The 268,335-nt window shown below is 42.8% G+C and overlaps 6 protein-coding genes and 1 long non-coding RNA gene across 18 annotated transcripts; 2 read left to right on the plus strand and 5 right to left on the minus strand.

Moving 5' to 3' along the window:
• Nucleotides 1-18,067: 18,067 nt before the first annotated feature.
• Nucleotides 18,068-24,267, minus strand: LOC130541958 (uncharacterized). The gene is made up of 3 exons (XM_057303721.1): nucleotides 24,263-24,267; nucleotides 21,393-21,997; nucleotides 18,068-18,772 (listed from the first exon to the last, which is right to left on the minus strand). The coding sequence occupies exons 1-3, from the start codon at nucleotides 24,265-24,267 to the stop codon at nucleotides 18,678-18,680; spliced, it is 705 nt and encodes a 234-aa protein (XP_057159704.1). The 3' UTR covers nucleotides 18,068-18,677.
• On the plus strand, nucleotides 21,562-27,028 carry RAMAC (RNA guanine-7 methyltransferase activating subunit). 2 transcript variants are annotated; one of them, XM_057303802.1, is made up of 4 exons: nucleotides 21,562-21,677; nucleotides 22,477-22,525; nucleotides 24,914-25,114; nucleotides 25,844-27,028. In XM_057303802.1, the coding sequence occupies exons 3-4, from the start codon at nucleotides 24,945-24,947 to the stop codon at nucleotides 26,028-26,030; spliced, it is 357 nt and encodes a 118-aa protein (XP_057159785.1). In that variant the 5' UTR covers nucleotides 21,562-21,677; nucleotides 22,477-22,525; nucleotides 24,914-24,944; the 3' UTR covers nucleotides 26,031-27,028. The 2 variants fall into 2 exon arrangements, with proteins under 2 accessions (XP_057159785.1, XP_026366339.1); XM_026510554.4 differs by lacking the exon at nucleotides 21,562-21,677 and having other exon boundaries at nucleotides 22,475-22,525; nucleotides 24,936-25,114.
• On the minus strand, nucleotides 26,945-39,335 carry CUNH15orf40 (chromosome unknown C15orf40 homolog). 2 transcript variants are annotated; one of them, XM_026510552.4, is made up of 4 exons: nucleotides 39,168-39,335; nucleotides 38,362-38,488; nucleotides 36,257-36,384; nucleotides 26,945-33,826 (listed from the first exon to the last, which is right to left on the minus strand). In XM_026510552.4, exons 1-4 carry the CDS (start codon nucleotides 39,279-39,281, stop codon nucleotides 33,635-33,637), a joined length of 561 nt encoding a protein of 186 aa, XP_026366337.1. In that variant the 5' UTR covers nucleotides 39,282-39,335; the 3' UTR covers nucleotides 26,945-33,634. The 2 variants fall into 2 exon arrangements, with proteins under 2 accessions (XP_026366337.1, XP_026366338.1); XM_026510553.4 differs by having other exon boundaries at nucleotides 26,945-34,928; nucleotides 39,168-39,326.
• Nucleotides 39,336-40,486: 1,151 nt separating this feature from the next.
• BTBD1 (BTB domain containing 1) lies at nucleotides 40,487-82,406 on the minus strand. Of its 2 annotated transcripts, XM_026510557.4 has the most exons (8): nucleotides 81,891-82,403; nucleotides 68,325-68,481; nucleotides 62,922-63,027; nucleotides 57,881-58,078; nucleotides 51,588-51,780; nucleotides 45,536-45,623; nucleotides 42,770-42,916; nucleotides 40,487-42,298 (listed from the first exon to the last, which is right to left on the minus strand). In XM_026510557.4, exons 1-8 carry the CDS (start codon nucleotides 82,295-82,297, stop codon nucleotides 42,140-42,142), a joined length of 1,455 nt encoding a protein of 484 aa, XP_026366342.2. In that variant the 5' UTR covers nucleotides 82,298-82,403; the 3' UTR covers nucleotides 40,487-42,139. The 2 variants fall into 2 exon arrangements, with proteins under 2 accessions (XP_026366342.2, XP_026366343.2); XM_026510558.4 differs by lacking the exons at nucleotides 40,487-42,298; nucleotides 45,536-45,623 and having other exon boundaries at nucleotides 42,814-42,916; nucleotides 81,891-82,406.
• A 6,616-nt stretch (nucleotides 82,407-89,022) lies between these two features.
• LOC123000123 (uncharacterized) lies at nucleotides 89,023-120,488 on the minus strand. Its single transcript, XR_008956158.1, has 8 exons — nucleotides 120,152-120,488; nucleotides 119,689-119,816; nucleotides 116,366-116,643; nucleotides 112,571-112,863; nucleotides 106,233-106,325; nucleotides 104,142-104,366; nucleotides 94,013-94,184; nucleotides 89,023-93,712 (listed from the first exon to the last, which is right to left on the minus strand). It is a non-coding gene; the product is annotated as an uncharacterized LOC123000123 (long non-coding RNA).
• On the plus strand, nucleotides 97,746-181,121 carry TM6SF1 (transmembrane 6 superfamily member 1). 8 transcript variants are annotated; one of them, XM_057303821.1, is made up of 13 exons: nucleotides 97,768-97,819; nucleotides 107,741-107,841; nucleotides 110,893-111,024; nucleotides 122,656-122,759; nucleotides 125,869-125,966; nucleotides 128,154-128,257; nucleotides 129,888-129,970; nucleotides 130,571-130,692; nucleotides 132,403-132,507; nucleotides 134,460-134,552; nucleotides 134,740-134,859; nucleotides 145,133-145,250; nucleotides 179,076-181,121. In XM_057303821.1, exons 3-13 carry the CDS (start codon nucleotides 111,011-111,013, stop codon nucleotides 179,192-179,194), a joined length of 1,080 nt encoding a protein of 359 aa, XP_057159804.1. In that variant the 5' UTR covers nucleotides 97,768-97,819; nucleotides 107,741-107,841; nucleotides 110,893-111,010; the 3' UTR covers nucleotides 179,195-181,121. The 8 variants fall into 8 exon arrangements, with proteins under 8 accessions (XP_057159805.1, XP_057159803.1, XP_057159804.1 ...); XM_057303822.1 differs by lacking the exons at nucleotides 145,133-145,250; nucleotides 179,076-181,121 and adding an exon at nucleotides 142,041-142,939 and having other exon boundaries at nucleotides 97,746-97,819; XM_057303820.1 differs by lacking the exon at nucleotides 107,741-107,841 and having other exon boundaries at nucleotides 97,764-97,819.
• On the minus strand, nucleotides 140,053-218,331 carry HDGFL3 (HDGF like 3). Of its 2 annotated transcripts, XM_026510565.4 has the most exons (6): nucleotides 217,958-218,325; nucleotides 169,043-169,119; nucleotides 163,366-163,504; nucleotides 162,870-163,028; nucleotides 158,594-158,740; nucleotides 140,053-144,867 (listed from the first exon to the last, which is right to left on the minus strand). In XM_026510565.4, exons 1-6 carry the CDS (start codon nucleotides 218,039-218,041, stop codon nucleotides 144,862-144,864), a joined length of 612 nt encoding a protein of 203 aa, XP_026366350.1. In that variant the 5' UTR covers nucleotides 218,042-218,325; the 3' UTR covers nucleotides 140,053-144,861. The 2 variants fall into 2 exon arrangements, with proteins under 2 accessions (XP_026366350.1, XP_048076437.1); XM_048220480.2 differs by lacking the exons at nucleotides 162,870-163,028; nucleotides 163,366-163,504 and having other exon boundaries at nucleotides 217,958-218,331.
• Nucleotides 218,332-268,335: the final 50,004 nt, after the last annotated feature.

Genomic DNA, 268,335 nt, shown 5'->3' on the forward strand with positions numbered 1-268,335 from the left:
CTTTTCACAGAGGACCGTGGACTGGGGTCAGGACTGGAGGAGACAGCCAGAGGAAAATCAAGGGTTGGGACAAAGTAAACAGATGTGGGGGACTGGCCAACAATAACAGATGCCCACCATGAACACACGATTATTTGTTTTCCAGAGCTGGACACAAAGTAGAGGGATAAACTGCTAGATAAAAGTGAAAGATATGATAGAATCATTCCAAGTTAAGCTATTCCTGGGGAAGAACTTGAAAGACCCAGTCTGGGGAGCTGGAGAATGCACAATTCTGAGACACCCTCCCCCACCCAAGACAGAAAGAGTGGAAAGACGTGCTGTAAACCTGTCATTGTCAACCTGGGCTAGAGAGTGAAATCACCCAGAGAGCATTGACGAAATGCCAACGCCAGCACCCCACCTCCAGAGAGGATGATTTAATTGGCCCGGCTGGTGCCCAGGCCTCCGTAATCTCGTAAACTCCCCAAGCAATCCCCGTGCGCAACCAGGGTTTTGAACCACTGCTCTAAGCCTCATGACGCTCAAAGAGCGCTACATGCGAGGCACGGAGCCCCAGGAGTCCAGGTGCGGGAGGGACAAAAAAGAACATATCCAAGCTCATTGGCTGGGCTTTCTTGAGACTTGGGGCTCTGGAGGGGAACTAAGAAACCCAAGGAAATTGTGGGGCCAAGGAGGTGCGGGGCCCCATCTGAGTACAGGGCAGAAGCAATTAATCCTAAAGCCTGCTCACTCTCTCTGAAGGGAGCTGGGCTCACATGGCAGTTGCCTCTGACTGGTGGCAGCCCGGAACAGAGAGGTGCCTGTCTGCACACTAGAACAGCTTGGGTGGGGCAGGCTCAGACAGGTGAGGCGAGACTCCAGAGCCATGTCTGAGGCGGACTCCACAGGACCAAGGATGAGTTAAGAAGGGTCCTAGCTGGAGACATCGTGTAGAGGGTGATGCCTCTCTGGGGTACAAGGAAGCCCAGAGGGAGAGGGGGCAGCCACAGAGCAGAGAGGAGAGATGGTCGGTGCGATTTGGGACCTCCTGAGATGCAGGATACGGAGGGACAAGCAAGAGGAGATGTTCAGTGGGTAGTCAGAGATGGCAGGAATGGAGTGTGGAAGGGGGACTCAGGGCCGTCCCCAAGGCAGGACTCCAGGCGGAGCACACCGACGCTGATGGAGCAGAGGTGGGGCTGGGAAGGCATAGGCTGAATCACCAGGGGAGGGAGGGGAGCCTGGATGATGAATGAGTGGCCCTTGGCACCCAGGGGGCCACCTCTTCTAGATGTGGCTCAACCCTCTTCAGCTTGATTTAGCTGAATCAAATATCTTAAATTTTTAAAAAAAGAAACAACTCTTTACTAGAAAACAAAATCAAACAAACAAAAAAGCAAATCCTACAAAATAGACACGAGTGGGTTCTCAATTCATTTCAGCGTAGCCAATAGTCAGCGAACACCTACTACGAGCCAGACTCGCCCAGATGGCCCAGCTGGCCTGGGGAGCGCATCAGACACACAGCCCCACTCCCCATCCCTTCCCCAGCCCCATCTGGGAGGCCACGGTGGCTCTGGTTCCTAGCATCCCCACCTCCAATAAAGCTCAGCTCACCCACCAGTTGTTCTAAGTGAGGCCTCCCTGCAAATCTGGGGTCCTTGTGGTAAGTTACACCTTTCCTGAAAGCCTCCTGCTTCCTGTCACTGCTTGGTGGGTTTTGGCTATGTGAGTTCCACAAAGCCCTCGCCTGTGCTGGACTCCCTGCAAGAGCTGGTTTCTGCCCCAAGACCCACCTCCAGCTCTTTCCCATGCTGCTCAGCACAGACATGGGTGAGCTGGCAGTGGGTCCAAAAAGAAGTACACCTCTTCTGGCCATTTCTAACCATTTCTCCAACAGCCCGCCCCTGGGGGTGGGTCTCCAGAGTTTCCTTCCCCTAATGCCAGCGTTATAATACCAGATAGCAGAAAATCCTTTGGAATCTAGATAATACTTCTCTACTCTTTCGAGGCAAGAGGCCACCCAGCCAAGAAGATGTCCCCATCATTTCTTTTCATTCCCCAGCAAACACTTCCAGACCCAGGCTGGTGAGTAGTATGAGGGCTGCCTCTGCGCCAGAGCCTCCCCTTTAGAAATTCGCTTTCTGTTCTGTGTAAACTTTCACTTGCAACACTCCCCAGTCTTGGGATCCCTAACCTCCTTCAAAACCAACACAAAAGCTGCCTGAGTGGTTTTCTTTACTCAAGTATCCCCTTTCAATTCACCTGCTTCTTTACATTTGCTGGTTTATCACTTTCCAAAATCCTCTCCGGTTGTTTCTTGGGTATATCATCTCCTGGGCAAGTTGGTTTTTTTGTTTTTGTTTTTGTTTTTTTTTTCTAATTGTGGCAAAATATATGTCACATAAAATTTACCATTTTAATCATTTTTAAGTGTACAGTTTCAGTGAAATTAAGCACATTCACAGTGTCATGCAACCGTCACCACTATCCATCTCCAGAACTTTTCCACTATCCCAAATCCAAACAACTTTTTCAATGCCCAGAGGGTAGGGACATGTTTAATTCAGTTTTTATTCCTTGTTCTACTCATTATATGTGCTCTATAAATACTCTTGGCTAACTAGCGCAGACAAGAAGTTTAATATAAAAGACACCAAACAGGCACCAAGAGCTCATCAAACCACATCTTCCAAAATTACTTCTTACTAAAGCAAGAGGGGCAAGACTGACCCCCACAGAGGGAGAAAACCTAGAAACTTTTCCAGATGGGGCCTGACATCAGGCTGTGTGCTGGCCCTGGCCAGAGGGGCTGGGTGTCTAAGACCCCCGAAGATGAAAATGAGGAGGACGAGGCCCTTGTCTTCTCTTCTGAGAGAACGTGAGACCCTTGTGGGGTTCCACCTCGGGCCAAAAGATGAACTGACAGCAAACAAAATCACTTGGAGGCATGGACCGTGCCCATTACTCCTGAGTAAGATCCCTTGAACAACCAGAAGACTATTTTCCCATCACACAGATCTCTCAGAGCATTCATTAAACAGATCAAATCAGTACTTTCTGGGGGTGGGGTATGGGAATCTGCATATTTAATAAGTACCTGGGGTGATTCTTATGAAAGACAAATTTGGGAAAGAATGAACTAGAATGTTCCATCAGCAAGACGGGGCCAACCTGGCCGCCTGGGGCTGTGAAGATAAAGGCTCCCAGCCAGACTTACTTTATGCTCCCAAGAGCTAGTCAGACCAGTGCGCTGCTTTCCCAAGCCCTCCCGGCCTCCTGGGCCCCAAGACTCCCTTGGGCCTGCTGCCTCTGCACGCTTGGCCCTTCCTCTCCCAACATCCTGAATGCAGGGCCCATATATTGCCTCTCATTTCTTCTTCTGTGCTGAAGGCCTTGGATGATCCTAAATTCTGGCAGCCCCATCCCCTGGCTTGGCTCCCCACAGTTGAGGGATGACAATGAGATATAGTCCCAATTTAGAACAAAAGAGCCAGGTAGTCATGGCCAGGTATTAATTAGGGAATGACTACAGACAGCTGGTGACATCATACTCTACCTTTAGACCCAGCTGGGTCATTACATGGAAATAAGTCTGGAAGCTTCTATCTACCAAATCTGAGGTCAGCGTTGACAGAGGGAGACACTGGACACCAACCATATCATCACAGCTGAAATTTCACCTCGGGGCCCTTCTGATGCAAGCCAGCCGAAGGAACCCTGAAGCCCAGAGGCTGACTCACGTTCAGGCTGTTCTAGTGGGGGCCCCCAGGCCTATGAGTGCCACAGAAACACGACCCCCCTCTCCCACAACCACTCCAGGGTAGAATGGGTCAGAGCGGGTTATGGCAAAACAGGCTAGAAATTCAGAAGTGTCTTCCTTTTAATAAAGCCAGGAAAGGCTTTGTTTTCATTAAAACAAATTAGAGAAATGACAACAAAGTTTCCGAAACAGCCCCATGTTGATCTTCACTCCAGAGAATTTACAGAAAGCAGTGTTTCCGTGGGATATCAACAGGAAGAGTTTCCATCCTGCATAGGTTTGAACGAAACTGAAATGGATTTCTTTACTGGTCTCTCTCTCTCTTTCTCTCTCTCTTTCTAGAACCTGTACTGTGTCCGTATAGACAGGAAACTCCAAGAAGTGAATGCAATATGCTATCTTTTCTAAATTAAATGAATTTACTAACAACGAAACCTTAAATTCTCCAGAGGAGACGTTTTGGGAAATGCTGAAACAAAGGATACTCTCACCCGGAATCAACTTGACTTATAAGAAAGCAGCAGCTGCTCCTGTGTCAGCTCTTGGGTGAACAGCAACCCCCTCTGATGTGTTCTCCTCTGTAACCATAAAAATCACTTCTTAGGGTTAAGCAACAGGCACGGTAGTTAGATGAGCAGGCTGTCTGGACCCTTACCTGGGCTTGCCCCCACCCCCTTATTAGGCTCAGGCGTGTGATCTCACCTCCTTAGGCCTCAAGTTTGTCATCTATAAAATGGGCAGTATGGGCACCCTCTCACGAAGGTGGTGGCAAGGAGGAGACAAAGCCTCGCCCTGAGCTAGTACTGTCCAGCCACAGAGGCATGGCATCCTGAAGGAGGGGGGTCCTCTCGCCCACTTTTGGGGTTGATGGCCCTGCAGATAAGCTAGTGGTCACTTTGGAAGGCACAGCACATTGGGAGGAGAGCGGAAGTGAAGGGCGAAGGAAGGGGATGAGATTTAACTAAAGACGGTCGTTGTACTAAAACTCAGAGCACCTGGGTGGTAATGTGGAGGTGCAGGCCAGGGCTATGGGCGGCGGATAAAGGGGAACAGTCACGAAAATGTGCAAAAAGAGGAACTGAATCAAGTCAACCTTGAGATGGGTCACCCAGAAATATGTGCTTACGTGGGTCCACATTATAAATACAAAAAAGGGGGGAGAAAGTAGAGGAGAAAAAGGGGAAAGAGTCAAACCTCAAAATTCCTTTAGACAGCCTCAGCTGTAACTTGCAATGGCTCGAGTGCCCGTCACCCCTCTCTGAGGCGGCTGATGACCGGCGAGGGCAGTCTGGGCAACGTGGGGAGGTGCGTGCTGCTGAGGAGTCCCCAGAGGGAGAAAGACGGTCATCCGGAGCTGCATTAAGCAAAGACGGGGAGAAGTTAAGATACAGTAGCTTCCCCCCATCTGCCCACTGTTCACTTTCTGGGGTTTCGATTACCTGCAGTCAGCCCGAGGTCTAGAAGCAGACGACCGTCCTCCTGACACAGTCCCAGGTCCCCAGCAGCCTGACGCTGCGTCACGGACACATGCCTGCATCGCCCACCTCCTGTCCTCTCCTCCCGTAGGCGCTTTATCATCTCACATCCTCAGGGGAAGAAGAAGAAATATCACAGTAAGGTATTTTGACAGAGAGGCCACATTGACATAACTTTTGTTACAATGTATTGTTATAATTGTTCTATTTTAGGTGAGTTATTGTTTTCATCTCCTGCTGTGTCTGACACATAGGTGTGCATAAGCGTAGGTACGCATGTGCAGGAAATCACCGTCTGCATGGGGTGGGTGCTCCGTGTGGTTCCAGGCATCCGCTGGGGGGCTTGGAACACGACCCCTCGGACCAGGAGGCATGGCTACTATACTAATAACCAGGAGAGAGAATGGAGACACTCTTGCTGGAGAGTTCCAGCACAAAACTGGGGTCTCTCAAATTAGGATTTCAATCATCTGTCATTTCAGGACTGACATCCATCGCCACATAGCGACGAGGGTCACAGCTGGCAAAGGGGTTCCTCAGAAACCCTCCAGAAAACATTTGAGCAGGAATGGAACTCTAAGCACATCCTGCCCAACTTCAGTCAATCTCAGATAAGAAACTTACCTTCTTTAAGATCGCATTCTGGCTGAGAATGAGCTTACCAGGTCAGTTCTGGGAAAAGCAGTTTAGTCTCTTTAAAACCACAAAGCAATGAATCAACTCTAAGAAGGATATCTGTGAGGCAATCTGGGAAATTTAAACACCTCTACAAAGCAGGGGTGCCTGGCTGGCTCAGTTGGTAGAGCTTAAGACCCTTGATGTTGGGGTCACGAGTTTGTGCCCTACGTTGGGTGTAGAGGTTACTCAAAAAAAAAAACTACAAAGCAGGGACATCTCATTACACAAAAAGGCCATCTAATGTAAGTCTGTAAATATAATAGGCATTTTATTCATTCATTCATTTGCTCATTCAAAAATATAATTACATATAATATGTAAAATTATATATGTATATACTTATGGCAAAAATCACATAAAATTCGCCACTTTAACCATTGTCAAGTGTGCATTATGTCAATTACACCTCAATAAAAAACTAAGTGTCCAACTCAGTGGCATTTTGTACATTCACAATGTTGTGCAACCATCACCACCATCCAGTTTCAGGACATTTCTATCACCCCAAAAGGAAGCCCAGACCCCATCAAGCAATCACTCCCCATTCCCTCTTACTCTCAGCCCCTGACTACCACTGATCTGCTTTCTGTTTCTACAGATTTACCTATTCTGCATATTTTAAGGAAATTCAACACATGTTTTTTAAATTTAAATTTCATTTTTTCTTATCACTAAAACATTCAACGGGGTTTAAAATTGAAAAAGTACAAAAGGGTTTGCAGTGAAAAGCTTCCCTCTGACCTCTCTGCCCCCAGCACACAGTTCCCTGTCCAGAGGTTTCTTACACACACTCCCAGAGATTAAAACTTCCCTTCCCCCTGCTTTATGCAAATGGTACCATTCTATACACACCGCTTTGCAATTGGCCTTTCCCGTCTTAAGTTACCTTGGGGTTCGTTCTATGACAGAACAAAAAGAACTCCTCTTTTTCCCACCTGCATAGTATTCCGTGATGCCAGGCTGGATTTCACACCCTGTGCTAAGTGCTTTGGGGTTATGGAAATGAATAAAATAAGATCTTTTCCCAGGCAGCTCCGAGTCTAAAAAGTACTTTCAGAAGAGGAAAACAGAGAAAAACTAGAGGCTTCTGCTTCAAGGCCGGTCATCATCTCATTTATCTTCACAACTGGGCACTTGGAAGGGAGAAGACAGCTAATCTGGAGGGTTCTGGGGGACTCTCCAGGGATCTGCCAGGTGTTGCTGGCGAAGGTGGCAGTGAATGGCTGCCTCTCTTCCACCTTCTTCTCTACGACATCACTGATTAGGAAAGAAAGGAATTCTCCTTGGGGAAATTTAGAAGTGCATTGAGAGGCACGATGTACCCATGGTTGTTTGTAAGCACTTTCAATAGCTGCTTAAAACTGCATTGCATTGAGGGGCGCCTGGGGGGTGCAGTCGGTTAAGTGGTCGACTCTTGATTTCGGCTCAGGTCATGATCTCAGGGTCGTGGGATCGAGCCCCTTGTTGGGCATGGAGTCTGCTTGAGATTCTCCCTCTCCCTGCCCACCCCCACTTCTGCCAGCTCTCATGTGCGCGCTCTCTCTCTCAAATAATAAATGAATTAAGTCTTGTTAAAAAACTGCATTGCACTGATACACCATAACTTACTAAATTATCTCTGTATTCACTTCTGCATTTGAGAGATTCAGGAACCGAAGCCACAATAGATGTTTAAGGAGACAGAGAAACATCTAAGTTCATATACCAAATGAGACAGGTAAGACAGCTGGAACCAGATATGTATATTTGAAAATTATCTCTGTGAAAGAGAAACTATAGTAACGAATAATCTCCGGGAGGATGCAGGGGTAGGAAGAAGAAAAGAGGTGCTGACAGCTAGACTTCAGAGATTCCAACAGTTACTGGATAGTAAAATAAAATGAAAAATCCTGCAAATTAAACAGGTGAGCATTTATTTCAGTAGACTAGAACCCTGTGGTACAGGTTTGGTGGGCTAGACCGAGCAGGCCAGAACGGCACCTGGGAGGACAGAAGAGCATTCGTGAAGAGCACCTGTGTCGGCGGGACCCCGGGGCTCAGCGGCAGAGGCTCCAGCATGTGGGGGTGGCAGAAGCCACAGGAACAGACACAATTCCCATGAAGAGCGTGGAGGATGAGAAGAGGTCAGGGGCAGAGCCCTGCACACACTGACGGCAGAGAGAGTAAGGGTCGCAGCAGCTGAGAGCTCTGAGCAAGACCTCCTCAGGAACCCCACCCAGAAGCTCCTCCTGCCTGACCCAGGGGAGGGGGGAGGCGGACAGAGCTGTCAGGAAGGTTTGGGGACCTTTACGGGTGTCCAGATCAGCAGGGGATTGCAGAGGGGAGAGGAGGGCAGAAGGGGAGGACTGTTGGAGGGCCTGAAAAAGCGCTCCCTACCACCAAGGACTTCATTGCCAGGGCTCTGACAAAGGGACAGGACTCTTCCTTCCCTAACAATAGTTTTCTCCCTGAAAATGGACCTAATAATAGGCCTCACACTACTACCCAGGCTAAATTGGACTCCAGTGACTCATAAGTCTTTTTATGTCTTCAGTTCCGATCTCTGCTTCGCATACAACTCAGTAAATGACAACACTGTTGTTCTTTTACTGAAGAATCTATTTCAGGGATGGGCAGCGGACGGGCCAGAGCTGTGTGTGCTGTTATTACCTGTATCTTTCACAGCATTCATTTCAAACATAAAGGGAAAGAGAGAACACACAGTGAAGTAGACTGCTATCTTGGTAGGTAAATCCTCTGAAAGGAATTTGCTTTATAATGAAATCAGCCGTGGGCCGGGGGGTGTCAGGAAATCCAGACAAATGGCCACTTGGTAAATCTTGCCATACACTGTTTGCATGGATCCTTGTGGGTTAGAAACAGCATTTGACTCAGAAAATATGTTGAGTAAAAAACATCTCTAGCTCCTGTTTGACCAAAAATGGCAAAAGATAAACAATTCTTATCCCTGGCAAAATTTCAGCTCTGTTTGGCAAATATTTATCGAGCACCAGCTGTGTTCCAGGGATGCAGAGGTAGAAAGCCATAGTCCATGGGCCCTAGCAGCACCCAGAGGCTCGGACAGCAGGAAAGGGGCCCTCTAGGTCATCGACGGGAAGGAAGTTAGTCCATCAGAAAGAAGGTGTATTTCTCATTGTAAATTAATAAACAGGCATCTGGGTTGCTGAGACACCGGTATGCCAGCGTGGTTACACTAGCTTGGCTGGCATAAGCCAACAGCAAGCAACTCTGATCTCTAGATGTTTTCAGCAGAGGCCTGGGCTCTGCATCATGCCTCAGGTGTGGGGAATCAAAACTATCCAGGGGGTAGAGGGGCTCATGTGCCCCTTCCTGCCGCCCCGGCTCCCCGTCGTGTGCTAGCCCACAGCGCTGCTTCCTAACCCTGGTGACCCTGGTTCTCCACTCGGATCTGCACCAGGTGGGGGAACAGGTGGTGGTCAAAGGCAGGGGATGGAGGGATGGGTGGAGGCAGAGAGAGACAGACAGACAGACACACACACACGCGCGCGCGCGCGCAGAGGGTGAGGGACAGATGCTGTTGGAGAGGCACAGCCAGTAAGGGTTTTTTTTTTTTTTCTTTGACACCCTTTTCAAATTTTAGTGATTGTGGCACTGAGAATGTCTCACCCTGACATTTCTCTTCAGAAGCAACAACTCTTATCATGGAGAATTTATTTAAAAACTCAAATGGATTTTAAAGGATTCCTGGAAGCAAGAAACCAGGGCTCTGGCTATTCATCTCTGACTCTGCTAAGGTCAGTTCACTTCTGGACCAGGAAGGAGAGAGCTGATAGGAGGGGAGGGGAGGGAACCGGCCTTTTCTGCCAGGAGCATGATTAGTATGATGATTGTACCTGGGTGGCTCAGTCAGTTAAGCATCCAACTCTTGACTTTGGCTCAGGTCATGATGTCAGGGTCCTGGGACTAAGCCCCGCGTGGGGCTCTGTGCTCAGCAGGGAGTCTGACTCTGCTAAGGTCAGTTCACTTCTGGACCAGGAAGGAGAGAGCTGATAGGAGGGGAGGGGAGGGAACCGGCCTTTTCTGCCAGGAGCATGATTAGTATGATGATTGTACCTGGGTGGCTCAGTCAGTTAAGCATCCAACTCTTGACTTTGGCTCAGGTCATGATGTCAGGGTCCTGGGACTAAGCCCCGCGTGGGGCTCTGTGCTCAGCAGGGAGTCTGCTTGAGACTCTCCGTCTGCCCCTCCCCTGCCAGCACTCTCTCCCCATCTCTTTCTCTAAAATAAATAAATCTTTAAGAAAATATATTACAACTGTCATCTTTCCAGGGAGGCACATCAGGAGGCAGACTACTCAAGGCTGGATGTTTGACACTAAGATTCTAACGGTTTGCTCCTGCTCTTAACACTTTGTAGGCCAGAATCTTCTCTTCTATGGTCTGTTCTGTTACGCTGCGGTTTCACCGAAGTGCTTGCCATCTATTCAAGCAGACCCAGAGCTGTTGTTCTCTCTCTCTCTCTCTCTCTCTCTCTCGTATAATTTACACAGCATAAAATGCACCCGTCGTTACTGACTCATGCAGCCATCACCACCACTATCTGGCTTTAGGACATTTCCGTGGCCCCTGGCCCCCAAAAGCTCCTTCACTGTCATTTGTAGTCTGTCCCTCTCTCCCACCCAAACCCCGGAAATCACCAATTAGTTCTCTGTCTCTGTCTCTGTCAGAGCCTCTTTTTGGAACACAATTTTGGGTGTAGCCATCCATAAGTTCTCGCACTTCTGCCTCAGGATGGGGCGGCCTCTGGGTAAGGGTACACGCGGCATCCTGCAGCTTCTATACAGAACGTGACTCTGTGCTTGTGCGTCCGCAGCGGGCGTGGCCAGGCCTGCCCTCGGAAGGCACCCCAGTGGACACAAGTGGAAAACAGGCCTTACAGCGTACATGCAGGGAAAGGGAGCTTCCTGGACATTCCAGGACACACAACAGGCAGTTCAAGGCCTAGGATGTGGCCATCAGGCCCGAGTGATGTGGCCTTCTGAGCAGCAGACTGCTGGCTTCGTGGAGGTCCACACTGTTACCGGGCGACAAGCAGCACACACAGTCCCATATGCTTCGGACCTGGTGGGCACCTCACTTTGCGTGGGCTCGCTAGACACACTAGAGTGTGCAAACGCCTCCCTGAGATTCAGAAGCTGAAGGCAACAGAGAGCCCCCCGGACTCCCTGCCTCATTCCTGTCCCTGGCATTGCTTATCCCCTGCTTCGGAGATAAACCAAAGTAAAAGAAACTATGAACGGAGTCTCGGCTGCCACTTGAAGCCTGACGGACTCCACGTCCTGGCGTGAGCAGTGTTTCCTATGAAAGCCAACGGTGCCTGCTTCACTGATGCCACGAACATCCGGGTTCTCATTTCTCAACCACAGAGGGCAATCTCGACTAGCCTGTCATACAGCGCCTATTTCTCAAAACTCCAGCTCGGATGAGTTGTTCTTTACGTTGTCTCGTGTCCCTTCTCTGGGGAGGAGAGAGTGGATTCAAATCACACTTCTGCTTGCCTGTGTAAACCTGGGCAAGTTACCCCTCATCTGCAAGCCTTGTTTGTCCAAGAGAGACCTGTCCCGCAGTGGGTTATTATGAGCATAAAAAGTGTAACGTAGATCTAAACTACTGCCCGGTGCCTGCAGTGTAGTCAGCGCTCAGCAGACAGCAGCGGTAGTAGTGTTCTGACGGGACTGTTTTCACAGGGCCGTTGCAAAAGGTTTGCACCAGAACCTCTCCCTGCTCAAAGCAGCCAAGTCAGAGTGTTTCGCTTTGGTGTGGACAAACGGTGAGAAAGGAGAGAGGGGACTAACCAACATTTCTTAAGTCTTATAATCATCATCCCGGCAGTGGAAAATAATCATTATCATCTCATTTTAGAAACAAGGAAACTGAGCCTCATTCTTGGCTGAAGTCACTCAGGCTGGCCTGCACAGAAAGCCAATGCTCTTTCCACCTAAAAATGCTACAGATCCCCGTAGAGCAAAAGCTCTCCACCCACCTGTGGGGGGGGCAGGCTCTCACCTGCCAGGAGGGACAACGGAGTCAGCCTTCAACAGCGTCTAACTAGAATATGCTGAAGTCAAGGAGAGACGCGCATTGCCCCACGTCAGCACAGGTCACAACTCACATTCCAAATAGGACGGGGTGACGTTCTGCAGCAGGTCTCAGGGGCCTCCGGAGAGAGAGCAGTAGAAAGCTCTGTGAGTCGGCCTGAAGCCAGGTGGAGCAGCCTTGGAGCCTTTCTCTGAAGAGCGTTCCACAAAGAGTGGCTGGGGTCCATCCTCCACACCCCAAACCCAGGTCCCTCACAGGGGCTTACTTCTGGCAATCTGTACTTGGGGTCTGTGCACGCGCATGTCTGCACGTGCGCACGTGCCACCTTCCCTAAATTTCTTCTGGTTAAGTTCACTTTGCTCTGAGTTTTCCTCAGCCTCGAGTCTGTCTGTCTACACTCAGGCACCTAGCTGCAATTACCCGTCCCCGCACTCAGTGGGATTAGCTCGTGCTGTTCTATACAACACACGCTACTTCGTGAGGACCACCTGCTTGACTCTTCACTTAGATCCTAACATTTCTGTTCCACATTTTTTCACTTAGGTCCATTCCCCCCAACATTTAGCTTAGAAATATGCTGGATATGGATAAATGCTTATGGAGGGGAAAAGTAAGCAATGTCACAAGCCCCAAGAAAGTCTTTGGATTACGGTTTTCTCTAGAGTTCTATCTGAACAGAAATAAAATGTACAAAAAATGAGCAAATTAAAGTGAAATACTAAAAGGAAAGAAAAAGTAATTTTTGCCACAGAGAAATAATGTGCTTTCCAGCTCATTTCTAGCTAGTGGGGTTTAGTCAGAGGGAAGTTGTCAAACACCTTTCTGAGAAGCCCTCGAGGCCCACGGATCACCAGAGGGAACATATGGAACCCACCACTGGGTGCAAAGGGCCGCCTGTGACCACGCGGAGACGTTTTGCCAATGTTCCCCTCCTGCTGGAGGATTCACCTTCGTTCTGACTCACTGTCTTAAATGTTTACCTTTGTATCTGCCAACTGTTAGAATTGGTGTTTCAACTGTTCTGACCATCTGCTGGGAGAAAACTTGCAGATTATGTCACAGTTTTCGGAACCTCGAATCATACAGTTTTGGAGTTGGAGGACTTAGAAATCAGCAAGCCTAACTCCTTCATTTTTGGCTCACAAACGATTCTTCCCTGCCTTGAGCGTTGGCCCCGGTGCTTGGGTGCCCGGGAGGCAGAGACCGCACACGGGGTCCTGGGGCTCCCTACGCTCCAGCAGGGACAATAGAGAGGTTTCACAAGGTGACATGGGTGCCCAGGTAAAGGGGTGTCCAGGGGACACATGCTGTGCACAGGAGGGGGGCAGAGTCTTCATACATGGTGGAGTGCTCACTGAGCAGAAAGTAAGTGGGAAAAGATTACTGAAATATGAAACTGGAGAGGAAGGGAGGGGCCGGGTCAGTAAACATTCCTGAGCACCAACTAGTATCAGGTCACCAGACTCTATGCTAATTGCCAAAGATGGGAAAGATACAGCCTTGCCCTCAAGGAATTTGTAATTTAGGCAGACGTGGCTATAGATGTTAAAGATACACGGGAAGGAATCATCGGCTCTCCTCGGAGGTGTGGATAGAGAGGGGGTGTATCACTGCAGGCCACCTGAAGTTGACCTAATAGGCTAAGGTGTACCCAGTAGACCAGAGCGGGGAGGGACAGCATGTATTCAACACAACATGAAGTCTTTCAGGAACCTGAAATAGTTTGCGACGGCTGTACATTTAGTTCACTTAGGGAGAGGGGCAGATGAGGCTGGATGGGACAGAAAGAAATCTTCCCGGCCTGGAATGCCGCACTCAGCAGGCTCGAGTGTGTGCTAGAAGTAATTAGGAACCCCTGAAAGGTGGCTCCATCAAGGGATAGACGTCATCAGGTTTGCGGTTTAGAAAGAATCTACTCTGAGCTGGCTGGTACGCAAGAACTGGTTATATTATTACCAATTCTGTCCTGTGTGTTTCATAAGAATTAAAGAAGAACATCTACTGGCAGGGTGGAGAAGTGTCTGGAGGGGCGCTAAGCCGGGTACAGGGACCAGTTAGAGGCTGTCACCTGGTCTGCACGAGAAGGGATGAGGGTCAGAACTGTGGCAGCAGGAAAAGAGTAGGCTCTCTGTTTGAAGAGACAGTCAGGAGCTGAGGTCCACAGGACACGGGGAGGGACTGGCTGTGTAGCATAAGAGAGGGGGAGAGGTCCGGGATAAGCGCCAGCTTCTGGTGTGGGCAAGTGGGAGGACACATTGTCTGAAAACGAAGACAGAGTGCATGAACAGGTCCAGAAAGGAAGATGAACTCACCTGTGGACATGTGCTGGAGATGTCTGCCAGACCTGCAGAGAGAAATTTCTCACAGGCAGGAGTATTTATGAGTCTCGAGCTCAGATGTGAAAGCTGGCTGGAGATGCCCACCGCTGAGTCGTCAGCACAGAGCTGGGAGCTGGAGCCATAGGAGAAACTCAGAGCACACGGGTGACATTAGGAGAGTATGGATGGGGCCATGGGACACTGACATTTAGGGACGAGCAGGGGACTGAGGAGTCGGCTGAGGAGATCAAGGTAGAGAAGTGACAGTGACTTGGGGCCAAGGAGGATCATGAGAAACTTGGAAACAAGGGGAGAGCAAGGTGTAAGGGAGCAAGGAGAGGACAGTGACAAATGCTGCACAGATACAAAACACACTGAAGGACTTAGACACCCCATCATTGCATTTGAACCCAGGTCGACCTCATCCAGGGGAAGTCTGCCAGAGTGGTTCTGGCGGCCTGTCTGGGGGCGGTACTGCAGGTGTGGAGGGCTCCATGCGAGGGGCTCATTGTGTGGGGAAAGCAGGTCCGAGGTGTTCAGAGGACACAGGACTGAGGGCAGGGTATCGGTTTTGTTTTGAGACTGAGAAACTTGAGCAAGTTTGTGTGGTGAGGGTGGGGATGGGGGTGGGAGGAGCCGGTAAAGGTTGGGGGGGTGTTGAAAACAGAGGAGACAGAAGGAAGGACTGCAGAAGCATGGACCAGAAGAGCAGGGTATGCACTGACCCAAGACACAGCGGCTCCAAGGCCCTGGAAGGCAAATGGGGGGAAAGGGGTGGGGCGTGGGCACACTATAGGTCTGGGACTGGGAAGTCGAGGGAATTGAGGCTGAGGCCTCCACTCCACCTGTAGAACAGGGAACAAGGTGAGGAAGGTAAGGCCCAGGGACATGGTGACTTGCAGGATGACTGCTGGTTTGCAAACTGTCCCCGCCCCCCACCCCACACTGAGGGCAGGGAGAGACCAAAGAGGCAGGCCACTCCAGATCGGTGGGTGGTGGCTTTAACAAACAAGGGAACTCACATTTGAGGCTTGTCTTGGGCAGCCACAAGACACGCAGACTTCCACACTGCCTGCCAGGCTCTTCGACGTTTACTAGAGGCCTCCACTGGGTTCGGCCTCAACACCTTCCTCTCTCAAGGCTGCATCCTTGCAAACAGGTCCGGCTGTGGGAATGGTGGGCAGGACGAACACTACAAGGTTGAGGGAGAGGTGAGGAGCCTCCGATTGCTCTGGTCCAGCTCAAGGGTCAACTGGTGGTCACACCTTCTCTATGACCTCCTCCAACAGTAAGCCACAGGGAGCAAGATTTTAACTCCAGCGTCTTGAGTCCTCGCCTGGTGCTCTATTCCCTATGTTACACTCACTTATGCTGAAAAGACTTGTGTCCCACAAAGCTGCCCTGTTAAAGAGGGGGCTTTTTGTACCTTCCTTTTGAAAGATCACTAGATAAGGCTGGCTTCACACAAGGGCAGGACAGGCCACCTTGTCATCAAAGACAAGAAGCTTGCCAAGATCCTGGATTGAGACCTTCTTAAAATGGGGCAGTTAGCGGAAGCCCACCCTCAGATAAGGATCCTGACTTACTCATGCCACTTCCAGGTGCTTAGAAAATGCTTGTAACACTTCAACTGTGATGATCACCTCCGTGAAAGAGATTCTGGAAAATCACCTGGAGGACAGAATATGGTGGCATGGGGGAAGGAGTGGTTGAGAGTGAATTCTGGACAAGTCTCTTGGCCTCTCTGCACGTTTCCAAGGTCCCTTGCAAGAGTAACGGGCATATCTGAGGAAGAGGTGGATGGGAGCAAGACACCGAAGTCAGTTTCGAGAGCTGGCCACTGCAGCATGCAGCGGAAGCAGCCACGAAAAGCGAAGGAAGGGCATTAAAGACGGGAGCCATCCCAGGCCTTGCGCGGGCCCTGCCAAATGGAGCCGAATCAGGCAGATATGGCACAAATTGAATTCAAACGACCTCCACTTAGAAAACACAGTCTGTCTATTATTTACATAACAAACACTAGGAAAAGGAGAGAAAAACCCTTCTTATCACCATCATGGGTTTTAGATTGGGAAGAGACTTTAGCTGCTATCTACTAAGCCCAATTCATAGATTTTTCTTCCCCAAGATTGCTGGTCTTTCCTTCTGTGATTTCTTCAATGACACCAACTGGCTTCTACAGTAAAGAGTAAAGCTCGGGTAGCAAACGAGCTAACTAGCACTGGCTTGCTTCCTGCCCTCTCCTGGAAAAAGCCCCCTACACAAAGGACTCCTCACATGAGAGGATGACACCGAGCGGCAGAACTGGATTAGGATCTTGTAATCTCTGATTAAAACAATTCTTTGTAATTAAAAGTCATAGGAGTACAGATGTGAATCTAAACCGATGCCTCCGGGCACCTGGGGAGCTCAGCTGGTTGAGCCTCCGATTTTGGCTCAGGTCATGATCTCAGGGTCTTGAAAGATCAAGCCCGGCACTGGGCTCCCTGCTGAGCAGGGAGTCTGCTTGAGAGCCTCTCTCCCTCAGCCCCTCCCCTCAGTGGTGCATGCACACACACGCTCGCTCTCTCTCCAAAATAAATACATAAATAAATCTTAACAAAAGAAAATTCTCTAAACCGATGCCTCATATAACGTGAAATGTTTTCATGCCACTTAAATATTTATGTAACATATAATAACTAATTACCATCAGCATCTGTATAATATCTTTCTTCACTTGAGCCTAAAGCACTTTATATATGCAATAATTCTCACAATAACCTTATGAGGCAGATGAGTAGCGAAGATGATTATTCCCATTCTGCAGAAGATAAAATCAGGGCAGGGAAACATGCTGACCTTTGCCCAGGTCAGAAAAAGTGAGTGGAAGCCTGCTGTATTTTAATTCTTGTTTAGGAACTTACTTATTGAGTTCCATCCATGCGCTTGGCTCTGTGGAAGATGGTCAGTATGTATGGATGCGGTGGGGAGGCAGGGTGGGGAACGTGGCTTAAATAACACAATATAAAGACAGAAAGACAATTTGTGAGTAAGTCCAACTCAAGCTATAGGCACAGAAGTTCAATCTTGCCGAGGGGCACAGTCCAAGAGTTACAAAGTAAGCCACATCTGCCTTGTCCCAGAAAGGAGAGAGCGAGTCCTCTACTCACTATGAAGGGAACAGACATTAAATTTAACACAGTATTCCATTTTTATATTCCTGATCGGGGAAAGTGTGAGGAACTCTACCTCACAAGGAAATGGGCTGATAGGAAAACCATGAGCTCACACATTCCCTGAAGCCCCACTCCGAAGGGGCAGCACATTAGCCTCCGCGCTCTTGCCCTGCGGAATCACTCCTCACATTCACTGTTTCAACAACCCATCTTCCCTGCTGGAATGGAAGCTCCTTGAGGGCAGGGCTCTTATCCTTACTCATTGATGTTTGGCCCAGAACAGTACCTGGCACCGAACAGGTATTCAAAAGACGTGTTAAATCGTGAAGTATGGCTGACCTGCCACTGACCAATTCTGTGACCTTGGAGAAGTCATTTCATCTCCTACAGCATTAGTTTAAAAAAAAACAGTAGGGGAGCCTGGGGGACTCAGTTGATTAAGTGGCTGCCTTCGGCTCAGGTCCTGATCCTGGGGTCCTGGAATCAAGCCCCACATCATGCTCCCTGCTCAGCAGGGAGTCTGCTTCTCCCTCGCCCCTCCCCCTGCTGATGCTCTCTCGCTCTCAAATCAATAAATAAAATCTTTAAAAAATAAGAATAAATAAAAAATAAAAAAGTTTTCAACCAGATAATCTTTTGCAGTGCTTCGATATTGTGATTTTATGTATGTTAGGAACCATAACACGAGGCAAAATGGGGTAAGTCATAAACCAGAGCACAGTAGATAACTGTCACATTTCCTGTCTGCCAGCATCTTTTGAATATCCTTCTTCTGTTTAGAGGATTACAAGTCCTGCTCCTCCCAAGAGGAAACTAAAAGCTCACTTTTGCCCAGCCTTCCTTTCAGCTGGAGATCAGCCCTCTGACTTGCATCCTGCCTGTAAGATACACCTTCAAGAAGTTCGTTCAAAGTCGGGGAATGTGAGGCAACTGGTAGGTTGTCCCGCGGCACTTTTTGGTGGGAGGCTGCAGGGGTGGAGTTCCTGCCTTCTGGGGCTCCATACCAGCCCTGGATAGGGGGAGTCCGGGCTGTGTGGCAGCAGCAAGGCGCCTCAGTGTGGCTCAAGATGTGTGGAGTATGAAGGAGGAAACAGTGTTTCAATGTGGAAAGAGCAAGGCTTTGTGAAGTATCACTGACTTGATCCAAATCCTGCTGCCACCTACCAGCTGGGCCCTTGAAACAACTGCATAACCTCTTGAACCCCAGTTTCACCATCTTTAAAGTGGTCATTGTCGAAGGTCACTCACGGCCTCTGAAAGTAGGAGTCTTTAGCTGCCATGATTCCCCAGGGACGTCTGCTGGTGTGTTTTGCCTCCAGATCACTGGGTCGACGTGAGGCTTGAAATTATGGGTAAAATTAGGTTAATTTACAGAGTTGCTCGAAGATAAAACACTGAGAAGTAATATTAGTAACAGGGACAAAAAAGTTAACTAATATAAGGCAAACTTTTTCAGATGTATCCACAGGCCTAAGGACATTACTATCCAGCCGACTCTTGGTTTCAGCTCAGGTCATGATGTCCTGGTGGTGGGATCCCCTCAGTGGGGAGTCTGCTTGAGATTCTCTCTCTCTGCCCCTCCCTCCCCAACCCCCTCACCACCACCCCTACCTTCTCTCTGTCTCTAGGGTGGGTAAATAAATCTTTTATTTTTTTCAAGATTGTATTTATTTATTTGAGAGAGAAATAGCAAGAGAAAGCATGAGTTGGGGGTGGGTAGTGAGAGGGAGAAGCAGGCTCCCTGTTGAGCAGAGAGCCCAACATGGGGCTAGATCCCAGGACCCTGAGATCATGACCTGAGCCAAAGGCAGATGCTTAAGGACTGAGCCACCCAGGCGTTCCAATAATTTTTAAAGGAAAAGAATATTTAAAAAATGAATAGGGAAAAAGTTTCATTTGAAAATTGGATTGAATACCTAAAGTTCTTCACAGAAACTCTCAGAAGCCTAGAATCACCTAAGTACTTATGAAATTAAAGAGATACACTCTTTCCTGTGCAAGTCCTCATCACCTGGAAACAATGACATAATAAAGTCACAAGGAAGCCAGCAAACTGTTCTTCAACCACCCTCCCTTTTCCAACTATCCTCCCTGACTCCTGATACCAGGTGGGGAAGCATTTTTCTGAGTTTTTCAACTGTTACACTGCTACCATGTATTTATTCTAATCTCCTCTTTGAGTTTATATTTCCTATTCCTGCCTCCTAAATATGGGTATTTCCTGAGGTGTAGGCCTTGGCCTTCTGCTCTTCTCTATAAATACTTTCTCCTTTAGAAAGATCATATACACTGTTGATTTCAACTGTTGTTTCTTCACAGATGACTAACACATTTACATATTTAGGCATAACCTCTCCTTCTTCAGCCTTAGTCCTATACTCCTAACATGCCATTCTCAAATTCTACAAATCTTTTTGAGCACTGAGCTCATTTCTGCTTTAAATTAACTCACCCTAAGGGGTGCCTGGGTGGCTCAGTTAAGCCTCCAACTCTTGGTTTCAACTCAGGTTGTGATCTCAGGGTTGTGGGACCAAGACCTGTGTCAGGCTCTGCACTTGCATGGAGTTGGCTTGGGTTGGGATTCCCAACTTCCCAGGCTTACAGGGGTGGAATCTTCCCTGACTCCTCCTAATCCTTTTCCCCTACTGTCCAATCTGTTACCAAGGAGAGTGTTACTCAAGTTATTCTAACCTTGCTCTTTCCCCTCTCACCTCTACTATCCAACACAGGAGACTACCAGAGCTCCTCATCCATACTGTTCTATTCTCTTTTGCTGGCTCAGTGTTTCTAAAACATGGCTTGGAATGTTCACAGTTCCACATTCATTCTGCATTGAGTGCTTGCTTTGTGCAAAGCACATTACACATTCCAGGATGCAGAAATGAAAAAGGCCTGTTTACAGTCTAGTAGGGGGAAGAGTTGTACACAATTTTAGTTCAAAATTAGAAAGTGGTACTACCTGAATGAATGGTCCAGAAAGTAGGATGGACATTCGGTAGGAACAAAAATTTATTTCTAGATGGAGAGGTCACTTTATCTGGCTTTAAAGAATGGACAGAATTTCAACATACTAAGAAGATGGGGAGGGAAGGGTATTCCATGGAGAAAGAGACGGAAGCAGTCTTTAGAAAGGTAATGGGGTAATTCATACAGTCTGGTTTGCCAGGGACAAGGGAGGATGAAAGGGGAACAACAGAAAATAAAGTCAGAGTTTTGAATCTAAGTTAATAAATTTGGCCTTTAACCGACAGGCAACAGGGAGCCAGTGAAGATTTTTGATCGCAGCTGCGCTTGAAGAGGACTATAGCAGCTCCGTCAGCTGGGAGGGCAGGCGAGTGGTGCTTAAAGGAAGGTATCTAGAGAAAGGCTGTACATTCACCCTGTTCAGGGGATGGTAATGAGAATTTGGAGTAAGTGGACGCAGTGGGTAAGGAGAGTGGATGGATGCCGGAATTTCTGCAAAGGTAGAATCGACAGAAATTGTCGGGAGTCAGTAAAAGAAAAAAAAAAAATGGTATCAATCCTGGACATCCAAGTTTCCAAGTGGAAACTGGCGGTTATGCTAACAAAAGGGGGTGCACCGCCTAGAAAGTCGTCCGGGAGAGCGAGGGGCGAGTTACGTTTGGGAAACCCCGCGCTGGTACAACCGCAGAACACCCGAGAAGGAACGGCCAAGGCACTTGGAGGTAGCTGGGCGCTGACGACTTCAGCGGGTGCAGAGGGGGGGGGTGCTTCAGCAAAAACGAGTAAGGACCGGACTACCGACACCCTCCTACCGCGGCCCGCCCGGGCAGGGGTGAGAGCTGTGGGACCGCTGAGGCCCTCCACTCGTGCCCACAGTCCACCGCAGCCCTCGCCTCGCGTCGCCGGAAGTGGCCTCCCATTCGCCTCTCCGCATATTTCCTGAACTCCCATCCCCACCCGTCACCGGCGCCCAGCCAGGGGGACACTTCACACACACAGCAACGTTGTGTCCTGCCCAGGGCGCGCGGGCGGAGAGCGCACGCAGGGAATCGCCCCTCCGACGAGCCGCCGGGGGCTGTCCGCGAGTCGCACCGTCGATGCAGCGACTGGGAAGACCCCGCACGCCGAGCCCGTGATTATCGCGAGACCTGATAGCCCCGCCCCCGCGCTGGCCCGCCGGAAGCGGAAGTCAGGCGAATGTCGGCTTGTTGCCCCAGTGGCTCCGTTACCTTGGAGAGCTGAAGTAGTGGGAGATCCTTTGGCAGCGGTGTGGGCCGGAGGTGGGTGTTCCTGCGTGTGCGGCTGGGGGGTGCGGCCGGAGCGGGATGGATGCAGCCCTCGGCGAGCCGGTCGCCCGTTGTGGGGGCCGCAGGGAGCTGGGCAGGCCGAGCCAAGGGGCCGCACGGAGCGGGGATCCCTCTCGGCCTCCACAGGCCGTCGCGTCTGGGGCGCTGAGGTGCTCCGGGAGGGAGCAGACCTGTCAGAGCCTTGGTGGGCAAGCCCTGCCGGGCCCTGGTGGAGGTCTGGGTCCGTCTCCTGGGCAGCGAAGGCCCAGTGCGAGCAGTCTTGTCCGGCGTCAGTCGCCTGCAGCCAGAGTTGCCTGTGGTGTTACTTATAAAGAAACTAGTGGTAATAAGTAAATAAATCTTTAAAAAAGGGGGAGGGGCGCCTGGGTGGCTCAGATGGTTAAGCATCTGCCTTCGGCTCAGGTCACGATCTCCAGGTCCTGGGATCGAGCCCCACGTCAGGCTCCCAGCTCAGCAAGGGGGTCTGCTTCTCCCTCTGCTTGTGCTCGCTGTTTCTCACTCTCAAATAAATAAATCTTAAAAAAAAAAAAGAGAGAGAGAGAGAGAAAGAAAAACTAGTGGTGTTGGAGGACGGGTCTGAAGGGCTGACGCCTTCCTTTCGAGGAAGAGAAGGAAGAGAACGCAGCGTGTTCTCCTTCTTGCTCGGACTAGCCTACTGGTTTAGAAGGCCCAGCGGAGCGTTTGTAACCAGCCCCTTCTCCCCTGCCCCCACCCCACACACCTTTTGAGGGTTTCTTTCGAGGGATTCAAGCGTTTTTTTTCCCTCCCACAGATCGAAACAACATAAACATTAAACATTGCAGCTGGCTCAGATTGCTGGGGTAAGTAAAGCTCAGATCTATAAGAATTCTATTTAAGTCCCATTCTCATGAGTGCTGGTAAAGAAACTTGTTCACTTGTGGCAGGGGGGATCGTGGGAGTAGTATTTTTACCTTGCCTTATAATTTTTTACTCCCTGTCTGGTGGGATATGGGTCATCCTTCTGGAGATTTCTGTGATTCCTCTAAAAATCCGGGCACGATTTTCCTTAGCTGAACTTACTACAAATCATCCCTTGGATTTGAGAATTTGACATCAGTTTGCCAATCCCAGACACACTGAAAGTCTATGAGAGCAGTAGCCTGAAAGAGAAAACTTCTGGGTATTGCTTCTTGCATCCACACAATAGCCTGGGTTTAATTTTGTTGGGTTAAGGGCAGTAGTATCAATATTGGCATATGTCTTGAGGGATTTGGCAGAAAAACTAATGAAGAAGCTGCCTTTCACCATCACATGTCTTTGTCAAAGGCTTTCATTTTAAGTTGAAGTAATACAGGAAGAAAAAATAATTTTAGGTTGTCAGGCAAGAGGGGGAGATTCAGTTTTAAAGTTTTAGCATGATGTCACATACGTCCCAAATCATAAAACTGGCTTTAGGAGTCTTGAGGCAAAGAGTAGAAAGATGAAGTTTGGGTTAGGAAAGGCAGGGGACAGGAGTACTGACCACTGTTTGGCCAAGGAAGACTGGTAAGAGGGCTGCCTACCCAGTACTGATCGGGCTGGCTTCCAGATCTTGGATAAAGATTAAAAGAAGTGAACTCTTGGTCCCCTGGTTTCTCAAGGATGAGGCCTCTTGTAGCCTAAGCCAAATCCTTTCTCAGAGAACTGATGTCAGCTCTCTGAGAACGTGGCTGCAGAAATACTACTTGAATGAACCCATACTTGGCCTGGGGAACCCAGCCGATAAAAGATTTCAGGGTTTTTTTAGCTGTTAGACAGTATCGTAGTTATTTTTCATTTTGTCATAGAATAAGAGTACATTGGATGCCTTTATAAAGTATCCTACACTTGAGTAGCTATTCATTTAAATGCTTATTTGCCTTTCCATTTTCATGTCTCTCCTGTATTTTCAGTTTCTCTTTTTTACTGGTTTTCTTTTCTTATAAACAACCTCAGGTACACTGTCCTGGGAAAAACGAGGTAATCTTCCAGTAACTGCTTTGCTACTGCCTTTTTTTCTCTTGTGTTCAGTGAAGCTTCTTGAAAGCTTAGTCTGTAATCCGTGTAGATTTCTAGTTCCTTAGCTTCCAATTACTTCTCAATAAACTGCAGTCCTGCTTCAATCCCTAGTACTCTAACATAATCGCCTCCTGATGGCTAAATCCAATTAATTTTCTCTTCTTGGTTCTATCATTGTGCCATTCAGCACTGAGGACCATTCACTCTATTCTCTTGCCTTCTGTGGGAAGCTCTTCTGGTTCTTATCTCTGTGTGTGTGTGTGTGTGTGTGTGTGTGTGTGTGTGTGTGTTCTCCTCTTCTTCTTTATTTCCAACTTCCTTATAGGTCATTGTTCTCCAGGATTCTGCTCCTTGATACTCTTATTCCACAGTCTTCCTGAGAAATCTCATCCACTCTCATAGCATTAAGCACCAACAGAATTGCTGATGTCTCCCATAGTTATCATCACCCTAGTTCTCAGTTCCATATAGGTAACTGGGAGCTCACTCTCCATGTGGACGTACATACCATAATGAACTTCAAACTCTGTATCCTCACCTACCCTTTTTCCTGTAGTTACGGCATCACAGCCCATCCAGTCATTTGGCTAGAAGCCTGGAAGTTATCCTTTACTCCCCCCTCTTCTTCCAGCATCTAGTTAGTGGTTAATTTCTCCTGGAATTCTTAAAAAACTGTGCTCAGATTTTCTGCCTCAGATCGAGCCCTCGAGTCCTGCAGTAATCTGCCTTTGGTGTGTCCCTCACTAATCTCTTCTCTCCCTTAGCAAAGTGGTCCTTCTAAATAGTTTGCCCTTGAGGCTTCCCTGCTTAAACCACTTAGGTTTAAGGCTCCCCCTTTCCTACCAGAGTAAGTGCGAAGTTGCTTGCATTGAACACAGTTTTTCAGTTTGGTCCCTGACCATTTATTTGTTCAGCTTTGTTTCTTGACATTCACTGTTCCTCCCTTTGTATTTACACTATGTCTGTCTCTTACACTAGACTGAGAGCTCTTTGGGGGGTAGAGACCATGATATATTGTTCATCTTTGTATCCCAGGCGTCAGCACAATGCCTGTGGTACAGAAATCAAGAAATACCAGACTGAATGTCTAAAACCATCTTAAATTTAAAACTATACAAAGACTTTTACGAGTACCTTACCTAAAATTGTTCATTTCTTGGTTTTTTACACTACCTGGTGAGACAGTATTTTTTTTTTTTAAATTCTCATAGAAACCTATTAAAAACTGTACAGAATTTCAGGATGACAGACACTTCTGAAGCTGTTCCCAATTTTGAAGAGATGTTTGCCAGTAGATTCACAGAAGATGACAAAGAGTACCAGGAATACCTGAAACGCCCTCCTGAGTCCCCTCCAATCGTTGAGGAATGGAATAGCAGAGCTGGTGGGAACCAGAGAAATAGAGGCAATCGGTATGTATTACTTCAGGAGACATGCAGGTGGCTGATGTGGGAGAGGACGGCTTTACTCCATGAGCCCATAAGGCCAGTGAGGGCAGGAACCAGTGTTTCTGTTCAGTACGGTGCACCTCATGCCTGGTAACTGCCTGCACACAGTGAGTGGCTGGTAAATATTTGCTTTAATATTTTGTCAGCATCATGTATTTTTTTCTTTGCCGTTCAATTGTGTATGTGTTTTAGTGTTCTCTTTTAAAATGTTCTTTCTGCGGACTGACATTTTATTTTCTCTGCAAATATGCTTTACAAACCTAGAGTCTTCTACAAAACTTTGTGCTGGATTCCATAAGGAAGGCATTGTCTTTGGTTTTACTTTAGAAAGTTATACAATGGAAATTTCATCTATTTAATAATTCAAAATAGATAAAAGGAATAAATGACCTTACTGCCCTTGTACAATTGAATAGACTTCAGTTTGATTCAGAACTATCCTATTGTTGTGGGTTTTGTGTTGTGGTCTGCCTATTTCTCTGCAAAGTGTATCCAGTATAATACTGGAAGAATGACTTAAATCTTAGGAAAGTTTTGAATAACTGGTGCTCTATGTAACATTCTGCAGAGAAAAATTTTTTTACTGTCTTGTTTATGGAGTATTAGATTGAGAAATAAAATGCACTGGGATAGATTTGTCATTCGTGTTTTTTAAAAGGGAAGTATAAAAACCTTTTTGTTTTGTTGTTGTAGGTTGCAAGATAACAGACAGTTTAGAGGTAGGGATAGCAGACGGGGGTGGCCAAGTGACAATCGATCCAATCAGTGGCATGGACGATCCTGGGGTAACAATTACCCGCAGCACAGACAAGAACCTTACTACCCCCACCAGTACGGACACTATGGTTACAACCAACGGCCTCCCTATGGTTACTACTGATGGAAATGTCAGCAGCTTTTAGTAAAACCATTTCCTCTGTTAACATGACAAAAGTTTGTGTGTATCTTCTGTTGGTCATAATCTTACATCTGATTTCAGAGAGTGGATTATTAACTTTTTGGAACTTGTGACTTTTTTTTAAAAAATGAGATCTTACTAGAGATGTGATGGTTCAGTAAGCCCCTAAAAAGGTTGTGGATTATATTGCCTGACTTCTACCTCAGATTCTATTTTGTTTTATGACTTAATAGTGCTTTGAACTTGGTGTCTGTTTTCCTTGTTTGACCGCCAGGAGTTCTGTCTTTGTTTTACACAGAAATAAAAATTTTAAAGTAGAAAATGCTTGATTTGACTTTGTAAGATACGGAAGTATCCATATACTCAGATGTGCTCATTCCTAAATTTTTACAGAAGTTAGTGCAGTCAACTCATGAACGCACAACTATGCTTACTTGTACTGTACGTGACATCAGCAGTTAAAGGTAAAGCAATTGTAGATGTTTCTTTGGCTTTTGTTGTCGTGACCGTGGTACTTTGTCACTACTCCCGGTATGAGTCAGTTCCACAATCGCTTTGGTCTCTTTTTAGAGGGATGTCAAGAATAAAGCCATAAACTGGGGAAGGGACCCTTCTCACTTTCAGTGTCTTGATCTAGTGGTGGTGAGATTGGGGCACACAGTCATTTCATTACAAACTATAAGGCTTTTTGCTAAGTTAAAGCACATCAAAATTCACGTGTTATACAAAAGTTTAACTCTGTAAATGTTCCTTTTTCCTTTTCAATAGTACGTATATAATGCTGCATTCCAACTACTTTTATGATATTTAATGTGAATTGATTGTACAATGTTATATTCACTTCCAAATGTGCACCTTTGCTGCTTCCTCTTGTATAAATACAGTGATGCTGTAACTTCCTTTTAGACTGATCAGTTTATTCCAGATCATTTTAATGGCCACACAATGGTTTTATTCAAATAAAATACAAGATTAAGCAATTTCTCTCTCAAGTTTTGGCAGTTAGACTGTTCATTAACGTGATGAACCTTTTGGTTTTTTGTTGCTCTTCCCTTTGTAGCTGTTGAAAAGGCTTATTTGGCTTAAGAGTAATATTAAGAGTAGAAGTTTCATCGTAGGGAAAAGGAATATAAAGGCAACTCCCTAAATCTGCCTTCTGCTGACTTCTCTCTTAGCACTCCACTCTTGAGTGGCCCTTGAGGTTGACTTCTCCAGGCACTACTTCTCCATGCTCTGGATCCAACTCTCCCCTCCACTCCCCTTCCTGAAGAGCCATCCTTTCAGGTAACTGTTTGATTGGAAAGGATCTAATAAATCAGGTCTTCACACTCAGATGTAAATAAAATTTCAACAATAAGATAAGGGTTTTCCCTATACCCCTCTAATTACATCAGTAGGCACAGTGCTGTTCCATCTTTATCTTTATACTACAGATAAGTAGCCTAGAGAGTTAAGAATGGCTTCACTGCATGCCAAGATCCTCTCTGAAGGCAGATGGGTTGTGAAAAATATCTGTCAATTGATAAAGCACAGACACTGACTCCCTGAGATAGTAGCTGGCCACAGCTTTAGAATGGGATCCTGACAGCCCTCCGCTGTGCTGGCTGCTGGCACTAATTAAGGAGACCTGTGGATGCGTGGGGCAGGGTTGGAGTGAGGGATGGGTCTCAGGAAGCTAAAAGGAAAGTTTATTTTCAAACAGTATTTAAAGATTCACAGATGGCCTGAGTATCAGCCCTGCTTGAAAATATGATAAGTGTCCTTTAACATGAATTATTTCTGCGTTCTGCATGAGTAGCCTACGTGGTGGTGGTTTTTCACCATTAGACTCTCCCCTGTCTGCTTAAAACTGAGAGGAATAGGGGCGCCTCAGTGGCGCAGTCGTTAAGCATCTGCCTTCGGCTCAGGGTGTGATCCCGGCGTTCTGGGATCGAGCCCCACATCAGGCTCCTCCGCTGGGAGCCTGCTTCTTCCTTTCCCACTCCCCCTGCTTGTGTTCCCTCTCTCGCTGGCTGGCTCTGTCAAATAAAATCTTAAAAAAAAAAACAAAAAACTGAGAGGAATAAGTCATGGCTTCTGCTTCATGTGGGAGAGACTGAAAATAACATTAAAAAAATTTAAGGATAATTCCGAGAATTATCTGAAGAAGAAAGAATTAAAATAGTGTCACACGGAATTAATCTCAGATCGTCAGTTGTAATAGCCTATAGCATTTCTTGTAAGGAATCCTCGTGTCCAGTCCCGTCCTTACATGGAGAAAAATCAGTTAAACATGGAGCTTATGGGCTCACCTGTGAAAATGAGGATAATACCCTGCCACTCTTCACAGGGTCATTATAAAAATAAGTGACCAAATATACAAGAGCTTAAGATAGGGGCGCCTGGGTGGCTCAGTCGTTAAGCATCTGCCTTCGGCCCAGGGCGTGATCCCAGGGTCCTGAGATCGAGCCCCGCATCCGGCTCCCTGCTCTGCTCCGCTGGGAGCCTGCTTCTTCCTCTCCCACTCCCCCTGCTTGTGTTCCCTCTCTCGCTGGCTGTCTCTCTCTCTGTCAAATAAATAAATTCTTAAAAAAAAAAAAAGAGCTTAAGATAGAAACTAGGGCATATGACCATTAAACTCCAATGGCACATAATTGGTGCTGTATAAACATTTGTTGAATCAATGGGAGGGAAGTATTTGTTAAATTGTAAAGCACAGTGTTGGTCTAAAGGATATAGAGCGACTGATAGACGATAAGGTAGAGGAGACTGATTATTCAGAGTAAAGATTTGTAATTCTTATGCGAATTAATATATGAATTAGCAAAAGAAGGAGAAATTATATCCTTCAGAATATAACAAATTTCAAATATCAAAGAAAATTTATGTAAACACTGAGCTAAAATTAGTAGCATTTGCTGTTTGAAATTGACACTGATTTTAAAATGTCAAATGCTGATTATGGAAACATACCAGATTAATATCCTTTTGAGACCAGCTTGCTGGAGACTTGAGATAGAGCGTTTTTTTTTTCCTTTCTTGAATGCTAGAAGGATTTGAGATTATCCAGAGTATTCATAACCATGGGTCACAGCTCTGAGGATAGTTTGAACTCTTAAAACCAGATAGGAAAAAGATATCTGGTGAGATATCTAGCATAGTTTTGGTTTTCAAAGCTGCAATCCTTATAGTATAATGCTAAACAGACAGGATGTAATTTTCCCTTTGCAACTTAATCGCCTAAAGGAAAATCTAGAACTTTATGATAGAATTAAGAGTAATGAGATATCAGTTTTAAGGTTAGAATACTAAAATGGAAGGAAGTGATCTCTTGCCCTGAAGATTACTGCTAACACTAATTCTGAACTCTAATAAAAGCACCACACCTTATTTCTAAAGACAGTTATTTTAACACGTAAAATTTTTTCTCAGACCTATTCCCTTTGATTCATTCAACCCAAACACAGATTTGGCTGTATATGGAAACCTATGCCCTTGACCTTTAACTTCTTTTATTTAGTACTATTGCTTATAGTGAAAGGCTTTTTTTTTTTTCATTAGAAAATGTAGGAGATATATTCCCAGCTCATAGCAACTTGTAATACCATTTAATAACTTCAGTTAGCTGGAAAGATGACTTGTGAAAGTGCTTACTTTGGTAATGTTAGACAAACTGAGATATTATAAACCATTCACTGAAAAGCTTATTTGGGATTTGTCTTTCAGTATCTTGTATTTTGACCACAGAAGCATATTTGAGATATAAATGAGGATTCTGAAGTACTAAATACTTTGGCTAATTCTGTGTGAAAAACCCAATTATATAGGTCACTCAGTGTCCTTCCTCTATTTATAAATTTAGAAATCTGTGCTTTTACAATCTTCTGTGTTTTAATTTAGAATGAATTAAGGCCAACAGGAGTAAATACTCTTGAAGTTGGTAGGAGTTACAATGTTAATTTTTAGATTTCTACTTCAGAATTCAGATACACTCTTTGTCCTGTGTTCTGTGTTATCTAAAAGATTTCTCTTGGCTCCTGATAAATTATTATGGAGCCAAATCAACAACTAGATTCAAATAGATTATACCACTGGACTCCAAGGAAGCCTTGAGCAGGTATCTCCTCCTTTCCAGAAGGCTAGACCTCTGCTAGGGCCAGCTTCTGAGGAAAGTAGTGGCGGCGGCAGAGAACCCTTAACCTGTGGACATTCTGGAAGAGGATGGCCTGGGTCCAGCTGGCTGCGTGGGGCTTGTCAGTAGGGCCACACGCTGTCAGGACGTGCCAGAGTTGAAGAGGAAGTAGCTGCAGCCCCTGTACCCTGCGGAGGCTGCTAGGTGCCCAAGAAACATTCTTATCTGAGGAGTTGGTTACCAGTGCTCACAGACTGGGAAAGCGGAGATAAGCTGTGGATAATGCCCCCCAGATTTTCAGATTTACAGGGCGGTATGGGAGAAGCAGGTTAAGAGGGCAGGTCTTCCATCAAAACTGCTAACGTGTAATCTGACTGCCCCCTTGTAGGATTAAGTGAAAGCATTTACAGCAAGTATGCATCATGGGGCTGGGCCCACAGTCGGTTGCAGGTCCGTGTGCATTCACAAGTAGAGTGAGATGTGGGGGACCTCTGGGCTGACCTGGGTGCAAGAAATGCAGCTCACAAGTCTTCACCAGTGTCTCCGTGGGCTGATGGGCTAATTCAGTTGGTGTTTTCATTCCGGTCCCTAAGGGACACACAGAGCACCATGTATTAATTACCAGTTAGATTTCCTCTGGGTTTCAGTGACTTCTCCTGGGACAGCTTCAGGGGATGATGTGATGATGACCTCATGGTTTTTTTCCACTGCCAGTGCCTTTAACTCCCTAAAGGATCCCCAGCCTTTGTTTGAATTACATAAATAAAGCTGCTGTAATTGCTAAAGGCCAGAGCTTTTTCATTTGAGTGTTTTCTCATTTTAAAATTTCCTTCACTATATATGTTTGGTATGTATACAAAATAATAAACGTTATAAAAAAGTGAGCCACCACCAATCGCTGTACTCATCCAGTGATATGGCCTGTTGTGTACGCTTCTTCAACCATGCCCACACACATATGTATAAACTTGATATGTTTTCCCTTTACTAAAGTGAGATTGTATGTATAAATATATACACACATGTATATTATTCTGTTTATGTAACATAATAGACATGACTTCAGTTCAGTAACTATAGATTAAAAATTAACAGCCTAATATTCTACAGTATGGATTTTCTGTTGATTATGTGATTATTCTCCTACAGGCAGACACTTAGATTGTTTCCCCTTTTATGCCAATATATTCTTCGGCATTTTTATGTGTTCTATGAGGTATTCTCCAAAGTAGGATTATTAGGTTAAAACACCTGTATTTTTAGTAAGTGCCACATTTTCTAAAACACTATAGCAATTCACATTCCCATTAGCAACACATGAATGTACATATACCTGTCTCCCCCTCCCTTCCTAGGACTTCAGCTTTTTGTCTAGAGGCCACGGGCTTTTTTGTTTTTGAAATCAGAAAACTTTACTAGCGTTTATCTCCTTGTCAACCATTCTTTGTCAGTGTTTCCCCTGGGATGCTGCACCTTTTATTCCTTAAAATAATTCTTTTCAATATTTTCTTGATCATATCTTAGTTCTTGTTCTCTTCCACTTTTTGGGTTCTTTTTCAGGACCCCAGTTGTGTCTGTGTTGACTTCCCTTTGCCTGACTTCTAGATCTGTCATTTTACTTTCTTTGCTCACCTTTTCTCTATCCTGCCCTCCAAATTCTGTGCCCTATTTTCAGCCTCTTTATTGTTTCCAACATAGCCTTTATTTCCATGATGCTTTTATTTTTTAAAAAATTTGATTAGCCTCATTTCAAGTGCTCAGTAACCACATGTGCCTAGCAGCTACCATACTGACAGCATAGTTTTTGAAGAGGACTAAAGGCTTGGAGTTCTGCTGACTTGACTCACTCCCCTATTCTCCAGTTCTCCAAGCCCCAAGGTATCTCTAGGGAACGTAAGGCTCTGAAAGTTTGAAAGCCAGTGTGATAGTAAAATCATATCATGGAGGAGTTTCATATAGAAATGACCACTGAGTCTGTAAACCGTGCTGCCAAGTTTGGGGGTTCCCTGCTGCCCAGACTCTAGTTCAAGGGGACTAGATGGACCCTGTGGCACACAGCCAGAAAATGATTACAAAATGCTGACAACCTTATCAACTGACTTATAAGGATCATCAGAGGAAAGCCTATATGGGCAGAAGTAGGTGGTCTTGGAGCCTAGAAAAGGGGAGCTCCTGTGCCAGGAAGTGTCAGTGTCCAGTGTTGTCCCAGGAAAGGCGCTAAGAATATAATGAGTCTATCTCAGATGGTCAGAGCTCCCCTGCCCCATCCCCTAATTTGCTTGGTTCTGATCCCAAGCCCTCCAAGCAGTCTTCAAATGATGACTGGTTTAAAGAGATTTCCCAAAGTAACAATGTATTCACTAGAAAACCCCACTATATAGTCTGTTTGGCGGGTGTGTTCTTCACTCAAATTAAGAAACTGGCATCATGTTTAGAAATGAGTTCCTTGCCAATTTTCCAGCCCAATTCCATTTTCAAAAACACCAACTAAACTGGGATTTCTGAAAGCTGCAGAATGAAGGGAGACGCTCGGGGCCATGCTGACTCCACGGAGGTACTGAGCTGGGACTTCTGAGTACCCAGCCAAGGAAGTTAACTCCACACTCTGGCCCAAACTGAACTCAAGGAATCTGGGGATAAGCCTAAGAAATGTCTCCAAGACCAGACAAGAAGGGTCAGAGTGCGACACCGGTGGTCAGGTGCTACAGAAGACATTTCCAGTGGTACTGCTCACTTTGAAAGGAACTGTCTGCCCCTTCAAATTCTGCGTGGCTTTCTGCTCTTGCATTATGGTGCCACCTCTTGGATGTAAACTGAAAATCTAGCTTCTTAAAATTTTTAGTCTCTAGTCACATGCATTTTAAAAATGTGTAGTAGGGGTCACAGTGGGTTTTTAAATTTATATCCTGCATTACAGTTAATGAACTACTTACCCAAATCCCTTACTACAAATCCCTGGGCGGGGGCTATGCTGGTAGCCCAGAGCCCAGAGCGAAACTGCCTCCTGAAGTCTGAGTTTTTAGTTGTTTGTAACTTTAGACATTGCAAAGGTGCCACCTACATCCTCCGATTCTCTCTCCCCATCTAGACACAAAGGAGTGGGGAGAGGCTAACAGAGCTTTTAGAAAATACCAGAGCTCTTCTGAGTGGCCTCTATTCCTGCTGGAGGGGGTGATTCGTGGACAGGAAGCCTAGAGCTATTGCCTTTTTGCCTCCGTGAAAGAAGTGGGCCTAAGGACGAAGCGGGCACTACTAGCTTGAGTGAGTCAGGAATGAAAGGTGGGTCCTTTATGACATCACTGAGCGGCTCCATCAGACTCACCCCTAAGTCATCCCGACCTCTGGACTTTCCAGGCACTGGGCTAATAAATCCCTTTACTGTGTAAGCCAGATAGAGTTGAGTTGGGTTTCTGTTACTTGTCAAGGAAAGCATCCTAACAGTAATCCACATAAAAAAACTGTAAGTAAAATGCCTTTAGAGCACACACTGGAACGTATGGAAAAGAGTAGGAGAAGTTCTGAAGCCAAGACCAGGTACAGTAGGAGCACTTTTGGAGGCAGTATGGCATAATGGCTTCGAGAAGAAGGCAGCTGAGCATAATTCATGTTCTGCCATCAGTACTGGCTGTGGTCTAGGGAGTCCAAGTGACGACTCTTGTCTTGGTTCCTATCAACAGAGTAAGAGTTGTATTAGATGGCTGTGTCCCAGCTCTGTCACCATAAATAGTTTGTATTATTGGTCCTTCTTGGGGATTTTGTATTTTTAAACATTTTGTCTACCAATATATTTTGTCAAGTACTTAGACAAAAGCATACAACTGCTTTGATTCTGATCAGCAAAGGTAATGAACTTGTTATTTACCTGACCAAATCACTATAATTTGTATTAGATATTTAAAAACAAAGTATTTATCATTAGCTTTTGAAGCTTTAATGTAGATATGATTTCTGATAGACTTTTACAAATACTGAAAGTAGCTTCCAGGCCCTCTTCTTTTAAGGATCTTTGGAGATTCATAAGAATTACCAGATTTGAAGACTGCACCATCCAACGAGGACAAAAATTCAGTGACTTCCCCAAAATAATTAACAGTAAATTACAAGTCCTGATGATTATTACTTTCTCACAAAATGCTCCATAGAGTTTTCAAGAGACAGAAAAAGCATCTTTGTATTTCGATAAGCCTTTTAAAATATAAAGTAAGACCACAAAGCAGTGTGACAGGTTTTCTTCTGTCACTTGTAAACTCTCGAGAAGGCGATCCTCAGAACCCTGGAGGTGCTGTGGAAACGTCTTCATTAGTATCAGGACAAACTGCATCCAACCAGGAGTCCAGGGGTCTGGGTTCCAGGCACCCTCCTGCACGGTGTGATCCTGGATACAGAAGCCCCGTCACGGGATGAACGGGGCTGACGGAGGTCATCTTGAAGATCTTCCAGCTCTGTTATTCTGTAATGCGATGCAATCAGACTAACATGTTCCAAACTGTTTGGATGTCAGAACCTACACTGAACATACAGTACTTTTCAAATTCCTACTTCTTTTTTGAGTCCTGTTCTTAACTTTTTTTTTCATGTTCTTCAGTGCACTGAAATATATTTTCCTACTTGACAGGCTCTTCGTGAATAGCAATTAAAAAGCTTCTCAAGGATGTACTTCTCATAACTTGCTTTTATTTTTTTTCAACTTGCTGCTTTAATTTCTCCAAGATCTCTTCTGCGGTCGTAGATGCTAATAGCTTCACCACCTTTTCACGGGATTTACCACCCTGGACCAAAAGGAAAAAACGGTGTCAGGATGACTCGGCGAACATTCTAGTGCTGTTACAGACAGCAGGGCTCAGCTGCAGCCGTCGCAGCCGTGTCCTTGGGGCTGCCGCCAGGTGGGCTGCGGCTTTCCCGACAGCTGAGCTGGCACCTTCTCCGCTCATGTCTGGATTTCTGGTCTAACCAATGACTGTGTCTTAGGTTCCACCTTACCGCAAATGTTTACAACTCTCCAGGGTTCTTACCTTCATACACCAATTTTTGTAATAATAACAACTGGCATTGGAATTTCAAAGTGAATCGTGTCCAGACGTAGAATGTTGTGTTTTTAAGTAACTTCTTTGCTTAAATTAAAAGTGAAAATTATTTTTTAAATTACCAAATATTGCAATTTTACATAAACTTTGTATAAAAGTAATTCCAAATACAGAACAAAGTGCTCGTTCTGTTATACATTTCTGAAAATTAAAAAAAAAAAAAGAAAGAAAGAAAGAAATGCTCTAATTCCACAACCAACTAAGCCAAGGGTTTCATTTTGAAGCATCCTTTAAAGAAGGTAGAGCAGGGAATATCGATCGGGGTAGAAGTGTGGGAAGTGCCTTTCAGGCCAACGTCAGAGCATGTGCACTGACAGAATCAGAAGTGATCGACCACACGTGGAGCTGTATCAAGGGACGCGGCCTGATGGGAGAGACTTTTAGATGCAGCCTATTAACCAAAGACACTGAATGCCCGCTAGAACCTGGATCTAGACAGTGTCTCACTAGAAGCATGGCAGGGTCTCATCCTGCACATTCTATTTCAGTAAGTCTTGAGTGATGCCCAAGAACGTGTTTTAGACGTCATTCCCAGGTGATTTTGATACCCACCCCCAGAGCAAACCCTGGGGGGGGGGTTGAAGTAAAAAATGACTTCACCTGGCCCTCTCTCTCCTTAATGAGTTTCTCCAGGGAGCCAGGATAACGTGGGGGACCAGAAACATGTTGATGGACTCACTAAAGGACCCCTTTCAGATTTGTTAGTATGGTGATGACTTGAGGAAGAGACAGACAAGATCAATCTGACAGCAGGTACAGGAATACATGTAGAAAGGAGAAAATGCTCGAAATGATGGCAACTAAGGAATACATGTACAGAGCATGGTCAGTCTGAATAAGGATCAAGGCAGTAGGAATGAAGGAGACTGCACAGAATTCACACATTTTAGTGATTAAATGGATGAGAGTTTTTTTTAAAAAACCTAGCTTTTCAATTACTTGGAAAAGAAAGAACCCTTATTTATAAAATAATGACATGTGTAATCATCCAAGCTGTTTCCAAAGAGACCTACCTTATCCAAAACCACGTCACTCTTCCTGAGCTCCAAGACCTTGGAAAGGTACCGACAGAGCTCGGCATTAGCCTCTCCTTCCGACGGGGGGGCTGCTATGGCCACGCTCACAGCTTCCGCAGTCACGTCTGGAACGAAATCAGTGCGGACTGTATCCTTAAGGAGCGAGGATATTTTGTACAAGGGTTTGCATTTCCCTGCCAAGGGCGGGTTTTCCATCAATAACTACTGCACGAAGAAATGAGCGAGTCAACTGCTCACACTGGAGGGAACATGAACATGGTAACTATGCCTCCGCCACTTCAGGAAAGAAATCCAGAGAAAACCGACATTTCTCCCGTCCTGCAGACCAAGATGGGCAGTGTCCAGCCTCAGGCAACTGGAAACTGCCCGAGTGATACGAAGAGCCCAAGGCAGGATCCGGAGCTGGGTGTGAACGAGCCAGCTCACGGTTCTGTCACCTCACCGGGAAAATGAGAGCACCGGGCTAGATTCAGCTCATGTGAAATGCCTCTTTAAGGTTTGTAAAATGCAGCATTTAAACAAACAGCACTGTGTACACACTAATTCAATAGCACACAAACATGTTTTAGGGACTTCAAAATATTAGCTTGTTTAATCCTCATAACAGCTTTATGAAGAAGATGTTAATGCCATTATGATCTCCACTTTACAAATGAGGAAACAAATCCAGATGTGTCCAAGGGCACATGGCTATATAGCGATGTTGTAAGTCAAAGTTAAGTTTGAGTGCGTGCTTTGACATCCTGGGACAAAGAACATTGCTTTTGAAGAGTGCTCCTGCCTCCCTGACCAATACAGCCTTCATACAGTGCACTGGCCCCTAGCCCTCCACGGTTATTCCAGAGAGCGAGAAATATTTACTCAAAGGAGTTTGCAAGTGAGCTTAAGCTGGTCCCCACCTGGGGTTACGTTGGCATTTTCACACCCTCACACCTTGCCGCGTGCACGGTGTGGCCACAGAATCCACAAGGACAGAGTGGTGCAACAACCCGCCTCCTGTCCTGTCACAGATTCCAATTCTAAGGTGTGCCCTTTTCCTCATTTTAGTAGCTTTCAAATCCAGATGTCTCACAGTAGATGGCAAAGAAAGTGTTCACATGGATTTTGTCTTGCTGGTTTACAGAACACTGGGTACCTTCCAGTGGATGGCATCTCAGATTTGATGACACACAGTGTGCTGACAGGGGACTGTCCACAGCGACTACTGAGAACATGCTGGCCACGGTGGGGGCAGCCCACACACAGCCAAGTGAACACAGCCACTAGCACAAACCACGCCCAGCACCCCAATTCGGAGGTCTTGTTTTCAAGGTGTAAAAAAAAGAAAAGGAATAAAGAGTTTGGAGATGAAAAAGACCTTCACAATAATTCAGATCAATGGTTCTCAAACTTTTTTCCCCACTCAGAATACCCCCCCCCCCCGCCCCTACACAAGTTCCCCTGGACTCCCAACATTGATAATAAATGAAACACAGCTACTCAGGAGCCCTGCCTGCTGGCCTCCCCGTGTCCACCTAAGAGATCCCTGAGGCACCGTTTGGGGGCCAGGGAATAGCCTGAAAGCCTCGTAGTCCAATATCCCATCCCACAGAGAGCAAGAACTGGGCCCAAAAAAGTTTTGTATTATTTTAACTTAAAACAAGTTCACACAGGAGCTGATGACCAGGGCTCTCAGAAACCAGGTTTTCTCTTCCTCCTCGGGCCAGTGGTCATTAAACTCAACCAAAATGTCTCTTCTTTCTTTCTCTGGCCAATGTCTCCAGTTCTGAAATAGGACAAACTAATAATTCTAGGCATCTTTCTACATGTGTCCTTTCTAATATAACATATTTTTAAGAGGGAAAATATACAATGGTTTTTCATCAAACTTGGTATGTTTTAAATATCGTATATCACTTTTGACACTGGATTTACACCTTTATATTAGAATCTAGAATTTTAAAACGGGGAAGCCTCTAATGGGAGATGTGAGAAATACACCGACTGTACAGGATCAACTTTCAGCTAACCAAGGCAAAGGGAGGATGGAGGGGGATCCCCCACCCCCGCTTCGTGACTCCCACCCCAGTGTCCACATATACCTGTTACAGCGTTTTGTTTGGACCCGGGTTTGGCATGGATGGCTATGGTGACACAACCTTTAGGATCAACCGCCACAGGCCCTAAGGGAGGAAGTGGTCTCTCTGGTTCCTTGCTCTGGCTCTTACCCTAAAACGACAACCACCACCACACTACAACTTTACAGGCTATAAGACACTTTCCCACACGTCTGAGCCTTCCACTACTCCCTTTCACCTTTAACCACGACAAGCTAGTCGCTCCCAGGAATTTCTGGCCACCCGGAAAGGTTTTCCAAGCATTCCAAATCAATTCTTGCACGAAGCCCTCCAATCAACCCAACCGAATGTTTTTCTCCTGCGCTGGGAAGACTCTGGCTCCCACACCTTAGTGATGGTCCCTAGCCCGGGCGCAGGGACCACTTCTTACTCATCCCTGCACCTGCGGCAGCACAAGCTGACACACGCCTGTGCGCAACGAAGCTGGAAGGGTGTGTATTTGGGGGAGAGGAAGGGACGGCGGTGGTCCTGAAGACCCACTCATGTGACGGAAGCTGTTGCCCACCTCCCTGTGCAGGGAACGGGGCAGCGGGGCGGCCGGTGCGCAGAGGGTGAGCACACCGGGGCGAGGACGCACTCCACGCGCTGGGGAAGCGGGGGATCGCTGGCCCTGCGCGGACCCTGCCGTCCGGAGAGAAGGGGGCGGGAGAAGGCCGCAGGAGCCCCGGGTCTCTGGGGTGCGAGCCGCCGGCGGTGCTCCCCCGCCCGCGTGCCCCGCCTCTCTCCCGCGCGCCGCCCACCCTCCCCCTGCCACGGGGCTTGCCACTGGCCTTGTTCGTCGCACCAGCTTTCTTGGGCATCTCGGCGCCGAAGGGGAGCCGGGCAGAGGTTCGGGCCCCGCGTCCGGACACAAGCTGCCTCAGCCCGCGGCCCAGCCGCAGCATCCCCTCGGGGGAGCCGGGCGGAGGCGAAGCAGCGCCGGAAGAGCCCTCCGCGCCTGCGCCTGAGCACGCGGGCGGGAGCGGCCCCGCAGACCCGCATCTTCGCTCCGGCCCCAGGGCGACCCCTCCCGGCCGGGGGGAGCATGATCCCTCGTCCTGGAAAGTGGCCCAGTAGACCGGAATGGAGAGCTGAGCTTGAATCCTGTAGTGGCGGCCCGCCCCCCCACACCCACACCCACACCCACACCCACACCCACACCCACACCCCTCAGGGAGGAAGGCTGCGTTACCGCTGGTCTTCTCTTCCGTCCTGGGAACAAAGGATTGCAATGGGCGGCAAGGCCGGCACAGGGCCAGGTGTCGGCGGGCTCCTGCGGCCCACCAGCAGGTGCGGACGCAGCTCCCCATGGCCCACAGGTGGACGTGGAGCCTCGTGCAGCCTCAGCCCTTGGGCACATTCCACATACTGATGGAGTGTCTGCCTTGTGCCAGGCGCTGAGGATTCCACAATGTAAAAGGAGAGGAAATAATCTTTTGTGTGGTGTGGCAAGTGATGAAACTGGAGGTGGGCAGAAGCAAGGCGCTGGTGCATCCCACGTGTTGAGAAAGATCACTGGCTGCAGCGTGGCCAGCAGAGTAGATAGAGGTGGGGAGACCTGCCGCTCGGATGGAAGATGGTGGCCTGAACCACAATAATGAGGGGGATCATCTCCGGGATATTCACGAGATGCAGCTTGGGAGGGAGACCTGGGTTTACATTCGGTCTCCCCGACGGACCTTTTGAAACATGAAACCCCTTCCTGTGAAGTGGGTTTTATAACAGTACGTACCTCTTACTGATGCGAGGCACGGAGGAGAAAGTGTGTCAGCTACTTAGTGCAAAGCCTGGCACGCAGCTCTCACTCTGAGCTATTACTAACACCAAACAACCCTAACAGAGGAAATAACTCTTCATTCTCCCACCTCCTGAGATCAGAACAAGGGAGAAAAACCGGAGGCCACAGAGGAAGGATCAAACAGCAGACATGGCAGTGACGACTGCTGCCGTTCAGCGAATCGCTCTAAGGCTGCAGCGAAGCGCTCGTATTGTGTGTTGCGTTACTTCCATAAATTACAAGTAAGGTTAAACCTCAATCAACTAGAACTCTTGTTCCAAAACGGTATCTTACACTCAACTTTCAGAAGAAAAAGACAGAGGACAAAAAAAATAAAAGGATAATAGATATTTATTTTTTAAAAAATTTCAGGGGATGTCCCATATCAGTAAACAGTTCCGTTTCTTATCCCTTCTATAGCTACCTTCAGTTACAGTCATCGTTCAGAGCAACATGCTTGAAAAGCATTGGAAATGCCTCAAATGTAAAAAAAACAATAACTTACTTACCTAGGGCATACCATACTTTGAAAGGTAGACGTACTTTCCAAAACGGTGACTATAGGGTGTTTGCTGGTTAATCTTTCGTTAACCAGAACCACACATTTCATAGATATTCCAGTTAACTGAGGTTTATATCCATAAGATGTTACCAGACAGAAAAATGTCCCTTCAGCAATTTTGAGACCTCTGCCACCAACACACCTCACTCCCTTCTTGAAAATATAAAATGAAGTACTATTTTAGATGAAAAATTTTTGTCCTAATTACTATTTAGAAAACCTGAATTCTTTTAAGTTGTTACTTATAAGAATTGTGATTTGAAACCATCTTCCAAAACTATCTGATGTATCTTAAACTTAATTACACATAAGCATTTTTTAACAAGATAATCACTTCTGAGGGGAAAAGAATGTTATTTATATAAAAATTCTGCTTTATAAAAAAGTATACAAATGTTATTCTACCAGGTATACTTCCTACCCCCTCCTAACACAGCTGTACCTGAGTGAGGTCATAACTATGAAACACAGCTTACTTCTTGGGTAGAAAGTATACTTTTCAGCAGGAGTGATTCTGTTGGTTATCTTTAAAATTCAAAGTAGTTGTTAGAAAGGTCAGTATTTTATTCAGTTTCTGGTCATGTAAGATTATCGCCACAACGTTGAGCTGATCTGGTTAGCCGGGCACCCGCGGCAGCACCACCTCAATCTCGGGCACTCTCAGGAGCATCCCCCAGACAGACACACGAGCACAGTGCGGTTTAGTGACAAAGAATCCAGTCTCAGACTCTGCCTTTAGATCCTCTGTTTATGTCACATTATTGTGAATCTGTACAAACTCCATTTATAGTTTAAAACTGTACTATGTAACACGACTATATACTATAATAAAATATCCTTTTGTGTAAATACATGGAGAATGTTCGTGGGCATTTATTAGGCCTACTTCTAGCAATATTCCAAATGCTAACAACCAGATACTTCAAAACTCCAAATATGAGGTCAGTTTTCTTAATTTTCTGAAATTAGTTATGTGAGTTAATAGGAATTCTGTAAGAATACTGACCCGTCTCATCTCATGTAACCTTCAGAACAGATAAGCCTGTAAGTCCAATTCATCTAACAGTTAAAACAACAACAAAACCAGCTGTCTGAAACAAGAATCTTTCTATAAAACTGTAAAGTCCATGAGTCAATTGATCTACGAAATTATACAAGATATAGCTGAAAGAGCTGCGTTGTTTTTTTTTTTAAGTTACGCCCAGTTCTCTTTTCCTCTAAGGTTATAAGAAAATGGAAAATCTGCTTTTAAACCATGCAGAGATTTAAATCAACATTCTTCATCTAAGAAACTAAAATTTTAGTTTCTTATCTTGAAATTATAAATATTCATGACACTCAAACTATGTTTTGTGGCCAGTTTTTTATGCCTTTGAGACTAGATGGTATGGTACTATTTAGCCAAGGTCTATCAGAATGCTGAATTATGTATAAAATATTATTTCAGGTATTTGTCCATCTTCTATTGAAGTGCCGTTATTATTGCCAGGGGAACTGAAAAAGAAAAAAACAGTCTTGCTAGCAGTAGGCGTCTCGTGCATGACTTTCTTCAATCCTTTTGTGCCATAGTGGGAATCGGGACCCTAAATGAGAACGAAATGTTCATTAGTAATTCTCATTTAATAAGCATTCAATTTAATGTAGTGTTTTAATTAGATTAACGATTAGATTTCATTATAGTTCTTATAGGCAACTTTATGCTAAGCCATTTCATGAAAAATGAAGTTCTTGCTACAAAGCCAGTTAATGATTAAAAATACTGAATGTAGAAGTCAGCTTTTAGACAACAGTGAAACGGTTTTAAGTAAATAATTACTTTATCTTCTGTCAAACATTCAAATTCCTACTCAAGCAAAGGGCTACTTGTTGTGAAGAACATTTCAGAGCAGAGCTGTGCTGAGAAGCACTTCTTTGTCAAAGCAGTGGAGAGTACTTTAACTCCCAGCTTCCTCCTTCCAGCTCTTCCTGAAGGCTTTATTGCCAGGGACTCTCAGCTTCTACGGAAAACCGCTCTGTTCACCAGTTCACCCTCTGGAACATTCTGGAAGACTTACTTTGAGCGTCGCGCATGCTGTGTAGCACACGTTGGGCAGGATCTCTATGGGCTCTTTGAACATGACCCTGAATGTGTTAGCAGTCCCATCACAACTGAATCCGGTATCGTTTTGTCCCAGGGTTTGTTTTTTTTCATATTCAATGATCTGTAGTTTTTTAAAGAGAAGTCACATTTCAGTTACATCAACTGATGCCAGGTTTCACAGAAAGGAATATGGAACCCTGAGGAATAGCGGCTACGTCTCTGTCGTGTAATTCTTCTGTGTTTACTTCTAACCCCCAGCGATGGCTCTGACAGGCTGTCAAGGGCGGGGAGGATGCCAGCCAACTGGGGCTCGGCAGCAGGACAGAGGGGCGTCCACAAAAGACGCACGGCTCAGGGAACTGGTTTTTAGAGGGCCTGGATTTTAGATACTGAGGAAAATGGGCCTTTACTCCTTGCTAGCCTGCCTTGCCGCTAGAAAATTCCCACAGCATTTCCTATGTCTAAATGTTATTTACTGAAATTAAAATGACCTGAAATGCAGTATTCAGGTACACAGATACTGGAAATGTGAAAATCCTGTTTTCTATTTAGTTCCATAATCTGTGCCAGGCAGGGAAGGACACAGCCTCAAGGAGCTTCCAGTCACTAGACGTGTGTACAGCGACAATTCAGTACGGCACGTGCAGGAAGAGCTATGTGTAAGGTGGAGCGGCCAAACGGAGGAGAATTTTATTTGTCAGGAAGGGGTGAGGCTGCACAGAGGAGAGCGTTAAAGCTCCAGTCGGAGCTCACTGGGTTACAGAGGTCCGTGCGCAGGAAGAGCACGTGCAGAGGCTGAGGCTCACAGACGCGCCTTTTCGCAAATGTCAGATAAAAACAGGAACAGCCCAATAGGCCAAACTAGTCGATGCTGTGTGAGGTCAGGACAGTGGTCATCTCTGCAGGGATAGTGACTGGAAAGATCACAAGGGCGCTCGAATGTCCTGTTCCTTGATCTGGCTGCTGGCTGCGCAAGCGTGTTCAGTTTCTGAAAAGCGAGCTACATGTACCGCTTAGAAATACGTGTACTTTTCTAAACGTATATCACAGTTCCATAGAAAACTTAAAACCAGGGCACCTGGGTGGCTCAGTGGGTTAAGCATCTGCTTTTGGCTCAAGTCATGATCCCAGGGTCCTGGGATCGAGACCCACTTCGGGATCCCTGCTCAACAGGGAGTCTGCTTCTCCCTCTGCCCCTCCCCCTGCTCATGTTCTCTCTCTCAAATAAATAAAATCTAAAAAAAAAAAGTCACTTTCTAATTGGTTTGTAAGAGTAACAAATTGACTTGAGTGACATAAATTTATCAGCTGATTTTTTAAAATATAAATTTATCAACTGATTTTTTTAAGTATTTATTCATTGATTTGATCTCTACACCCAAGGAGGGGCTCAAACCCATAACCCCGAGATCAAGAGTTGCATACTCTTCTGACTGAGCCAGCCAGGGGCCCATCAGCTGAATTTTTAAAAAAATATTTTTTGGGGGCGCCTGGGTGGCTCAGCTGTTAAGCGTCTGACTTCGGCTCAGGTCATGATCCCAGGGTCCTGGGACTGAGCCCCGCATCAGGCTTGCTGCTCAGCGGGAAGCCTGCTTCTCCCTCTCATACTCCCTTTGCTTGTGTTCCCTCTTTCACTGTCTCTATCAAATAAATAAATAAAATCTTTAAAAATATATATATTTTTTATTTGAGAAAGAGAGAAAGAGCATGAGCAGGAAGGGCAGAGAGAGGGGAGAATCCCAAGCAGACTCCACACTGAGTACCGAGCCCCACAAGGGGCTCCATCTCACGACCTGAGCTAAAACCAAGAGTCGGGGCCTGACTGCACCCAGCAGTCAGCTGAATTTCAATAAAACTTTAGCAGACAAGATGAGACAATGAGCACGATGTCACGAGCAGAGCCAATAATGCAATTCTTCCATCTGAAGCAAGGTATCTTTGTGAGGTAGTGAGGAATTTTTTTCAACTGTTATCAAATCAGAGCTTTGAATTGTTCCATATTTTGAAAACTAATGATGTATTTTGAACACAAAGTACACCAAGGTTTTTACTATTAAAACTGATATATTAATAACATTTTAGAGAACGCAGTTATTTCCTACTGATAAAAGTTTTCAAACACTGTTTACTTCCTTTTCTCATTTCTATTTTTTGTGTTTTAACTTATGCAAAATATCAAAGTACAGTATTACATGTGCATAGTTTGTAAATACAAGTCCAGTGCAGGTGTGTTTCAAAAATAATTCTAACTGGGGTGTGTAATCACAACAGTGGGAGAACACTGGGTTACTGGAAGGGAATGAGAGAGGTATTTAACTTTCTTCCGGATTAAGAACTGAGATGGAGCAGATCTAAAGAATGAGGCAGGGTCTAGTCAGACAATCAGAAATCAGAAGGTGTTCTTAGTAGTTTTGAGAAATTACACAGTTTCAAGCCCTAGAGTTCAAAGGGCCATGAAAAAAGCCAATGGGTGTCTTAAGACAGCCAACACACAGCAGGAACGACTGACAGCGTTTCCTGGAGAAAGGAGGGCTCCTCCCGTGTTAACGCTTCTGTGAAGGAGCCCGGGACCCCAATTCTTGGAAACCATTCCTTTGATCGGTTGTAAAACAGAACTCTCTAGGCGCTCTCGTGCCTTTGATAATTATATTGATATATTTGATTTTATCAAAATGAGATCTTATTGTAAAATTACATTTGTTATATTTCAAGACGATAGATTGTGAGGAAGAAAGTGTACCTGTATATTCACTTGATAATCCGTGGGACCATGAATAGATCCATATAAACCAAATCCGACTATAGAGATTCTTCTATTAACTGTGAACCTGAGAATGAAGTCAAATATAAAACAACACATGAATTCAATAAGTATTCATACTCTGAAGGCTTATAAAACTTTTAAGTGTTACCTGGAATATCTAATTTTGCTCATAAAAAGGAAAACTGTCATCAATTTGATATCCTTGGAGGTGTTATCTGTTTACCAAAAAACTCTTTCTAGAGTAAATTTTAACTTAATGCAAACTTAAGTAGAATTTGTTTTCTGTACTGCACATTTCTGAGAGTCAAAGGAAATTATTTAACCTAAATACCCACTTTTGTTGTAGTGATCACTGAAATGATATATTAGTCCAAATACGTTTGCCCATCTCCTTCATGAACACATATGTGTCAGCCACTAGGCCCGAAATCCAGCAGCCCAAACTAGAACAATTTCTCAGCTCGATGAATACTTACTCAGGGCCTGTCAGACTTAGGTACTGGGCCTGGCACCAGGGAAATAATGGTCAACAAGCCAGTCAACCCACGCTGCACCTGTAGCCTAATGGAGGACGCCGGGAACAGGCAAGCAAGCAAAGGAATCAACAGTAACTCCAGGTTGTCATCAGAGCTTGGAGGAAGCAGCTGCCGTAAGAGAACACGGTGGTGCAGCGCGGGGCCAGGACCTGATCTACGCAGGTCGATCAGAATGAGATCTCCTACTACAACAATCAGCAAGTCCAGTTTGGTCACAACAGTTAAGAAACACACCCACCTTACTCCATTTTATGAATGTATAAAAGCTGACAAAAAGTACAAAGAGCACTGAAAGACTGTATGATCAGCGATCATCACGACATAAAGCAGGGACCCTCAGCCTCTTTGGCAGCAACGTCAGTGCTCACGACTCTTACTACTGTACCAGCACACTGAGCCCTTCCTGGGCCGGGTGCTGGGCTTCGAGACTTTACACCAATTATTTCCTTTAATCATCGTAACAGCTCCATAAACTCAGTCACACAGTATTGTTTTTATTCTCCTCCGTGTTTATAGTTGAAGAAACTAAGGTTTAGAGAAATTCACTTGCCTGGGTCACAAAGTGTGGCATAGCAGGGACATGACCGCAGGCCTGCCCGGGTCCAAACGCCCATGCTTATCCCCACTACGCGAACACTCTCAGTCCAGTGCGAGGACCGCCTTAAGAGTTTTAAATATATCGTTTTTAATATAGGTCTTTTCTTATTTTAAAAAAGTAATATATTCGCTGTAAAAAAACCAAAACGCTAGAAAATGCAGCTAAACAAACAAGGACAATTTTAAAGCATCTCTAAATCTATTATCCAGAGATACCCTCCATCTATCCTTTGGTGCATTCTCTTTTCAGACTTTTAGTTCTATTTTTTAACAATGGGAAAATAAGACACACAAAATAAGACTTATTTTCTATGAACACTTACCTTAAAAATCATCTATATAGATATAATTATATATATATATATATATATATATATATATATATATATATACACACACACACACACACTTCTCTCATTTAAAAAGGTAAACAATTACTACTGGTCCACTATATTTAACTAGTTCCTCATTGCTGGATAATCTAGGTTACTTGCAGTTTTGCTCTTCTATGACAGTGCCATGATGAGTAATCTTGTAGGGCCTTAATTATGTCCTTAGAATAAATTCCTAGAAGTAGAACTGCTGAGGAAAATAACAGGCATGTTCTTAAGGCTTTAGATAAACATTATCCAATTGCTTCCAGGGAAAACTAGCACACTTTCCACCCCACAGGGAACAAAGATCGATTCTATCTCACACTGAGCAATCCTGAGTATTTTTATGTCTTTGTGCCGCTGAGAAGCTGATGACTGACAAATCCTATTTATATTTCTTTGATTACTAATGAGTTAAAACACTTGTTCATATGCTTACCATCTACTGGATTTTCTCTTTAATGAAATACTCATGTTCTTTTCCCATTTTTCTCTGCTGATGAAATGTCTTTTTCATGTGGATTTGAAAGGCCATGTTATATAGCCGTGCTTTGTCAGTAAATATCCATTACGGAAAGTATCCTGTTTGTCATTTATTGATTAACTTTATGGTGGCTTTGGAAGTAAAAATGTTGAATTATCTGTAGTCAAATTATGATCTCTGCCAACTTTAAAGAGGCTGATCTCACCCCATCATAACATTTACCTCCACTAGCACTCTCAAGATTTCATTTTTTTAATGTTGAAATTTAACTTTATACAAATAGTGGTAGATGGGATCAGAAAGGATCTAACTTTATTTTCCCAGTGGTTAATCCTTTTTCACCTTCTAAATTTCCTCCCTTACATTCTAAATGCTCGCCTATGTTAGGTTGATTTTGGAACTCTATAGTGTGTCCCATGCAACACTTAAAGTTTATAATACTTATCACATTCGATCCATACTGCTCCTTTAAAAAGAGAAACATTTGGGCTTCCAGAGTAACTTTAGAATAATTTTGCCAAGCCACTCCTCTGCACCGAACACATGTGACTTCTGAAAGGAACTGTGTAACATACGGGGTTAGTTTGGAAAGACACTGACTCCAGTCGAAGTTCTCCAGTTCTTCATAAAGGTGCTAGTCGGTGTGCTTCTCATTGGATTTATTCCTGCTCCTTTATGTTGTCACTATGGTACATGGAGTATTTTTTATTTAATATTTTGACTGAAAAACCAAACATTTTTAAATTTTAGCCTTTTATTGTGGCAAAATATACAACAAAATGAACCATCTTAGCCATTTTCAAGTGTGTAGTTCAGTGGCACTGAGGACATCAACCCCTGCCACCGTCCATCTCTGTCACTGAATTCTGACGACACAGGAACATCAGTGGTTTTTACATATACATTTCACAAGTGGCCACTATTCTCTTCCATTGGTTCTAACAGATTTTTACTGATCCTGAGGTTATTCAGATGGATCCGTTGTTCTCAAAAGGAGTTCTTTCCTCAAGAAGGCCAAGCTCTGTTTTCACAAAGGTTTAGGGGCACTGCTGGCAGGGAGCCAGGGGCACCAGGTTAACTGCAATGATTAGGACAGTCTCCCCACAAAGAATCCCAATCAACTTTCAAGTGTCCCATCAGAATTCATGTAGGTGAAAAACTCATTTATAACTACAAGAGTTCAACCTAATTCTACTTTATTTACAAACCAAAGATTTTGTTGTTGTTGTTGTTATAATGCAAAATTATTCTGCAGAGAGGATGTGTCTTATGTCTGTACACAGGAAGGAATTAGAGGATTATATCCAACCCTCTGTTCTCCTTGCAGAGCAGGGTCCCCAAGTCCCCAGCATCACATACGTTTCAGCATAAACCAAAGCTTTTGACAACTTTAATATTCACTGACCTTTACAAGAGGTGATTATCATATAGCGGAAATATTATATAGTCAATTCTTATTTGTAGTAACCATATTCTATAAAGTTGCCACAAATACTAAACCATTGCTCCTGGGGGGAACATGTGTATACACACACACACACACACACATACACATACACACACAGAAACATACACAGACACACTTCACATGGGTTATAATCCTAAAAACAGCTCATCCTAGTAGATTCCAATTTCTTTATTTTACAGAAGAGAAAACAAAGGTTCAGAAGTGTTAAGTGACTTGCCTGAGGCCACCCAGCAGCAGGTGCAGAGTCAGGATTCGTACTGCCCACATGGCCCCAGAGCCTGTCCTGCACTACACCGTACTGCCCTCTACTGTCTCCATTCCCAGGAGAGCAGAGATAAGAAGGCAGAGGGCATCTCCTTGTGTGACCCTCAAATAGGAACATACTTCCTGGGCAAGGAAAATCTTTCCTGTGATTTAAGAAAGCACTGCAAGCATTGATTTTGGGAGTACAAATAAATTTTAGTGAGTAAGAGGGTCGCCAATCTAGAAACTAAATAAACAGGACTAACTGTACTTTGTTTTATTTGAAACCTTTAAAAAAATGACATTATTGGCAGCAACACTGCTCCTGGTTTTTGACATGTGGTATGCTACACCTGTCCCTGCAAGCGTAGCTGTCTTGGCACGCTGGTGTGCACACGGACTGACCGCTTCCTTCTGTCTTCTAGTGTGGTCCTGCTCCAGTGCCTACACATTATTTTATTTGATCTCAGTTATATTTATTGCTCCACTGCAACTAGGTCGTTATGGTAATTAAAAACAACGTGTGCAGTATACAGTCTATGAAATTCATCAGGTTAGTAAAGAGGGAATATAAAACATTTTATTATAAAATTATAAAGAGGGAATATAAAACATTTTATTATAAAAAAGGGAGAAATGGTACTAATGTAGATAATGTCATCTGCAAATAATGAAAAAGATTTCTTCCTTCTCAGTATTCAATCTCCTAATCCTTTATGACAATCATAAATAAATCACATCACCCAGAATTGTAAGAATACTGCCGAAACACAGCAAGACCGGCCAGCGTCACTACCTTGAGGTTTTGATAGTCTATCACATGAAAGAATTTTTCTGGTCTATTAACAGACTAGAATGAAGGTGAAATTTTATAAAGTCTTTGACACCTATTGAAACAATCAAATTCCTTTTCTTCCTTGGTCTGCTACTGTGGTGAATGGATATTTAATATATTTCCTAATACTGAGCCATTTTTTCAATCTTCAAATAAACCCTGTTTGCTCGTACAGTAATGTTTTCTCAGGTATTGCTAGATTCAAGACACTGACGTCTTACGTAGAAGTTCTTCTGTATCTATGAGACTGATCTAGAAATGTTTTCGTCTCATCAGATTCCTGCATTAAGTGTTACGCTTCTTTCAATAATTAACCAAGAAGTATTTTCTTCTTTTAATGCTCAAGGAAATGACCTGTTCCTTGAAGGTTTGATAAAACTCACCTGTAAAAACCACCTTGTGAAGGGACAGTTCTTTGATAACTTTTAATTCCTTCCATTGGTAATTGGGTCTATTCAGGCTTTCTTCTTCAGTCAATTTTGATAATTTATATTTGCCTATAAAATGATCCATTCCATCAAGATGTTCAATTTATTAGCACAGAGTAAACTCAGAATTAAAATAAAAATTGCCTTAGTATATGATTATATCCCCATTATTACTTCTAAATGTACGCTTTCTTCCTTTACTGGTTTTGAGGTTTATTTATTTTGCTGATTTTTTTAAGGAACCGGCTTACGGATTTAATTCTACTGTTTTAAATTCATTCATTCCTACATTTATCTATTTCCCTTCTCTTTTCTATTTTCTTTTGCTATTCATTTTCTAAATACTTGAGTTGAATGCTTAAATCATTTATTTCTACTCTAATTTATTTATTAAAAGTAGACATTATTACTGTCCTTTTGTGTGACACTTGGCCTCATCTCATAGGTTTTCATATATAACGTTCTCATTGTGAATGATTATTAAGTAGTCCACAAATGCATTTATTTCCCCCTCAGAATTTTATTTTTTAACAAACTTATTATTAATCCCTAGTTTGATACTGAAGTGCTATTAAGTAAGTAAAGATCCAAAAGGTCTTTTTTATGAAAACTGGTACTTATTCTATTTTGATATTTAACCTAAAGAAAACACAATAAAGATAAATTCCTCAACAGGATTTTATCCATGTGTCTTTCAAGATTCTTGATTTTTTTCCCATTTAAGCGTTTGTAACTGGATACGGAGCTATCTCCCATGCGAAGAGAAAGCTCCTGTTAAACGCTGTTAGAGCAGTGTCTGATAATTACGGTGCAGAGCCCGCTGGCCAGCGATGGCAGTCCAAACAGAACCCAGGCCGCAGAAACCCTCCCCAAGCCTTTCTACCTTCACTTGTTTCCTGAGAGGTCCTCTCACTCACGGTCCAGCGAGGAGGTGCTGCACCTCCCCGACTCTTGACTGTTGTCGTTAACTCAGAAATGTATTAAACAAAGTTGAAAATAAAACACGGTCAATGATCTCCTGCAACACGAGGAGAAGAGGCCACGCTTGCGGTGAGGCAGCTACCTGATGCGGTCGCTGGTGCCGCTGTAGCCCCAGCGGCTCTCCACTTGCTGGAACCTGTTGATGCAGCACTCCTTCCCCCGCAGGCAGCAACGGGGCCGGTCGATGTATTCCACTCGGGGTTTAGGATTGACAGTAAAATGAAGAAAGAGATTGACCACTTCACGGTCGGACAAAATTCCAGACTGAGCGGGACCTGCAGAAATAAAAATATAACCTCAGGAAAAGCATCTGGATTTCAATTCCTAACTCTGCAATACTCCACATAATAATGTGAATTCAGAGGCGCCTGGGTGGCACAGTCGTTAAGCGTCTTGCCTTCGGCTCCGGGCGTGATCCCAGCGTTCTGGGATCGAGCCCCACATCAGGCTTCTCCACTAGGAGCCCGCTTCTTCCTCTCCCACTCCCCCTGCTTGTGTTCCCTCTCTTGCTGGCTCGCTCTGTCAAATAAATAAATAAAATCTTTAAAAAAAAATAATGTGAATTCAAATCCAGAAGATGTAAAATAACAGTGAGGTAGAAAAATTTTAGTATGTATTTAATTTTAAAGATTTCTAATCCGTTTGAGGTTAATCTAATAGAACGTAAGTGTTAGCAGCGCTCTCTCAAATAATCTTTAAAACAACAACGAACAAACAAAATCTTCCACAAAGAAAACTCTGGATCCGGATAACCTCACTGGTGAACTTTCCTAAACATTTAAGGAAAAAACACCACCAATCTTACACCAACTCTTAAACAGTTAAAAAAGAAACATTCATTAACTTCTCTATGTGACCAGCATAAACGTGCTAATTAAAATCTCCCAATTTCATTCCAAGAAAGGAAAATTACAGACTAATTTCTCTCATGAAGTAGTCATAAAAATATTTTTAAAAGTTTAGCAAACTGGATTTGGTAACATAGGATACAGAATGACAACTAAGTCTGGCTTATATAAGGAATCCAATTAGGTTTAATTTGGAAAGTCAGTGTAGTTCACCATATTAAGAAAATACAGCAAAGAGCATCTCTCTACTTGCTAGATGGGATGCTACCCAATTCATGCATTGCTTAATAAAGTCAATTACATATTTGAAAAAATATAAAGAAAATAAAGGGGAAAACTACTGTACCACTATCTGAAAAGAAGAGAAGCAGTTGATAAAGTTAATGACAAAACTCTCATCAGACTGGGGCACCTGGGTGGCTCAGTCGTTAAGCATCTGCCTTCAGCTCAGGTCATGATCCCAGGGTCCTGGGATCGAGCCCCGAGTCAGGCTCCCTGCTCAGTGGGAAGCCTGCTTCTCCCTCTCCCATTTCCCGTGCTTATGCTCCCTCTCTCGCTGTGTCTCTCTCTGTCAAATAAATAAATAAAATCTTAAAAAACAAAACAGTAGTAATATTATAAAAATATTACAAATATTAGTGACTAGTAGTAGTATAAAAATGTCAGTTATCACCACACCAATCTACAGATTCAATGCAATTCCAATCAAAATCCCATGATTTTGGGGGGGAGGAAATTGACAAGCTGAGTAAAAAAATTCATACAAAAATGCAAAAAGACCAAAATAGCCAATATAATCTTGAAGAAGAACAAAGCTGGAGAATTTTCACTACCAGATTTCAAGATCTGGTGTAAAACTATGCAGAACTGGTGCAAGAATAAATAAATATAACAGTGGAACAGAACACACACTCCAGAAACAGGTTACTTCAAACAAAATCACCTGATTTACAACAAAGTTGGCCCTGAAATGTATGGGACAAGGATAGTTTTTTAATATGCTGCTACATGGGGAAAAAAATGAAGCTTAACTTCTACCTCATACCATATACATGTGTGAGAAAACAATACAAAAAAACAAAAATCCAAATGGTTTATAGATCTAAATGTTAAATGTAAAACATTAAAACTCCTTGAAGAGAACTTAAGAGAATATCTTAATAATCTTGAGGCTGGCAAATTTCTTAAAGTAGATACAGAAAGCCTTCACCTGACTGAAGAAAAAGGTTGATAAATTAACTTCATTACAATTAAAATTTTCTATTTATCAAAAGCCAAGGTATAGAAGCAACCCAAGTGTCCATCCATAGACAAATGGATAAAGAAGATGTGGTGTATATTACAATGGAATATTACTCAGCCGTAAAAAAAAAAAAGTATGAGATCTTGCCATTTGCAACAACACGGATGGACCCAGATGGTATTGTACTAAGTGAAATAAGTCAAAGACAAATACTATATGATTTCACTTATGTGTGGACTCTAAAAAACTAATGAACAAACAAACATAAAAGTAAAGAGGCTCTTTTTTTTTTTCCCCAAAGATTTTATTTATTTATTTGAGAGAGAAAGAGAGTGAGCAAGACAGAGAGCACAAGCCATGGGGAGAGGCAGAGGGAGAAGCAGACTCCCCACTGAGTAGGGAACTCAACTTGGGGCTCGATCTCAGGACGCTGGGATCCTGACCTGAGCCAAAGGCAAATCCTTAACTGACCGAGCCACCCAGGCACCCCTAAAAAGGCTCTTAAATACAGAAAACAAACTGGTTGTTGCCAGAAGGGAGGTGGTTGGGGGGATTAGCAAAATAGGTGTAGATTAAGATGTACAAATGTCCAGTTATAAAATAAGTAAGTCAGAGCGATGAGAAGAAGAGCATAGAGAATATAGCCAGTATCGTAACACTGCATGCTGACACATGGTGACTCTACTTATCGTGATGAGCACGGAGTAAATGTACAGAATTGCTGAATCACTATGCTGTATGCCTGAACCTAATACAGCACCGTATGTCTACTACACTTCAAATAATAAATTTTTTTAAAAGACAGCATTAATAAAAAGGCAATCCACATTAGCAATACATATACCTGACAGAAGACTTGTATTCAGAACATATAAAACTCTTAAAAATCAACAAAGAAACCAAGGACCTGAATAAGCATATCCGGTTATTGGCACATTCAACATCATTAACTGTCAGAGGCACAAAATTAAAACCATAATAAAGTATGTTCTCAACCCACCAAATGACTAAACTACAAAAACGGACAAGAACCAAGTTCTGGAGAGGATGTGGGGCAACTAGAATGTGCTTGTAACTCTCTTCACTTGGCAGTTGAGCATGAACGTTACAATCACTCTGGGCAACTCTCTGGCCGGATCTACTGATGGTGAACATACCCACACTCCATGACATAACAATTCCACTTGTATAATACTCAACAGAAATGTCTACATGTGTCCCCTCAGTGACATGTACAAGAAGGTTCTTAATGGCCCCCAAAAAGAAACAACCCAGATGTTCCAACAATAGTAAAATGCATAATAAATCATGGCACATTCCTACGACAGATTATATAGCAATGAAAAAGAATGAGCTACTGCCACACACAACCACAGGGATGAATCTACATAGTAAGAGAGAAAGCCATACACCAAAGAACACATATGTAAGCATCATTTCCTTTATATTAAGTTCAAAAACAGAAGACATGAACAGACATTTCTTTAAAGACAACATATAGATGCCCAACAGACACATGAAAAGATGCTCAACATCACTCTTCATCGGGGAAATGCACATCAAACCTACAATGAGATCCCACCTCACACCTGTCAGAATGGCTAAAATCAACAACACAAGAAACAACAGGTGTTTGTGAGTATGTGGAGAAATTGTTGGTGGGAATGCAAACTGGTGCAGCCATTGTGGAAAACAGTATGGAGGTTCCTCGAAAAGTTAAAAATAGAACTACCCTATGATCCAGCAAATCACGCCACTGAGTATTTATCCAAAGAATACTAAAACACGAATTCAAAGGGACAGATGCACCCCTCTGTGTATAGGGGCATTATCTGCAATAGCCAAGACGTGGAAGCAGCCCAACTGTTCATAAATTGATAAATGGATAAAGACAATGTGGGGTGTGTGTGTATCTATATCTACAATGGAATATTACTTAGCCATGAAAAAGAATGAAATCTTACCTTTTGCAGTGACCTCACTGGAGCTAGAGGAATGATGCTAAGAGAAGTCACTCAGAGAAAGACAAGTACCTATGACTTCACTCATATGTGGAATTTAAGAAACAAAACAAATGATCATAGGGGGTAAAAAAAAAAGAGAGAAGCAAACCAAGAAACAGACTCTTAACTATAGAGAATGGATGGTCACCAGAGGGGAGGTGAGTAGGGGTGTGGGTGAAATAGGTGATGGGGATTAAGGAGTGCATGTGTAGTGATAAGCACCAGGTGATTCAAATAAAAACTTTTAAAAAAAGTTCAAAAACAGACACAACTGATTTATAGAGGCCAGAAAGTAGTCACCTTTGGGAGGGAGATCAGGGACTTGGAGGAGCATGATGAAGGCTTCTGGGATACTGGTCATATACCATAAACTGATACCAAGTATGATTCTATAGGTGTGTTCACTTTATTATATGGCTGTTACACCTCAATAAAAAAGTTTGCAGAGGGGCGCCTGGGTGGCTCAGTCGTTAAGCATCTGCCTTCGGCTCAGGGCATGATCCCGGCGTTCTGGGATCGAGCCCCACATCAGGCTTCTTCGCTGGGAGCCTGCTTCTTCCTCTCCCACTCCCCCTGCTTGTGTTCCCCCTCTCTGACTGTCTCTCTCTCTGTCAAATAAATAAATAAAATCTTTAAAAAAAAAAAAAGTTTGCAGAAAGAAAAAACACTGATTCCACCAAAAACATATTGGGAGAAAATTATTTATGATAAATCTAATAAGAAAAATTTGAATATCCAACAGAAAAAACAAAAGTCATAAATATTAAGAAAAAATACAAATAGGCAGTAAATATAAATATAATTTTAAACAATAATGAGATTTCCTTTTTCCTCTAAATCAACCTGGCCATGACTTAAAAGCAGATAATACTCAATGTCAATATGGATAAGGAGAATGGGTCATAGAAAAAAGATTCAAAACCAGGTATGTCTGATTTCATTTTTATTTTATTTATTTATTTTTTTTAAGGTTTTTATTTATTTGAGAGAGAGAGAGAACAAGCAGTGGGAGGGGCAGAGGAAGAGAGAGAGAGAGAAGCAGACTCCCTGCTGAGAAGGAAGCCCTACTCAGGGCTTGATCTCATGACCCGGAGATCATGACCCTAGCCAAAGGCAGACACTTAACCAACCGAGCCATCTAGGTGCCCCTGGATGTCTCTGATTTTACATCAGAAGCGTCGATCAGGGGCACCTGGGTGGCTATGTTGGTTAAGTGTCTGCCTTCAGCTCAGGTCATGATCCTGGGGTCCTGGGATTGAGTCCTGAGTGGGGGCTCCCTGCTCAGTGGGGAGCCTGCTTCTCCCTGTCCCTCTGCCCTTCCTGCCCCCCACCCCTCCCCCGTTCGTGCTTGCTCGTTTTCTCTCTCTCGTGCTCTTTCTCTAATAAATAAATAAAATCTTAAAAAAAAAAGCATCAGGGGCGCCTGGGTGGCACAGCGGTTAAGCGTCTGCCTTCGGCTCAGGGTGTGATCCCGGCGTTATGGGATCGAGCCCCACATCAGGCTCTTCCGCTATGAGCCTGCTTCTTCCTCTCCCACTCCCCCTGCTTGTGTTCCCTCTCTAGCTGGCTGTCTCTATCCTGTTGAATAAATAAATAAAATCTTTAAAAAAAAAAAAAATCAATCTTAAGAATCAGAAAGGTCTATCATTATAACCTTGAGCAAGACACTTAACACCTCTCAGGTTCAGTTCTCTAATCTATAAAAATCTGATTTTTATATACATAGTATTTTAAAAATATAACCCTATATTCAGTCATATGTGTGGAATCTAAAAAAACAAAATAAAAGCAAATGAATAAACAAAAAAAGCAGATCAGACCCATAAATACAGAGAACAAACTGGTGGTTGCCAGAGGACAGGGTGGGGAGAGGGGATGGGCAAATGCTTGAAGGGGAGTCACGGGGATGAAAGGCTCAGCACAGGGAATACAGTCAATGACGCTGTAACAGTGCCGCGTGGTGACAGACGGTGGCTACACTGGTGGGGAGCACGTAACCTTATAGAACAGAATCGCCGTGTTGTACACCGGAAACTAATGTAACCTGTGTGCACTACACTAAAAAAAAAAACCAAAAAACCCTAATGCACATATCAAAATAAATCACCTATAATGTTATCCTGAAGAGCTCTCAGGAGAAGTAAATGAAATTACACACACACACTCCCATTCATATATCATGTGACTAGAATTCAGTAAGTACCAGGTTCTCCTCTCGCACAGGGAGGCTGGCTGACTGCCTGTTAATTTCACACAGATATTGGTCAAGTGATAGCCCTACCTGCTGCAAACTCCTCAATGGTCATCAGTGGGAACCGGATCAAGGACAGTGCTTTTCCTAGAACTTTCTGTTTGTTTCCAAAAGTCACAGGCAATTGTTGTCTTTGACATTCCGCTTCTGCCCATCGCACAACAGCTCCAAAAAGTCGACTTTCTCTAATACTAAGTGTGTCTCTTTCTAGAACTGCACAGAGTGTGTCTACAAGTAAAATACAAAAATCAAATTAGGGATATTTTGTTCTTTAACAAAGCAATACCAACAAACACGCTTAAGTTTTCAAATTTCAATAAAAAACAGGTTAGATACTTAAAACTATAGACTCTACACTTAAAAATATTAAAGAATGAGAGGAATTAAACAGCAATGTTTTCTTTAAAAAACTGCTATAGGGTTAACATTCAACTTATGCCTAATCATACACGGAAGCTTAGGTATAGTATCTCCTTGTATATCCACCCCATTTGCCAAGCAAACTCAAATATTCAGAGTAAGATTAACAGTAAGTCAGTCAGAGAAAATGGCTTCACATTAGTAACATACAGAAACTCATAACGTCTACAGATAACCACGGACCCACTCCCCAAGTACCCCTTATTAGGCACTCTTTATGTGTCAGGAACTGTTCTAGATGTTGAGGATACATCACTGAACAAGAAGTTAAAAACCTGCCTTCATGGAGCTTATATTCTAATGGGGGTAAACGTTATGTTAGGTGCCAAGTGTAAGACAAAGAGCAGAGTAAGGGGAATCCTACGTGCAGTTTAAAACAGGACAGCTTAGGCGGCTCACCTGAGCTAAGACTTGATTGGGGGTGGGGCGGGGGGGGGGGTCAGCCAAACAGGGGCCTAACCGGAAGGACTGTTCCAGGACTGCCAGTGGGAAGGCCCTCACATCAAAGTGTGCCTGGCAAGTCTGAGGACCACCCAGGAGCCAGTGTGGCTAGACTGCAGTGAGCAAGAGGGAAAAGTGGCAGGCGATGAGGCCAGAAACAGGGGGAAATGGGGGTAATCCTATAGTACCCTGTAGATCACCTGGCTTTTACTTGGATGGGAAGGGGAACAAACCCCTGGAGGATCTGTGGCTGTGACATTTGACGCTGTAAAAGGATCACACTGGCAGCCGTGCTGAGAAGCGCCTCTAGAGGAGTACAGTGGAAATGAGATCAGTGAGCGGGTTCCGGCTCTGATCCAGGTCAGAGGTGATGATGGCCAGGACCAGAAGGAAGAGGCGAAAAACGATGAGCTTCAAGACACATTCTGAAGGATGACTCAATGCAATGTCCTCACAGAGGGAATATAGAGGGCGACCGAGGGGCATCAAGGATGATGCTCAGGTTTATAGTCTAAGCAAAGGACAGATGACAGGGCAACGACTGAGACGGGAAAGCCTATGAAGGAGGTTTTGGGGGATGGTGAGAGGTGAGATCTGAAATTTAATTTGGGACATCTGAAGTTTGAACTCCCTGACGTCCAAGTATAAATGTCATGCCTGGAACTCAGGCCCTCACTTGGAATCCTTCTCCTTTTATCAGAAGCAAAATTTAAAAAAAATCAACTCGGCTCCCCTACAGTAGACCAGAAGCAGAAGTCCAGAGAGGGGGCCTTAGAGGCCAACAGACTAGAATAAAATGATAGGTGGCACACAAGCAGGGGCAGAGAAGAGAGGAAATCTGAAAAGTAGATGTAGGTGCCTGAACAGCACTACAGTCAAGAGTCTTCTACGCAAAGAGTCTTGTTTATACAAAAACAAACACACAGGGGTACCTGGGTGGCTCAGGGTGGCTCAGTCGGTTGGGTTGAGCGTCCAACCGTCAGTTTCAGCTCAGGTCATAATAGAGAGCCCTGAGTCAGGCTCCATGCTGGGGGCGGGGCGGAGCCTGCTTGAGGATTGTCTCGTCTCCCTCTGCCCCTCCCCTCTGCGCTCGCCATCCTCCCCCCCACCAAAATACATAAATAAATCTTTAAAAACAAAACAAAAGCACACAAACAAAAAACGCTTCAGAGGCCTGAGGGCTTCACTATACAATAACTGATATTCGTAATAATGAGCACTAATAATCGCAAGATTCAAATAAAAATGAGAACGCCATATACAGCAGAAATCAATGAAGACATTAAATATGCTTAAATTACCCAGTATTACACATCTAAGAAAATTTTATTTTAAAAAATTGCATTCTATAACAGTCTACACATTCATACTACATCCAAATATTTGGTCAATATCAAACCACAGCTATCATTCCAGCAAAGATGTCTCAGTCCCCAAAACACAGGAGGGGCTCAATGATACATTAAAAATGAAAAGGTTATACATAATTTTTTTTAAAAAATCATGTTTTTCCTTCTCTTGTAGCTGAGCAGATGAATATAAACTAAGGCTCCATACAACTTTTTCACAGGTAAATGAATATAAACTAATATGTCTCAAGACTTACAGGATTAGGGATATACACCGACCATACCTGATCACTCAGTGGGAGCAGACAAACTCGGATCTACAATCTCTACTCTGTGTGCTCACAAACTTCAGTAAGACAAACACAGAAACTGAAAATGCCGGTAGGAAAAAACGCACATTATACTGCCTTCAGTGTAATGTAAATTTGCTTTTTTCCTATTAGCGTGACATATTATCGACTTCCCTTAGCAAAAAGCTGTAGGAGAGAAACGGTATCTCTCTACCTGGAAAACAGTAAGCCATCCCTCCGGAACATATATTCAAATCCCAGAGGAGAAAATGCTTCCCCCGTATCTAAAACCATCAACTGTACGAAGACCTCCTGAAGCCTGGCCCAGCTTTCTCTCAGCAGCTAGACTTCTCTTCCAATCACAGTTTTTAACAAGTGCATTCGAGGCAAACTCGACTGTGGTGTGGAAACACACAGGTCTTCTATCGGCAGCCGAGAGCCTAACAGAGATCATAAAACATCTAAGATTATGTTTTGTAAACATAACACAGGGCTAGAATTTAATAAAAGCAGCTGTGAGTCAATTCAAATCAACAAATATTTAGAGAGTATGTACCCTGTACAAGGCACCTCCTTCAAAAATTCCAGGTTCCAATGGCACACCTGACATGGGGGCTATTTACAAAACGACTTCCAGGAGGAAGTCATCCAGATGCAAACAGTATTACTTCAGATAGAGACTGAAGTACAAATGGAGGACTAGACAACCCCTTAAGGGAAGAAAATTAGGATGAAGCAGTGCTTTCTTAGCAATGTGGGCAGGGCTTGGGGCTCTCAAACATCCAGTCAATGGCCTATTATGTATACTGGGGGGGAATCTAGCCCCTGCCCTTCAGGATAAGTAATGCAAAATGAGCATAAATCCTTCCCAAGGTACTGTGCCATAGACAGGCACACTATCAATGGGACGTTGTTATAACAGAATATACTCAATGTCATGGAAGAGGGTGGGATGTCAGCTCTCTAGAAAGGAGTCACTGCAGAAGTAGAATGTGAGGCAAGACATTAAGACTGAGTGAGAATAGCCAAGGTGGAAAGGAAAGGCAACATTCTAAAAGAGCAGTTGATGAGCAAACAGTAACTGAACAGGTACTATGTTCTACGGTCTTCAGTGCTAGAAATACAGTGGTAAACAGACAGTGATAAACAAGACAAAGTCCCTCCCTTCAAAGAGTTTACAATCAGGAGCGCCTGGCTGGCTCAGTCAGTAAGCACATGACTCTTGATCTCGGGGTTGTAAGTTCAAGTCCCATGTTGGTTATAGAGATTATTGAGAAATAAAGTCTTAAACAAAAAAAAAAGTTTATGATCTAGGTGGGGCAGCTAGACAATCATCATAAACATACACAGACAAATACCTACTTAAGAATTTCAAATAGTAAAATGTATCATGAGGAAAATCAATCAGAGTAACAGCACAGGGATTGTTCAGGGGAACGTGGTATCTACTTTGACTAAGGTCTGAGGTGGTCTGTCTCAGGTCTCATTTAACTTGGTATCAGAATAATATAAAGGAGAAAGACACATACAGATTCAGGGGGGAAAGGATTCCAATCAATGGAATAGTAAATACAAAGGTTTAAAAGAGAAATAACCCTGGCTAGTGTATATGAAAGACAGGGAATGATGGGGAGATCGGCAGAAGACTAGGCCGGGGCAGACAGAGGAGGCAGTGAGTGCTTTTCTCTTCTTCCGGACCTTCCTCCGAAGTTACGTGGGATCACGAGACTGAATTCAAGACAATGAAGACTGAGAACACGGGTGCCACTTCAAGGCCAAAGCTTTCAAGATGGGGGCGTTCTCCCTGTCCATATTTTTTCCTGCCTGCCAGCAACATAGATAGTAACAGACAATCATAGATACCTAACATACATTTTGTGTTCATCACGATGAAGATAATATTTCAGGTCACAGGCCTGGGTCAGCTCTCTCTGCTCTCCTACAATGACAAAAGTCAAACTCCTTGGCCCGTCCTTAGCCAGCCCTGCGCAGCCAGACTCTAACCTGCCGTGCGCCCCGCCCTCCTCCATCCACTTCTTCCTGTGGTTCCACCTGCCTCGAATGTCCTCCCCTCTGCATTATCCAAATACTACTCATTCTTTACAGCCCAGATCAGAATCTCCCCTGTCAAAACTCTCCTAATGCTGCTCAAGTTGAGGTAATCTTTCCATGTTATTTTCTATGTATCTAGGTCAGAAGAGGCAAAATCACATCTTGCTGTATACTATCTAGAATTTTCTGTTAGTGTCTTAACTCTTAATTTTCACATTTGTTCTCTGATTCTCCAATTAGATAATAGTTTCCTTAAGAAAAATCACATCTTACTCTTTATATTTCTTCCATGACCCTACTACAATGCCACGCACATGGTGTGCATTCAATCAATTTGATTTGACATTTTTTTAAAAGGTGATAAAGTAATTACGACTTTTAGGAATACATCACCAAAATAAAGCAAAACTCTTAAGAGGTAGACTCACCGAATTTGGAAAAACCACTACTTTATAATAAGGCTGACTAGTCAGGCGTTACTGTACTTAGGCGGCACGTCTCGCACGCGGGTGGACTCACCTATATCGATGTCGGTAAAGCCCTCTGCGCTTATTGCATCCATCGTGCTTTTGTCTATCGTGTCTAGACAAAGACTAGCGAGCTGAGGCTCATCAAACAATCGAGCCTAAACATACAAAAAGATGGTTATTTTATTTTCATAGTTATTTTACTTTCAGACTGTACATATTCAAAGTTAACACTGTAAACACTTATAACTGCTAATCACGTAAAAACACCTACTTTAAATACCATTACGATGTGCACATATTCTTAAAACTTTCCATTCCGCAACCAGAAATGAAAAGCTAAAAGCACAAATGCCTTCCTTAGATAACAAACTCACATTACCACTGACAACCCTGTTATTTTTCTTTTCGTACGCTCATATAATACACTGCCTGGTTTCTTACACTTACTTTGATCCTTAACAAACACTCTAGGTTAGATGAGGCAGACATTATCATCCCATTTTCCAGATGTAGAAACAAACACGCTCAGAAAGGTGTACTGACTTGCCTAATATGATCTAACTAGTTATGTTGTAAAGCCATTACTTAAATCCATGTGTTAGGATATTTTCACTAAACTGGTATCACTAAATTCACTGAATCATTGATTTCACTAAACTGACATCAACTGTCAAGCATACCAGTAAAACAGATCTTTTTTTGTTGCCCCCATTTTCTGTCTTGACTGTGGGCAGAGAATGAAGTACAAGAATTTTAGAGCATGAAAGCTCTGGGTACCTGAGCAAAAACTAGGCCCAACAACAGAAAAGCAAATAGTCACAGGACCAAACATGATAGAGAGTGATCTACAACTACACTTAACAATATGAATGAGTCCCACAAACACAATGATAAGCAAAAGAAGCCACAGCATAAATTGAGCAAAAGTATACTGTAGGATTCCAATAAAGCTAATCTAGGGTTTAAGAAGTCAGAACTCAAGCTTATAATATGTGGTTAATCAGGATGCATATTATAAATTTAAAAAAAAAGTTTAGGGGCACCTGGGTGGCTCAGTCAGTTAAGTGTTTGACTCTTGATTTCGGCTCAGGTCATGATCTCAGGGTTGTGAGACTGAGTCCTGCACTGGGCTCTGTGCTGAGCTTGGAGCCTGCTTAAGAGTCTCTCTCTTCCCCTCTCCCCCAGTCCCCCTCTCCTGGGTCACTCTCTCTTTAAAAAATGAAATAAAATAAAAATAAAAATAAACACAAAAAAACCACAAAAACTAAAACAAGTTTAAAAGCCAGTCGTGGAGGAAAGGGGTCGAAAATCCAAACTCAAATGAGATTTAAAAACCATAACACTGGGGCACCTGGGTGGCTCAGTCGGTTAAGCGTCTGCCTTCGGCTCAGGTCAGGATCTCGGGGCCCTGGGATCAAGCCCCACATCAGGCTTCCTGCTCAGCAGGGAGTCTGCTTCTCCCTCTGCCCCTCACCCTGCTTGTGCTTTCTCTCTCTCTCTCATATAAATAAATCTTAAAAAAAAACAAAAAACCATAATGCTAAAAAAAGATGTGATGATAGGTATGCCAATGACTGAGCTTTCACCCTGGCCTTGGGTCATGTCTATTTACATAGAACAGTATGGACAAATACAAACACACAGAAGTATTCACGCTGGGTCATGCAGAAACCTGAGAATACTGCCAATTAATTATTTAGCATGGGTGATAACTCTTCATTTATTTGTAAAATGAAATTCATTTTCAAGGGATTCAATAACTCAGATGCTATTGAACAAATAATAAACATCCCTAAACTAAACAGTTACCTTGTGTTTTATGGGGGAGAAGAGAGCAATAAACACACTGGATTAAATTTAAAATAGACATATAGAGGGGCACCCAGGTGGCTCAGTCGATGAAGAGCCTGACTCTTAATTTTAGCTCAGGTCACAATCTCAGGGTCATGAGACTGAGCCCCCACATCAGGCTCCACACTTGCTGGGGAGTCTACCTGAGATTCTCTCTCTCCATCTCCCTCTGCCACCTCCTCCTGCTCTCTTGCTTGCTCGCTCTCTCTAAATAAAATCTTTATTAAAAAAATAAAAGATATGTAATATATGATATATATTTACATATATAAAATATGTATTTTAAGTCAGTAGACTATTTCTTAAAATTATTGTATACTCAAACATGTTTGAAAATGCTCTTCTTAGATTATATATTGGCCTTATATTATTTGCTTAGTCAAATTTTTCCACAAAAAATATAAAACCTGATTTAGTAGAATAAAATTACCTCTATTCCTTGTAATCTTCTTTTAAATTTTTTAAATTTAGAAATACTTTCAAAAAAAGAAACAAAGAATTTCAAAAAAGAGCACCCATATACCCTTTACCCAGATTTACGCATCTGAATATTACTTATCTAACATTTCACCCCTGTTTTATCATTTGCACTCTCTCTATAAACACACACAGGCACACAGATACGTTTTATACAGATAGATGATAGACAGATAGATAGATATGGGAGATATATATATATAAATGGGATAATAATGTATAAGAAAATAGGCAATGTATAGTGTCTGCCTGTGTATCTGAGGTGAACTATTCAGGAACAGATTACACACATCGTTGCCCTTAACCTTAAATACTTCAGTATGTATTTCCTAAGAATAAGAATATTCTCTTATATAACCCATAGTGATTAACTTTGGTAAATAACCATATAATATTTTTATCTAATCTACTGTATTTCAGTTTTGCCAACCGACCCAATTTTTTTTTTTTTTTTTTTTTAGAGAAAGCGAGCGAGCGTGCACTTGCATGGGAACAGAGCAGGTGGACAGAGAGAGAGGGAGAAAGAAACTTAAGCAGATTTTGCACTGAGCGTGGAGCTGGCCCAGGGCTCAATCTCATGACCCTGAGATCATGACCTGAGCCGAAACCAGGAGTCGGTCTCTTAACCAACTGCACCACCCAGGCACCCCTGAACCTGTGTTTTTTATAACACTTTTCCTCTGGAACAGGATCCAGTCTAGGATCATAGTTCATGCATTTTTAAAATATGAAAAGTAGTATATTTTTATCAAGTGAAATTCTAATATCAGTAAGTATTTCCATGAGCCAACTCAACTATATTTTTAGTGTTTACACAAAAATGTATGTTTCAATTCTTTGTAAAGATTGTTTCTGTCAGAAAAGCAGTATTTCAGTTACTCCTCAGGTTACACAGGCAATATCAAGTTTCCCATGGAATCTATTGTTGCTGCTTACAGTAAAATATATTTTCTCAAAATTTAGTTTGAGTCTGGCATTATCTCTGGAAAAATATCACTAGGATTGTACACCTCATAAAAAGTGTTTTTCCCCGTATAACTCATGCTGGTACAGCATACTGGCCTTCTGTGTTGGCGTGAAGCTGCTGAAGTTCCTTTCAAGTACGTGAACATGTTCAGTTCACATGACTCACTTGGCAGGAATGAGACGTTCACAAGACAATCTGTGGGCTAATTCACATGACCCCAGACCAACAAGGCACTGAAAAGTTCCTTTTTGTTCTCATACTGACCTATGTTAACCCTTACTACTCAAAGTGTGGTCCAGAATCCCCGGGATCATCTGACAGCCTGTGAGAAAGGCAGACTCTCAGGTCCCACCTTGGACCTGCCGAACGAGAAACTGTACTTTGTCACAGTTTAATTTATTGGTTTCTGAATTTTTCAATAAACTTTTAAAATCAAAGTAATTAAGTGATCCTCTCCACATACCTTAAAACCCTTGGATAATAAAGAATCTTATGAATATCAATTCCCGTATTAGATTTTCATCACAAATTCCAAAGAGGAAAAAATGCAGGGAGACACTGCCTAATAGTTCCATGACCTTGGTCAAGTTATTTCACGTCTCTCTGCCTCCACCTCCTTAACTATAAAATGGGGACAGTAAGGAAACTTTCACCTAGAACGTCCACGCCTCCCCAAGCTACTGTGGAAGACCGCCACAAAGTGCTGGCACACAGGCATCACGCGGTACGTTCTGCTATTACCACGCCGTCACCACCACCACACCTTAACATCAACTGGTCAAAGGCTGGGATCTTACCTTTACCACCTGCTGTCTAATGTTAAATAAGATACTTCCCTGAGCTTTCATTTCTTCATCTTTAAGAAGGGAATAAAACAGGAAAAGCATCACAGAGTTGTAATGCAGCGTAAATGTGATGATACGGGCAAAGCGACTTTCTGTCGGGCACACTACACAGACATGGGTTCTGTGATTATGTCCATACGTCAGCATGTTCCTTCTTCCACAACTACAAATATTTGATGATAGAAGATGGAAAAAAAACCCAACACAAGATGCCATCAGACTTTCTCCATACAACAGAATGGAGGCAAGGCTGGAAAACCTGAGCCCAGCGCGCCGGCGCCAGCTAGCCTGTTCTGAGCCTTTGGGCAGGTAGTTAGTTCATCAGCGCAGGTTTTAGTTTTTCCATTTGTAAAATGAAAGGGTGGAGCTGGGGGGCATCCGTGACTGGGTCCAGTACTAATACTCAATAGAATTATGTATTATCAGCTTAGAATTTTCTTTTTGGTCCTCATTTGAACTTGCTTACCTCTGTAAAGACCCTATCTCCAAATAAGATCACATCCTGAGGTACTAGGAATTAGGATTTCAACACATACATTGTGGAGACATAATACAATCTTTAACACATGGCTACAGGCTAGCATAGAATTTTTAAAACAATTCATATAAGGGTATTGTAACTTTGTCTAAAAAGAAAAACAGTGATTTATTTATGTCTGAAGTACAAAGCTCAGATTACAGGCGTCTAATAAATGCCAAATAATATGGTAAAGACTGGTTAATGGTTCCACAGATGTGTTCAGTTTGTAAAAATCCATCAGACTGTGTACTTACAATAATGAGTACTTTTCTGTATGTATACTGTATTTAGTGAAAACATTTAAATATCAGAGAAAGAACATTTCACATAAGCCTTAAATTCTAACTCCTCTAAGCTTTCAGTTTAAGTCCAAAGATAGTAAATCTTAGAACTTATCTAAACTTGAAACCTCAATCTTTATTCCAGATCCAACAAAAATTGAGACCAAAGATGTCCAGAAAACCTCATGCTATCATACTCTCAAATCATACCAGGAACAACAATGGATCCTAATTCCAACTCCAACCATAAAGAACTGTATCTTTGAGTCATAACAGCTTACTTATATAAGGCTTCAGTTTCTTCACCCATATGATATTGTATGAACTCTAATTTGCTTTTCTATTCTAAAAGCATATCAATCTGATAGATATCCCTCAATGGCACTATAAAAATAATTACATATACTTTAATGATCTGGAACTAATTCTCCAGGACATATGTAATACTCATATGTAGTTATACTCAATTTTTAAAATTACGATGATACACACCTTAGCTACATTTACTTACCTGAGTAAGTAACATAAAGGCATTATCTGCCCGAAGATGTTTGGTGAGAAATTCCACACAATGTGCTTCCAGGGCTGGGACTGCATATTTCTTAGCAGTATAAAGAGTGGTCATAACTGTCTCTGGGCCAATCTGAACTTCATCTGAATACAGAAATCTGGAAAGCAATTGGGAAATTACAGAGATGGCTGTTAATAGTTTAGGTAAGCAAACTATCAGAGTGAAATCGCCGAGGAATATTTTAAAAGATAATGAGCAAACTGAAAACAACCTGAAATTGATATCAGACTTTGCAGGGCAACGGGGCATTTGCACATACATCATCTCATTTATTCTTACTCAATCCTGAGAGGCGGGTAGTGTCTCCATTTTACCGATGAAACCGAAGTTACGTGAAGATCACAAGACAGACCCCTCTCTCTTAAGCCAAATTTTCAGAGGTCTTTAAGCACCCCACCGCAGCTCAGGACAGCAGTGGTTCACTTATGTCTCCTTCATCAAAGGAAGTTCATTTAAATAAATCTACAGGTAGCTGAAGTTCATGTCTCTAGATGTCAAAACACTCACTTATTTGCTAATAATGATGTCTTGTTATTCTGGGCATCTTTTAATCTTTCATTGTTATTCCCAAACTAGCATACTGGGTCTTTGGAGGAATAAAACAATTTAGTAATAATATCTTAAATGACCCAGGTCGTTTTGTGCTTTTGGATATTTAGGTCTAATTTTCTGTCAAAGTACTGTCAGTCCAATACTGCCTCCTCCCAGTTCGCGGCTTCTAACTGCTAGACCGCTAGACAGACCAGCTTCATAGCACTGCACATAAGGCCTAAGATTCTCACGAAAAGCCTGGGCAGTTCTTACTGAACTATCCTGGAGTTTCTGCGTATCAACTTTAGGCCTCTTTTGTGGATCCTCAGAGATCGTGTGTACTGCCCAGTTCTCAACTATATACAGGAAAGCCAAGGGGGGCGGAGAAGGATGGCAAGCAGAACAAGAACTGCATTTTCGTGGGGCACCTGGGCGGCTCAGTCAGCTGAGCATCGGACTCTTGATTCCGGCTCAGGTCATAATCTGAGTCATGGGATGGAGTCCCGAATTGGGCTCTGTACTCAGCAGGGAGTCTGCTTAAGACTCTCTCTCTCTAAAATAAATAAATCTTTTTTGTTTGTTTGTTTTTAAAGATTTTATTTATTTATTTGACAGAGAGACAGACATCCAGCGAGAGAGGGAACACAAGCAGGGGGAGTGGGAGAGGAAGAAGCAGGCTTCTAGCGGAGGAGCCTGATGCAGGGCTCGCTCCCAGGACCCTGGGATCACGCCCTGAGCCAAAGGCAGCCGCTTAACGACTGAGCCACCCAGGCACCCCTAAAATAAATAAATCTTTAAAAAATTGCATTTCAGTGATATTAAAGACGTTAGAATAACTGTATGTATATTCCTAGGACCCGAGTCATAAAATAAGAAAAGCCCATTAACATCTCTCAGAACCCTCTATTACACTGAAGTGAAGGAAGAAGTGAAATTCTATTTCATGTCCCTACCCTCTACCTTCCACTTCCTCTTCTTTCCTTCCTGTGTCCATTACCACCACCCAAGATGAAACCCCGGCCCATGACATCCCCCAGCCTGTCGCCCTAACGAAATGCCTGTGCTCCTCTAATAACATCACTGCGCTTACAGCTCTCTCTAGTGCAGACTGCTCGTTCTCATTCTCCTCTACAGCTCAGCCTTCCAAGGGAGGGCTGCTGATTTTCAGGATCGCACCATTTTAAAATATTTTTTTTCCAAAACCTCTTTTTAGAGAGTCAAGTCAACAACCATCTATATTACCTTCATAATGTTTACCTTAAAGTTATGTGCCACACTTTGTGATGAGTAAAGGGAATTAAAGGCACCATCACTTATAGTCAGGGGAAGAGAGATGAACAAAAAGGAGAGAGAGAAAAATCAACATTTGTTGAGTACATACCATGTGACTGATGCCAATTCACTGAATCCTCCCACAAGGAAGGCAGGTGCTATTACCCTGCATGGAGAAGGTACAAAAAGCTGTCTACCATAGAACACACCATTTCTGGGCCTGGACCTGCTTCCAGGACTAGACTGGCAGGCCAACCAGGGGAGGGCTGTTTTCATGTGTGTGGTCTCAGGAAGAGAGGGCTTGGGATTGAGCTGTTCCATCATTGCCCGCTCTGGGAATTTAAACAAGCTATCATTGTTGTATTCCTTTCTGAAAACAGAGTAACAGCATCTCCTTCATCATGCTCTCATGAGGATCAGTATAAACTGAAATACACGAACTTTTAAATAGTGCCTGACAAGTACTTAGCCTAGGCAAATGCTGGCTGTTTATATCTTTATATTGCTTCATTTCTTTCTCTCTGCTGCTTTCCTCTATGTTTTAGAAGATATCTGTGCCACTGTCTTCTGGCCTTCTATTTTTCTCCCCAGCAACACACGTTCACATTTCTAACAATTCTTGCTTCTTTCTTGGTCATTCCTTTTTTCCTCCACAGCATGATGTCTCAGTTTTATGGGTGCAAAAATGTTCTCAAGTCTCCAGGATGATATTAACTGAAGTTTTTAAGGTTCCTTTCTGTTCCTTGAGTTATCGACTTCCTCGAGGATCAGCTGCTCTTGGTCTTCGTCATTCACATTCTCACTCCCCCCATATGTTAAATGATCTATGGTTGTCTCCGGTTTGGTATTCTGGTAGCTGGTATAGGTTTTCTTTGCTGTTGTGTAGATGGGCCTGTTCTCCAGCTAAAACTATCCTCAAAATGGACAGGCTGGCTGAGAGCTCTGTGTACGTGGGAGGCTTGTTGACTGGCACCTCACCTGAGCGTGAGAAACCACCCTCCAGGTCAGGGACCCCCTAATGCCATGACTTTAGAGTCCCTAAGCTCTCCCAGTCACTTTGTTCCATTTATTTAAAGAGGAGCCTGTCAGAAGGTTGTCACTAGGGATTAGTCTGCAAGAACTGGTTGAGGATGCCATCTATAAGCAAGCTTTAAATTAACTCCCACGTGGGGCACCTGGGTGGCTCAGTCAGGTAAGAGTCCTGGGATAGCCCCCAGGTCGGGCTCCCTGCTCAGCGGGGAGCCTGATTTTCCCTCTGCCTCCCCCCAACGTTGTCTCTTGCTTTCTCTCCCTCAAATAAATAAAATGTTTAAAAATAAATTAATTAACTAACTCCCACGTTTTAGCTCCACCTTATCATTTCGCCCACCTCCCTACCAACCCCGGCCTAGAACCTCTGGTGGGGGGGGGGCATTCTGCCAGGGAAGACCGCTCCCGCCTCCACTGCAGTTCCCCGAGCTCTGGATTCTGGGCTCCTGTCATCCCCTCCCTTTGATTATCAGCACACTCTCAACTACTCTGTCCCTTTTCCACGCTGTCGGCTTCTACCCCATCTCCCTTTTCCCCTTCACTCTATCGGATTTATTTTCTTTTGTATTTTCTTACAGTCACTTTAATTGGGAGAGAGACAAGGCTTACTGCATGCTCAGTTCCCTTCTTGAATTAGAAACCTGTGACATTTTAATTTAAAGGGCAAGGTAGAAAGAATCTTTACATCTGCCTTAATTTTTTTTTTTCAGGCAAAAACTACTAGAGTTCTAAAATAAAGAGCAGAAATGTGGGGCCTTTATCACCATTTGCCTTTGTACGTGAGGAGACAAGTGCTACAGAGGTTAAGGACATGGTCCTACAAGCATCTATTTTTTTTTTTAAGATTTTTTATTTATTTATGTGACAGAGAGACAGCCAGTGAGAGAGGGAACACAGCAGCGGGAGTGGGAGAGGAAGAAGCAGGCTCCCAGCGGAGGAGCCGGATGTGGGGTTCGATCCCAGAACGCCGGGATCACGCCCTGAGCCGAAGGCAGACAACTGCGCTACCCAGGCGCCCCCCTAAAAGCATCTATTAACAGGCGGCTTTGTCAGGGAGATCTGCAAAAACCAGCTGGAGAAATATCTACTTAAGACTAAAAGATGACAAGAAGGTGGGAAGAACACACCAGGAACAAGAAGAATTGTGTTTTTAGACTATTCTATTTGAGACACATACACCCATTCAAACCAATTTTATTAAATTACACTTTGGTAATATACCTTTGGCTTATATCAAGGAACATTTTAAAGAAATATTTACAGATGGGGCTCCTGGGTGGCACAGCGGTTAAGCGTCTGCCTTTGGCTCAGGGCGTGATCCCGGCGTTATGGGATCGAGCCCCACATCAGGCTCTTCCGCTATGAGCCTGCTTCTTCCTCTCCCACTCCCTCTGCTTGTGTTCCCTCTCTCGCTGGCTGTCTCTATCTCTGTCGAATAAATAAATAAAATCTTTAAAAAAAAAAAAAAAAAAAGAAATATTTACAGACGTATTAAAGACGTAAATTGAGGACACTGTTCGTTTCAATAATGCCTTCTTTATGAGGAAACCTCATCAGGAATTTTTCATTGGTTTGATTATTAGATAGAGCTATACATCCAGTAAGCAGGGGGTTTGTTTTTAATCTGACAGACACTAGGAACTGTAACTGACTAGCTAGGTTTCTCTTTCTGCATTAGCTGCTAAAATACGACTAAAATTAAATTTGTAGGGACGCCTGCCTGGGTGGCTCAGTCAGTTAGGAATCTGCCTTCGGCTCGGGTCATGATCCTGGAGTCCTAGGATCGAGCCCCACATCGGGCTCCCTGCTTGATGGGGAGCCTGCTTCTCCCTCTGCTGCTCCCTGTGCTTGTGTTTGCTCTTCCTCTCTCTCAAATAAATAAATAAAATCTTGAAAAAAAAATATGTAGCTTACCTATAGCATGCATTTTTGTATTAGCTTCATCTTGGCTTTATTTCTTACCCTTGTGTTTTTTGTACGACATCTTAAGTTCTTTTTGGAGCAATGCAACCTATAAATAGATACTGTTCTATGAACAGTAAGAAAAGGAACACTGTGTCTTCTATATTTTTTGTGCGCATCTTTTCTACAATACCAGGCACGGTGTGGGCACATGGCTAACATTAATCAATGCATGTTAACTGACTAGACACTTCAGTACAAGTTTCTATGTAACACGTTTGAGAAACCATATTCACTTCTAATGAGAAAACAGACTACTTAAAAATCCAGAAACCATCGTGGTTCATATTTTACTTATATGTTTTCTTACATTCTGTTTGATTATTAAAATTGCTATAATAAAAAAACAAGCCAAGGTTTACAAAATATAATTAAAAATTAATCAATGGAAAAAAGAGTCTCTTCAACAAACGGTGTTGGGAAATTGGGACAGCCACAGGCAGAAGAATGAAACTGAACCACTTCCTTACACCATACACAAAAATAGATTCAAAATGGATGAAAGACCTAAATGTGAGACAGGAATCCATCAAAATCCTAGGGGAGAACCCAGGCAGCAACCTCTTCGACCTCAGCTGCAGCAACTTCTTTCCAGACACGTCTCCAAAGGCAAAGGAAACAAAGGCAAAAATGAACTATTGGAACGTTATCAAGATAAAAAGCTTTTGCACAGCAAAGGAAACAGTCGACAAAACCAAAAGACAAGGGACAGAATGGGAAAAGATATTTACAAATGCCATATCAGATAAAGGGCTAGTATCCAAAATCTGTAAAGAGCTTTAAAGAACTTACCAAACTCAACACCCAAAGAGCTAATAATCCAATCAAGAAATGGGCAGAAGACATGAACAGACATTTCTCCAAAGAAGATACCCAAATGGCCAACAGACACATGAAAAAATGCTCAACATCACTCGGCATCAGGGAAATACAAATCCATTCCACAATGAGGTACCATCTCACACCAGTCAGAATGGCTAAAGTTAACAAGTCAGGAAACAACAGATGTTGACAAGGGTGCAAAGAAAGGGGAACCCTCCTACACCGTTGGTGGGAATGAAAGCTGGTGCAGACACTCTGGAAAACAGTATGGAGGTTCCTCAAAAAGTTGAAAATAGAGCTACCCTATGACCCAGCAATTGCACTACTGGGTATATACCCCAAAGATACAAATGTAGTGATATGAAGGGGCACCTGCACCCCAATATTTATAGCAGCAATGTTCTCAATAGTCAAACTATGGAAAGAGACCAGATGTCCATCGGCAGATGAATGGATAAAGATGTAATACACACACACACACACACACATACACACACACACACACGCCGGAATATAATGCAGCCATCAAAAAATGAAATCTTGCCATTTGCAATGACATGGATGGAACTAGAGGGTATTATGCTAAGCAAAATAAATCAGGGAAAAGACAATTATCATATGATCTTACTGATATGTGGAATTTAAGAAACAAGACAGAGGATCATAGGGGAAGAGAGGAAAAAATGAAACAAGATGAAACCAGAGAGGGAGACAAACCATAAGGGACTCTTGATCATAGGAAACAAACTTAGGGTTGCTGGAGGGGAAAGGGTGTAGGGATGGGGTAACTGGGTGATGGACACTGGGGAGGGTATGTGTTGTAACAGCTGATGAATCACAGACCTGTACCCCTGAAACAAATAATACATCAGATGTTAATTAATTGAATTTAAATTTTAAAAAATCAAATATAAAAAATTAATCATATTACCATAATTCTTTGTATTTTTTTAAAAGATTTATCTATTCATTTGAGAGAGAGAGAGAAAGAGTGGTGGGGAGGGGCAGAGGGAGATGGCGAGAGAGCACTCCAAGCAGACCCCCATGGAGCACAGAGCCCAATGCCTGGGCTGATCCCAACACCCTGAGATCACAACCTGAGCTGAAATCAAGAGTCAGATGCTGAACCAACTGAGCCACCCAGGTGCCCCAATTCTTTGTGTTTAAAATGAACCTTTCAGCTCTCATTTACTACCTTTAAGGACAAGAGCACAAGAGAAATGATATGTCATTACACTATTCCTATTCCCCTCACTCCAAAGACTGATGGTTTTCCAAAAAGATAAAACTTAGGTCATATTTAAGTAAAAAATTTAAAAAGCTGTGGTGAAAATGTGATTTTGAATTAGAGAAACCACAAGATCACGCATAAGAATCTTTGTATCACTACTGACTCGTTCATTTTACTCAAAAACATGTATTCAGGGACTGACTATATATACCAGGCACTGTGACAGGTCTGAGAAATACAAACATGGATAAGACAGCTCTGCCCATAGAAAGCTTATGGTTTGGTAACGAAATGATTAAAAAAGTCATGTCACAATTATGACAGAATTATATGTCAGGCACAGTGTGATAAGTAATCTCTAAAGATGGCCCCAACAAATCATGCCTTCTATTATCTATGGCCTTATATAGATTGTCCCATAATAAGTCTGGGCTGGCCCTGTGTGACTCCCTTTAACCAAGAGAATGTGGCAGAAGTCAGACCATGCCAGTCTGGGCCCTCATCTTTGAGGATGCCTGGCAGCTCCTGCTTTTGTGCTCTCAGAAGCTGTGAGCTGCTATCAAAGAAGTCAAGCTACCCGGCTGGTAAGATCAACTGGAGAAGCCACACAAAGAGGGGGGAAAGGTTCAGTCACCTCGGAATCTGATTCGAACCTGCAGATGCCCCAGCCCAACTACTGACCACAACTGCAGGGGAGACCTAAAGGAAATGCCACAGAGCCACACAGCTGACCTCAGTCAGCCCGCACAACTGTGGAAGGTAATAAAACTATGTTTAAGCAGCTACGTGTTGTGGTGTTTTGTTCTACAGCAGTAGATATAAAACTTGCTACGAGAGACTGGATGAGGCAGCGCACAGTTCTGCCTGCCGGAGGAATTAAGTGATGTTTTACAGAAAAGGTAAAGCCTGAGCTGTACCTGAAAAGCAGGAATTAAGGGTGGAGCTGTTCTGGCAGAAAGAAGTACAAAGGCAAGGAGGCCTTAGAAGGCAGACACTTAAAACAAGAAAAAGGCCCTGAGTGATTAGAGTTGGGGCACTGAGCAGAAAGAGAGGAACGGGAAGATTCACAGAGAGAGCTCCTGTGTGCCTGCTAAGGTATTCAGACTCCATCCCATAGGCAAAAAGAAGCCACTAAAAGATTCAGGGCAATCATATGATAATATATATTAGAGAGATAACTGTGCTAACAATGTGGAAAGTGAGGACAGCTAAGACTAAAGGCGCCTCTGGTTGAAGCCACGCAGGAAAACAAATTAAGATAAGGAAGTAGAACCCCTAGGAATGGTCCAAAAAGGATGTGGAACAGCCTGGAACGACACTATAGCTTGGAGCCAAGCCCACTTGAGTCAACTCCCAACGGGTACACAGAGCAAGAACAGTCATGTGCAAAAATAAATGATTGTTCTTTAAGTCCCCAAATTTTGGGGTGCTTTATAGCATTTCTGTGGCAAAAGCTGACTGATAAAGAGTGTAGTAAGAGTGGATGCTCAGGGCGCCGGGCTGGCTCAGTCAGTGGAGCATGTGACTCTTGATGTTGGGGTTGTGAGTTTGAGCCCCACTTTGGGTATAGAGATTACTTAAAAATAAAATCTAAACAAGTAAATAAATAAGAGTGCCTGCTCAAAGACTGCAGGAATTTAAGTGCACATAAGGCACCTAAGAACAGTTAAGTGGCAGTAAACACTCGTTAAATGTCACAATATTTTTCTTATTTACATGTTCACCTGCATGGATACTAGACTTTCATTTGTGAATGTCCAATTGGAAGTTGGGTTCTAAAACCAAGTGGCGGGGTGCCTGGGTGGCTCAGTCAGTTAAGTGACTGCCTTAGGCTCAGGTCATGATCCTTGGGTCCTGGGATCAAGTCCTGAGTGAGGTTCCCCGCTCAGTGGGGAGCCTGCTTCTCTCTCTCCCTGCCCTCCCCCACCCCACTCGTGCTTGCTCTCTCTCTCAAATAAATAAATAATCTTAAAAAAAATAAAATAAGATAAAACCAAGTGGAAGTCTGGCAATATAGCTAGGGGAGTATGTAAGGCCATGAGTTAACAGGAGAAAGGACTGAAGACAGAATCCTGAGGAATAGTTCATCATGTCTCCTTCCAGCCACCACTCCATCTCTGTTCATTCCTGCAACACAACTGCTGCAGAGAGAACTGTTTATACTAGCTGTCTCCCTTTCCTCACCTCCTTTTTTGGCCCCAAGCTACTCCAGTCCATTTGCTAAAATCACCCTTGCCAGGGTTATCAATAGCCTCATTTTACCCAACTCTCAGCAGCATTTAACACAGCTGACAACTCCCTCTTGGCTGAAACGATTTCTTCAACTTGACTTTCAGATCCCAGGCTCCTTGCTTTCCAGTCTAATTCTACCAGCAGCTATGTCTCAGTCTCATTTTATTCTGCTCGGTGGAGCCCCAGGGCTCATCCTGGTACCTCTGTACCTCTTTTCACAATCCGCATTCCCTCCCTAGGTAATAACATTTGGTCTCATGGTTTAAAGACCATTCACTTGGGGCGCCTGGGTGGCTCAGTCATTAAGCGTCTGCCTTCAGCTCAGGGCGTGATCCCTGGGTCCTGGAATCGAGCCCCACATCAGGCTCCACCGCTGGAAGCCTGCTTCTTCCTCTCCCACTCCCCCTGCTTGTGTTCCCTCTCTCGCTGGCTGTCTCTCTGTCAAATAAATAAACAAAATCTTAAAAAAATTAAAAAAAAATAAAGCCTATTCACTCTTAGTTTTCAAATTTATGTTCAGCAAGAAGCTCTTCCCTAAACTCCAGGTTCATATTTCTGGCTGTACTCTATAGCCCTCTCTGAACGTCTTAGAAATCTTCTTGGTTCTACCTTTACAAAATACAGTTGACCCTTGAACAACGCAGGAGTTAGGGGCATGGCCTCCACACCCCTTCCACCACCCTCCACACAGCTGAAAACCTGCATATAACTTTTGACTCCCCAAAAACTTTACTAATAGCCTACTGTTGACCAGAAGACATACTGATAACAGTAAGAAATTATTTTGTATGTTGTATTATTAATATACTGTATTCTTACAACTGAGTGAGCTAGAGAAAAGAAAATGTTATCAAGAAAACCATAAGGGGGGCACCTGGGTGTCTCAGTCGTTAAGCATCTGCCTTCAGCTCAGGTCATGATCCCAGGGTCCTGGGATCGAGCCCTGCATCAGGCTCCCTGCTCAGTGGGAACCCTGCTTCTCCCTCTCCCACTCCCCCTGCTTGTGTTTCCTCTCTCACGGTCTCTCTCTCTCTGTCAAATAAGTAAATAAAATCTTTAAAAAAAAAAGTCATAAGGAAGAAGGAGCGCCTGGGAGGCTCAGTTGGTTAAGCATCTGCCTTTGGCTCAGGTCATGATCCCAGGGGTCCTGGGATGGAGCCCCGCATCAGGCTCCCTGCTCAGTAGGGAGTCTGCTTCTCCCTCTCCCTCTATCCCCACTTCTGCTCTTGCTCTCTCTCTCTTCTCTCGCCCTCTCTCAATTAAGTAAATAAAATCTTAAAAAGTAAAAATAAAAATAAATGCACTGGGGCGCTTGGGGGACTGAGTCAGTTCAGTGTTCCACTCTTGGTTTCGGCTCAGGTCATGATCTCAGTGGCTGTGGTATCGAGCCCCACATCGGGCTCTGTGCTCATTGTGGAGTCTGCTTCAGATTCTCTCTCCCTCTCCCTCAAATAAATAAATAAAATCTTAAAAAAAAAAAAAAAGAAAATCATAAGGAAAATACATTTACAGTACTACATTGTATTTGTTGAAAAAAATCCGCATATATGTGCGCCCGCATAGTAGAAACTCATGCTGTTCAAAGGTGAATCATACATCCAACAGTCTGACCACTTTTTATCCCGTCTATCACTCCCACGCTGGTATATATAACCCACTATCATATCTCTTGCCTGGACTATTGTAAAGACCTCTTGATTCAACGCCCTGCTGCCCATTTTACTTCCTTCCCAGTCCAATCTCCAAACAACTTCCAGAATGAGTTTTTAAAAATGTAAATCAGATCGTATCATGTCCCCACTGAAAAGCCTCCAAATGTTTCCCACCACACACCAAAGTCCTTCCACAGGCTATCCAGCCCTGCACAACCTCGTCCAGTCTGTCCTTTTGACCTCATTTTCTACCACTTTCTTCCTTATTCATTCTGCTCAAATCACACTGGTTTACTCTTGCAGTTCCTCCAAACAGGAGAAATTTAGGATCTCAGACATGCTTTGCCTTGCTTAGAATGCTCCTTACCTCACAGCTTGATCATTTTTCTTTAAAATACTTACCAGTATTGACATTATATCTTTGTTTCTCCTTACTAGATTATAAACTACATGAGGGCAGGGAATTTTTCTTGTTCACTGCTGTATCCAACATCTACAACAGGGACTGGCACAAGGGACGCACCCAGTGTTTCTCAAAGAAACAACCGAAGAACACCACTTCAAGGTCAGGCAGATCAAAACAAGCAGTTTTTTATAATGTTAACTAATTCAGTCTGTAAACATAATAAAAATAGGCCCAGGCTAAGCTGTTTTCCCCACTCAGCAAGTACTGACTATGACACATCTGTTCGTCACACAGTAATAAGGACAGCATCTATGCTTCATGGCCAGCCAATACCTTTCAGTCCAGATATCATGTAACAATCAGTCCAGATAGCATTTCAGAATAGAACAATGACTGGAATCTGAAGAAGGACAAATACCATGACCACAATGAACATAGAAAAACTTTAAAGACTAAAATTAATTCACTTATTTTCCACTGATAGGAAAGGATTGACTGATTAACAGCTTAAGTGAAAGTATCAACTAAGCATTTTGCCCTCTACATTTTTATTCTACCAATCTCTAATTTTAAAGGAAAAAACTCGACAATATTTTAAGATCAGTGGCTCTAGATTTAGCTGGTATTAGTATTTACGGAGAATATTAAAAATGCTCTCAAGGTCCCACCTCCAAACATTGTAATATTTCAAAGAGGGAGGAAGGGATCTACAAATTTAACAAGCACTCCAGGAGATTACAATGCAGGTAGACCAACAAATCACTTTAAAATACTTGCAGCCTAGAAAATCTAAATAAGCTACAATCAATCCTCCCGTCAATCTCAAACCAAAACCAAAATGACCTAGATCCTAGCTTTTGAGCTGGTTTTTCTTCTCTCTTTATATATATAATTTAACTAAATTGCAGAAAATACGAGAAACAAAGAGAAAAGAAGGGGAAGAAAAGGCAATTACTACTCCAATACAACTCTGGTTAGCATTTTGGTATGCTTCTTTCTACCCATATCTCTGGGTACATGTTTGTTCTGTTACTTTTCATAGTTTTATTCACAGCACACACAGTTCCAAGTGCCATTTATTATACACATTTCCCATGTTAATATTGCTAGTCTTAGTATCATGCTTGGTAGCATTACACTGCATCTAATGTACCTATCATTGTTTATCTAACCATTCCCCCCAGCTGACTACTTCCTCACTACTATAAATAATCCAGCTGTAATATTTTTATACACAACATTTTTTTCTGTACTTGAATATTTCCAGGGGGGAGAGGGGGACCTATAGTGCCAAACCGTTTTACCACCACCTTTATCAGAGAGGGCTTTTACAATATTGTCTTTAAAATACTGGGAGAAAAAGTGCTTTGTTTTTAATTTCCACTTCTTTACTTAGGTTAAACATTCTTTGTTTAATTAGCTGTATTTTTTCTTTACCTAAGTTATCTATCCTGCCCTTTATCCATTTATTTATGGGATCTTGGTATTTTTTTTTCTATTTGTTTTAACTTTGTATTCAATCTCCCACTGATCTTCCTGATTGAGCTGTGAGCTTTTGTGGACTATATCTGTTCACTGACCTGGTTTTTGCCTCTGTACCAACCAAGACTCTGCTACTTTGGTAACACACTGTCGTCAGGCAGCTAAAGCCCTCTGGATGTAATGAAGCACGCATGGTCTTCCTTAAGAGGTTGCTGTTACCTTGGCCAGTCACTTGACTTCTCTGGGCCCCAATCCCATTTGTAAAAGTGTGGAAAACAATACCTCTAGCTCCCCAACCGGACTTTTGTGAATACAAGCTAATAATGCCAAACGATTAGCTCCCTTCCATTAACTAAAATTAGTGAGAAGTCAATGCATTATCCTCAAATAAGCCAAACGCAAACTGTTAACACCGGCGGCTGGATTCGCTTTTAAGCAAATGTGACCTTGTCTGCAGAAACGCGGAGGCAGGTAAAGCCACACCTACTTGTTTTGGTACTCCCTTCCCTGGGTCCTGACAATTAAGACTTACGCTAACGAAAAAGGACTCAGAATTTAAAACACACACACACACACGCACACACACACACACACACGCACACAAAGGCCCTCGGTCCTACGAGACTTTCCGCTCTCCCCCTCTCCCCGGCGAAATCATAAATAAAACTCTGTAAACAGGCCCTCGAGACAAGCTGGTCCACACCGTAGTCCCACCACTGTCCAATCCCGAAGGCCGGGCGACAATCCCGGACTGGACCGGGAAAGCGCTCGCTGAGCGGACGCAGCCAAGGGACGGTGCCCCCCCCGACCGCCAGGGGCCCGAGAGGAAACTGAGGCCGGGGACGCGCGGGAGAGGCTCGCGGCAAGGTCAGCGGGGAGCCGCTCACCTCAGCAGCGCCAGGAAGGCTGCGGGCTCCACGTCGGGCAGCTCGATCTCGGCCGACGTGGTGGCCATGCCGCCGTTGAACATGGCGTCGAAGACGGCGCTGCCGGCCGCCAGCACGAAGCGGTGAGCGGGGATGCGCTGCGGGCCCCCGGCGGCCGCACCGCCGCGGCCCTTGCCCAGCACGAAGCGCACATCGCTCAGCAGCTCCGAGTTGAAGAGGAAGGCGAAGCGCTCCTTCAGCGACGCCTTGGTGGCCTGCCAGTTGTACAGCGGCTCCCGCTGCAGGGGGAGCAGGGGCCCCAGAGAGGACGACGGCAGCGGTGGCGGCGGCGGAGGCCCCGCGGCGCCCAGTTCCGCCTCGGCCCCCGGGACATGCTCGCCCGCAGCGGCCGGCCCAAGCGAAGCCATCCTCCAGCGGCGCGGTTCCTCGGGCTAGGCAGAGAGCTCCCGCAGCCTAGCCGCCATCGCCGAGGCCGCCCCCGGAGGCCGGCGCCGCCTCGGTGCCTTCCGGGAAAGGCGCTTCCGGCGGCGGCTCTCCTCCCTGGCCCCGCCCCGCCCCGCCCGCAGCTGCCTGGCGCGCGCGCTCGCCACGCGAGGATGGAGGGGGGGGTGGGGGGGCGCCACCGTTCGAGCGGGGCTGGCGCAGCTCAGTGTCCTTCGCGGCGGGCGGGGGGTCGACTCTGGTGCCCTGTGCACCCCTCCCCGGGAGGGCCGAGGTGCAAGCCCCTGCGCCTCCTCCGACCGGCGGCCAGTCCTTGCCTCGGGCCCCTCCTCCTCTGCTGCAGCTCCTCCCACGTGTCCCAAGGGCAGGTTCCTAGGCTGTTCCTCCAGGAGCTTCCCCGCCTGGAAATGCGGGGCACCGAGGACATGGCCAAGGGAGCACATGGAAGGGGACAACAGGATTCCCTACGGCTCCTCTTCCCCAGTAATATCCAAGTCACCGCTCCAGAGAGGAGCGGAGCTTGGACCCCTCTACCTCCAGCAGCTTTGTTGTCTCTGTATCACTGTGGACTCGTGGAGTTATTTCGTAATGTCTTATAATCCATTGCTAAACATTAACAAGATTTTAGGGCAACACTTTCGGGTCCCCTCCCTCCTCGGGAGCTTTGTACTATCACTTTGCTATGGCTCAATAAACCTTGCTTCGCTGCTCACCAAACCCCCAAAAAACAAAAAAACACAATATTTTAAATCTCAAAAAAACAAAAACAAACAAAAAAAACCCACAACCGCTCAAGTGTACCAGAGCAAAAATAGTAGAGGTCGCATTATCTAGTATCCAGCAAGAATCGTAATTTAATAGGGAAAATATGAGGACACTGCATAGGAAAACTTGTGGAATGCAATCAAAGCTGAGTTCAAGCTAAAGTCTAGCCGAAAACACTCTTTAAGTGAAACTGGAAATAATAAAATTAAATGAAGTAGAGGATCCTGGGAAGGTGGCAGAGGAGGAAGCCCCAGGAATCTGTCTCCCCTCCTAGACAGCAGCTGTTGGCAGGATCTGTCTGTTGTGGCTATTTTGGAGCTCTGGAGCCTATTGAAAGCAGTAACGTCTAGGGGAAGACTTGGACTACACACTGCTGTTAATTTCTGTCAATTTCAGCTCTGTGCACGGAAGCAGCTACCCATCCCTCATCCCAGCCACATGGAAGGAAGGCAGCTGTACATAGCCTGCGGGAGCCACGGCGGGCAAAAGGAGCCTGTCCTCCAAAATATCTGGGCTCTGTGCGCTGGTTCCTGCTTCTGATCCCAAGTCCAGAGAGGCAGGCAACATGTTGTTAAACTTCCCCCTCTTGTTGTAAGCATTTCCTTCCTCCTGCTGAAGGCTTCAACCGTATTTAAAGGCCCAGCACACAATTCACCTTCCTTCATTTTCTTACATTTTCCCCTTTGGGGAGCTAGACATTAAAGACTAGTCCAATAAAATAACAACTGCATACTGGGGCAAGTTAGAAAATGAGTATTCACACCCAAGGAAAGGCTGAGAGGAGACGTAGCAAGAGTTTATACCCCAGGCGGATCCTTGGCATGGAGACAATAATCCTACAGCAATCAAAAAACAAAACAATAAAAAATAGCAAAGGACTTTGGGGAAAATCCTGGGGAATCTCCTGGGGAAGCAGGAGAATATGATTTCCAGAGTTACCACATTACTAGATTCAAATATCCCAAGTTGAACAAAAAGTCACAACACATACAAAGAAATAGGAAATTGTGGTCTGCTCAAAGGGAATAAATAAACAGAAACAGTCCTTGAAAAAGACCTAATCGCAGATATACTAAGCAATCTTTAAAATAACTGTCTTAAAGTTGTTCAGAGAACTTAAGGCAGATGTGGAGAAGACCAAGAAAACAATGTGTGAACAAAACGGAAATGTCAATAAAAGATAGAAAACCTAAAAAGAAACAACAACAACAACAAAACAATTCCGGAGTTGAAAAAGTACGATAACTAAGCGAAAATATGCACGAGGGGGCTTCAAAGGCAAATTTGAGCAGACAGAAGAAAGAATCTGCAAACTTGAAGATAAGACAATAGAAATTATAGAGGCAGAGAACAGAATGAAGAAACAGAGGAAAAGCAAACAGAGCTTAAGGGAGCTACTGGACACCATAAAACAGACCAACCTACACATTGTGGGGGTCCTGGAAGATGAGAGAGAGAAAGGGGCACAGAGAATATTTGAAGAAATAATAGTTGAAAACTTACAAAGCAAAAACTGATGGAATTGAAGGGAGAAATAGTTTTACAATAATGGTTGAAGATTTCAATCCCACACAAAATAATGGATAAAACAACCAGACAGAAAATAAATAAGGAACTAAAGGATTTACTACAACAAACCATCAAGGTCCTACAAACATAACAGCACACTCTATGCAACAACAGCGTACACATTCTTGCCAAGGGCACATGGGACATTTTCTAGGATAGACCATATGTTAGAACACAGATTAAGTCCCAGTAGATTTAAACAGGTGTTATAGAAAACATCATCTGGGGCCACAATGGGTTGAAGTTAGAAATAACAAAAAGAGAACTGGAAAACACAAAATTATGGAAATTAAACAACGTACTTTAAAACAACCAATGGGTCAAAGAAAAAATCACTAGGGAAATTAGAAAATACTTAGAAACAAATGAAAATGAAAACACAACATACCAAAACTTATGGGACACAGTGAAAGCAGTGCTCAGGGAGAAATTTATAGCCATAAATATTTATGTTAAAAAAACATGCGAGATCAACAACCTAATTTTATAATCAAGGAATTAGAAGAAGAAGAAACTAATCCTAAAGCTAGCAGAAGGAAGGAAATACTAAATGTTAGCGCACTGATAAACGAAATAGAGAATAGGAAAACAGTATGGAAAATCAGTAAAACCAAAGGTTGTTCTTTGAAAAGATCAACAAAATTGATTAACCTTTAGCTAGAGAGACTGAAAAAGAGAGAGAAGACTTAAATTACTAAAATCAGAAATGAAAGCAGGGATGTTACTACCCATGTTACAGAAGTAAAAAAGGGTTAAAGAGAGTACTGTGGACAGACCATAAGAGACTCTTCACTCTAGGAAACAGACTGAGGGTTGCTGGAAAGGAGATGGGTGGGAGGATGGGGTACCTGGGGGACGGGCATTAAGGAGGGCACGTGATGTAATGAGCACTGGGTGTTATATGCAACTGATGAATCACTGACCTCTACCTCTGAAACAAATAATACATTGTATGTTAATTAATTGAATTTAAATTTTAAAAAGTAAAAAAAAATTGTATTATATCTTTTAAAAAGAGAGAGAGTACTATGAACAATCATATGCCCCCAAAATTGGATTACCTAGATGAAATGGACAAATTCCTAGAACAAAACCCTTTTTTAAAAAACTTGTTAAATTGGTAAAATTTCATTCAAGTCTGTTGTGATAGGGGACAGTCATCAGACTCCCCTCTGAGGGCGCCAGTAACAGCTGGAGATTTGCAGCCAACCAGCAAAGTGCAGGGGGGCTGGGGGAGAGGGCAGTGGGTGGAAAATGGCCAAAGGAGACATTAAAGCAGGGGCATTCTTGGTCAACGAACTCAGGATTCTTGCTGAAGGCAAGCCAAGATGCTCAGATACCAAGGGTGGGCGATAAGGAACTTGATCGGATATGGAGAGTAGCCAGATAAAGGGTGAGGGTATTCTCACTAAACTAAATTTAGCAGGATTCTTGTTGAGACTGAGTTAGGCAGACCAAAGATAGTCCTGGAGCCAAGGTTGAGGCCCAGTTGAGAAGAACACTCAGAAGAAAGCTCTGACTAAAGTTTGGTCACGTGCAGTCTTTGTCCGCATTAAAGAATAAATAATACAGGCAAGACTTGAGGGACTAGGGTCCTTAAGGGAAGCAAGGGAAACACCTGAGATTGACTCCTGCTTTTTCTCTGAGGACATTTTCTGATTTGTCACTCATTTCTCAGTCAGAAACAACTCAGGTGACGGTACGGAACTGCCAAAGTAGCTAGGCAAAGTCCTGGAAAGAAGGGAACTACAGAGAAGTGAACCGCCAAATCTTTCTCCAAATTAGCTTCATGCTACTGGATAGCTTCTAATGAGCACATGAGCAAACAGAAACACCAGCATTAGGAGGCTAGGAGACACTTAGGGGCTTTACCCATGCTGCACATCTCTGGGGACACTGAGCTTGTAGTTCGGGTCCCACCAAGAGGGAGAAGCCTGAGAAAACACAACGGACTTTTGGTTGAGATCCCAAAGGGCCATCCCTAGAAGTAAGGGTTACACATCAGTAGTAAGAGAAAAATTAATTAGCTACAACCAATCTTTGATGGGTTCAAGGTGCTCTGCACAAGCTGCCCGAAGGAGACGAAATCATATCAATCAAGATATATCCTCCAGAGACTCAATATTTTTTTTCTACAATGTTGTCAGGGAACAAATAAAAATTATGAGGCATGCTAAAAAGGCAGGAGAGACAGTGAAAGACCAAGAAGAAGCAAGAGATCAGATCTGTGGATGGTTCAGATATTGGGTTTATCAGACAAGGACTTTAAAACAACCATGTTTGATACGATGAGGAAAATAGAAGAAAGATGGAGAATTTCACCAGAGACTCAGAATCCATGAAAAAGGGACAAATGGAGGCTCTTAACTTGAAAAAAAATACTACAAACAAATTGATACCTAAATAATTTGTGTTTAATAGCAAATTAGAGCAGAGCAGATGATTACTATAACTAGAACACAAGTCAGTAGATGTCCAAATTGAAACACAGTTAGGAAAAAGGGCAGAAAATACAGAAAAGAATATGTCTGTTAATCATATGAGGAAGGACTAATAGATGTATAATGCAGGACTAGAAGGGGAACAGAGAATGAGGTGGAACAGCATGTGAATAAACACCAGCTGGACATTTCCCAGAGCAAGCGTCCCAAGAAAACCAGGTAGAGCTACGTAACGTTTTGGGATGTAGCCTGGAAGTCATGCAAGGTCATATCCACTGCATTCCATTAGTTACAAGTGAGTCACTAAGACCCATCCAGATTCCAAGGGAGGGGGAACTCTACCCTACCTCTTGATACAGGGGTATCAAAGAACTTGTGGACATGTTTTAAAACCATCACACTACGAAAGCTCCAGCTATTGAACTCCTGGGTATATGCCCAACAAAAACAAAGACTCTTGCCCACCCAAAGAAAGTATGGGAGTGTGCATAGCAGCTTTACTCATAATAAATGCCCAAGTGATTCTCAAGAGTAGAATGGATAAATGTGGTATATTCATACAATGAATGAAAAAGAACAAACCGTAATCATGAAACAATATGGATTGATTTCATAACCTATTGAGCCAAAGATGTCAGACACAAAAATATATCACGATTCCATTTACATGAAACTTCACAATAGGCAAAACTAAGACATGGTGCTAGAGGTCAGAATAGCAAGTACCTTTCACTGGGTGGTTTACTGGGAGGGTGAATGAGGGAAACTTCTGGGGTAACAAACTTTCTTTACCTAGAACTGGTGGTAGTTCCTGTATTACTGTGTAAGAAACCAGTCCCAAGCCCAGAAGTTTAAAACAACTACTTGTTTTGGATTTTTTTGAAGATTTATTTATTTATTTGGGAGGGGGGAGAGAGACGGAAAATGCCGGGGGGGGGGGGGGCAGAGGGAGAGAGAATCTTAAACAGGCTCCATGCCCAGCGCAGAGCCCCACATGGGGCTTGATCTCACGACCCTGAAATCATGACCTGAGCTAAAACCTAGAGTCTAATGCTCAACCAACTGAGCCACCCAGTCGCCCCCAATTACTTGTTTTTCTCATGAATCTGCAGTGTCGGCAGGGCTTGGCAGGGAATGCTTCCCCCAGAATCATCTGGGATGGCTTGACTGAGGGCTAGAAGATGCCTTTCCAAGGCTCATGCCCATGGCTGGCAAGCTGGTGCTGGCTGTTGGCTGGGAACTCAGTTGGAGTTGAGGACCCAGAACTTTGGTTTCTCTCCACATGAGCCTCTCCATGTGACTGGGCTTCCTCACAGCCTGGTGGCTCCAAGGGCACATGGTGGCCTGAGAGAGAGAGCACAAGGAAGAGGTTCTATCTCCTTCTGTGAGCTAGCCTTGACAGTCACACAGCATATCACCTCTACAATGAGGGGGTCACAAAGCCCTGCCCAGGTTCAAAAGGAGGGGACACAGATTTTACTCTTGATGGGGGAGTGGCCAGCCACATTGTGAGAAAGCCACATGGGACTGGAGACCTTGCTAAGTCATCTTTAGCAAATACAGTGGGCTATAAGTACTCACATATGCAAGCTTATTGTAGCTTTCTACTTGGGACTTGTGTCCTTTACTATATGCAAGTTTTACCTCCATTGAAAAGTAAAATGTGAAAACCTTGTAAAGGAATATATAGAGATCAAGGTAAAGGTAGAGACTGACAATTCCTGCCTTTCCTGGGCAGCCACTCGGCAGGGGTCACGGCCACTGTCTGTTTGATATGTACACTTTTAAACTTTACCTTGTATACTTAAGAACATTGTCTGTCTAGCATCTCTCTATCTAAAACATAGACCCCTAAATACAATTTTTAAAAAATAAAAAAACAGTATCACACTATACATATTGTTTCTGAAACTTGATTTTTTTTTTTTTTTTCGCTTAATACATTGTGAAATCCTCCTGGGCCAAGCAGTTTGGGAGCAGAATGCCTTCAAATGTTCAAAGAATCGATGCTAAATGAACTATCGAGAGCTTAGATGATGGATTCCAAATTCACATTACGGGTTAACTCTGACACTAAAACCTAAGAGAGCTCACAGAAAGGAAACCATAGGTAGACAAATAGACATCAACCAAACACATATATGAATATAAGATGGAAATCTCAAATACAGTAACAGGAAATCACATTTGGCACTAATGAAGAGCATGAGTAACCACAACTAAGTAAAATTTATTCAAATAATTCAAAGGTAGTTCAATATAAAGAAATGGTATTGGTAATTATTACCTCCAATATGGACATCTTGACCCAAGTATCAAAAAGACGCCTCCATATATTCTTTGACACAATAGTTTCCCTCTTGGATATTTATCTGATTTCTTGGTGAAATGACTTAAGTACATGGATATCATGACAGTTTTATTTGTAATAAAGAAGATTGGAATTCCCATCTTTTTGGGTGGCTCAGTCAGTTGAGTGTCCAACTCTTCATTTCAGCTCAGGTCATGATCCCAGGGTCCTGGGATAGAGCCCCGTGTCATGCTCCCTGCTCAGCGGGGGGCCTGCTTCTCCCTCTCCCCCTGCTCCTCCCCCCGCTCATACCTCTCTCTCAAATAAATAAAATCTTTAAAACAAATAAAGTAAAATAAAATAAAATGAGCTATACAGCTGATATAATGCAAAATTTAATAGGGCATTATAGTGTGGTAATACTCCTACATGACAATGTATTACTCAACTGTTGACCTTGACCTCTCTCTGCGCCAGTTTCCTTGTCTGTAAATTTATTATTACTTTATAATAAAAGCTCTATCATAATATCACAGACACAGGTTTTATGGGTCTGAAGTTTATACAAGAAAAATAATGCAAAATCAAATAGAAATTTGGAGTATATGGGTCTTCATTGCACCAAGTCTTTCAAATTTTTGCTTGAACTTACTAGAAAAATTAGAAGAATCTATAATGAGGAAACAATCATAACAAAGCACACATTTTTAAAAAGCTGAAAAATATCACAAATAGCACAAACCCAGAAAATAACATTATCTTTTTTTTATCAGGTAACTGCCTGAAACATTTCTATAATACTTCCCCACCCCCGCAGTTTTGGCTTCATGCTCTTTGATTGTCTCTTCACATGAAAATGATTTTGGTATGTCATTTTCTAGAGAAAAAAACAGAAGAATTATTTGTGTTTTTCCTCCAGCAGGATCCAAAAAATCCATTACGGTCTGTTAAGCGAAGTTTCTTGAGTTCCAGAACTTGTTGATGATAATATGCACGTTTTCAGGTTTATTGTGAAGTCTGGGACACCCTCTTAACCCTCTGTGATGTTTCTTTTCTGTACAAGCTGTAAACTGACCCTTAAACAGGACTGCAACAGAGTTGCACCTCACAAACGCAGGCATTCCAATAAATGTTATTTTGTGTGATTCCTGTTTCAAAGGAATATGATTATCTTTAAATGTAATCAATTAATTATCAAGACTATTCCTGACAAGAGAAGACTTCATTTTTGACCAGGTGTTCATAACCAGATTTTACACTTTGATGGACTAGAAAATATTCCACACACTAGCTTCTGTTGCCACATACTTTTAACCTTGTTTTCCTCCCCTACCCATGTACTACTAGATCTGGGTCCCAGAGGGATCCACTGATACTCTCATAGCGCTACGTCGGGTATAGAGATTACTTAAAAATAAAATCCTTAAAAAAAACAAACAAACAGAAAAAGAGTTCTGGCCTGTAGTTTTGTTTCGTGATGCTGGGTAAGTTGTCACAACAGGCAGGAGGAGTATTCATGGAAGCTATTTCTATAATGGGCATTGAGCATAAGTGACTGATAACCATATGAGGAAATCCTACTAAACCTAACGGAATGTATTCCTGACTCAAATCTCCTTAATGCCAGAGGCCACTCCAGTGCCTCCCAGAAATATAGGGGAATTGGGATGGAAGAATTGTCAGAAACAGCAGTCTTAACCAATTGTCATTGCAATATCTTACTCTGCAAATTTTAGAAAAATATAACATCGTGTGAGTATCTTGCTAGAACCCCTTTCAGGGTCTTGGAGGAGGTTTGTGCAACTGAAGGGCCCTGAGGCTTAAGCTTCATCGGTTTCATGATAAATCTGCCTCTGCATAGACTTGATGTGACAGTTAACTGAATTAATGTATGGAAAACAGTTAGAACAGCCCAGCAAGAAGGTAAGTGATCAATAAATATTATCTATTATACATTACAGATACAGACATAAACAGACAAATACAGCAGACTAAGAAGTCCAGAAACAGGCCCAGTTATATATATATATTTTTTTACTGGAGTTAGATTATATTTCATTTTGTACACCAAAATATATACCTGCAAGAATAAATCTATATATATAAAAGATGACAGTAAAAAGAAGAAAAAGAAAAACAAGACATAAAACAACCAAAATAAAGTGCAAGTGAAATGATCTGGTTTTGAGGTGGGGAATGCCTTTCTAAACAGAACACCAAAGACTAAATCCATTAATAAAAATACTGGCAGATCTGACTACATAAAATGTTAAAGTTCTATTCATCTACACATAAAGCATAATATTCTTACAAGTAAAAAAACAAACCAGGAAAAATGATTGTATAATTTATGATTTTATGAAAAGGGAAGTATCCTTCACATATAAAGAGCCCTTAGAAATCAATAAGACCAAACACCACCCATCTCCTTTTTTTAACAAACAAAGGACATGAACATGGAATGCACAGAAGTATAACCTTTCTTAAGGGTGATTCAGAAGGGGTGCCTGGGTGGCTCAGTTGGTTAAGTGTCTGCCTTCAGCTCAGGTCATGATCTCAGGGTCCTGGAATTGAGCCCCGCATCAGGCTCCCTGCTCAGTGGGGAGTCTGCTTCTCCCTCTACCTCTCCCGCTCATGCTCTCTCTCTCCAATAAATAAATAAAATCTTTTAAAAAAAAGTGATTCAGAAATGTTTGTCTATAGTTTAAAATCTACATATCTTTTGTTTCAGCAATTCTACCTATGGTAATATATCCTGAAGAAATAAGAGCTGGGTACAGAATTTAAAAACAACAACAAGGATATCAAACCATTATACTTTTTAAAAATGAAAACAACCTGGACAGATGATTGGTTAAGTAAATTATTGAACAATCAATCATGTAATGGGGCAATAAATGCCTATTGAAGAGTGTTTACTGATATGAGAGAATGTTCTCAACCCATAATGCTGAGTGTGCAGCCTCCCATTTTGCCCTATGAGCTCAGAGTACACATCTTGTTTAAATGTCTGAATTATGCACATAAAAGACCGGAGGTTTATAACCACTGTTATTAAAATGGTATTTTGCAGTGGGATGGGATTGTGAGTGAGTTCTCTCCTTACTTTTTTATTTGAGGGTAAGAAAGGGTCATTTTTTTTTAAGTCAAAATACTCTGAGATGTGCCTACATACAACTTTTGAGCTAGCTAAGTGGTAAGCTATGGCAAGGACAGTAGCATGCCCACGCCATAAGATGGTTTATTTCTTTGCCTTTCTCTGAGCTGCTATTAGGGATCACCTGTCATTTGACCAAATGCAACTTAATTCAGGTCAACACTCTACTTGCCCTTAGGTGCAAGGCACTACACATGAGATTGCAAAGACGACTAGAACACATTACATGCCCCAAAGAAGCTAATAATGTAGTAGGAGGGGGAAACCCACTGGGACCTACTCAGCTAGAAATAAAACATCTTTTTTGGATTTAAAAAAATGCAGCAGCAAAGGCAATGTGCTATGCCCGAGACTAAATTCAGCTTCCTTACGGAGCTCTTCTTTCTTTGCTTGTCATTGCTTTCTGGAGCTCAGCCTAGGAAAGTAATATATGTCACCATGTGTGCTAGTTTATAATTAGAACAAATGCGAGGACTTATAAGAAAAAGACCTATTGGCAAAAAAACATTTAGTAAAACTCTAGAAAGGCAGGCAGGAGAAAGAAGGAGGAAGAGATCTATTTTGGAAATTTATTTAATGCCAAAGACAGAGAAGACATTTAAAAAATATAAAAGGCAATTATTATGTCCTTAGGATTTTTATATTCCAGGAGAGCATGAAAATGTAGCTGCTATTGGATTACCCTCGATTTGAAAGGATGAGCATCGTAGGTATAAATAGAAGCTAAGGTCAAGAAGCTAAAGGCAGAAAAGACTCACGTGTCCCACAGAGGCTGATAAGCATGTGAAATCATACCCTCGGCTCATAAGGCTGCAACTATGCCTGTGACCCGAGTCTGAGCTCCAGGGAAGAAGGGGAGGGTAAGAGTCAGAAGGACCCAAGGTTGCCCTTCTTGTAAATCTCAGACTAGTCCCAATCTTCAGCAAACTTCATTCTAGCACCAACACAGAGCAGAGAATTAGTTCTAAGATCTCTGAGCTGACGTAGTAATTTTCTTCCCACACTTCACTTGTTTCCAATTGAGCATCAACATATTTCAGAAAGGTATGGTTGGCCTAGGCCCTAAAAACCCAGGGGAGGTTGCCCTCCTTGTTTAGGGTCAGTGGTTTCTGAGGGTTTCCTGGAGGCTTTCTGAGAAGACTTTTCTGGAAGCATGCCCCTAGGAATTAAAGAGCAGACAGGTAGAGGGTCACCCCTAGTCCAAAGCAGCTTGCGTCTCTACCATCTTTCCACAGCCTGGCCTCTCACTATGCTGACCTCCCCTGTCCCAGATTCCCCATGGTCCGCTCTCCCCACTCAGCCAGATCAGGGCCTTCTCCTGTGTCCTTTCATCCTTCTCCTCTGTCCTATCTGCTTTCATGTCTCCTCAGACTCCAGCAGGACGTTTCCCTGAGCCCCTCCCCTCCCCTGCTGCCTGGACCGTCCCCTCTGTCTTGGGCTCCGAGTGGCGTTGGGCTACCTGGATGTTTCATGGATTGTCTCTCTCTTCTTTACGTCTGACTCCATCACTAGATGTCAGACCGTTCTTCAGGAAGAGGAGAGAGAGGCCACAGCTCTTCCTCAGACACAACTCGTCTCCGTGTAGAAAGAATGTTTTCTTCTGACTTGGCCTACGAGTCATTCTTCTGGACCTGCATGAGAATTGAATGACTGATATACACTTCTAGTCTGGGCCTCACCTGGGAGAGGGGACAGGTCTACCCACCCCAAACAGATTCCTGGCACTGAGGTATTTGGCTCCTGGCTGAGAACAGGAGATAACGTCTGCCCTTACCTGTGGACCTCTCCGATCTCGAAAGTCTTCTCAGGCAGTAACATTCCTTTGATTCAGCTTTCTGGGAGACGAATATGGGAAAGCTGTTTGTAATTTCAAATAGCCCTGGCTTCTTAACTCCAACATCTGTCATGGTGGCTGGCCCCAGAGCCCAAGGCATGGTTTATCTTTATTGCTTTCCCACCATTTTTCTTAGGAACCCCAGATCCTACAAAACTCTCATGGACCCCCTGAACCCATCATCTTATGTCAAAACTTCGCCCCCTTCCTCTGACCCCATTAGAGCATGCATTACTCTGGGCCAGTAGGACAGAGCTAAATGTTCGGTTTTTAGTTGACTAACGCACAGGGGTTGTTCAATAAAGAGGAAGGTACGGGGAAGCTTGATTTGTTAACCAAGCAGAAATCGAAGTCAGGGCACTCTGAGGGCGGCTTATGTGGATGCTGCAATAATTGTTCTAATGATAACTTCATATATCTTTTATGAACTTTCTATAGTAACTTCTTTTTTAAACCCCGGCCTATTGTTCTTAGATATATGTCTTCTTTTCCCTCTTTTCCAAATGGTGGACCTCACATGATCCCCCAAAAATCCGTTCCAGATCCCAATGTGAAAGGCCCCCTCCAAAAAAATCTTACAGCAAAAACACAGAAGAACATATTGGAACAGACAGAAATGTCACAAAAAGGAAATAAAGAACATTTCACTTACCAAAGAAAAATGAATAAGTTGGATTATATTAAAATCAAGAAGTTCTTTATCAAAAGATGCCAATAAAGAGAATAAAAAAGGTAAGTCATAAATTAGGAAAATATAATCGCAGCACGTATATTTGACAAAGGACTATCCTCCCAAGTGTATAAATTGATAAGAGAAAGGAAGCTAACTGAATACAAAATGGGCAAGAGATTTGGATAGGCACTTCATTAATGAGGTAATGCAAAAGTCAAAAGCCCATGAAAAGCTTTTCAACACCACCATCCTCAGGGGAATGTAAACTAAAACTACAGTAAGATACACTACCCCGGGGGCACAACGTCTACAAATCAATTGGTGATAACAAGTGTTGGCAGTGATGAAGAACAATCAGAATGCTCAGGCTAGCCTGATGGGCATGAGAAATCCACACAATCATTTTGGAAAACCATTTGACATTATTTCCCAAAGACGAACACACCTATACTCTATGACCTAGAGATTCGACTCCTAGGGATAATTCCAACAGAAATATGTACACAGGTTCACCAAAAGACATGCCCAGACATGTTCATAGGAGTACTATTTGTAATAACAACTAGAGGCTAGTGTTCCTCTTCAGTAGAACAGAAATATAAATTGTGGCATACTCATACAATGGAAATCTACACTAAATGAATCGATACATGTAACAGAATAGAGGAATTTCACAAACCTAATATTGCATAAAAAGAGCCAGACGCCAAGGAGTATGTGATGTATGATCCTGCATATGTAAAGATCAGAACCAAGAAATTAATCTTTGGCGTGAGAAGCCAAGCAATGGAAATGGCATGAGGTGGGCTTCTGGTGCTGTTGATGCTCTGTTTCTAGATCTGGCTGTCACTAATGGGGCATAGAACCCATTTTGAAAAGTCACTAAACTACACACGTAGGATTTGTGCAGGTTTCAGTGAAGGTTAGACTCCATTAGAGTTTTCCAAAAAAATGTTGGAGATTTGTTCTCCAAATGCTTGCATTTCATCGGGATGGTTTAGTCAAGAAGTTTTCCTTAGGATCTTACCGGCTTTTACTGTCATTTTCCTTAGATGAGTTTTTGTTTGCCTGAATATTGGTGACAATGTTTTGCACATGATAAATGGTTGTGTTTTAGTTTCCTCTTACATAATGTTCCCTTGTAGCCTTCTCTCTCCAGAACGGAAGGCTTATCTTCCTGGAGCAAGAAAGGGTGAATGTTTCCCTCTTTATCAAGGTGAATGGTCTAAAATTAGGGTGGCTAGGGAGAAGATGCCATGTTCACTCCTGACCTTCTTTTAGCCCCCAGGAATGCAGGATTGAGAGCCAGCGGCCCCGCCATGGATCTAAAGGGATGAGGGTAAGGTGACCCCACTGCCTGGACCTCCTGGTCAGGGGCCAGACAGATAATGTGATAGTGATTCAGTGGAGCCCATAGGTCAGTGAAAGCCAAGGTGAGGTAGGGCCAGCTGGAGAGCAACCCTCAGGCTCCAACCAAGAGAAACAAGACTGGACTATAGGTGACAGCAATCGCAGGGTCAGCTGTGGACACCAGAAGCCAGGGCCCAGGCCAATTACAGTTCAGTGGTCACTGGTCACACGTACCCAAGGGCCAGCATGAGGCGGCAAAATCTTGAGGTTACATGGGGCCCCTTCCCTGAACCCCAATTCTCCTAGAGATAAGCTGGAGAGGTGCGTGGGTGATGGATTGAGTCATTTTGCCTCTGAGGCAGTCTGACTTAGAGGGATCGGTCACATTCCTGGCTTGGACTAATTGTACTGGAATAGACTAGAATACATTTGTTTCCTTGTCATCTGATCAGTGGGACCTGGAAAGACGAGATCACTTAAAAATAAATAAAGGAGCTGTATTTCTGCAGCACTCTTGATTCTAGTGTGACTACATTTGCAGCTCTCTTCTTCTGATTTTTCTTTGACTTTTTTCAACTTGTAAACTTTCATTGCTGCTGAAAATAGTTCATTTTAGGAATTTTTCTAGGTATTTGAATAGAATTTGAGAAGAAATCTCCTGGCACTGCAACTCCCACCATCATCCCTTTATTCATTAGTAAAACAGTTTAATTGTTTCTTTTACTTTGTCAATTTATTCATCATCCGACCATCTATCTAACCCACCCAAACAATAACCATGTGCCAGGTTTTGCTCTAGAAGATGAATGGCCATCTTGGGGAGGCTCAGTTGGTTAAGTGTCCAGCTCTTGGTTTTGGCTCCGGTCATGATCTCAGGGTCATTAGACGACTGAGCCCCACACTGGGTTTCACACTCAGCATGGAGTCTCCTTAAGACTCTCTCTCCCTCTGCCCCTCCCCTGCTAAAATAAATAAATAAATCTTAGAAGACGAATGACAGTCCTTGCCATCAAGTTTCAAATACGGAAGGTATGCAGGCAACGAACACTGTTCCACGGTCATCATTCCACCTATCCCCCCGGGCTTGTTTTCAGTTTTGGTGTCTAGGCATTTTCATTGTCAGTCGTTGCTCAAAGTGCTGGGTTTCTGAATCGTAGGACACGAGGACAGTAGTCTTTGAGAACTCCCTTGCTTTGGAGGATCTGATGCAAGATGTGCATCTGCTGCCCCAGACCTGGAACCAGCCTTTTCTCTAAGGAACCTCAGTTCCCTTCAGTGGGAAATATATTTAGAAACCAGAATCTGGCCTCTAAGGGAGCTCACTTATTCTGGGTTGGTTGCTATTTCTAGTTCTCTTCAGTGGACAGAGATGAGAGAAAGAAACTCAGGAGAGCAGCAGATTTTGGAAGGTAAAGGAAAAACTAATTCTTCTCAGTGATTTTTCTATTACTGATCATTTAGGTTGTATTTGTGTTAGAATAAGAAATACATCTAAGTGCCTTAATTTGCAGCTTTTTTGCCCTTTGAATTCATTTGCTCGGGATAATTTACTTTTGTAGCTTTATTAGGACAGAGGGCAGAAACACTCAGGTGTCTTCTTAATTATTTCCTCAGAGACTGTATGCAGGACCAGCTACATAATTTGTGGCCCCCTAAAAAATGAAAATGCAGAACTTGATCCAAAAAGCTGTAAAGAAGTACCACTAAGGTACTCAAATGAAAAGCTTTTTTATTTTTTCCACTGTCTCTCCCTCTTATTCTCTCTTCACTTGTCCTGGTGTTTTCTATTTGCTATTTAATTTAACGTGCCTATCCCTAGCACAGGGATACTGGCAGGCTGAGTGCCCACCTCACAGGTGCCCCCACGGCCCATCTCCCCAGCAGCAGGTAAGGACCATACCAGCTGCCAGCATCCTCCCTCCAGCCAGCCACCTGAGTGGTGCCAGGGATGTTCCCCTCCCATAGACCTGCTGCCCCAAGCCATCAGGATGGGCACCCAAGGGCACTGCAACCTTTGTGCCAGGATTTGGTGAGTGCCATGGGTGAGGGATTTACCCTGTGAATTGTCTGCTGAATGCATCACAGCATTTCCACTCCTGGGTGAGATCAGGTGCCGCCAGGCCTTCGCCTGAATCAGCACGGGGTGTGTGTGCCCAACTCAGATCCTTCCCATTCTAACCCAAGGCCCGCACCCATGGATGAGGATGACAGTGGTTGCTGGGCAGGAGCAGGGAGGGGAGGCCAGGTAAGGCCCAGGGCACCAGAGGGAGTTACAGGTGCTTAAGTTGGTCCCTGGGAAGCAGGGAGGCAGCAGGAGGGGGACAGTGCACGAGCCAACTCTCTGAGCCTCAGTGCATGCCCCACTGTCCCATCAGACTTCACCTACAAAACATAAATTCAAAGACAAAATTCTTAGGAATTTAAGATGGGGACTGCAGAGCATAATATCTCAGACTTAGGGCTCTCCAAGCACAGGGTCCTGTGTGACTGCACCAGTCCTATGCCCATGATGCTGTCGCTTCCTACACAGTATTCAGCAGCAGCTTTTAAATATGATCGGGGCCCCTGGGGTTCTTGGGGTTCCAGGGGTTCTGTGAGGTCAAAACTACTTTCACAGTAACACAGACATAGTTTACCTTCTTCACACTCACTGTCGCAGGAGCGCTGGCTGAGGCTTTCCTAAAGCTGCCTGACAGTGGGGTATTTTAACAGGTTGAGTGCAGAAGAGAGAATCCGCTGTCTTCCGTGAAGCCAGGCATTCGAGAGGTTTTTAAAAATGTAAAACAACACCACTCTTTTCACTAATCTCTGTTGTGGAAAATACAGTTATTTTCCATAAAAGCATTTTGCTCTTATTTTAAAATTTTACGTATTTATTTCTATATATTCATTTTTGTTCTTATTTTAAAACAAATGACTAAAGATATTTTACATTTCCCAGGTTTGATTCCTAACACAACAAATATTGATAGATATAACCCATATAAACAAAGGCTCGTGCACACCCTCAATACTTCCTTAAATGAATACATTTTAAAAATTGAGGTTAAATTCATAATCATAAAATTAACCATTTTCAAGTGCATAATCCAGGGCGTTTACACACTCGTTCTATTGTGCGACCATTCTCTTTTTAGTTTTGACATTTCATCACCCCAGAGCGAAACTCCATGTGCATTCAGCAGTCACTCCCCATTCCTCCCTCCCCTGAGCCCCTAGTAACCGTAGGTCATCAGCATTCCGTCTCCATGGATCTGCCCGTTTGGGACGTTTCATATCAAGGAAATCGCCCACTCGGTGACTCTTCTTTCACTTAGCACAATGTTTTTGAGGTTCGTTCACACGATTAGCATGTATCAGTAATTCATTCTTTTTTCTACTCCATTGTATGATTGATAGACCATATTTTCTTTATCCTTTCATCAGTGGATGGACGTTGGGGTTGTTTCCGCCCTTTGGCTACTGTGAATAGTAGCTGTGAACATTTGTGTACAAGTATTTGTTGGGATATGTGTTTTGAGTTCTTTGGAAAGTCTGAGAGGAGAAGGATTATGGGATCATATGATATGCTACATATAATTTTTGTTTGTTTCAAGAGAGACCGAGAGCGCATGCGTGCACGAGCGGAGGGGAGGGGCAAGGGAGGGGGAGAGAGAGAGACCCTTAAGCAGCCTCAGGCCCAGGGCGGAGCCGAACACGGGGCTCCATCTCAGGACCCTGAGATCTTGACCTGAGCCCGAATCAAGAGTTGGTTGCTTAACCCACTGAGCTACCCAGGCGCCCCTCTACGTTTCATTTTCGGGGAAGTGACAACGTATTTTCCAGAGTAGCTGTATCGTCTTATATTCCCACCAGCAATGTAGGACTGTTCCAATTTCTCCACATCTTCCACATTTGTGGCTTCCTATTTTTTGATTGTAGTCATCCTAGTGGGTGTGATGTGGCATCTTATTTGTGGTTTTGATTGGCATTTCCCTAATGATTAGTGATGAGCATCTTTTCATGTGCTTACCGGCCATTTGTCTATTCAAATCCTCTGCTCATTTTTAAATTGGGCTGCCTTTGTGTTATAGAGTTGTAACAGTTTTCTATATTCCAGATACCAGACCTTGATCGGATATATGATTTACAAATATTTCTTCCAAGTTTGTAGGTTGTCGTCTTACTTTCTTGGTAGTGTCTTTTGATGCCCAGAAGTTTTAATTTTGATTAAGTCCATTGGTTTTGTTTTTCTTCCGTCACTTGTGGTTTTGGTGTCATTTCTAAGAATATCTTGCCAAATGCAAACTCATGAAGATTCACCCCTATGTTTTCTTCTGAGAGTTTTCGGTTTTAGCGTTCACCTTTAGGTCTATGATTCATTTTCAGTTACTTTTTGTATATTGTGTGTGGTGGAGGTCTAACTCCATTCTTTTGATGTGGATATCCAGTTGTCACAGCACCATTTGTTAAAGAAACTTCTTTTCTCCATTGAATGGTCTTGGCACTTTTGTTGAAAACCAGTTGACCAGAGATTTTTGGACTTGCTTCTGCACTCTCAATACTATTCCAATGATCTGTATATCTGTTCTTATTCCAGTACCAAATTGTCTTGACTCCTGTAGCTTTGAAATTGGGAAATGTGAGTCCCCCAGCTTTGCTTTTCCTTTTCAAGATTATTTTGGCTATTCAGGGCCCCTTGTAATTCCTTATCAATTTTACAATCAACTTGTCAATCTCTGCAAAAAAAGAACATTGGGATTTTCATTGTTTTCATTGAATCTGTAGCTTACAATGGGCAGTATTGCCATCTTAACAGTATTAAGTCTTGTAATTCCTGAACCCAGAATGTCTTTTCCATGTATTTAGGTCTTTATTTTCTTTCAGCAATGTTTTGTGGTGTTCAGTGCACAAGTCTTAACACCAACTTGGCTGAACTGATTCCTGAGTATTTTATTCTTTCTGATGCTATTATAAGTGGAATTGGTTTTTAAAGAAATTTTATTTTCAGATTGTTCATCGCGAGTATATAGAAATACAACTGATTTATGTGTGTCAATCTTGTATACGATGATTTTGCTGAATCCATTAATTAGCTCTAATAGGTTTTTTGTGGGTGTCTTCTTTGGGATAGTCTATATATGATGCTATCTGTTAATAAAGATAATTTATTTTACTGGGGTGCCTGGGTGGTGCAGTCAGTTAAGCATCTGACTCTTAGTTTTGGCTCAGGTTGTGATCTCAGGGTGGTGAGATCCAGCCCTGCGTCAGGCTCCATGCTCAGCATTGAGTCTGCTTGAGATTCTCTCTTCCTTTCCCTCTGCCCCCACCCCCTCCATTCTCTCTCTCTCTCTCTCTCTAAAATAAATAAATCTTTAAAAAATAATCTTACTTCCTCCTTTCCTTTAATTGCATCCCCCCTTCCTCCTTTCTAATTTGGATGCCTGTATTTCTTTTTCTTGCATATTTGCTCTGCCTAGGACTTCCTGTACAGTGTTGTTGACTAGCAGTGGTGAAAGCAGGCATCCTTGTCTTGTTCCTGATTTTAGGGGTAGAGTTTTCAGTCTTTTATTGTTGAGTATACTAGCTTTGGGTTTGTTGAGTGCTTTTATCATGAAAGGCTTGCTAATCTTTAAGAATGTAAAGGGGTCCTGCTGGTATAGAGTATTAGTTAAGGACAAGGGCTTTGAAATCCAGCTGCCTGGTTTCAATCACAGCTTGGTCACTTTCTTGCTTCATGACCTTGGACAATTTGCTGAACTCTTCTGTTTCTTTCTTTGGAAAAGTTTCCTTATTTGGAAAATCAAGATGACAATAGGGACATAATCTACTTCAAAGAGTTAAGTGAAGATTAGATGAAGACACATCAGAACAGTGCCTGATACAGAGTAAATGCTCAGTAAACGTTAGCAATTATTCAGAGAACTGAACCAACTTAAGTGTTCACTGGCACTTTCTGTATTGCTCTTTTCCTAAAGTCTACCCCACACAGATTGGATCATTTGAATTTGCTTTTGATTATTTAATAGAGGGTGCCTCATTTTTCAAATTGCATTTACATTCCCGTAATTACCGTGGCACGTTAAACAGTCTTTGAATTTTTGTCACTGTTGTGGCTTCTCTTTCCCTTTTCAATCTATTTTAACTGTCCCGTTGTACTCTCCTTATCAGCTGTCTCATGTACTATTCTGATGCAATCAAGAATAAGATAACAAACCCAAATTAGTCCAGTGTATACCCCCATTATCAAAGCTGTTGTCATGTTCATAAAAATAGTATTAGGGCTCCAAGGACATTCAGGAGCTGGGATGATCTGCCCCACACGTTCTGAGCCTTTGAGAGAAGCCGCAGGGACTGAGCAGTTGCCGAGACTCTGCTGCAGGGATCTAAATAGGACCTTCCACGAAAAAGCGTGTCATGGCCAGAAATGCGATTCAAAACAGCAGGCTGGGTTTCAGAGTCCGCATCCCCAGGACACGCCGCCTCTCTGGTTACAGGAAAGTAAATATAGACCAGGCTGATGATGTGAAGACATTTCATTTAACTTTGCCCCTCTCTACTCATTTCCCAGCAACAGAAAGGAGATTAACCCAGTTCTAAGTAGGTCTGCTTCTTACTTGCCCATCGGCCCCTGAAACGAACCTTCTTTCTGAGGCTGATTTTTCGGCTTTTGCTCTCGAGTTCATGCCCTTGCTATCTGGCCGCACTATCTCTTTTCTTTCTGGTGACTTCAATGTCTCCATTCCTACTGGCACTTTCTCCTGGTACCCACAAATATTTACGTATGTCCCCTAACAGAAAAGATGTCCTCAACCCTCTGTCAGCCTTGAAGTGGCCCCCTTTCTTCCTCCTTCCTATCACAGAATCTTCACTGCACATCCGTATCTCTTGCCATTCCCCAGGCAACAACAGTCTGGCTTTGGCTAGTGCTCCCCGAGCACCTCAGGCCGTTGACTGCTCATCTTCCAACTGCCAAGTCCAGTGAGTCTCTCCAGCCACTTCATTTGACCTCGCTGGGTGTGATATGTGACCACCCCCTTTGCCTGGGTTTTGTGCTGCAGTTTTGTGATTTTTTTTTTCATACCTCTCCAATCTTTCCTTTTCAGTTTCTTGCATGAGGAGCTCCTTGTCTGTCCCCAGCCAGCATTGATATTACTCAGGGCTCTATCCTTAGTTCCCCTTCCCCCCCCCAACTCACTCTCTGCACAACCTCATCTGTTCCCATGATTTCAGCCAATGTGGGCGATTCCTCCACCCCTGTCTTCATCCCTGATCATTCTTCTTAGCATAACCCTTGTTTTGGATATCCAAATGTCCTCTAGAAATGTGCCTACTGGAGTCCCACGAGCACATCAGACCGAGCCAATGACATTTCCTTCCCTCCTTCAACACCTTCTAAAGTGAATTGCTATGACCTGGTTTAAAAAAAAAAAAATCCAGCTGAAATCCTGGTAATCAAGTGGAAAGAATGTCTGGCTGTTTGACTTTATCCTGTGGCCTCAATAGACCAACTGATGTCCGAATGCAACAGAATTGTGTTCTGTACGTCATAAACCGTGTTCAGAGCTGAGGGAAGCCATGCGCTTGCACCTCTGTCCTGGACTCAGCGGGGTGCTCTGGCTACAAGTGCCCGAGCCCTGCTTCCTGTCCTGGTCTGCTCCTGCTAGCGAGGTGAGTGTGGGCAAGGTTTTCACCTGGCTAAGCTGCCGCTTCATCTCTCAAACAAGGATAACAACATTGCAATTCACCTACCTGAGAGAACACAGAAAGTCGGGGTTTTTCCGTCAGACTCACACGCAATCAGAGATCTCGTGCAGGACTGGCCTTTTCTCGTAATTCCAAAGATACGGGAAACTTGGAGACTCGAGGCACGAAAGTCTGGGATGCCCGGTGTAGCTCCAGGTCCTTCCTCATCACGCACAGGTGCGCCCTGGCCCAGAACGAACATTAGTGCTCAGGAGTGCTGCACGTGGGATGCTGCAGACACAAAGGGGTCAGGAAACGGCTTCATTTTATACTCCGGTAATGACCCAGCTGAAGCTTGTGTTTTCCGGAGGCTAGGCCCCACGAAGTCATGCCTTCCCGGCATGTTTTCCATAAGGAACTTAAATAGACCAGTTATATCCTGGCAAGTGGCTTGCATAGATAAGGCCTTTTTGTTTTCCTTCCCATGGTACGGGCTATCAAGAGGTGTTTAGGAGGAAGCTGACTTGGATCATTTCTTTTTGTCTCCCCGCCCCCCTGCCCCGCCTGGGTCTTAAAGGCAGGAAATATGACTTAAGACCACTACCCACCTCTTATCTCGTCTTTCTGGTCTGTAAGACCCGATTCTATTGGGCAGCAACACCTAGAAGGAAGGGACCCGGCCTCAGAGAAAAACTGTAATGGGCTGAAGTCTCGCCATTTCCACTAGCAATTGGTTCTGAAATGAGCACACAACCAGCTTGGCCAATGAGACGGAAGAAGTCTGGGAGCAGCCTCTTGGGAAGCATTTTGCAGTCCAGTCAAAAATAAAAGCCAAGAGGGGCACCTGGTTGGCTCAGTCGGTGGAGCCTGTGACTCTTAATCTCAGGGTTGTGAGTTCGAACCCCAGGCTGGGTGTAGAGATGACTTAAAAATAAAAATTAAATCTCGGGCACCTGGGTGGCTCAATCGGTTAGGTGTCTGACTTTGGCTCAGGTCATGATCTCAGGGTCCTGGATTAAGTCCTGCATCAGGCTCCCTGCTCAGGGGGGAGCCTGCTTCTCCCTCTTCCTCTGCTGCTCCCCCACAACTCGTGCTCTCTCTCTCAAATAAATAAAACCTTTAAAAAAAAAATAAGTACATCTAAAAACATAAAAAATAAAAGCCGAGAGAGGAAAGAGCTGCGTGTTGACCAGCTTAAGAGGGAAAAGCCTCTGTGCTGAGCATGGGAATTAGGAAGATGCAAAGCAGCTGGGTCCTTAGTGACATCCTCGAGCTGCTGCAGCTCACAGGGAAACTTCTTTCTCCAGGATTCTTGTTACGTCAGATTTTCAAATGTCTTCATGGCTGAAGCCCAGCATGAGTTACACATTCTATCACTTGCAACTCAAAGTGCTCCGAACAGCACTGCAAGGCCGTCCAGTTGGGTTGCTTGAGGATCAAGAGAGACACAGAATACAACGTGTCAAGCATATAATAGATCTGATATTTCTTACGACTGCCCAGCAGTTCTTTCTTTCCTAGTTTATAAAACTTAATTTTATTTGAGCAGTAATAAGCGCCAGGGAGGAGGACCGTCTTTGAGCCTTAGCGAAGAACCCCAACAGGTTTCACTATATCTTAGCCTCCTAGGTCCCTGTCCCTTCCTTCTCCCCAGCCAGCTGCCACTCCTAAATTCTCCTCTGGTCCCTGCCCCTCACATCCAAGTATCCACAAGCTCTGAGGATTCGAGTCCTAATTAGCCTCTCCTTTCTATTTCTATCCTAGGGAACTTCTTTCTGAGATGCTCTCTCTGCCCTGGTCCTTCAGGGATCACTTCCCCTGAGAAGACTTCTCTGACTCGCCTGCCTCCCTGGCCAAATTAATCACTCCCTCCCCTGTGTGCCTTTGAACCTTATTATTTTTGTCCTTCTCAAGTATAACTTTGTGATCATTGACTTAGTGGGCTGAGACTTAGATTGTGAATGGGTTGGTAACTTGTTCAGACTTCCCATTTTTATAACCACAGTGCCTACAACAGGGTGCAGCACACTGTATTCATTCAATAAATAAACATGTATTGAATGGATGGGTTTTACATTCGGTCCTTTGCATAGGCATTCGGCTAGCTCACCAGGGCTTGGAGCTGGTCGTAAAATGTAGAGCTTGTGTAGTCCTTACCGATCTTTCCTTCCCCCTCTCCTTTCTGTTGCCCACCTTTAGGCCAGTTTCTTCCACTCTGGGCATCAAGCAGGTGGTGAACCAATGAGCAAGCTGTGAATGTGACCATTAAGACAGTCAGTTTTCACCACTAACAGAATTCTTATGGAGTATTCGTTATTCAAGACCCCATAGTTTGAGTTTATGTAAAGTGGCAAAAGTCATCAACCCTCTACATGTTCACTAATGAACTGGTTCAGTATGAAAATGGTCCCTACTGGATTAGCCTCAAAGGCTATCCGGGCCCATTGAGTCAATGGCATTTTTTTCTGCCTCTCCTGGATTGTTGGGTTGCAGAATTTCATAAAGTTGATGAAAGCGATGTGGGAGAAAGACTTATTCACAAATAAGAATTTGATCATAAAACCAATTAACAAATGAAGAACAAAGTGGCAAAGATGAAGATGTGATGTGTGCTTCGAAGATGGTGATTCGAACATCAAAGGATTGAGAGCTGCCTTTGAAAAACTGAGTAATCTCTTGAACACTTACACAAAGATGCCTGTCTTGGATCTTGCTGCAAAACTCAACAATGAAATGAGTATTGTGTCTTATGCTATCATACCCATTCTATTTACTCATTTATTTTTATCAGAGTTATACATGTATTGAATGAGAGTAGATTTGCAAGGCTTGGTATGAAGGCAGGAGTCCCTTGTCCTACTTTCCCACCCTTGATTTCTGCTTTCAAAGGCAACATCCTCCAATGCTTGCTTTTGCTTGCATATTTCCAAGTAACACATTGACACTGCTATGTCGTGATTTTGTTCAGGTTTCGATGTTATTTACTGACTTTCTACTATGGGGAAATGAGACGGTGTGCTTAGTTTCGACTTCCTCTCACTACTTTAGCCTCAAACTCTGTTGTTTCTCCTCTCTAAATACCTTCACACAAAACACTCGGTCACCTAACAATTCCATAATTTTCTAGAGACGGCTCTCCTGGAGTTGCCTTTCTCCTGCCCTAAGCTGAGTTGTTTGTTCTCCAGGCTACACAGCCGCTACCCCTCGTCCCGGGGACCCCTTGGCCCTATTAATGGGCTGGAGCTTCTGTTTCTGAATCTCATGTCCTCCTCTGCATTGGACACTTCCCTGTATGAGTGGAACACATTCTCCAGTAGCTTTCTGAGAAAAAGCTCAAGGGAGGTTGATTTTTTGAGAACTTGATTTCTGAAAATGCCCTTTTGGGGGGGCACCTGTTATTTGATAGCTTAATTTTTTTGAAGTCCTGAGCTATCCGGACCAAAGTGCAAACTCTCCCACTAAAAAACATGAAAATACTCACATATAATTTGTATAACAGAATCACTTAAGCACATGGCCAGACCTGCACAAACATAAGCAAAGCCCCCAGAGGCTAAGAAGAAATCAAACTCGCGGCCCTGAACTCTGTGAGTGATAGGTCCATGCAGCTCTCGGGAGGTTGTCATTTCAAAAACCTGAAAACTTGCTTTTTATGTCTATACCAGGCTGGGAGGCCCGGCTTCGAGTTCATTGGATGCAGAAGGTTGAAACTGACATCCCTGAAGACAGCTGGAACTTCTAAGGAGGCACACACCTGTGATAAAAGGTTGAACCAGCAAAACACTTCCCATCATTTAATAGTTAAAAATGAAGCTTATGTGTCACGGCTTGAACTCAGAGTAGGGGGAGAACTCTCCCTTGTAAAACTATACCCATCCTATACCGCTGTTCGAGATCTGAATTTCTGCTCCCGGCATGTTCTGGGGAAATGGCTGACTTTCCCTTCAGGTTCCTCTGCTGATCAACTGGACCTCTTCCCGATGTCTAATTTAGGTTCGCAGGTGTCGTCTGTCTCTAGCCATGGATTGGGACAGTGTTTCTCAGAGTGCAGACTGGAGCAACTTGCTTGTTTTCCAAGCTCCACTGTTGTTAATGCTAGATGACAGTTCTGTTTCTAGTCCTTTTGCAGGAAATCCCAAAGATTCTGGGATTTCCTGTTTATATTTGGAGTTATGAAATTTTACCAGGATGTGTCTATCTGGATTTTAACTCAATTCCACACAAATATTTACTCATGCCTACGATGGCAGGTGCCAGGCTTCACTGAACAAGGTACAAAGCAGGCAAAGATTCCTGTCCTCCTGGAGCTCACAATTTAGCAGGGAAAGACAGGTCACAGACTATATGCGTAATGGTTAAGAAAGTTGTATAGCATGATAGCAGGTGGAAAGTGCTCTGGGAAAAGGCAACGAGTAGATCAGGGTAAGGGAGGTTGGTAAAGCTTAGTGGGAAGAGTTTAGTCTTTTCTTTAATTTTGTTTAGTGGGCCTTCTCAGTCTTGAATACTCATGCATTTCTTGAGCTTAAGAAAATATTGTTGTTCCTTCTCTGGTTATTTTCTCTCCCTACTTTCTCTATTCTTTCCTAATCAGACCGATGCTGGACCTCTTGGGTTCTCCTCCATGCTCTTATACTCTCTGCCTCTTTCTTTTTCTTGCTCTACATCCTTCAAGATACCATGATTCTAGATTAACTGCTTGGCCTTTAGCTGCGTCCAAATTATTATTCAGCCCATTAATTGAATTTTTGCTATTGCAATCCCATTTTCAATTTCCAAGAACTTTCTCTTGTTCTCTGTTCCCTTCTGATGGCCATTCCTTCCCCTTCCTCAGCTGACACACCTCAAGTTTCTCTAAGGATATTAATTGCAATTTTTATAAAGTCCTCTCTTCTTTCCTAAATTGCTTCTATTTCCTCCAAGGTCAATTTTTCTATTCAACGTGAGTCTCCTCTTCCACGCTATGGATTTTCCTAATATATTTAGCACCTTGTTTTTCTGTTTATAGATGTGACTGAAAGGCTATGTAAATTAGCATGGGTAGCTTTCCTGAGTGCCTTTGCAGATTTTTTGGCCCGCATCCGGTCTCTCTCAGCTGACAGAGCTGTCTGAGGGTTCTATGCCCATGCAGTTTCAGAATGTAGAAACCTTTCTGGGTACCAGGACAAGAGGCAAGTAGTTAGGCAAGCTAGAGACTCACAGTTGTCCCAGCAGGTTCTGCTTCATTCCCAGGCCCTACAACCTGCCTCAGACATTCTCAAGGCAGACTGCCCACCTTCTCCAGAGAGCTGGCTTCCTGATTAATGCTGCGTGTGAACACCCTGCTTCCAGCTACTCCATGTTCGTGCCTGGAGACGGAGAAGGACCGGCTGACTGAGCAGTTCTCGGTGCTGCCCCTCCCTGAGTGCTGTCCAGAGCCTTCACTTTGCATCTAATTACTCTGAACTTGGACCTGCTCCTTGTCTCCGTCGGGAGGCGTTTTGGTGTTCAAGGTTTACATTTCCTCTCCTCTTCCTCCATCTCTGCTTTCTGTTTTCAGTTGTCCACTGCTGCATGACAAACCACCCCAAACTTCGGTGCCTAAAACACCAAAAATGTGTTATTTTTTTATGATTCTGTGGGTTGACCATATAGCTGTTTTGCTTCATGGGGTGTTGATGCTGGGAGGGTAAGGAGGTCTGAACCAAACTTCTTCCATGTGGGTGCTGGCTACTGGCTGAGATCTCAGCTCAGGCTGTCAGCCAGCACCCTTGGTTTTTTCCCACATCCGCCTCTCCATGTGGCTGCTTGGGCCTCCTCACTGCATGGTGGCTGGGCTCCAAGACAGTATCCCCAGAGGACACACTCTAACATGTAAGCTCTTACCAACTTCTTTTTCAATTATGCTGTCCAAGGTCCCATTGGCCAAAGCAAGCCAGCCACATGCCAAGTCCAGAGTCCAGGCGGTAGAGATCAACCATAGGGCATGAACATCGGCAAGCGTGGCTCATGGGGCCACCAAAGCAGAAGCCACCATAATCTTCTAGGTATCTTTCAGATTTCTGGTCGACCAGGAGTACCCTTTCCTGTTTCAAGCACTGGATTATTTCTTCTTGAAAAAATATAGTTATTGGGGGCACCTGGGTGGCACAGTCAGTTGAGCATGTAACTCTCAGTTTCGGCTGGGGTCCTCATATCAGGGTTGTGAGATGGAGCCCTGCATCAGGCTCTGCTTGGGATTCTCTCTTCCTCTGCCCCTCCCCACCACATGCACGTGCATGTGCTCGCTCTTTCTCTCTCTTATTTATTTATTTGAGAAAGAGAGCACAAGTTGGGGGGGAGGGGCTGAGGGACAGGGAGAAGCAGGCTCCCCGCTGAGCAGGGAGCCTGACCCAGGGCCGACCTAAACCAAAGGCAGATGCTTAACCAATGAAGCCCCTCAAGCATTCCCCTCAAATATTACACACACACACACATACACACACACACACACACACACACACACACACACACACATTTATTGGGCAGTTAATTATGTTAATTATTCTATGTTACCTATTACGTCATCTCTTGAATCAGAGGTTCAAGAGGGACCTAGAGTGGGGAAATTAATTGTCAAGCAAGCCCCTCAACCTCCCCTCTGATCAGTTCTGTCCAGGGATGACTTTTTGTCATCCCTCAGGAGCAGTCTGAATACTGCAGCAACCTTGGGTTTGGATTTAGTCCTTGTCCAAGTGCTCAGCCCTTTCATGCAAGAATGTCAAGTTGCCCTCCATTTGCTTGTCAAACCATAATGTCTGTCCTTACTCAACAACATAGACTCTTTCTTCTTTCTTGCCAGCCCCTATAATTTCAAACTCCCTATTGCTTCAATTGATGGAAACATTATTATATGAAATGATATTCCTCGAGCATTGTCTGAAGGATATTGCTGCATACCCTTTGATCCGAGCTGGCAGATGGATTCAGGTTGGTAAGTGAGAAGAACCCTGCTGGTGTGCCCCATTGAGGAGGTCTGTGAGGTGATGCTCAGTCTCTGTGGGAGAGAGTTCAGCGATCGTGGGTGATGGCTGCCCTGGGAGGGATGGTGCGCCTGTCAGGAAGGAGATCTCCAGCTCTGCCCCCAAATACAAAACGTATCACGGCATCACGCCAAACCTTCAGAGAGTTGCTTATCTGTGTGACATTCTTTTCCTTGAGTGTACTGAGTGGGTTTTGGCGCCGTGCCAATCACCTGCACTAAGATCGGACTGAGAGACAACTGTTCAGAATTTGATTCTATATTTATTGTAGGAATGTTGCTAAGGACATGCTGTATGACACAGTGTTCCCTTTAAGAGGAGCCATGGAGGAGTTCTTCTGAACAACTGATCTGTTTTTATCCTATGGATACTGTGAATGCTATTATGTTTCCCTCCTTGCTTTGGTTGCTAGGAAACCCAGGACAGTGGTACAGACCTCATCTGGCAACTGCACTAGACCTTTTGACAAACATTTTATATCCTAATTTCATCTCTCCTTTCATTTTATTTTCTTATCACTTTCCTACAGACTTCTGTCCTTCCCCCCTCTATCGCTTCACCTCCTTTTTTTTTTTAACCCCACCTTCCCTTCTTCCTCTTCCCTTTTTTGTTTTCAGTTAACATTTATTTGGCATCTGCTCTATGCCTGGACAGACAGCCGTTGTCACCCCAAAATATCCATGTCGCTAACTGTAGCCCTTGTCAGGGCACTCATGGTTACCAAAGAGAAATCTAGTGTTTAGTGTGACTTAGTGTTTAGAGTAACTTAGCGTTTCTCCGAGGGACTCATCACTGTGGTGCCTTCTCTGGACAGGATCCCGGTGATCTCCCTGCAAGGCCACAGCAGTCTTACCCTGGTCACTCTCAGGGTACTTGTCCTGTCCCTGTACACCCCATAGATCAGTCTGTCTGATTACCCCTCACACATTCGTCTAGAGTGTGCAGCCTCTCATACAAACACGAACACAACCTTTACAGGAAGGATTAAAAAGGGCAAAACTGAAGCATGTGCAGAGCAAGAGCTCTGGGGCTGGGGGCAGCGCGACCTGTGGGCTGACGTCTACCTTACTCCTTTAGAAGAGTTGTTCTGTGCTACCCTCAGCTCCCGCCCGTGACATTCTTTCTTAGTTCCTATGACCAAGTTCCCTCATGTTCTGCTTTCACTTCCCCTCTGGGGCAGAAACAGGCACAGTGAGTGCTGCTTCAATTGAATTCCTGATTTGTCCAATATTTTCAACCAATGTGACAAAAACCTGTGTCTTTCTCCCCAGAGAACGGTGAGTACTTCCATGGGTCTATTTTTGCTTGCTTGCCGGAAGCTTGGAGTCAAATTTCATAGCTACGATGTTACTCTGCGTGGCTTTTGCAAGATCGATGCTCTTAAAAAGTATACACACACCCAAACCCACCACGAAATAAAAAACCAAACTACTTTCTTGTCCGCATACCTTTTAAGTCACATCCAACCCTTTTTCAAGATGGGAATTTAATACTTACTGATCGGCATGGAATAGAACTCCAGTCCTCAGCTTCCTGGGCAAGGAATCGACTGGCTGAATCTGGAACGTGTCCATCCACCACTTCTAAGGCATCCAGCGTGGTGCTTGGTTAGCCGTGGCATCATGGGTAGAGGGACTTGGATTCAGACACTGGGTATATATTCATGGGTATAGTGACTGAATTCAGGTTCACCCTCTCTCTCAGCCTTTTGACCTCGGGCAAGTCATGTCTCCTCTTAGAGCCTCAGTTTCTCCATTCATAAAGGGCTCTCTCCGTTCTTCAGAGAGCTGCTGTGAAGGTTAAAAGAGATCATATTAATGGAAATACCTTGACCCTTGAACAACACAGGTTTGGACTGCCCGGATTTACTTATACATGCATTTGTTTTTTGACAAATACAGTCCAGTTCTGTAAATGTATTTTCTCTCCCTTATGATTTTCTTAACTTTTTCTTTTCCCTAGCTTACTTTATTTTAAGAAAATAGTGTAGATACATACAACATGCAAAATATGAATTAATCAGCTGTTTCTGTTATTAGTAGGCTATTAGTATTACGTTTCTGGGGAGGGAAAAGTTATATGCAGATTTTTGACTGTGCGGGTGAGGGGCCCTAACCCCCCCTACACTGTTCAAGGATTAACTGCACTTTGGTCTACAGAGGATAGCAGTGTGTGCAATGAGATGATTTTCACTGGGTTTGTGCAGGTTTCTGGGGAGGGTTCCTATCAAACCGCCTCCTCAACTACAAGTGTTCTGACCACTCATATTTTCAGCATTAAGAGAAATTGTTATCAAGCGTCTCTTGCAGACTCTGAGGGAACAGCTCCTGCGGTTGGGCTGTTGGATGCTTCTGCCTCTGCGTTCAGATGCCCTTGGGCTGCTCCGCTGGTGGCAGGGCTCGCCAACCCCTCTCTGGCAGTGTCTGTTACTATTCTCCTTGACTCTACCCCCTTCCTGGGATGGGGGAATTCATTTCCTTGATATTCAGCCACACCTCTAAGCTCATGACCCCCAGATCTGTATCTGCAGTTCGTGCCTCTCTTGGTGCCATAGGCTAGTATCCCCAGTTGCCTATGAGATAGCTCCTCCTGGGAACCCCATGGGCACTGGCAACCCAACATGCCCCAACCGAACCTGTGCTCAGTCCCCGCCTTCCGACCTTCTCCCCTTATGCTTCCTACTCGGATCTTTCTCATCTGCCCCTTTTCTTCCCTCACATTGCTTTGCTTCTGGTCCTCATCATCTCTTGCTGGGCCACTGTCCTAGCTTCCTAGTTGGCCTTCCTGCCTCCTGCCTCTTTCTAAACCGCGGTCCACACCAGCTGCCAGGCAGGGCTTTAAAGATGGTACTCTCTCCCACTCATAAATCTTAAATGCTCCCTGCACTTGAGGTCTTCCGAGATCGAGGCCCGGGTCACCTGTCCATCTTCACCTCCTGCCAGCCCCTTTGTGCATGACATCCCGGTATTTTCAACCAGAGCAAATGGCTTGAAGTTCACCAAGCGTCATGCGCCCACCCATTTCTGCCTTTCACGTGTGTTGTCTCCACCGCCTGGGAAGCCCCACCCATTCCTCGTCTGCTCAGCCAGCTTCTACTTGTTCTTCAAGTCTGGGCGTAAGCCTCACCTCCTCTCTGAAGCTTTTCTTGACTCCTCCAGACAGAACTGGTGGTTCCTATAGCAATCTGTACATACATCTTTTATGCCTTTCATGGAAATTGTTTACATCACCCTTTCTCACACCAGATTGTGGTCTTCTTGGGCAAGATGTGTTCATAATTCATCTTTGTGTGACCACTTCTTAGAACAATGCTAGAAACACGGTGGACTCTCTGAGGACACTTGAATAAGCTTATCAGTGATTTAACATCACATCCATTCTTAACAGTAGCTAGCAGAGAGCACAACTGAAGCCAGGTCAGTATGAGAGGAGGGTAAGTCTAGAACCATGAGTCCAGTAGAGATGCCACTTGCCACGTGTGGCTGTTGAGTGCTTGAAATATGACTAGTCTGAAACAGAATATACTCCAAGTGTAAATTACATAAAATTTCAAAGACAGGGGCGCCTGGGTGGCGCAGTCATTAAGCGTCTGCCTTCGGCTCAGGGTGTGATCCCAGTGTTCTGGGATCGAGCCCCACATCAGGCTCCTCCGCTAGGAGCCTGCCTCTTCCTCTCCCACTCCCCCTGCTCGTGTTCCCTCTCTCGCTGGCTGTTTCTGTCAAATAAATAAATAAAAATCTTTAAAAAAAATTTCAAAGACAATATGAAAAAAAGTAAAATATCTTAATATCTTTGACACTGATGACTTGTTGAAACAGGAGCCTTTTGGACATATGGGTTAAATAGAATACATCATGAAAATTAATTTCACCTGTGTCCTTTTACTTTTGTAATGGGGCTACTAGAAAATTTAAAATTACAGGGGCACCTGGCTGGCTTAGTTGGTAGAACGTGTGACTCTTGATCTTGGAGTCTTAAGTTCGAGCCCCACGTTGAGTGCAGAGTTTACGTAAAAAAAAATAATTAAGATTACACATGTGGCTCACATTATATTTCCATTGGGCAATGATGATCTGAATATTCATTCACTGAACAAATATTTCTCGAGGATTTCCTCTGTTAATATAAATGATAGGAATAGAACTATAAACAAGATGGGTAAGTTCCTGACCTCAAGGAGCTTACATCATAATGGAGAGAGAGACACAGAGCAGAAAGCAGACATGTAAGCAAGACAATCTTGGCTATAAGTGCTATGAAGAAGGCAAAGCTTGATGGAGAGGGTGAGGGAGGCACACGAGGGTGGTCAGGTGAGGTCTTCTAGAGTTGGTGCGATCAGAGCCAGAGAGAGGAGGGAGGGGGTAGAACATGGGAGACGGTACAGACCTGAACAGACGGTGGGGGTGCAGACTTGAGAAGTATTTGGAAAGGAACGTTTGTAGGATTACTGTAACCAGAGGAATCTGGGATTGGCCCGAACTGAGGTGGATTCCCAGGTGTCTGGCTTGGACTGTCAGGTGAGTGGTGGGGCCACCAGATGAGAGAAAGCTGGCATGGTCTCGTGGTGGACGAGGAACTCCATGTTGGCCACGTTGACTGTGAAGTGTCTGTGGGATGCCCAGGTGGCAGTGCTAAGGGGAGAGGCCAGCGCTAGGGACTGTAATTTGGGATCTCTCAGTATAAGCACGGGCATTAAAACAGAACGTGGATGAGAAAGGAGAGAAGGAAGGTGACAAACGGAGAGAAGCCTCTGGCCCAGGGAGCACATTTCTACGTTGGAACATAATCGTGCGTGTGCCTAGGTTGAGGGGAAGGACAGAGGGCAGCCAGAGGGGCTCAAGATACAAGATAGAAGGCAAAACTCATGCAGCTGGGTTTGGGTGGTGATGGAGGCGCTGGGCTGGCCTCAGGATTGGCTGGGAGGAGAGAAGGGGGCTCAGAGGAGGTGTTTGTTGTCTGGAGGAAGAGAGTGTTTAAGGACAGTGACAAAGACTAGGAGTAGTTGTGCAAGAGGGTGACATCCAGGTCAGAGGTAAGGACATCTCTTGGGAAAACTTCGGCTGTGTTACGATTTGGGCCAATGTTTTATCATTGTGTCCTCAGAGTTAGACATAAGCCTCCAGGAAGCACCCCGGTAGGGGATTAGGAGAGCTGGCTTGGGAAAAGTGGAGTGGCCCCAGAGCAGGTAGGTCACAGCCTCTTTGTGGCTCATTTTCCTCATCTCTAAAACAAGCTGAATGATGTGGTCAGCTCCCGGGCAGTTGTAGGCTTAGTATACTAAGCACATCTCACCTCTCTGGGTTGCTTGAGCTGCTCTCCATCTGAAACTCACTGTCCTTCCCTTTCCCGGACAGTAGACCAATCCAGGCTGAGCCCCAGGGAGCTTTCTGAGACCTCGCCCCCAGCACGGTCAAGCAGCCAGGGCGATGCTTGGCACCCGTCTTCTCTATAACCAGTGGGCGTCTGTCTGAGGGTGGCCTGAGGGCAGAGCATTTGCCTCCCAGTCCTTATGCCCTGTGTAGGGCCTCGAGCCTCCTGTCCTGCAGTAACCTGGCCTCCAGGAACTCTACCTGGAATAGAAATGAATGGTGCTCTGGTCTCTTAAATCATAGCATTTCTCCCAGGGTCAGTCTCAATCCCCAAAAATGGGAATTGCAGGAGAAAGCAGTGTTCCGCGCAGTGCAGGGTGAGCAATTCACGCATTCCCGCTCAGTCAATCCCACCATACACTGCCCTGCGTTATCCCCATTTGACACAGAAGGGGAAAGACCGAAGAGTTAAGTAATTTGACCAAGGTCAACAGCAAGCGAGTGAGCTCAGCCAGGGTTTGAACCGGGTTCTCTACACTGAGTTGTGCTTGCTGCCCGCTGTTAGCAGCTCGCTAAGATCCAAGGTTTCAGGATCATTTGTCCCTCCCGTCCCTGAACCTAGGGCTCCCCACGTGTATGATCTCGCGGGACCCTTACAGCTCTGACACCCCCCCCCCCATTCTGGCTCCACCCCCCCCCCCCCCCCCGCCGGCCCGCAGCTCGGCTCCGAGCCTCTCCCGGTCGTCGATGATCAGCTCCCGGCTGTGCCCACCCTCAAGCCGCCGCCGCCTTCCCGCAGAGCGCGCGCCCCCAGGGACACCTGTCCCGGGCCGGGGGCTCTCGCCGCTCCTCGGCCGGGGCGCCCCCCGGGACTGCACCGCGGTGCTGCGCTCCGGGGCGGCTGCGGGCAGGCGCGCCGAGGGGGCGCTGCTGAGGGCGCGGCGCGGGACTCCCCGAAGGGCACGGCCGAGGGGCGCGGGCGCTGCCGGAAGCTGGGGCGGGGCGCCGCGCGGGATGCGCTGAAGGGCGAGCAGCGCGGCGGCGGCGATGAGTGCCTCTGCGGCCACCGGGGTCTTCGTGCTGTCCCTGTCGGCCATCCCGGTCACCTATGTCTTCAACCACCTGGCGGCCCAGCACGAGTGAGTGGGCGCGCGGGGCGGGGGTCGGCGGCGGGGGCGGCCAAGTGGCCGGGGCGCCGCGCGAGCCCCCGGCAACTTTTCTGATGGGGCTCGAGCCGCCAACTGCAGGGCCGGGGCCGGCCGGCCTCCGAGGGCTCCCCGCGCCCGGCCGGGGGAGGGGAGGCGCGCGAGGGGCGCGCGGGCTGGGGCGGGGGGCTGGGCTCAGGCGGGCGTCCCGGCCAGTCGGTGCGGTGCTGGAGCCAAGTGTGGGGCGCGCGCACCGGTCCGTCCCCGTGCCGGGTGTCGGGGTGACGGAGGTCAACGAGGCAATGCACCTGCCCTTGAGGAGCTCGGGGGCAGGGGTGTGGGGGCGCAGACACCACCAACTACGAGCGTGGCCCTGTTTTCTCGGGTTGTGCCGTGTTCGTTTCGCATTTCACAGGGACGTTTCCATGTATGGACACACACATACTTCTCATTTCTTATTAATTTTAGAAACTGTTGTGAATGACTAGCAGGAATAGCCCCGGGCCAACAGGCAAAGACCTGGGTTCTAGGCGTGCCTTTGGCACTACCCGTGTGGCCTGGCCTCAGTTTTCTGGTCTGTCAAATGGCCTATATTTGTATCCTATTGTCAGGATCCAAAGAGACCGGTTCGTGGGGAGGCGCGGGGTAGGACCGCACCGGGAAGGGAGGCAGAGCAGTTCAAGGCCAAGGAAATGGATGGGGCTGACAGAGGCCGCAGATGGGTTTGGTTCAAAGCCCCGCCTCAGTGTTATGTGAGGGATCCCCAGCTAGGCCACCCTGTACTCGGCAGCTGCAGGCCTGACCAGACCATGGGAAAGGTGCCAGGAGTCCGTGTCTGCTGGTGTGCCCTGCTGTCCCCGGGGACGAGGAAGGTAACCTGTTAGGTTTCCCACAGCAGTTGGTGCTGAGGAAATTGCATCAGTCTGCATGCCGCAAACCCCCTCCAGACTTTGGGCTGCGGAGAAGTGTCTGCCTATAGGGCCGTGACTTCCTTCTCCCTTTCTCTCTCTCTCTGATGTGGCCACCACTTGCTGACAGCCTTATCCAGATGGCCCCCATCCATACAGAAGGCTCCCTAGGCACTGGCAGTGACTTCCCTTGTCTGACCCAGTCTCAGGGTGCATCTCCTGGAAGCAGCAGCTCCAGGCAGCAAATGTCACATGTCTGAGAATACAGTGACCAGGAGACCCTGAATTCCTACAGTGGCATTATGGGCAGTTCAACAAATATTTATTGAGTACATATTCTGTGCTTGACACTGTTCCAAAGGTTGGGGCTATAGATATGGACAAGCCAAGAGAGGTTGGGTGGGGGAAGCGAGTGTTGAGACAGACATCAATTAAAAAAAAAAATGGGGCAACATGAGTGACTGGGAAGGGGACTGGTGGTCAGGGGAGGCTTCTTGGAGGAGGTGACTTGAGGCGCAGGAGGTGGCCACAGGAAGATGTGGGGACAGAGCCTTCCAGGTAGGGGAATGGGGAGCATTGGGAGGAGAGGGCATGGTGGGGTGCAGGGGTATTCGGGAGGGAGAGCAGTGCAGCTTACTGAAGGTCTGCATGTCCTGGAGAGGGTTTGAGGATGACTCTGAGATTTTGGCCTCAGCCCCTGGCAGGATGGTGATGGCATTTACTGAGCACACACTGAATTATGAATTGCCGTGTATTATTGAGCACATTGCTAAGCCCTGCAGAGTTTTGAATAATTGGTTCCAGTCGTTCTTCCCATCCCCCTGAAGGTTAAAATCCCAGTGGCCTCTGGCTCCTCTGTCTTCTTCCTCCACTCCCCCCCTCCCACCATCCCCTTCCACACTGGCCTCAGGGCTGGGCTGCCATATGTTTCCTTCCTGCAGTTCCCCACCCCAGCAAGGGTGCTCTCTGCCCCAGGCCCTGGCAGAGCCTCCCCCAGAAGCTTCCCAGCCCCAACCCTTAGAGGCTTCTCAACATCCTGCCTCCTTGCCCTGGCTCACGCTCTTCCCTTTGTCTGGGAGGCCTTCCTCCCTGACCTGACTGTTGAAGCCAGCCCCGACTTGATGGCCTGGGGTAAAATGCCACCTCTTCCTTTCCAGACCCTCCCTCCAAGCACCCGTGATTTCTTCATCCTCCTAGCCCCCGTGGGATCACACTTTGGCCACAAGGGTTCCTTTCCCGTGGTCAGAACTCACCTTCCCAGGCCACAGCTCACCGTGGCGTCGTCTGGCTCAGCACAGGGCCTTGTGTGGAGCTGGTGGTGTTAGGGTTGAATCAGTTGGATTAGTTGAAGCTTCCTTCCCACCAGGCCTTTTACAAAAGCCTGAAAACCAGAAAAAGCAAGGCAGGTTACGGAGTCAGGCAAGAGTTGGAATCTCTCAGTCTCATTCTCTCTCTTTCTCTCTCTCACACACACACACACACACACACACATGCTCTCTCTCTCTACTCGTGCGCACCCGTACACGTCCCCTTTAAGTAGGTGTCCCTTCATGGAAGGGCATCAGTAACCACCCCTGTCCATTCCAAGACTAGCAATGTTTTCACCCTTGGGTGTGTCCGAGCCCTTACCCCACCCCCACGCCCCCAAGTCCCTGCTGGATCCACCTCTCCCTGTTCTGAGCAGGGTCTGCACTTGGTGGTCACTGGGATACACACAGGATCTGCTGCCCCAGTTTCTCTTCATTCTTTGCTCCTCCCCCAGGTGGCAAGTGTGAGAGGACAGGTGAACCGGTTTACACTGCTCTCGTACTCCAGAAGAGCGCCAGCTGCGTGATGGTGCCGGCTGTAAGCATAGGGCCTTGTAGGAGCAGGGATGGGGTTTCTTTCCTGGCCACCACCTGCCTCAGGCTGTGATTAAAATGCTTGTCAGCTTACATAGCACATCTAACCTCTTCCCTTTTCCCGGGATGCTTCAGTCCAGTATCATGTTCCTGACCCACATCAGCTTCCTCTTTCGTCCTCTGCTCCTTTGGCTTACCCCTATAGGAGGAGCCTAGAGAGCCACTGATGTGCACCACTAGAAATTTCCTATTTCAATGTCTTACCTGGACATTGACACATCCTCACTCTTATCATTGAAGTGTGTCATCCATCCATTCATCCATCCATCATCTGTCATCCATCCATCCCGCCTTCCTTCACCATCCACCATCCATCCATCCACTATATATCCATCCATTTCCACCATCCACCCTCCATCCATCATCCACCGTGCATCATCCTTCCATACACCATCCATCCATCCATTCACTATCCACCACCCATCGTTCATCCATTCATTTGCCATCTACCATCCATCATCTGTCCATTCATTCATCCATCCATGCATCCATTCATCTATTCATTTGCCATCCACCGTCCATCATCTGTCCATTCATTCATCCGTCCATTCACCCACCACCCATCATCCATCTATCCACCATCTGTTATCCATCTATCCATCCACCATCCGTCCGTCCATCCATATATCCATCCATCCATTCACCATCTACCATCAACCATCTGTAATCCATCATCTGTCCATTCATTCATTACTATCCATCCATCCATCCATCCATCCATTTCTCCTTCCTGGCTTCTTCTCCCCCTCCTTCCCTCCTTCATCCATTCATCAATTTTTATATATCCTAACAGACGTCCCTAGGCAGACTTTCTTTGTCATACTCACCAGGTATCTTGAAAAAAGTTGCATATTCCCATGCCCTACCCCAAAGTATTCTGATTTTGTAGGTCAAGGGTGGCATTTGGAAATCTGGGTGCTCCTGATGCCCAGAGCCCATTCCCTGACTCTGTGTGGGGCCTGGGGCCAGGTGCTGGGGATACAGCTCTCCTGGGGGCCCATCCACCTGCAGGTTGGATGGATCGCTTCCCAGTTCCTCACTGACTTCTTTTACATTGGGGGCAGATTTCTAACACCCATTCCAGCTGCAGGTGTGTGGAGTGAACTTCAACATGAGTCTGTCCCTCAGCTATTGGTAGGTATTGTTAGGTTGTGGAACTTGTGACTGAGAAAGGTACTTTCTAGAAGTCCCAGGGGCATATGGCAAAGGTGATCCAAAAATTCTGCTGTTGGCTGTGGTGGTGTGGAGGGGTTTCAGCTGAGGAGTGGTGCCTGTGACAGCTCTCAAGGGCTGTTAAGGAAGCTGTGGTATAGCAGGTCATTGGAGATCCTCTGTCTAGAACTGCAAGCCCTGTTTGGTGCTGGAGGTGTGAGAGAGAGAGTATTTCTGTAGGACTAGAGGTGACCTCCTGGGTGAGAGAGCTCAGAGTCCACTGAGATAGGACCCTCCATGTAGACAGGGACGTCCTCCATTCATCCAAAGGGCCTGGCACACAGGGGTGCATAATACATTTTATCCTTAATATGTTTTAAAACTAGCTAATAAACATGATGAAACGACATGACTTTGCTAAGGTCGCACAGTTAGGCAGTAGCAGAGAATGTCCTAGACGCCCGGTGTCTTGACTGCTAACTCAGCCAAGCCTCATGCCCTAGTGCTGCCCCACTGGAGAGGGGCCTTGGCCCCTGGTCTCCTTGGTACCGTGTCTTTTCCCTGTGCCCACCCTAGTCTCACCTTACCTTCTGGGCGAGGGTTGGAGATGGCTTGATGGCCCCAGGTGTGGGAGCTGGCTTCCTTCTGGCCGCAGGTCTGGCCCATCTCTTCCTTCCTTGGATTGGCTTCATCCCCTGACCCCTTTGATTATGCACATGGCCTGGGGCTCTTCTTCCTGGTCCTCCTGGAAGGTGTGTGTAGCTGTGACTCCTCTGTGCTCCCCGGAGCTCAGTCCGAAGGTTTTTGGCTGGCCCTGAGGGAGGCGGCAGATTCAGTGGTTAGACCTATCAGTCACTGGGGAACAGGATTCGGAGGAGGGGAGGGGGAAACAGTGGGGAAGTGGGCATCTTCAGGGTGGGATGGGATGGGGTGGAGGGTGCAGGTGGGCAGGATGGGAAGAGCAAGGAGCTGGTGGCTTCAGTCCCTGAAAGTCACACGGGTGGCCCACAGGGGCCAAAGCGCTGCGGACAAACCAGGCTAACCCCACAGCACTGGAACTGTAGGCAGAGGCAGAGGTGGGGGCGAATGCATTCAATAGCCAGGAAATTCCATGCATCAACATGTTTATTTCGATAAGTGACCGCCTCCCTGTTCTGGTTGTTGCAGTTCCTGGACAATTGTAGGGGTTGCTGCCCTCATCTTGCTCCTGGTAGCCCTGCTGGCTCGGGTCCTCGTCAAAAGAAAGCCACCCCGGGACCCACTGTTCTATGGTATGTCTCCATGGGAGGGAAGTGGTTGGTGCCCGCCTCGCAGCGCAGCTCTTGGGCCTTCGCCTTCATCACGTCTCCCCCACAAAGAAGAAGTCTGTCTCCAGTTCCCTGAGCCCCACTGAGGAAGTGGCAGGAAGCGGAGGAGGATTTCAGGGCAACAGAGTCCTCCCCTCCAGACTAACGCCTCCTCCGGACCACGGACCCCACCCTTTCCCAGCGGGGATCATGGCGGAAGGTCACTGCCAGGGCCAGGCAGGAGGCCCCTCTGTTCCTCGCCCCCACCCCCAGCCGTGCTCTGACCTCTGCCCTCCACTCTTGAGCAGCTCCTTCCCCTGCTTCCTGCCTCTGCGTTGCTTCTTGCTGCCCACCCCCCAACCTGGCTTGGAACTGAGCTGTAGTGTCTCGGTCTGCACGTTGGTATGATGAGGAAAACAGCGCTCCCCATGGGGGGCTGTTACAAACATTCAATAACAGTAGTCAAATACTTAAGCAGTGCCTGCAAAATACACACGTACATACATATGTAAGAACACCCTTGATCAAGCACTTACAACGTGCCTGGTGTGGCCCCGAGCGCTGTAGCCGTGTTAGCTTAGCTAATCCTCGCAACAAATACCCTCCGCTCACATGGGAAGAAGCTGGCTCAGAGCTGCTACGACACGTGGTCAAGGTCATAGAGTGGTCAAGGTCATATAGTGAGAACGTCATTGGCCCCAGAAGCTGTGCTCTTCTTTGCGCCACGCTGCCTCTGGCAAAGCTGTCCCCGCCTTGAAGCGCTTCCCCTGCCGGGAGCTGGGCTGGACGTTCACTCGTCCAGTTTCTGCCCGGTGAGGCCGCGTATCCAACACCCCCAGACCTCCGTGTCCTGGAGCGACAGACATTTCCTATGTTTGCACAGCTTTATTGAGATACACTTGACATCCGACACCGGGCGGGTATGGGATCTATCCTGCGATGAGGTGATACACGTCTACACCGTGAGATGGTGACCCCAATGAGGGTGTTCACCAGAGGGTCCCTCACCTCACATAATTACTTTTTGGTGTGCGGTGAGAACATGAAGTACACAGTGCGGTCTTGTTGACCACAGTCACCACGCTGACTCATAACTGGACGTCTGTTCTCTTTGACCAGCATCTCCCCGTGCCCCCCACTCGCCAGCCCCTGCAACCACATTCCAGCGTCTGAGTTCACCTTGTTTGGAGTCCACGTCCATAGTGAGATCATACAGTCTGTCTTTCTCTGCTGATTCATCTCACTTAGCGTAATGCCCTCAAAGTCCATCCAGGTTATTGGAAATGGCAGGATTTCCTTCTTTTTTATGGCTGAGTAATATTCCATTGTGTTTATGCCTATCTTCTTTATCCATTCCTCCGTTGATGGACACTCTGGGTGTTTGAGTCTTGGCTATGAACAGTTAGTTTCTGTGCTCATAGGTCTGCAGGTTGGCTGGGACTGCTGTGCTTTAGGCTGCGGGTCACATTCAGAGTTGTCCCATGTGTCTCCTTGTTCTTGGACCAGCAGCTCCCCAAGGTGGGCCCTTCTCAAGGCAGAGGAGACTTGGAGTTGGCCATTGTCACTTCCATGCGCATTCTAGTGGCCAAAGCAAGTGGCATGGCTGAGTCCATTATCAGTGTCATGGGGAATATTCTCTGCCCACTGTGGATCTTGGCAAAGGTGGGGAGAGAAAGAAGAATTGTAAGCAACTAATTTCTCCCAACTTGTGTGTGAAGGTGTATAAAGGACCCTGAAGCTCAGGTAAATGATGTGACTTGCCTAAGGTTGAGCCAGACCTGAGTTCAAGGCCCACGTCGTTTCTTGTGCCCCACGCCATGCCACCTGCCTTTGCTCTGACCGCAGCCCACCTTTCCAGAGTGGTTTCCTGCTGCTGTCTTCCCACCCCACTCCAAGGAGTCCACACTTAGCTGACGTGGGTCTCTCCGAACTTCCCAGGGTGGAGCACCTTGCTCCGACACCCTCGGCCCTCTGTTCTCGTCTCTGTCCTAGCTTGAGCATACCGCAGCCTTGGGGCGAGGGCTTGTCGCCTCGGACCCAGCATCAGACACTCCCGTCAGCCTCAGGGATCAGATGCTGAGCGCTTTCTTTCCTGGGGGACATACGGTGGCTGATCCCAACAGTGAGATCTGGAGCACAGGCCTGGGAGGCAAGGAGTGTGGGGCAGGGCATGTGTGGGCCTTGCACTCCAGGGGAGGACGTGAACGCCACAGCCCCGGTGGCAGACTGGGCAAGGCTGGCTTCCCCATTTATTTTAGCATGGCTGTCCTTCTCTCCACCTTGGAATTCTTGTCTTACCCATGCCCGCCGCATGGCTTCTGATGGGTGACAGCTTGAAAATGCAGCCTTATGGATAAACTAACATGCACTAAGTCTGACCTGTTGCTGTATTAAAAGTATCATTCCGTGGCTGTGAGCTGCTGGTAGTTGTAAGCCCGTTTGGGAGATTCTCACAACCTGAGTGAGGGTCTCCGAGGTGCTGTGGTTTTTCCTCCATTCATAGTCAATTGTGCCATCTTGTACCCATGTAAAAAATCACTGGTCTTTCTTCTTACAACGTGCACATCAGCCATTGTCCACCTTTGGGCTCTTCAGCATGGACTAGGGCCAACATCGGACGAGCTGCTGCAGGTGGGATGCAGGTGTGGCCTGGGGCAGCCACTGGTGGGTGGTGGAGGATGGATTGGGTGACCTGGTAGGATCCTGAGGGACAGAGTTAGTGGGTGTGTCCTTCTGTCCCCCCAGCAGGTGTCCCCTTGGAGAGAGCACTCGGGCAATGACACAGAAATCCATAACAAAGGCAAAGGTCCTTCTGTGCAGGAGGGACCTTCTGTTAGTCCATCTTGACAGCACCCACAGGGTCTTCTGGAAAAGATTAAGACCAAGTCACCGTTTTTGGTGAATGCCAAGCTCTTAGTCATTGCCTCCTGAGCTGCTGCTTTTTAAACTTGCTTTCTTGGGCATCTGGCTGGCTCAGTCGGTGGAGTGTGTGACTCTTGATCTCGGGGGCTGTGGGTTCAAGCCCCACATTGGGCCTAGAGATTACTTTACAAAAATATAAACAGATAAATAACTGCTTCTTCCTTTGCTCTAGTGTATGCAGTTTTCGGATTTACCAGCGTGGTGAACCTCATCATAGGACTGGAACAGGACGGCATCATTGATGGGTTCATGACACACTACTTGAGAGAGGTATGGGCTGCTTTGCAACTGTAGGCCTTGCCCTGGAGGGTCAGCACCCCAAGTCCTGTTGCTCAGAGATGAAATCCCTGCCTTGAGTGTAAGACGGTGAGATCCGTGGTATTTCTTTTACTGCCACAGACGTAGGCAGTGTGTTCATGTGGAAAGCGAAGCAGAAAGCTAGGATTAGATCATGGGAGGTACTTCTCAGCATTTCGGTCTGATACCTCCTCCCTCACCCCTGGTCCACTACCTCTCTCTTTTGCTTGTATTTAACATAAATGAGATACTCGAAAGGAATTTAGTATTTGGTGCCTTATTATTAAAACATCACTCTATCCCAAAGCCCAGGCCGGTCTTATGTGTGTTAATGAGAGAACACCGAGGCACTGAATGAAGCCTTTTGACGGTGGTGATCCTTCCCTCGCTGTCCTCCCCTTATAGTGCTACCTGCCCTTGAGGGAGCTAGTCCTCTTTCCCTGTTTTATGGTGTGATGAATCCAGCCCCAGAGAGGCTGAGTCACTTACTCAAGGTCACACAGGAAGGTACAGTCTTCCTCTGTGTTTCAAACAATGGGGAGCTTCGTATGTTAAGCAAAGGGAGTTTGGACTTTATCTCACAATTGAGGGAAGATTTTGAGTCAGGGAACAGTACAGTCAGCTCTGGAAGGATGGGCTTGAGGGGAGTGTCCGGGCTGCAGGCAGCCACCAGCTTTGGGGGCTTTTGAGCAGAAGAGCAACGTGTCAAGAGCGAGGCCTCACGAGTATTCATTTGGCGGGTGGATCGGAAAGAGAGAAGGGAGACAGAGAGACCGTGTGGGACTGGCTCAGTGAGGGGCACTGAGGGCTTGAATGAGGCCGTGCGGAGAGGGAGGGTGGCCTGTGGTGACCTCAGAGAGACGGAATTGACCAATTGACCGGACTTGCCTGCACACACACACCGCAGAGAAGAGAATGACAAAAATGGCCCTGGGGCTTTGAGCCGGGTGGGCTGGGTGCTGTCCCCATTCATCTGGAGGCCAGGCGGGACTCGGCGGAGGGCAGAAGCTGAGGAGTGAAAGCTCAGGGGAGTTTGAAGGGCCCTCAAAGGGCCGTCCAGTTAAAGACACCCATGAAGCCACCAGGAGAGGCCAGCTCCGGCTCCGAGGGCCAGGTGTGTAGCATGAACGATGGAGCCACAACACTGGAGTGTATTGTCCAGTCGGAGCATGTCGGAGAGAAAGGACGCGGGCCAAGCACGGGCACAGAAGTCCAGCTGCCGTGTTATTTCCACCTCCTTCATCCGACGCGCGGGGCGGGGGGGGGGGGGAGACAGAGCAGTTCCTGCCCCGGGAGCATGAGACTTCAGCGGGAGCCCCCCCTTGCTGCTGCAGAGAGGACTGAGGGCGTCTCGGGGGGACACAAGGCCGGAAGGCATGAACGTGGGAGAGAGGAGAAGGGAGAATGAGGGGGTGTTAGAAAGACACTACAAACCCCTGCAAATTAGACCATGACTTTCTGGTAGCTGTCTGGAGGAGGGAAATGGAGTACGGCACATAATTGCACGTTCATAAAATTAAAAATTTCTCAGACGTGTGGCTTTTCTTGATGGTATACTCCGTGCTAGATGTTTGCTATGGGACCTTAGGCTGGTCCAGTGACCCCTTGGAGCTCTGTTTCCTCATCTGTAGAGTGGAGTCAGTTGTGTGTGTCCCGCAGGGTGCCTGGGAAGGTTGAGGGGGATGGGGTGTCTGTCTGTCTGTCCTGGGTGTGGGGAAGATGTGCCTTCCTCAGCTTCAGCCTCAGCCCAGCAAGCGTGGGGATCAGCACGCAGGTGAATGACGCAGGTGAGCCGGTGGCTGTGGCGGGCAGGGTCTCCTCCGGCCACCACCTCCTGCCAGAGCCAACGCGCCTTTGGTCGCAGATTTGACTTGGCCTCAGTGAGTTAGCTGTGCAACCACGGTTGCCGTGATGCCACCTGCTTGGTGTCACTGTCCACGTGCATGACCCGGCCTGTCAGAGGATGGCCAGGCAGGCTCTGATGGCAGTTCCAGGGTAAAGTTTGTGTGGGATTCTTGTATGGGACTCAGCCTAGGTACATCTTAGCAGACGAACACCAGCCAGCTCTTCTGTTCCATTTGCCTTGAAATGCACGTCTGGTGTTGTGTGTGCAGACGTTTGAGTCCTCTTTAAAGTAGACTCCTTTTACTCTTTCCTTAGGGTGAACCGTATCTGAACACTGCGTACGGGCACATGATCTGCTACTGGGACGGCTCTGCTCATTATCTGATGTATCTGGTGATGGTGGCGGCCATCGCGTGGGAGTAAGTCAGTCTGTCCGCTGTGTGTGTCCCTTTGCCAGCTTAGCAGCCGATACGTGCATATGTAAGGAAACCACAGACAGAGGGGCAAAGGCACAAACAGGTGCACATGCACGTGAAGATACACTCCATGGACACAAGTCAGACGTAGTCAACACAAGTTCTTTTCTTGGCACTGCTGCCTTTTGAACATGTCCCTTTGTATGATCCCCTGCCATGGGGACAGCTTGGGCAGACCCCTTATGCTTCTGACTGTGTTGTCTAGTAAGGACAGTCTAGTCTGCAGCTGGCTCCTCCAGACTGTGTATTTGCACGTGGGGCTAAAGAAAGAGGGGCAGAGTCTTATGTGACGGTTTCTGGTTTCTGGGGATCGGTGCCCTCAATTATGATATACCAGGCCTACTGTATAGAGCACAGGTGTGAGCTCTTCTCGAGATCCCCCACCCCAGGAGACTGTGCATGGTACACAGGCCTGACATGAGCAGTGCTCTTGCTAACTGAATTCGTGGAACTCCCCACCCATGGTGGTACACCTGCTGCGGCTTTCTGCTGGAGTCCTTGTCACCCAGAATGCATACCCTTTGGGGCAGGATCCTTTCAAGGCCAGCTACCTTCCCAGGCCTCCCCGTGGCTCCAAGTTCGAGAAGATGATGCATTCTTGCCCCAGACGAGGTGGAAATTCAGCTTTTCCAGCTGCCTGCCCCATGCCCCTGCCCCCCTCAGTCGTGAGCTCAGGGACAGCCCCAGCTCAGCTGGGGACCCTTCCAGGTCCTAGCCTCTCTCTTCATGGATGTTCCCAAGCTTCCAGGGCACATGTCAGGTCTTTCTGAGAATGCCTGGGATCTGCTTGGAGGCAGCCAGGAGTGGGCCAGAGTTTCTTTGTCTCCATTAGAGAATCTGCTGGGGAAGAAGGTTCTTGTTCGTCCTTCTGGTGACAATCCCAGTCACTGTGAATTGGCCTCTTGGGAATCGGCAGCAATTGGCTTGGGGGGTGGGGCAGAGCAGAAACACAGCATGGTCCATCTCTGTTTCCCTTCAGAGAATCTCCCTGTGATCTATTATAGTCCCTTACGGAGGTGAGGTACCAGGGTTATCGGCTGAAAGAGCTTTCTGTGAACCTCGCCTGTGAAGACTCGGGGTCTGTGTCCAGCCGCTCCGTGAGAACACAGGCTAGGCGGCACGTATGCTCTTCATCACTAGGGCTCTGGCCACAAGTCTGACACCAGGGAAAAATCCATTTAACATCCTGTTACTCATACTTACAACACTTTAAAATATGGGTCCAATTTCCTTTCTGTTTTGAACCTTCTTTTTCCTTTCCTGCTGTGAGTTTCATAGGACACAGTGAAATGCAGGACTCCTTTGACCGTGATTGACCATGTTGTAGTTTGACAGATAACCAGGGCAGCAAGCATAATTCCTATGCAAAAGGACATGAAAGAGGGTTCTATAGTATATCACAGATAGAAATGAAATTTGACTACCAGGGCCCCTTAGGGTTGATTGATTACTATTGATTCAGTAACTTGTGATTTGTACACTTTACTAGTTAGGTTAAGGGTAATCATGTGGATCATCTTTTACTAATAGTATTCTACGATGAGTGCACTAAGCCAAGATTTTTTTGTTGCAGGGAAAGTTATAGAACCATTGGCCTCTATTGGGTTGGATCTATTATCATGAGCATTGTTGTTTTTGTGCCAGGAAACATTGTGGGTAAGAAACTTTAACATTCACATTCCTCTTCTGAAACAATGGGAGTGTTCCTAAATAGAGAAGCTGTCTTGGTTGTTATTCCAAGCTTACCAAAAAAGTGGTTATGCAGAATTCTTCCTTTTCCCCTCCCTCATCTCACCTGTTAAGAAATGCTTCTGAGCAACTTTCAGAAGTGTGCACTGAACGATCAGACAATCAGCGATTCCTGACATTTACGGTCTAGAGGGGATATTTGTATCTGTGGCCACCCGCAGTGTGAAAGTATTTCTTACAACTTTTTGTATCGTATGTAACTCTTGACACATTTGATAAATGTACTTAAGAATTAAGCTAATGTGAAAGAGGTTATCATTTATGTGTGCAAACAATCAGGGTATTATATTAAATATTCTTTAAAATACAGTAGCTCGGACATGCCTGGTAATAAGCACCTCGAAGTTTTAAATTGACCTGTTTTATTTGGTCTCATGAAGAATATTGTCTGGTCCACAGCACAGTGTTGAATGACTTGAGGTGGGTGTCCTAAATGTTACTGGTGTTTAGATATGCTTTTTGGCAAACTTTTGACTTTCTCTCTCTCTCTTTCTTTCTTTTAAATAGGGAAGTATGGAACCCGCATTTGCCCTGCTTTTTTCTTAAGCATACCATATACTTGTCTTCCGGTCTGGGCTGGTTTCAGAATCTATAATCAGCCATCAGAAAATTATAATTATCCCTCAAAGGTGATTTTATTATGTTAACTGTAACCTGTTCCCAAACTCACAGGGCTCACTCACCTCTCCCGGCTACTGGATTGAACCGTGCCTCCGTGCACTGGAGGGTTTGGGGCAGTCCGTCTGACTGCATTGATTCTGTGCACTGGTCACACCTTAGTTATAGTGGCAGAGATGGTCTGTTTCTGTCTGAGCACATCTGCTTCAATCGGCCAGGCTGTGCTTTCTGGAACTTCCTATGCCATTGGTCACATGGGCTGTTCCCACCAGATCCTGCTTTAGTGCATGGACTGCGTGGTTTGTCTGGGGTTGTTAATGGCCTGGTGTTTGAGCATCTGGACACCTCTTGCAGAGACGCCAGTGCCTTTGCTGCCCCAGAGGGAGCCTGGAGAGATCCTGCTGTTCAGGGTAGCACACACAGCCTCAGGGTCTCATTTCCCAAGGGATCCAGGCACACGGAGACTGGCCTCAGGCGTCTTGAGACACTTCCCTTCTATTCACAGCCAAGGTGGCCAAGGTGAAGCAGTGCTAGCTGGGCAGGTACTCTGTTAAGGTCTTCATTTCTAAGCTGGTAACTTCTAAGTTTATCTTCCTTTTATAGGTAATAGATCCTTAAGCAAGATCCTTTAAGCAAAGTAATATATGGAAATATGAATAACTAGAGATCATCGGAACATGATTATTCATTTGACTAGAAGACTTACAGTAGAATTCATTAAACTACATTGTAATTTACAAACACCTCATTTGTAAACAATTAGACACCTGCTGTGTACACTCAGGTTGAGGCACTGACAGCCAAGAGTCCCTCACATCCTTTTGAGGAATGCGGTGGTTGTTAAAAAGAAAAGGCAAACAGTACCCATCGCCTTGGGCTCCACTGCTTTTAAAAAAGTCTCCGCATCGGAGTGTGAACACTGTTCAGGCTGTGAGACACAGGATACTCTTTGTTATCATTTTGTCAATGTTCAAACACAGCGATGGCCACACAGCACTGATAGGAACATAAATCCAGACTCGCTCTACAAGGTAATTTGGCGGTGTTATCAACCTTAGCAAATTTAACCCCTTAACCTAGTAACCCCACATCAAAGGCCCTGTCCTCGGAAGATCATCAGAGAGATGTGGTCAAAGATTTATGTGCAGAACTGCTCATCATCACATTAACAGTGCAAATGCCTAAATGTGCAACAGTGAGAGAACGGTTGAAATACGGTGCTTCCACATGGTATCACGCTCCAGAAGAGTTTTTAGTAACACGGGACAGTGCTTGTTATGTAGGTAAATGTTGAGTGTCAAAAGAACAAATACAAAATTGGTTATACATAAAGTTGTAACCTCGTAAAAAACAAATGTAGATCATAAAGATAGATATCTTCAGAAAAATATAGTGACTCTTAATAGTGGCTTGGGTTTATGGTTTACCTTACTTTTAAAATGAGTATATCTTACATATATAATCACAAAACTGCTATTGCAAGAAAAAAAATACAACTCCTAGAGCTCAAAAGGCCCTCCAAGATGACCCAGCCCAATCTCCCCATTTCACAGATGAGCAAAGTGGGAGCAGAGAGGAGGCGGGACATGATTTTTGTTAAGTTAGGCGGTTAGCGGTTTATCACCCATAATTCTCTCACCATCCAGCACTTAGGCATCAGTAGATCTCAGATTCTTCTTTGGCACCTGGGCCTGCTCATTGGTTACAAACTCTTATTTTAGGTCGTTCAAGAAGTCCAAGCCAAGGACCTGCTGCGAAGACCATTTGATTTAATGTTGGTCGTGTGTCTTCTCCTGGCAACTGGATTTTGTCTGTTTAGAGGCTTGGTAAGCATAACGGATCAACGTAATGTTAAAAAAAGAAAAACATTTAATCAGACTTCCTAGTGCCGTTACAAAACATTCCTCCTGTTAGAGCCTGGAGACCTGGCCCCGCTTGCTGCTGCTCTCCTGCCCGCCTCCCCGCTGTGGGGGTGGCCCCCGCTGGGCTGCCAAGTGTACCTCCTTCAGCAGCTTGGATTAAGCCCACCCGGAAGTCTCTTCCTTCCCTGATGTTAGGGTGCCTGCCTGAAAAATTGGCTAGTAGAGTCTCATTCTTTTGGTTTCTTTGCTGTTTCTGATTTAAATGTGATGTCTTTGGGAAGGCTGGTAGCTGAAGATTCCAGTGACACTGTGGCACAGGGTTCTCAGGAGTAGGGATGTGGCATTGAGGAAGGGACCAGAGTAAAGAGTTACGATCCTGGCTATTTACCAGCTGTGTGGCCTTGGAAAAATGACTTAACCTCTTTGACGTCAGCTTCTTCTTATGTAAAATAGCAGTACCTATCTTACGGCCCTGGTTTGACGATTAAATAAGAGAATAAACATCAAACACTTATAGAGGGCCTTATACGTGGTAAGTGTTCACTACATGGGGTTATGAGTTACTATTTTTATTGACGACAATCCTTTGCAATGCCTAGTGTCATGATTTATTCTTAGTGGAAACAAATTTCCATGGTCAGAATAATATGGGTAATTACATTCAGCGTCAGTGACAATCAGTTCTCAGCCTGCTGGCCTGCACAGCAGCTGGGGAGCTGAGTGGCAAGTGTGAGCCGATGTAGCTGACTCACTGTCTTGGGGTCCTTGAACCATATTCTCTGTGCCGCTGGCTGGGTTCAGCTCAAGAAGCCGTCTTAAGGGCGGTCTCTATCAGGAGATCATCAGAAATTTCCTGGAGTCGAGTCAGCTAATAGGAGGCATGGCACAGGGAAGGGAGGTGAAGGAGAAGGCAGGGCCGTAGGCTTTGCTCAGAGCACAGAGCAGTAAAACTGTTTTTTTTTTTCCTTAAGTAAGCTCCATGCTCAACATAGGGCTTGAATCCATGACCCCGAGATCAACGGTTGCACATGCTACCGACTGAGCCAGCCCCAGGCATCCTTAAAACTGTTCTTTGGTTAGTTTGCTCTAATTCCCAAAGCTAAAAGAACAGTAGCAACAAAAATGAACCCCAGCTGTATTCTTGCACGGCCGTATCCACGCCTCTGTGCACGAGAAAGATGTGTGCATGTGGGTGGGACTTTTGCAGATGGGTTTTTAAGTTTGGGCCCATTTTTACCAGCTCTGCCACTGGCCCGTGTTCATAGATGTTATCTAGGCCGGACAACATTCATGGCCAAAGACATGAGGAGTGATGCAGGAGGGAGGTGACTCAGAGGGGACCTGGTTATGTGCCAGAGAGACTGGGTCTCTTCTGTGGCCAAGAGTCTGCTGTGACTAACTCTGCTCTGCTCCCTTTCAAAGTAGACACAGGACGAGGCTTCACACAGGAGGGCCCTGCTTTCAAATCACCCTTTACTGCCCCCAAAGGCCATGTGCTCTGTGAGGCACTGGAGAGAGGGGGTGGCTGTTTTTTAAATTCTGCAAAGCACAGTAAGATGAATTTGGTCCAGGAATGTCCTTTTCTTCCTGCAGAGAACAGCTGGCTAGTTATTTATTCCCAGGAAAAGTGAAACTGGTAATCGAGCGCGAGCTGTGTTTTGGCCGGTGGGAGTCTTTACAGGCGCCCGAGAATAGAGCATTAGTTATTCTGTTCCTCTATTAACGTCTTCATCTCCTTCGAATGGATCTGTAGAGTAGTTCTGTTCTTTCCCTTCTACTGATGAGCTTCTACAATTCACAGTTTTTGTTAAATAGCAAAACAGCTTGGGGCTGAACCTGGAACATTTAGCCCTCTCAGCAAACGCTGAGAATCAGATGTGATGGTAACTTTATAATGAGTTCGTTTTTGTTCTCAGATTGCTTTGGATTGCCCGGCGGAGCTCTGCCGACTATATACGCAATTTCAAGAGCCCTACCTAAAGGATCCCGCCGCTTATCCTAAAATCCAGGTCAAGTAGTTATGAAGCCTATGGTCTTTCTAAAGTTAATGTTCGTTCTTTAAGAATGGGGACATGTGGACTCACGTAGGAACGGGAGTTAATAGTCTCAGAGATAAAAAATGTTCATCTTTGTGCTTTTCGTCAGGCCAGGCTGACTGAGAAGTTGCTGACGATGTTATTTCTCTGTTCCATACAGATGCTGGCGTATCTGTTCTATTCTGTCCCTTACTTTGTGATTGCGCTTTACGGCTTAGTGGTTCCTGGATGCTCCTGGATGCCTGACATAACACTGATGCATGCCGGAGGTCTAGCGCAGGTACCAAACATACGCTCTGTTCAGCACGTCCGCTGGGGATCTGGCTGTCATTGTCGAGAACCTGAGAAACATATCTGCTTGGTGTTTAAGGGTGGGAAGCAGGTCCTAGACTCGTCCCCTTTTGTTCTCCAGTTCTTTGGGAGACATTCCTACGTATGCATTTTATTCAGATTTTGCAATAACTACGTGGCAGGTGTGCCATCCAGTTGTACAGGTGAGGAAGCAGAGGTTCAGTGAGGTTAACGATCTGTCCCAGGTCACACACCCAGCAAGGGGCACCGCTAGTTTTCGGTGCTGTTTTCCAGTCTCTGAACGCCATGGCTACTGAACAATTGAGAGCCGTTATCTTTGAGATGTCTACCTCACACCGAAGGTGTCAGAATTCTGTTGTGCTACACTGCACTGAGCCAGGGAAACTGGATTTGAGAACATTCTGCTCCCAGTCACGCCATTCCTTCCCCCTGCTACTCAGTCAAGTCCCTGGCCTCGAGCAGGTGTTCAGTGAATGCTTACTTCATTGAACTGGAAATAAAATTATCTATGGAAGTGTATTATTACTCAAAGTACATTTTTACAAGGTAACAGTTAGCAAGACAAACTGATCTTATGAACAAGGAAGAAAATTATTAAGTAATTTTATCTTTCCCCCCTTCTCACTATAAATAAAAAAAACAACAAATGAATCCATCTGGTAAAATCATTCTCTTGCATCTTGCTCTTTTCGAGCAGGCCCAAGAGTGAGGCTTATCTGGAAACTGTCAGCACGTACAGTTAGTGACAGTCCTGGTACAGGAGCTGGGATGGCAGAACAGCACTCCAGCGTTCACAGGCTGGAAAAACAGCTACAGTATTCATGGGTTAATACTTTGGGCTAAATCCTTCCAGTCTGAGGTGATTCTCAATTACGGAATTAGAATATCAATCAAAAAAGTTGGTACAGCATCCATAGGAAGGGTTCCTCCTCTTTCCTTGAAGGACTTCAGAGGGAAGAGAACTAATATCTACCCTCTTTGCAGACCTCTGAATAGCCGATTCCTTAGGCCATGGTTTTGGGTCTTTATTTCCCTATCTTTCAACACCAACTATAAGCTGACTTCCAATTTTCTATCTTTAGGCCAGGCTGTTCCCAGACTCCTAGACCTAATCCCAAACTCAACCTTTTCACTTGGCTGTCTTGGAGTTAGTGTCTAAAACAGGACTCCTGGCATTCCCTACACCTTACCCCCCATTTTCCCCATCCCTGCAAACAGCCCTTCCCCTTCCCTCACCCCTACATCTAGCCCGTCACGAGGTATAGTTAGTTCTGTCTCCAGGGCAAGCCGCAAACCCACCGCTTACAGCTCATCGCCCTACAGTGGTCCGAGCCCTCATCTCCTTACTTCATGGGAGGCAAAGCAGGCTGTGTTCTACTTACTTATCTGCGTAAGGATAGGCTGTGTGCTCTGCTGGAGTAGCAAATACTCAGTGGCTTAACACAATAAAGTCTTCTTTCTTGCTTGGACAAAGATCATGTGGGATATTTTCAAGAGCCAGGCCTGGCACCAACCCAACTGCAAGGGAAGCAGATACATGTGGTCTTCCTGTGTGCCCCGGAAGAAACAGTATGATGAACACAGCATTATCCCTGCAGTTTTTCTTTTCTTTTTTTTTTTTTTAAAGCCTCACTTAAAGAAAGCGGAGGCTCAGGGCCGCTTGTTACTTGCCTGGGGTCACAGTTACTAAGTGGCAGAATAGGGATCTGGAATCCCGTCTGACCCCAATGCCCACATTCTTCTCCACTGGTATCCCTCTTCTCATGCAGACGTTAGCTACAGTGGAATCCTATGGCGCACAGCCAGACCTTGTGTGGGCGCGGAGGGGGGTGGGAGGAGGTCCTGCCAGTGGGGCCGCGTGCGCTGTGCTAGGCCACAGAAGCATTTAGGAGCTGCAGCGTGCAGCAGGTCACAGGGTAGAGTAAGCCTCGGCTTTTGTTTTACACACCTTATTCTCCTGCACTCCCCAGGACAGAGGGCCTCCCACCAGCCTCTCTTACCAGTCCCTTCCTTAGAGGATTAGCTTGCTCAGAGTTGGACACAGTCATGGTCCCTCTCCATGCCCTGTACCTGGGTCTGCCCTGTAGCGGACCCCGCTGCAGGAACACGGACCATCATCATTGAGGAGGCTTGGGAAGGTCACACCCTGGGGGCCAGGGGGTGCTTGAAGCGACAGCACTAAGACTAACCGGGGACTGTACCTGCTGGTGAGGGCCGGGCTTGCAGACGGGCCCTGTGGCTCCGGCCCGGCGGTTCTGGGAAGGGCAGCGGGGCCAGCAGAGCTCTTGGCAGCAGCAGTGGCGGCTTCAGCCAGACCCTAGGCCTCGTGGGCACCCTTGGCTCATCCACCACTGCCCAGCTTGACAAGGTAGCTGGAGGCTACAGACTAGACCCTGCAAATGTCAGGAGGGGGTTTCTCCCAACCAAGGAGAATGGTGTCATCTGAGAACCGTGTGCCTGACAGTCCCATGACTCTGGGCCGGGCCTTAGTACCTACATACTCAGAGTGGTTAGCGTAAGGAAAAGTTACAGATCACACTGGAACCAAAGTGCCCAAGATGAGAACGTTGGATTCCAGTTATGTGACTGGTTTTCTACCTAGCCAATACTTGCTTATGAAATGAATTCTCATCTTGGGAGGGCACCTGGCACATTCATCACAGAAAACACCCTCTACAACCCGACGCACATCCCTCGCCTGATCAAACTGCCATTCCTCATTTAGAAGCTTTATGCACAACCCCACTAACTTTATCCAAGTTTGCATTGCTTGAAAGGCCTAGTGGACTCCTAAGACTACGTGATTTAATAAGAAAAAAAAATCTTTGAAAAATTTCTATATCAATACAAGTCAGTGGAAAAACATGTTAAATCCTTACTGGGTCCCTGGTTTCAGATCATGTAGGATAAATCTGCTGTCTTCAGAAATCAAAAACATCAATCAAAAAGTAAAAAATAAAATCAAATAAAACGAGGACACATTTTACACCCAAAAGCCAGTGGGGACTTATTCATAACTCGTGTCTTTTCATATAAAATTCTTATCGGATTAAAGTTGCAAGTCTAGTTTGACAAGTATTCCAAGCTGCTTAGATCCACTTATTATTAGTACTTTCTAGCAACTGAAGAATTTTTCTCTGCTAAAATATAACTGAAAATTAGAAGAAAATCTAGTCAATATGGTGAAGAGCATGAGCTCTGGAGGGACTAGTTCCTATCTCAGCCTGTCACTGATGAGCTCGTGACCTTGGCCACCTTGGATTCCTCTTCTGTGAAAGTTAGGATAATAGAGGAGCTTTCTCATAAAGCTGCTGGGAGAGGGTTAAGTGAGGGAATATATAGAAAAGGCTTAGAACAGTGCCTGGCACACAACACACTGTGGATCTCTGCTGCTGTTCTTGTTACTGGTTTAAAATTCCCAAGAGGAGTCTAGACAGGAAGTGCCTTGTGTTGCTCAGGATTCATTCACCTGAAGCCACGTATAACAGATGTTATTACCTAAAGATCAGAGACTGGGAGAGAGCTTTGGGACAGACTCACAGTGGGTTTGGCAGGGAGCCTGCCGCCCATCCAGTAACACCCACAGCCCTGGAAGCAGGAACAGTCCCCCTTGGGTCAGGCAACGCCCCTTCCCACTCACTGCTTGGACTCGCCTACTCCCTGGCTACGGAGGGTGCTCTGTACTTTCTCACAAAAGGGTCTGGAAGCTTATCTGTGGGTAATTTGGTTGTAGAGTTGACTCTACTGGAGGCGAATTTTATGTTTTTTCCTTATGAAAGCTTTAGGAAGTACCTGAGAGATTTTGGAAGACCATGGATAATTGGGATACTAATGTAAATCCTATTTTAATAGTTTGCTTCAAGTGTAATTCATCAGTAAACATCTTTATTTAGTATTAAGATTAGACTTTGGGTTTAACGTCTTCACATGATTATGCTTTTGTGGAGACAGACCATCTTCAAATTGTCTAAAGGTCAAGAAGGGGATCTAAAAACAAAGAGCTCACCTGTGTTCTGAACAAAAGTAGAATGCCAGATGACAACAGGTGATTCTTTTGGCTCTGTCCTAAGCACTCCACAAAGATCAACTCATTGAACCGGCACAGCAATCCCTATGAGGTAGGCTCCATTATTATCCTACTTTTATAGATGAGGAAGCCAAAAAGGTTACATACCTAACCCAAGGTCATACTGCCGGTGGAGCTGGGATCTGACACTGGCCGTCTGGTTCCAGATGCAGTGTTCTTAACGCCTGGACTGTGCTGCTCAGAGAACCCTAAAAAATGACACAGTTCTGGATTAACTACTTGTATTGGCCAAAGAGCCTGACTGTTGTCCCAACGTTCACATTAGTTTTGGCCTATGATACTTATGTGGACACATGATACTCTTCCAGCTTTTCTTTCTGGAACCAAGATCGTGATTTTTAGTCATTCTTTCCATATTGTCTCTCAATATAAGAAAAGGGAGCTATTAAAGTTTAACTGTTCTTTGGTTTTTTTTTTTTTTGGCCTCATTTTCCATACTAATCATCGATTTAAAAAAATCAAAGCGTATCTTTTAAATTTACTTGAGGTGAAAGCTGATTTAGAATGGCAAGGAAAGAATTAGGGGCCTCCAACGTCACATCACTGAAATTGGCAGAGATTCCTGGGCTCAAGTTGTACCTATGATCCTGGGTGATGGTCCAGCAGTACTGAGCCCAGAGCCATCAGATGCCAGCCTGGGTGCCAGGCTGAGGTCTCGGCCCTGCCCTCGGCGGGCCTCGTGTGCTGGGGGGAGCATCACGCAGGACACACTGTGCAGGCTCTTAGCAGCTATGTGCTTGGGGAGGGAACCGTTCTCAAGGGAGACAGAGGGTTTCCTGAAACTTGAGAACTCTGGAAATGGGACACAGCAGACATAGGGAGGAAGCAGTGGTTGGGTGCTTACCCAGCGGGAGGTGTGACCACGGTAAACACACCTGTCAGAGCTGCAGGCAGTGTCAGAAACAGCAGAACACTGGCCTCAGGCTTCTCTCACCCGCAGACACCTCTTTGAGCTAGAAACATAAATCTGTACCCCTCGGTAAATAATTCTAGAGAAGGAAGGCCTACCAAAATAGGTATAAAAATGAGAAATGCTTTGTAGAACCTTTTTGTATTTTGACAGTCACAAGACCATTGTTGTTTAATGTTTATTGAGCTCTAACAATGTGAGAGGCGCCACACAAAACATGAGACACAGTACCTGCCCGGTGGGCTTACAATCTAATCTAAGGACATGATCATTTTGTAGTGTTGCCATGATTTTGCTGTTTTTGAAAATGAGGTATTAACTGCACTGGGGAGTGCAGGAAAAGAGCCTACAGAATCACTGACTTTTTATGCAGGTCTCCCTATGCAAGTAGGCATGATTGCCCGTATTACTTAATCTCTCAAAGTATGGTTGCCTTTTCCCCAAACCTGGTGATTTTTGTCATGTGTACAAGTGTCTATAAAGACAGAGACATCAAACCCACATTTTTGAAGATCAAGGTTCATATCGGGCCTCTAGTCAGAAAACACTGTTATTGAAAAGGGGCCCTAGGGAAAAACAGCAACAGGGGCGAAGCTCCTGGTCAGTGTTCCTAGAACGGCCCAAGAGCGGCTCCTTGGGGCAGCCTCTCCAATGCCCGTTACTCACAAGGTCTTTTGTCTTCAGAGCCTGGAGAGGGAATGTTACCACCTGCTAGGTGCTGTCTGGGCATCTGCCTGGGGGACATGTGTTTGAGGGCAGAGCCCTCACGGAGCCTCATGGATCCCAACCGCAGAGGTGGACACAGTTTCTGTGTTGGTCCTTGGTAACACACCACACTAATTTCTCATCTCCAGAGAGTAGCGGAACTGTATGTGAGGTCCCTAGAACGTATCAGTAATTTGTAAAAATGTAGCCTGTTAAAGTACCTGTCACGGATACAAATCCGTACACACGCCACCGCCACCGATGAAAGCTTGTCCTTTTCTTCTCATGGTAAAGTCAAGTGCTAAGGAACACTTTTATCTGTTAACCATTTAACAGAATAAACTGATTTCATACGGAAGGAAGTGTAAGGTAAATTATACGTGTTTAAAGCAAATTACTTAGCTTTCATTCTTATTATTCTGTGACTTCTTTAGGTTATAAAGCTTCTCTCTTCACTTTGATCCTAATGAACTAATAATTCATCACTTGTTATATTTAGATTTCCAATCCTTTATTCACATATAGCTTAGATTTCAGTAAGATATGAAAACGCAGACTCCAGGGTTGCATTTTGTAACAATACGAGAATCCTGAGGAAATCCTCACACAGAAGCCTTTTCTAATACAGTTTTCCCCTGTGCTTATGAAAAGTATCAAAAAAGATACATTCTGAATGTACGTTATGAACAAGTATATAAGTACAAATGGCAAGCTCTAGCCTCAGGTTATGCTGACAAGCTGTACTTCTAAATAAATCAGAATTTGATTTGAAAAGGTTGCCCGCATGTACATTTACCATTTTATAAAGAGCAACCACAGTCCTACCCCTACCCGAGTTGGCAACAACCTTACTTACAAAACAACCCTTAAAGTATTTTTAAAATTGCATAAAAAACAAATACCTGCAGAAATAAACAAAAAAATATATAATGAAGGGCTTTGAGCTCTTGTTGCAAGGAATAGGTAAAAGACTGATTAATGAAGCTGGGTCCTCGGTGCTTCTCTTTAAATATCTATATTAAAAATATTTTCACTTTCTAAACTCTGTACTTTCATTTTTATTGGAACACATTTAGTTAGCCACAAGTGAGCGCCTGTATAGATCTCCAGAATGCAAATCAGAAAACCAAACCAAACCAAACCAAACCACCACCACCTGAGATTTTATTCAGTTTTTCTTTAAATTGAGCCACTGGCGTTTGGTAAGGGGCACTGGAACCGTGAATCAACAGCCGGCATGATAAAGCCATGCTAAGGAAGGTATGCTTTATTTGAACAGTTAAGACTGGCCCTAAATTCTGTGAAATTAGACTATGGGTTGTTTGAGAGGACTGGTTTTGAGGGCGCAGGAAACATGGTCTGAATGAATCATCCAGAACACATTGTGAATCCAACTGAACACAGAATTCATGCTTACCTCCCCCCCCCTTTTTTTTAAATGCAACAGGCTCAGTTTTCTCACATCGGTGCTTCTCTTCATGCTAGAACTGCTTATGTCTACAGAGTCCCCGAAGAAGCGAAAACCCTTTTTCTAGCATTAAACATAGCGTACGGAGTTCTTCCTCAGCTCTTGGCCTATCGTTGTATCTACAAACCAGAGTTCTTTATAAAAACAAAGGCAGATGAAAAAGTTGAATAAAAATACTATTCCATGTTCCTCCTCTCTAGATCACTGACTTTTGTTATCCTGCTACTGGTATTTTGTCCCATTTCACTCCCTTCCCACAGAGGAATACTTAAGAATACATAAATTCTCGCTCAACACTGTATGTGTGAGCTCTCATATGGTATTGTATGGGTAAATTGTGGGTATATTTTATTTTTTTGAAGGAAAAGTGAAGTTGAGAAACAGTTTGCTTAAACAAATATATTCAAAATTATTTGTGAATAAACTTGACCATCTATTTCAATATTCTGTTTGCACATATTAAATGTAACTGTAAACAATTACAATTTAGCTCCTACAATAGTGAGCATGAAAATGAAACTATTCAAAAGTGAATATGGCCTATGCATATTAAAAAATTCAAAACAGCAAATACTGGAGAGATACTTGTTGCATATAAAGATACATATGCATCATTATTAACCTCAATATAAAAAGCAAATCATCACAATATTTTAAAATGTTATTTGAAAAATGTTTTCCCAAAGAAAGTATACTATTTACTGCTGTTTTAAAAACTGCTTTTAATAAAATTTTTTTGTGAGTCTAAATAGCTAAGGAGGGATTGATAACTTATCATTACCCTTAATGAATACTTGTTTTATTGGTGACTGGAAATATTTCTATTGTATTTCTGTGTATATTTTTAATAAATTTTTTTGGCCTTTTATGAAAACAAATCTTATTAAATTTGAAACATTTTGTATTTTTTTTCAGAAACAGTTTTATAGTTTTTAGGATTTTTATTTTAAAAATCTGTCAGTTACATGTTCCAATTCAAAATGTCATCTACATTCTCCTTATGGTTTAGTGTGAGCAATGAAGAGGACTTTTGGTGAATTAATTAAATTTCATTAATTTAAAATGAAATTAAAACACTCAAAATTAAAAAGTACTTTACAAGGAAAAAGAACTGGACTGGCATCCCTATTATCTTTTAATGGAACTTTTCATACTTGCAATTATGAGTATAGAGAAAAATTAATATTTAAGCGAGAGACACAAACTAAAAATCTAGCTGCCTTCTCAGTGCCCTAGAGGGGTAAGTAGACTGGTGCTTTCATACGCTCGGCTGCCATAACCATCACCATCACCATCACCACCAGCACCATCACCATCCTCAATGGCCCTACTTTTAGAACGTCTCACATTTTCTCTTCACGTTATTTATTAGCTCTTCACCAAAATAAGAAAACAAAAAAAATGGGAGTCCAAATCAATGCACGGATGATGTCAAGGGTGCGAATTTAGGGTCCACTGAGCTGGTAAATATGATCTGAGACATGCAAGCAATCGTGTAGCCATTCCTTTCCCTCCCCCATGTTTACAAAAAAACCTAAAACCCAATGTTCAAAAAAAAAAAAGAAAGAAAAAGAAAACCCTCACCTGCACTTGATTCTATTGTCAACTTGCTGTTAACAATTTTTGCTTTAATATATGAATTACATTAATACCTCACATTACATAGATGAAGCCAAATTACACTAACTTCGTTGTTTACACCTCAAATCTTACTCCCAGTACACATTCCAATAAATTTATTCTGTAAAAACAATACATTTTTTTGTTTTTGATTTTTTTTTTTTACAGTAAACTTTTCAACTACAAACCTTGAATACGCGAAAGATGTTCCAAGGACAAGCATAACAGGATTGATAAAACCCAAACTGACTAAATGTGTTCTCACAATAGAAGCTGGCATAAAAATAAATAAAATTCTCTATTATCACAATAGCAACAATAATGTACACATAATAATGGTTTGTGGATGAATATCGACTATTCTAATTCTAGTTCCAAAAGAAAACAATGGTTCATTTAAAAGTCAATGCAGTGTCTGGTTTCCCATAGGGCTACTGCTGATTCCAGCTTTAAAATGTAAATTATCCACCTTGAGTGATTAGCTCAAATTGTACTGGCATTGGGGAAAAAAATAAATCATTGCCTTTATTTCGGAATAACACAAAAGACTCACTAACTTCACATATAAAAACTGAGTTTGTGTACGTAACTATGAGTTTTGAGAAGTATAAGCTGTCGACTAGCTATTTCTAATACGGAATAGATATTTTACAGTATGATTAAACTTTACACATGGCCTCAAAACTGAAGGACGATTTTAATTTCATCTTCAATATGCCAACATTATGTGTTTAGGAACTGGTTCCTGGGTTCTGTCACAGAGGAAATCCCTTAAGCATTATGTTGAGTGGTCATTTTTTAAAAATGCTACTTTATATTTAATGGAGTGTCTGGTGATAGTGGAGTAAAGGCAGGAGAATGATGAACGTAACTGCCTTGATAAAAGGATCCTAGACATGTATAAGTTTGTGCAAAAATCTTGATAATCCTTAGTGGTTAAGGGCAACTTCATGCAACCAAATAACATGAAATTAAATCAATAACCTTAAAAAAAGGCTAAAATGTCTTTTTTTTCCCCCAAACACAACAGAGAGGAATGTGAATAATGTACATACAAACTGGGGTTCTGTCAATGACAACAAGGAATACGTGTTGGTTCATATCAAATCCAAGATTATTAGACAACCAAATGTATAACCTTCTTGTGGTTTCTCTTAATATGCAGCATTCATTATGGTAGTTAGGTCTGTAAAAAAAAGAAAGAAAACAAGCCTTTAGATGATTTAGGATATTAACAATAAAAACTATCCATACCTATAAAGTATATAATAAGTGGGATTTTCTGAGATTTTAATCTGTCTTGTAGCATTAACAATACTCAGCAAGAACAGCACGTGAGGCTTTGCTTGATACCTATCAGTTCAAAAAGCTAAAGGAGGTGCTAGGGCATCTTTAGTGTTCCATCAAAAAAAAAGGAAACAAAACAATAAACTTTGTCTACTGTCTGGCAGGGACAGAGTGCAGTAGTGTGCACTTGTACAGCTCAGGACAATGTGTATTGCTGGGATAAAGTCAATGGAGAAATTGAGATAATCCATCTTTGGGAGGACTGTGATGTCAGAAAGAAAGGTAAGCTGCTTCAAATTTAAAAAGCACTTGCGATGTATGCAAATTATTCTGTATAATATTTATAACTTAATTACTTGGGACATATGGCTCGAAGAAATACAAGATTTAACAAAATCAAGATGTATGAAAAGAAAGGAAGTCTATATTTCTTTTAAAATTTAGATGGCATCTGTGTGACAAAATATTTCCGTTTCCGAAAAGAATTCTGTTTCAATCTGGTCCTACTTTAAATTGTATCCAGTTACATTTCCTCAGAGGGATGCTGTTTTTGTTTTCTTCATCATTAACCCAAATACATTACTCCCCCCACCCCCATGCTCTCAAGGGATGAATGAAAGAGCGAACTCAGGCCCCATTCTTTTTTCCTAAAACAGCTTTCTTCCATTCTTTCCTTTGCTAAGTGAAAGGACTTGCTTGTGAGCTCATGAGTGCTCGTGCGTGGATATGGTCTCATATACATAGTCCAAATCTGCAGCACACATTATACAGGACCTTCCAATAGGAAAAGTTACTAAACCTCAAGATGGCAGAAATAAATTTCTTTTACAGCCTGCTCTGTTCCTACCAGAATGAGAAAGTCAATTAAAAAAAAAATAATAAAAATCACATTTAAAATCTGTGAACCTGCAAAATGCAGTGACTAGTGACTCCTAATTATTTATTAACACATAAAAATACAAGACAGGATTATAGTCACAGACTTTGGGGGATTTTTCCTCACTTGTGAAGGAGGAAGACACCCATTTAGAGCAATGAAAAATTGTTAACCAAAGAAATTTGTTTAACGATGTCTTTTTATTAATATCAATGTGAACGGCAATAAAATCTGTGTGTACATTGGCAGAACATTCATAGTAACAACTACTCAAACTGTATCGAAGAACATTTCTGGGACAGATGGTCCCACAGCAGCCTCAGAATATAATTAATGCTCCAAACAAGGTGAAGGTGGTACCAGAACATGACCACAACTCTAAGGACATGGGGTCTTTTTTTTGGGTCTTTCAACAAGGTACTGTCAAATGGGTGCTTATAAAAAGTGAATTATAGATCACTTGTCGTACCATCATCACTCTATTTGCGTCTCTGCATCAAAAACTACCTTGCTAGTTCATAATAGTACATATCCTGGACATGGTGCTCGGAGCACGCGCTAGCCTGGAAGTCTCCTCCAAGGAAGCAGCCAGAAGTGGCGCCTTCTGCGCTGGTGGCCTGGTGGCCGTGCTCCGGGCCTGCCGCCCTCCATCAGATAATGGCGGACTCATGCAAGCACATTCCCCCCTGAGGCACAGGAAGAGGCTGTGGGTGCACGCAGAGCTGAAGGATACCCAGAACACAGCAGAAGTTATGAGACAGAAGTCACAGGATCTTTTCATGGAGCACCACTGTCACTTGACAAAATGATGACAGATAAACTATGGTTATTCAAACGCTTTCTCAAAAATAAGCGAAACGAGCCTGTTACCATCAAGGAGGACAACTGGTAGCATTTGTTGTCAATGACAAAGTTTGAGCTTTTAAGTGAAACTTAGAATTCTGGAAAACTTAATCCTCCACGATCAAAACTTCCTAATAAGGACTTTTCTGACACAATATACCTGATACGTGAAAATGTGATTAAAAATACTTGATAATGAAATACCTGGAAGACCCAAATTACTCATGGAACCCATATTTTCCAAATGGGTAAAAGTTATTCAAATGGCAGACAGTCCAATGGACTCTATTAACAGAATACACAAAGTTCAGAGTTCACACTGCAACTAACCCTTTAGAAACGACCACTTACACAGAGCTAGTGTAGTATCAAAGAACATTCGCGATGATCTGAAGAAACTATTAAAATACTTGTATCTCCACTTTCCAACTACATATCTATGTGAGGCCACATTTTCTTCGCACCCCTCAACCAAACAACATATCGCCAGAAACTGAACACAGAAGCAGACAGGAGAGAACCCTGATGTCTTCTATTAAGCCAGACATTAAAGAAATTTTTTAAAATGCAAAACATTATGGGGTGCCTGGCTCACTTTCAGTAGAGTGTGTGACTCTTTGATCTCAGGGTCATGAGCTCGAGCCCCATGCTGGGTGTAGAGGTTGCTAAAAAATAAATGAAAACTTAAAAAAAAAAAAAAAGTAAAGCAATGTCATTTTTCTCAAAACAAAGCATTTTTGGAAAAATGTAGTTATTTTGTATAAAAATGTGTTATGTAAATGAGTACTGTTTTACAACAAATTAATAAATATCTTAAAGTTAGTTTTTATTCCTAATTAAATAAATATCCACAGGTGTCACAAAAGCTCTTTGGGGCCCTCAATAAGTTATAAGAGTATTAAAGGGGTGCTGAGACCAAAAAGTTTAATGAACCACACTGGCTTAGAAGATACAAGAGTACATGGTTAGAAGTGAGGCTGGACAGATAAACTGGGATCAGAGTATGAAGGCCACTGCATGCTGAAGTAAGGAGCCTGGACTTGATCTTGAGGGCAATGGGGAGACATAAGGACGTAGCCCCATACTACAGAAAGAAAATAGGTCAGCCTCGGAAGAATAAAAGCATGGACACTGCTTAGCAGTTATAGCGAACCCAGTGGCTGTCCTCCCAGTATTTCTTCTATCCTCTGCTCCTCCCTGCTATTATCTGTGGCCTTGTGGTTTGGGGACTTGACTCCAGCTCCAGGACCACTGACTGGTCCAAGCCAGTTTTAATCTCTTTGTTATCAGTGGTTGGTTCAGGGATGGGCAACTCTCTGACGCTGTCTCCAGGGATCCCTGCCTCCTACTAGTCATAACATTGTGTAATGCCCTCCCCTTGAGTGTGGGCTGGACCTTGTGACTTGCTTCTATTGATCGGATGAGGAAAAAGTGATGGGAATGTCACTTCTGAGATTAGATTATGAAGGACTGGCTTCCGTCTTGCTAGCGCACGCGCGCGCTCCCTCTCTCTCTCTCTCTGTCTCTCTCTCTCTCTCTCGCTGAGGAAGACAGCTGCCATGGTGGAGAGGCTCACGTGTCAAGGAACCTAAGGGGCCTCTGGCCAAAGTTAGTGAGGAACTAAATCCTGCCAACAACTACTAAGTGAGCTTGGAAGAGGACCAACACCCAGCTGAGCTTCAAAATGATTTGAGCCCCTGCTAACACCTTAATAGCAGCTTTGGAGAGAACCAGAGATGGAGGACTCCACAAGTTATGCCTGTCTGGATTCCTGATCCAAGGAAAATGCCAGATAATAAATGCTGTTTTAAGCCACTATGTCTTGAGGTAATTTGTTACATGGCAATAAACAATACAGCAGGCCCAAGCCAATCAGTGCACAGTATTCCTGTCATAAAGATTAGTAACCCCTACTTCATAGCCCCATGAATCAAGACGGGAAGCTCCAAGTGTTCTGAAGCCTGCCCTTTTCTGCCTCATGCTTTGAACTGTCAGGAATGAGGATGTTGTTAGAGAGCCTCTGGAAGTCAAGGGGGCCCCAGAACTCTGTGGGTTTCTTTCTCATAAGAACGTCTTCTCTCCTTCCCTCACCAATACTCACAACCTCAACCCATCTGCCTCGAAATTATCAAGCCTTTTATCCTTATGGCCTTATACTGACTGCAGTTACCACAGACGGGCTCCTGAGCATCTGTCACCTTCTAGATTCTCACCTCCAGTCAGCTTTGTCCATGTGAGCTTATGACTTCATCTCTTAAACTCTCCTACCCCCACCTAGATTCCTTGATCCTTCAACTAGGCCCCTAGGAAATCACAGTCAGCCACTAGCAAATCTCCCATATTCCCAACCTGCATTTCTTGGATATTCTGCCCCCTAACTTATTCTAACGGAAACCTGGTTCTCCCTGGGGATTGTGCTGCTGCTTCTCCTGCAGCCCTCACCTCACATGGTAGCTCTTTGCTCTGCCACGGCTCTTGTACTGCCAGTCCGGAGGTGGGGAAGCTGTCCTTCCTGATCGCCACCTGTTTGTAAGCTGTTCCTCCTTTCTCCTGTGCTCTCCCCTGACCACCCAATCCTCCCAGCTTTGAACCTCCAGACTGTGACCTGCCACCTCTCCTGCCTGCAGTCACCTCCAGACCCTGTGGGTTACTCCTTACTCCTTGAAGAGTTCAGCTCTGTCCCACTGTCATTCAACATCATAACCACTGGGAAGTCTGTCCATGTAGACTGTCCTTCCAAAACTCTGACCTCTCCGTGCCTTGATTTTCTCTCCTCCAGAGATCTTGTCCTCCACCCCACCTCAGTCACTCATCCCCCACGGCTAGTTCTTAGGCAAGTGATTCTCAACCCCTGGGAGTACAGGAGTCCCCTACTGATCTGCGGTTTCACTGTCTTTGGTCAACTGTGATCGGGAAGCGGACGATCTTCCTTCTGACCTTTCCATCAGAAGGTCAACAGCAGCCTATGTCACAGGGGCTATGTTACTCCCCTCACTTCATCTCATCCTGTAGGCATTCTGTCATCTCCCTTCCTCAATCACAGCAAGAAGGGTGAGTACTGCGCAGTAAGGTATTTTGAGAGAGGTCACTTTCAGTTTACTTGTATTATAGAATATTGTTACAGTTGTTCTATTTTATTATGAGCTATTGTTGTTAACCTCTTACTATGCCTAACTTATACATTAAACTTTATCATAGCTACGTACATATAGGTAAAAATAGAGTAAATATGGGGTTCGTACTGCCCACGGTTTCAGGCATCCACTGGGGGTCTGCGAATGTATCTCCTGCAGATAAGGGGGTACAACTGTATTTGCAAACATGGTTTTAAGTCACTGTTTTGGGGGGCGAAATTATGGAAGCATTTTCGGTTGTCCTAAGAACTTGGGGGTTGTCTGGAACTGTGCCATGAACGGTACTCACCCAGTGAAATGTCCCACTCAAGTTCCAGCACCATCTGCAGGTCAGCAGCAACCACCACAACTCTTCCATAATCTGATTAAACATCGCACTCTTCCATCACCACTTGTCTCCAGCTCTCTCTCTCTTTAGCTAGGACGCCACCTCCAATAATTCTTTGATACTCAAAATCCTTTGACTCACTCCCTTCCTCATGCCCTTTTTTCCCCTTCCAAATATATTCTGGGTTCAATGATCCATCACTGTAACTGCTCCCTTCCTTGCACAAAATCCATTTCCTGCCTCTACCCCCCTTCACTCTACTCTAAGCAAACCCCAACTCCAGGTACACTCAATTCTCTGCCTTTCTGTGGTTGCACGGTTGCATACGCCTGGAGAGGATCACACACCCATCCCGACGACTGTTCTCACTTTAAATCATGACCACTAACCTCAAGTGAGCCCTCACTGCTGCCTGGCAATTCCACTTCATTCCCCAAGTCTACTCACTCTTCTCTTCTTCTAAGTGACTACTTTGTCCCATTCCCTCTCTCTCGAAACTTCCAACACTTCTTCCCGTTATCACTCTCAAATGCTGACCTCGCTTCCTAAGAAAACTGAAGCAATCAGATGAGAACTTTTACAAAGTCTCACCCTAAGTACCCACTTACCTGTCTTCCCTCCCACTTCAGCGGGTGAACCAAGGTAACCCCTCCAGATGTGCCCTATATCTTATGCCTCCTTGTCTTCTGAAGAGCACTGCTTTGGCAATTCTCTCCTACATTATCATTTTGTGATCATTCCTCAAGTGAATCATTCTTACCAGGACATGGGCTGCAAATTCTCCCATCAAGAAAAAAAGCCCCTCTTGACTTTCTACCTTGGACCATGACTATTAAGTATTTTAAAAGAAGTTTAAGATTAGTCTACTAGCCCTACAAGGCATCAGGACTCATTATACAGCTATTATAACTAAGAAAAGTACGGTACTGACCAAAGGAACATAAAAGAACCCAGAGAGCGAGACATGGCTATGACACACGACACTGCAGGTCAGAGAGGAAACGAGGGACAATTTAATAAATGGTGCCAGTTCCCATGGTTATGCTGTGGGGAAAAAAGGCAACAGTCCTACCTCATATTACACCCCAAAATTAATTCCAGATGGATTAAACACTAAAATGTTCAAAACAAAACTTTACAAATGTAAAAGGAAATATAGGACCGTGTCTTTCCAATCTTGGGAAAGGGACAGGTTTCTTTCTTTTTTTTTTTTTTTAAGATTTTATTTATTTATTTGACAGAGAGAGACAGCCAGCGAGAGAGGGAACACAAGCAGGGGGAGTGGGAGAGGAAGAAGAAGTCTCCCAGTGGAGGAGCCTGATGTGGGACTCGATCCCAGAATGCTGGGATCACGCCCTGAGCCGAAGGCAGACACTTGACGACTGCGCCACCCAGGTGCCCCAAGGGACAGGTTTCTTAAACAAGACAGAAGAATGCTAACCATAACAGAAATTTGAGACAGTTGATTATAGTAGAGAAAGTCTGTTCACCGAAAGGTATCATAAAAAAATCAGACAAGCTACAAATGTGGAGAAGATATGTACAATGCGCACGACCAACCATACTAGTTAGAATCCAGAATATGTGAAGGAGTCCTACAAATCAGTACCCAAAAATAACCCAATAGGAGAATGGGCAAAATACAAAATCAAGAAGATGCCCAGAAGAAAAAAGGGTAGTAGATAAACATGTGAAAAGAAGCTCAACCGCACTATAAATCAGAGAACTGCAAATTAAGACTATAATTTACCCTTGTGATTACAGGCAAAAAGTCTGACAATGACACATCAGTCACAGGAAACCCATACACTGATGGTGGGAGTGTGAACTGGCCCGATCCTTAGGGATGGACTTCGGCATTCTCTTACAAAGTTGAAAACCGTGAGCTCCTGAGCCAGCATGGCCAGTTCTCACGTATATCCCCTAAAGAACCTCTTGCGCATGTGCATGAGGAGGCAAACAGGAGGGTGTTCACAGCAATGCAGTTCGTAATTGTAAAAAGCTGGAAACAACCAACATGCCCATCAAGAGGAGACTGAATCAAGTGTGGTGTATTCATAGGGCTGAGTCTTACACAGCAGTGGAGAGTTAACAAGCTACTCTGTGCACAACCGTGTGAGGGACTCCTCGAAGCATATTAGAAAGTGAATGTCACTGTTGTTTGAAAAGCTCAAAAATGAACAAAATTAAACAATATATTATTTAAGTATACCTGTATGTTATATGTGAGCTAAAATTTTGAAAATGAAAGGAAATAATAGAACACTAGTGATTATCTCTGGGTGGGAAAAAGATGGTACAAGGGAAGAATATGTAATTAGATGCAAGTTATTGTTCTGTTTTAGTTTTCAGGTTGAGTGGTAGGGTCACTGGTATTCATTAGAATACTATGTTTATTATATTTATATTACATATGTATCCTTCTGTATATGACAAATATATTATTATAAATGGGTTAAAAATAAAAGGATCTTGGGGCGCCTGGGTGGCTCAGTCGTTAAGCATCTGCCTTTGGCTCAGGGCGTGATCCCAGCGTTCTGGGATCGAGCCCCACATCAGGCTCCTCCGCTGGGAGCCTGCTTCTTCCTCTCCCACTCCCCCTGCTTGTGTTCCCTCTCTCGCTGGCTGTCTCTCTGTCAAATAAATAAATAAAATCTTTAAAAAAAAAAAATAAAAAAATAAAAGGCTCTGACTTTCAACAGAGTGGGTCTAGAGGGAACATAAATCAACATCATAAAGGCCATATATGAAAAACCCACAGCTAATTAATACCCAATGGCGAAAAACTGAGAGCTCTTCCTCTAAAATCAGGAATAAGACAAAGATGTCCATTCTTGCCATTTTTACTTAATGTACTGATGTCCTAGCCATAGGAATTGGACAAGAAAAGAAAAGGCATCTAAACTGGTAAGGAAAAAGTAAATCTGTCACTATCTGTAGATGACATGATACAACAGATAGAAAACCCTAAAGACCACCGAGAAACTATCTGAATAAATGAATTCAGTAAAGTTGTAAGATACAAAATTAATATACAGAAATCTATTGTTTCTACATACCAATAATAAAGTAGCAGAAAGAGACATTTAGAAAACAGTCCTAATTATAATTGCACCAGAAAGAATAAAAAACCTAGGAAGAAACTTAACCAAGCTCGTGACAGACCTGTACTCTGAAAACAACAAATCACTGATGAAAGAAAGTGAAGATGACATCAATGGAAAGATATTCCATGCTCATGGATTGGAAGAACAAATATTCTCAAAATGTCCATACTACCCAGAGCAATCCACAGATGCAATGCAATCCCTATCAAAATACCAAAGCATTTTTCACAGAACTAGAACAAGTAAATACTAAAATTTGTATGGAACCACAAAAGATCTCAAAAAGCCAAAGCGATCTTGAGAAAGAAGAACAAAGCTGGAGGTATCACCCAAACTTCAAGATATACTACAAAGCTACATTAATCAAAGAGTATGGTACTGGCACAAAAAGAGATATATATTTCAATGGAACAGAACAAAAAGCCCAAAAATCAACCCATACTTACATGGTCAATTAATCTTGACAAAAGAGGCATGAATATACAATAAACGTTGCTGGGAAAACTGAACAGCTAACATGCAAAAGAATGAAAGTGGACCACATTCGTGTCTATACACAAAAATAAACGCAAAATGGATTAAAGACCTAAATGTGAGACCTGAAACCATGAAACCCCTAAAAGAAAACATAAGTAATCATCTTGGACATCAGGCTTATTTAGCAACATTTTTCTAGATGTGTCTCCCTAGGAAAAGGAAACAAAAGCAAAAACAAACTATAGACACTTCATCAAAATAAAAAGCTTTTGTACAGCAAAGGAAACCATCAATAAAATAAGAAGGCAACCTATGATATGGGAGAAGATATCTGCAAATGATATATCTGATAAGGGGTTAGTATCCAATATATATATAGAACTCATACAACTCAATACCAAAAAACCAAATACTCCTATTAAAAAACAGGCAGAAGACCTGAATAGACATTTTCCCAAAGAAGACATCCAGATGGCCAACAGACACATGAAAAGATGCTCAACATCACTCTTCATCAGGGAAATGCACATCAAAACTACCATGAGGTGGGATCTCCCACCTCACACCTATCAGAATGGCTAATATCAAAAGGACAAGAAACAACAGATGTTGGTGAAAATGTGGAGAAAAAGGAACCCTTGTGCACTGTTGGTAGGAATGTAAATTGGTGCAACCCTTGTGGAAAACAGTATGGAGGTTCCTCAAAAAATTAACAGTAGAACTCTCATATGATCCAGTAATTCCACTACTGGGTATTTACCCAAAGAAAATGAAAACACTACTTCAAAAAGATACATGGGGGCGCTTGGGTGGCTCAGTTAAATGGCGAACTCTTTTTTTTTTTTTTTAAAGATTTTATTTATTTATTTGACAGAGATAGCCAGCGAGAGAGGGAACACAAGCAGGGGGAGTGGGAGAGGAAGAAGCAGGCTCATAGCGGAGGAGCCTGATGTGGGGCTCGATCCCATAACGCCGGGATCACGCCCTGAGCCGAAGGCAGGCGCTCAACCGCTGTGCCACCCAGGCGCCCCTAAATGGCGAACTCTTGATTCTGGCTCAGGTCATGATCTCAGGGTCCTGGGACTAAGCCCCATGTTAGGCTCTGCACTTAGCAGGGAGAGTCTGTTTGAGGATTCTCTCTTGTTCTCTCCTTCTGCACCCCCCACAACCCCCCACTTTCTCTAAAATAAATAAATAAATCTTTAAAAAGAAAGCTATATGCACTCTTGGGTATACTGCAGCACTATTTCTAATAGCCAAGTTGTGGAAACAAACTAAGTGTCCATCAATAGATGAACAGATAAAGAAGATACGGTATATATATATATATATATATATATATATATATATATATATATGCAATGGCATACTACTCAGCCATACAAGGAGTGAGATCTTGCCATTTGTGACAACATGGATGGACCTAGTGAGTATTATGCTAAGTGAATTAAGTCAGACAATGAAGACAAATACCATGATTTCACTTAAATATGGAATCTAAACAGAATCAGACCCATAAATACAGAGAACAAACTGATGATTGCCACAAGGAGGAGGGCCAGGATGGGCTGAATTGGTGAAGGGGAATGGGAGGTCTGGGCTTCCAGTTATGGGATGAGTACGTCATGGGACAAGGTACAGCAGACAGAATACAGTGAATGGTATTGTAACAGTGCTGTGTGTTGACAGGTGGTGGTTACATTTGTGGTGAGCACAGCATAAATATTGACTTGTCAAATCACTACACTGTACATTCGAAAATGATGTAATAATGTATGTCAACCATACTTCAACTTAAATGAATGACTGAATGAATAAATGGATGGATCTCAGGCTCCTGCTTTACATTCAGGCTCTTAACTGGCTATGTGACCCTGGACGAATCTTTCCAGCCTGAGTTTTCCCAGGTACAAAATGGAGATTATACATCCTGGGATTTGTGTGGGGATTAGATAAGACAGTGCACAGACAGCATTTAACATAATATATGGCACATAGTAAAGATGTTAGCCCTCACTACTCTGAGTCTGCTGCTGTTGCTACTTCTAACAGCAACTGTTTTCTGAAGTGCTTTCAAGATATCGGAGTTGAAATTGTTTCATTAACCATTAGAAGAATGGGTCTACAATGCAGGAGATACAGAGTGGGAAGTCATCAGTAATATATAATAGTTGAAACCATGAGAGTGGGGACAACGGACACAGGGGAAGCTTGCAGAATAGTTGAACGCCAAGACGAATGGAAGGAAGGAGCTCTAGAAAGAGACTGAGAAGGAACTGGATGCAGAAGGAGAAGAGACTGGTGACCTGGAGGCAAAGTCAGGAGGGAAGGTGGCTAGTGGCATTAAATGCTGCACAGGTGAAATAAAGACTAAAGGATTTAGATAAAGACCAAACCCTGGATTTGGCAACGAGAGGATCTCCATGGACCTTTACAAGAGCATTTCCATGAAATGGTGAAGAAGCAACAAGAGTGCAAAGGAGGAAGGCATGAGTAGGTGAAGGAATGGACACTGGAGGAAAGAGAACTCTTCTAGGAAGTTTAGAGATGAAGAGAAAAGTGAAAAGAGTAGGATATATGGGGGAAGGGAGGCCTGACACCGTTTCTAGGCAGAAGGAAAAGATAAAGGTACAGGATGACAGGTGACCACCGCCTGAGTGAGGCGTTGGGAAAAAGGAGGAGGAGACGATACTCCGGACCCTGGTAGCAGAAAGGTGCAGAATAATGCTTCTCAGACTTGAATGTGCCTATGAATGACCCGGGGGGGTTAGTTAAAAAGACTCTCATTTGGAAGGCCTGGGGTGGGGCCTGGGATTCTGCACCTTTAACAAGCTTGCCAGTGATACTGATGCTACTTGCCCACAGATCACCCTCTGAGCAGTACCGGTGCAGACCATCTCTTCCTCGGTCACAGAAATGCAGATAGAAGGAGTTCATAAAGGGAGACAGGTCGCGAGGGTTTTGCTGTATGCATACTGAAGCCACCTGGGATGAAGATGGCAGGTAGGATAAAAAGAAAATCAAACGAGTAAGGTACTCATGCCTTTGGTGACTATTAACAGGACTGTTCCCAGGAGGACTACCAGCAAAGGTAAGGAAAGAGGACTCTTTACTGGAAAGAGGTCAAGAGAAGAACGATACGCAGAGGACAGAGTAAAGCTGAGTGGCTAAGAGGGATAAGGGAACAATCAGAATCACAACGGGGGAGTAATTTTGGTTAATTGCATGGAGGAGGAGTTGAGAGGTAAACAGTACTGACAAGAATAGTCAAGCACTCAGCTGAAACCAGAATCTCACAGAAGAACAATAATAATGTATTTTGTGGATTACTATTTCAAAACGATTTGCCACTGTCCAATTAGTCTTCATAGAGAAAAGACTAATAGAAAATGACCAGGGGCAAAATGTGCCTTCACTAATACTTTTAAGTTAATAGAGGTTAACAAAAGTTAAGATCAAAGACATCCAGATGGCCAACAGACACATGAAAAAATGCTCAACACCTCTCATCATCAGGGAAATGTGTATCAAAACCACAGTGAGATATCACTTCGCACCTGTCAGAATGGCTGGACTCAAAACGTAAGAAGTAACAAGGGTTGGCGAGGATGTGGACAAATGGAAACCGTGCACTGTTAGCAGGAATATAAACTGGTACAGCCACTGTGGAAAACAGTATGGAGTTCCTTAAAAAGTTAAAAATATTGGCGACTCCGCTTCTGGGTATTTATCTGAAGAAGGTGAAATCACCAATTTAAAGAGACATATGCATCCCTATGTTCACTGCAGCATTATTTACAATAGCCAAGATACAGAAGCAGCCCAAGTGTCCATCTATAGATGAATGGATAAAGATGTGGTGTATATGTACACTGGAATATTACTCAGCTGTAAAAAAAATGAGATCTCACCATTTGTGACAACATGGATGGACCTAGAGGGTATTATGCTAAGTGAAACAAGTCAAAAAGAAAGACAAATACCATATGATTTCACTCATATGTGGAATCTAAAAAACAAAACAAAACAAAACAAACAAAACAAAACACAAACAGCGCCCCAGATACAGGAGACAGACTTTGGTTACCACCAGAGGGAGGGGCTGAGGAGTGGGTGAAATGGGTGAACTAGGTCAAGGGGACCGAGAGGTACAAACTTCCAGTTATACAAAGTCAGTCACAGGGATGCGAAGTCCAGCACAGGGAACAGGGACAATAATATCATAGTAACTTTGTATGATGATGGATTGGAACCAGACCATCACCGTGAATTCTTAGTAATGTCTATGAATGTGGGCTCACTGTTGTGCATCTGAAAGTAATACAATATCGTATATCAACTACACTTTAAAATAGAGTTAACAAAATTCAAAGTGGACAAGTCTTCCCCTTCCATACTTTAAATACCAGTCTTTACATATTGTTGGAATACTTAAATATTTAAAGTCCCTGTGGGTACATTAAAGTACAAACTGCTTCTAGGAAAGAAGCCGTAGTATGAAATCCCCCATTTTGAACATGCAATCTTATGATAGAAGAAATACAACTGTAAAATTTTGAGATGGCATTTCATAATTTCAATATTTCACATCTTACTTTTTAAAAGACTCAAGTTGCTGCAGTGAGTTTAAAACAGAAGAGACCTGTTCATAGAGTTCCAAACTGAGAGACAGGTGTACCACCCCCCGGCTCTCTTGTGTTCTCGGACCCTGAGCAGCTGATCGTTCTCCCAGGAGCTGTGTGGGCCCTCCCAGGAGGCTGCGAGCCTCTCCGTCTACTGGGACAGGGTTTACTAACGCTCGCTCTGAAGCACCATGTCTTCTAGGTTAGAAGGGGAGCGAGACCACACGCTGTCCTTACCCCTTCACTGGTTTTCTGCAAGTCTGAAGTCGTGTTCCTTGTGTCATTGCCGGCATCTCCACCCTCAGAGCTGCTTTTGTTCTCCTCTTCTTTGCAGTCCTTGTCATCTTCATCTCCTGGAGATTTCCGGGACTGTTTAGAGGATTTCTAAACGTTTGGACAAATCAAAAATTATAAGCAAAAGTACAACTCCAATGTACAAGTGTAAGTAAGAAATGCAGAAGTGAGGGGCGCCTGGGTGGCACAGCGGTTAAGCGTCTGCCTTCGGCTCAGGGCGTGATCCCGGCGTTGTGGGATCGAGCCCCACATCAGGCTCCTCCGCTATGAGCCTGCTTCTTCCTCTCCCACTCCCCCTGCTTGTGTTCCCTCTCTTGCTGGCTGTCTCTATCTCTGTCGGATAAATAAATAAAATCTTTAAAAAAAAAAAAAAAAAAAAAAGAAATGCAGAAGTGGCTGACCTACATCCAGTCATGTGGCTCGCTACAACAACATACCAGTACAACACGGTGATGTGCCGAGGCTGGGCCAGATGACCTGGGACAGACTGTGTCACCTCACTGGGCCTCAGAGTAACCAGCTGGAAAAGGAGGTACAGGTGCACTCAATGACCTGTTCGTTCTTTCCAGCAGTGCAATGTTAGGAGCAGAAAATAAAGATTCATGTCCCCAGGGCACTGCCAACGGACGAACGACAGCTGAATGGACACCACGGTACCACCTTAGGAGGCCACAGGGCCACCCAGCTTCCCCAGCATTTCACAGTAGAAACTTGGGTCCAAACAGGGAGGCGAACTATCGAAGGTAGTAAGTGAATATTCATGTTGAGACGCCTGTTGAAGCTCTTTGGTTAAGCGCAGACAACACTTATATCACCATGTGATAGAAACTGACTTTAATCTTTTAAATTATGGATGGTTATTGAAGAGCCCGAGGGACTAGCCCTTTTTTCTTATCACCTTGCCTTTGAAACCAAGATGAACTCTAAGGAAGATGAAAATACAGTTCTAGTTTACAGCCAGAGTTGTTCTGCAGAACAGCATTAAAATGATCAAAAGCCCACTCCGCTGTGCACCTTTAAGAAAGTAAAATGTACCATATGACTAACATGTCCTCTCAGAAATTTTAAGAATCTTTAAGCACATGGCAAATAGGAGCTGAGGCAAAACTGATTTAGCCATGTCACTTTTGGTCTTCCAGAAATGAATTAGCAAATTGGAGCTTCCTCAATCAATATTTTAAATACAAGTTCCAAAGAGAAAATATCTTCTAGCTATGTGACAGAGCATGTAATTACATTGCTTCTATTTTACTTAACTGAAACCACCAACCCAGCCCAAAATGTCAGTTTAAAATGAGGTCATCTTTACTTTTTACAGGAAAGAAAAGCAGAGATTTAATAATCCAAATGTGGAGTTTCTACCGTTAAAGCTAAGATCAAGCAGGACAATACAAAAAGCAAACTACTTTTTGTTTTCCTAGTAAATACAGTATAATTATTGAAATGTAGCAACTGCTTTATGTAGTAATTCTCAAATGATAGTTCCTGTAGGCCAGGTAATAATACACAAGTCCCTGAAGTTCACAATGCTTACCAAGGATCCTAACGAGCAAGCGCACAGTGACTCTGTAAGTACTACAGTCTGGCACGTGGACCAGAATTAGGGCCGTAGTGCAACTCTGCTCCAGAGTCACAGTCAGTACTGGAAGAAATCTGGCTGCCCGGCTAGATTTGGTAACCCTGCAAAGCTCTTACTGTACTGCAAATGCACATCAAGGCAAATCTTGCAATCCTGGGGAAGGACCCTCCATCTGTTTCAGCACTGTAGTCTTCAACTGGTTGTGCGTCCACCTGTTGCCACCTTCGTTTTTTTTAACTAAGATGACTAGTGGTTTAGCATCATCACCAGTTTACTGTGTTGTGAGGCTCTCTGATTTGCCCTACTTTACACGGTAAATGATGTGTGCGCAAAATAGTTTGACCTGTAATTTTCCAGTATCTGTTGTGGCCCAGATGTGAATCATCCATATACCTACTGCCAAAGAGAGACACACATAACCTCCTTCAAATCTGCTTTCTGACTGAGATGTAGTCAAAAGTTTGTGAACCACTGGTTTTCAGTGGCAAAGGAAGATTATCTAACCTGAAGAAATAGGTGTAAACAAAGACCACCATGTTCAACAAAAACATTAGGGAAGCCAAGGAGAAAGGCGATTATGTCAGGAAAGTGCTTCCCTACATGTGGGTCTCAGATCAGCAGACTGCCTTACCTGAAAATTTGATTCTCAGACCCCACACCCAAGACCTACTCCAACAGAAATTCAGGCAGTGAGGCTTAGCAGTGTGTGTTTGAACAAGCTCTCCAGGTAATTCTGACCTGTGTTCAAATTTGAGAACCACGGTGCTAAGTTTCTCAGTCAATATTAAAAATTAAAAACCTTTTATGTGCTTCCAAAGTTTTTGTGTTTGTGCATAATTTATCTTGACAATAAATAAAATAGTAAAGAGTCAAAGAAATTTAAAAATAGTGGTTCTTAAGTGATCATGGAAGTTGTGATCTTTGGAAGGAAAAGAAAAAAAAAGATGATCCCTTAATCTAAAATGGATAAACCTTAGTAAGTAAAGTATGTCTTGACCCCTTCACTGCTTTAAACTGCATATCCACATCGGGTCTGAGCCCCATGACTTCTGGGCTTCACTACAAGCAAGGAAATAATGACACTGAAAAGCCGCATACCCACACTGTCAAATGCCTCAGATACCTCGGGTAGCGTAGGTAATTCAGAGGGGTACAACACATCACACAGCTCAGCAGGCAATCATAAATTTAAAATATCAATTGAATTGGATATTTAAGCGAAATCCAAAATAACTAAAAAAAAAAAAATTCAGCTTACAAAATTCCTGACAAGGAAAATTCTAATTATTTTGTTGTGATTTGCAAACTTTATCCCCATCCAAGGCAGATAAGACGTTTTTCATTAGGTGCACAAGAAGTAATATGTAATCATACAATTTCACCTGTATGCTATTTGGGTGGATTTTATAGATCGTAAAATAAAATGCTGATAATCCAATCAACTCCTGGCGCTTGGTTTTTAAGGAGTTGCCTAAGTCTATCCAGACACTAAATACCAGAATCTAAAGGGAAGTAATTTATCCTAATATTCAATCGTGTGACAGACCAATTACAGGGAAACCCATACCGATCTCTGGTCTTCAAAGATCTATTTATCTTGCTTTCAGTTTCTAAAGGTGAACGATTTTCACAATCTCATAGTTTGTTCAACTGCATGTCTGAATTACTGTATGAAAAACCTAGACTTTCAACGTGTAAATCTAGGATCACGTCACTCCTCTGTTTAAAGCCTTCAATAAATTATCGTTACATTGGGAATAAATCCAAATTCCTTAATGCGGCACCCAAGTCTCCATCACTGAGCCTCTGCTTGCTTCTCCCTCTTGGTCACGATGCCCCAACCACGTTCATCTTCTTTCAATTCAGGACATGCCAGACCCTTCCCGCCTCACATCGTGGCTGCTCTGCCCCACCCAGCCCTCCTCGACTCTTTCTTCAGAAAAGCCTGGCCACTCCATCTGAACCACATGCTCTTCCCACTCATTGCCTTCAGAGCCCCCTCATAATTTGTATTTGTTATTCGCACAGTCTTTAAAGCAGAAAGACAGGTTAAGAGTATATCTTTCTATTTACACAGATTTGTCCTGAATGGTACTGAGTCTCCTATATTCCTAAATTCTTCAGAGCTCATTTGGAGGTTCTTAGAGGAGGCATACTGACCTACTCTTCTACTCTTGACGAAAGAACAGTCCTTCTCCAACTGAGAAGCAGTATTTTCAGTGCCAGATCAGCCCTGAAGATGCCCTCACATCTAAGGCTACCTGTCCTACTCCCCTTGGCTATCTTACTGTCTCTAGAGGCAGAGGTCCACAGAGTGAGGATGCTTCTATGTGCCCAAGGAATGAATTAAGAATAATCTAAAACCTGGGGCACCTGGGTGGCACAGCGGTTAAGCGTCTGCCTTCAGCTCAGGGCGTGATCCCGGCGTTCTGGGATCGAGCCCCACATCAGGCTCCTCTGCTGTGAGCCTGCTTCTTCCTCTCCCACTCCCCCTGCTTGTGTTCCCTCTCTCGCTGGCTGTCTCTGTCTCTGTCAAATAAATAAATAAAAATAAAATCTTTAAAAAAAAAAAAAGAATAATCTAAAACCTTAATGAATATGCACATAACATTAATAATAATGGAAAAGGTTCTCAGTCACCTTCGAAGTGTAGGACTTTTTCCGTTTTGAGCCTGCTTTTTCATTCTTTCTTTTGCCTTTTCCATCTTCTTCTACTCTATCCCCTTCCTCCTCACTGCTTGCATCTGCAGTATTCCCGCCTTCTCCCTCAGTTTCTGAGGAGCTCTGCTGCTGAATTGCCTAAGAAATAGCAAGATATTGGCTAATTACATTTTTGAAAAAAATAGCAAAGAATACAGATTGTGAAAAGAATCATTCTATTTTAATCTGAAAGGATTCAGCTTACTCTTAAGATCTTCAAAATAAAGAACCATCAACTTCAGTTTTCCAGTGACCACTTGACTTGAACCCTCTTGGGTAACAGAATTATATTTACTCCAAAATGTTACTGGAGCTAAAAAGAATTCTGATTTCAAATAGATGGAGGGTAACTACTAGTACAAAGGACATATAAGAAAGACCCCAAAGACAGTTAAAAACCAAAGCAATGAGATCTAACAATGAAGCAAACCATTACCTGGTACCCAGTAAACTTCACTCCTGGGTTATTCTCTATTTCCCACAATCCTTCATTAAATCCTTTCCGTTTGTTTGACTTTCCAAACTTGTCTTTGTATTCCTTATATGGAAAAAGGTCTTTCGGACCTAAAAATGCACTGCAGAGATATATTAGAAATAGAATTGATACTTTGACCTTCAAATATAAGCTATTTTTAATATCAATATCAACTTAGGTGTCACAGAATATTTTAGTAAACAAACTAAAAGTATACATAAACCCTTTGAGTTGCGTACATATCATAAAATAGTTTACATATAAATGGGGCGGCTGGGTGGCTCAGTCGGTTAAGTGTCTGGGGTTAAGTGTCTGACTTCGGCTCAGGTCATGATCTCAGGATCCTGGGATGGAGCCCTGTGTTGTGCTCCCCACTCAGCGGGGAGCCTGCTTCTTCCTCTCCCTCTCTCCCTGGCACTCCCCCTACTTGTAATCTCAGTCTGTCTCTCTCTCTCTAATCAATAAAATCTTTATAAAATTTATACATATGCTTCTAGGCAGGAAAAATGGATAGCTGGCTGTATAAGCCAGGACCTCTAGACAGTGCTGTTTCGATTTTACTTTTAAATTACCAATTTATTTTTTGTTTTAAAGCTGACTTTTGGTTACACACATGGTTTTAAAAGATGTCCACATGTTGGCCACTTTAATCATCATCTTAAACTAAGACTTTTGTGTTAATCTTCCATAAGTAAGGGTTTTGTGAGATTTACAGTAAAAATATAAACACTGGATTAAAAAAGTGACTATTAACTCTATCTATCACATTAGTATATTTATTCACTATTATTTTTATAAACTAAAAAATCGTATTAGTGATTAATGCAGCACAAACAAGAAAAAAATCAGATGTAGCAAACAGATAGAATGTTATGCAATTTAAACTTTATCCTAATTTAATCATAACCGGAAAAAGAAAATGAGTTCGAATAAATCCTGGGACTGGCTAAGAGATCCAAGCATTCAAACTAGAGTCTTCAGCATTATCCCCTATAATACACTAATGAGATGGGAGAGGCCCACACCCTGGCTGACACCCAACAAGCTCACATTTCAAACTAAGATTCAGAGATCCTTCCGTTCGACAAATCTGACTGGGCATCTACAGTGTGTCAGGCACTGCTGAGGTGTTGTGGATTCTGCAGGGAACAAACAGACGAATATCTCTACCCTCATGGAGCACACATTCTAGGAGTGTGAGCAGGGTTTGGACAAACACAGAAAAGAACAAATATAGTCCTGTGGGCTAACATCAATAAAGCAGAGAAGGGGGATGGCGAGACGGGGGTGGATTTGGTCATCAGATATATGGATCATGGAAGGCCTCCCTGAGAGGAGTCGTCCAAGCAGCACAGGGGGTGAGGAAGGAGGCTGCGCAGTCACCTGGAGAGAGGGAGCAGACTTAGGGAAGAGCCAGCACAACAGGCCCTGAGGCGCAAGTGCCCGCTGTGCTGAAGAAACGAAGAGGCCAGGATGGCTCGAGTGAGAGGAGTGAGGGCACAGCGGGATGAGAGGAGGTCAGAGAGGGGACCGGGTGGGGTCACAGATTATGTGGGGCCTCGAAGGCCCCTATCGAGGCTCAGGGTCAGATGGGCAACATGAGAGGTTTGAGAAGAGAGGTGATGATCTGTGTTTGAATAGGATCATTCTGGCTGCTGTGCTGAAAACAGCCTGAAGAAGTGGGCACTAGGGTCGAAGCAGGGAGACGAATGAGCCCACCGAAGTGATGACAGTCACTCGGCCAGGGTGTGCGCGACACAGTGCGTGAGGAACGGCTAGTTCCAAATTCGCGCTCAAGAAAGAGCCAAAGTGATGTGAGAGAAAGGAAGGAGGTGAGGCTGTCTCCAAGGGGTCAGACTAAGAAATGAGAAGAACAGAGGTGGCATTTACAGAACTGAAAGATTTGTTTGAGAGAACAAGACTTGAAGGTGAAAAGCTCAGTTTGAGATGTTTAGTTTGAAACCCTGGTTTGACATCCGAGAGAGGAGGTCAAGGAGGCAGTTGGAGAGATGATTCTGGAACTCAGGGGAAAGGTCGGAGCTGGAGATATAAAAGCTCTGAGACTGTGAGTTAACAGTTTACTGTTGATTTTTATAAATTCCATTTTCTGGGCCACCCTCTCATGTCCCCTCCCTCTTCCAGAGCTTTGTACTATATCGCTTGATGCAATTGCTCAATAAACTTTGCTTTGCTGTATATATATTGATATATATATACATATATAAATTCCATTTTCTGACTGGGTCTTAGTACTGATTCCTCACTGCCTAGCTGATCAAAAACTTCAAGCTGATAAAAATACCTGCGGAAGCTTTCTGACCCCAACCACCAAAACTCCCTTGACTTTTAATTGCTTGGTCAACATGATTCTATCTCATTGAATCCAGACATCATTTATTAGGTTACTGGACATTTTAATCAAAGGCATGTCACTGTCTTGCGTGACAAGTGGAACACGAGAAAGAAATGGACTTTGGGTATGTCTGTTTTCCTTTTTGAGAAGTTTGTCACGAACTACTAGACTATAGCGTTGGGCTCTGCGTTTAGGAATCAACTGGGGGCCAAGCTGCCGAGGCTGCCATCCGCTGCCGCTGAGCAGAGCGTGCGCTTTCTGTACTTTCCCGACCGGGGTTAACGGTGCAAGCGGCCAGGAGCTGCTGCCAGACACGAGAGCCCTGAATGACAGAAGTTCTAAAGCAACTTATGTTTGATACACAACCTTGTTTTTTCCTAGATTACAGAAAGATAATTCCACAGATCAAATTTCCTCCCAATTGGTTAACTTTCCTGCATGTTTCATAAATCTTAAAGTGTAGGCCAGAAAAGAAAATTGTTCAAAGCTCCATGCTCTAAGGATGTTATTTTTTTTTTTCTCCTGGTCAAGGCTGCCTTGAAAAAAAAGTGTGCAGACTAAAACTGCTGGGGTTGTTCTATGGAGAAGAATTTGGGGGCTCCAATGACCTGTCTGGGCATTAGAATAAATTCAAGGTGATGTTCTGAGGAAAATTCTAGTCTGCTTCGGAGTGTTCCTTTGGCTGACCTGAACACAGCTTTCTTTCTTTTTTTTTTTTTTTAAAGATTTTATTTATTTATTTGACAGAGAGAGACAGCCAGCGAGAGAGGGAACACAAGCAGGGGGAGTGGGAGAGGAAGAAGCAGGCTCCTAGCGGAGGAGCCTGATGTGGGGCTCGATCCCATAACGCCGGGATCACGCCCTGAGCCGAAGGCAGACGCCTAACCGCTGTGCCACCCAGGAGCCCCTGAACACAGCTTTCTTGTTAAGTTCCTCACCTTTCATATATTTTCCCTGCCTTTCATTTATTTTATTTTATTTTATTTTAATTTAATTTTAATTCATCCAGCAGCTATTATTTTAAACCCTTACCATTGGCCAGGCACAGTGCTAAGCACCACATCCCCAGGAGTGAGCAAGCCCCGCAGGATCTCTGCCTCCACAGAGAGGCTGAGCATAGGTACCTGCCCGGGCATACAGTCTCAGGTTCAGGGACACCCAATACCCAATAAACGCTCTGCCGAAACAAATGCATGGCAGGTTTTGTGAGGTTCATTTTCCTCCAGATGTTTCAAAATCTACCTCTGGATGATCAAACCAGAAAAAAAAACCTCACATATGGACTATATTATACTGCTCCCTGGTAGAACTGCGTTTACTGAATTGAGCCTTGGAATGATGCCACTGGCTTTTATTAAGGATGTTGTAAAAAACAGCTCTGTGAAACCCTTCACACTGTTCACTGGAATGATCCTGTTACACTCACCAGCAATACAGCAGGTGGAGGCTCTTCGGTTACACAGTGCTTTAAGGAATGCCTAGAAAATGTTTACTGAATAAATAAAAGTGACCACATAAGGTTAGTAAATGGTTGATTTGTCCTATATAGTGGAAATGTGATAGTCTTATTTATTAAATCCTGTCTGGTCCCAGGAATACAATCTAATCATCTGGAAATAGGTCCTAGAGAAAAAGCACAATAATGGTATAGATGTAAACTGGAGACAGGAATCGGGCAAATAGAAAAATATGTATCATAAAGCCCTTTGCACTAATTATAAGAAAAACATTTATCTCTAAGTTTTCTAGCAATCTCTATGGAGGAAAACATGGTAATGGTGCACATAGTATGGACACAGTGTCTATTAGATAAAAACAAAAGAAAATAAAATCAACTTTCTGAAAGAAATACAACTATTTCTCAATGAAGCCAAAAAATAAATATGTCTTAAGGGCCTTCTGTCTCCTGGCTAGCTCTCTTCCTTTCTTTATTTTTTTTAAGGTTTTATTTATTTTTGTTTAGAAAGAGAGCAAGCATGAGTTGGGGGAGGGACAGAGGGCGACAGAGAGACAGAAGCTCTAGCAGACTCTGTGGTAAGCATGGGGCCCAGTGCAGGGCTTGATCTCATGAGCCTGAGATCATGACCTGAGCTGAAATCAAGAGTCGGAGGCTCAACCAACTGAGCCACCCAGGTGCCCCATGGCTAGCCCTCTTTCCAGATAAGAATGAAGAAGATGTCAGAGTGACAGAGACCGCAAGCTAAGAAAATGTTTACGTCTGGCTCTCCTACTTCAAATGACACAAGTGATGACCCTGAATTTGAAGACTTGTAAAATTTCATGACAATTTGCAGCTTTCCCCCACATATGCAATTCCTATTCCATTTATGTCCTTGCTCTGATTGACCATACACATTTTTGTTGTGTCAAGACTGCCAACCGTCTCCTAGTTTTTACTATCTTCTTTCTTTTACTAATGGATTACTCCTTCCAATTGTTTCCCCTAAGAGTTGCCCTGCTAGAGGCTGTTTCCCAATTCCTGACAGCAATGCGTGGCCACATGACCGAGCTTCTGCCCTGCAATGAATGCAAGTTTAAGTGATACATGCAACTTCCCTGTCACTTCTGTACAAAGAAGTTACCTGTTCTTCATGTTTTCTCTTTCTTTCCCCCTTCCCTCTACCTGGAAGGCACACAGGTGCTGCTGAACGTCGTTTGTTTATTTTTAAATAAGCAGACAAGAGCAAGGGAATGGCAGGACAATGTGACGGAAGGAACCTGGGTCCCTAGAGCAGAGTAGTCTACCCACCTCGATCTACCTGCCTATCTTTGGATTGTTTCACAAGAAAGAAAGAATTTTCTAAATTATTTGAGATACTGTATTTTCAGGTTCCGTTATTCAGCATTTTAGCCAGTACACTAACAAATACAATTTAAAAACCTTATTAAGTTGGTAAGTTTGCTTCAGGGTTCAAAAAATTGAAAGAGCCTGAGACAACATAACTATGTTGTATGAAATATAAATGGATGAAATTTCTCTAGAAAGAAAACATACAAGAGCAACAAAATAAATTACTGGGAGTGGTAAGGAGACTACCCTAGGACTTAAAAGTGTCCTAAAGGAGATTCTGGGTGCTGTCCAACATTTATACAGAAATAACATTCAAAAGCAAAATGAATGAAAAATCTTCACATTAAGAAAAATACACTATTAAGCTTGGTAATTTTATAAAATTGTGATCCTTTTTTAACAACATATAAAATGTCATAGATCAGGTATAAACAATGCAGTCTAATAGAGACAAATTAGAGCTGCTGAAGCTTTACGTTGTTTTGCTGACTTACGTTTCATGGGTGCCAAAAAAGAAGATAGGATACTTGTTTGCTGGGGGCTTCACAGCTCCCTCTGGGAGTTCATCAATCTGTTAAAGATAAATTTAGTTACTAAATATTCAGTTAAATCATGTAAAATAGCATAAACATGATATAAACATTATTTTGATAATTTCAAAATAAAATTATTCTAATCAAAATCCCAGTAATTTTTCTTTTTTTGAACCTTACAAATGATTCCAAAGTTCATATTTGGCCCACCACATGGAGAGTAACACTGTAAGTTGATTATAACCATTACGATAACACATAATCAGGAGCTAAAACTACTCATTTCCTTTGACTCAACAGAATTACTGCTGGGAATCTGTCCTAGTGAAATTACTAAAAAGAGTAACAAGAACAAAAAAAACCAAAAAGATGCACTTTTTGAAGACGACAGTGAATTTTTACACACACACACACACACCCAGAAACATGTAAGATACAGAATTATTATAGAAAATTAACTCGATGGAATATTATATTGTCATTAAAAATTACCATCTCTTGCCTGGACTACTGCAAGTTTCTCTCTCCAGCCATTTAAGCTAGAATTACCTTTTTAAATTTAATTTTATTTTTTAAGTAGGCTCTACCCCAGTGTGGAGCCCAAAATGGGGCCTGAACTCATGACCCTGAGATCAAGATCTGAGCTGAGATCAAGAGTCTGACACCCAACTGAGCCACCCAGGAGCCTAGAATTACCTTTTATTTTTCATTTTTAAAAAAATTTTATTTATTTATTTATTTATTTATTTATTTATTTATTTATTTATTTATCAGAGGGAGAGATAGAGCCAGCAAGTACAAGCAGGGGGAGTATAGGCAGAAGGAGAGGGAGAAGCAGGCTCCCCGTTGAGCAAGGAACCCAATGCGAGACTAGATCCCAGGACCCTGGAATCAGGACCTGAGGCAAAGGCAGACGCTTAACCAACTGAGCCACCCAAGTGTCCCTAGAATTACCTTTTATTTATTTTTTAAGATTTTATTTATTTATTTGGCAGAGAGAGAGAGACAGCCAGCGAGAGAGGGAACACAAGCAGAGGGAGTGGGAGAGGAAGAAGTAGGCTCCCAGTGGAGCAGGGAGCCTGATTCAGGGCTCGATCCCAGGACTCTGGGATCACGCCCTGAGCCAAAGGCAGACGCTTAACAACTGAGTCACCCAGGTGCCCCTAGAATTACCTTTTAAAACACACATTTGATTATCTCACTTTCTTGCTTCAAATCCTTCTATAGACTTCTCATTGCTTATAGCATTCTTAGCTGTGCATATGAAACCTCTGGAACTTTAAAAAAAATATATACCTCAGGGGCACCTGGGTGGCTCACTCAGTTGAGCGTCTGCCTTCAGCTCAGGTCATGATCCCAGGGTCCTGGGATCGAGCTCCGCAGGGAGCCTACTTCTCCCTCTCCCTCTGCCTGCTGCTCCCCCTGCTTGTGCTCTCTATCAAATAAATAAAATCTTAAAAAAAAAATACACACACATATATATGTATGTATGTATGTATATATATATATTTCAGCCCTCCCCCAGAGACCTACCAATTCTTACGTGTAGCTGGGGTTGAGAACCTATGATAAGACAAAGTTGAAATTCCTTAGCTATTAGTTATATATTCGTAATTCTTTATAGTGTTTCAGGAAATGGTCCTTGACACACAAATCTCCACCTGCAGCCCCAGCCTTTCCTTTGAACTCCTGTAATTCTGACAGGATTATGTTGAACTGCAGGCATGAGATTGCCGATGTCTACAAACCACTTCCATTTACAGGTCCTCCAACAGCTTAAGTTGAAGAAAAGGCTACAAGAGGAGAAGGGGCACACCTGCAGTTCAGAGAGCAAGGAGAGGGCATGGTACCCCGTCTCCTGAGGAGCTGTGCAGGCCCTGTTCCCTCACACACGGCAGCAGCCTGGGGAGTAAGCCATCACACGTTCACTCGGACCAAAGAAGGCCCAGTCAGAGCAGACACTGTGTGCGCAGGAAAGATGAATTTCGAGTCTAGAACGTGTACGGCCCTGCTTCTGATTTAAACCGTGACATCAAAGGTATCACCCTCATCTCTTGGGGCCTTGACTTTCACATCTATAAAATGAGATGGGTGCGCTTGGTGACCTCTAGATTTCCTTCAAGTCCTGAAATACCATGGCTTGTGTAAAACTGAACTAATTTCCCCCAAATCTGTTTTTGTTTTCTATCTTAATTATTGGTATAGTCTGTTACTAAGAAAGAAACCTTCATCTTTTTATTATTTCCTCAAGTCCCATATTCAGTTTTTTATCTAATTCTCCCAGTTCAGCTCCAGAAATGTCTCTCAAATGGATCACCATTCCCATTAGCAAATTTAGTTCCCTGAACAAGTTCTCATGATCTTTTGACAAGGCTGCTATAGCAGTCTTTTGGAGTATCTCCTTGTCTGCAGGCTTTTTCCCGTTACCTTCGATACTACTCTACAAAAACAGCTTAAAATGAATAATTTAATTTGAATAAATTCATTAAACATTCAATAATGTGTGGTAAAAAACATGACATAAAATTTTCCATCTTAACCATTTTTAAATGTACAGTTCAGTAACAATATTCACATTGTTGTGAAACAGATCTCCAGAAAGTGAGTAACTATATTTTTAATGGACAAAAAAAAAAAAACCAAAAAAACCAAAAAAAACCACTTAAAATGGAAACGCATGTTGAGTATGTGGTGAACATACCACTTGACAAAACCCCACCATGTCATGTTTTTGTCACTCTTATAAAATAATGGAAAGTAAACAATTTAAAAAGAAATCTTTTAAAACTTTCTTTCCAACAAAAATACAACTCCCGGTTAAACTCTTCTTTTGTTATAATGTTACATAAGTAATATTTACTGCAGAGTTGCAAAGTGATGGCCCTTGGGCCATTTCTGGCCTGAAGAGAAGTCTTGTTTGCCTCATACAGTGTTTTTTGAGATTTTTTTTTTTAAACTGAATTAGTTATCAACAACTTTAAAACAGGAAGCTTCGCATTAAAAAGCAGATTAACAGCTTCTGTGAAAGAAATACTAAATACAGGGATAAGCAAGCATTCCCATAAGGTGACGATTCGCCAACATTTTCAACATTTGCCACCTTTAGACAAAGTCTGTGCCCTCCAGTATGTTACACACGCACCACTCTCTAGATAATGCTGTAAATGCAGGTGTTCCTTATTTATATTGCTTACCTGGCCCCTTGGAACATTTGAGCTTGTGTCCCTGTAATAAAAACCGTCAAAAATAGTACAACTGGCCTTACCACGGTCCCCCCCCGCCCCAAGAAAGGTGTTAAATAGTATGTTGACATGTACTCACTGCATTTTATTGAGAATCTTTGTTTTTAACTCTTTTGAAAATCAAACTTCGGCAATTTGAGAATAACAAGTTGTTCAAGTAGATACACCTTCCAGAACCAATTAAAAAATGTACCTCCCAGGCACTGTTTTTTGGCTCCTACACTGAATAGCAAGTAGCAATAGAACTTTATCTTCAGAGTTTGTTTTTCTCTATTGTTTGTTTTCCTAACTTTGTATTTTTACTTTTGTTTCTGGTTCTTGGCTATGTTTGGTTCTGATTCTGGTTTGCACAGAGCCAAATGTTATTCCCCAATACAGGATGATGGTGACCTCTTGCCTTTGGGTATGACATGGCAAAAAATCTGGTATTTTAGTGTTTTAGTTTGTAGAAGAATGTCCTGCTTCTATTAGAAAAAAGAAAATCCCTTTGGAGACCTAGATCAGTGAACGTGTATATTCTGTGTTTCCTTTAACCTATACCGGAAGTTTTAGGCCTGAAGCCATAAGCTCTCTGTGTGTTTGCACTTGACAGTACAAACCCCTCCTTTACTCCTCCTTTTGTGATTCTGAAACATTTTTCTATTTTGGGAAAGGGTCTTAACAAATTAGATATAATTTTCTTAAAATAAAAGACCTCTTTTTATTGGTTTACAGATACTAATACGACTTACAAAAATCTGATATAAAGGAAAAATATATAAAAATATACATATTTTTATATATATAAGGTTTCCTTATATTAACATATAATATAAAGGAATATAAAAATCTAATATAAACCTAAGAATCCTCAGGGAAAAAAAAGTGACTGTACAGTACTTTAAATATGGTAATCTTATTGTTCTTTGTCTGCTTTGGTCATTACAGAGACACTCAGGGGATGTCAGTTAGAGACCAAGCCTCTATCCCTTAGAGTCTACAAGGCTACAGCCCTATGGGAGGAAGGCAACCTCTTATTTCCTAGAAAACCTCAGAGTTTCATCCCTGGACCTTCATCATTGGTATTACCTGGGGACTCATTAGAAATGCTAGTTCTCAGTCCAGAACCCTGACTTGGGAGTTAAGCCCAAGAATCAGTGTTTTAAGAAGCTTCCAGCTGATTCTGAATTACATTATAAGATGTTCCATCCTCTTGCTGTGGTTCCTGTGCGTGGATTGCCTTCATTTCTTGTGATTAATACAAGTCTCACTATATCTGCAGGATTTTTGCACTTGAGATTGCAAAAATGCACCAATGCAGGATTGCTCTCCTAATGCTTTAAAATGTATAAAATGTCAACATTTCTATTTTTTATTAAAGGAGTACTGTATTATATTAAATGTGGTGACCTTCTAAGGAAAAAATCCTTCTCACAGAAACTGATAGGTCAGAGGCATCTGTATAAAAAATCCAAATTTAAGTAATCAAAGTGAACAAATCAGACTGGTGATAATTTTGGTGTAAAAACAACTTTGTCTGGATTTAATCATTGTAGAATGTAGCAAATGTTTTATTTTCTTAAGTAAAATTTGGGTTTATTTTCTCATGAAGACACTAATTACACTGGAACTTCTTAAACAGGTCTACCAATAAGCTAATATTACTTTAACGTTATATGTTAAAGATTAAGGAAAACGTAAATGAATTATATTTCTGACAAGCTTTTCTATATCAACAGTAATTATACTCTGTGGTATGTTAAACATAATTTTCAATAGTTAACTTTAGGACATTGGACTAGCATTAAATTGAATTGATTAAAGGATAATCTTTGTATCCTTGAATAATTCTTTTTTTTTTTAAAGATTTTATTTATTTATTCGACAGAGATAGAGACAGCCAGCGAGAGAGGGAGCATAAGCAGGGGGAGTGGGAGAGGAAGAAGCAGGCTCATGGCGGAGGAGCCTGATGTGGGGCTCGATACCATAACGCCAGGATCACGCCCTGAGCTGAAGGCAGACGCTTAACCGCTGTGCCACCCAGGTGCCCCTGTATCCTTGAATAATTTCTAAATAAAACAGAATACTGAAACATTGGTAATGATGTGTAGTTTTAAAATATATAGAATTTTAACTTTTATATGTTATGTAGTGACTTTTTTTGCTAGTCTAAGAAGGCAGAGAAAGAATATATGTGTTATGTTTGTCAATGAGTTTGACGGTTTGTAAAAACATATGAAAATAATTCCTCAAACATCTGACTCTCTGTGAAACAGAGGTTAGTTACTTTGGTTAAATTATAAAAAAAGGTGGTGGGGGGGGCGCCTGGGTGGCTCAGTCGGTTAAATGTCTGCCTTTGGCTCCGGTCATGATCCCAGTGTTCTGGGATCGAGCCCCATGTCGGGCTCTCTGCTCAGCAGGAACCTACTTGTCCCTCTCCCTCTGCTGCTCCCCCTGCTTATGCCTTCTTTCTCAAATAAATAAATAAAATCTTAAAAAAAATTATAAATAAGGGGACTGAGACTACACTAAGAACAGTGACACAGAAGTATAACCACATAGGCAAGGTAATGGGATGTGTTTTTGCTTATTAGGGGGAAAAGATTAGTTTTGTACTTGAAGTCAAGTATCTGGGTTGTTCCGGCATGTGGGGGAAGATTAAGAAGGATAAAACCCAATATTCAATGAATATTGAAAGCTGCAGGTTTGTGGAAAGGAAAGTTTACTTGCTTTGGACTATATAACCACAGTCTAAAAATATGCAATGAAATACTAAAATGTTGCCAAAGCTGGTTCAGTTTAATTGAATTAAAACGGACATACAATATTACTTTCACGTGTACATCATATCCATTCCACATTGTTATATATTATGAAACGATGCCCACAGTAAGTCATCATCCGTCACCATACAAAGTGACCACGATATTAGCGACTCTACACCTGGTACTTTACATCCCATGACTTGTCACCAAGTTTGTACCTCTCAATCCTCTTCACCTATTTTGTCCAGCCCATCTCCAACTCCTCCCTACTCTCATAACCAACAGTTTCCTCTATCTATGAGTCTTTGTTTTGATTTTCAATTTTATAAGTTTCTGGGTTTTGTTCGTTCATTTGTTTTTAGATTTCACACACAAGTGAAATCATATGGTATTTGTCTTTCTCTGTCTGACTTATTTCACTTATAAAACCCTCCGGATCTATCCATATTGTCACAAATGGCAAGATTTCATCCTTTTTTATCAGTAATATTCCGCTCTATACACACACCACATCTTCTTTATCCAGTCACCTATCGACACACACCTGGGTTACTTCCGTATCCTGACTATTATAAATGATGCTACAATAAACAGGGATGCAAATAGCTCTACAAATTGATATTTTCGTTTTCTTTGGATAAATACCCAGCAGTGGAATTCCTGGATTGTATAGTATTCCTATTTTAAGTTTTTTGAGGAACGTCCTTACTGTTTTCCATAGTGACTGCACTAATTTACATCCCCGCAACAGGGTCTGAGTGTTCTCTTTTTTCTACATCCTTGCCAACACATGCTATTTTGTCTTTTTGATATAGCTGGCTCAGTTTTTATGACTTATTGCTAAGATTAAAAAGGGTGAGCTTATAAATCCATTAATGTCAAGTATTTATTAATACAAAATCAGAATTTGGTTTTCTCTGTTAAAATAGCAAACTGGGTCTTGGACTATCCCGTCTGTTCCTAACAAGATGTGGTAACGGTATTCCTTACTCTCAGAATAATCCACATAAATAGCAGAGATGCCCTATTTCACTAGACTAATGTCCTAGACTTTATGCTGACTGTCCTATCCTTAAATTTGTTTTTAAACAAACAAAAGTTCCTTGCTAAAGAGTTACGGTTCTTAAAAAAAAAAAAACTGGGTTACTATCTTCTAGTTAATTTAAAACGTACTGTTTCTTTAAGTCATTATTCATTATTTTCAGATATCTCAGTTCCTATCTTAATCAAGGGATCACATCTTCTCTGAGAACTCTTGTGGTTTTTTTTTTAAGATTTTATTTATTTATTTGACAGAGAGAGAAACCGCGAGAAAAGGAACACAAGCAGTGGGAGTGGGAGAGGGAGAAGCAGGCTCCCCATGGAACAGGGAGCCTGATGTGGGGCTTGATCCCAGGACCCCGGGATCACCACCTGAGCTGAAGGCAGATGCCTAATGACTGAGCTACTCAGACGCCTCCTCTGAGAACTCTTGTGATGCTGCTGAGATCAGAGTACTCCCTGGGAAAGAAATTATTTGGCTCAGATTATGGCGTATGACCTGAAGCTCAATAATGCCAGCCCAGCAAATTGTTCAAACAAGCCAACCACACTCCTATGTGGGAGCCCCACTCTCGATACTACAAAGCCCACCTCCCACTGCCCCTGGTTGCTCACTTGTTCCTCAGTGCAACCCCCACATGGCCCATATGGCATGTGGTGTCCTCTTCCTCTGGATGTGAGTTTATGTAATTAATAAGCTGTGGTCGATCTCATCTGTCCAGTGATGTGTGTTGAGGCATTCCTATAACCATTTGGTGGGAATCCCTCTCTCAGCAGTAGGGTGAATAGAGGGTATTCCAACATCAGGGGAGTCTAGTCAGGATACTAGGAGTAAGGGGTTCCACACTGCGGCTCAGATTTATGTGTGGTAGCTTCATGGTTTCATTCAATGTAGTCCACACAGTTGGAGGTGAGGGTGGAGTGGAGGGGGAGGAGTCCTAAGAACGAGAAGGGTAGGCAAAGATACCCAAGTTCCCTCCTTCAGCAATGCTGTTTCTCTCAGAAATGTCCTTGGCCATTCCCTTCGTTCAAATCTCTGCTCAAACAGTACCTTATCAGAGAGACTGCCTTACAACCTAATTAAAAATAGCAACTCTTTGTACACCTGGGTGACTCAGTTGGCTAAGTATCTACCTTTGAGGGTCCTGGGATCAAGTCCCGCATCGGGCTACTTGCTCTGTGGGACGCCTGCTTCTCCCTCTGCCTGCCGCTCCCCCTGCTTGTGCTCTCTGACAAATAAATAAAATCTTTAAAAAAAAATAGTACCACTTCCTCTGTCATTCTCTAGTTCCTTATTCTGCTTTATTTTTATTCTGAACATTTTCCTGACATTGAGTATTTTTTTTGCCTCTTCACATTAGAATATAATCTCTGCGCAGGGGAAACATGTTCTTCATCACAGTAGCCCGACTGCCTAAAGCAGGGCCTGGTACATGGAGGGTGCGTAATGAATGTTCCTTGAGGATCAAGGCTTCCTTACTGACTTAGGACCTGAAGAAGCCTACACTCGCACATGGAGAGAACGAGTGATCCCAATAACGATGGAGAAGAGAAAGCACATCATGAAACACTTTCAATAACAGATTATTAAGAAAAACTATGCTGAGGTTATAGTATAAAAGAGTCTCCAGGCTTAAGAAAAAAAATAAGAATGACAAGCAAACTTGTCTCTTTGAGTATGCTAATAAAGATCTGGGGGGCTAGCTGAAAATAATACTGAAAACAATACAGAGATATTTTCAGTCCAAGTGTATAAAGTGAATTAAATTAGAGGGAAAACACCTTGTGATGCTGTTATAAAAATGGCTTTAGATAAAGAGTTCTACAAATGAGTCTGCAGATTTACTGCAGGGTAAGAAGAGGAAAGCACATTACGGAAAAAGGAAATGTGCACAAGATAAAGGGGAAAGAATTCTTAAAATGTGACTAAATTTGGCTTAATAAACAGGTTATTCATCAACTTAATATTTGAAAATAACACTCTGTCAAAGAATCACAAGCATAACTACATGGAAGTAGTTTCCAAAATAACAATTCAAAAAATCTCTAGAAAACCAGTCCCTAATATCTTTAAGTACATAAAAACCATCAGTTATTAGTTGATAGGGCAATTTCATAAAAACATTTTGTTTTTTACTCCACAAAACTTTCAGAAACCTTGACAATTTTATCTTTATAAGAATTAGAAATAATTTTGAGAGGTCAAGATATACTTAGAATGCAGTGCTTTTAACTTTGTGGTAGATGCTCTGTAGGGGGCAGGCCAGATGACTTACTGCAGTCCCTTGTTAGTACTGCTGATTCTGGAGAAGGAGCATATGCTGGGTACTAACTCATCCCTCATTCTCGTGGTATACCTTAGGGAGGCCCAGTCTCTGACAACTGGAAAAACTCAGGTTGTAAAGAGTAAGGGATTTGGTTTATGATTGTCATAGAAGATCTTCATTTAAACCTCCAGGTCCTTTTTTTTTTTTTTTTTAATTTCAAAAGTCACAGTTTAAATTGAAATGTCTAAAAATCTGGCATATACCCTCAACTCTCCCTCAGTCCCCACAGTCTTCTAAGCAACAGTCCACATGGGTTTAACTTTGAAGAGGTATAAAATACACTTGTTTTTAGGGTTTATTTTCACTTTTATTGAGTAAAAACTTATATATAGTGAAATATACTGATCTTAAATGAATAAGAATGATACATCATAAACCCATATAACTGAACCTAATCAGTATATAACACTGAAGTCATCTCAGAAAGTTTCCTCATACTCCCTACCAGTTATTTCACACCCACCAAAGGCAACTACTTTTCTGCTTTCTGTCACCATAGATCAGTTCTGCCTATTCCTGAATTTAAAAGAAAAAAAAAAAAGGAAGAAGTCTTTGATTATTGGCCTCTTTCGCCTAATGTGTGTGTGTGTGTGTGTGTGTGTGTGTGTGTGTGTTTTAAAGATTTATCTATTTATTTTAGAGAGAGAGAAGAAGAGACAGAGGGAGCACAAGCGGGAGAGGGAGAGAGAAACTCAAGTGGAGTCCACACTGAGCTTGGAGCCCAACACGGGGCTCTGTCCCATGACCCTGAGATCATGACCTGAGCCAGAACCAAGAGTTGGCCGCTTAACCAACTGCACCATCCACGCACCCATTCAATGTGTTTTTGAGATGATTTCACATTATGTAAGTAGTTTATCCTTTTATACTGCCAAGTAGTCTTCCACTATACCCATTCACCTATAGATGAACTGATGGACATTTGTCTTGTTTCCAGGTTTGGCTGTTGTGAATGAAACTGCTATAAACATTCTTGCACTTAAAAAATATATATATATGCTTTCAATTCTCTTGGATAAATACCCAGGAACATGATTACAGGGTAAAGCATAGGTAAATGTTTAACTTTGTAAGAAACTGCCAGACTATTTTCCAAAGTGGTTATTGAATCATATTGTTCTTTCAAACAATATACGAGAGCTCCAGTTCCTCTACATCCTAACCAATATTTGTATGGCCAGCCTTTTTAATTTCCGCCATTCTATTCGGTATAAAGTGGTATCTAGTGTGATTATCTTTTAACATACCAAACTGTCAAAATACTCTATGCACTGACCCAAAAGAAATGAAAGCATATGTCCACACAAAAATTTGTACAAGGATGTACAACAGCAACTTTATTCATAATAGCCCAAATCTGAAAACAGCCCAGGCATTCATCAGCATGAGAGTAGCTAAACAAACTGTGGTATACTCATACAAGGGAGTAATATTCAACAAAAAAGATGTAGTGATAATCATACAATAACATGGATGAATCTTAAAAACATGCTAAATGATAGAAATCTTACATAAAAGAGTAATAGTGGAATACTGCATGATTCCATTTATATTAAGTTCTAGAAAAGGAAAAGCTACTTTATGGTGAAAAAAATCTAAACTTTTGGGGGGACTTAGGGGTGGTAAGTGATTGGGAGGAAGCATGAGAAAATTTTCTAGGGTGATGGTAATAACACATATACTGACAGGGTTTGAGTTACAAAGGTGTATAAATATGTCACAACTCATCATATGAAACATGTAAAATTTATGCATTCACTGTGTATTAACTTTCCTCAAGAATGTAAATAAATGTTAAATTCCAGTTAATTACATGCATGCTGAAGTGTATAGGATGAAATTCTATGCAAATTAATTTAAAATACATAAAAAATAAAGTGGATTGATGGGTGGATAGAGATTGTTAGAAGGACAGAAGTGTGATAAAACAAACCTAGCAAAATGTTAATTGTAGAATCCAGGTGGTGGGTATACAATGTTCGCTTTATATTTTAACTTTTCTGTATTTTCAAAGTTTTCATACTTTGGTACGAATACTTTGGTAAAACTAGGTGAGAATAGGAGGGTAGTAGAGCAAGTTGGTTATACTCTTGTCTCTTTAGACAGAAAGTCAACACTGTCTAGTCAATAAATTAAGATGAGAAAGGAGACTGTTGTACTTCATTATAAGCAAAGGTTGATTTGTAAAACTATGTACATAAAATACTTTAGCTAAAAACAATTCAAAAAGAATTTTTTTAAAACCACCAAATGTCGAGACTGTACCAATTACACTTCCACCTATAACATGTGAGATCCACATTCCTGTATCTTCACTAATAATGGGGATTAGCAATATATCTTACCTCAATTTGCTATGTGAAAAATGGTGTTTTGTTTTAATTTGCACTTTCTTAATTATCGATGATGTTGACCATCTTTTCCTATGTTGAGATATTTGTATTATGTTTTCTATAAGCTGCTTTTTCACATCCAATACTCATGTTTCTACTGTGTTGTTGGTCTTTTGTTACTGATCTGTAAAAGCCCATTTTGTGTATATCTGTATTTCAGCCCCTTTTTCTATCATTCGCTACAAGTGTTTTTTACCCATTTATCATGTCTTGATTTCATCTGCAACATTTTTTTTGGCCAGCAAAAATTCTTAATTTTTATATAGTAAAAGCTATTAATCTTTTTATTTTAAGCTTATGAGTTTATATCTTGCTTAAAAGTCGTTTCCTATTCCAAGACTACAAAAAAATTTTTCTCATATTTCCTTTGTATCACTTTTGTGGTTTTAATGAATTATCTTCTTAAGCTAGAAATGCGCTTGACTGTAAGTGTAGGGAAATCACCACCCACATAAACGATTACATAAACGAAAGATAAATTGCTACAAACATTTATGAAGTGGATAAGATTTCATATATTATAAAATTAAAAACATACATACCACATGCCTAACAATCCTACTTCTAGGAACCAATCTATTCTATAGAAGAGCATGAGCATGTAAAGATAAACAAACCAAGATGTTCACCGAAGTTCTCCTGCCAAAAGAAGAAACAACTAATGGGCCATCAGTGTAGAAATGATTAACTAAATTATGCTGCAGCCATACTAGGCATATCCATAGCCAAGATCTATTGACTTGGAAAGCTAGCAGTATTATCAAGGACAAGTGAAAAGAGCAAGTTGCAGATTAGAAAATGTTAACGGCATCAAATTATGAGTGTGTATATATCCATATCTATAAACGCTTACATAAGCATAAGAAAATGTTAGGAAGGTTATATTGCCAACTATCAATGCTGGTTACATCAGAGTAGGAGGAATGGTAGTGTTACAAAACTACATTTCTCCTGAAATTAAAAACAAACCAAAACATTATTTTTTAAAAGTGAATCAATAAAAGTATAAATGCTTAGGGCTTGCCCCAGAAAACCCAATTAAAAAAAAAAAACTTGCAGAATGGAATTTTTATTAGGTAAAGAATGGCTGGACAATTCAACTTCTCAGACTCTTCTATCTATGTCAGCTGAGGATGACTTCTTTAAACCTATGAGAACCTTATCTGATTGGATAGAAAGAGCATCTTTTCCCACTGCAAAGGGGGTCTGGCACGAGCCTCCAGTTCCAAACCTGGTTTGAATTCCTAGGAAACTATATTTGCAGAACGTTAGACTTGCCTTTCCCATTTTCCCAGCAAGGATTCTTAGCTGGTCCTCCACCAGTGAAACTTCCTTAATTATACACAAAATTTTATGTAGTACATTTTAATAGAAAGAGAATTTATTGCTTCACCCAGGTCTTCCAAACCCTGTTCCCCCATCAAAAAACTTAAAGAAAGAAAGATTATCATTATAACCAAATTTGGATACTTGTGAGTCTAATTCACAAGACTTGTGCCAATTTGGGTACATCTTTTATTTTTGTTGTCAATTTCATTGGCCTTTATATGCTGTCAATATAAAATGACATGCACTGTCTGCTTTTTCCCCCCCTTAAATTCTAATTTGTCTGATATAAATTACTGTCATCTCTCTGTTTTATTCAGGTCTGATAAATAGATCTTTCCAATTTGGGAGTAATTTTTACCTCCCACTCTTTTGTGTTAGGTCAGTCTCTTACAAACACTATATTGTTGAATTTTATTTATGGGTCTAAATGGAGAACATTTATGCTTCTAGTATAATGTTTGGCTTTTTATGCCTCTTTTCTCTCTTTGTGTTTACCTTTTTTCTATGAATTAAACTCAAATATCTCAATTTTAATTCTACAAGTACCTCAAATATTTCAAGAACACTATTAAAACAATAGTAATTACACAATAACATTAAGACAATATTTACCTGTTTATTCTAATCTGAAACCAAATAAGGTATTTAGTGCTTTCCCCGATCTTCTAACCTTCCCTTTCTCATTATTAATCTTTCTCCCATCTCTTCTCTATTATGTTCCACTGTTTGATTTAATAAATTGGTAATAATTTTTCTTGTTACAATGACTGTAGGCAACCACCCAAAGCAAATGCCTTCAAAGGATTAGGAAGAAATCAAACAGCAGATGAAACAGGATGTCAATATGGAACTACTGGACTGTCAGTTTCAGCTACAGATCCAAGAATGTGGTCAAAACTCCTTGTAGGGGCACCTGGATGGTTAAGTCAGCTGAGCCTTTGGCTCAGGTCATGATCTCAGAGTCCTGGGACTGAGCCCCGCATCAGGGCCCCTGCTCAGGAAGTATGCTTCTGTCCTACCCCGTGCTCGTGCTCTCTCACTCCCAAATAATCTGAGAAAACAAAAACGAACAAACAAAAAAAAACCTTCTTGTAAACTTTAGCTCTAGCAAAAGAAAAAAAAAGTTGGAGGTAAAGACAGTTGATAAAAGGCCCTCCAAGATCACGTAGGAGAGCTTATGACATGTCTTCTAGAGCTAGAGAGTCACAGAAGACCAGTGATTGACTCAAGACTGAGAAATCTTGAGAAAGAGTACAGATTTTCTGCTAATTGCTCTGGTGGCAGACTGAAATGGGTGATGATTACACTGGGATTGGCTTGTACTCCCAAATTTTCTCATGGTAGAGGATGCAAGTTTTCCATGAACCATTAGCTAAAGATTGATAGTATGGGGGTGTGTGTCTTAAATCTTGTTCAAGAGGGCCACCTGGAGGTGAAGGGACCAAGCAGATAGATGGCCAAGGAGATGTCCAAGGAGGAAGGAGTTATAAGTGACTACTCAGAAGAGAGATACAATTGCCCAAATCAAAAAAAGTGAAAATGAGATAATCCCAGAAATAATGGTGGTGGGTTGGTAGGCTGCTTCTAAAGTGGCTCCCAGTGATCTTTATTTCCTGGTGTTCATGGCCTGTGTATTCCTCTTTTTGAGTATGTGCCAGATCTAGTTACTTTCTTCCAATGAATGGAATATGCCAAAAGTGATGGGGTAACTTCCGAAATTGGGTTACAAAAGACTGTCAACTTCCATCTTCTTGACTCTTCCCCTCTTGCTCTAATGAAGCCTGCTGTCATACTGTGAGTTGCTCTATGGAGAAGCCTATGTGGCAAGGTACCGAGGAAAGGCTCTAGCCAATAGCTCATGAAGAAATGAGGCCATTAGGCCATTAGCGCATGAGGAATTGAATCCTGCCAACAACTACTGGAGTGAGTTTGGAAGCAAATCTACCCCTAGTCAAGCCTTAAGATGACTCTGATCTTGTGAGAGACACAAAGGTAGGGGATCTAGGTAAGCCATGCCTAGATTCTTGATCCATAGCAATTGTGAGATAACCAACATGTGTTGTTTTAAGCCACTAAGTTTTGGAGAGATATGTTATGTGGCTAAAGATAATTAATACTGGGTGCCTCTGAAGAAACTACAAAAGAGTTCATAAGCAAAACTATCAGCTCTGAACAGCCGCCCAGTCCAGATAGCATCAACACCAGGTCACAACAATTACAGTCCAGTAAGAACTTTCCTGCCACCTTCTACCCCACTTCATCCCTAGAGGGTTGAAGAATGCTGGAAGAGTAGTCAGTATGTTAGGTAAAGTCAGAAAAATTAGTTGACCTTTCCTCCTTCCCACTGTAGTAGGCCAACCTACTTCAGGAGTTACAAGCTTCTTTGAAAGGGTGAAATTTGGCTTTAAATAAAGTTTGAACTTTTAAAGTATTACACAGAATTGATCATATTAACTACTGAACTTGGTTTGCTTTTGTGACTAGAACTGATTTGGGGGCTTTTCATTAGCAGAGAGTAACCAGAAGAGCTACAGGACCTTATCCAAAGAGACAGGAACAATGCTAGCATCACAAAATGGCTTTGAACACAGAGTAGAGGCAAAACAAAGCTTCAAATAAGTAAAATGAAGAAAGAAAACACAACAGTTAAATCATAGAGAGAAAGAGCAAAGGTGGGAGACCTGTCAGGATGAATACTAAGTAATGCATGAGATAAGACTTAAGAGAAAATGAGCCAGGCTAGAGCCAACATTCTGTAAATGGTAGTTTCCCAACCCAAGGTTCCCATGGTGCTCTGAGAAGTTCACATAATTAATGACAGTCATGATGTCCACATTAATTTCAATTTAAAAATCAATAAATATACTTAACACCTGTCAGAATGGCCAGAATCCAAAAAGATAAGACATAACAAGTATTAGCAAAGATGTGAAGGAAGAGGAACTCTTGTTCACTGTTAGTGAGAATGCAAACTGGTGCAGCCACTGTTGAAAACAGTATGAAGGTTCCCCAAAAAATTAAAAATAGAACTACCATATGATCCAGTAATTCCACTGCTGGTTATTTACCCATAGAAAATGAGAGCACTAATTTGAAAAGATATATGCACCCCTGTGTTTACTGCAGCATAACTTACAATAGCCAAGGTATGGAAGCAACTCGAGTGTCTTCTGATAGATGAATGCATGAAGAGACAGTATACAGGCACAATGGAATATTACTCAGCCATCAGAAGAATGAGATCTTGCCACTTGTGACAACATGGATAGACTACAGGGTATTACGCTAAGTAAAGTAAGTCAGAGAAAAACAAATACTGTATGATTTCACTTATATGTGGAATCTTAAAAACAAATGAATAAACCGCAGAATCAGACTAATACAGAGGACAAACTTACGCTTGCCAGAGGGAAGGGAGTGAGGGGACGGGTAGAATGGGTGAAGGGGAGTAGGAGGTCCAGGCTTCTGGTTATGGGATGAGTAAGTCACAGGAATAAAAAGGATAGCACAGAGAATAAAGTCAGCGGCACTGTAATAGAGCTACATGGTGACAGGTGGCAGCTGCACTCGTGCTGAGCCCCACATCAGGTACAGAGTTGTCAAACTACGATGTTGTGCACCTGAAACTAACGTAACGTTGCATGTGAACTATAATCAAATTTTTTAAAAAAGTATATAATATCTAATGTTAAAAAAATCAATAAATATCATAATTTAGATATTTTGTCTATAAAACTGAACAGTATATGAGTCTCTTTATACCTACTGAACAAATACGTGCAGTAAATATTAGATAACTGCGTTCATGATTTAGATATTCAGTGAGGTTTTCACTCAGTTGAACACAGCTAGTTACTTGTGGGTTTGACCACTAATCTGTTCTAATTTTTTTCTTAGTTCATACCCAAAACAAACTGCTAGTTAAAGACTGAAAGCTAAGAAAACAAGAGGAAAATGAATGTTGAAATAGAAGTTAATGAAGAGCATTAAAATGGTACTAATCCTGTAAATTTATTTAAAAATTATTCTTACAAAAAAAATTAAAATTATTCTCTTGAAAATGGAATTTATCTGGTCAATATCAAGATTCTCCATTTGAACCAGCGTTGAACTGAGAAAAAAGTGGTGACAAGTACACCCCAATTTAGCATTTTATTTTAAAAAGTTAATTATACTTCAGGATTATAATTTTGGTGACTATCTTTTCACGTCTTTATATATAGGCACATGTAGTTTACATAAATGGGATATATCACAGAAGCTGTTTTATCCTGGGGATCCTTTTTCTTTTAAATAGAGATGTGTGTTTACTGAGTGAATGAATGAGTAGAGCCTTACCTCCACAACCTCCCTCAGATTTACTTATCCCCAGACAAGCATTTTGTAGAACTATGCTTTCTCCACCTTCGTATATATACAAATGTTGTATACACAGGCAGAAGTTTTCTGGAAAGAGGGAGACGACTGTGTTTCACAAGGGTACACATAGGGAATCATATTTTGTAAAATTGTCTGCATCATGAAAGGTCCTTGACTTCAACCGGTTGCATAATAATCCAATGACTGGATAACCGAAAATTATTCAACTTTTCCCTGAGGGATGGGCATTTGCCCTGTTTTCAGTGTTTCTGCCCTTTGAAGAGGCAACAGTAAACACACTTAGATTTTCATGCACTGCTGCTTCTACTTCCAGGAGACAGATTTCTAGGAGTGAAATTGTTGGATCATAAATTAGAGATATTTTTCATTTTAATAGATATTGCCAGGCTGCTTTCAAAAAAGGATGTAATAACTCACATTTCCACTAAGGTATGAAAATGACCTCCCTTCCGATCTTTGACAGCATTAGGTATTATTGCTCTTTTAAGTTTGCATTTCCCTATTTAATGATGAGGTTAAGCATCTTTTCATAGGTGTACTGGCCATTAGGACTCACCCTTCAGTGAACTGCCTATTCATATCATTTTTGCATTTCTTTAACGCAAGTCTGTCTTTTTACTAATTCATTTGTGATATATTAACCGGATATCTGTAATTTCTATTGCAAATATATTTTTATATTTTTCCATTATATTATATGTCTACTGACACATTTTCTTCTTTTGAGTTCGCAGACACCACGTCTCCTGGAACTTCCCCCTTCCCCCCCAATCCACTTCTCAGTAGTCTCCTTTCCTAGCTCCTCTATCTTCACTTACCCCATCAGTGGCCTCTTTGGACTCCAAGGTTTTGAATGCCATCTGTATGCTGATGAATCTCATATTTCTACTCCCTTGAACTCCAGATCTCCCTTCTAAGGGCTTCACTCTCACGTACTTGGGTGTCTCACAGGTATCTCAAATTCAAGGGGTCTAAGAACAAACTCTTAATCTTATGGCCTAACCTGCTTATACTTCAGTATTCCTCAGGTGAGTAAATGGCATTACTGTCCAACTAGCTGCTCCCAGGAGAAAGCTAGAAGTCTTTATTGATTTATTTCTCTCCCATAAGATATATTTCATCTAACACTGAGTCGTTTCAATTATACCCCCCAAATATATCATCAAACTAGCCACTTCCTTGTGTATTTGTTGCGGTCCCCTCTGGTCTACCCTACCATCATCTAATGTTTACACTTCAACAAAACCTTCCTAACTGGGCCCCCCCACCTCTGCCCCCAACAATCAGTTCTTCAGACCCTAAACATAAGTCAGATTTGATATATCATTCTACCCCAAATTCTCCGATGACTTTTTCATATTTTTTAAGATCCTAAACTTATTACTAAAACTGTAAGACCCTACATGATATGAATTTTGTCTACCCCCTTGAACTCCTCTCCTGCCCTCTTCCCCTAGTCCTGGCTCATTCCGTAACAGACTCATTTGCCTTCTTGGTCTTCGTTATAAATGCCAGGCTCATTCCTACTTTCCCCCCAGAAAGTGGTAACACTCTCTCCCATAGGACATTCAACTCCTTTCAAATGTTACATTTTCAAAAAACCCTTCCTTCATCTGCAGAAGCATACACACACACCCCATCAAATTATATGCTGTCCTCTTATCTTGCTTTATCTTTTTCCACAGCTTTTATGAATTATATTAATTACATACTGCTTTGCTTACTTATTTATCTGTCCCCCTCTAAACTAAAATGTAAGTTTCATGAGGACAGGAAATTTGTCTACCTTCTTCACTACTAAATCCTTAGCACCCAAAATGCTGTCTGGCACATAACAGGAATTCAGTAAGTTGTTTTTTTTTTTTTTTTTAACCAATGAGTAAATGTTGTTTTATTATTTACTTTTTGACCCTGATCATTGTAAAACTAGCCTGACTACGCTGAAAGCAACCAATGTACGTAATAGCAGTAGTTGATTTGTTTTTAATGGTGTGCAATATTTTATGTCAATATACCACAACTTCATTTTCCATTTTTTGTCCAAAGACATTTGGGTTATTTCTAAGTTTCTTCTTGCCATTATGAATCGTGCTGGTGTGAATATTCTCGTATACATCTTCTAGTGCATATGTTTACATTTTTCCAGGGTGTATAACTAGGATTAGAAATGCTGAGTCAGTGGACCCGGGTGGCTCAGTCCATTAAAGGTCTGACTCCTGATCTCAGCTCAGGTCTTGATCTTAGGGTCATGAAATCGGGCCCTGCGTTGGGCTCCATGCTGAGCATGGAGGAAGGAAAGAAGGAAGGAGGGATGGAGGAAGGAAGGAAGGGAGGAAGGAAGGAAGGAAGGAAGGGAGAGAAAGAAAGAAATGTTGAGTCAGAAAGTATGCAAAATTCAACTTTATAACAGTTAAATTGTTTTTCAAAGTGGCTGGACCAACTTATGTTCTTTCAGTGGTGTACAAGAGTTCCTGTTGATTCACATCCTCTCCAATACATGATACTGGCAAATCTCTTAATTTTGGTAATCTCAATGATATTAATTTGTATTTCCCTAATTACTACGAAGGTCAAGCATCTTTTCATAAATTTATAAGCCTTATGTATTTCTTCTATGAAACGGCTATTCACGCTGTTTTGCCCATTTTCCTATTGTCTTTTTCTTACCGATAAATTCTGTATATTAAAGCTTTATTGGTTCTGTGGGTAGCAAGCATCTTCTCCCAGTATGTGGCTTATATTTTCAAGTCCTTTTTTTGTTGAACACAGCACTTGATTTTAATATACTCAAATTTATTAATCTTTACTTTCATGGATAGTTCTTTCTGTGTCTTGACAGTAAATTCTTCCCTATTCTAGGGACATAATATATTTCCCATATGCCCTAAAAGCTTTTCACACCTTCATCTATGTAGAAATGATTTTTGTATACTGTATAGAACAGGGGTCTAATTTCATATGGAAACTATATCGTTAATACACACAGATATTTAACTCATGATAGTCTCTCTACATCCCCTTCCCCCATCTGCAATGCCACCTTTGTCACTTATCATGGTTCCATAAATCTGTGTACCAGTTTCTAAGTAATCTTTCTGTCCTACTGTTTTAACACATCTCTCCCTGAGACAAACACTGTCTTAATTTACTATTAATTACCATTTGAAGAATTCTACATTTTGATATCTGGTAGGCTAAGTCCCACTGTGTTATTCCTATTTAGAAACATCTTGTCTTGGCTTTCCACCCTTCCACATACATTTTAAAGGATAGCAACAAAAAGAAAACATCATTCAGAAACATACACACATTTATAACAGCAGCAGAAAGTAAAAGACACCTAAGAATATATCTAAAAAGAGATGTGTACAGAAAATTATAAAGCAATTCAAAAACATTTAAGCCAGACCAAATAAATGGAGAAATAGACCACATTCATACACTAGACACCTCAATATTATAAGATACCAATTTTCTCATATTAACCAACGGATATAATTCAAATCCAATCAAAATCTCAACACAGTTTTTATTGTGAATCTCAACAAGCTAATATACTGTTTCCATGCCACTGCTTGATTAAAAGCACACCGAATTACAAGTTTAATATAAGATTTAAGACTTTGACCAAAGTATGTCCTGGAATCCAAAATGTGGCAAGCCTTACGTATCTCCAATGTTAGGGTTGTGTGTTTTTTTTTTCCTGTTAAAGTCTAGAAAGTTTCATTATAATTCTGATAATCAGTTTTGATCTGTCCTGTCTTCTGCTAGAGTCCATGTTGTTTGCAAGCTAACTCTCTTTGAAATGTATTTGACGCTTAATTATCATCTCTTTCATTTGTCTTTAACCACTTCTTTTGCTTTCTAGATATGTTCCGCAGAGTCTGTCTTCTATTTGGCTAATTTATGTTCTGCAACACTGATTCTGCTTGCTGTTTGGGGTGTCTATGTACTCTCTACTCTGGCCTTTTTATTTAAGACTCACTATATACATACTGTTTTTCTTCACTGGAAAAAGCATTTGAGAAACACAAATGTAGTACACTACCAGAAAGAAGGGCTTTGGACAATCATAAGGCATTGCACGAAAGGACTCTTAAAAAGCCTGGGGAGAGGAAAGAAACAGCAGAAAGGCTGAAGGAAGAAACACGCTTTTAAATCTAGGACAGCAGCAATTAACCCTGAACGCCTCTGGAAAGGAATGTGGGCTCTCGACTCCTGATACCAGTCAAAAGGTAAAATCATTGCATCAATGTACAAGTATGATAATTCATCAAATGCCTCAAAAACTTAACCTATAGTAGCGTTATGATTGTAAGGGTTTAGAATCATCTGTTAAAAATGCATCCTACTGTAATCTATCTCTTTTTAAGGATAAAAATGTGAAGACAGTTTGTCTTTCTGCCAAAAACATCAATGTGAAAATAAAAAACAAAAGCAAAGAACAAAACAAAAAAAGAACTTTGATGGACATGTGTTCCTGACAGGGTTGCTAAACAAATATTTAGTTAATAGAAGGCAGGCCATAGGAAGAAAACGGCAATCTATGTCACAGCGAAGAGCAGACAATGGCGAGTACACTCATGAGGAAACTAACATTAACTTTTGATGTTTCAGTGTAATTGCCCATAAAATAAGAATGAAACAAAACACAATGAGCAAATTGTTATAGTTCTACAAGTAGACAACACGACTTAGTTCCTGTCACAATAGTGTCCAGAAAATACAATACTTTTTGGATAATTTTCTCAAAGACTCCTTCCTTCAGTTTCTGCCTCAGGGATGAAATTCACCCATGAAAATTTCAATAATTCTCAGTATAAAACAAAATTAAACCATATTTAGACTTTTTAAAAAAAATTTAGTAGGCTCCACACCCAATGTAGGGCTTGAACTCACGACCCTGAGATCAAGTGTTGTGTGCTCTACCGACTGAGCCAGCCAGGCGCTCCATAAACCATATTTAGTCTTAAACTATGATCGTTTTTGACAAATAAAGGTGGTGACTTAGCTGAACCATCCTGACTACCTTATCTGTGCAAAAACTCATCAGTCACAGCTATTTTTTAAACACTATCTTGTTTCCCTTGTTCTCAGTTCTATCCATCTGCCTCATCTAAGGCTAAGCCTAGACAAACAAGGTAGGTTCATTCACCTTCAGTCTTAACTTTTCATCTGTCAGTAACTTCCGCTCTTGTCCCAGTCTATGTATATGATTACACAGATCACAATGACCCTAGTACCTTATCTCTTAGCTCTTGCCTTTCCTAAACATGCTACCATAGAATCTCACTGTCTTGAAAACACCTCTTTCAGAGGTGTTCTTTGCTCATTTAAACAAATTACAATAAGCACAACAATCAACAGAATAAAGAGGCAACCCACACAATAGGAGAAAATATTTGCAAATCATGTCTCTGATAAGTAGTTAACATCCAGAGTATATAAAGAACTCCTACAACTCAAAAACAAAAAATGACCTAATTAAAAAATGGGCAAAGAACTTGAACAGATATTTCTCCAAAGATATACAAATAGCCAATAAGCACATGAAAAGATGCTCAAAACCACTAATCACCAGGGAAATGCAAATCAAAACCACAAGGACAGATGCCACCTCACACCCATTAGGATGGCTACTATAAAAAAAAAAAAAAAAAAAAATCCAGGATGCCTGGGTGGCTCAGTCGGTTAAGTGTCTGCCTTTGGCTCAGGTCAAGATCCGGGGGTCCTGGAATCGAGTTCTGCATCTAGCTCCTTGCTTCGTGGGGAGCCTGCTTCTCCCTCTGTATGCCGCTCCCCCTGCTTGTGTGCTGTATCTCTGACAAATAAATAAATAAAATCTTAATTAAAAAAATCCAGAAAGTAACAAGTGTTGGCAAAGATATGGAGAAACTAGAACTTTTGTGCACTGTTGGTGAGAATGTAAAATGGTATAGTTCCTGTGAAAAAAGTCCCTATGGCATTCCCTCAAAAAATTAAAAATAGAATTATCATATAATCTAGCAGTTCCACTTCTGGACACATACCCAAAAGAATTAAAAGCAGGGTCTCAAAGACACATCTGTATGCTTATGTTTATAGCCACATTATTTATTATAGCTAAAAAGTGGAAGCAACCAGGTTTTTATCAATGGATGAATGGATAAACAAAATGTGGTATATACCTATAATGAAATATTATTTAGCCTTAAAAAGGTAGAAATTCTGACCAATGCTATAAGCATGGATGAACCACGAGGATATCATGGTAGTGAAACAAGCCAGTCACAAGAAGACAAGTACTGTATGATTCCACTTATATGAGGTACTTAGAGCACTCAAATTTATAGAGCCAGAAAGTAGAACAGTGGTTGCCAGGGGTTTGGCGGGGGGAGGGGGGCGGATAGGGTGGTGAGGAGTTACTGTCTAATGGGTACAGAGTTTCACTTTTGTGAGATGAGAGGAGTGTCAGAGGGATGGTGGTTATGGTTGCACAACAATGGGAATATACTTAATACTACTGAATTACACACTTAAAAATAGTTAAGATGGTAAATTTTATGTTATGTATATTTTGCCACAATTAAAAAGGAAAAAAATGATAAACACACAAATAGCTCATCCCAAGTCTGGTTTTGCTCCTTTCCTTACCTGCACTTTTAACTTTTGAAATTAAATCAGGTTTCTCCCTGTCAAAATAGTGTGAATTCCATATGTCCTTTTCTTCTTCCTCCCATCCCATGAAGGTAAGTAAAGAGGGCAACAGATTTTAGAGCTCTTTCCATTAATCTGCTCTGTAATCCCAAGCAAGTCACTCGATCAAAAACATTAATGCATTTTAGTTCTCTTATCCATCCCTCCCAAATAACAACATAACAACAATGTAACAACAACACTGGAAGTCATCTTAAATCTTGTCTCAGGAGGTACTATCATTTAACTCTTCATTAAAGACTTCAATATTGTTTGCAGGGAATGAAAGAGCAATAGAACAAAATGTAAGGTAAGCTTCATTTAGGATGCAGTGTTATCTCTCTCTGATGAATAAGACTACATAGTTCTGTCATAAATAATACAGAAATAAATTTTCAAAATATAGACAAGAAACATTCCCCGAATCATTTGGGGGGGGGCAATAGTCCTAATATCAAAACCAGACACAGACATCACAAGAAAACAAAACTATAGGTAATACCACTCATGATTAAGATGCAAAAATCTTCAAGAAAATACCAATTAGCAAACTGAATCCAGCAACATAAAAAGAATTATGCCCCACTTACACCAACAGACAGATCATCCACACAGAAAATCAATAAGGAAACAGTGGCTTTGAATGACCCATTAGACCTGATGGACTAATATATATATACAGAACATTCCATTTCAAAACAGCAGAATACACATTCTTTTCAAGTGCACACGGAACATTCTCCAGGACAGATCACATGTTAGGCCACAAAACAAGTCTCAATATATTTAAGAAGACATTGAAATCCTATCAAGCATCTTTTCTGACCACAATGGTATGAAACTAGAAGTCAATTACAAGGAGAAAAAAAAAGGAAAAAAACCACGTGGAGGCTAAACAATACACTACACTAAAGAACCAGTGGGTCAATAAAGAAATCAAAGATGAAATAAAAAATACAGGGAGACAGATGAAAGTGAAAACACAACAGTCCAAAATCTTTGGGAAGCAGCAAAAGCAGTTCTAAGAGAGAAATTTATAGCAATATAAGACTACCTCAAGTAGCAAGAAAAATCTCAAACAATCTAACCATACACCTAAAGAACTAGAGAAAGAATAAACAAACCCCCTGTAGGAAATAAAGATCAGAGCAGAAATAAACAAAATAGAGACTAACAACAACAACAAGAGGAGAATAGAGCAATGAAACCATGAGCTGATTCTTTGAAAAAAATAGAACTGATAAATCTTTAGCCAGATTCATCAAGAAAAAAAAGAGACAGGACTCAAATAAATAAAGTCAGAAATGAAAGAGAAGCAACAACCAACATCACTGAAATACAAAGGGTTATAAGAGATTACTATGAAAATGATATGTCAACAAACTGAACAACATACAAGAAATAGACACATTCCTAGAAACATACAATCTTCCAAAACTGAATCAGGAAGACACAATCTGAACACAGCAATTACTAGTAACTAAATTGAATTGGTAATCAAAACACTGCCAACAAACACAAGTCCAGGACCAGATGGCTTCACAGTTCAACTCTACCAAACATTTAAAGAAGAACCAATACTTTTTCTTCTCAAACTATTCCAAAAAATAGGAGAGAAAGGAAAGCTTCCAAATTCATTCCATGATACTAAAACCAGACAAAGACATTACAAAAACAAATACATACGCAACAAAAAACGCCACTACAGGCCAACATCCCTGATGAACACAGACGCAAAAATCTCCAACAAAATATTAACAAACTAAATTCAACAATACTTTAAAAGGATCATTCACCACAATCAAGTGGGATTCATTCCAGGGATGCGAGAATGGTTCAATATCTGCAATGTGATATATTACACTAACAAAAGGAAGGATAAAAACCGTATGATCATCTCAATACAGAAAAACCCAACATCCATTCATGATAAAAACTGTCAACGGAGTGGCTTTAGAGGGAACATACCTCAACATAATAAAGGCCACACGTGACAACTCACAACTAATGTAATACCCAATGGTGAAAAACAGAGCTTTTCTCTAAGATCAGGAAAAAGAGAAGGATGTCCATGCTCACCACGTCTAGTCAACACAGTACCGAATGTCGTAGCAGCAATCAGATGAGATAAAGAATAAAAGGCATCCAAATTGGTAAAAAGTAAGTAAAACTGTCACTATCTGCAGATGACATATTATATATAGAAAACCCTAGAGACTCCATCAAAAAACTACTAGAATAAATGATTCAGTTAAGTTGTAGGGTTCAAAATTAATATACAGAAATATCTGTTGTGTTTCCATATACTACTAATAATATACTAATACCAGAAAGAGAGATTAACAGTCCCATTTACATTTGCACCAAAAATAAAATACCTAGAAATAAATTTAACCAAGGTGGTGAAAAGGCCTGTACTGTGAGAACTATAAAACACTGAGGAAAAAAACTGAAGACAACGCAAATTGAAAGATATACTGTATTCATGGACTGGAGGAATTAATATTGTTAAAATGTCCATAACTGCCCAAAGAAATGTACAGATTCAATGAATCTCTTTCAAAATACCAGTGGCATTTCCCACAGAACTAGAATAACTCTAAAATTTGTATGGAACCAAAAAGACCCCAAATAGCCAGAGCAATCTTGAAATAGAAGAACAAAGCTGGAGGTAACACAATCCTACATTTCAAGAAATACTATAAAGCTACAGTAATCAAAACAGTATGGCACTGGCACTAAAATAGACATACAGATCAGTTTAACAGAACAGAGAGTCCAGAAATAAACCCATGCTTATATGATCAATTAACTACGACCAAGGAAGCTAGAGTATAAAATGGGTAAAAGAGAGTCCCCTCAATAAATGATGATGGGAAAACTGGACAGCTACATGCAAAAGAATGAAACCGGACCACTTTCTTATACCATACACAAAAATAAACTCAAAATGGGTTAAAAACCTAAATGTGAGACCTGAAACCATAAAACTTCTAAAAGAAAACACAGGCAGTCATCTCTTGAACACTGGCCTTAGCAACATTTCTCTAGGTATGTCTCCTTAGGCAAGGGAAACAAAAACTAAAAATAAACTACTGAGACTACACCAAAATAAAAAGCTTTCAGAGAAGGAAACCATCAGCAAATTAAGAAGGCAATTTACTGAATAGGAGAAGGTATATTTGAAATGATACACGCAATAAGAGGTTAATATCCAAAATACACAAACAACTTATACAACTCAACAGCCCCCCCCCCCAAAATCTGATTAAAAAGTCAGCAGAGGACACAAATAGACATTTTTCCAAAGAAGACATACAGATGGCCAACAGACACATGAAAAGATGCTCAACATCACTAATCATTAGGGAAATGCAAATCAAAATCACAATGAGATATCACCTCATACCTGCTAGAATGGCTATATCAAGAAGACAAGAAGTAACAAGTGTTGGCAAGGATGTCGGAAAAGGGAACCCTCATGTACTGTTGGTGGGAATGTAAATTGGTGTAATCACCATGGGAAAACAGTATGGAGGTTCCTCAAAAAATTAAAAATAGAAATACCCTATGACTCCAGTAATTATACTACTGGGTATTTAACTAAATAAAACGAAGTTCAGTAAGATACATGCACTCTTGTATTTACTGTAGCATTATTTATATTAGCCAAGTTATGCAAGCAACCTAAGTGTCCATCAGTAGACGAATGGATAAAGAAGATGTGATACACATATACAATTATTACTCAGCCATAAAAAAGGATAAAATCTTGCTATTTGCAATAACATGGATGGATCTAGAGGGTATACTTAGTATGCTAAGTGAAATAAGTCAGAGAAAGACAAATGTGGAATCCAAAAACCAAAACAAACAAAACAGAAACAATCTTAAATACAGACAGCAAACTGGTGGTTGCAAGAGGGGACAGGGTTGGGGGGATAGATGAAATAGGTGATAGATGAAATAAGTGAAGGGAATTAAGAGATATACACTTCCAGTTATAAAATAAATAAATCACAGGGACAAAAAGTGCAGCACAGGGGAATAGTCAATAATACTGTATTAACACCGTAAGGTGACAGATGGTGACTACATTTATAATGGCCAGCACAGCACAATATACAGGATTGCAGAATCACTGTCATACACCTGAAACTAATGTAACATTGTATGCTAACTATACTTCAAAAAAAAACCAAACAAAAAACCACCAAGCACGTTATGCTGCTTATGGAAAGAATTTTAGAACATAAGCTAAAAAGTGACAGTAAGGAAAATAATCAAATTGGCTAAAACAAGAACCAGCTCCAACACAACAGAACATTACAAAACAAAGAAACTGAACCAAATCATCTTAAGAAGTGGAGGAAATAAACTCACCTGTAGGAAGAAAGACCAAAATAGAAGACCAGTTTGTAAAGACATTATTCGGAATAGGGAAAGCATTTAATTCTATTGAACAGAGGAGAATGAGGTAGACACTGATTCACTGACAAGGAGAGACATCTAATAAAAAAGGACACTTTAAAGATTAATGGGTTAGCACTGTTACTGGGTTTCACGTTCATGAAACAACATATAAGAAGGGTCAACTTGTATTCAATTTCATGTGTACCACCCATGTGTGCTGGCAGATTGGGAAACCTAGAATGATAGGGAAGGAAATGACTCAAACTTCTTTAATAAAACTGGTTCTGATTTTTTAAAAAATTATGTACCATAACCCAGAGACTTCATCCTAGGAATGCAAGGTTGGTTCAACATATCAAAATCAATCAATACAATATACCATATTAACAGAACCAAAGACAAAGACCACATGATAATCTCAATAGATGCAGGAAAAACATTTGAAAAGATCCAACATCCTTTCATGATAACATTTGACCAACTGGGGGGCGCCTGGGTAGCGCAGTCGTTAAAGCGTCTGCCTTCGGCTCAGGGCGTGATCCTGGAGTTCCGGGATCGAGTCCCACATCAGGCTCCTCCGCTGGGAGCCTGCTTCTTCCTCTCCCACTCCCCTGCTGTGTTCCCTCTCTCACTGGCTGTCTCTCTGTCACATAAATAAATAAAATCTTTAAAAAAAACAAAAAACAAAACATTTGACCAACTGGGAACAGAAGGAAATACCCTCAAGCTGATAAAGGGCATCTATAAAAAAACCTTAGCTAACATCATACTTAATGGTGAAAGAGTAAAAACTTATCCCATAAGATCAGGAACAAGAAGAGGACATTCACTCCCATCATTTCTTGTCAACACTGTACTAGAGGTTCACCCAGGGCAATTAGGCTACTGGAAACAAAGTAGTTAGCAGCACTGGAAAAGACTCCAGCAATTTTTCAAACAAAGAGTAATAATATGACCCAGCAATTCCATTTCTAGGTATATACCCAAGAGACTGAAAACACTAAGTCCACATAACAAACTGTTACATGATTGTTCACTGCAGCATTATTCATAACAGCCAAAAGTGGAAACAACCAGTTTCCAAACACCCATCAACTGATGAGTTATTTTAAGAAATGTGGACTATCAAGACGCCTGGGTGGCTCAGTTGGTTAAGTGTCTGCCTTCAGCTCAGGTCATGATCCCAGGGTCTTAGGATTGAGTCCCCCATCGGGCTCCTTGCTCAGCAGGGAACCTGCTTCTTCCTCTGCCTGCTCTGCCTGCTGCTCCCCCTGCTTGTGCTCTCTCTCTGATAAATAAATAAAAAAATCTTAAAAAAAAAAAAAAAAAAAGAGAATGAAAGAAAGAAATGTGGAATATCCACACAGTGGAATGTTATTCAGCTATGAAAAGGAATGAAGTACTGATATTTGCTCTACATGGATGAAATATGAATAAACATGATGCTAAGTGAAAGAAACCAGACACAAAAGGCCACATATTCTATGATTCCATTTAAATGAAATGTCCAGAATAAGGAAATTCATAGAGATAAAGTAGATTTGTGATTGGCAGGGGTATGGGTAGATAGGGAGTGACTGCTTCATGAATACAGGGTTTCCTTTTGGAGTGATGAAATGTTCTGGAATTAGTGATAATGGTTGTACAACCTTGTGAATGTAATAAAAACCACTGAATTACATAACTTAAAAGGGTGAATTTTATGCTATCTGAATTATATCTCAACAAAAAAGGAACACGTGCTGAGTATATATATATGAGTAAGGTAAATTCCAGGTATGCAAGTACAATTTAACATTTAACATCTGTTTATATAATCAATATAAGGGCTAAAAGAGAAAGCTTTATAATTATTACAATGGATGGTAAAAAAGGCATCTGACAAAATTTAACTTCTTTATAAGAATTTCTAGAAAAACAGGAATAAAAGAATATTTCAACATGATAAAGACTAGCTATCTGAAAACCAGACAAAATCATATGAATAATAAGACATATTCCTAAAAATCAAGGAGACAAGGATGTCAATTATCTCCAATGCTTAACAATGTTCTTAAAGTTCTAGTTAATATATTAAGAGAATTCCCACCCCACCTTCCAACAAATATTGAAGTAGAAAAGATAAAAGAATCATTATTTGCAGGCAATTTAAGAAAAAGTATATCACTAGAAAAACAGAATTAAAGTATAGCAGAATGGGGTGCCTGGGTGACTCAGGTTGGTTATGCGGCCGACTCTTGATTCCGGCTCAGGTCATGATCTCAGGGTCCTAGGATCGAGCCCTATGTCAGGCTCCACACTCAGCAGGGAGCCTGCTTTAGGATTCTCTCTCCCTCTAGCCCTCTCCCCATTTGCTCCCTACAATAAATCCTTTTTAAAAAAATAAAGTACAGCAGGATGACAAATAAGTAAAAATAAAAAGCTCTGGCACGTATCACCAGAGACCAGGTTGAAAATATAAAAGGAAAAGACTGAACTTAGTCCTTCAACAAATATTTAGTTTTTTGTGAGCCAGGCACTGTTATAGGTGTTAATGATACACCGACAAACAAGGGGCAAAATAAATAGAAAATAACTCTATTAAATAAATTATTTAGTACATAAGAATGTAAATAAAGGGCTATACAAAATTAGAGCCAAGGATGAAGATGGGGTTGTGATTTTAAACCGGATGGTAAAGTTTTCTCGTTGAAATGTGACACCGGAATAGAGACTTGGAAGAGGTCTGGGGGGGATGTGGAGGAAGAGCCTAAGCAAAGTCCCTGGGGCAGAAGCATGACTCGCACACTAAGGAGCAGGGAGGAGGCCCCAGGCTGGACTGGAAGAGAGGGGGCTGCATGTACACTCCGTTTTAACAGAGTAAAACGCCCACACTGCTAAGAACAGACCTTCCAAGGGCAAGAATGGAAAGGGAGACCAGCTAGAAATCGACTCAAATAATACATTTAAGAGACAACAGTGGCTTCGATAAGGGTGGTGGCTGTGGAAGTTTTGGGATTCTGCATATACTTTGAAGTTGGAATTAACAGGATTTGCCAGCACACTAGGTGTGGGAGAAAAACTACACTGTTGGGGGTGACACCAAGGTGTTTGTTCTGAGCTACTCAAATTCCACTTATAAAAGCATCAGCAACAGGAAACAACACCCAGTAATTTTTTAAAAATGTGTGGATCCTTTAGGAAGAAAACAACAAAACTCTACTTGAGATAGAAAAATAAATGGAAACATTCCATGCCTCTGGCAGGAATGTTTCAATATTGGAAAAAGGGTCATTTCTCCTATCAATTTACAATTTAATTCACTCCAAACCAAAATTCCATTGAGATTTCCCTTGAACCTCAAGGTATTTCTAAAGTCAATCTAGAAAAACAAGTAAGTGAAAATTAAGAATAATTATTAATAAAAAGATTAATGATGAGAAACTTGCTCTTCTCTGCCTAAAATGAATATCCACAGGGCTTCCTCTCTTCCTTCAGTTCTCTGTTCAAATGCCATCTTATCAGACGCTTTCCCTGAACATTCTATACAAAACCACCTGCACCACCATTAGCACTTCCTGTCGCCTTCAACTATTTTTCGCCTTAGAGAAAAATCACTAGAAGGTAGACTCTTTGTCATGTTCTGGACTGGAAACTGCGCGTGTGGGGAACGTGCCCGGAGTTGGAATGAACGGTGAGCGAGCACGCACTACCGGAGATAGAACACAGAGGGCGCTGCCGTGGTTCAGGGGGAGGCTCTGGAGCCAGGGATCAGGTTTATCATCTGGGCAATCTTTGGAAAGATACTTAAAATCTCTCTGAACTGCAGGTTCTTCATCTGTGAAGAAGGGGCATTACTGTGAATAGCACGGGTTACATGATGACACCGATGAAGTCGCGGCATATAAGCTCTCAGTAACTAATGCTAAGACTTTCTCTTAATTGTTCCTCTCTACAATAAGCCTACTTTTAAAGCAGTTCCCTCAAAATTTCTATCCCCTAATTCCAGTTCCACCCTTTTAAAAGCTATCAAAGAAAGGAAGAAACTAGTATTTGCTTAGCTTCATCTACATGTCAGGCACTAAGTTCTCTCACCAACCCTGTGGGGGTAGATAACACCAACTCCACTTTAGAGAAAAGGAAACAGAGGCTAAGAGAGATGAGGTAATTTGCCCAAGATCACACAGTTAGTAAGCGGTAGAGCTTCATCTGAACCCAGACCTTGGCTCCAGAGTATATGCTCTTTTTGCTACTCCATACTTCCTATTTCTTTTTTCATAGGAGTCCCTTAAATATTTGAAAATCACTATCAGCACATACATCTTTCCTTCTTTGACTAAACATTCAAATCCCTGATTATCTCCTTACATGTCTTTATCTCTAGGTCCCTCATTGTCAAGAGTTCATTCTAATTTGCTGAGGTCTCTTAAACTGTAGCATCTTAAATCACAGCTGACCCTTGAACAACATGGTTTTGAACTGCACGGGCCCATATATATGTGAAGTTTTTCTAATAAATACAGTACTGTAAATGTATTTTCTCTTCCTTATCATTTACTTAATATTTTTTCTCCAGCTTACTTTATTGTAAGAATAAACATATGTGTTAATCAACTGTTTATATTATTGGCAAGGCTTCTGGTCAACAGCAGGCTACTGTCCTTAAGTTTTGGGGAAGTCAGAAGTTATACTTGGGTTTTCGACTGTGGGGGTCAGTGCCCCTAACTCCTGCCCCCTCATTGTTCAAGGCGCAATTGTAATCATTTTTAAAGGGAACAAAATCTTGTAGACCCTCAGCTGTCATAAAATTTTGTCATAACGTTCTAAAACATGCACAGACATAACAGCACTACTGTAACCATATACTATAAAACCAAAGTTAATTTATATATTAAGCAGAAAGAAAGTAACATCAATAAAATCCAAATTAATAATATTAATTTAATATCCTATTATTTTACTGAAATTATATGCTGCTTACAACATGAATATGTCTCAGGTTCTCTTGCAGTTAGCATCCTTACTTTGCCGTGGGCTGTGTGATGAATCAGATTTCACACCACTTTTCTCTATCTGAACTACCAGCAGGCCTGCGTTTGCACGGCCCATGTAGACGTCATTAGGTGACCAGTAAGATGTGGGAGATGAGGGAACAAGAGCACCTAGGATAATCTGAGGTCTTTGTTTTTTGGGGTTACTGGCTGAATAGTAATCTTTTACAGAAATAGAAATACTTAGGTGGGGAGGGGCAGCTAGCCTGGTTTGACAATGAATTTGTGGTACCTGAGAGATGGCTAGATGGAGCTGTTTAGACGGTAAATGGATGATTGGGTTTGAGGCTCACAATAGTTGAGTCTGGGCCTGAAACAGAGGTTTAGAAGATATTAAGTGGTGGCTTGAAGACAAAGAAGATCCTGCAAAGGCACAGTCAGAGAAGTGGAAGAACCTTTCAAGAAGAGAAATACAGGAAGGAAGTCAAGGGAAGAGAATTTTTTAAAAGGCAGTATTAAATTTCACAGAGGCAAAAATAAGGATTGAAATGTGTTCTTTAGATTGGGAGATCACGGTGACCTTTGGGAGAGCGGCAGAAAGACAGTAAGGTCAGTTATTTAAGAAGCTTGGCTACCAAGGAAAGCAGAGGGAGCAGTGCCTAGAAGATGGGAGAGAGGATTATTTCTGGTTAGGAGAGAAAGAGCGAGTGGAGGGGAAAAGGCTGCCGAGGTCCCTTCTCTACTCCCAGGACCTAGCAGAGCACCTGAGACACAGCAAACATTCCAAAAATATTTACTGAATGTTAAATGCAAGAAGGAAAAGGGTGGAATCAAGCGAGAGGAGGGTCTTAATAAGGAGGACAGGGAAGAGGTGAACAGGAGGGAAACAAACATTTTTTAATCACATTAAACTCCAGGCTGTTTATGTTCAAAATCCTTGAAATGATCCTGAAAACAAGTCCTTACTGTCTCCATTTTACAGAAGAGTCCACTGAGGCCAAGATATTAGGTAATCTACCCAAGGTCATTTGTCTACTGAGGGACAGAGGCAACATGCAGACATAGCTTCATCGGCCCACTAAGCTCTTGCTCTTCCATTTCACCTTGAAAATGAACATATGGAATATGAAGGTAAAATGATTTCCTGAAAACAAGGGGAAAACATCTGAGTTGGAAGAGAGTAGTAAAGGTGTGTCGGAACACCCAAGATGGATGGCCAAGGGCCGTTGAGGACCTAGACGAAAGCAATCCTGCAGCAGGCCCGGGCTGCCTGTCTCTGTGTCTACATCCTGCTGGTGGCAGTAGGCCACCTGCTGGAGTCGACAAGGCAGACTATAAGGATGACCCAGGAAGGGGTTTCTAGGATGAACGCATCGAAGTAAAAAAGGAGATGTGAGTGGGAACAGTTCAAATAATCACGTAGGTTAAATCTGGGTAAGAAGGAATGAAGCCCAGGGGCAGTGGACATAGCAAGAGAAAGTGGAGAGGTCTAGGGCTCACTCAGAGGTACAGTAACACTGAATGAGAAACTGCACTGGAGCAAAAGAGGTGTCCTCAATCACTGTCCTCTCCATGTCACTTCAGCAAACTGCTCAAACTGCCCACTCCCACTGAACTGCTCTACTTCTGTAATTTGCTCTTAGCACAGTATAAAAACAAGGGACACATTTGTTCTGGGTTACCTGATCCCTTGTAGCTAAATAAATCCTCGCCCCAGACAAGGAGCTTATTAAAAACAAACAGTGGAAACCATCATATTTCATAACTCTATCACAGGCTCTGTCTTTCCCCTGCCACCTGGCCTAGTACAAGGTAGGGCCAGGGACCCCAGCAGCAACAAAAGACTGAGCTGGAGAACAAGCAGAGCTCTTGAATACCTGGCAGCGCACCAAGATTAACCTAACAGTATCCTTTCAGTTCCAAGATACTTCCATTTGGTACAGCGGGAGAATTTTCTGATAGAAGTATACTAATTTTGTGTGTCAACCAGCCAGATGTGAGATCGCTAACTGTGTTTACTATACCTTTTCAGAAATGTAGCTTTTATAGAAATTGAAGAATGCCTTACTATCAGGATTAGGTTCTCTCTACTGAGGCTGCTCTATCTAATAACAGCAAGGAAGTCTCTTTCTGATTAGACAAAGTGATTTAAAAAGGAAATAGAGAACCATTAGAAACGTGTTAGTCCCATGACTTCACACCCACCTCAGAAGGTACGACACACGCCCCACATACAAGTCTTCTACATTTCACAAAAGCCCCTCATCCTCAGTCATGGATAGCCTGACAACCTCCAGTCTAGTCTCACAAACCCAAGAAAACCCCAGAGCCCCACTACTAACAGTCAGGGAGCATTATGGTAGTCAGAGTGTATGTAGCTGGGTACTTAAGAAACGCACGGAGCTTATTATCCTTAAGGAGGCATACATATGAAATATCCTTAAGGAGGCATATATATGAAATATCCTTAAGGAGACATATATATGAAATATCCTTAAGGAGGCATATATATGAAATATCCTTAAGGAGGCATACATATGAAATATCCTTAAGGAGGCATACATATGAAATATCCTTAAGGAGGCATACATATGAAATATCCTTAAGGAGGCATACATATGAAATATCCTTAAGGAGGCATATATATGAAATATCCTTAAGGAGGCATACATATGAAATATCCTTAAGGAGGCATACATATGAAATATCCTTAAGGAGGCATACATATGAAATATCCTTAAGGAGGCATATATATGAAATATCCTTAAGGAGGCATATATATGAAATATCCTTAAGGAGGCATACATATGAAACTATAATTAGCTTCGAGAGAGTTGTAGATCCATGTGCAGTTCAAAGATTAGAAGGAAGATGAGAGCAGAAATACTGATCTGCATACGAAGTCTTTAGAGATCAAGGGCAATACTGGCCTGGATGGTTAAATGACCTAAAGTAATATAACTTTCGTTATGTTTACGTGATCTTCATGTAAGACTTTGGCTACAGCAGAATAAAAAGCCCAGGACTGCTAACTCATCTCAAAAACCCTACTACTGCCGGGGCGACTGGGGGCTCAGTCAGTGAAGTGTCTGCCTTCAGCTCAGGTCCTGATCCCTGGGTCCTCGAATTGAGCTCCCTGCTCAGCGGGGGGTCTGCTTGCCTCTTTCCCAGTGCCCCTTCCCCCGGTTTGTGCTCTCTTAGATAAATAAATAAATAAAATCTTAAAAAAAAAAAAATCCAACTACTGTCATATATACACACATATATAATAACTCACATAGATTAATTTCCCTTTGGCCTAACAGACCAGACCAGTGGTTTTCAAACTGTAGGTAGTGAAACTGATTTAGTGGGTTGCAACCTGATTTTATACAAAATAAAAATACAAAAATAATTCAGAATGTATCACATACAGTATGATTTGGTGAAAACTTATTACTGGTGTATGTGCGTGTATGTGTTTATGAAATTAGTAGTTATTTCTTACTATGGGCTTTATTTCTTACTATAGTTAAAAAAAAAAAAGTCTGAAAACCACCAGACTAGACTGCATCAGACTCCATCAGCAACAATGACTCATTTCCAAGATCTAAATATTTTCAAAATTATTGACTTAATCCTCACGTAGCAGTTCAGTGAGGGGAAATAAGAACAGTTATGCCTTGTCTGAAAGTAGTTGGTCTCATTTTGAAAGTCAAACAGAGGTCTAGAGGGAATTAATTTTCAGACTATTCAACATATGTAACTCTAAAAAAAAAATGAACCAAGGATCTGTCATACTGCTCCCTCTGAATATGTAATTCCTCCACAGTTAAAGACACCATTTGCACAAAAGTTCTACTTCGGTGACAAAGAAAAAGGAAAAACAGATCTAAAACCATGAGTTTATTTTTTGACATTTCTTCCTACATAAAAATTTTTGAATCTTCTGTGACACTCATTTGGTAACTACTTCTGAACCTAACAAACCCAGCACTTCTAACAGCTCTCATCTTAAATATATTTTGCAATAGAAACTGAGAAGTTAATTCTATGTTATCAAGAATTTCCCAGTCCCCATGGAGGCAACTTTGTTGTTAGCATGGACTCCCCTCCACTCTGACAACCAGAAAACGTCCACTTCTGGGGAGCCTTACAGACTATAATCAGATTCAGAGAGTCCACTCAGAGCTTGAGAGTCTGTGATCAAGTGGGAAGAGGAGTTTTCTCGCAGATCCTTTCTGTATGCCGACACAGTCCAGTTTAGTTTGCCCCCCAATACTTAAGCTATCTAGAACCTCCAGACATGGCCCACCACTCGCAGGAATCTGAGGGAGGGGTACCAATGAGAAGAGCCCACAATGCTCAGAGCCTAGAGCCAACTCAATATTATAAAATCACAAGGAAACTACTGAAAGACACCTGCCCAACCACAAAAGCACGGACTGAGACTTCACTAGGTTTCTACCACTGTATGATAAGGAGTTTGGTGCTCCTGGTAGGTAACTGTTAGGTACATCTTAACACGTGATTACTAGAAAGAAGGGAGAGCAAATAGAAATTTAATAAACACAATTTTAAAAAAATTTAAATTCAAGTTAGTTAACATATAGCGTAGTATGGTTTCAGGAGTTAAATACAGTGATTCATCACTTACATATAACATCCAGTGCTCATCACAATGCCCTCCTTAATGCCCATTACTCATCTAGCCCAGCCCCCCACCTCTCCTCCAACAACCATTAGTTCTCTATAGAGTCTTTTATGGTTTGCCTCCCTCTGTTTTTATCTTACTTTTCCTTCCCTCCCTAGGTTCATCTGTTTTATTTCCTAATTCCACTTATGAGTGAAATCATATGGTATTTGTCCTTCTCTGACTTATTTAACTTAGCATAACACACTCTAGTTCCATCCATATCATTGCAAATGGCAAGATTTCTTTTTTTTTTTTTAAAGATTTTATTTATTTGACAGAGAGAAACAGCGAGAGAGGGAACACAAGCAGGGGGAGTGGGAGAGGGAGAAGCAGGCTTCCCGCTGAACAGGGAGCCCGATGTGGGGCTTGATCCCAGGACCCCTGGGATCGTGACCTGAGCCGAAGGCAGACGTTTAACGACTGAGCCACCCAGGAGCCCCAAGATTTTATTTTTAAAAAAGATTTGAGAGAGAGAGAGAACACAAGCAGGGAGAGGGGCAAAGTGAAAGGGAGAAGCAGACTCCCCACTGAGCGCAGTGCCTGGCATCGGGCTCGTTCCAGGACTCTGAGATCATGACTTTCTTTATCCATTCATAGTTGATAGGCATTTGGGCTCTTTCCATAATTTGGCTACTGCTGATAGTGTTGCTATAAACACTGGGGTGCATGTGCCCCTTCAAATCAGTGTTTTTGTATCCTTTGGATAAATACTTAGTAGTGAATTGCTGGGTTGTAGGGTAGCTCTATTTTTTAACTTTTTGAAGAACCTCTATACTGTTTTCCAGAGTGGCTGCACCAGTTTGTGTTCCCACCAACAGGGTAAAAGGGGTTCCCCTTTCTCCACCTCCTCACCAACATCTGTTTTCAGAGTTGTTAATTTTAGCCATTCTGAAAGGTATGAGGTGGTATCTCATTATGATTTTGATTTGTATTTTCCTGATGCCAAGTGATGTTGAGCATTTTTTCGTGTGTCTGTTAGCCATTTGTAGGTCTTCTTTGGAGAAATGTCTGTTCATGCCTTCTGCCCATTTCTTAACTGGATTATTTATTTTTTGGGTGTTAATTTTATAGATTCTGGACACTAGCCCCTTATCGGATGTCATTTGCAGGTATCTTCTCCCATTCTGTGGGCTGCCTTTTAGTTTTGTCGATTGTTTGCTTCGCTGCGCAGAAGCTTTTTATCCTGATCAAGTCCCAATAGTTCATCTTTGCTTTTGTTTCCCTTGCCTCCGGAGACATGTCTAGTAAGAAGTTGCTGCGGCCATGGTCAAAGACGTTGCTGCATGTTTTCTCCTCTAGGATTTTGATGGTTTTCTATCTTACATTTAAGTCTTTCATCCATTTTGAGTTTATTTCAGTGTTTGGTGTAAGAAAGTGGTCCAGTTTCTTTCTTCTGCATATTGCTGTCCAGTTTTTCCAACACCATCTATTGAAAAGACAGTCTTGGGGCGCCTCGGTGGCACAGCGGTTAAGCGTCTGCCTTCGGCTCAAGGCGTGATCCTGGAGTTATGGGATCGAGGCCCGCATCGGGCTCCTCCGCTATGAGCCTGCTTCTTCCTCTCCCACTCCCCCTGCTTGTGTTCCCTCTCTCGCTGGCTGTCTCTCTCTAATAAATAAATACATCTTAAAAAGAAAAGAAAAGAAAAAAAAAAGACGGTCTTTTTTTCTGGTGGACATTCTTTCCTGCTTTGTCAAAAATCAGTTGACCACAGAGGTGAGGGTTCATTTCTAGGTTATCTATCCTGTTCCATTGATCCATGTGTTTGTTTTCATGCCAGTACATACTGTCCTGATGACTACAGCTTTGCAATACAACTTGAAGTCTGGAACTATGATGCCTCCTATTTTGCTTTTCTTTTTCAACATTATCTTTGCTATTTGGGGTCTTTTTTGGTTCCATACAAATTTTAGGATTGTTTGTTCTAGTTCTGTGAAAAATGTTCGTGTTTCTTTGATCGGGATTGCATTGAATGGGTAGATTGCTTTGGGTAGTATAGACATTTAAACATATTTTCTCCTAATCCAGAAGCATGGAATGTTTTTCCATTTCTATGTGTCCTCTTCAACTTCTTTCATTAATGTCCTACAATTTTCAGTGTACAGATCTTTTAGCTCTTTGGTTAGGTATACTCCTAAGTATCTTATGGTTTTCTGTGCAATTGTAAGTGGGATCGATTCCTTGATTTCTCTTTCTGCTGCTTCATTATTGGTGTATAGAAATGCAACAAATTTCTATACGTTGACTTTATATCCCGCGACTTTGCTAAACTCATGTAGCAGTTTTAGCATTTTTTGGTGGAGGCTTTCGGGTTTTCTACACAGAGTATCATGTCGTTTGTAAAGAGTGAAAGTTTGACTTCTTCCTTGCTGATCTGGATGGATGCCTTTTATTTCTTTTTGTTGTCTGACTGCTGAGGCTAGGACTTCCAGTACTATGTTGAACAACAGTGGTGAGAGTGTACATCCCTGTTGAGTTCCTGACCTTAGGGGAAAAGCTCGCAGTTTTTCCCAAGTGAGGATAATATTAGCTGCGGATCTTTGGTATATGGCCTATATGATGTTGTGGTATTAATAAACACAAATATTTAACTGAATTAATGTCTTTGGTTACAAGTTAGGCAGACTACATATATGGTCTCTGATTCTTAATTAGCAAACTTATTTCATGTACATTTCAACATTTGATTCCAAGGAAAAAAGGTAAAGAGAATAAGAATTATCATCCTCCCTATTTTACAAAGAGGCTATAAAAAAAGATGCACAAACCTGACAAACCAAGACAGTGGTGGAATGGAGTACATGTCTTTTAACTCCTAGTGTCATTGTTCTTCCCAACATCACAGGAAATCTTGCTCAGATATCTGGAGGATATCTTTCTAAAGGCTTAGACTCACCACTTACTAGATTTCTTTCTTTTTACCTCTGTGTGGTTTCCTGTGACCATACGGCTATTTACCCGACTAACTGCAGCAAATTCCTGTTTAGTAAGAAAATAGAAAAATTCACTTACTAACACAGCTGAGAAGCGATTACATATATGAGCGGCAGTGAAATAACACTGGAAGATGCTGTGTGGCTAGTAGTTCTTATGATTTAGCTTCCAGGCTCTACTGAACCAGTAATTCTCATAACTGCCCCACCTGCTGTTCAAAGTATATGTATTCTCTCACACATAAACGTTTTAGAACCTACACTAAGTCAACACCATGCCATCACTCAGAATTGATTTTAACGGGTCTCTGCTTTCTCTGTATGCATAACTAATTATCTTATTTAGTTTTTACTGCCTTGTGTCAAAGGGCTTTCAAAGAGATACAGACTAGAGAAAAAAATATGATAAATGTTTGACTTGAGAGTGCCTGCCTCCCAGCAGCTTCTGAATATACCGTATATGTAAGACATATATACATATATGGTCTTCTTACACACCACCAAATGCTTCTGCAGTCCCTTCACCTACTCTGTTATCACATTTCTTATGTTCCCGTGGCATTTTTAATGGTCTGGGATTAACACACTTACTCACTGTGTAACCTTAGGTGAATTTCTTAAGTCCTGGTTTTCTTATGGGGATATATACCTTATAGTAGCGTTATCAGATATTTGTCCTTTCTTGTAATCAAGACATACATGATATATGATTTGATATGTCATATATGACACTCTGCCTAACTTGTAAGCAAAGAAATTCAATTAAATATTTGTATTTATTAAACTGACAAATATTTTTAAAAATCTGAATCCTCTACTTTTAATGAATATGTGAGAAACAGGTATTCTCTTATTCTGCTACTGGGTAAGACAGTCAAAACTTCTCCGGAGGACAATGTGACAAGATAAATCCAAAGTTTTAAAACATGCACACAGTGCTTGACTGAGAAATATAATTCCCAGAGACTTGTCCTGAGACTAATGATTTAGCTAAAAGCATGTTTCCCAGAGTATTATTTTATAGTATAAAACTGGATGTCCTATAATAGGAACTGGTTATAATTTATAACAAATAGGTCTATACCATAAATGACCAGATGACTATTACAAATAATGCTATAGGAATATATTCATCGCCACTGAAAGTCATCTAAGATATAGTGTTTAAGTGGGGATAAAAGGCTGCAAAACTGTATATATTACAAAAATTATGTACTTACACATGTAGGTGCATATTCATGACGCTTATGACTAGAGAGAGGGATAGTATCTTTCTACAATGAATATTACTTATGTAATAAAAACTTTTTTAGACAGATGAGATATTTATAAAAGTCAATCCATTCTCTCTTTTAAATAAAGTTAAAGATAGTTTAAATAGTTTACAGTATGAGCAGGGGTACCTGGCTGACTCAGTCAGTGGAGAGAGTGACTCTCAATCTCGGGGTTGTGAGTTCAAGCCACATACTGGGTGTAGATATTACTTAAAATTGTTTTTTTCTTTTTAGGATAGCAAGAGAAAGTGAGCCAGAGAGTTGGGGAGAGAGGGACACAGGGAGAAGGAGAGACAGAATTTTAAGCAGGCTTCATGCCCAGGCAGAGCGCCATGAAGGGCTTGATCTCATGACCCTGAAATCATGACCTGAGCCAAAATCAAGAGTTGGATGCTTAACCAACTGAGCCATCCAGGCGCCCCCAAAATAAAATCTTTTTAAAAAGTTTATAGTATGGGCATATTGTTTTAGATACCAGGAATACTACTGACCTTTAAGGATCTTCTATAATCAGTACTCTGTGGTGAAAGACCATTTTTTAAAAATTTCTAATTTGTTACAGACTGACATTTTTATAAAATACACTGGATGAAATAGAAAAATAAAATTAAAGTTATATAAAATATAAACTTCATTTTAAAAACTAAATTCACAAACATAAAGTTACTCTATCAGATTGCTTAAAAAAGTTTCTAAATTCTTACTCTCAATTTCTGTGCCTATCTGGTCCTCGACAGGTAACAGTTCACAGACCAGGCTCTCAGTAAGCAAGGCTCTAAGTGATTAAGAAGCCTTTTTGCAGTGGACTCATCACTGCATCCAGTAGACTGGATTCTGATTGAACATCTGGACAATCTTCTGCAACAGAAGATAACTTTCTCCAATAAAAAGGATCATTTGGGCTCTTCCCCTATTATGTTTACCATATTTACTAGCTTATCATGTTTTCCTTATGCTAATAGACATTTTTTATAAAGTCATATATAATTTTAAACCATCCGTCATTTTCCAAAAGAACCAAAAACAATTTCATACAGTAGAAACCTGACTTCAGAGAATTAACATTTTCCAAATCCCAGGGAAACAAGTCATTAGGGCATAGCAAAGGGGATGTGCCAGAAACACAGATTCACCTGGTTAAAAGGGAAGCAATGAAAAATGTACATATTGACAATGAGGGTGTAAGTTGCCTATCTGCTCCCAGAGTTAAGCAGAAGAAAATGAGACAATGTGCCAGTACTTGGCAACATGAATATAGTCCCTGGGGGAAAGGCTGAATGAACCCTGCCACTCTACCTGAGGAATGAACCAGTGATGGGCTTCTCTGGACTCATGCCAAAGAAATAGGAATTATAAACATCTTACTTTATGTTGAGATTAAAAAGAATTTAAGTCCCAAGTGATTCCCTGAAATTATGTAGCCTGTTCTCCAGAAATAAAGGTTCACAGTTTAGTAGTTATTGTCAAAAGCAAAAAACCTGAAAGTACTATGGATCAGAACTAAGGATTCTCAATCAGTGTTTATATTAATAAAGAGTATGGAGACACTTTAATTAAATTTTTTTAAATTGCTGCAAATTTAATCTGTTGGTAGAAAAATGAAAACCTATACCTAGCACAGTGCCTTACATAGAGTTGGTGCTCAGTAAAAGTTTAGCTAAGAGTTTAGCTCTTCGAGCTGTCCTAGAATGGCAGTAAAATGCTTTATTCTTAAGTTTTATCAGTTAAGAAGCCAGAGAGCTAGATCAAAAATGTGATGAGCAATGGTTTAGTATGAAAGGACTAGAAAGACTCTAATACAGTTAAACAAAAGACAGGCAGAAAGCAGAACTAAAAAGAAATGTAAAGAGAAGCTATGAACTAGTAAATGAAGCTTCTAAGATAGTCACAAGGGAACAGGAAGATGCAAATTGGTAGCACTGAAGCCTTAAAGAAAAAAAACATTCTCACTGAAAGCTAACAATGGTCAAATTCAATCCCTGAAGTCTGAAGTATCAGATTTTCTCCCACTTCATACAAAGTATGCATTTTCTAAACTGAGGTAAAACTTATACACAGCATGCTGTGCACTTCTTAAATGTGCAGTCTGATCGGGTTTTACGTAAGTACACACCCAGATCACAACAACGAACATTTACAGGGCTTCCTCCCAGTCTGTAACACCCCCTCCCCCCACCATGAACTGATCACCACTTAGCAATTTTGCCTGTTTTTGATGGTCATACAGAATGTACTCTTGTGTTGGCTTTTTTCACTCAAACCCAAATTTTGAAATACATCCCTATTTTTGTGGGCATCAGTAGTTTGCTCCTTTTTACTGCTAAGCAGGACTCCACCGCGTGAATATGCTACAATTTGGTTTAGCCATTCTCCTGTTGATGGACATCTGGGTTGTTTTCAATCTTCTGCTGTTTTGAATAAAGCTGTCATGCAGGAGCATTCTTGTACAAGTCTTCTGGTGGACATAAACACTCATTTCTCTCGGGTATATGCCTAGAACAGACTGCTAAATTACAAGGTAGGCGTGTGTTTAACTACAGTAGATTGGGCCAGTTTTCCAAAGTGATCCTATCAATTTAGTCACCGATCAGCAATGCTGGAGAGATCTCATATTAAGTTTTTAAATTTAAAAAGAGTTCTTTGGTTGAAACACAAGAGTTTTGAAACTTTTTTGTTTTGTTTTGCTTTTTTATTTCCACCTTTCAGAGTAGGGGTAACAGACAGAGTGCTCACACCTCAGGGGATATACACGACGATTTGGGGGGAGGGTGTGAGAAGAAAACAGTACAATTTCTATTTTAGTTTCTTACTTTTTTTTATCTAAAAATTAGTTAATTTTACTAATATTTACTATATAAATTGACCCTGGTGTCCTTATTCATATGGTTATATTTATTCACTTTGGGCACACTGTGATTTACTGCCATTTCAGAGTGCCTGGTTGAGCAAAATTATGGAATATTCACTTCTAAATGAACTCTTGCCAAATGAACAAGTGGCTAAAAGGAGTCCTGCAAAGATAATACCAATAATGTAAGCACAAGCAAACAAGGAAATGGTCCAGCTGACAGTTCTATTACAGAAAATCTCTTCAGAAAAACTGTGACCACCTAGTCAGATCTCACAAGAAACAGGCAAAAAATATTCCAAAATTTAATATCTTTAAAAATATAGACTTAATCTATTACTATTAATATTTAGCTAATAAGAATTTTAAAATATAAACTATATCATCTGTCATCCGTTTTAGTTTCTTTAGTTGTTTATTTTATAATGTATGTAATAGTACAAAGTACATGTATATATAATTTGAAGTAAACTTAGACATATTAGGGATGCATGCTCAAATTTTTTTTTACCAACAGGGTACACAATCAAAAGGGTTCAGAGACTCTTGTTTTAGCGTAAGTATTTTTAGTATCAAGCTAGTTAATCCTTACATACAAATGAACTTGTATTTTTAAGTCATATACAATATAAAATATACTCCATTAGAAACAGCTAGTTGGCTACTGAATGTTAATATAATACATCTGAACAGGAAAGAGGACAGGAATTAACCGGAAGAGCCGTGAGGAAACTTTCATGGGTACTGATACGACCCTATATCTTGCAAGGGGTTTGGATTATACCAGTGTATACATTTGTCAAACTCACAGAATGGAACATTTAAGTGTGTTTCAGTTTATATAAATTTTACCTCAAAAGGCAAAAAAAAAAAAAAAAGAAAGAAAAGAAAAGAAAAAGGATCTATAAGAAATATTGACCTCTAGTTAATGATCATGCATGCGGAAGTGTCTAGGAGTAAATTATACTGATGACTGCAACTTACTTTACAATGCATTACAATAAGATGGACTGCTGTAGGGATAGAGGGATGGATACATGAGTAACAGGATAAAGCAAGTCCGGTAAATGTTACTTGTAGAATTTAGTGGTAGATGTAAGGGTGCTCACTGTACAATTATTTTAACTCTTCTATACATTTGAAATGATTCATGACAATATGTTGGAAAAAATAACCTATCTAACTCAAAAGCTGAAAATTAAAAACAGTGTAGTTATACAGGGGAAAAGTTAGAAATCCAAAAAGGAAAAAAGGTAGGAACACCCAAACACCGCTGCTTGGTGCTTTTACACACATTAAATCTGTGAGGTGAGAATTATGCCTATCTCACAGGCTAGTAAATTAAAACTTCGAAAGATTACAGAATATGCCTAAGGTCACAGAGTCTGAAGCGCAGCCAAAAGCGGAATCCAACCTGACCAAATTTATTAGATGAGTGAATCCTCTTGGCTAACGTGCCTCACAAGAGGCTGCCTAGGGCCCAAAATCTTTCCTACAGCAGGGAAGTTGCTTCTCCATTCAAATATGGACCTTCCTTGACAGAAAAGTCCTTCCTACAGTCTGAACCAAAATCTGTCTCCCCCATGTTTTTCCTCCTAGGTCTGATCCCTTGGGGCCATACAGAATCTAATCCCCACAAGACCCGTCTTCATATTGAGTGACAGTATTTGAAAACTGAGTAAGTAGGATTTTTTTTCCAGTGAGGATTTTGTAACATCATCTACAAAGCTATAGCAAGGTGTAAAATGGGGATAATGCCTCAGAGAACTGGAGTGGAAATAACAGGAGAGCATACATGAAGCACACAGCACAGTAACTAACTGAGTAGGGACTCATCTTTTTCTAACCCTTACCTTTCCTCCGAAATTATAACATGCCACTATAAAATAATACCTTCTTAATTAAAAAAAGAGAGACATGTCCTTTCCTTGAGGAGTTTATGTTAAATGGGGAAGACACATAGATTTTTTTTTCCTGTATTTATTTTATCTAACAACCTGATTTTGTTTCCTTATTTTATTTTCCATTTTGCCTTGGTTTGGAATTACAACTTCTAGGAATTTCATGTGCAATTAGATATACAACTAGGACTACTTCTGCAGCACTTTTTTGTTTCAAAATTACTACAGGTGGCCAACCTAAGTAAGCAACTTGTTAATGAAATTTTAAGTTTTGGGATTTTTTTTGGTTTGTTTTTTTGTTTTTGACTCTCCAAAGTTATTTTCACAGCCTAATGGAACCTGAACCCCACTTGAAATCTGAGGTTGTTAGTATTAGAAGGAATCCTAGAGATGATCATTTTATAGTTGCAGAAATGGATGTTCAGACAGTTGGGCTCCTAACAGAGCCCAAACCAAATACCAGGCCCCCCAATTCCCAGGCCAACTGTTCTTTTTATTTTACAATCGCGCCAAACTAAATACAAAAAAAGTGATTATGTCCATCCATTACTTCAACTTCACTAATTTCAGCCTGGCCACCCGTGATGTCACTTCCTTTTGTGAATGGGTGGGTTTTTTTTCCCCCTCTTGGTCTAGCTACCTTCACTTGACTGTAATACAACATTTTAGAGCTCACACTCTTATTTATGCCAGTATTTCCCACGTCTATCTCTGTTCCCAAGGATACTAACAGAGCCTCCAAGATGCCCTGACCCTCCTTTTCACTGTATTTCTCATTTCAAACAACTAACTGCCAACTAGGATAAAAATCAAAAGTAAAAGGGATTTATTTTTAAAACACAAAGCACACACGGCAGTGTTGATCTCCTCCTCGCTCAAAGGGCCCGATTACAAAAAAAATTTTTTTAATGGTGTGTATTACACGCAGATGCTTTCTAGAGAAAGAGCCCAGCGACAACCCTGCTAAATAGGAAGAGAGAGCTATCGTGGACTGTCGCGGGAGGCCAAGGAGAAGGTCTGGGATCCGACCTAAAACAAATATGGAGGTGAAAAGGCACGAGGAGCTTCCCGGACCCACCAGCCGGTGCCATGCTGCGAGCTCCCGGCTACTCCGGGTGGGTTTGCAGGGGCGACGGGCAGCGGGGATGCACGTACCCCAGGACAATGATGGGGCCGGCGGAGCTCCCGGAACCGCGCTCAGGGAAAACTCAACAAGTCTGGATGGCGAAGCAGGCGCCGAGGGATGGATGAACGGCTGCCAAGAGGCTCCTCCTGGCCTCTGGATGACCACTAGCCCTTTCCAGGATTCTCCGCCGCGGCCCCCGCCGGCTCGCCGACAGCCATTTGCATTACGCTCCCCTACGTGCCCCGACGTTCGCCCGGGACCCGGCTTCCCACCCGCGACCCTGCCCGCAGCGATGCCTCCAGCCCAGGCCCGCTGCCCGGCGGCGCGGCTTCCCGGGTTCCGGGCGGCGGGCCTGCCCGGGCCGGAGCCGCCTTCGAGAGGGGGCGGAAGGATGGCCGCCCTCGCGGGGAGCGGGCGCGGCCCGGAACCCTCGCCTCCGGCCCGGGCACGTCCTCCGTGCGCAGCGCCGCCCGCGCCTCCAGCCCCGGCCGCGGCCGGCTCGGGGCGCCGGGCTCCGGGCTGAGGCGGATGGGGAAAGGGGGCGGGCGCGCCATCATGAAGGGGAAAATGGTGGGCGGGCGGGCCCGCCCGCGGCCGCCGTACTCACCCGGGCCGGCCAGTGCGGGTAGCCCTTCATCTTGGCGAAGACCAGGTCGCCCGCCTTGTACTCGCGGGGCCGCGGACGCGCCATCCCGGCCGCTTCCTCCCCCGGTCGTCCTTGGTCGCCGCGAAGATGCCGGGAGGCCGCCCCCCCGTGGGCCGACGGACTGCGCCGCGCTCCCCGCGGGCCTCGAGCGGGCTGGCGAGCGGCCGCTCCGACGAGGGGAAGCGGCGAGGCGGCGGCTGAGGCGAGGGGTGGGCGGGGGGCGCAGCAGGCCCGGCAAATCACGGCCCGGCAGCGGGGGAGGGGAGCCCCCGGCCGCTCGGCTCTCGCCCGCGCCGAGTCCCCGCCGCCGCCGCGCGCTGCTCACAGGCGCCGCGTCGCCTGCCTCATGCCGCCACCGCCGCCGCCGCTGCCGCCACCGCCGCCGCCGCCGGCCTCCCTCCCGGGCTCCCGGGCGCGGCGCGAGCGCCGGGCCTCGCGCCTCCTCCGAATTCCTCCTCGGGCAGCGACCGCAAACACGATCTTATTATTGTTCTCGCGCGCGCTCAGCATCCCCCCCCCCCCACCCCGCTTCCCGCTCCCCTCCCCTCCCGCGCTGGCCGGTTAATTCCTAGGTACACGGCCGGCTTTCGCCCAGAAACCGAGCGCGCCAGCCCGGCTGCTCGGCGGGCGGGCGGGCGGTGGGCGCGTCCTCCCCCAGCACCGAAGCCCGCGCGGGGCGGGCGGGAGCGCCTACTCCGGAGGACGCCCGCCGCCCGCTCTCTTTTGTTCTGGGCCCGGAGCTGCCTACCGCAGCCCAGCCAATCACCACCTGGCCGCCCCCCTCCCCGCCGGCCCGCGCCACTCTAGGGGGGCGCTTCCCCCCGGGCGCCCCCCAGTCCCACGCCTGCCCCCCGCGGGCCACTGTTGCGAGTGCTCTCCGGTGAGTGGGGCACAAAGGCGCTGCAGGCCTTGGGGACATTTGCGCGAGGGGACCCGCTGCCCTGAGCATCAGGCTGCCTGCAAAGAGCCCCGCTCTGGAGTCAGCGACCTTGTGGGTCCTCGCCCCAGGTCTGCCCTTGACAATGCAGTGCGACCCACCTAGGGCAAGCTCTTCAGCCGGAGTCACGGGAGATGGCTCTCATTTGCTTGGCGGCACAGGCGGGATTCGAACGCGGACCAGAGGGGCTCCAGAGTCCAAGCGCGGTCGTGCTTCTCCATGCGTGGGTCTTACAGGCCTGTAGTTTTGGAAAAGGGACTAACTCTGGCCGGTCACTTGTTTCCAATCCTGGCAACATTTCGGACAACGTGTTTTGAATCTGCCTAATGGTGAATGCTGCTTCTTTCATCATCCCGAAGCCCACCTGTAAGAAGTCACCGGAGCAGCCCGGGTGTAACCTACTTTCTGTGGCCTTCGTTTGTCACAAGGACAGTTCCTGTTCGAGTCTTTCCCCTCGTCTGAGCTTTCCTGCTCTCCCGTTTTATAGAAGCTACTTGTTTCTATCAGCATCTGCCTCCCTCACTTGCTTTGTAGAATGTGTGTGTGTGTGGAGGGGGGAATACCAACCCCTGCTCCTGTTCTTCGTGCTGGGCTTCCAATAATGGGGCTTTAAAGTCTCTAGACTTCCTGAGGCTTGTTTATGTTGTTACTAGTGCTTGACATGACCTACTAATGCGTTTCCTTACTACTTGTATCTGGGGATTCTCTGTTATAGATATCGCTCCCTTCCTCATGGGTCCTTCAGGCCCACCTGTCCTCTTTTCTCACCGGAGAAGACTAGGTCTTTTGTCTCCATTTTAATAGCCAGTGTTAGTCCCTTCAGGCGGCTATAACAAAGTATCACAGAAGGGGTGACTTATAAACAGGGGAAAGTTTATTTCTCACAGCTCTGGAGGCTGGCGGTCCAAGAACAAGGTGCTGGCGATCCTGTTGTCCGGTGAGGCCCCACTTCCTGGTTCCTAGAGGACAGTCTTTACTCTGTGTTCTTCCACAGGCAGGAGGAGGAGGGGGGCATGGCAGCTCTCTGGGGTCTCTTTTATAAGGGCATCAATCTCATTTATGAGGGCTCCACCCTCATGACCTGATCCCCTCCCAAAGGCCTCACGTCCAAATACATGGGACATTAGGATTTAGCATCTGAATTTTGGGAGGACACAAACATTCAATTCCTAGCAGTCTGCTAATGTGTCTCCCACTTCTATGACCTGCCATGTGTATCTGTCATCATGCCCCACTCATGAACCTGTGAATGGTTCCCATATTCATATGTTAAACTGAAATCCCTCTGATTAGCTGCCAAAGCCCTAGTTGTTGGCTGCTTGCCCCCTATGGTCTGGCCTCCCTGTGGGCATGGCGTGGGCATAGGGGAGAGGGAAGAAATGAGAACAGACAGGTTGTCAGCTGGAAGCCACAGCAAGACTTTCAGCAGAGGAAGGACATGATCATGGTTTGGGTCCAGACGAATTACTCTGGTGGCCAGTGTGGAGGTGGATTTGAGGGTAAGAGTCTGGAGGCAGAGGCTCAGTTGGGGGCTCTCACCAGGAGACAGAAAGGCTGAGACAGGGCTTGCTGACTCACTGGGTGGTAACTGGGTAGGAAGAACAAATCAAAAACCATTCCCTGGTTTCTGGCTTAAGCAACAGGATGATTAGTTTTGGCACTCGGTTGAGGAAATCCATGAAGAAAGGGCAATTTGGGGATGAGATAATGAGTGGTTTTGTGTGTTGAAATTTCCATGGGGCATTCAGAAAGAGATGGTTAGTGAACAGCTGAATATACAGCTTAGAGAAAGAAGTCAAGGCAGAATATAGAGATTTGAGTGACATCCATATACAGGTGGTGCTTGAAACCCTGCTGGAGGTTTCCAGGAAACTATCGAGTAAGAAAAGCAGTGACCAAGGACAGAGCCGAGGAACACTAACCTTTAAGGGTAAGGCAGGCAAAGAAGAGGAGAGTAGAGCTGGAGGAGCCTAGAAAATTAAAGAACTTCCAAAAGGAGGGACCTGTCCAGATAGAAGTTCAAGTGAACTAAGAAAGGAGATGTATGCACTGAATCTGGTGATTGAGACGTCTTTGGTGACCTTGGTGGGAACTGTGTCACTGAAATGGTGATGGGAAGAAATGAGGGAGCAGTGGCTTGACACGTGAGGGAGAGGCGGGAATGTGAAGGCAGGAAGTGTGGACACCTCATTCCCAGCAGTGGAGAAGGACTAGCAAGAACGCAAGAAGGGTGAGTTGTTCTGTTGTGACTGGCTGCTTTGACAAAGATTGGAGAAATGTGAGTTTAGAACAAGGAGAAGCAGTCGATGGAGAGGTTGAAGACAGAGGCCAAAGAGGGGATCCTTGATAGGATTTTTTTTTTTTTTTTTTTTTTTTGAGAATGTGGCGATTTCTCCCAGCTAGGCTTTGGTTTCAGGGTTTCTTCTAAACCTAGTCTCACTGCTCAGCACACGTCATCTGCCTGCCTCTCCTGCCCTGACCAAATCAGCCTTAATAACAAACGGACAGGGGATCCCCTTCGAGGCTCCTTCTGACTGGTCCTCAGGAATCTCTTCATGCGCTTGGCTAGGAGCCCATCTGTCTCCGCAGCCGGGCTGGATGCAGACCACCTTGTCAACACAGTGTTGCTGGGGCTGAAGCATTGCCCTGTGGCTTTCACTGCAGACAGGGCTCTCAGACTGGTTCCTCTGCTTTTACGCAAAGGGCTGTTCCTGTGGCTATTCCAGAACAACGCTCTATTCAAATATTTAACAGATAATAACTAACCCTTTAGAGATACCACTAAGACCATTAAGAGTCTGATGTATTTTATTTTAGTTTGGCCCCAAGAGCTGGTCTCTTTGCTATGTCAGAATAGAACACATTAATTTTACTTCTGAAACTTGGAAAGAACTCAATTCACAAATGATAATAATATCAATGTCCTTTGATCACTTTTGATTTTATTATCCTAAAATCCCTACAGGCTACTACTTTGCCCTGCCCTTGGCACATTGGTCTGCTTTTTGCCATTCCTCTTCTCACTCACACACATCCACATGGTTTGCTGACCCTATCTGGTTTTCACATTCACCTTTCATATCTTGACTCAAATTCCTAATAAAAAACTCTAACAGTTCCTTCAGATTTGTCCCCCAGTTTCACCCACTCTACGATGCTTCAGTTGCCTAAAATCGGTTCCTCCTCCCCAGATTATGTGTGAGATGATATATATAAAGCACCTCGAACAATGCCTGGCAAATGGTACATACTCATTAAATGTTAGTTGGTAGTGTTATCTTTGTTGTTGCTGTTAACGTGGTGCAGTGAAAAAAATTATGGAAAGGGAGTCAGGAAAGTTCGATTTTAATCACACACACACACACATTAGTATGCCCGAGGAAGTTCCCTGCACTGCATCAGAGTTCATTTCTACTACTTTTGCCACTAGAGGCATCTTTCAAATGTCCCAGAGGAGCTGGTCTTACATTCTTTGAAAGAGAAAGGGCTATAAGATACTGACACCTTGAGACTCTGAAAGGACTGTCGTGTACTACCTCGGGTGAGAGGGAGAACGCCTCCCTCAGTGAGAGCATTGGATAGTTCTGGGTTGGCAGAAGGAATCATTAAAGTCAACCTGGGCCATGATAAGACAAGATAGGGGTCAAAGGTTGGGGTCAGTCGCATTGCTGGGTATAACAGAGCAACTGTACTCAGGCCACAAAGGAGAGGAGAAGAGAGCACCCTGATAAGGATCCCAGAAGCATGTTTTGGTCTCTGAAGATACGAGTTGAGTCCCCTGGGATCTTATTTGCAGAAGGAAAGGAGGATTGTTTCAGGTGCTGGGACTTCTACCCCCAACACCCAGAGTCCAAAGGCTGTTTCCACTGCAAAGTGCTCTCATTCTCATCCCCTCACTCTCCTGTCCTGGGTGAGGAGCAAATTGGAGAATGTTAGTGAGTTACTAAGCGTTTTGTGGGGGAGGGGATTCAAGATGTAAAAGACACTAAAGGCTTGAAGAATTTGCAGTTTTGGCCACCATTGTGGCTAGCATGGTTCCAATTTTAGCATAGATGCTGCTGAAGAGAGCTTTGGATCAACAGTTTGCATTCATTTCGTTGTTTATTGAAAAAAATATTTGTTGAGTAGCGCTATGCACCATTGTCCCAGGTCTAGGAGCCATGGAGAACCAGGACAATGGTGAAGGAGTGAAAACCAGTGCATGAAGTAGGGTTGCAGGAGTCTGGGGAGAGTAGAGTGTCTAAGTTCAACCATCTGACAGGCTACTGTGTGGAGTGAAGGATGTGGGAGAGATGATGCCTGGCTAGTTCTAGGTCTAGGCATTAAAAGGCATAGCAGCTTCCATTTTCACCCTCGTGGAGTTCCAACCTATCATGTAAATACTTACAAATACCCTGCTGGCATGGAAGGGGAGGGGCACATGGAGAGAGGTCCTAGAGCATGAAAGAATGCAGAGAGAGAGGACATCCAGCCAGTCCCCAACTCTTCCAGTCCCCCTCACTGAAGTGCCAGACGTGTGAGTGAAGTCATTTTGGATCCCCCAACCCCAATTAAGCTATTCTAGCCCACGTCACATGGCCCAGAGACATACCGTCCCTACTGAACCTTGCCCAGAGTGCAGAATCATGTGCAAATAAATGGTGGCAGTTGTTTTAAACCACAACATTTTGGAGTACGTTGTTAGGTAGCCACAGATAACTGAAGAGGAGTTTAATAGCAGATTAGGTACAGCTAAAGAGAGCTAGTGATCTGGACGATAGGTCAAAGGAAAAATATGCAGACCGAAGCCCCGAGAGATAAAAAGAAAGGAAAAACATCAGAAAATAACATAGTATAGCCCCATCGGCTTTCTGTTGCTTCATATTTGTAAGGTATTTTCTATCTGTGTGATACGACTGGAAAGTCTAATGTGGAGTCCCAGATGAGAAGGTAAAAAGAAAATGGGGTAGAAGCAATATTTGAAGCCACGATGCCCAGGAATTTTCTAAAACTGATGAAAGCTATTAAGCCATGGGTTAAAAAGTACTTTGAGTGCCAGTTCTGATAATACAAAGAAAACCACACCCAAGAGCGTTATAGTAAAATTGCCAAAACCCATAGACATAAGGCAATCACAAAACTACGTTCTCTTCAATGGTGCAGCAAAAAGACTGATACCTGATTTATCAACAGAAAGAAAATAACCACAACCCCAAATCCCAAAACCAAGTGAACTGTCTTTCAAATAAAAGAGAAAGACAATTGTTAGGCAAGCATAAACCTAGAGAATTCAGCAATCATAGATCTCCACTAAGTGAAAGACTAAAGGGAGCTAGTCAGGCAGAAAGAAAATAATCCCAGATGGAGGCAGGGAGATGCAGGAAGAAATGAAGAACAATGGAAAGCATGAATATTTGAGTAAGTCTGAATAAACATTGACTGTATAAAATTAAGAAATGATGAATTACTTTGGTTCTATTTATGGAGAAATAAAAATTCACAAAATGTGAGATTGAGGGAAATAGAATAAAAAGGTGTAAGGTCCTAATACAGAAAGTATTAAGGTAATAACGAAGAAAGTGGCAAGTACTAACATTACATTTTCATAAGGTAAAGATACATGTTGTGACCTCTCAACAACTAAAAGAAAAATAAAAGAATGCTCAACTAATGGGAAGGATAACAAAATAGTAAAATAATACAGAACCCAAGAAGGCAGGAAAGGAGAGAAAAAAGAACACAGAGTAATAACATAACAGGGATATAACAAAGAACACAAAACATGCGTTAAATATGAAATAAATAGTCATACAGCATATTTAAATCCAAACATCAGTGATCCCATTAAAGGTAAAAGGGACAAATACTCCAATTACAATTAAAAGATTGTCAGACTGGATTAAAAAATCAGTCAACTTAATACTGCTTTTAAGAGACACATCATGAGTAGGGATATTGAAAGGTTGAAAGTAGAAGCTTTTCTATTGCAAATACCAATAGAAAATGCCATTGCTAATAATCAGACAAAATAGACTTTAAGACACAAAGCATTGCTATAGATCAGTGGCTCTCAACCAGGAGTGATTTTGCCCCCCAGTGGACATTTGGCAATGTCTAGAGATATTTTTGACTGTCACAACTGGGGGTGGGGGTGGGGGTGCCACTGGCATCTAGTGGGTACAGAGCAAGGACACTGCTAAACACCCCATCCCCCCAACAAAGAACTGTCCTGCCCCAAATCTCAAAGCCACTGTTGAAAAATACTGCTATAAAGAGACATTACATAAAAATAAAAAGGTCAATTCACCAGAAAGAAAATTCTTAATTTCTATACACGAATAACACAGTCTCAAAATATATAAAGCAAAAAGTTGACAGAAATAAAAGGAGAATAGACAAATCCACAAATCTACAATTATGATGGGAGATTTCAATATAGTTGTCTTGGGAGCTGATAGAACAAGTAGACAAGAAAAAAATCAGTATAAAGATAGATAGTTAAAATAACACAAGTAACAAACATAATCTTATTGTAACACAGTACCAAATAACTACAGAATCACAGCATTTTTAAATACACATGGAACATTTACCAAGATCGACCATATGCTAGCTCACACAGTTAGCCCCAACAGCTTTCAAAGGATTAAAATTAGGCATGGTATATTCTCTGACCACAGTGGAATTAAGCTAGAAATCAACAGCAAAAAAGAAACTAGGAAATTCCCAAATGTTTGGAAATAAACAATATTTTTGTTGCCTAATTTAAAATAACCTAAGAGACAAGAAAAAAATCGCAATGGAAATAAAAACATTTTGAACTGAATAATGCCAGAAACACAATGTATCTAAACCTCTAAGATGAAGATAAAGCTGTTTAGAAAGTCTTTAATGCATATATTAAGAAAAAAAAAAAGGATAAAAAGCAACAGTTTTTATCTATCTGTGAAAAAAAAAAAAACAGAAAGGTAAACCCCCCCACACAAAAAAAAGAGAAGGAAGGGAATAATAAAAAGCAGAAATTAATAAGCTATAAAAATATATCATAGAGGGGATAGGGGCACCTGGGTGGTTAAGCATCCAACTCTTGATCTCAGTTCAGGTCTTGATCTCAGGGTCCTGAGTTCAAGCCCCAAGTTGGGCTTCAAGTAGGCTGGGTGTGGAGCCTACTTAAAAACACACCCACAGACACACATGCATATATCTATATTTATCTGCTGGAGGGGATTTACAGAGCCAAAGGCTGGTTTTCTAAAAAGACTAAAATGGATAAGCCTCTGTCAAGACTGATCAAAAGAAATAGGGAAAGCACAAATAACAAATATGAAGAATGAAAAAGGGACATCATTTCAAATTCTACTGATATTTAAAATAATAAAAAGCACATGGTGGAAAATTTTATGCCTATACATTTGAAAATTTAGATGAAACTGACAATGTTCTAGGAAAATAGATCTTACCAAAATTGACACAAGAAGAAAGAAACATGTGATTAATCCTAAATCTGTAAGTAAAATCTTCCCCCAAAGAAAATCACAAGCCTAGATGGCTTTACTGGTATATCATGCCACACATTTTAGGAAGAAATAGTGCCAATCTCACACAAACTCAGAGAACAGAAAAAGAGAAAAGACTTCCCAACTTGTCTTACGAGGCCAAAACAATCTGGTTTTTTTAAGATCATTTTTAAGTAATCTCTATACCCAGTGTGGGGCTTGAACTTACAACCCTGAGATCAAGAGTCATACACTCTACCAACTGAGCTAGCCAAGCACCCTCCAACATAATCTTAATACCAAAACGTGACAAGTACAACACCAAAGAGGAAAAGTACATACCAATCGCTCTTATAATATAGATGAAAAAATCTCAACCAAAATATCAGCAAATCAAATCCTGGTATATACAAAAAGAATAATACATCCTGGCAAATTTGAATCTAGTCTAGAATACAGGTTGTTTAACATTTGAAAACCAATCAATGTCATTCACAACATTGAGAGATTCAAGGAGAAACATCACATGATTATTTCAAGAGATGCAGGAAAATGATAAAATTCAGCATACATTTTTAAAAAATAGCAAACTAGAAATAGATGGGAATCTTCTTAATAGGATAAAGGGTATCTACAAAAAACTTACAACAAAATTCCTACTTAATGGTGAAATATTGAAAATTTTCCCTAGGATTGTGAACAAGGAAAGGATATTTGCTATTACTTCTTTTCAAGATTCTTATCCTGTGAAATAAGAAAAAAAAAAAGAATAAAACACTGTTATTTGCAGATGATATAATTATGCATGTAGGAAGTCTAAATGAATCTATCAATAAACTAGGAGACTAAGTGAATTCAGCAATGTCATTGCACAAAGGGTCAATATAGAAAAAAGTCAATTGCATTTCTGTATACCAGCAATAAACAACTAGAAAATGAAATTTTAGAAATGTTACATTTGCAATAGCATTAAAAAAATCAACTACGTAGGAGTAAATCTAATGAAAGATCTGTAGGAACTTTCACAGAAAACTATAAAATATCATTTAGAGAAATTAAAGAAGACTAAATGGAAAGAGATACTATTTTCTTAGATTGGAAGAGTCAGCATTATAAATGTGTTAATCCTCCCCAAACCGATCTATGGGTCCCAAGTAAACCAAATTAAAATCCCAACAACTTCGTGTGTGTGTGTGTGTGTGTGTGTGTGTAAAATGACAAGCTGATTCTAAAACATATGTGAAAGGCAAAGAGGCAAGAATAGCCAATACAACACTGAAGAACAAAGTTGGAGGAATTACTTTATCAGATATCAATATTTATTAAGGTGAAGTGTTTTAGACAGGAAAGTTATAGCACCAAGATAGATAAATAAACAATGAGACAAAATTGGAAGAGAAAATCCACATGTATACAGATATTTGACTTAAAGATACACTTTGGGGAAAGCCCTGCCTTTTACATAAACAGTGTGGGTCAATAAAATTTCTTAATTTTTATCTCAAAATATATGCAAAAATCAATTCCAGGCATATTGTGGTTTTCAATGTGAAAAGTAGAATATGGGGAAGGCAAAACTTTCTTAAAACGGATACCCCCATCCCAAATCCCTGAATAACTATAAAGATTTGATTCATTGAAGTACACGAAAATTAGAAATTTAGACAACATTAAGCCAGTAAAAAGACAAACTATCAAGTGTGAGAAAATATTTGCAAGACATGTAATCACCAAGGGGTTTATAAAAAAAGAACTACAAATCAGTAAGGAAAAGCAACAGCCCAGGGACACCTGGGTGGCTCAGGCGGTTAAGCGTCTGACTCTTGATTTCAGCTCAGGTCATGATCTTATGGTTGTGGGATCGAGCCCTGCTTTGGGTTCCACACTCAGCATGGCGTCTGCTTGTACCTCTCTCTCAAATAAATAAATAAATAAATAAATAAATAAATAAATAAATAAAATATTAAAAAAAAAACCAGCCCAAAAGAAAGATGGTTAAAAAACCTGAATAAGCACTTCACAGAAGGTTTTGGACATATGGCAAAGAGACAAATGAAAAGCATCTCAAATCATTAATTATCAGGAAAATGTAACTTACAGTAACAATGAAAGATCACTACACTCCTGCAAGGCTAAAATTAAAAGTACCAACAACACCAAGTGTTGCCAAGGATGTGGGGTAACTGAAGCTTCCAAATGCTGCTACCAGAAGAAATTGGTCCAACCTATTTGGAAAACAATTTGTCATTATTTCCTGAAGTTGAAGATATGATACACTGAAGTTTAAGATGAAAAAAAAGATTCACTCTTTAGATATATAAATGTGAACATATGTGCAACAAAAGTCATGAACAAGACTTTTCTTAGAAGCATTCTTTATTATTATTATTTTTAAAGATTTTATTTATTTATGTGACAGAGAGACAGCCAGCGAGAGAGGGAACACAAGCAGGGGGAGTGGGAGAGGAAGAAGCAGGCTCCCAGTGGAGGAGCCCGATGTGGGACTCGATCCCGGAACGCCGGGATCACGCCCTGAGCCGAAGGCAAACGCTTAACGACTGCGCTACCCAGGCGCCCCAGCATTCTTTATTATTGTCAAAACCTAGGAACAATCCAGTTGGATAAGCTGTAGAATAGTCCTATAATGGAATACGTCATAGGAATGAGGACGAACAAAGGATCACGTGCAGTGACATGGATTAACCTTAGAATGTTGGACAAAGAAGCCAGACACATGAAAAAATCAATACTGTGTGATTTTACTTACAAAAAAATTCAAAATGTATCTTTGGTATTAGAATTTGGGACAGAGGGGTGCCTGGGTGGCTCAGTTGTTAAGCGTCTGCCTTCTGCTCAGGTCATGATCCCAGCGTCCTGGGCCCCGCATCCGGCTCCCTGCTCAGCGGGAAGCCTGCTTCTCCTTCTCCACTTCCCCTGCTTGTGTTCCCTCTCTCACTGCCTTTCTCTCTGTCAATTAAATAAATAAAATCTTAAAAAGAAAAAAAGAATTCGGGACAGCAATTACCTTTAAGAAGGAAGATGCAGATAATTGTAGGAAACTTCTTGGGTGCTGGCTATGGTGCTGGTTACGTTCTTCTTCTCCATCTCGAGGAGTATTCACACAATTCTGTTCACCTTATGACAATTAATCACACTGTACACGTTTTTTCCACATCTTTATAATTTCCATATTTGAATAAAGTTCATTTCAAAATAAACTGGCTGCCTTGGTCAGTGGAGCAGGTGACTCTTGATCTCGGGGTCGTGGGTTTGAGCCCCATGTTGGGTGTGGGAGAGGACTTAAAAAAAATAAAATCTTAATGAAACAAAATGAAATGTTGGGTTTTTGGACCATGGCTAAAAATTCTGAAATCAACTCCATTTAAATACTTTTATGTCCAATGTTGCTTTCCTTGAACAAATTCCTAGAGAAATGAAAGGGATTTCTGGCTTTCAAAGTGACTTCAGGAACAGGAGGTAATTCTTAGAAGGTCTATAACTTTCCAGATCATTAAGGGCCACTTACTAATAAATTTTGAACTTCTCAAGGGGCTGAAATGGATTCCATTCACTCCTGGATGCCCAGCACCTGTTGTATGAGCTGACTCAGCTTTGGGCCAGGTGTAGCTGATAGGTTTCACTAACTGTGTCAACTCTAAACTCTTAGTAATGGCTTCCCAACTGTGTAGGCGAGTGCCTTCCAAAACTGTATCTGGGATCAATATTCTATGATTAGTCAGCCATGTCTGCCACGGGTACCAAAGCCACAATGACGATATATGCAACACATACAAGTCACCTGGGGCTTAAACATGCAACCACGGGATCTTGGCTGATGATGCAAAGTACTGAATTAAGAGCATCGTATACCCAGGAACTCACCATAGGACCAAAAGGCTTCGAGGCTAATGATGGCCATTATGAAAGAAAAGTCCAGAAATCAATCGGGAAAACTAGTGACTGTGAAGGAAGTAATGTTTGGTGGAGAGAAGAGTAATAGTAAGGGAAGTTGGCGGTGAGAGTGACATGGAAAAGCGTCAGAAACAGTACTTCTGACCTCCAATGTCTACACATCAACCCTTCTCCAATGAATGTTCCACAGAAAACTGCCACTTAGGACATTCATAAGCAGGTTTGCTCCTAACGTTGAGAGACCCTGGGCCAGAATAGAAGGAGAAGCCACGTATCAAATGAAAATATTTAAAACTTATAAATCAAGCTAACATACCGTTAGATGAAATGTGGTCTGCCCCCCTATTTTGGCAAATGAATCTTTGAAATGATAACACTGAAAAATGAGTAAGCAGCTACGGGCTGTATGTGATTAAAGGATGAGAAAAAACAAAGACGACGAATATAATTATTATTGTGCATGTCTGGCTGTTCTGCGGATGGTCCAGTGATGTTTGGGTGAGTAATAAAATAAAGGCATACATGGTTAATCAATTGTTTTATGTTTATTCCATAACCTTTATTTCCTTGTCTTCATTTCAGCAAAATCAAGATTGGTATAACATGCATTTTATTGGTAATAATCTTGAATTAGACGTTACTAATGTCTGTGATATATCACTAGAGTTCCTGGGTGATTTTAAGAAATTATTTCATTTGGGAGAAATACTGCCCGCCTGGGGCAGTAACAACTGTAATTGCTAATAATATTCTTAAAGCAGTATCTAGATTTGGGAACAAACCCAGATTTTATGTCATGTATATCATGATAAGCAACAACAGGGTTGCATATATAAAATGGTCATTATTGCAGAATTTTTATAAAAATATTTTGATTTCATCATGTATTATTTATATCATGATTTTTATTATTTCCTAAGGGAATGTCTGGATACACATGGCATTTTTTAAGTTCTTTTTTATTTTTATTTGACAGAGAGCAAGCGAGCACAAGCAGGGGGAGCTGCAGGCAGAGGGAGAGGGAGATGCAGGCTCCCTTCTGAGCAGAGAGCCCCATGTGGGGATGTGGGGTTTGATCCCAGGATGCTGGGATCATGACCCAAGCCGAAGGTAGACTCTTAACCCCCTGAACCACCCAGGCACCCCTCAAGTTCTTTTAAAAGCTTTTTCGGGGCACCTGTGTGGCTCAATTAGTTAAATGTCTGCCTTCGGCTCAGGGCATGATCCCAGCATCCTGGGATCGAGTCCTGCATTGGGCTCCCTGCTCAACGGGGAGTCCGCTTCTCCCTCTCCCTGTTTTGTGCTCTTGCTCTCTCTCTCTCCCTCTCAAATAAATAAATAAATAAAATCTTTAAAAAAAATAGAATAAAATCTTTTTCAATGTTGAGATACTCTATAGGAAATCTAAAGTACCAGTATCTTGCTTGGTTGGCTCAAATTTCTCTTTAATCGACATACTTTTATCAGAAAGTGGCCTCCATAGACACTAGTGTTAGGATCCTTTGTAAGTAAGTCTTCTTCAGAATCACGCAAACTGTTTCCATGTTCTGATATCCTAATATCTTATTGGGCTTCCCCCCGTTGTAGATTTCCTATGCAGCTTCTCTTGATGTTGAAAGACATTTTCTCTGGCTGCCTGGGGCGGTTCAGTCAGTTAAGTGTCTTACTCTTGATTTTGGCTCAGGTCAGGATCTCTGGGTCATGAGATTGAGCCCCACGTTGGGGCTCTGCGCTCAGCAGGGATCCTGCTTGAGAGTCTTTCTCTCCCTCTGCCCCTCCTCCTGCTCATGCTCTCTCTCTAAAATAATAAATAAATCTTTAAAAAAAGAAAGATATTTTCTCTGAAATCGATACCCTTTATCCTTAAAATCCTAATCCTCTAAAAAGTGAAATAGTTTTTTAAAAATAAACTTTTGCTAACAATGTTAGTAGCTAGCCACAGTTTATGCCAAATAACTATGGATAGCGCAAATTCAAAATTATTTTTATTTTGCAGACAATACCATGACTCATTTTTCATTTGAGAATTTTCAGTTATTTTGTTGAACTCTTTTTGGGCATTTCATATCTTGTCTATATGAAACCTAATCGCCCTAACAACTTTCAGTTGGATTACTAATTAGTGTCCAAGAATAGGTTTAAGGTCAAATTTGATTTATTTTCATCAAGATTTTCCTATCTTTGGGCAGATCTAGAAGACTTGTAGGGGAAGAAAGAAAACATTCCTCTACCCTTTTAAATTCTGTGATTGGAACCTGAGAATTAAGCCAATAAAGACAGCTTAAGAGGAGAAAAGGCACACACATTTTACTCGAGGTTAATATTTTAATTTTTATGTGTATGGAGGCCTTTGTAGAAAACAAATTAAGACCTCAAAGAAGTGGTGAGACCTGGGGCTTACATACCATTTTCACAAAGCATGATGAATGTGGAGAAGCAAATAAGACAAATGAAAAGGGGGTTATGGGCTTCTAGGGGGTATAAATTGTGGGAAGATAAGTATATGGGGGAAACCGATGGAAGATAATGATCAGTAAGATTTGTTTGTGCAGACCTACCTTTCTGTCTGCAGTGCTAAGAACTGTTCTCCTGATTGGGGGGGGGGAACACCTTCACTACGGGAAATTGATGTCTTGCTTTTAGGAGGATAGGGGAAGGGTAAAAATCTGGGGTTTTTGTTTGTTTATTTTGTTTGTTTTTTTTCATTTGCTGCCTTATTGCCTTCAGCTCAAGATAATCCTTATGTTAAAAAGGCATATTTTGAGATGGCACGTTCTGATGTCCTCCAATATCAGGTATAACCTTCGAACTGATTCAAACAAAGTCTCTATCAGAACAGATGAGGCCGCATCTAACATCAAATTCACACAATATGCCATACACAGCACAAAGAACGCTTCTGGATCTGGGGCCAAAATTCTGGCTTAGACACTCTCTTATTAACTGTTAGTGCCCTTGACAATTTGTTTTCCAGCTTTATTGAGATATCATTGACACAAAACATTGTGAAAGTTCCGACGTGTAACAGGATGATTTGAAACACACATGTCGTGAGATGCTCACCACAGTGAGGCTAACACATCCATCGCCTCCCGCGGCCGCCATCTTCCTGCCTGCGGTAGGAACTTTACGATTTACTCTCTCAGCAACTTTCAAGTGTATAATTCAGGATTGCTAGCTACAGCTACCATGTGGTAGATCCTCAGAACTTATTCATCTTACAACTACAAGTTCCGACCCTCTGACCACCATCACCCGTTCCCCACCCCCACCCAGCTCCTGGCAACCGCCAATGTACTGTTTCTTGGAGTTCAATTTTTTTAAGATTCCACATACAAATGAGATCATATGGTATTTGCCTTTCTCTGCCTGACTTATTTCACTTAACATAATGCCTTGAAGTTTCATCCATGTTGTTGCAAATAGCAGAATTTCATTCTTTTTATGGCTGAATTATATTCTTTTGTGTGCGCACACACACATACACACACACATACCCCCTACATTTCCTTCATCCATCCATCCGTTGGTGGGCACTTAGGTAATTTCTACATCTTTTTTTTTTTTTTAAGATTTTATTTATTCAACAGAGTTAGAGACAGCCAGCGAGAGAGGGAACACAAGCAGGGGGAGTGGGAGAGGAAGAAGCAGGCTCATAGCTGAAGAGCCTGATGTGGGGCTCGATCCCATAACGCCGGGATCACGCCCTGAGCCGAAGGCAGACGCTTAACCGCTGTGTCACCCAGGCACCCCGTAATTTCTACATCTTGGCTACTGTGAATAATGCTGCCATGAACATGGGAGTACAAATATCTCTTTGAGAGAGTGATTCGATTTCCTTCAGATAAGCACCCAGAATTACTGGATAATTACTAGGTGGAATTATTGGGTGGAATGACTAGATCATAGGGTAGTTCTATTTTTATTTTTTTCAGCAATCTCTGTACTCTTTCCACAATGGCTCTACCAGTTTACATTCCCACCAACAGTGCACGAGAGTTCCCTTTTCCCCACATCCTCGCCCATACTTGATATTTCCTGTCTTTTTGGTATTAGCCATTCTGACAGGTGGTTTGCGTTTCTCTAATGAGTAGTGATATCGAGCACCTTCTCAAGTACCCGTTTGTCCTCTGTATACATATATTTTTTTGAAAAACAGCCCTCCATAATTTTTGATACTACTTACTTATTTGTATGAAGCCAAAATGTTTTAATTTGAACTTAAATAATCTTTCTAAAATATTTTCGTGAAAATAAAACAATTTCCCCTTCCAGCATAACATGTCTATTTTATACTAAGGTAAAGAACAAACATACACACATACACACACACACACACACACACACACACACACGTAAGATTAGTTTGACAGGGAGGCAACCATAAGAGACTCTTAACCACAGGGAACACTCTGAGGGTTGCGGGAGGGCAGAAAATGGGGGGATGGGGTAACTGGGTGATGGGCATTAAAGAGGGCACTTGATGTTCTGAGCACTGGGTGTTATCTGCAACTGATGAGTCACTAACTTCTACCCCTGAAACTAATAACACGCTATATGTTAACTAAATTGAATGTTTTTTAAAAAGATTCGTTTTCCTTGTTTAGTATTGCGAAATATTCTTCAGCATGCAACTGTTGGCTGATGACTTTGCTAATGCACAGCAGAACGAGGAATTGGAACACGAAGAAAGGAAAAACAGGAAGCTTAGTTCTACCTGGAAAAGATATTTTGTTATGCAAAAATGTATTGTATTCAAGCTACCAGAGGATTTGACAAGCTTATTTTTTCTCTTCTCTTACTTAAGCACTTCTCCCACTCAGATGCTCTCCACACTCCCAGCCGCTGTTTACCATACCACTGGAGCAGAGCCCTCCGCCAACCTCTGCGTTTGGACATAGTCACCTTTGGTTTTGAGGTTGCAGGGAAACTGATGGACAGAGGCTTTGCTCTGAGTCCTGAACACTCTGTGATAGGCAGGGCCCAGGGCAACGTTCTCTGTTCCCTGGGTCTGTGACAGGTACAGAAATAAATGTAGGGCAAAAAGAATCTCAGAGTGCTCTAAGTTTGGTAAATATTAAGTTAATGCACAGTTAAGTCATCTTTACTGTGGGCCTTCTTAGAGCTTCTAATTATGCTAGAGAATCTAACAAAAGGGCCATAAATCTAACAAAATTGGGAATCTTCGAGAGTGGGACAACGGATGTAACTCATCCCAAACAAATTCACCCGAGGGGTTCTTCAATCTTGAAACAGCTCACGGGACTGGTGTGCTCCAGGGAGCAGAGTTTGGGAAATGCTGCTATCCACTAGTGTACAAAGTCTTCTCTCCACAAGGCAGGGGCAGGGGCAGGATGCAACCCTGGAGGGCAGTGCGGTGGTTGTGAAGAAGCTCTTCCCTCCACTTACTTCTTCAAAGCCAAGTCAGGGAGCCCCAGGAGAATCATTCCCAGAATCTGGGGGACTCTGTAAGGAGAGGAGACTGAGGTTTCCATTCCTGATTGTGCCCTTGCTTACTCACTTCACATGCGGACCTTTCCGTGTGTTACCAGAGCAAGGGCAAAGAGTGTTAAGTGTGTAAGGGATGGTCAGACAGAGAAGGAGCCAGGATCACCTCCCCTACTTCCCAGTAGCCAGAGCAAACGAAGAGAGCTCCCACTTAAACCCACGGGCCCATAGGTTGCCCCAGAGAGCAGATGACATAAGGAGCTCAAATCTTGCAGGGACCACCTGCAAGAAGAATGAAGTGGTACAGACATCTTAGGAAGGCAGGATGGTACCACCAGCCGGGGCTCAGTCTCCCCACGTCGCCAGCGCTAGCCCCACCCATTGTCCATACTGAGCCAACAGACAATGAGCTAAGAGAGGTCTACAACAGGGAAGACCCCAGTTTTCTATCCCTCCTCCTGCCCTGGAGAGAGGAAGTCTTCAGGAAGAGGCGGGCATGGGCGCATAGCTGCCTTGCTCCCTCTACTTTACGGTAGGGCTTGAGTCAGAGGGATGAGGTAGAGAGGGAGTTTGAAGTCAGATTTGCGATGGGCACATTAAAGTCAACTGGACTGAATATTAAAAAACAGGGGCGCCTGGGTGGTTCAGTCGGTGAAGCGTCAGCTTTCGGCTCGGTTCATGATCTCAGGGTCCTGAGATCGAGTCCCGCGTCAGACTTCTTGCTCAGCATGTAGCCCTCTCCCTCTGCCTGCTGTTCCCCTGCTTGTGCTCTCTCTCTCTCTGACAAATAAATAAGTAAAATCTTTTTAAAAATTCCCTGAATCTAGGGAATTAGTTTGAGAAACAGCCCTCTACCCAGTAGGAAAGGGGTTTCTCCAGAGAAGAAGAAATAAATAAAACTATTTCGGAGTGGTGGCTAAAAGCATAGATTTTGAAGCCAGACCACCTATACTGAAATGTTGGCCCCTCCTTTCATTAGTTGAGTGACCTTTGGCATGTTACTTAATTTCTCTAGGACTCAGTTACCGCCTCTGTAAAATGGGCTTGATAAGAGTATCTATTTCATAAGGTTATTTTGGGCACGGAAGAGTTACTATTTGTAAGCACTCAGGAATGAGTGAGGTACAGAGTAAATTTTGTTTAAGTAAAAATAAAATAAGTTGGGTTTTTTAATAAACCAGTTATACTCAAATGGCTACAGGGCGAGGCAAGAAGTGTAAGTGGTTGAAAAAATTAGGTGTAAGAAAAGGAACAGTGGGGGCTGTGGCAAACTGGGGGGGGGGGTCACTGGTAAAGGGAGGCAACTATGCTTAGCTGCAGTGGATTGTGACCACACTGGAATGAGGTCCAAGTATTTCTACGGCTTCTAATGTTTTTTAAAAAAACACCACTATGTGGGACAAAGAAATATATGCATGAGCCAAATGTCGTTCATGGGCTGCTAATCTGCATGTGGCAGTCACCTGAGCTGGGCAGACCCTACCCGTTCGGAGCAAAGTTCTGGTGGTCATCAATGCAAAACCAGCTGGAAATGGTTTGGGGCTACTTGAAAAGGAAAAAGGTGGTTGATGAAGACTTTCTTTTTAAAGCTATGCTAGACCTGCTGGTATCTTAGATATCAAAGCAATAAATTGGACCTGATTAAAAAGTAATCTTATCAAAAGAATATTGATTAATGGATTCCTGGCAATCTGGGGACAGGCTCTGGTGGTAGGTACCTGTCTCTATTTTTGGCCTTGTTCTGATCAGCAATTAGGCATGATTTGAACATGTGAATTAATGATCTGATGATATTTCTTTGTTTATTTATTTAAGATTTTATTTTTAAGTAATCTCTACACCCAGTGTGGGGCTCGAACTCACAGCCCTGAGATCAAGCATTGCACGCTCCACTGACTGAGCCAGCCGGGTGCCCTGTTATGTTTTTTTTTTAGATTGTATAATTGGAAAACATCATAACACCTTGGAATAGAATAAAAAATAGATTTTAAAATTTAGTTAAAGATGTTAATATCTTTGTGTTAATTTTAACACAGAGAGAAATACATAAAAGCAAAATTTCTCCCCTTAACCCCTCCCGCCAGTCCTTATCCAATTTCACTCTCTAGTTCACTGTTAACATCTATTTACAAAAATCACCAAGAGTATCCTACTAAACATATCGGTCTACAACTTGCTTGTTTTATTTGGGGATCAACTGCAGACATCTTTTGGTGTCAGGAGATAAAGATGTATCTTTACATTGTTGCCAAATTTTCACTAATATATGGTTTCCAATGTTTCACTAACAATGCTGCAGTGCAGATACTTCTCCATAATTTTGGAAGTGCTTTTGAACCAAATTCCTAAAAATAAACTCACTGGGTTACAGGTAGAGCTGACCCTTGAACGATGCAGGGGTTAAGGATCCAGTTCCCCAGCCCCGCAGCAGTCGCAAATCCACGTGTAACATTTGACTTCCCCAAAACTTAACTACTAAGAGCCTAGCATTGACTGGAAACCTTACCAATAACATAATCAGTTGATTAACACATATTTTGTATATGTATTATATACTGTATTTGTATAATAAAGTAAGTTACGGGAAAAAAGTTAAGGAAAAGCAAAAGGAAAATACATTTATAGTACTGTATTTATTGAAAAACTCCATGTGTACGTGGGCCCGCACAGTTCAAACCCCTGTTGTTCAAGGGTCAGCTGCACATGTGTTTGAATTTTGCATCAACATTACCTCCAAAAGTTTACCAGTGGACCCTCCCAATTGCAACACGCCTATTTCTCAGCACAGTCATGGACACCTGTCTTTATATCCTTTGCTAACTTTAGAGGTGATAAACCTGTTGATTTTTGTGGTAGCCAGCCTCCAAGACGGCCTCTGACCATCCCAACCTCCCACCTGTGAGTTTCCGCTCACACCGACTCAGAGTTCATCTGTGTGACCGTGGCTGGCTACATAACTTGCGAGGCTCAGTGAAAAAATGAAAATGCTCGTTCAAAAAGCGGGAAAAAGTGCCAGCAAAGGGACTAGAGGTACTATAAATAAAGGTTTTCTCTCTCTTCTGCCATCTCTCTCTCCGCTTGTCACGGTGTTTTTTTATTTGCTAATTAATGTCATCTTAAGTAAAGAAAAATCGAAATGTTAAAATGTTCGCGAATTTTACCATTCATCTTTATATGTGCAATGCCAGCTTTAAATGCAAATATGAGAGCATTTAACTCATGCAGAATCACTCAAATCACACAATTCATATTTCATAGCTTGTACATGCATATGTAATTTTTTCTTACCAGAACAGTGGAAGTGATGTACAAAATTAACTTAACTCTTTTTATTTCACTTTTTTTTTTTTCTGAGAGAGAGAGAGAGCAAGCACGTGCAAGCCGGGAGAGGGGGGAGAGAAGAGCAAAGGGAGAGAGAGAGAATTCAAGCAGGCTGCATGTCCAATGTGGAGCCCAATGACCATGACCGAGTCACAATCAAGAGTCGGATGCTCAACTGACTGAGCCACCCAGGCACCTCTTTTTATTTTAGTTCTTAATATACGCACACTTTCCCAGCACTCTGGAAGCTGGTGGCTTCCTGAACATACTGACCTTGTCCATGCTTTGAGTCTCACTGAATTCCCACCAGAATTTTGAGCATTGCTAATACTATATGCAAAGGGGGGGCATGCACACACTGCATGAGTCCCCTCTGCTCACATGTCATCCTCATTGTTCCTGTGGACCTGCCTTACCGAAGTCCAAGGAGAAAACGATTAAGAATATCAATGTGGCAATAGCGGCGCTTTGAACCAAGTGCAGGACTCTTCTACGTGCAGATGCTGTGTGACTGAGCAGACTGGATGCCCAAGAAGCCGGCCCCAGGTAACCAGTAGAAGCGATTGCATGACTGCCAAGGCTAGGTGATAAATGTCCCTGTAGCTTCTGCTTTGCTCTCTTGGATGGCTTGCCCTAGGGAAGGCAGTCGCCACACTGTGGGAACACTCAGACAGAGCTGCAGAAATGCCTACTTGGGGAGGACTGGAAGACTTTTGCCAACAGCCAGCGCAAGCTTGCTAGCCATACGAATAAGCCGCCTTGCAAATGGATCCTCTGGTTCTGTTTTTGCCTTCAGAGGAATTCAGCCCCAGGGAACATCTTGAAACCTCATGAAAGAACCCAAGACAGAATCTCCCAGCGTAGCCACTCTGAATTCTCATCTACAAAAATAGTAGAGATAATAAATATTTATCGGGGCACCTGGGTGGGTCAGTTGGTCAAGCATCTGACTCTTGGTTTCTGCTCAGATCATGATCTCAGGGTTGTGAGATGGAGCCCAAGGTTGGGATCTGTACTCAGTGGGGAGTCTGCTTGAGATTCTCTCTCTCCCTCTCCCCTTGCCTCTCACTATTCACCCTCTCTCATCCTCTTAATAAAAAAATCTATATTTATATATCTATTGTTTTTAGTTACTAAGCATTGGGTAATTTGTCACATAGCAATAGATAACTAAAACAGCACTTTAATTCACATTTGCTTTAATTTTAATAAGATTTGACATCTTTTTGCATGTTTGATGGCTACTTATTTTCTTTCATCTTTGACTGCTCATTTAATTTATTTTTATTGGGTTCTCTTTATCTTACCAATATATAAAGAGCTACACCAAGGAAATAGCCCTTTGTTGGTCATATGCACTGCACCACGTTTTTCACAGTTCATAATTTATTTTTTTGACTATATTTTCCATTAGATTTTGATTCAAATTTCCTAAAGGTTTTTCACAATTAACAGTTATAAAAATGTTTATCCATGCCTTGTTTTAGTACTTTGATGATTTCATTTACTTTAAAATTTTTGATTATTTAAAACAATTTTTTTTTGATGGGGGAGTGTATGTGACAGAGAGACAGAGAAAAGAGAAATCCAATTTCTCCACTTCATAATAGTTAGCTCATTATACAGTTTCAGTAATTAAATAATCCTCTCCCCACTGATCTGAAATACCATCTTATTCACATCCCAGACACCTGTCTATTTTGGGGTTTATTTCTGTACTCCCAATTCTCTTACATTGATTTGTCTATTCCTGTGCTGATGTTACTCCTCTATTTCTGGATAGCCTGGATATTTTCTTGGGTTTCATTTTTCTAGAATAATTTTGGAATCATTTTTCAACTTCAAATAATTAAGTGAATCAATATCCCTTGATATGTTTATTGCATGGAATTTATGAAATCGAGTATCCCTATGAGATCAAAGTCTGCCTTTCCACTGGTTCACATCTATATTATGTGTTTTGATAGACTTTTATTTTTTTATTTATTTATTTTCTTATATTATGTTAGTCACCATACAGTACATCCCTGGTTTTTTTTTTTTTTTAAAGATTTTATTTATTTATTTGACAGAGAGAGAGAGACAGCCAGCGAGAGAGGGAACACAAGCAGGGGGAGTGGGAGAGGAAGAAGCAGGCTCATAGCGGAGGAGCCTGATGTGGGGCTCGATCCCGTAACACCGGGATCACGCCCTGAGCCGAAGGCAGACGCTTAACCGCTGTGCCACCCAGGCGTCCCACATCCCTGGTTTTTGATGTAAAGTTCGATGATTCATTAGTTGCGTATAACACCCAGTGCACCATGCAATACGTGCCCTCCTTACTACCCATCACCAGCCTATCCCATTCCCCCACCTCCCTCCCTTCTGAAGCTGTCAGTTTGTTTCTCAGAGTCCATAGTCTCTCATGCTTCATTCCCCCTTCTGACTACCCCCCCTTTCTTTATCCCTTTCTTCCCCTACCGATCTTCCTAGTTCTTATGTTCCATAGATGAGAGAAACCATATGATAATTGTCTTTCTCTGCTTGACTTATTTCACTTAGCATTATCTCCTCCAGTGCCGTCCATGTTGCAGCAAATGTTGATCACTCGTTCTTTCTGATAGCTGAGTAATATTCCATTGTATATATGGACCACAACTTCTTAATCCAGTCATCTGTTGAAGGGCATCTCGGCTCCTTCCACGATTTAGCTATTGTGGACAGAGCTGCTATGAACATTGGGGTGCATATGGCCCTTCTCTTCACTACGTTAGTATCTTTGCGGTAAATACCCAGTAGTGCAATGGCTGGGTCATAGGGTAGCTCAATTTTTAACTTTTTTGGGGAACTTCGCACTGTTTTCCAGAGTGGCTGTACTAACTTGCATTCCCACCAACAATGTAGGAGGGATCCCCTTTCTCCACATCCTCTCCAGCAATTGTTGTTTCTTGCCTTGTCAATTTTTGCCATTCTAACTGGCGTAAGGTGGTATCTTAGTGTGGTTTTGATTAGAATTTCCCTGAGGGCTAATGATTTTGAACATTTTTTCATGTGTCTGTTAGCCATTTGTATGTCTTCATTGGAAAAGTGTCTGTTCATATCTTCTGCCCATTTTATGATTTGTTTATTTGTTTCTCGCGTATTGAGTTTGAGAAGTTCTTTGTAGATCTTGGATACCAGTCTTTTATCTGTAGTATCATTTGCAAATATATTCTCCCATTCCGTGGGCTGCCTCTTAGTTTTTTTGGCTGTTTCCTTGGCTGATAGACTTTTAAGACTTTCTTCATTTAGGACCTACATACTTATTAAGTTTATTCCTAGGATTAAAAAAATTGAAGTATAATTGATATACAGTAAACTGCACATTTTTTTTAAAAGATTTTATTTATTTATTTGACAGAGACAGAGACAGCCAGCGAGAGAGGGAATACAAGCAGGGGGAGTGGGAGAGGAAGAAGCAGGCTCACAGCAGAGGAGCCTGATGTGGGGCTCGATCCCACAACGCCGGGATCACGCCCTGAGCCGAAGGCAGACGCTTAACCGCTGTGCCACCCAGGCGCCCCGTAAACTGCACATTTTTAAGGCACACAAACTTGGTAAGTTTCGACGAATGCGTGTAATCACGAAAGCACCAATGCAATCAAGACAATGAACATATCTGTAATTCTCAAAATTCCCCCATGTCCCTTTGTAATCATCACTTCCCCCAAGTAACTACTGCTGTGCTTTCTGTCGGTTCACATTAGTTTGCATTTCCTAGAATTCCATATAAATGGAATCGTGCAATATATCCTCTTTTATGTCTGGCTGCTTCTACTCAGCATCATTGTCTTGAGATTCACTCACATTGTCCCATGTATCCACAGTTTGTTTTCTTTATTGCTGAGTACTATTCCATTGTACGAATCTACCATAACTTGGTGACCCATTCAGTTGCTAAAGGGCATTAAGGTGGTTTCCAGTATTTGCTTATTACAAATAAAGCTGCTAAGAGTACTTGTGTATACATCTTTTTATAAACAAGTGCCTTCTTTCTTTTTTCTTTGATAAATATGGAGGAGTGAGATGTTTGGGCCACAGGATAAATGTATGTTTAATTACCAAGAAACTGTCAGGCTGTACTGCAAAGTGGCTACACCAATGACATTCCCACTAGCCATGTAGAAGAGAATTTTGGATCTTATTTTTCTTATTAATCTCTGGTTTTATTGCATTATTAAAACAGAATGGGGTCTGATTTTATTCTACTTTTTTGAATTGATGTAGGTTTCTTTATGGCATTACAAAAGATTGATTTTTATAAATGTTGTGTTGGTACTTAATCGGAGAGTGTTCACTGTGCCCGGGATATGGAATGCAACCTTATTGATTATATAATCCAGAACTTTTATAGCCCTACTTATTTTTGTGTCTATTGTATCTGTCATTTGCTCAGAGAAATGAATTACAGTCTCTTACTGCTATTATGCTTTTGCCAATTTCTCATTATTTCCTTGCAGTTTTGTATTATGGACTCTATTTATTGCAAAAAGATTCATGACTGCTGTAGCTTCGTTGTGTTGTTCCCTTTAACATTCTAAAGTCTCTTTGTTTTATAAACTACCTCTTCACCTAATTTAACCTTACTTGATTTTAAAATATTACCCTGTATATAATTTTTATTAAATCCTTAAAGCTTTTGGGGCGCCTGGGTGGCACAGCGGTTAAGCATCTGCCTTCGGCTCAGGGCGTGATCCCGGCGTTATGGGATCGAGCCCCACAACAGGCTCCTCTGCTATGAGCCTGCTTCTTCCTCTCCCACTCCCCCTGCTTGTGTTCCCTCTCTCGCTGGCTCTCTCTATCTCTGTCACATAAATAAATAAAAAAATCTTAAAATAAAATAAAATAAAAATAAAATAAAATCCTTAAAGCTTTTGATTGTGGAAACTTTCAAACATGTGCAAAAGGATGAAGAAATTGTGAAAATGAACCCACATTGTATCTAGTATCCAGTTCCAACAATTATCAACTGAAGACCAATCTTGTCTGTATTCTGAAAACTCCCTCTATACCTGGATTATTTTGAAGCCAACCCCCAAAACATATAACTTCATCTGTGAATATCTCAATGTATATCTCCAAAAGACAAGGACTCTTTAAAATTCACCATAATAGGACTACCATTCTTTAAACAATTGATAGTCATTCTCTAATATCATTATGAAATAACATCATAGCATTCAAACTCACCTAATGGTTTCCTAATTGTATGGTCTATCCACATCGTGAGCCAGATAAAGCCCATATATTTCAATTGTGTCTTTTAGGCTATAGGTTTTCTGCTCCATCTCTTTCTTTTCCTTGTAATCTATTTGTCAGAAATACTAGATTTTTTTTCCTCTGTATCATTTCCCAGAGCCTTGATTTTGAAGAGTTCTCCTCCATGGTATGTAATGTGTTCCTCAATTCCTTGTATTTCCTACAAACTGGTGCTTAGATCTAGAGGCTTGGTCAGATTCAGGTTCAACATTCTGGCAAGAATCCATCGCAGGTGGTGTTATGTACTTCCATCAATCAGCACGTGGTGTCTTTCTCACTTTAATAATATCTCATTTTTAAAAGATCTTCTCATTCATTCTGGGTACCAAAATGGTGCAATATCATATCCTATAATTTCTTCTTCATTTGCGAACTGGATTGTTTCTCTAAGAAGAGACCTTCTAATCAACTATTTGGTTTCTCTGAGGTATAGTTCACATGAGAAAGTCAGTTCCATTTACTTAAATTTTCAGAATAATGAGTTGGTTCTCTAGCATTCACCAAAGGTAATCTATGAATCTCTCCTTTTCTTTTTTTATTTTGTAGTGTTATTTTGAACTCATAGATTTAAAAATATTTGATGTGCTGGAATTCACTGGAAATTGTCATTTTTATTGATGTTGGAGTTGTCTCATCTTTGGACTTTGGGAGCTCTTCAGTTTACATCACGAGTCCCTTTGATATGACAACCATAGAAGTCTTTGATATGTTCCTTGCTTTCTGGTATGATAAGATGTCCCAGATTTAATTTTCTTGTCCCAGATATGGACTCAGTCATTTCCCCAAGAATCACAGACTCTCTTCAGCAGTGAAGGATATTTAGAGATCATAACTTGGGTGCTAACCACTGTGTTCTTTATGTTTTCACTTTCCTGCTATGTCTATGCCCATACTTTGCCTTTCAAACTTTCAGAGATGTTTCATTTTAGATACACGAGTTAAGTTTTGTTCATTAATGTATTTTGAGATTAACAAAACAAACCAGGCTACTTCCATAATTCTGTAATGTATAATTGAAATGGACATACTTAGCAGCAGCAAGACCCCTACATTGGTTCCCCAGTCTATTGCGTGAGGACTATTATGACAGGAAAAGCCAAGTAGAAGACCTTGGCATCTTCCTCCCCTACCAGAATGTAAGCCAAAAACATATCTGGAGGAATTTCTGAGGTCAGTGCCACCTCAAAGAATTAAAAGCTACAGGGATGTTAATTCTACTGCGTGTCCATTGACCTTGCCTAGTTGGCCTGCATGGACATGGTTGGATCTTGGAAGCTCACAGGTGATTATCACATAATCAGGTGGAGATACCAATTGCATTTGCTGTGTCAGATGTAATATCTTTCCTGGAGCAAATCAACTCAGCTTCTCATACTCAGTACACAGCTATTGATGTGGCAAATGCTTTTCCTTCTAAATTAGTGTGCAAGGTCTTCTGAAGCAGTTTGCTTTCACCTCGCAGAGATAATGGTACACTTGCCTCAGAGCCAGGTCAATTTTTTTTTTTAAGATTTTAATTATTTGTCAGAGAGAGAGCGAGAGAGCACAAGCAGGAGAAGCTGCAGGCAGAGGGAAAAGCAGGCTCCCCGCTGAGCAAGGGGCCCGATGTGGTACTTGGTCCCAGGACAATGGGATCATGACCTGAGCCAAAGGCAGATATACTTAACCGACTGAGCCACCCATGTGTCCTGGGCACTGTCAATTCTTTTGCTTTCTACCATAATATAATCAGTATGGAAATCTTGGTTGTCTTGACACCCTATAGAAAATCAAAATAACCTACTACTACATTGATGATATAATGCTGACTGGTTCTGATGAACAGGAAGTAACAAGTATCGTAGCTGTCCTATTAAGATATATATGTGTGTCAGAGAACATAATAAGAACCACAAGACTTCAGGGCATACTTCAACAACAGTTTTTGGAAGTTCGTGGGTCTAAAGCATGTTGGGATATCCCTTCCAAAGGGATCAACACATTACTCTATCTCAGACTGCCTACCAAGATAAAAGAGACAAAATGCTTGACTTACCAGTTGGAGGTCCCATGCGCTACATCTGAATGTGTTCCAGCTCAGTCTCCAGCAGGAAAAGGCTCTGCAGCACGTCCGAGGACTGCCACTTGAGTACCACTTACAGACATGGGGTAGAGTAGCCACGCCTATTTTTTCCTTGCTTGATATACGCATATACATCTGTATGCATATTCTTTTTGCCTTCCCACTTCTTGTTATTTTATATTAGGCTTGGTGTTAGTCTTTAGGTTCCAAATGGTTCACATGGACTCCAACTGAATTAGAAATCAGCCTCACCCAGCGATGTGTATGGGCACGGTTAGGATTTTGTGTCTCCATTTTTGGGGAAAAGGCAGGGGGCTTTGATGTACAAGAAATGGTCACCTCTTGTTTGATAGAAACATGGAGCTGTTGTTCCTGTCTTGCACTCCCATCTTCTGGCTTTGTCCTTCTGGAGACTTTGTTCCCCGATACAGGTGCTGGCCCACGTGGCAACACTGTTCTTCATCTTCGGAGCTGAGAAACTTCTTCAGGATATGTCTCAGTGGTGATGTTAGCATATCATATTTCCCCCAGCAACATGGTCGTTTTCAGAGGACTGACTTTAAAGATAATAGTTGTTTCTTCATTTCAGGGGTGTTCTCATCTGTCCTAATTTTGGACACTTTTTTTTTTTGCATCTCATTTGTTTATGCTTTATTTAGGGACATCATTTATCTGTGTGTGTCTTCTGTATTCTTCATTTTATCTCTAATTGTTTTCATTAGTTTGCCTTTTTCCTTTCTCTGTGTGATTTGTATGTGTGTGTGTGTGTGTGTGTGTGTAATTCATTATCTTCCTTGAATTTTATTCTCATTTATGAATTAGTTCTATACAGCCCCCCCTCCCCTTTTTGGTCTTCGGTTTCTTTCCTTGGCTCTGAAATCTTCCTATTATTCTTCTTAGTCTATTGAGTTATGTTTGCACGTTTAACCTTTTCTTTCAGACATTTCGTGGTCTCTAACTTTGAGGGCACAACACATTTATTCCTGGTATTTCCTTTTCCCCCCTCGGCTACCTCTGTTGTCCGGAAGGACTTTTCACTTGTTTTAAAGGTCTGCAATCATTTCTCTAAGGAACATCACTCCACTGCTTGTGAATGGCCCTACCCATGATTACCCTTGTTCATCCTCGTGAAGAAGTTACCTAGGTGCTTGTACTAGTCAGAGTTCTCCAAAGAAACAGAACCAAATAGCATGTGTGTATGCGTGTATCTAATGGGGTAGGATGCAGGCTGGAGACTCAGGGAAGAGTTGCAGTTTGAGGCCAAAGGCAATCTGCTGGCAGAATTCCCTGTTTCTCAGGAGAGGTCAGTCTTTGTTCTCTGAAGGCCTTCAACTTATTGGATGAGGCCCACTCACATTATGGATGGTAATCTGCTTTACTGAAAGGCCACCAGTTTAAATGCTAACCTCACCAGGGCGCCTGGGTGGCTGGGTTGGTTAAGCTCTGCCTTTGGCTCAGGTCATGATCTCAGGGTCCTGGGATGGAGCCCCACATCCAGCTCCCTGCTCAGCGGGGAGTCTACCTCTCCCTCTCCCCTTACCCCTCCCCCCTACTTGTGTATACTCTCTCTCTCTCTCAAATAAATAAGGAAAAAACCCAAATGTTAACCTCACCGCTTTCTTACACCAGACACAAAAATAAACTCAAAATGGATTGAAGGCCTAAACGAGAAACTGAAACCACAAAACCCCTAAAAGAAAACAGAAATCTAAAAAGGAGGCAGAAATCTCTTGGACATCAGCCTTAGCAACATATTTATGGATATGTCTCCTCAGGCAAGGGAAACAGAAGCAAAAATAAACTACCAGAACTACATCAAAATAAACAGTTTTTGCACAGCAATGGAAATTGTCAACAAAACAAAAAGGTAACCTATGGAATGGGAGAGAACATTTGTAAATGACATGTCTGATAAAGGGATTAATGTCCAAAATAAATAAAGAACTTACAAAACCCAACATCAAAAAATAAATAATCCTATTAAGATGGGCAGAAGAGGACCTGAATGGAATTTTCCCAAAGAAGACAACCAGATGGCCAGCAGACACATGAGAAGATGCTCACCGTTACGAATCAACATGCATGCAGGTCAAAACCACAATGAGACATCGCCTCACACCTGTCAGGATGGCTAGAATTAAAAAGACAAGAAATAACAAGAGTTGGCGAGGATGTGGAGAAAGAGGAACCCTTTTGCACTGTTGGTGGGAATGCAAACTGGTGCAGCCACTCTGGAAAACAGTATGGAGGTTCCTCAAAAAAATTAAAAGTAGAACTACCCTATGATCCAGTAATTATACTGCCACATATTTACACAAAGAAAACGAAAACACTAATTTGAAAAGATATATGCATCTCTATGTTTATTGTAGCATTATTTGCAATAGTCAAGATATGGAAGCAGCCCAAGTGTCCTTTGGTAGGTGAGTGGATAAAGAAGATGTGGGGTGTGCATATTATAAATATATTTATATAAAATATATATACAATGGGATATTACTCAGCTGTAAAAATGAATGAGATCTTGCCATTTGTGACAACATGAATGGACCTAGAGGGTATTATGCTAAGTGAAAGAAGTCAAAATGAGAAAGACAAATACCATATAATTTCATTTATATGTGGAACCTAAAAAACAAAACAAAACAGAAACAGACTCATAAATACAGAGAACAAACTAGTGTTGCCAGAGGGGAGGGGTTGGGGAGATGGGAGAAAGAGATGAAGGGGATTAAGAGATACAGACTTCCACTTATAATACAAGTCACAGAGATGAGAAGTACAGGAAAGGGAATACAGTCAACAGTACTGTAATAGCGTCAGCTGGTGACACATGGGGACTACGCCTCTCTTGGTGAGCATTATATATACAGACTATTGAATCAAAGTGTTGTGCGCCTGAAGCGAGCATAACATATGTCAACTAAAATAATAAACATTAAAAAATGCTAACCTCATCCAAAAAAAAAAATCTTCACAGAAGCATCTGGAATCATGGTTGACCAAGTATCTGGACACTGTGTCCCAGCCAAGTCGACACATAAAGTTAACCATTGTAGGACTGCGCCAGTGTTTTCTGAATACTGGTGTTCAGAAAAAATGGGTAACCAGAAATGGGCAAACTATCTTCAGACATGTAAAACGGAATTCATCAGCCAACTGTGCTTTCGAGAAGCACAAACTTCTGAGGGAAACACCTGTACTCTTTAATACAGGCTGATCCAATAGGTGGCATTTTATCCATTCAAGAGGATGGCAACAACAATTATTGATGGCGAGTCAGTAACTGTACTCACAGCTTTGGGAAGACCAGAATTTCTTCCAAGCTGTCAGAGAAAGAAGGTAACTTGCACCAGCGAGTGATTGAAATAAAGCACCCTGATAGCTCGCCCAGACCACACCACACTAAAAGTTATCACCTTTGTTCATTTTCTCTCTTCCCCAAGTTCCCTTTGGTTGAGGGTTCTCTCCCTCTGGGCCCCAATTCTGTTCATTTCTCTTAAACCAAACCCCCCCTCTATGATTTAGGTCCCTCTCAAACGCTGTAGCAATTGGTGTCCACACCAGGCATTTTACTACAGCCTGTTATTTATCCTACATATCCATACTTCCCCTGACGCACAGGAGAACAAGTTTCTTGAAGACCATCTTATCTCTGGAGTCCAGCACACAGGGTGGGCAGTTAATGAGCTGTTAACATCTGTTAAGAATGACACTGTTCACTTTTTCTTAACATTGTATTTAGAGGTTGCTGTAAAAGTATGATATCTTTATATAAGATTTCAGGGATAAATGTGGACTTGAGTAAGGCAACCTACTCCTATCTAAATCCCAATGGAAATAAACAAGGGAATAAAAACACTGAAAAGTGTCTTATCCCTTTCTGTGGAAGAGGACTATCACATGACAGAAAATGAATTTCTGGAAGTCACAGTGAGCTGGGACATGTTCAAGAACACCAAGAATTAGTCTGTAATTCCCTTTCTAAGAGAGCAGCCTGAACTTGTGCATTTTTGAATCTAAGAATATTCCCCAGGTTTTTTTCTTTTAAGATTTATTTATTTGAGAGAGTGAGAGAGAGAGAGATCGTATGTGAGTCTGCGTGAGCTGGGGGGGGGGAGGGACAGAAGAGAGAATCTTCAAGCAGACTCCTCATTGAGTGCAGAGGCCAACCTGGGGCTCAATCTCACAATCTATGAGACCATGACCTGAGCTGAAACCAAGAGTCAAATGCTCAACCAACTGAACCACCCAGGCACCCCTCTTTTCTTCCTTCCTTTCTTTCCCTTTCTTTCTTTCTTTCTTTCTTTCTTTCTTTCTTTCTTTCTTTCTTTTTTTTTTAAGGTAGGAGGAAACAGAGTGGGCTATCGGACATACTGGCAGCACTCAACCCAGTACCTTCTTGCCTATAAATATCAGTAACATTTATGGATCTTAGTTCATGGTGCAGAGTCTCTAATAGATACAGAGAAGACAGAGACCTTGGCCCATGGCTCTGGCCCCTCCTTATTCCCTTTGAGGTCTTGATCACAGAACCATAACAAGGTCTTGACCTTAAGATATGAAGGAAGAACGCCATCAGCACCTGAGTCATGCATGCGATGATCTAAGAAGAATGTCAGGGGCAAATACAGGCATGGATGGAACTCTCAGCTACCAAGTCTAAATAATTACATCTGCATAAACAGATAAGCAAAATTCTATGACTTGAAAGGAAGCTTAGAAAAATGCTCGTGAGCCAGCAAAGCCATATCTGCAGCAGCCATTTTGTTGTTTTGGGTTCTCAAAGGCAAGAGAACTACCAGGTATCCCTGCATGATGGTGGGTCCCTAAATTTGTATCTCTCCACATTTCCTTCAAAACACTGTACAGAACAACAAGAACAAATAAAAACATCATCAACCCATGCCTTTAGCATACCAGAAGACAAAGAATACTATAAATGCAAATTCATTTAATGTATTAATTCTAGCTCTGAGACTAAAACAAAGGGGAGGGGAGGGATGGAAGGAAAATACACAAAGGGACAGTAAACTAAGTTGATGGGTTGTTGTATAGGCGATAGGGAGGAGTCAGTGAATACTTTTCAGAACTGACAAACCAAATGAATAGAAAATGTAGGACAAAGATTACTGCAAACGGTTTAACTATAAAGGTAACTAAACAAATATTCTAGGACTTGGCCAACCTTCCTAAATACCAAAACAAAATTTAAAGATTAGAACAAGAAAACACATCAAATACAGAAATATAATAAATACACATGTGTAGTAATTATCAAGTAGTAAGACAGAATTGAGGCCAAAGATACAAACCATATCAATAGATGTTAGTGGACTTAACTCACCTCATAAAAGGATTTTCAAGTTGGCTCATAAAGTCAATATATATACAAGAGACATACCTAAAACAAAGTTTTTCAGAAAAGTTTTTAAAAAATGGCAAAATAAATCAGATAAGTGGAAATGAAAAGAAAGCTGAAGTTGTAATCCTGATTATCAGACAAAGTAGTATTCAAGTAAAAAAACATTAAGCAAAACAAATAAAGATTTTAAAACCACAACTTACAGTTAAGATATAATAAAGAATAGCTATGCACCAAATAACACAGCAACCAGCTATAAAATGAGAAAGGATGGAGAGGCAAAGAGCTCCAGATAGAAACACACTAATGACAGGAGCCTTTAACATATCACTGTAAGTACGGGAATTAACATATCACTGTACGGTCAGGAACAAGATCAAATGGAGAAAAAAACAAGCAAGAATAATGGCTTAACATAACCAATAAGGCAGATTTTATGCATATATAAGTTTTACATCCTGATTATGGGAAATACATTTTCTCAAGCATACATGAGTCATTAGCAAAAACTGGCCATATATAAGGTCACAAAGAAAATATTATTAAACTCCCTAAAGTAGAAAATTACTAAAGTACTCTGTGATTATGAAATTAAACTAAAAATTAAAAAAATAATTTAAAAGACTCTTCCACTTAGAAATTTAAAAATATTCTATTAGGCTTAATTTTTCCAATGTCTATGGAACATATACAAAAATTGATTGTATATTAGGCTACACAGGAAACCCTGATTAATTCTTCAAAGCTGAAAATGAACGGGTCACACTACCTTAACAACACGTCATAAAGTCAGAGAGTTAAAACCCAAGATTAAACAAACAAAAATCTTGTAAAATTTGGAAATAAAAACGAAACAAAATGCTTTTTATTAAATCTTGGATCAAAGAGAAAATAAAAGTTAAAATTATAGTACACAGAAAATAACAACAACAACGACATTACATTTCAAAACCTCCATAATATGAGGTAGATTCCTGGTATGAGAATAAAAGATTGAGTATTCAACTCATGGAAACAGAAAACAAGCCCAAGAAAAGCAGGAGTAAGGAATTAGTAAGGATAAAGGTAGGGTATTAGTGAATAGAAAAATGAAGTGGTGTTATTGATAAACAAACTGAAGGAAAAAAATAACATAGATTCTGATAGACTCACCAAGACAGAGTAAAGAAAACACATTTAAATTAACAAAATTGCTCAAATAAACAATCTAATCTTACACCTAAAGGGACTAGAAAAAGAAGAACAAACAAAGCCCAGGGTGAGTAGAAGAAAGAACATAATAAAGATCAGAGCAGAAATAAATGACATAGAAACTAAAATAACAATAGAAAAAAAATCAATGAAACTAAGAGCTGGTTCTTTGAAAAGATAAACAAAGCCCACAAACTCTTAGCCAGACTCATCAAGAAAAGAGAAAGGACCCAAATAAGTAAAATCAGAAATGAGAAAGAAGAAGTAACAACTGATACCACAGAAATATAAAGGATTATAAGAGAATACTATGAAAAATTACATGCCAACAAATGGCACAACCTAGAAGAAATGGATAAATTCCTAGAATCAGACAATCTTCCAAAACAATAGGAAGAGATAGAAAATCTGAATCGACCAATTTACAAGTAATGAAATTGAATTGGTAATCAAAACACTACCAAAAAATAAATGTCCAAAACCAGATGGATTCACAAGTGATGGGTACCAGACACTCAAAGAAGGGTTAATACCTGTTCTCCTCAAACTATTCCAAAAAATAGAAGAGGAAGGAAAGCTTCCAAATACATTCTATGGGGTCAGCATTACCCTGTTACCAAAACCAGACAAAGACACCACAAAAAAAGAAAACTACAGACCAACATCCCTGATGGACATTGATGCAAAAATCCTCAACAAAATCCTAGCAAAATACCATACAGCAATACATTAAAAAGATCATTTACCACTATTAGGTGGGATTTATTCCTGGGGTGCAAGAAATGATTCAATATTTGCAAATCAATCAATGTCATACACCATATCAGCAAAATGAAAGATAAAAATCATATGATCATCTCAATAGATGCAGAAAAAGCATGTGACAAGATTCAATATCCACTCATGATAAAAACTCTCAACAAAATGGGATTAGAGGAAACATAATAAAGGCCATATATAAAAAACCCACGGCTAACATTATCCTCAATGGTTAAAAACAGAGCTTTCCCTCTAAGGTCAGGAACAAAACAAGGATGCCCACTCTTGATACTTACATTCAATATAGTACTAGAAGTCCTAGCCACAGCGGTCGGACAAGAAAAAGAAACGAAAAGCATCCAAATTGGTAAAGAAGAGCTTAAACTGTCACGATGTGCTGACGACATGATATTATATATAGAAATCCTAAAGACTCCACTGAAAAACTGCTAAAAGTAATAAATGAATTCAGTAAAGTGGCAGGATACAAAACTACTACCCAGAAATTGGTAGCATTTCTATTCACTAACAGTGAAGTTGCAGAAAGAGAAATTAAAAAAAAAAAAATCACCATGTACAATTACACCAAAAATAATAACATACCTAGGAATAAACTTAACCAAAGAGGTGAAAGACCTATATTCTGAAAACTGCAAAACACTGATGAAAGAAATTGAAGATGATACAAACAAATGGAAAGATATCCCATGCTCACGGATGGGAAGAATTAATATTGTCAAAATGTCCATACTACCCAAAGCAACCTACAGATTCAGTGCAATCCCTATCAAAATACCAACAGCATTTTTCACAAAAGTAGCACAATTAATACTAAAATTTGTGTGGAAACACAGAAGACCCCAAATAGCCAAAGCAATCCTGAGAAAGAAGAACAAAGCTGGAGGTATCACAATTCTAGATTTCAAAATACACCACAAAGCTGTAGTAATGAAAACAGTATGGTACTGGCACAGATCAATAGAACCGGATAGAGACCCAAGAAATAAACTCACACATATGTGGTCAATAATCAATGACAAAGGAGGCAAGAATACACAAAGGGGAAGAGACAGTCTTTTCAATAAATAGTGTTGGGAAAACTGGACAGCTATATGCAAAAGAATAAAACTGGACTACTTTCTAAAACCATACACAAAAATAAACTAAAAAATGTATTAAAGATCTAAACGTGAGACCTGAAACCATTAAAAACCCTAGAGAAAAACACAGGCAGTAATTTCTCTGACATCAGCCGTAGCAACATTTTTCTAGATACATCTCCTAAGGCAAGAGGAAGCAAAAATAAACTAATGGGACTACATCAAAACAAAAAACTTTTGTACAGCAAAGAAAACCACTAACAAAAGACCTACTGAATGGGAGAAGATATTTGTAAATGACATATCTGATAAGGGATTAGTAGACAAAATATATAAAGAATTTATAAGCTCCAACATCAAAAAACAAATAATCTGATTAAAAATGGGCAGAGGACCCGAATAGACATTTTTCTAAAAAAGACCTACAGATGGCCAACAGACACGTGAAAAGATGTGCAACGTCACTAATCATTGGGGAAATGCAAATCAAAACACAATGAGGTATCACCTCAGGCTTGCTAGAGTGGCTAAAATCAGAAACACAAGAAACAATAAGTGTTGGTGAGGATGCAGAGAAAAAGAAACCCTTGCATACTGTTGGTGGGAATGTAAATTAGTAGTATAGCCACTGTGGAAAACAGTATGGAGGTTCACCAGAAAATTAAAAATAGAACTACCATATGACCCAATAATTCTACTTCTGGGTATTGACCCAGGGAAAATGAAAACACTAATTCAAAAAGATATACATCCCCCTGGGGCACCTGGGTGGCTCAGTCAGTTGGGCGTCTGCCTTCAGCTCAGGTCATGATCCCGGGGTCCTGGGATTGAGCCCTGCGTTGGGCTCCCTGCTCAGCGGGGAGCCTGCTTCTTCCTCTCCCTCTGCTGCGCCCCCTGCTTGTGCTTCCTCTCTTTCTCTCTCCGTCAAATAAATAAATAAAATAATAAAAACAAGATACATGCATCCTATGTTTATTGCAGCATTATTTACAAGAGCCAAGGAATGGAAGCAACCTAAGCGCCCACTAAGAGATGAATAAACTATACTCAAATAAAAAAATAAGTTACCAAAGTGGAGAATTACTATTAGAGAATTGGCAAAATAAAGTCATTTTTCCTCCTCTTACTACTCCCTCTCTCAAAACTCACAAAAAAGGATGCAATTTAGGCTCCGCAATGGGATGAGACTTTCTTTGATCTGGAAGACAGCCAGGGTGAAGCAGTGAATTCCATTTTCTGGAAGGTTGGCTGGGGTGGGGGGCTGGCTTTGGGTGCAGTGTGGCAGAATTTCAGGGCATCCAGACCCAGTGACCAAGGTCCCAGGTGGTACAGGGTCTTCAGCAGCAGAAGAAAGGTCTTTGCTGGGTGAGTCCTGCTATGGGGACAGGCAAGCATTGCTTCTGGCTTTGTAGCCTCCAAATTTGACTGACCTACCCATAGGTTTTGTGAGCTACTTAATGTCCCTCGGTAAGTTCCTTTGTTTGCTTAAAATTGCTACAGTGAGTTTTGCACTTAATGACCAAGAACCCTCACTGATAGGAAGAAAGTCAGAGCCCTAAGTGTCCATTGATTGGGGCAGTCTTCTCTAAACTTTTTTTTTTTTATGGCGATCTATTATCAGAATAAACTAGACGTACCTGAACATATATTTATTACCTCATAGCTTATATACAGATAATGATATGTTCATTATCGTATAAATGATAAAACAGATTGAAGCATAAGTTTTTTTTTAAGATTTATTTATTTATTTGAGAGAGAGAGAATCTCAAGCAGACTCGCTGATGAGTGTGGAGCCCGATGCAGGGCTCGATCCCAAGACCCTGAGATCATGACCTGAGCCGAAACCAAGAGTCGGATGCTTAACCCACTGAGCCACTCCAGGCGCCCCTCAAGTGTAAGTTTTAACCTGATGAGATAGAAGTAAACAATACTTAAAACCAACTCATTTTTATTTTATTTATTAACAGCACATCTTTATTTATATAAAACCCACACTCCAAATAATTTTCTTAATAAAATCTGGCTTTTTTTTGGACTGACTTTTGGTAGATCTGATGAGATTGCTGTAGTTTCTACTTTGTAATGTGGCTGATGGAAAGTTCATTTCTAGCAGTAAAATGTCTGCCCTTTCAGTCTTACTGTCTTGCTTGAGCTTGCTTTCGTATTATCTTCAGTCCACAGTTTTTTTGGGGGGGGAGTTGTTTTGTGTTTTGGTGATTTTTTTTTGCTTTGTTTGTTTTGGCAGGGATTTTTGTAACGTCCTTGTTCACTTTGCGCTGGCTCGGCTTTAAAACCAGGCAGTGTAAGCCTGTCTAAGTGTCTAAGCCAGGTGCACTATCTTGTAAGACCCTGAGAGGGAACGAACAGGGCAGGAGCCCCTGCCCACAACTCTCCGTGTGCAGCTCCCGCCTTCCCACACGCACCACACGTCCACTGGTATGCCAGCGGAAGAGGGGTGTCCTGGTTCAACTGCATATTTTCTTTAGTTAAGATAAAAATACCATCGCCTGCAGCCCCCTCTTTCCTTTTTGGAGCCCCTCGGGTCATCTGGCACCCCCCAGGGGAGTGAGTGCTCCACTTGGGAGACTGGCTAGGAGCACTGAGATCCAGGAGCAGGTGTCAGTGACGAAAGGGGCTCTTCCTGCATGACCGGTGGGACACTGCAAAGGCATTGGAGGTGGAGCTGAAGGAGAAGCTGCCCTGGCAGCCTGGACGTTTAGTCTGTGACCTGGTCGGCGTGGCTGAGGCTGGCTCCTGAGGGGAGGCAGTCCCTCCAGACCACAGCACAGGGAGTATGACTCAGCTCTGAGCCAACCACCCACTTGAAAGTGTAATAGGAGGGGAGACTTACGACCAGGAAAGACTTGGGAGCCACTGTTATTTGGCTAACTCAGTAGGTAGTTCCAAACTCTTTTTCATCACCCCCACCGTAGAGGCAAGGGAACCTGAAATACTTGCTTTCTCTGCCACATGACATGATTCTGGTCAAGGATACATGAGTAGATTTCTGCTAGGGCCTTCCGGGAAAACATTTGCTTTTCTTGGTAATACAGAAAATCACATAATTAGTGCCACTCCTCTACTCCTTCCTACCTTCAGTTCAGGTGTGATGGCTGGAGTTACAGCAGCCTCTTTGTTCCCTGACAACACGGAGGGAGAAGTCAAGCAACTTGCACAGATGCTGACCCCCACAGGTTGGGCCCCTGATCAAACACCAGCAATTACTTGTGCCTACGTAACAAGAATGTTATTTGGAATAAATTCTGTTTGTTTGATACTAGTTTTTGTTTTTTTGCTTTGAATTTTCTGTCGTATGCTCTAAAGCATTCCCAAGAGCTACAAGACACTTACATTGTAGAGTAAAATTATAGACCCTTTCCTGCCCCCACCCAGCATCACTCATCCCCACCTATTCTGCAGCACGTAGCCAGCCCCATTCACAGATAACGCCCCAGAAACAAACTCGTACAGGTTTTGTTCACGCAAGCAGCAAAAGCAAAGGAGGGAAGAATCATAGGCAGTTGGAAACACGGAGCTCGTAGGGGTAATATCCAAAATAATAGAAACACAACAGCAGACTAAATATTACTTAGATGAAAATGAAAAGTCGATGCTTAAACAAACACTTCCCCTCTCCCCCTTTAACCCAAAGAAAGGAAAAAGATGGAAGCATATTGGCAGGGTGGTAGCATTATCTGTGAGCTTTTTTCTAGCTTTGTCTTTTTGTGTTTCCAACGCGCCCCCGCCCCCATGGGTTTGGGTTACTTTCTCAATCAGAAAAAAAACCCCAATATTTAAGAAAAGTTAACACTCTTATATCCTCAAGTCTCTGCTCTGGTGGCTTGGGTTTTAGGTCAGAAAGTAAGAGTCGTGCTGTCCTTACTGTGTATGTATCCACTTTTGGCCCAAACTTGGCGCATCAACTTCCTTCCTCTGCCCCGGGCGGATGCTGACCTCAGCCCAGCCCTGGTGGCAGCCCCAACAGCCCTACCTGAGCAGCTCTCAAGAGCCCTGTGTGTCTGAGCTGCAGGCAGGGGACGCGGAACTGGAGAAGGGGACCTGGTTGCTCGAATGCCTCTGACCAACCGGCCCTGGAAGTCCGCTGACCTAGAGACCCAAGCGAGCCTCAGTGCACTGGTCCTGTTGACCCGTGTGGGGAAGAGGGAGCTTGCACTGAAGGAGGACAGGACAGGAAGGACCGGATCTGGAAGCAAAGAGAGCAGGTGGCCGGAGGTCCTGTGGGGTAGTTGGGAGGAGGGGGAGACCACTGGGCTGAGCGCTGTCCCAGCTCCGTGCCTTCAGGCCCCTAAGGCTTTGTGCCCTTACAGGGATGTTATGAAAATTAACTGTGTTACCTGCTCTTGTAAATTATATGGTGCTTTTCAAAAACCCAAGGGATTATTAATTATTAATCAATATAGTTTATTCATAATAATGAGACAGTGGCGTTAGCTCAGTTTACCTCTGAGTTTTTGTTGTTTTGCTTTTGTCTTTGTTTTTGTTTTTTTGTCTGGGAGCCTCTCACATATTTAACATTGAGGTTTGGGTCTTTCATGACTAAGACAATTTGATTTTTTTTCCCTGCAGGTACTATTGATTCAATTAAAGAATTTCAATAGGTATAGTGATAGCTTTTAAAAAGCTATTTGTTTATAAACACAACAGACTTAAATCCCAATTTTCCACAGTAGGAAGAAAACAGTTAATGTCTAAAATGGACGATTAACTAATTAAGCTTTATAAGCATATGACTTAGAAATATAGAGACAGATACCCTTTGTTTACGGACTAGAAGAATTAATATTGTTAGAATGTCCATGCTACCCAAAATGGTCTACAGATTCAACCCAATTCCTGTCAAAATTCCAATGGTTGTTTTTCGCAGAAATAGAAAAACAATCCTAACATTTGCAAAAGGCCCCAAATAGCTAGAGTAATCTTGAGCGGGAAGGAAAAAGCTGGAGGCATCACGCTTCCTGACTTTGAACTACATTACAGAACTGTAGTAGCAAAAACCACATGGTACTGGCATAAAAACAGACACATACACCAACAGAACAGAACAGAGGAGAGCCCAGAAACTCACATATACAGTTAACTAATTTTTGACAAAGTGCCAAGAATATGCCCTGGGGAAAGGATGGCCTCTTCAATAAATGGTGTTGGGGGAACTGGACAGCCTCATGCAAAAGAATGAAATTAGACCCGTATACAATACATAGTTAATGGATTAAATACTTAACAAAAGGCCGAAACCATTAAGCTCTTAGAACAAAGCACAGGATAAAATGCCCTTGACATTGCTTTTGGCAAGGATTTTTCAGAATAGATGCTTTTGGCAAGGATTTTTCAGAATAGATGCTTTTGGCAAGGATTTTTCAGAATAGAAACCAAAGCAAAAATAAACAAGCAGGACTACATCAAACCAAACAGATTCTGCACAGTAAGGGGAGCAATCAACAGAATTAAAAGGCCACCTATGAAACGGGAGCAAATATTTGCAAACCATCTATCTGATAAGGGATTAATATCCAAAAATATAAGGAACTCCTGATTCAATGGCAACAACAACAACAACAACACAAACAAAAGAAAAACCTGATTAAAAAATGGGCCAAGGACCTGAACAGACATTTTTTCCAAAGAAGATATACAAATGGCCAACGGGAATATGAAGAGGGGCTCAGCATCACTCATCATCAGGGCAATGCAACTCAAAACCACATCGAGAGAGCTCCTCACACCTGTTAGGATTGTTATTATCACAAACTCAGAAGATTCACTCATATGTGAAATATAAGAAACAGCACAGAGGATTATAGGGGAAGGGAGGGAAAACTGGAAGAAATCAGAGAAGGAGACAAACCACGAGAGGCTCATAACTGTAGGAAACAAGCTGAGGGTTGCTGGAGGGGAGGGGCGTGGGGATGGGGTACCTGGGTGATGAACGTTAAGGAGGGCACGTGATGTGATGAGCACCGGGTGTTACGTGCAACTGAGGAATCACTGACCTCTATATCTGAACCTAATGATGTACTATACGGTGGCTAATTGAATTTAAATTAAAAAAAGACTCAAAGATAACAAGGGCTGATGAGGATGCGGAGAAAGGGGAACCCTCGTGCACCACTGGTGGGAAAGCACACTGGTGCAGCCACTGTAGAAAACAGGATGGAGTTTCCTCAAAAAGTTAGGAATAGCATTACCATGTGATCCAGCAATCTTTCTCCTGGGTATAGATCCGAGGGAAACAGAATCACAGTCTCAAAGAGGCATCTTCACTCCCGTGTTCACTGCAGCATCAGTCACAGCAGCCAAGACGTGGAAACAATCTAGGAGCCCGGGGGCAGATGAATGGATAAAGAAGATGCGGTGTCCACACACAAGGGAACGTCACTCAGCCTCAAACGAGAAGTAAATCCAGGGGCACCTGGATGGCTCAGTCGGGTAAGCGTCTGCCTTTGGCTCTGGCTGTGACCCCAGGGTCCTGGGATGGAGCCCTGCATCAGGCTCCCTGCTCGGTGGGGAGACTGTTTCTCCCTCTCCCTCTGCCCCCTGCTCGCACTCTCTCTCTCTCAAATAAGCAAAATCTTTAAAAAAAGCAGTAAATTCTGCCATTTGCAACAACATGGATAAACCTAAAGGACAAAGTGAACTAAGACACAGAAAGACAAGTGCTTTATGAGCTCACGTATCCGTGGAATCTAAAAAAACAAACAAGAACAAAAGTTGAACTCACAGTGACAGAGGAGAATGGCGGTCAGCAGAGGATTGGAGCCGGCAGAGGAGGGGGAGACTTTGATACAAGGGCACAGACGTCCGGTTTCACGGGGACTACATTCCGGGAACCTCACGTAAAGCGTGGTGACTGTAGTTAGTAATAATGTCCTATACATTTGAAGTGCTCTAAGAGTGTTCCCATCACACACACACACAAAAGTAACAGGAAGGGGAGGGATGTGTTAATTAGTTTGGTTGTGGAAATCATTTCACAATGCATACGTATATCAAAACATTATATTGTAGACCTTAAATACGTATAATTTCTATTTGCCAAAAAATAAAAATATTAAAAAAATAGAGATAAAAGTGTAAATACCTATAAATACCTTTATAGGGTCCAAATCAAACTTCACAGGCTCTGGTGTTCAGCGTCTCCTGTTTCCGTAGGCTTACGTTTTATTTTTAAAAATGTTTAAAGATGTATTTATTTATTTGAAAGAGAGAGAGAGTAGGGGGAGGGGGAGTGGGAGAGGGAGAGAGATCATCACAAGCAGATGCTTTGTTGAGCATAGAGCCCAACACGGGGCTTGATCCCATGACCCTGAGACCTGACCTGAGCTGAAATCAAGAGTCGGACCGGTAACCAAACTGAGCCAGCCAGGCGCCCCAGGCGTATATTTTAGAGGGGAAACTTTGGAAAATGTACGATGGAGCTGGCCAAGGAGGCTCCATGCACCAGCCTTACCGGCCAATTCCAGTGAGCTTGTTTTTACTGAGCAAGCACAGTTTCTTCTTAGAGGACAACTAACATAACTCCGGACTCCGACGAGGTATGGGGCTTGTTGCCACAAGATTCTTTTCAGAGGGAGCCATGATCACACACACAGAGCACTTACTTTGGGCTGGGTGTGTTCAGGGTGAAGAAAGAGGTCACCCTCAGCCCCTACCATTTTTTTTAATGGGGAGTGTCAGCGGCGCCGTGTGAACCCTACCGTGACCAGCGTCCTAGCCCGAGGCACTCAACTCCAGGAAACAAATCCTCTTTTCAGCTGGCTTTGGAGCTGGAGGACATGGATGGGTCAGCAGGGGAATTTCCAAACACACTTGCCAGGTCCTGCGGGACTCAAGAGTAGCGCTCAGCGGCCATCGCAATAACCAGAGAATTCCAGCAGAGGGCACTGTTCCCCCAACAATCCGAAACGGAAAGCAACGTGAAGGAAAGCCAAGAGCCTTCTTTAAAAAACGACTCCCCGCCTCTTCAATATTCTCAGCTCTCTGCAAAGCGCGTACAGAAAGTATAACATTCAGACTAACTAGAGCTAACCAGTCACACATTCCTAGGGTGTAGCTTTAAAAGCATCAGGTGACCAATAGACACTCAGTTTTGTAGTTTGCCTCAAGCCACTTTTAAAATTTCTCAGAAAATCTGGTTTTCATGAATTGACAAAGCCTACCTTGCAAAGAAAGGGCTCTGGGTGAGGAAGGGAGGGTGACAGGGACTGGATACCCGCTCAGGACTCCACACCTGGTGTTCGGAGGTTCGGATGCTTCTGCTGCAGCCCCACCATTGCCAGGGAGGCGGGAACACGGTATCCTTTCCCTAGATGAGGAAATCCTGGTTCAAGGGCGTTGCCCCGTGGGGTCTCAGGCTCCTCTGTAGATGCCCCAGGATCTGGGAGGAGAGGCTGAGAGCGGCTGTCCAAGCTAGGGCTCAAGTCTGCTCTCCCCACGAATGGGATGGGCAGTAGGACCCCTTCCTTTTAGGAATGTTCTAGACCAGTGGTTCTCCACTGGGGGCTCTTTGGTCACCCACCCCATGGGGGGAGGTTTGGCAATAATAATTAGCTGTCACAATTTTGGGGGTGCTCCTGGAATCTAGTGGGTGGGGGGTCAGAGAAGCAGTTGAACATCTTACAAAGCACAGCTCTGCCCCCCCCCCGAATTATCTGGCTCAGAATGTTAATGGTGTTAAGTTTCAGAAACCCTAGATTCTAGATCTGGGATTCTCAAGTGTGGTTCCCAGACCAAGTGCATCAGCGTCACCTGGGGACTTGTGACAGGTGCCCTGTGTCAGACCCATTCAATCAGAAGCTCCAAGAGCAGCCCATGCTTTAATGGTGCACTGGGTGTTATACACAACTAATGAATCATCGAGCCTTACATCGAAAACCGGGGATGTACTGTATGGTGACTAACATAATATAATAAAAAATCATTATTAAAAAAAAAAAAAAAGAGCAGCCCATGCTTTAATGAGCCTTTCAGATGATCTAATGCATGCTCAAGTTTGAGAAGCACTTACTTGCAGATGCTACTGCTTGAGATAAGTAGTCTAACCCTGGGCGTCTAAGATACTAGCGTGCTTACAATCACCGCAGAATGGTGAAAAAGCAGATTCTGATTTAGCAGTCCTGAGGATTTCCAGTTTTTACAAGCTCCAGCTGCTGCTGCTGCTGGGAGCCCACATTCTGAGAAGAATCCAAGGTACTGGTTCCAAAACTTGTCGGATCATTAGACTGGAAGTGCCTATTGGAACTTCAGATCCCCAGGCTCCCCCCGAGGCCCACTAAGTACTTGGGACATCTCCAGAGGAGGGGTCTGGGAATCTGCATCTTAAAACAGCACCCCCAGAAGATTCTCAAGATCAAGAAGGTCTGAAAAAATTGACTTCAGAAGGCAAGTTCAGGTATTATTGATTAACGATGTCATCTGTGAGTCCCCTTAGTCTATGGCAGAAATTCTCAATCTGGGCTGGGAGAAAACCCCCGGGGAGCTTCGAAACTCTCCGTGTACACAGGTCACAGAGCAGACCGAATATTATCAGACCCCCTGAGGCTACGACTAGAAGCCGTACTTTAAAGAGATGCCTAGGGGATTCCAACGTGCAACTGTGCGTCAGAATCGGCGACCTTCGAAAAGTCTGGAATCAAACAGAATTACCGTATGACCCAGCAATTCCACTCTTAGATAGATTCCCGTGTGAACAGAACACATACGTCCAAACCAAAACTTGTACACCGATGTCCACAGCGGCGTGATTCATGATGGCCCCAGGGTGGGAACAACCCACATGGCCATCAGCTAATGAGTAGAAAGACAAATTAAAATGGATGTGGTATATCCACACTGTGGATTATTACTGAGCCCCAAGAAGGAGTGAGGTAGGTCCCATCGTGCACGAACCCTGAGAACATTTGGCTGAATGAAAAAAGCCAGTACAAGAGGCCGCGCAGTGTGCGATTCCATTTATATGATAAACCCAGAACAAGCAAACCCACAGAGGCAGAAGGCGGATCAGTGAGCCGACTAACGGGGAGCGACTGTGCCCGGGGACGGGGTTTCTTTTGGGGCGACCGAAATGTTCTGGTGCACAGCAGTGTTCGCAATGCCACGGAATTGTACCTCGAAGTAAGCTTTATGCTGTGTGAGTTTTATCTCCCTAAAAAAGGAAAGAAAGAAAAAGATTCCGTGATGTATAAACTTTCCTCATAGAGGGGGATTTTGAGAAATCGGACAAAATCTGGGTGTGAGTCGAGGGGCCACTTAGAAAAAAACACCCTACGCTGGACCAGAAGGCCATGGAGGTGCCCCCTCCGCGGTCTTTGACCCCTCTGCTAGGCTAGGGAGGAAAGGGGGCTTGAGGGCCTGCGCGGGGGAGGCGGCACTCGCCGATCCCTGTGATTAGGGCCGAACAGCCAGGGTTCGCAGTCCGCCGAAGGGGTGTTGATTGGCAGGTATGCGCGCAGAGTCCGGGAGGCTCCGGCCTCTCTCATGTTGATGGAGAAAGTGATTGCCGAGGTCCGTTTTCTCCAGAGCGGGGGCGGGGAGGGCAAGGTTCGGGTTATTTCGTTTGAACCTCAACAGTGGGAACTGACCCCACAAGGCTGAAGGTTTAGGGAGGGATGTGCTGGCGACTGACAGTTAAGTTACATTTATGTAGCCACACGCCTGGAAGAGAGACCCAGAGTGTCCAACCTGGGGGGGGGGGAGGTCATGGGGAGGTCACGACCCTGTGCCCTGAGGCCTGGTCAGGAGGGGTGCTAGCAAGAAAAATCAGAGATAGAGATCTCTCTTCCGGAAATCAAGCTTCTGTAATTTATTTTTATTTGTTTATTTATTTTGGTTTCCTACCTGCCCCCCTTGCTCCAAATCCCCTAGGGGCAGGCCCCTGTCCACCACGGTCACAGCAGTATGCTCGGCGGCACCTGGCGCATAGTAGGGGTGCTCTGGATCCATCTGAGGATTGGCAGCTGGAGCCCTCGGTGAGGGGTGAATGCTGACAGCAGATCTGCCAGAGGAGGGCTGGGGGTGGGCAAAGCACATCTGTGAGCAAAGCCCTGATAACACATGAGAGCCCAGAGGGCTCGCTTCACTCTGCGCGGAGCAGGGAGGAGAGGGAGGTCACCAGGGGCTTCCTGGAAGGGAGGGCACCTGACCCGAGTCTCAGAGGAGGACCGAGGGTTAGGGGTCAGACACTGGAGACGTGGCTCCTGGAGAGAAAGTGACAGACGCAGGGCCCTGGGGACCCACAAGCCTTGGGCCTGTGGGGCAAGCGCAGGGGTCAGCCGGGCTGAGGCCACCCTCATGGGGAGAGCGGGAAGCCATCGGAGGAGGGGGGACAGTCCGCCCTGTGCTGTGGTGGAGCTCCCTGGGGCTGCTAAGGGGAGGGTGGGTTTGAGAGATCGATAACGGCAGGAGGCTGCTGCACTGCTCGTGGGGAAGGAGGAGGAAGGAGAGGACCTGCCTCGCTGGACAGACACTGACCACGAGTCTGAGAAAGGGGAAGGATCCGAGGGCGTTTTCTGGTAGGCAGGCTCGTTGGAATTTGGTGACTGGTGGCTGCTGCTGGGAGTGCGATCAAGGAACAGCCCAGGGCCGTGGTGATGAGGAAAAGCCCATGGTGATGAGGATGATGACGATGATGGCGAAGATGCTTACAGCTGCTGTTTGTTGAGCGCTTACGTGCCGGGCACTGTGCACACGCTTTTCATGCCCCATGTCCTTCGAGCCTCACCCAGATCCACCAAAGTCAAGACTATGTCTCCTCGTCATTTGGATGAGAAAACAGAGACGCAGAGAAGCTGTTCCGGGGCCAAAGCCACCGGCTGGTGTGAAGAGCCATCCCTTGACCATACCTGGGACCGCCCCTGGGGTTTCAGTTGGGTTGGCCAGGTGATGGCACGGCTCCCTCGATCCTCAATCCGAGGAAATGAACAGAGGAAGATGTTTGATTGGTGGGGGGATGGCAAATCGGGTTTCACACCAGTGGAGCTGGACAGGGGTGCTGTGGATAATTCCGTGATAGCCAGTGGGCATCTGCTGGTCAACAGGGCAGCTCTGGAGATGCAGACTTAGGAGGGAACAGCCTACAGAAGGTCATGTTCATGGGGATGAATGAGACCTCCCAGAGAGCATGAATGTGAGGAGAGACCAGGCTACACCACAGGGCCACACACGTCCTTTGGATAATCTGGGGGGTCACTGGAAGCTTGGTGAGGGTGGGGCCCTCGTTAGGGTAAGGGAAGAAATGCAGTGATTAGGGGAGAGGTAAGTCTACTATTCTAAGGACCTCAGCTATACAGAGTGAAGGGAAGAAGAGTCACCAGAAGGGACATGGGGTCCACAGAGCTATTTTTTCCTTCTTTCAATCATCAAGACGAGAGAGGTTTACAAGAGTCATGGGCTAGAGAGATGGAAGTGGTAGAAAGGATGAGTTCGATAAGGATGGGAGAGGGGAGAAGGGATGGGATGCCATCCTCGAGGCAGCCCGCGGGGTGAGTGAGGGCATCAGCCTTGAGAAAGAGCAGGAACACTACTTTGAGTTCAGAGAAAAATACAGGTTTGAGTTCACCTTGAACAGGCCCCCGGGACTTCACAAAGGTAGGATTTGGCCAAGGGCTCCAGGTACTGTGTTCTAGGCCGCACCTCTGCAGGCTGCTCACGGCCAGACTGCGTTTGTGGCAGGGGTTAATTCCCAGGGAACCCACTCCCAGGGAGATGCGGGGGCTGCTCTGACAGCTGACCTCGGTCAGAGACTCCGCAGGGCCCTTGCTGACCCTGCAGACGATATGGCAGTCTTGGGATTCTTTCGCCCAACCTTCCCTCCCTCTGTCCTTCACTTGGGGGTCAGACCTGCCCTGGGTCTGCCGGCTCCCCTCGCCTTCCCCGGCTCCCTTCTTGTTTCCAATAATATTTTCTCTCTTAATAAAACCCTTGCACATTGAGTCCTTTTGGCACCCACTTCTTGGAGGACTCAGACCAATGCAGCCACTCACAGGCACGAGTGGATGAAATCAGAAAGGCTGAGCTAGGGGACCTCAGATGCCTCAGGGAGGAGCGTGCAGTCCAAGGAGACCACGGTGGCTCTGACAGCAGAGTCCGGCCAGAGGAGACCCAGGACAGGCGTGCAGACAATCGACAGGGAGGTGGTGCCCCGTGGGGGAGACCCTGAAGGGGTCCCGAGCCAGTTTTCTGAGAGCGGGAAGTGACTCAGCTCCGGTAGCTACGATGAGCCGTGTGCCGGGGTCATGCAAAGGGGAGGTTTGGAAGAACTACCCGGAGGGAAGAGAGCCCACAGAGGTTGTCATGAAAGGCGAGAGGGAAGAAGAGGGAGAAGTCGCCGGGGTCGGAGGACGGTGCAGGACCTTGTTGACCTTGAGAGAGTCTCTGGAGTTTATCCTAACTGCTAACGGCAGCCACTGCGGCGTTCTGAGCTGGGACACCCAGTGAACTGTTCACAACTTAGAAGGACCACTCTGGCCGCTCC

The sequence above is a fragment of the Ursus arctos genome, unplaced genomic scaffold (assembly GCF_023065955.2).
Source record: "Ursus arctos isolate Adak ecotype North America unplaced genomic scaffold, UrsArc2.0 scaffold_28, whole genome shotgun sequence".
NCBI lineage: Eukaryota > Metazoa > Chordata > Mammalia > Carnivora > Ursidae > Ursus > Ursus arctos.

Coding starts and splice junctions, on each gene's coding strand:
- LOC130541958 (XM_057303721.1), bottom strand. Junction 18,773..21,392: donor GCAGGACACAACGTTGCTGT/GTGTGTGAAGTG, acceptor CATAATTTCAAG/CCTCACGTCGACCCAGTGAT.
- RAMAC (XM_057303802.1), top strand. CDS start 24,945: ATGACAGACACTTCTGAAGCTGTTCCCAATTTTGAAGAGATGTTTGCC. Junction 25,115..25,843: donor CAGAGAAATAGAGGCAATCG/GTATGTATTACT, acceptor TTGTTGTTGTAG/GTTGCAAGATAACAGACAGT.
- CUNH15orf40 (XM_026510552.4), bottom strand. CDS start 39,281: ATGCTGCGGCTGGGCCGCGGGCTGAGGCAGCTTGTGTCCGGACGCGGG. Junction 36,385..38,361: donor CAAACAAAACGCTGTAACAG/GTATATGTGGAC, acceptor ATTTCGTTCCAG/ACGTGACTGCGGAAGCTGTG. Junction 33,827..36,256: donor GTGACGTGGTTTTGGATAAG/GTAGGTCTCTTT, acceptor CTCTGTTGATAG/GAACCAAGACAAGAGTCGTC.
- BTBD1 (XM_026510557.4), bottom strand. CDS start 82,297: ATGGCTTCGCTTGGGCCGGCCGCTGCGGGCGAGCATGTCCCGGGGGCC. Junction 51,781..57,880: donor CATTGAGGAGTTTGCAGCAG/GTAGGGCTATCA, acceptor TTATTTCTGCAG/GTCCCGCTCAGTCTGGAATT. Junction 42,917..45,535: donor ATTATCAAGTGAATATACAG/GTACACTTTCTT, acceptor AAAAAACTACAG/ATCATTGAATATGAAAAAAA.
- TM6SF1 (XM_057303819.1), top strand. CDS start 117,430: ATGAGTGCCTCTGCGGCCACCGGGGTCTTCGTGCTGTCCCTGTCGGCC. Junction 130,693..132,402: donor ATTATAATTATCCCTCAAAG/GTGATTTTATTA, acceptor CTCTTATTTTAG/GTCGTTCAAGAAGTCCAAGC. Junction 145,251..179,075: donor CTGTGATGTCAGAAAGAAAG/GTAAGCTGCTTC, acceptor TATTTATTTTAG/AGAGAGAGAAGAAGAGACAG.
- HDGFL3 (XM_026510565.4), bottom strand. CDS start 218,041: ATGGCGCGTCCGCGGCCCCGCGAGTACAAGGCGGGCGACCTGGTCTTC. Junction 169,120..217,957: donor ACCCGCACTGGCCGGCCCGG/GTGAGTACGGCG, acceptor TATCTTTAACAG/ATTGATGAACTCCCAGAGGG. Junction 163,029..163,365: donor TGAAGTTTACTGGGTACCAG/GTAATGGTTTGC, acceptor GCTATTTCTTAG/GCAATTCAGCAGCAGAGCTC.